The following is a 222476-nucleotide window of genomic DNA, read 5'->3' on the forward strand; positions in this document are numbered from 1 at the left end:
TTCCCCAACCCTTCTCCCCTCTTGTTAAAACAACCCTACAAGATAAAGGTGCTATGGAAAAGCTCAGGACAGGAAGGGCTTCAGCCTGGAGCAGTCTAAGAAGAGTCCAGCAAATGAACAACCTGGATTCTACCCTCAAATATTTGAACAGACTAGACTTATATCAAGTTGCAAGAAACCAAATTAAGACTAATGAATGGATACTATAAAGAATAAGCTTTCAAATAAATTTTAAAAACTTATAAATTTTTTAGCCTGGCCAGTGTGGCTCAGTTGAGCATTGACCTAGGAACCAGGAAGTCACGGTTTGATTCCTGGTCAGGGCACAGGCCTGGGTTGCGGGCTCGGTCCCCAGTGTGGGGCGTGCAGGAGGCAGCTGATCAATGATTCTCATCATTGATGTTTCTCTCTCTCTCTCTCCTTCTCTCTTCCTCTCTGAAATCAATAAAATATATTTTAAAAACACTTATACATTTTAATGTGTATATTATGAAGCACTGCAGGGATCCTATGGAATATAGACTCTTAAGGTCCTGCATGGAGCCTGGGATTCTTCATTTCTAATAGGATCCCAGGTTGTACTGATGCTAATGGTCCTAGGACTGCATCTCATATATCACTACTCTCAAAGTATCAGACAATAAGCTCACTAAAACATACTGGTTTGCCAGTCACTGGGACTACTCAAGCAGAAGCTGAATAACTATTTGACAGGAATACAACAGAAAGTGAGAGTGGGCTGGATGTTCCCTTTCAAATCTAAGTGGTTTGATTCAGGGTTTTGTATAAAAGAACTAATTTTGCATGTGCTTGCTTGTTTTAAATATAAAAATACTTTCACATAGATAATAAAGAAAGTAAAGTGAGACTTTTCTTCCTACTTTAATAGATGTGGAAACAGAAGATCTAATACATTAAGTGCCTTGCCCCAAGTTCACTGTATATACAATGAGAGTAGTGAGCACTTTCTCTTAGCCAAGATCTGGCTCATGGGTGGACATTTAGCAGTGAATAAAACAGATAGGGTCCCTGTCCTAAAAAATCACAGTCTACCACTTTGCCTTCTGCCATCTTCCTGACCTACCACTAATGAATTTCATGTAACCCTCCTTATGCCTCCTCCTTTGATTGTAATTTATAAAATAAGGTACAAAACTGCCATTCTCTGGAGCACTTCCTCAATCCATTGGGATTTTGTTTCCCGACAATTGTCAGCTTAGCTCAAATAAACTCATAAAAATTCTTACAGGTTTGGCCATTTCTTACATTGAGAAGGTCAAGAGAAACTCCTTAAACAGAAATTCAAAGAATTAAAAAAATGAAAAACAGAACATCTAAGATCTGTGGGGTAATTTCTAAAAGGTAATATATGTAGAATTATAATGACAGAAGGAGAAGAAAGTGATGATGGAGCAGAAGAAATATTTAAAGTAATAAAGGATGGAAATTTTCCCAAATTAATGAAAGACATGAAACTGCAAATCCAAGAAGTTCAGAGACTACCAAGCAGCATGAATTAAAAAAAATTAGGCATGTCATATTGAAACTGCAGACCATCAAAAACAAAGATAAAATTTTGAGAAAAAAAAGCTAAGGGGGAGATTTTATTTATAAAGAAACAAGGATAAGAACCACAAAGAACTTTTAATCAGAAACCATGCAACTAAGAAAATATTAATATAAAATAATCAAGAACCTGAAGTTCTATATCCTATGGAATTAATCTTCAAAGTGAAAGAGAAATAAAAACCTTCTTAAACAAACAAAATGGAATGAATTCATCTCAGCAGAACTGGAGATGCAAGAAATGTTAAAATACATTTTCAGGAAAATGGTATCATGCTACACTCATGCACCCCATAATGACGGGATTTGTTCTGAGAACTTGATCATTAGACACTTTCATTGTTGTGTAAACCCTCACCCCTGCCTTAGGAGAATAGAGAAGGGAAGATTAGCATTTATTCTGCCCCAGGAAAGATTGGATTCTGAAGAGAATGCAGCAAAAGCAAGACTATACCCAAGAATACCCATGTTAGAAACACACACGCGTGCGCAAACACACACACACACACACACACACACACACACACACACACATTAGTTTAAATCTACTATGGAGAATAAATTATCCAGTGCTAAGAGAACAAGTAGAAATACCAAAAAAATAAAATAAAACAGAATTTGTGTATAGAGAAGAGGACAGAGAGAGGCAAAGAACTGACAGAGTCCAAGAAGAATTGGCAGAGTCCAAGAGCATACCAGAAATAAATAAATAAATAAATAAAACTGTTGCAGCTACAGATGCCAACAACTGCTTTGGGCATCTGTAGCACCCTTTCTAGGTGGTTAGGCAAGCAATTCAGAATGCGTGGGGACAGAGTCTGGACAGCTGGATAGTAGGGGCTAATGCTGAAGAACAAATGCTAAGGATCTGCCAAAGAGGGGAGGAGAGAGATCAGTAAAACCCTGGAGAAAGTGATTTTTCAAACATGAGCAGATTTTGTTATATGGGAGATGGAAGCAAAAGGGTATTTCTGCGTGAAAAGAACAACATAGCCACTGAAGCTAGGAAAGGCCAGGGATCACAGTAACACACCGGTAGATGAATTATCTAAAATGCTGGAAAATAAGAGAATAATTGTGAGATAACCCTGGAAAGAAGCCAAAATGAAACATTAAACATCATTAAATAGGCAATAGTATTTTTAATATGATGTAGGGAGAGAGAATATATAAAACCTATTTAAAGGCATTTGTGCCCCACCGGCATGGCTCAGTGGTTGAGCATCGACCTATGAACCAGGAGGTCACTTTTCGATTCCCCAACAGGGCACATGCCCAGGTTGCAGGCTTAATCCTCCATGTGGGGTGTGCAGGAATCAGCCAATCAATGATTCTCTCTCATCATTGATGTTTCTATCTCCCTCTCCCTTTTTCTCTGAAATCAATAAAAATATTTTTAATAGGTAAAGGCTTTTGCAGTGACTTAAATAAGATTGTACCCAACATAAGGTTTCATCTTGACTATTATAACTTATTAAATATTACTAGTAGAGTGTAAATTCCCAGCTACTAATGCCTAGTACATAGGAGGTGAATAATAAATGTTTGTGGAATGAATCAATTTTTCATAATAAAGGAACATTTAATTAAAAAAATGAAATAATAGGGCCTGGACTAAGATAATGACAATGATATAAAGGGGAACAAAGAGGAAAAAAATTAAGAGAAAATCAACATGATTTAATAATAGATTAGAAAGGGAAGGAAAACATATGATTTTGAAGCCTGGAACCTTGGTGCTTTGGAAGTGGAAGGAGAAGATAATGAGTCTCCCACCCCCACCAGTGCATAGGAAAGTTTTTTTTACTGTGAATCTTTCTCATTAACAGTATAAACTATGGTTGAGCTTAGAAAATTATCCACAGTACAGAAAGGAGAATAATAAGTAGATTACAATTGACAAGAAATTGAATTTAAAAATTACCTAGATAGACTTTTTGGGAAGGCGATAGGTGTTCTTAGCTACCTAAAAGGATTCTAAGCAACCTTGATGCTTCAATAAATGAAGAGCTTGGGTTCCACTTCGTTTTTCTCAGCACAAAATACAAAAAGAAAGAAAGCTAATTAAACAGAAATGCTGCCCTATAGCTTATCTCACAATTTCAGAAGCAATCCGTTTGACTTTAAGTGCTCCTAACAGTGCCTTTTTAAAGCAAGGATACTGGTAAAAGGAAACTCAATGTTCCCAGCTCACAGCGCTTCCATCTCTGCCCTGATGGAGAGTAAAATAAGCAAGATGATCTACATACCGGTACTTCCTACTGTCATATCTGGCTACTTGTTAAACAGGATGCTTGTTCTTCACACCAGAGATCTCCTGAGGTTCCCCTGAGCAGTCAATCCCAGGAGAAAGGGGCTCTTTCCTGACAGACACATGCAGACAGTGAATCACGTTGGTAAATCTGAAACACCTCTCTGAAAAGTTTAACTACAGCACAGAAAAGCATGGTATTTGCTTAGCTTAATAGTTCGTTACTTAGCATTAGTGAGTTACTTAGTGAGATATTTACTAAAAAAAAAAAATCTCATGTCTTTCTTCAGAGTAACATGAGTGTTTGAGATTTTTATTTTGAGAAGTCTCTAAATGTTGCAATCTAAGTACAAACAGACACAAACCTGTTAGTTGGGATTGGAGCCTTGGAGTTCTTTGAACCTCCTGATACATTCTGTGTATATATGAAAATAATTGCCATTTACCATGAAGAGATTTTAAATATATGACAAACATGAAAGTATATGACTTCACATCTGAACTAGCAGCCACAAAATTTTAAGACTGAGCCAATCTCACTGCCAGGAACAAGGACTTATTTGAGGCAAGGTGATGGAAGCAAATTATACAGCAATATGTATGATTGCATATTGCTCAATCAATAGTTTTTTATTTTGAAATCATAGCTTTGTGGTCATTTTATACACACACACACACACACACACACACACACACACACACATACTTTTACTCTTTTATTTCAGAGAGGAAGGGAGAGGGAGAAAGGTAGAAACATCTATGATGAGAGAGAATCATTGATCAGCTGTCTCCTGCACGCCCCACACTGGGAATCAAGCCTGCCACCTGGGCATGTACCCTGACTGAGAATCAAACTGTGACCTCCTGGTTCATAGGTCAGTGCTCAAGCACTGAGCCACACCAGCTGGGCTATCCTATTATTAACAATCAACAGGCGTCTAGACTCCTCAGCCTCCCAGTAAGGTTGGTCCAGTGTTCCATAAACTCGATCAATTATTTACATTTCTGAAATATTGTCACAGTCCTTTTCAATGCCTAGCTTAAGTCTGAGGAAATTCATTCAGGAAGGAGGTTGAAGGTACTTCCATAAGTCACCCAAGAGAGTGAAGACCAACATGCAAACACTTCGGCTTGCAAGGGCTTAGAGTTGGCTAGTTAGAACTTTGTCTTAGACCCAAAGATTAAAAAAACACAGGAGGCTATGTTCCATAAAATGTCTAAGAAGGGATGGAAATTATTGTAGAGCTATCCAGGGGTCTTAAAGCACAGTGTTCACTGTGAACAGCGGCCATTTCTCGTGTCTCCTTCCTCTAAATACCACTCATGCCACAGCCCAGATTGAAATGACTAGGACTGAGAGTAGGAAAGTTGAGAAAACCCACAGTACATTAGGGAAAACAAACTCAACCAAGAAAACAGAAATTCTAGAAGCACAGTGGGATTTGTTCTCACAGAAAAAGAAGCCTGGCATAGTCTTCATAGGAAAATTCACGTTATCCCCAAGACAGACCTTAAAATATATTGTGTTACCACTGACAAATTCTTAAGATTTTTAAAACTAACAGCAGGCCTACCAGAATGTGGACTACACTCTTGTCAAATGTTTCTCTCGGTCCTCTACCTTGCATGTTGTTTTCTGTATTTCTTTTTAGAGGCATGGACAGCAGAATCTCACAGTAATAAAAATAAAAGCTAGTACCTGTTGAACAGTACCAGGTGCCAGGCACTGTGCTAAATAGTTTATAGGCATTAAGTATTTTAACCCTCACAGCAATTCCTGTAAGTTGGTAGTATTAACCTCATTTCAGATACAAAGAAGGATTGCAGAAAGGTTGTACTGGTTGACAGGTAGCAGAGCCAGGATGCAAATCCCTTTTCTTAGTGCCACACTGCTCTTATTGCTGGTGAAATGCAAGATAGACCAAGTATGAACTTGGCTATTGCATTGGCATTTAAACTATTTTTAAAATGTGTCTTCTTTCTTATGTACTCTCTCACCCCTAAAACTGAACCCACAAGTGATGAGGGCTAGGGTCCCACTGAAATCGGGATTGCAAAAAAACAGCTTGGAGACGGGTGTTTAAATGTTGGTTGATTTGGTTGAAGAGTGGGATGGAAGACATGCATTAAAAGGCCCAATGAATGGTAAAAAAGTTTAAGATGTACAATCCTATATAATAAAAGGCCAGCCACCATAAGCAAAATGACCTCTCTCAGGGCTGGCCCCACTCCCAAGCAAGCAGTTAGAGGCAATCAGGCAGGCAGGCAGAGTGGTTAGGGGTGATCAGGCAGGCAGACTAGCAGTTAGGGGTGATCAGGTAAGCAGGCAAGTGGTTAGAGGCGATCAGGTAGGCAGTTCAGTGGTTAGGGGCGATCAGATAGGCAGACAGCCCCTTGCCGGGCTGGCCCCATCCCCCAGCAAAGAAAGAAGGAGGCCCAGGCCAGCCAAGCCATCACACCCCACGCTTGCTGCCTGCAGAGGGAGGCCACCAGTGGCAGGGGGAGGCAGGGGCAGTGCTGCACAGATGTCAAGCAGTGGTAGTGGCGGGGATGGGGCCAGCTGCCTGCAGACCAGGGAAGGAAAGCCCCAATAGGCCCTGATCTCAGGCCAGGCCTAGGGACCCTACCCAAGGGGTCCTGGATTGTGAGAGGGTGCAGGCCAGGCTGAGGGACCCCCCGAGTGCATGAATTTTCATGTACCAGGCCTCTAGTTGAAGATAAAAAGTCCCAAGTACATCTATTGGACTATAAATGTAACCAATTTTATTTATTTAAATATAATCAAATTTTCCTCACTATTGCAGATAGAAATATTATATAGATAGATAAACATGTATATAAAACATGTGTATATATGTATATATAAAACCACCAGTTATCCAATATTTATTTACTATACCTTCAAAATTCAGAACCTCAGAGGAAAAGAAAAAGTTGGCAAAATGTTCTCTTTGCACCCATAATAGATATAGTAAACACGATGTACTTTGGGCACTGCATCATCCCTGCATAGGCCCATACTCAGAGCTTACGAACTTTTATTTTTACTCATTATTGCTCATGAGCTCGGCATTTGGTAACCCATTTGTTTTGTATTCCACTGCTAATAAGAAGCAAATAAAAAAGGAAGATTATTAGAGGCAAGAAGTGACAACTGACAGGCAAATAATGAAACAATAAAAAGTACAGTCACATATAGTAGTTGCTTAATATACTGTTGCTAAAATCCCTTTTAATTCTAAATTTCAAAATAGAGCTTCAGAGAATGGAGTTTAGAAACATAATATCTACATCTGAGCCTCCAGTATACCTCAGAGAGAGAGCTTCCTAACAGGCTTAATTACCGTATTCCCCATCTTCATTCTTCCCACATGTACTCTCTGTACAGATGACATTGCAGAAATGTTCAGAGACCCACAGTGGCTCCAAAAGAACATTTTTATAAGTGATGTTGTAGGCTGACTGTACAAATTGGTAATAGGAGCACTATAGGATCTGTTGTTGCTAATCTGTTTTCAGAAAAAAATACTGAAAAATGACACAACTTCTAACCAGAAAGGGAAATAGGCTGGTTCTAAGTGTGTGTGTGTCTGTGTGTGACAGAGATAAAGGATTTATGTAAGTGACCTTCAAGATCATCTGTATCCATCGTGGAGGCAATACTCTCTATGGCAAAGGCTGGAGGTAATAAAGCCAAGAGTTTTACATTCAGACTTCGGAGCCCAACAGACCTAGCTTTGGGTCCTGACCCCTCAACCCTATGTGTTTCCTCACTTGTACAAAGGATATAATCACAACACATATGATTAAGAGAGATAATAAAACACGTAAGATGTTTAGCCCAGTGCAATGCCTGGCCCATAGTGAACACGCAATGTACACTAGTTATAAAATTTACATAACAATCAGCATGCAGTGAGTGTTCTCTTAGGTGCCAGGCAACATGCCCATTGCTTTCTATGTATTTTCTCATTACTCTTCCCTATTTTATAGATAAGAAAATTGAGACTTGGAGGAGGTAAGTTGTCCAAGTCAAGCAGCATGTGGCACAGCTGAAATTTCAACTCAAGCAGTTTTAAACCAAGAGTTTTAACCCCAGTGGTTTCTAACTAAATATAACTCATTTCAAGTGCATCCTTTCTGCCTGGCATCTTTCTGAAATGGTATTTCATTGTGGTTTTAATTTGCATTTTCAAGATGACTAATGAGCTTGAGTAAATTTTCATGGTTTTGTCTGTCTCTCTCTTATTGATTTGTAGAAATACTATTTATTTTGAACACCAATTATGTAATTATTGGCCATATTCATGCATATACATATAATGTACTAATATATATCTAGAATCTTTCAAAAGCCCCTTATCTACCAACCTACTGTCATTCTCCAATATTTAAGAAAATTATTACAGCTTTATAGATTTTTTTTTTACAGTTTTCATTGTGATTCACATAATAAAGCTTGGGAGTTCAGATGAGCACCCCCATTTCCTGGAGCTATTAATGGAACGCAGATCCTAACCCTGGTGCTTTTCCACTCAACTTTGCTACCCTCATAATTTTTATTAAAAGCCTATTGTGCTGTTCTGTGTATTTATCAGTAGTTCTAAATTTCTATTTTTGAATATACTTTCTGTCTTGGAAATTCTGTAATTAAAGAATGACTTCAAAGCAATCTCCAGTTGAATAATATGAGTGTGGGTTGCTTGTTTTGAACATCAATAATATCAAGAAGCCTTCTATTTATTTAGTTGCACAAAAATAGTCATCCAATGTCCTCTACCCTAAATGGCCCAAGTAACTTTAAAAGCTACTCTAAAGGTATACAGAGTTGTGGGAAATGACTAAATAGCACTGAAAGCAATACTCAGCTATGAAAAAGTTCAAAAATTAGGCAATCTGGGTGGTAGAAAGATGTGAACTAGAGGAACTAGGCCATAGCTCTGAACAAGTCCCAGAATTTCTAATGTGGACAAGTTATGTGCTTAAGTTCTAAAATGAGTAGCTGGGCCTGGTATTTGTTTGTTTGTTTTGTGTTGTATGTGTTTTTTTGTAATCCTCACCCAAGGATATTTCTTTCCATTGATTTTTAGAAAGAGTGGAAGGAAGGGAGAGCGGGGGAAGAGAGAGAAACATCCATGTGAGAGAGAGAGACATCAATTGGTTGCCTCTCAAATGCCCCAGCCAAGGCTGGGGATTGAACCTGCAACCCAGGTACATGCCTTTGACTGGGCATCGAACCTGAGACCCTTTGGTGCACAGGCCAATGCTCCAACTACAGCACCACACCAGCCATGGCAGGGCATGTTTTTAAAACTTCCTATTGAACCTGTTTGAGGGCAGCTGGTCTCTTCAGTATGGCACTGCTTTCATGTGTAGCACCTGGTGTTAGCCAAATGGCCCTAGGAACTTTTAGTGTTGCAAGGCTCCTGACTCCCAGTGCCCTCCACAAACAACCTAGGTAGCATTCAGGGTCCTATTCATCAAAAATATTTTTCTGGACACATCTGTTGGGGGATTCCAAGATGGCAGCTGCCAGGATGGCAGTGAGGGAGAGAGTGTGAGTGAGGGAGGGAGCAAAAGGGGAGTGCATGGATGTGTGTGGGGTGTGTGTGTGTGTGTGTGTGTGTGTGTGTGTGTATGTGTGTGAGGGACAGCTAGACCTCACAGGACCTTCAGGGGCTGGAAGACTGGGCTCACATAGCCGGGCAGCCTCTGCTGCTGCTGTAATCTGTCCCAGAGTGCCAGCTCTGCCACAGAGGCCACGCCATCTTGAAAGGAAGAGCTGCTATGACGGGGATCCCAGCCTCACCTCCACCCAGGGTGCTTTCAGATACCACCCAGGATCCTACAGCCACTCCGGCCAGGGACCTGCTGCCTCGGCTGTTGAACCACAGACACCGGTACTCCAGCCTTCCCAGGTGAAGGCTTCTGTGAATTCTACAGGGCACACCCCTCTGCCCAACCAGACACATGAATGCACATGAACAGCCAAGCCTTACACAGCAGCCCTGGGCTCAGCGACCTAGCGTGAGAACAGCCAAGCCTCACACAGCAGCCCCAGGCACCATGACTACTCCAGCAGCCATACAAGCTGCTGACACCAATGCCCATGACCACCAAAGGAGAAGCCACTGCCTGAAACTGCATGAGGAGCAGCAGCCCCATGATCCCCAAAGGAGCAGCTGCCACCCACAATTGGGCAAGGAGCAGCTGTTCTGTGACAATGCAAGGAGTGGCCACCTGTCGATCAGTCGCTGCCCTGTGACTTTACACAAGAAGCAGATGTCACACAACTGCCCAAGGAGCAACTGCCACCTGCAAGGACACAACCCACCACCAAGCCCACTGCTGCAGCCACAGGACCTGCGTGACTTGACACCTAAATCCTTTGGTGAGAGCAAAAATGGGGAGACAGAAGAACAACTCCCAAAGGAAAGGAAAGGAGAAATCCCCAGAAAGGGAATTAAATGAAATGGAGGCATGCAATATGTCAGAAAAAGAATTCAGAATAAGGGTCATACCGTTCATAAAACAGATGGGTGAGAAAATCAACAACCTATGTAAGAATTAGGAGGAAATAGAGTGATATAGCTATAATAAATAACAATATGGAAGCTTTCAACAGTAGCCTAGGAGAAGTGGAGGACTGAATTAGTGAATTAGAAGACAGGGAAGCAAAACACACCTAATCTGAACTGCAATTGGAAAAAAAAAAATCAAAAGACAGAAGGAGAGCCTGAGGGAGCTTTGGGAAAACATGAAACAAAGTAACATATGTATAATAGGGGTGCCAGAACAACAAGAAGAGGAGCAAGGATTAGAAAATCTATTTGAAGAAATAATGTCAGAAAACCCCTGATTTGGGGGAAAAAAGTCACACAAGCACAGAGAGTCCCAAATAAGATAAACCCCAAAGACCAACACCAAGACACATCATAATTACTAGTTGTACCAGTTAATAATGCGGATTTAGTAATCAAAGAAAACACAATAATTTCAAGAGAAACATCAAAAGTGCTTTATTCAAAGTAATGTCCATCGCTAGCTACACATTTCCCCATCTTTCAGGTAATTTGTGGATACCATCCCAATAGAACTTTTCTTTTTTTGAGGCAAACCATTCAGAGACCCAATTTTCCACTTCATCATATGTTTTGAAATGCTGCTCAGAAAGTGCATGTGCTATTGATCAGAACAAGTGGTAATCTGAAGGAGCAAGGTCTGGTGAATACATCGGGTGGGCTAATACTTCCCAGGCAAGATATTTTAACGTGTCTTTAACTGGTTTTGAAGTGTGTGATGGTGTGTCATCATGAAGCAAAATTACTTTGCCGTGTCTTCTGGAACATTTTGGTCATTTCACGATCAAAGCATGGTTCAAATTGATTATTTGCTGTCAGCAGTGATCAGTATTAATGGTTCCACCTGGTTTTAGAAGCTCATAATACACCACACCTTCCTGATCCCACCAAACGCAGAGCATTGTCTTCTTTCTGAAACGATTTGGCCTTGCAGTTGATGTTGATGGTTGACCTGGATCAACCCATGATTTTGTGCATTTGGGATTCTCAAAATAAATCCAATTTTCATCACCAGTCATAATTTGATGCAAAAAAGACTTTCTTTCATGCCGTTGAAACAACATTTTACTGATGACTTTTTTATTTTCCATTTGTCTTTCATTCAGTTGATGTGGCACTCATTTTCCTTCCTTTAAAATCTTTCCCGTTGCTTGTAAACAACCGGGAAGTGTTTGCTGAGCAATGTGTAATCTTTCTGCAAGTAGTTTTTGAGTTTGACAAGCATCTTCATCCAATAATGCTTGTAATTGTTGATCTTCAAACTTTTTCAGTTGACCTGGACGTTCTTTGTCTTTCACATCAAAATCATCACTTTTAAAAAGTTTAAACCAGCATTCACAAGTATCTTGAGATGGAGCATGTTCACCATAACCTTCCCAAAGTATTCAGCAGCACTTTTCTTCAAAATAAAGTAATGAATTATAACTTCCCACAAATGCTCTTTTTTTGGACATGAAATTTGACATTTTTAAGTGTAAAAATATCTATGATGTTAGCACCTTCAGCAAATTTGACATATGAAGTTTTGAAGCTTGTTGTCAATACAACAAAATAGCATACATATCAAATTGCATATATATCAACATATGTGTAACTCCATCTACTCAAAAAAATCCACCTTATTAACTAGTACACCTAGTACAATGGCAAATGTTAACGACAAAGAGAGAATCTTAAAGGGTGCAAGAGAGAGACAGAAAGTTACTTACAAGGGAGCTCCCATTAGATTATCGAATGATTTCTCAACAGTAACACACCAGGCCAGAAAGGAATGGAAGGAAGTATGCAAAGTAATGCAAAGCAAGAAACTGAATCCAAGAGTACTCTATCCAGCAAGGCTATAATTCAAAATTGAAGGGGAAATCAGGAGCTTCACAGACAAAAAAAAAAAAAAAGGTTAAGGGTGTTTATCAAGTTTTTACCAAGCCAGCAATGCAAGAAATGCTAAAGGGACTGTCATTAAAAGAAGAAAAAAAAATGGAAGAAGGAACACAGGCACCAAAAAAATAGAAATGGCTACAAACAAGTGCCTATCAATAATAACTTTAAACATAAATTATCTAAATGCTCCAATCAAAAGACATTGAGTGGCTAAATGAATAAGAAAACATGACCCATATATATATGCTATCTACAAGAGACCCACCTCAGAACAAGAGACTCACACAGACTAAAAGTGAAGGGATGTAAAAATATCTTCCAGACAAATGGAAATGAATAAAAAGCTGGGGTAGCAATACTTATATCTGACAATATAGACCTCAGAGTGAAGGCCATAACAAGAGATAAGGAAGGCCACTTCATAATACTAATGGGATCAACACAACAAGAGGATATAACTCTGGTAAACATATGTGCACCCAATATAGGAGCACCCAAATACATAATAAAACTTCTGGAAGATATCAATGGAGAGATCAACAGCAATATGATCATAGTAGGGGACATTAATACCCCACTGACATCACTGGATAAATCCTCTAAACAAAAAATTAGCAAAGAAACAGCAATCCTAAATGACTCACTAGATCAGATGGACTTCACTGACATCTTCAGAACATTTCACCCCAAAGCTACAGAATAGACATTATTCTCAAGTGCACAAGGGACATTTTCAAAGATAGACCACATTTTGGGTCACAGGAAAAGTCTCTCCAAATTCAAGAAGATTGAAATCATACCAAGCATCTTCTCAGACCACAATGGCATAATATTAGAAATCAACTATAATAAAAACAATCAAAAAATTCAAACACTTGGAGGCTGAATAAGATGCTATTAAACAATAATTGGGTTATCAATGAGATCAAAGCAGAAATTAAAACATCCTGGAAATGAATGACAATGAAAACACAACAATCCAAAATCTTTGGGACATGGTGAAAGCAGTCCTGAGAGGAAAGTTCATATCATTACAGGCCTACCTCAAATACAAAACAAAACAAAACAAAAACAACAAGAAAAACTGGTTATAAATTATCTAACTCTACAACTTAAAGAAATAGAAAGAGAGCAACAAGAAAAGCCCAGCGTGAGCTGAAGGAAGGAGATAATAAAGTTCAAGGCAGAAATAAATGACATAGAGACAAAAAATACAAAAGATCAATGAAACCAAGAGCTGGTTCTTTGAAAGGATAAACAAGATTGATGTACCTCTAGCCAGCTCACCAAGAAGCAAAGAGAGAGGACCCAAATAAACAAAATCAGAAATTAAAAAGGCAAAATAACAATAGACCCCACAGAAATATAGAGGATTGTAAAAAAAAATACTTTGAACAACTCTACTTCAACAAACTAAACAACCTAGAGGAAATGGATATATTCCTAGAAAAATACAACCTTCCAAAACTCAATCAAGAAGAATCAAAAAATATCAACAGGCCAATAACTAAGGAGGAAATTGAAGTAGTTATCAAAAAACTTTCAGCAAACAAAAGCCTGGGGCCAGACGGCTTCACAGGGGAGTTTTACCAAACATTCAGGGAAAAACTAAAACCTATCCTCCTCAGACTATTCCAAAAAGTTCAAGAGGACGGCACACTCCCAAGCTCTTTCTATGAAGCCAGCATTACCCTAATCCCAAAACTAGATAAAGACACCACAAAGAAAGAGAATTACAGGCCAATATCCCTGATGAACATAGATGCTAAAATACTCAATAAAATTTAGCAAATCGGATCCAGCATTATATTAGAAAGATCATACACCATGACCAAGTGTGATTATTCTAGGTATTCAAAGCTGGTACAATACCTGCAAATCAATAAACATGATACATCACATAAACAAGTTGAGAGACAAAAATCACATAATCATGTCAATTGATGCAGAAAATGCATTTGACAAAATCTAATGCCCTTTCCTGATAAAAACTCTCAGCAAAGTGGGATTAGAGGAATCTTACCTCAACATAATAAAAGCCTTATATGACAAATCTACAGCCAACATCATACTCAATGGGAAAAAACTAAAACCATTTCCCCTAAGAACAGGAACAAGACAAGGATGCCCACTTTCACCACTCCTGTTTGACATAGTACCAGAAGTGCTAGCCATAGTAATCAGACAAGAAGAGGAAATAAAAGGCATCCAAATTGGAAAAGAAGAAGTAAAATTGTCATTATTCGCAGATGACATGATTTATACATAGAAAACCTTAAAGACACCATAAAAAAACTACTAGAACTAATGAATGAATTCGGCAATGTAGCAGAATACAAAATTTACACCCAGAAATTTATGGCTGTTTTATACACTAACTAGAGGCCCAGTGCATGATTGAATCATGCACGTGTAGGGTCCCCTACACGCTTTCGCTTTTGATCGCGGGGTAGCTGGGTGCCTGTCCGCTGGTGCACCAGGCCTTTCAGAAGCCTCCGGTGCGGCGGAGGCTTCTGAAAGGCCTGGTGCCTGAGCAGACAGGCACCCAGTTCCCACGCTTTTGCTTTCGATCACAGGGGAGCTGGGTATCTGTCCGCTGGTGCACCAGGCCTTTCAGAAGCCTCCAGTGCGGCGGAGGCTTCTGAAAGGCCTGGTGCCTGAACGGACAGGCACCCAGCTCCCCCGCTTTTGATGGTCCGCAGTGGGATGTGAGCTCGCTGCCCCAGAGGCCCCTTCTGTGCCGCAGCACAGCCATGGTGCAGATGCTGAGCTCAAGCCGCCACTGGCGACGCGAGCTCAGCATCCCGCCAGCCCAATCGGCCACCCCGGCCCCCCCGAGTCCCGCCCCCCCGTGCCTCCTGGCCAATCACGGGCATAGCGAAGGTACGGTCAATTTGCATATTTGTCTATTATTAGGTAGGATAATTAACTCACAGAAAGATAACCTACAAAAACAATCCCATTTACCACTGCAACAAAGAAAATAAGATACCTAGGAATAAATTAACCACAGAGGTAAAGGACCTGTACTCGGAAAATTACAGAACACTGAAAAAAGAGAGGAAGACATAAACTGATGGAAGAATACACTGTGCTCATGGTTTGGTAGAATCAACATCATGAAAATGTCCATATTACCCAAAGCAATCTATAGATTCAATGCACTCCCCATTAAAATACCAGCGGCATACTACAAAGACCTAGAATAAACTCTCAAAAAATTCATCTGGAATAAATAAAAAAAAGATCCTGAATAGCTGCAGCAATCTTGAGAAAGAAGAACAAAGTTGGAGAGATCACAATACCAGATATCAAGCTGTATTACAAAGCCACTGTTCTCAAAACTGCCTGGTACTGGCACAAGAACAGACATATAGACCAATGGAACAGAACAGAGAATCCAGAGATTGACTCAAGCCATTATGTTCAATTAATATTTAACAAAGGAGGCAAGAGCATACAATGGAGTCAAGACAGTCTCTTCAATAAATGGTGTTGGGAAAATTGGACAGATACATGCAAAAAAATGAAACTAGACAACAAACTTACACCATACACAAAATTAAACTCAAAATGGATATAAAGGACTTAAATATAAGACAGGAAACCATAAAAATCCTAGAAGAAGCCATAGGCAGCAAAATATCAGACATATGTTGTAGCAATATCTTTACCAATGCAGCTCCTAGGGCAATGAAACTAAGGAGAAAATAAACAAGTGGGACTACATTAAAATAAAAAGCTTCTGCACAGCAAAAGAAACCATCAACAAAACAACAAGAAAGCCCACTGCATGTGAGAACATATTTGCCAATTTATTTCTGATAAGGGTTTAATCTCCAAAATTATAGGGAACTCATTCAATTTAACAAAAGAAAGATAAACAATCTAATAAAAAATGTGCAAAGGATTTAAATAGACACTTTTTGAAAGAGGACATATAGAAGGCCATGAGACATATGAAAACATGCTTAAAGTCATTAATCGTTGGAGAGATGCAAATCAAAATGATAATGAGGTACTATCTCACACCTGTCAGAATGGCTACCATCAACAAACGACAAGTGCTGGCGAGGATTCAGGGAAAAAGGAACCCTCATGAACTGCTGGTGGGAATTCAGATTGGTGCAGCCACTGTGGAGAACAGTATGGTGTTTCCTCAAAAAATTAAAAATGGAACTTCCATTTGACCCAGTAATCCCACTTCCAGGAATATATCCAAAGAAAACAGAAACACCAATCAGAAAGGATATATGCACCCCTATGTTCATAGCAGCACAATTTACAACAGCTAAGATTTGGAAACAGCCTAAGTGCCCATCAGTAGATGAGTGGATTAAAAATCTGTGGTACATCTACACAATGGAATACTATGCCGCTATAAAAAAGAAGGAACTTGTGACATTTGCAACAGCATGGATGGACCTGGAGAACATTATGCTAAGCAAAATAAGCCAGACAGAGAAAGATAAATATCACATGATTTCACTCATTTGTGGAATATAATGGACAACATAAACTGATAAACAAAAATAGATCCAGAGTTATAGAAGCATCGAACAGACTATCCAACCTAATAGAGAAGGTGGGGAGTGAAAGAGTAAGAGGTCAACCAAAGGACTTGTATGCATGCATATGAGCATAACCAATGGACACAGACTGGGGAGTGGAGGGGTCAGGGCATGTGCTGGGGGGTGGGGGCGGCCAGGGAGTGGTCAATGGGAGAAAAGGGAGACTTATGTAATACTTTAAACAATAAAGAATTTAAATTAAAACTTTATATATATTTCTATGTCAAGAACACTGAATTACACTTCTTGTAGGAGTGGGAACAGTATAGTATTTCTGAAGGGCACTTTGGTAATTTCATTCATATTTATTCAACATTCAGCAGAGAGGTATTAAGCCATCTGTCTGTGTCACACCGTCTTCTAAGAGCTATAGACACGGCAGTAAACAAAGCAGACCCTTTTGGAGCTGATAGTCTAGTGAGTGTTGATAGGGCGAGGCAGGAAGAAAAGTTTATCTGGGGGAGAAAAATAAATTAATTAAAAATTACTTGATTAGTTAAAATATAATTTTTAATAAATAAAAGGTGAAAAATTCTATGGAGAAAATTTAAACAATAATGGAGACAGGGAATGGCAGTCAGGTATAGTTTTAAATGAAGTGGTCAGGGAACTATCTCAATGAAAAAATGACATTTATTCCAATAATATGATTAAAAGTTTATAGCTACAAAAAAGACTGAAAGTTTATAGCTACAAAAAAGTGCTATTTGTAATTAGTTTTTATTATTTTAATTTACTTAATTTTTTTTTTTGAGAGAGAAATCCATTTGTTGTTCCACTTACCAATATATTCATGGTTGACTCCTGCATGTGCCCTGACCAGGGATTGAACCTTCCACCTTGGTGCATTGGTACAATGCTCCAACCAACTGAGCTACCTGGCCAGGGCCTATTTGTGATTCTCTTTATGATTTGGGCATTTGTGTGTGTGTGTGTGTGTGTGTGTGTGTGTGTGTGTATTGCATTCTATATGTGCATGCTTGTGTTTTTAATTAATTGGAATTTTTGAGAATGTATTCAGTCATCTCTATTTTTTAAAAGCCCCCCCAATCAATTCTGATGCACAGTGAGATATAAAATTATTCCCTTCCCACCTTATATTTTAGATTCTCTGGTCATAAAGATCCCAATAGTCCCTGTCATATTTAATTCAATATTTCAAGTTACATATATTTTAAATCTTCCTGAAAGTCCCATCAATTAGATTATTAAGTGCATTGTAAGAAATAAATGATGTAATTCCAATGAAGAGGTTAGCATTCCTGCTCAATAAATGTTTAGCTACCATCACTGTTGTTTTGATTGTGAAAGGCTTAATGGACAAAAGCTATTTGATCTGGACCTTGAAAAAAGAAAAGGGATATGGGTAAAGAACAGGTAAAAGATTTAGATAAAAATCAGACATTGTGTATTTTCTCTTTAGTTTTCATTGCCCTAGAAGCTTGTACTGGCAAAGATACTGCTTCAGCATATGTCGGAGATTTTGCTGCCTGTGGATTCCTCTGGTATTTTTATGGTTTCCTGTCTTATGTTTAAGTCCTTTATCCATTTTGAGTTTATTTTTGTGTATGGTGTAAGTTGGTGGTCTAGTTTCTTTTTTTTTTTTTTTTGGCATGTATCTGTCCAATTTTCCCAGCACCATTTATTGAAGAGACTGTCTTGACTCTATTGTATGCTCTTGCCTCCTTTGTCAAATAGTATGTATGTATGTATTTATTTATTTATATTAATTTTTTATTGTTTAAAATATTACATATATTAGTACATATATCTCCTTCCCCCCCCATTGACCTTCCCCCAGCCTCCCCGACCCCCTGTTGCATGCCCTCATCCCACCCCCCTAGTGTCTTGTGTCCATTGGTGTGCTTATATGCATGCATACAAGTCCTCTGGTTGATCTATTTCCCTCCGTCCCCAACACTCCCCAGCCTTCCCACTGTAATTTGACAGTCTGTTCGGTGCTTTACTGCCTCTGTATCTATCTTTTTATTCATCAGGCTATAATGTTCTTTATTTTCCATAAATGAGTGAGATCATGTGGTATTTTTCTTTCATTGCCTGGCTTATTGCACTTAGCATAATGTTCTCCAGGTCCATCCATGATGCTGCAAATGGTAAGAATTCCTTCTTTTAATAGCAGCATAGTATTCCATTGTGTAGATGTACCATAGTTTTCTAATCCACTCACCTGCTGATGGGCATTTAGGCTGTTTCCAAATCTTAGCTATGGTGAATTGTGCTGCTATGAACATAGGGGTGCATATATCCTTTCTGATTGGTGTTTCTAGTTTCTTGGGATATAATCCTAGAAGTGGAATTACTGGGTCAAATAGGAGCTCCATTTTTAGTTTTTTGAGGAAACTCCATACTGTTCTCCATAGTGGCTGCACCAGTCTGCATTCCCACCAGCAGTGCATGAGGGTTCCTTTTTCTCCGCATCCTCTTCAGCACTTGTCGTTTGTTGATTTGTTGATGATAGCCATTCTGACAGGTGTGAGATGGTACCTCATAGTCGTTTTGATTTGCATCTCTCAGATAATTAGTGACTTTGAGCATGTTTTCATATGTCTCTTGGCCTTCCTTCTGTCTTCTTTCTAAAAGATTCTATTTAGGTCCGTTGCCCATTTTTTTTATTGGATCATTTATCTTCCTTTCATTAAGTTGTGTAAGTTCCCTGTAGATGTTGGAGATTAGACCTTTATCAGTGATAACATTTGCAAATATGTTCTCCCATACAGTGGGCTTTCTTGTTGTTTTGTTGATGGTTTCTTTCTCCTTTGTCAAATATTAATTGAGCATAGTGGTTTGGGTCGATATCTGTGTTCTCTAGTCTATATTTATGTTCTTGTGCCAGCACCAGGCAGTTTTGAGAACAGTGGCTTGTAATACAGCTTGATCTCTGGTATTGAGACCCTTCCTACTTTGTTCTTCTTTCTCAGGATCTCTACAGTAATTCGGGACCTTTTTTTTATTCCAGATGAATTTTTGGAGAGTTCATTTTAGGTCTGTGAAATATGCCGTTGGTATTTTAATGGGGAGTGCATTGAATCTATAGATTGCTTTGGGTATTATGGACATTTTCATGATGTTGAGTCTACCAATCCATGAACACGGTATGTTCTTCCATCTGTTTATGTCTTCCTCTATCTCTTTTTTCAGTGTCCTGTTGTTTTCCGAGTACAGGTCTTTTATGTCCTTAGTTAAGTTTATTCCTAGGTATCTTAATTTTTTTGGTGCAATGGTAAATGAGATTTTTTTTAATCACTCTTTCTGTAAGTTCACTATTGGTGTATAAAAATGCCATAGATTTCTTGGCGTTAATTTTGTATCCTGCTACATTTCCAAATTCATTTATTACGTCTAATAATTTTTTGATGGAGTCTTTAGGGTTTTCTATGTACAGTATCATGTCATCTGCGAATAATGACAGTTGTAAGTCTTCTTTTCCAACACATATGTAATACCTTAATCAATAAAGAAAAAATAAAAAAATAAAAGTCAGACATTGGATTTTCCAGGCAAAGGATATGGCTGGAAAAATTGATGGGGAATGAGCTCATCATGAGCAAAGGCAACTCTTCCTTCCATTCCATGTCCACTTACTAGGCTGTTAGACTACAAGCTCCATGGGTGCTGGGACTGTGACCATCTTGTTCACTGCTTTACCCCAGAACTCAGCACAGCACATTACACAAAAGAGATGCAGATATTTGTTGCACATTCAAAGTATTGTGACCAAAAGTAAAAGGTGTCCAATTGAGATGTGTCCTCAAGCAATTTCTACAACATCAGTCATCATTTTAATAAGATGCTAACCAGAACCATGCTGAGAAAAGAAGCCAAGACACACTAAAGCTATAAAAATAAAATGTCATCATTTGTTGGGCTTGTAACAATTCATTTATCTGGTGTGGTCAGGAAATTAGTAAATTCTTTAAGTTGGAGATATAGGTTTAATGCTAAACAATTTAAATTTTATTTTAACAAAGGTGGATGGAATTATTTTTTATTTTTGGCTTGCCCCTCCAGTGTGGCGAAGTGGTTGAGTATTGACCCATGAACCAAGCCATCACAGGTTCAATTCCCAGTCAGGGCACATGCCAAGGTTGTTGGCTTGATCCCCAGTCGGGGTGGGGGATGCGTGCAGGAGGCAGGAGCTTGATGTTTCTTTCTTATGGGTTCTCTCTATCCCTCTCCCTTCCTCTCTCTTTAAAATCAATAAAAACATATTAAAATATATGCTTTAAAATGGGGGAGATGGAGTAAGCCTTTCATTTTTGAGCCTGTGCCAGTTATGGATCACAAGTTGCGGCAGCCCCAAACACCTTTGGTTAACTTAAGCAAACAAGTATTTTATTAGAGTGTTTTAGAGAAGTCCCCCAAGTTAAAGGAAAATTGGACAACCAGTCTTGAAAAGGTCAGAGACAAGGCAATCCCAAAGGTCTATGTAAAAGAAAAAAATTGAATATCTATTTAGGGTACCATCAGGATGAAGCAGCCTCAAAAGCTTTGTGTCACTACGTTCAACATCCAAATTCCTACAAGAAAGTGACTGACCTGATTTGGACCATATGCTCAACCTTGGCTGGGAGAGGAAAGTTACACTTCATGTGATGGTTCCATTGGAGAGTACAACTTGAGAGCAGTTTTCCAAAGAAAAATCACAGTACTGCTTTCGGAAGGAGAGCAGAATGAAAGCTGGTCAATTATAGTCCGAGATTATAATCCAGTGATATTCTATTCAACTATTCAAGGCTACTTTTCCCCTTTACTTAATGGTCACATACTTCTGTACTTTTTGAGTTTCTAATTCTTAAGTCTCTCTTTTTTAAAAAAATAATTATTTGTTTCTTGCAACTTTCAATTTGCCTTCTTGGACTCTTTCAATTTACCTACCTTTCTACTTTCAATTTACCTACATCCTCTATTTGGTTGTGGACAAGGAAATGAAAGAATCAAATTTGCCAGACATATGTGTATACGGAGGTTTTAAATGAGTTTGAGTCTATGAGTAAAATGCAGGTGACAAACGGGTTGTCATTGCTGCTACATTGCTGCTCACAGACTTCTCTTCTTAACATTTACTAGTAGTTGTTTAGCTAATTAGATAGTTACTAGATGAGGAACTTCTCTATAAATGATATGCTGTCATTTTTTAAAGAATACAATATTCTTTTATAATTATCTCTTCTAGCCACACCGGCTGGGCTGATCTCTTTATTTTTTTTAATGAGGTTTGAGTTTTCTTATTTAGATGCCACATATAAGTGAGATAATATGGTATTTGTCTTTCTCTGTCTTATTTTACTTAGTATAATGCCATTGAGGTTCTTCCATGCTGTCATCAATAGTAGGATTTCCTTGTTGTTTATGGCTGAGTGAATATCTATTCATCCACCATGGACACCTAGGTCATTTCCATGACTTGGCTATTGTAAATAATACTGCTATGAATATGGCGTGCAGATATCTTTTTTCAGTTAGTGTTTTTATTTCCTTTGGATATATTCCCAGAAGTGGAATTGTTGGATCATATGGTAGTTCTATTTTCAACTTTTTTAGAATTCTCCATACTTTTTTCCATATGGGTGTGCCAATTTACAATTCCACCATCAGTACATGAGAGTTTCATTTTCTTCACATCCGTGCCAGAATTTGTTATTCTTGTCTTTTTTATGTTGGCCATTCTAACAGGTGTGAAGTGATATCTCTTGGTGGTTTTAATTTGCATTTCCTTAATTACTAGTGATGTTGAACATATTTTCTTTTTTTAACATCTTTTCATGTACCTGTTTGCTTTTTGTGTACTATCTTCTTTGGAGAAATGTCTATTCAAGTATTTTGACCATTTTTTAAATTGGGTTATTTTGTTTATTGCTATTGAATTGTATGAGTCCTTTATATATTTTGGATATTAACCCCTTATCAGATATACGGTTGGCAAATATCTTTTCCCATTCCATAGGTTTTTTTCACTTTGTCAATGCTTTCTTCTGCTGTGCAGAAGCTTTTTTAAAAAAAAAAAAAAAAACTTTTAAATTAATTTCAGAGAGGAAGGGGGAGGGAGAGAGAGAGAAAAACATCAGTGATGAGAAAAAATCATTGACTGGCTACCTTCTGCACTAGGGATCGAGCCCACCACCTGTACATGTGCCCTAACCAGGAATCAAACTGTGACCTCCTGGTTCATAGGTCAATGCTCAACCACTGAGCCAGGTCAGCCGGGCTATGCAGAATCGTTTTAGTTTGATGTAGTCCCATCGTTTATTTTTAATTTGGGGACCACATCAAACTAAAAGGTTGTGTTATAATTATTTTTTAATTCATCTTTAAGGTAGCACTGAAAGGAAAGGCAAATATTTTCTCAGTTGAATAAGTATAAAAATGGAGCTGCAGCAAAGTTAAAGTGCATAGATGAAAAGGCTAGTGCTACGCCCCAGGTGTCCGGTTTCCATTCTAAAAATTAGTTAATAGATTCAGCTATGTCAGTACCAGGAGACGTACAGAGTCATAGGTCAAAGGCAGCTTAAAACTCAAGGAATCACTAGGGGATATAATAAGAGAATGATACAAACAGAAAAGAATGGAGAGAGTTCTGTATGTAGCTGTCGAACATGCACAAAATCCTGAGAACAGTGCAAGTAAATAAATGGCAACAAACAGAACAGTGTACTAGTAAATTAACTAAATGGGAACAAACATAAATTTCTCCATGCAATCACTTTTACCAACTGAAAATGTTTTTACCAATTTTCAGGTAACACAAAACTGAGAAGGATGACTAATACACCAAATGACAGAAGCAAGATTCAAGCTGGAACTCTTGGTTGGAATTTAACCATGATGAAATTTAACATAGATTTTTTTTTCCTTACATCTAAAATTCAAATTTACAAACATGGTAAAGGGGGAAATGTAGCTTGTCAACAATCACAGAGATTTTGGCTTACTGCAATATAGAAATGATGATGATGATGATGATGATGGTAATAATAATTACAATTTATTGAGCATAGTGCTCAGCACTGTACTAAGTTCTTTATATGTATTATGTCCAGTCTCACAACAATTCTCAAAAGTAGGCATCATCATCATCATCATCCACATGTTATAGGTAAGAAAACTAATTATTTTGGAAGTAAAATGCCCGGAGTTCAACAGCTTGTCAGTGTTCAAACCTAAATCCATGTCTTAACTAATTAAGCTACTGTTGTTGCTTAAAAACAAATGCCATTAATAAAAGACTCAAGGAAGTTTCTTTGTGATGCTCACATCTCAAGTGGAGTATTGTATGAAGTTTTCTGGGGATCAATAACTTTTATAGTCAACTACATATACCTCTTATAAAGATATAGTCACAATTTATCTTGAGAGCATTTAAAAGCATGTCATATGAGATATGAGGAAACTGAGAGGAAAAATTTAAGAAATTCCTTCAAATACACAAATTTGAGAGAAGAATTATGCATGGTGTTGAGGAAGAGGCCTAGGCATCGTATTCAGCCAGACTGGATCCAGCCCCTTAGCTGGTGACAGCACATCAGTTTCCTTGCCCCTAAAATGCATACAGCAATCCTTTCCTGGCACTGTTGTTGGGAGCACTAGAAACAATGCATGGGAAGCTCCTTGGCATGGCTCAGGAACATAGAAGTGCTCACGAGATAGTTGTATTTCTGCTTTTTTGTGGAAGTTAAAGGAAAATGGACCTTACCTCAATATGAGCAAGAGCCTTTAAAAATGACAGCTGTCAGAAAGAGAATTAGCAGCCTCGGGAGAGACTGAACTTCCGTCCCTCGGGGCATTTAGTCAATTTATATATTATACTGCACTAGAGGAGCCATGGGATTAAAATATTTTAAAGTTGAGATTCGGAGTAAGAACATATGCTTTCTTCCATCCGGTGCTGACGGACCAGTGGGACCCATGTTCTGAGCCGTAGCAGTGAGGTGAGGGTGCACAGCGCCACCATCACCATCTTACCCACTCCCCACTGGGCTCGAGGGCACACCCTTTCCAGAAGTCTGATAAGGTAAAGGACTATTTTTAATCCCAGCCTGGTGGGCACTCTTCATATTGTTAAGTAGGTGACTTTGGCATCAATCATACCACTGCTACATGACCCAGAAGAAACGAGTTAGTTGAAGAGAAGGGAAATGGAATGACTGCATGACCCCATGTTACATTTTTCCACCACTGCACACCTTTGCCCTTTCTCCCAAATAACAGCCCTGTTTATGGATTGCAGTTGCTGGTCTGAGTTGCTACCTCACACTAGCATGCCATTGGTGAATTGATTTTATTTCTTTTTTTAAATGAATGTTTCGTAATACCTCTTAATACATGATGTTTTGAAGGCCCACGTTGCTCTTTGTTTGATCTTTTGAATCAGAGTTCATAGTAGTGTATTTATTTACAAAGGCAGGAAAAAAAAACACGTTTTACTATGTTACTGAAGTCTGCAAGTTCATCTGGGAAAATGAAAAAGAGCAATTGCAAACTGACCTCAAACATTGGGGAAGTGTTTGGGGCATTTTGTTTACAAGCCAGAGAGATGAAATCTACCTCTTTGAAGTTACAGTCTAAAATGAAGTGGTGAGGTTTTCTAATATCATGGGATGCTGAGTTTCTATTTTGGACTTTGGAAATTTTTCACAATATGAAACTTATTAAAGTCAAAATATATTCTGTCCCACATGTTGCTCCTACTGCCTGGGACTCTCTTCCCCTCACTCTTAAGGAGACCACTTTCTACTTATCCTTTAGGTCTCTGCTTAAAGGTATCACTTCTCCATGGAGCCTTTCCTGTCTACTTTGCATTTGGTTTCTATGTCCCATGCTTTCATAGAACTCTTCCATTTTTCTCCCATATTTCCTCAAAATTTGTAGTTATGTATTGAAGTATAACATATCAGTTCCATCTTGTTTTCTAGTATACCTCAATACTTAGCACAGTGTTTGGCATATGGTAGATGCTCAATAAATAGTTGTTGAATGAACTAGTGCAGTCTAGCTTTTTACAGCATTAAATCAAAGCAAAAAATCTCAATGTTAAGTTCCTAATATGGGAAGCTTCCTCTAAAAGTTAAAAGTTCATCTCATTTCCTCACTACTGCTTTTTTTTTTCCAACTTTGGTTTATATTTCTTGCTTAAAAGTATAACACTGTAGAATTTTGTTTGTAAGTAGATCCTTCTTGAAGGCATGATTCTCTGTTTGTCCATCAAAGATTCTTTCAAAGGTCTTTGGGAATAGCAGGACAGCTGGGTCGCTTTTCAACTGGCCAAGTGGGCAAAAACATTCACGCGCAAAGGTCATAGGCAATGTAAACATTATAAAGGCACGAGGCCTGCCACAATTTCATTACCGTGTTTCCTAATACTCCCTGGGACTATAATGTTGTCAAGATAATGTTTTGGAAAAAGTAAAAATTCAACTCAAAATGTGAGCATATTTAACCAATATCAGTGGTTTCCAATCAGTTTGCCTCAAATATTTGCTTTTTGTTTTTCCCATACTCTGAACTCATTACCCCATTCTTACCGTCGATCTGTGAGGTCAGGGACCAAGTCCACCTGTTGTACATCTTACCCTGAGTGCCTGGCACAGACAAGGTGCTCGATAAACAATCATTGAGTAATAATGGATCTTGCCTAAAGTATGCTTCTGTTTGCATCGAGGTAAATTAAGGGTGATCAAAACAATACATAAATAGAAACTTTTATAGCAGCAGGGGAAATTTGATTATAAAACAAGTAGCTCTTTAATCCAGGATTCCTTGATTACCAATCATCATGAGTACTGTCTTCTTTATTGCCACTTATTAAAACACATTTGGAGCTCCTCTGAGTGAAATTGCTTTCAGAAGCTGTTTTAAACCACGTTAAGGAAAACTGTCTCCATTTTTACTCATACTCTATTTTTTTGTCCCCAAACGATTATCTGGTGTTTCAATCATCCACTTTATTTACCATACTTAATTTCAAATAGTCCTTTTTTTCCCCTTCAATATATTGTTTTATTGATTTCAGAGAGGAAGGGAGAGGGAGAGAGAGAAACATCAATTATGAGAGAAAATCATTGATCAGCTGTCTCCTGCACTCCCCACACTGGGGATCAAGCCCGCAACCCGGGCATGTGCCCTGACCAGAAATCAAACTGTGACCTCCTGGTTCATGGGTCAAGGCTCAACCACTGAGCCACACTCACCAGGCTCTGCCCTTCCTTTAAAGAAGTGTAGTTTTATTCTCTTCAAGTACCCACAAGGGCAGAGCTAATCGTGTTCTTTTGTTTGTACCCATTTTCTGAACAAGTAACACATACACTTTCTTTGTTCTCCAAAGACAGCAGTCTTCCCCCTTCTTCTGTCCTCTAGTCATCCGGTGGTTCCCTCCCTAAAGGCAACCTTTGGGATAAGTTTCTTGTGTATCTTCCAGAAATATTCTGTGCATCTGCTAACATCTGATTATATATTTTTTTGGTCCCACATAAATAGTAATATTCTATATATTACCTAAACCTTACATTTTTTACAAAAATAAAAAATTCCTGGAGCTCTTTCTGTATTAGTGTATTGGAGTGGCCTCATTCTGGGGGCCACACCCTCACATATTTGGCTAGCCTACTATTGATAGATATTTAGGTTGCAGACAGTCTTTTGCTGTTATAAACAATGCTGCAATGTATGCCGTTTAGAGATCATCTTGCACACAAGTAAGTATATCTATAGAATTAATCCTTGAAGGTGGAGTTCCTGGGGCAAATGGATGAACAACTAATTTTTGTAGATATTGCTAATTTGACCTCCATAGAGGTTATATCTATTTACATGCCAACTGGCAATAAATTAATGCATCAGTTTCTCTACACACTTTTAAGCACAGCATATTAGTTTTCTATGGCCACCTAACAGATTACCACAAACTCAGTGGCTTCAAACAATACCCCTTTAGTTGCTCACAGTTCTGTAGGTCAGAAGTCTGTCACAGCATTGCTGGATTCTCTGCTCAGGGTATCGCAAGGTTAAAATTAAGGTGTTGTCTGGAGGCTCTGGTGAAATATTTGCTTTCCAGCTTGTTTCTGTTGTTGGTGAAATTCAGTTCCTCTTGATTGTAGGCCCGAGGTCTGCCTCTCCCAGATGGCTGTCAGCTGGGAACCATTCTTGGTTCCTAGAGCTGCCCACATTCCTTGCCACATGGCCCCCTCCATCTTCAAGTGGAGAGCACTGAATCAAATCCTTCTTGTGCTTGGGTTTCTGAATTCTCAAATAGTCCTTGATAAGTATTTTAAATTAATTAATTATTACCAAAAAAATTTAGCATTTTTGAAATAAGGGTAGGACCCTTCTCCCAATCCTATTGCTTGGATAGAGAAAACACTCGATTAAATATCAAGAATAGTCATTATTTTAAAAAAAAAGAATAGTCATTATTTAAGTTTTCACATAGAGTTTAAATCCTATCACACAGTCATAGGAGTTTTCATTATAAATATTAATTGCAGTCCAGCCAGCATGGCTCAGTGGTTGAGTGTCAACCTATGAACCAGGAGGTCATGATTGGATTCCTGGTCAGGGCACATGCCTGGGTTGCAGGCTGGATCTCCAGTAGGGGGCATACAGGAGGCAGCTGATCAATGATTCTCTCTCATCATTGATGTTTCTATCTCTCCCTCCCTCTGCCTTCCTCTCTGAGATCAATAAAAATATATTTTTAAAAATATTAATTGTAAAGTCATAAGCAACTTTGGATTATCAGTGGTACACCATCACGACTAGAATCAGAAATTTCCCTCTGTTTGCTTATTTAGGAAGTGAGCAAGAGATTGGAAAGGGCCCTTCCTTGGGATTTACACTATTCATTTACAACATCATCAAGGTTGCTAATAGTTGCTATTTTTTAAATATATATATATTTATTGATTTCAGAGAAGGAAGAGGGAGAGAGATATAGAAACATCAATGATGAGAAAGAATCATTGATTGGCTGCCTCCTGCACGCCCCACACTGGGGATCAAGCCTGCAACCCAGGCATATGCCCTGAGTGGTAATCAAACCATGACTTCATGGTTCATAGGTTAACACTCAACCACTGAGCCACACTGGCTGGACTAGTTGCTATTATTAATATATGCTATTTTATATCATAGAAATGAGATTAGAGCTGCTCTGAGTTGCCTCTCTGGGCAGAATTAGAACTAAAAGATGTAAGCAACAAAACACCAACTTCAATTTATTGTTAGAAAGAACCAGCCAATCATAAGCAATATCCTATTTAAAATATGTAACTGCCAGTTTTTTTGGTCTCTGGTTTTTGTGCTTTCACCACGAGGGACTTACCATAAATCACAGAAATGATACGTGATCTTCTTGGTGATGGCAGTGAGGTGGGAGTAGTTATTTCAGTCTCTCTTGGGCTATTAAAATGCCAGCACTAGAACAACAAGAGGTTGAAATATATTGCTATTGTTTAGAGAGATATATGCTCATCTAGTGGCTCAGTGGAATTTGAAGAGTTACAAATAAAAATGATGGACTAGAATTTAGGGGAAAGGATGCCTGAGGGAGGGTAAAAATGGACAGCCAGACAGAGAGGGGAAAATTCCACCTTGCCAAGCACCAAATAAGCCCTTTTCATTTCGTTGGCTGCATGACACGCTTAAGAAGACTTCCTGGCTGGCTCTGACCTAATCTCATAACAAATATCACTGCTGTGTGCTCAGTGCACAGGTCACGCATGGGTCTCTCCATTTCAGCAACTCTGGCTCAGAGCAATAATCCTTGGGGTCTAAGAGAGGAATGAGAATGAGAAGGAATACAGTGTTTGCTTACTGATATAAAGTTGGGGTGCCCATGGGAGCTGTTTTGACTGGTCCCAGATAAGTCAGCCTAGTCCAGTTAGAAAGGCTATTATGTACCATAGAACTACACAAGGGCAAACGCACACATACTCTTTGGCTAATTGTTCCTAATGGTCACTCTCCCTGAACCCAATTATTCTAACTAGACTCAGTACATTAATTTACTCTGCCTCATTCTTTCTGGCTGGTAAGTCCATGAGTTAATGCCAAATTTCTCAGAAGAGCTCCTGATTTCTTCCCTATGTTTCTTTAAGAGAACCTGAAGACTAGTCATCTGTTGTGAACAGGGAAGTCCAAATGCCCAGGCCCATCATAATCTAGCTCCAAACTAACTTTCTAGCCCAATAAAGTATCCTCATCATGAATCCTTACTCCAATTATCCAGCCCCCTAAAAACATTCTGTGATGTTCTCTCAACATTTACTCACCACGGATACCCTCCAGTTCTCCTCTATATTGTCCCAAACTTTCAAGAAGCAGCTCACAGCCCTAGCCGGTTTGGCTCAGTGGATAGAGCATTGGCCTGCTGACTGAAGGGTCCCGGGGGTTCAATTCTGGTCAAGGGCACATACCTTGGTGGCAGGCTCCTCCCCTGCCCAGACCCTGGTTGGGGCACGTGCAGGAGACAACCAATCAGTGTGTTTCTCTCAGATTGATATTTCTCTCTGTCTTTCCCTCTCTCTTCCACTCTCTCTAAAAATCAATGGAAAAATATCCTCAAGTGAGGATTAAAAAAGAAAAAAAAAGAAGCAGCAGCAGCTCACATATTTATTCTCACAGACTGATGTTGCCATAGACCAGGGCACACTAAGTAACCCCATGCTTTACATGACACAGGCAAAGCTCTGTCTGCCCTAGATTGGCCCACCTGGCTCAGCAGAGCCCAGGTTCATAGATCTTATCAGGCAAACCTGAGAAGAATTCTGACTCTGGCTCTTGTTGAATGTGTTCTTGAGGAAGTCACTTTATCTCTCCGAGGCTCAGTGTCTTCAGCTATGAAAGGCCATTCATTCATGCACCAACTATTCTTTGTGCACTTACTGCATGCCAGGCACTCCTGTTGGTGGTGTGTAACATGGATCAGGGTCCTCTCTCATTTGGCTTATATTATGTGGTCAGGAACAAAGGAACGTAGTAAAAAATGAAAAAAAAGATAACAGTGTTAAGTACTATGGAGAAACCAAACAGAAAAACAGCAGAAGGCATTGGAGACATTTGAGCTCTATTTCAAATTATGCAGTCAAGGAAAACCAAATGAGGAGGTGGCATTTAACAAAGGCTCAAATCTGAATAGAGAGCTAGTTACACAAAGGTCTGAGGGGAGATTGTTCCAAGCATTGGGTTTAGCAAAGGCAAGGGCTCTAAGGTAAGAAGAGCTTGACGTGTTCAAATAACAGAGGACAGCTGGAGCCATGTAAAGTAGGCAGAGTAGCATGCCAATAAGGGTGAAGAAATAAGTAGAGGGTAGATAATTGAAGGGGCTTGTGGACCTTGGTAAAGAATTCTAATATATTCTATGTGCAATAGGAAGTTGTGGTAGTTATCAAGTTATTGCCTTTCAGCTCCAAGTTCATCCTTCTTTGCCCTGAGTTGTAAAATCAACTTTGCCCATAGTTGTAATGTAGAGCCTGTGAACACTTTCCTTTGCTAGTTGCACTATATTAAGCTTTGCCAATAGAGGGCAGTGAAAGGACATTGCAGGAAGAAGTGCAGAAAGGCACTTCAAGTGTGTTTTGTTTTGTTTTGTTACTGCTACACACAACTACCAGTAGCAAGTTAGATAGGTATAGGGTACTTCTCAGTGAGTTTTGCTGGCATTCCGAAGAGTGATTTCCTAGTAAGTTTGGCCACCTACCCACAGGGCAGCCTCCAAATGAGTTCCAGCAACTGCCTACAGGTGACTTCGTAGCAAGTCTTGCCAGCACCCCAGAGAGTAACTCTCAGAAGTCAACTTTCTAGAAAATGTTAGTACAATCCCAGTTGGCATCCCAGTGAAGATTACCAGCAACTCAACTGGTGGGTTTCTACTTGCCAGCATCTTAGAAAAATTAAATTCACCATTCAGGAGGCCTGAGTCACATACTGGGGATAACAATCTGTTGCCTTTGGAACATAGGTGAAGATCTATTAGAGCTGGGGGAATGAAAGAAAAAATATTTCTACCCCCTGGGGAAGAGACAGGTATACATGCTGACCTCCTAACCAGATAAACACAAAACTTCCCACTATATTTACACCAGTATTTTTATCTGATTAATTATATCTGACTAACAGAAATGAAGAATGCCTTTGATGAACTTATCAGTAGACTGAACACAGCTGAGGAAAGAATCAGTAACCTTGAAGATATGTTAATAGAAATGTCCCAAATTGAAAAGCAAAGAGAAAAAGACTGAAGGGAGGAGGAGGAGGAGGAGGAGGAGAAGAAGAAGAAGAAGAAGAAGAAGAAGAAGAAGAAGAAGAAGAAGAAGAAGAAGAAGAAGAAGAAGAAGAAGGAGAAGAACTGTGAGATACTTATTGAAGGTGTAACGTAGGTTTAATGGGAATCGCAAAAGGAGAAGAGAGGGAAAAAGGAACAGAAGAAATATTTAAAGACATATTGGCTGAGAATTTTCCAAAATTAATGTCAGATACCAAATCAAAGATCCAGGGAGCTCAGAGAATACAAAGCAGGATAAATACTAATAAATCTACATGTAGGCATATCATACCCAAACTGTAGAAAAACAAAGACTAAGAGAAAATATTGAAAGAAGCTAGAATTGGGGAAAACACCTACCTATTGTGGATGAAAAGGGGGTTCTAGAGAAAGTAATTCTTACAGGGTGAACTAATTATATATTCTTAACTGGGCTGGAGACATTTGAGCTCTATTTGAGACAATATATTCTTGACTAACAGGTCATGCTGGTTAGTCATGCCCCAAGCCTATAACTTCTTTAGTAAAAGGTTTATCTTTGCCTTAAGCCAAGCCCTGTCCATTGTTCTTATGCTTCTAGGTAATGCACCTTTGAAATGCCAGAGTAATCCTCTTTTTCAAATGCCTCTGAGGCATAATCAGCCTGGTGCCTTATCTGATTGTTTTGCTGGTAGCTGTGTGCAGCTGGCAATATGTTTATTTGAGATGGATGTCTTTCAAGATAGATGCCTCAACAATCAAAAGCTTAATATCAGGAGCTTAGTAGTACACTACACCCAGGCATATCCAAGGCACATAGAAGAAAAAGGGAACTACTGCTTGTGAGAACTCAAAACCCATGCTGTTGAGAGCCACTCAGATTAGGTACAAATGTACCATCAACTTCAGCTTTGAAACTATATGAGTAGTAGTTTCTGTATCTATGGATTTAGATTATGTTCTATTACTCAATATTGAACAAAAAACATGTGATATCTAAAATAAACAAAGAATTGTACATGCAAGCAAAAGGAAATCCCCTATTAAGTAAGTTTAAGGCAAAAAAAAAAATCCCCTATTAAGTTTAAGGCAAAAAAAAAACAAAAAACAAACTTGATAAACCTCTAAACAGACTGACCTAGAGAAAAGGAATAAAATAGAGGATATCACTATACGTGCTATAGTTATTAAACAATAATAAGAAAATCCTACAAACAATTCCAATCCCATAAACTTTACAATTTAGATGAAATAAAAAAAGTTTTTGAAAGATACAAACTGGCCTGGCCAGAATGGCTCAGTGGTTGAGCATCGACCTATAAACCAGGAGGTCACTGTTCAATTCTTGGTCAGGGCAAATGCCTAGATTGTGGGCTCAATCCCCAATGTGGGGTGTGCAGGAGACAACTGACCAATGATTCTCTCTCATCATTGATGTTCCTATCTCTCTCTCCCTTTCTCTTCCTCTCTAAAATATATTTAAAAATGAAAAAAAAGATACAAACTGGCAAAACTCACTCAAAATGAAAGAGATTACTCAGTCCTTGATCTATTAAAGAAATTAAATCTATAATTTTAAAAGCAAAATAGATCAATTGGACTTCAAATTTTAAAACTTTTCATTTTCAAAGACAACCTTGAGAAAATGAAAAGACAACACCAACACACAGAATAGGAAAAAATATTTGCAAAGCATTTATCTGACAATAGACTCTGTTTAGGACATAGTAAAAAACAAACAAACAAACACCTCATAACTTAATGATAAAAAGACAAACCAATTTTAAAATGAGCCTGGATCTAAATGGGCTTCTTTCCAAAGAAAATACACAAGTGCTTAATAAGCACATGAAAAGATGCTTGATATGCTTAACCTTGCCTAAATAAAATTTTCTCTTTGCCTTGGAAGTAATCTCTAACAACTATGGTCACCTTGAGAAAAACTCATGACTTTAGGTTAGGCAAGCTTCTAAGATGACCAAAATCATGATCCATCAAAGAAAAAAATTGATAAATTGAACTTTATTACAATTTAAAACTTCTACTCTTCCAAAGGTGCTGTTAAGAAAATAAAAAGACAAGCCATGGGCCAGATAAAATATTTGCAAATCACACAAATGATAAAGCAGTGCATCAAGAATATAGATAAGCACTTTCCAAATTCAATATTGAGAAATCAAACAACTTAATGAAGAAATGGGCCAGACATATGTATAGACACTTAAATAAAGATATAAAGATGACAAATAAGTACATAAAAAATTCTCAACATCATTAGGCATTAGGGAAATGCATATTGAAACCACAAGGAGATACCACTCCATGCCTATTAGAAATGCTGAAATTTAAAAGCTGGTGATTCCTTGTACTAGTGAGGATGCAGAACTGGACTCATACATTGCTCATGGGAATGCATAATGGTACAGCCACTTTGGAAAACAAAGTTAAACACACACACACACACACACACACACACACACACACACACACACGATTCAACCTAGAAAACTTGTTCCTAAATATGTAACCAAACAAGAAGATTCATTGGTGCCCATACAAGAATATAGTCAGCAACTCCGCTAATACCTCTGGTCATTATGCAGTCTTATTTGGTTAAATAATATCTCCCCATATTACTTGACATGACATTTTTTTAAAGTTGAAAAACAACTTTATCCTCAAAAGGACTTAAAATTAAGCTTAGTAATGTTGAAGAGAATCAACCTCATAGTATTCATGTTTTTGTATTAAATTTTCATATTTGATACTTTATGTACTTACAGTGTTAAGAGAGTTTCACCTGTGAGAGTTAGCAAATTAATTTAAAACATGTAATTGAGCAATTTATTTAGTCTTATATTTTAAGTTGAAATTTTCTTGTTCTTTTGCAGAGAGGGCACTTTAAAAATAACACAAAGTTCAACATCTTTACAGGTTAGAGACTTCTAACCTTAAAATTGCTAATATATTGACAGATTTGCAGTTCAAGAAAATTCTCTGTTCCTTTAATGTAATCACCAAAAGCTCCACAGGAAAACAAATATTGACTGCTCCTGGTAATGAGTTTAACCACAGCTCTATTCATTATCTTCACATTATAAAGGACTTCCAGAAGGAAGATAAAATTACAGCCAGCTCCCAGTGTTGCCTTACTCACACTGGATTGGACACATGGGAGTAGACAGACAAAAGGAAGAGTGACAATCAGCAGCAACTTTGCCCCACATGCAGCATATTAACCTCTCTCTAAACAAATGACATTCTTTTTACACAGCAAATTTCAATTCTGAGTTCATCTTTATTAAGTTATTTACTGTTGGCTTAGATTTAGAAAGGAAAACACAGTAAACACAGCCAGGGGCAATGTTTACCATCTCTGTAGCTGGGTAAAGGGCTTTTAACCTATGCTGCACAGAAGGAGGGTGGATTTTGTGGCTGAGAGAGGGGTGCTGTAATAAATCATAAATTCCTAACTGGGCAGGTCATAGTGGGTAGTCTCGCCCCAGCATGGAACCTTTTTAGTAAAGGGCTTATCTTTACCCTAAGTAAGCCCTGATCATTGTTTCAAAGATGAACACACCTTTGAAATGCTTTGTTCAGACCCCTCCTCCTAAAATGTAACCACCCTTAAGAGTACATAATCGTAACTGTCATGTAATCCAATCTCCACTTTGCTTTCTTCTTCCTTCTTCTAATCTTCCTCACGCTCCCTCCTTAATTTCAAATGCATAAAAGAAACTGAAAACCTGGCTGGTGTGCCCAATGGTTAGAGCACTGGCCCTCCCACTGAAGGGTCTCAGGTATGATTTCTGGTCAAGGACATGTACCTGGGTTGCAGGTTTGATCCTCAGCCCTGCAGGAGGCAACCAATAGGATGATTCTCTCTCTCCCTCCCTTCCTCCCTCCCTCCCTCCCTTTCTCCTTCTCCTTCTCCTTCTCCTTCTCCTTCTTCTTCTTTCTCTCTCTCTCTTTCTCTCTCTCTCTCTCTTTCTCTCTCTCTCTCTCTCTCTCTCTCTCTCTCTCTCTCTCTCTCTCTCTCTCTCTGAAATAAAAAAAAAAGAAGAAAAGAAAAGAAATGCAAACTGTCATTCACCCAAGCATTTGACATCTTGCTTCCTGACAATTGTCAAACTCCTATGAAAAAAATTTCTTAAAAAACACATTTAAAAATGAAAAAAAAATCTTTACAGGTTTGGATGTTCTTTCTACATTGAGGAAATACACAAGTTAGGTTTCCTTTACATGTACATAGAAAATTGTAAGTGTGTATATTGTAAGAATACAACTTAAAAAACTTTCACAAACTTAAAACTGCTCTGTAACCATCACTAGCTCAAGAAAAGGAACATTTAGGATTCCAAGAGCCCCTCATGCTCTCCTACTGTAACCACAGCCCCCAGAGTAAACAGCATGGGTTCATTTTACCTGGTTTTGCACTGTCTATAAATGAAATATATATCAAATGAATCTATAAATGAAATCATTTGATATGTACTCATTTGGATCACTCTAAATTATGTTTATGAGATTTAGTCTGACCTTTGCATGAGTTTATAAATCATTTAGTCTTCTTGCTGTCACACTAAATATCCACAATTTACTTATCCATGGTACTGTTGATAAGCATTTGGATTTGAACTCTTATAAAGAGTGCTGCTAAGAATTTCATGAAATTTTTAAGCAATATTTTCCACACAATAATTTTTTTCACGTCAGCGTTCCAAATCCTTGGAGGTAGAAAAGTGCTACCATATAAGCAAAGGATTACCACCTCAGTGTCCCAATTCCACCACACACTTGGGAACAATTTTTTCCACCTTACAGTTACAAAACAAAATGAGCTTGAGCTGGCAGGGGAGGAAGAAATGTTCTGCGATGGTGAGTCACCCTCGTTGCTTCAGCCGGATGTCCCTGAACAAAATGCATTTATTTATGTTTTCTGTGGTTTGTTGGTCTCTTTTTTCCTCCTTTCAAAGACAAACACAGTTAATGTGGAAAGGCAAAATTGTTTTTTCCTATCTTTTCTGTATAAAGTAGTTTTAATTAAAACACAATTAAAGGACTCCCATTAAGAGTTAAGTCATTTCATGCTATTCCTGCTCAGATCCCTCTAGGCCCTAGAGTAGGGGCTTCACATCTCTAAGCAAAAGTCAAAGTCTTTATAATAACCTATACATAAGGCCCATTAGATCTGTCTACACCCTATGCACGCTATCTCCCTCCACTCTCCCCCTGTGTGCTCCTTGCTAGCCACCAGGTGTGTTCCACCTCGGGATCTTTGCACCTGCTTGTTCCTCTTCTTGGATCATCTTTACCCACTGCCACCTCCCAAAACTGCATACATCTCCTTTACTTCCTTCAAATGCCATCTTCTAAGTAAGCCACTGTGACGTAAATGGAAACCACGATCACCTGCCCACGCACACTCACACATATTATCTCTATCCCTTCCTTCCTTTCTTTCTAATTTTTTTTTCTTGCCTTAGGATACCATAGATTTTACTTATTTATGTAGTTTATTCTTTGCTTCTCTACAAAAAGTAAGTTATATGGGGGCAGGTTGTTTTGGGGTTTTTGGTGTGTTTTTTGGTGGGAGGGAGTCTGTTTCATTCACTTCTATATCACCAGCTCCTAAAATAATATCTAGCACACATTAGGTACACAACAAAAACTTATTGGAAAAATGAATAAATAACAATAAGCAAAAAAACAACAACATAATTGCACCCTAAAAATAGGTCCCATTTTCATGCTTGTTCCTTCTTATTACTCAGATCTCTTGTCAACCATGATCTCTATCCATTCTATTTAAGTAACCCTTCCTGCAAGCCATTCTCTATGCCTGTATTCTGATTTATTTCTTCACTAGTGGCCCGGTTTACGAAATTCGTGCACGGGTGTGTGTGTGTGTGTGTGTGTGTCCCTCAGCCGGGCCTGCACCCTCTCCAATCTGGGACCCCTTGGAGGATGTCCGACTGCCGGTTTAAGGGATCGGGCCTAATCCGGCAGTTGGACATCCCTCTTGCAATCCAGGACTGCTGGCTCCTAACCTCTCACCTGCCTGCCTGCCTGATCACCCCTAACTGCCTCTGCCTTGGCCCTGCTACCATGGTTTTGTCTGAAAGGACGTCCAGGAGGTCTCCTGGAAGGTCTCCCAGTCTAATTAGCATGTTACCCTTTTATTAGTATAGATAGCATTCACTATGATCAAATTTTATTACTCAAATTTTTTTTCTTTAAAGAATTATTTGTCTTGCCCATTTGAAGGTAAGCTCCATGATGTCAAAGAATTTTTCCTGTTCATTGCTATGTCTCCTCAGCTTCTTTATTTAAAATAAAAAATCATTTGACCACATATGTGTGGATCTATTTCTGAACCCTTAATGTTCTTCCATTGATGTATATATGTGTCTTTTCTCCAATATCACATTGTCTGAACTAATGTACAACTTTAGAATAAGTCTGGAAATGGGTATTAATTTCTGCCAAAAATATTTCTGGGATTTTGATTGGGATTATATTGAATCTATAGATCAGTGTAGAGAGAGCTGACCTCTTAATAATATTTAATTCAAGTCATTCTGGGATGTACATCTGAAGATCCAATAAGCAGGGATGATCCACACCTTATTCCCTGGCAGCACTCTGGGAAGTTGGCCAGATCTGAAAGGGAAAGAAGCTTTATAGTTTTAAGCCTCATCAGAAACCTTTACGCCAATGGTGGCCCCCAAAAGTGCAGAAACCACTGGTCCTAAAGAGCTTGTATAATTGGAGGTAGTGAGTCAGCAGAGACTGAGGATGGGTAAGGATCAACAATGGGTGAGGCAGGAAACTTGCTCATTGGCTTAAGGCCTGAGTTTTCTGTGTTGTTGTTGGTTCCAACTCCAAGAAAACTGGAGTTGAGTTTTCCCTCAGTCCAACGAGGTGGGAGGCATAGAGTAGAAATTTATATAAGAAAAATAAGTAAATTAGATATATTAGTCTGGGTTCTCCAGAGAAACTGAACCAATAGGATAGATACAGAGATGGAAATATAGAGATAGGTAAAGAGATTTGTAAGGAATTGGCTGATGTTAATATGGAGGTGGAGAAGTCCCAAAACTTGCAATTAGCAAACTGGAGATAAAGAAGAGGCAAAGCCTGCCCTAACCGGTTTGGCTCAGTGGATAGAGCATCGGCCTGCAGACTCAAGGGTCCCAGGTTCGATTCCGGTCAAGGGCATGTACCTTGGTTGCGGGCACATCCCCAGTAGGGGGTGTGCAGGAGGCAGCTGATCGATGTTTCTCTCTCATCGATGTTTCTAACTCTCTATCCCTCTCCCTTCCTCTCTGTAAAAAATCAATAAAATTAAAAAAAAAAAAAGAAGAGGCAAAGTCTGAGAGTCAGGAGAGTTCATAGTATGTTTCAGTCCAACTCCAGCTCTGTGTGTGTGTATGGGGGGTGTAGAGAGGGAGGATGGGGAGAATTCTCCCTTGTTCTGCTGCCCTTTTTATTCTGTTCAGGCCATCAAGAATTGGATGAGGCACACCCCCACTGGGAAGGGCAATCTGCTTTTCTCTAGACTACCAATTAGAATGTTAATCATATCCAGAAACACTCCATAGACACACCCAGAATAATGTTTAATCAAATATCTGAGCACCCCATGGCCAGTCAACTTACCCATCACAGGAGATAATTGTTGTACTCGAATTTCTAGACTATGATTCACACTTAGGACAGTAGAATCACTTTTGTGACTGTTCAGGAAGAGATACATCCACAGGTTAGTGTAGAGGAGAAGAAAAAGAAATTGTAGAAGCTTTTTACAATTTATCAAAAATGAACCCAAATATTCCATTTTTAAAACAGTGCTGAAGGCAAAAGAATATGCATTTTAAAATATGATCAAGATAGCACAACAGAGCATATAAATATACCAGTCTACCTGTGAGTTAATAGATTTAGTTATCAGCTCACATGTTGGTAAGAGTTGTGTCACACCCAAACAAGTTGCTAAGGAAGAACTTGAGAATTTCTCATTGTGTTGAAGAGACAAACTTGAAAATCAATTAAAGACACCACATAGTCCTAAATTGCCAAGGATTAAAAAGCAGAGGCTAAAATATAGGTCACAATGGAATCTCTTTAAACAAAATAAACTTATTTTTAGCTAAAGCTATTTAAATCTTACTACACTAACCCTTCTCTAAGAAACTCTGTATCAATTAAGTTACCATTTTGTGTGTGTGTGTGTGTGTGTGTGTGTGTGTGTGTGTGTGAGAAAGAGAGAGAGAGAGAGAGAGAGACAGAGAGAGAGACAGAGAGAGACAGAGAGAGACATGGATTTGTTGTTCCACTTATGCATTCATTGGTTGATTCTTATATGTGCCCTGACTGGGGATCGAACCCGCAAACTTGGTATATAAGGCGGTGCTCTAACCAACTGAGAAATCCAGCCAGGATTTAAATCGTCATCTCATACTCAGAGTTCCCACTATGTGCCAGCTGTATTTGACCTGACTAAAATATTTCTCACTCCAAAAAAAGAAATCCAACGGAAATCAATTTCACCTGATAAAGCATGTGAAATGAAACACTTCTAATTGCTAATGTGGCCCAGATATACATGAGATTCAATAGTTCTCTAAAAGCTTTTGAGCACCTGCATAATTACTTGATTTATCTCAAAAACAATGGGGTTTGTAATTGTACAGGTTTGGCTTAGAATAAAAAGCCCATAAGACTTGACTATTATCAGCAGTTCCCAACCTGCATGAGGATAATTTCGGGTAATTAAAAAAAAAGTCTTTAAAAAATATAAAAATAAAACCAAAATTTTTTCTGACATTGCCTTAATTAGACCTCAAAGTTAACAGTCACTAAAATTCAGGAACCAGCAGCTACTGCCGCATCCATCTATGAGGGTCACTTGACTTACTCTCCAACTCAACCCTCTCTCCTTTATCAGTGACCATCTAGCCCATAATTATACTTCCTAGATAAGAACTGTTTCATTTATATCTTTTATTTCTTAAGCTATAAAAGCCAAAGCTAGTAGAAATCTTTTTTTAATAAAAAAGAAGAAAAATTAGTACAGACTTATTCTATGAAATTTAAAGCATATTATGAAGCTACACATTTTTTAAAAAATGTGGTACCAGTTCAGGAACACATAAATCAAAAAGAACACAAGAGAAAAACCCAGAAACAAGCTATATGAATATAAATGTTTACTATATGTTAAAGGTGATATTTGAAATTAAACAAATTATTTAACCAACTTACTAGCCTCCTGTGATACCTGGCTGAAGATATCAGGAGATATCTTCAAGCCACCAAGAACTGGATGAGGCACACCCACATTGACCAAATACTCTTGCCTGATATCATTTACCAAAGTAAATTCTAGGTGGATTAGAGATAAATGTACTTTTAATGAACCTGTATATGCTCTAGGAGAATATATTTTTCTTCTCTTAGAATAGAGAAGACCTTTCTAAGAATACACACAAATTCAGATTGGGGGTTGGGGGGATAGGTGGAGGTAGGAATTAACACATTGGACTACACAAAACTCAGAAAATTCTGTAGGTAGAAAATTACATAAACAAAGTTTAAAATCATAGGATTATCTTTTGCTAGTCTATTTTCTGATAATATATATGTATATACATTAGCATCTTAAAGGATATTCACAAAGATTGATGTTTACCTCAGAAATCCACATAGCTCTTTCTCACCTCTTTTGAGTCTGAACTCAACTGGCTTCTTCACAGTGAGGCCTATATTTCCCATCTATCCAAAGTTACAAGGCCCACATACTATTTATCCCCTTCCCTACTATATTTTTCCCCCATGCCACCTATCATAACATGTGTTTCACTTTACTTTTCAATTACAGTTGACATATAATATTATTTTATTTTTTATCCAGTTTTTATTTCTCTTCTCTCATTGAAATATAAACTCTATGTGGCAAGTGATTTTATCTGTGTCGATCACTGCTATGGCCAGGGATAGTCTTAGATTTTGTGGAGCCTGACACATATAATTTTGGAGTCTTCCTTTAAAAAATAACTATTTTTAAATAAATTAAACATTTTCAAATTTTAAAAAATCTGATAAGACAAATACTATGAAATCTAGAAAATGACAATATTGGTAAAATTTAAAAAACCTTTATAGTTTTTATTATTTTGATATTGGCTGAAGATATTGTCCCACAAAGCCTGGAATAACTGATATATATTTTTTGTAGTTCATTCATTCATTCATTCATTATGCTTGCAGATTTATTGCAATATAAATCAACATACCATAAAATTCACCCATTTAAAGCATATAATTCAATGGTTTTTAGGACAGTCAGAGTTCTACAAATATTACCACCATCAATTTAGAATAGTTAAATCACCAATAAGTTTGTACCACACTTATTGAGTTAATTAGATATTTGGGTTGTTTCTACTTTATTTTGGTTTGTTTTTGTTGTTTTTTTTTTGGGGGGGGAGGTTGTTTGTTTTTTATTGAACACAGAGAAGAATGGAGAGGGAGAGATAGAAACATCAATGATGAGAGAGAATCATTGATCAGCTGCCTCCTGCATGCCCCACATTGGGGGTCAAACCCACAACCCTGACCAGGAATCAAACCATGATCTCCCAGTTCATAGGTCAACGCTCAACCACTGAGCCACGCTGGCCAGGCTGGGTATTTTATTGACATGAAATTAACATACTATATAATTCACCCTTTTAAAGTGTCCAATGCCTTTTAGTATATTTAAAGAGCCATTAATTCCAGAACATTTTCATCATCCCAAAAAGAAAACCTGTGCTCATTAGCAGTCATTCCTCACTTCTCTTTCCCTCCCCTGGAAACTACATTCATACACTCTCTTTCTAGGGAATTATTCTGGACATTTCAGATAAATGATATTAGACAATATGTGGGCTTTTGTGACTGGCTTTCCCCGCCACACACCCTGCTACAATGTTTTCAAGGTTCATGCATGTTGTAGCATGTATCGGTACTTCATCTCTTTCTATGGCTAAAAATATTCCATTGTGTGGATAGACCACATTATTCATTTATCAATTGATGGACATTTGGGATGTTTCCACTTTTTTGTTATTATGAATAATGCTGCTATGAACATTCATTTGCAGGTTTTTGTGTGATGTACTAGTATGTTTTTATCTCTATTGGGTATATGCTTAGGAATAGAATTTGTGGGTCACATGGTTAACTCAATATTGAACATTTTGAGGAATTGCCAAACTCCTCTATAGTGGCTACAGCATTTTGCATTCCCACCAGCAATTTATGAGGGCTCCAATTTTTCACATCCTTTCAATACTTATTGTCTGTCTTTTCTATTCTAGCCATCCTAGGGGATGTGAAGTGATTTCTCATAGTGATTTTGATTTGCATTTCCATAACGTCTAATAATGTTGAGTATCTTTGTGTGCTTATTGGCCACTTGTACATCTTTGGAAATATGCCTATTTGTATCTTTTATCCATTAAAAAATGTGTTGTTTACCTTCTTTTTATTGAAATGAGATGGGAAGCCATTGGAGCAGAGGACTGGCATGATCTGATTTACATTTTACAGGCTCACTGATTGCTGTGTTGAGACTAGTCTGAAGGAGGAAAAGGTCAAAGCAGGGAGACAAGTTAGGCTAGTTCAATAATCCAAACAGGACACACTGTGTCTTGAACCAATAGAAGTAGTGAAGGTAGGAGAAGTGTTTTGATTCTGGATACATTTTGAACGTAGAAGCAAAATGATTTCCTGATGGATTGCATGTGGGATGTGCAATAATGAGTTCTGAAACTGATAGGGTGGTGTGTCAGTTTAGTTTCGGACAAGTCAAGTTTGAGATGCCTATTAGGCATCCAAGAGGTGAGTTTACACTGCCAGCAGGATATACAACTCTGGGGTTTATAGAAACCTGGACTAGAGATTAATACGTGAATATAAAAAAGGGTCCTATGAAAAGTAACCTCACAGGTGATCTGATCATAAATTCCTAACTGGGCAGGTCACTCCCAAAGCGTATATCTTTTAAGTGAAAGGTTTATCTTCTTTCTTTCCTTTGCTTCAGTTGAACGGTTTTCTTTTTATTTTTCCAAGAGCTTTAGACATTTGCAGATAGCTTTTTTTCCAAACACAGGAGGAAGCAGGTCATATACAGTTCCTATTTTTAAAGACAAGCAAAGGTTATGGGTGACAAATAAAAAGAGACTGCAAAAAAACAAAAGGAGGGAGAAGAGTAAGAGAGGGCTGATATAGAAGTCATGAAAAAAGAAATTATCTTAGTGCTGGGCATGAAAATAATGAACAGAATATGATTCTTTAATCTTAAATTGAAAAGAAGCAAAAAGAAAAACTGTGACACAGTTTTCTTCAATAACTGAAGGGGAGTTTACAATAAGCAGCAGCCATAACAAATCTCACTACAATTAGTTTTAAAAGAGTAGGAAAATTCAAATGTGACCAGGAAAGTTTGCATATTCTCAGAGAAAGAGGAACAATCCAATTCCCAAGCTGTCTGGCTGAGAATCTTTGGGATAAGAACACACAGCACATTCTAATAAACCAACTTTAGAAATGGGTTTGGGACAAAGGAATTTGTAAAATTTCCATAACCAAAACGAAACGTCTTCTCCAAAACCAGTAATAAAGTGATGGTTTTATTTAGTTATTATAAGAACAAAAACTGAATATACAAGTTTTGATTTAATGATATCTAGTAATTAATTTGGAAGTGTATAAAACAGCTATAATTATCCAATTTTGATGTGAGATAATCAACAGGGAAGAGACACTGTGCAAAGTCTTTAAGTATGTTCTCCAAATAAGCAATCTTAAGATTATGGCCACTTTGTCTATATGCCCAATGTAAAAATTAATAATTATTTCAAATGGTCATCTATTAATTGTGCCTGGTGACTACAGGGAAACTAAAAGGAATTGAAATTTATTTTCTACTTTTTAAAAATGTGGGGAGAGGCTTGAAATGTAAATTCTTCACCAGCTTTAGTATTTTAAAAAAAACAACAGACATTTGTTTTCTATTTCTGCAAAAAACAAAGAGGATAAAACTTAAAAAATTTACTTTGCACAAAGAAAGAAATAACTTCCCAGTTATAATTACTGAACAAGTCTTTTTTTATTCACATTTAGCTGATCCCCCCCCCCAAAAAAAAAATTTTTATGTGTATATAAAACAGATGCTATTTTTACTTTTTTGGTTAATCCTCACCCAAGGATATTTTTCCAATGATTTTTTTTGTTTTTGTTTTTAGGGAGAGTGGAAGACAGAGGGAAAAACAGAGAGAAACATCAATGTGAGAAAAACACATCAACTGGTTGCCTCCTGCATGCGCCCCTGCCCAGGAAGAGCCTGCAATCAAGGTACGTGCCCTTGACTGGAATCGAACCCGGGACCCTTTGGTCCACAGGCTGATGCTCTATCCACTGTGCCAAACTGGCTAGGGCCAGGTGCTATTTTTAAATAATAATAGGTAGGTACATGCTTTCTCCAGACACATTCACATTCACTGTCAGCCCCAGATGAAGTATCTAGATTCATCCAGATACATGACATGTGTATGTACAAGCCCTTGATGAGACATCTCCTTAGGAACTGTTTCTTCTTATGGGCATTTTCCAGTTATGTTGGTATTATCAAATTTCTATAAAAATTTAACTTTACGCTTGGTTGGGCAACACAAAGAAATATCTAACTCAGTCTCTTCCTAATCTAGCTGCCTAAATCCACCTGCAACGCATCAAGTCTTCCCCACGTTTAGTGCCTAAGGACACCTATTTCTTAAGTAGTATTTTACATCGGTGCTTTTCTGTAGTGCACAAGAAGACTCTTCAGGACAGGTACAGAACTTTTTTTAAGTGTTGAGTCTGTCTCCCTTTTCCAATGCAGCAAACTCTTGATTAACCATGTCCCCCACACCCAACTCCACCCGGGAGTGTTAGCCACAGTAAAGCTATAATTAGGGACTGGATTCCTTCCAGTTAGCACACATTCCTGGACTGCTTCGCTTCAACTACAGTAAATATAGGCTCAAAACTAGTCGAATTCACATGAAGATTACCCAAACAAAAACACTGGGAAAATAAATCTGCTGGTCTCTTTTCTAAATATAAGGTATCCCTAAGCAAAACACTAACATGTTAGTTTAATAATGTACATACAAGTCTTTTTTAAGTATAAATGACAAGTTTTATTTAAAAAGTAATCGTCCTCATCATACATATATAATAAAGTATTCTAAAGCAGTCTTGGGGTTTTTCACATTATGTTTGGGGCCACATGTATCACTGCTCTCCTCCAGTAAGTCGTGAGCTATTACACACCGGAATTTTTGCAAATAAGGTACTTCATGAGGCAGAATGTCAAGAAGATTTAATTGCACAACTTATATTCATCTACAGAAATATTTCTCAGTTGTGAACTAATTACTATGCTTGGAAAATGCTAGCATCCTCATAAATATTTCGGTTAAATTATGGTGCAAAATGTAAATTTTACAAACTTTGAAAAGCACATTTTTGTGACATCTAAGCATTTCCCTGAGAGTATAAGGGATGTTATTCACGTAATGAAACATTTCAGCTACACTCGGGAAGACTCTTCATGAAAATACCGCAGAGGTAAAGGTACCTAAGAGGAGATGGTAAGAAAAATCTGAGGCCCTAGCCGGTGTGGCTCAGTTGGTTGGAGCATCATCGTGTGCACCAAAAGGTGGTGGTTTGATTCCCAGGTTGTGGGTTCGATCCCTGGTGGGGGAGCGTGCATGAGTCAACCAATAGATGTTTCTCTCTCTCACCCTTCCTTCTTCTAAAATCAATAAAATAAAATATGTGGGTTTATAAGTGGAGTAAAAGAAACAACTATGGAAAGTAGGACCAGCTGAGAATTCACTCTGAGGAAGGGGTGAGATGTGACAGGGTTGCCCCTACCCCCAAAACATTATTACCCTGCTATAAATTGTTGGGATGTTTTTCCACTTTACTTTGAAGCACTGCCATTGTCTGTGAAAGGCCTTGGGTTCTGAGGCATGACCTTGTAAAAATGCAGCTGCAGCATTGTGTAGCAACTGCACCATGCAGGTATTGGTGAGTTTCAGATGAGGGGAGGATGATCCCAAGTCATTCATTCTTTCTTGGAAAGGAGTTTGATCTGATTGTTTTCTTCTGATCACCACATATCAGCCTGATCACCACATGATACCAGCTATACTAAGAAAACTGATTGGTAGTAGGAAGGTGGATGGTTTTGGAATATGAAGAACCCCAGGAGGTAGAGAAGGCTAGGAGAAGGGCCCTGATCCAGGAAAGGAGGCCAGCAAACCTCACAGGAGTATACCTGGGCCCTAACGGCATTAGGGGATAGAAAGGGCTGCAAAAATGGAAGAAAGACCTTGTTCTTAGGAAAAGATATGGAATGTCTGTTTTCAGACAATAGAGCAAATCTAATAATCTACCACCTCGACAAACCATTACATTATTAGGGAATAGCTACAAATATTCTATAGGCAAATACTTTATATTCTGGAAATACAATCAAGAGGCAATGCTTTAAGGCTACACGTTAAGGCTACCTGGATTACTGTGCAAGCAACAAAGACTTTTTTTGCAAAAGGTAACATAAATTAAACACTATTTCCACCTTAGGAAAAGCTATTATTAGCTAACTAGACATTCAAAATGGAATCTTAACTCTTATTGCTATTATTCTATTGCAGGGCAGATTATCACTCAAAACTGTCCATTTCAGAAGACCAAGAAATTCTCACTTTTTTGTTGTCTTTTAAGTAAGGCCAGATCAGAAAAAAAGACTTTTAAAGTAAACTTTTCTTTTGTGTTTAAAGTGAAATTTATTACAATACAATAAGTGCAAGTGTTATTAAAAAAGGCTGGTTAAAATTATAAAGTGTCTATATAATTTTTCTAATATAAATATTGGAAATAATAACTTCAACAATTCTATATGTACACAGAACACTGAAAACATAAAATCATGCACAAGGTCAAACTGTAACTTTGCATACTGTCCTTTCTGGGATCACTTTTATCTTCTTCTGGTCTCAGTATGATTCCAGAATATGAAGGGATATGCTAATTACTCAGATTACAAACTTAAAGGGTCAGTGTTTTGAATGTACATCAGTTATCACACATTAACAATATTCTAAAATCACTGCTTCGACTATTCTGATTAAGTGGTTCTAATTCCCATATTTCCCTTTCTCTTGGACATCAAGTTGAGCTAGAAAAACTGATTATAGGATCCAGCATGATTCATTTAAAAGTGGCCTAAAGTGTTTACTATCTATATAAAAAGTCCTACAGGACATAAAAGACAGTAAGTACATCAACATGTAAGGAAAATTAAGCAGCTCACCCTCTGCTTGCTTACCTGGTTCCATGTCCCTATAGAAAGGAGGGACCAGAGCCATGAAGAAGCAAGGACCAATCAGAATTGCTGATAGTGTGTGTTTGGGAGGGGAGGAGGAGCAGCACAGGAAGGAATGGGACAGAAGTGTCAGATAATAAAGGGAAACTGTTAAAGCAGGGACTGGTTCCTGAGAACACTTCATAAATTAGAGGAACAGCATTTGTGAAATGTCCTCACCTATAATATTTCACAAATACCAAAGAGAGTCTGAACTAGGCCTCAACATGTGGGCAAGTGAAACAATTTTCATAAACCAGCAGTTAACACTCAGAGAGGTTAAGGGGTTCAGCAAGGGGAAGAAAAGGAAACTGTGTACGATACTTAGTCCTCTATGACAGTGCTTCTCATCCAATTCACTTGGGGGTCTCATTAAAATGCATTGGGTCTGGAGTGGGGCCTCAGATTCTGCATTTGTAGTATGTGCCTAGGAGATGCCGATGCTCTTGGTCTATAGACCACACTCTGAGAAGCAAGGGTCTACCACACAAAGAGGGAGCCACCTCTATCTCTCTGAGTCACAAGTGTATCTTGAAATCCTGAGCAGAACTGAGACCTGCTCCTATCTAAGCACATCCCCAGGCAAAAGGTGTAGGTGCATTGCATATGTGAGCAGCTGGCTACAAGAATGTGTTAATATATTTTCTGAGAGCACCATGACTATATGAACAGCCAAGTAACATAATTCAACTTGAGTACATGGAGTGGTCTATTTGCTGGTAATAAAACAAATCTCTTTCTCATATAGTCCTCCTTAAAGTGAACATGATATAAAAGTATAAAAAAAACCAGCATATTGAATTTCATAGCAAAAGGCCACATGTGCACACACATATAGTATGAATTATAAGAAATTAAATGTGTTTTATCAGAATATAGTGCTACCACTGCTCCCAGCTAAAATCATCTCCTCTTCCAAATACAAGGAAAAAACCTTGAATTGTAAGGAAAATGACTGCATTGCCTGCCAGCACAAGGCCACACGCTCCCCATTTGATCTGAAACACAAGAAAAAAGGATTAAATATTTACTTTCATCATATTACATTCTTTGCAAATCTGTTATTTTCTGCATTAGAAAAATTCAATGAAATATTACATAAAACTGCTAAAAGGCTTAATGTAACAGGCAGGAGACAGTGAACTATTCAATAATTAGTCTAATTACTTCATGATGCTTGTTAATTAAGTCTAGTATCATCCGTAACATTTTCTCCATTAGACATATTTCTCTACTTGCTTTCAGGAGACAATGATGGCCTTAAGTAAAATACATGCAGCATATTATAAAAGGTCCAATTGCAACATTGGGTACTGAAAGTTCTATACACATTGCCTTCTTTCACGAAAACAGGAATTAGAGAATTATGGATTTGTTTCTTTTCTAGGCAAGAAAAGATTTTTAAAAATAATCTGCATGCAAATGAAAATAGCTTTCCAGCGTGGCAGATGATTTTACAGAGGTACAGTTGGGGATGAGAGTACCCTCTAGTGGGCATTTTTTGTTTTAATTTAACCAATAGAAAACATCAATGGAAGTTGCTTCATATAACATGATGTGGTAATGAAAGGTAAAAATACAAATCTTTAGAGCAAAATTTAAGAAGCACTAGGTCTGAGGTATAAAAAGAATAAGGTCTTGCATTCAAACACTATTGATGCTTCTCTATTATCTAGATAGAGCTCAAACTGGTAGGACATTCAAAACCCTTCCTGATCAGGCTTCACCAACCTTTCTAATCTCAATCTCCATTACTCCATTTTGCTCCATCATATTGGACTACTGCTCTTTATTCCACATATTAATTGCATTTCCACAGTTGGATGTCATTCCATTTAACAGCCTTCCCTACTTTAATCAAAACCTGATTTACCAAAAACCACATCAAATGCCAGTTAGTATTTCTCTGAGTGTTCTCAAGGCATTCTGATACTGTTTTAATTACCACACAGTGCATTTATTATAAGCTTATCCATCAGGCTAGTTTCTGTGCTCTTTGGGAACAGAGACAGCATCTGGCTCTTATTCCTGGTGTCTGACAAATAGCAGATGTTACAAAAATATTTACTAAATGAATAAATAAGACTTGTACATATCTGATATTCAATGTCCCAATAAGTTTCATGAAATTGAAACAGTATGTAATTGGGGGAATAAAAATAGAGTATAAAAAAATCACCATTTAAAAAAATTAAAAAATAAAGAGTATAAAAGACAGTGAATGTCAAAGAATGGAATAAATATACCCACAATGTGTTTTTTATTCACTCTATTTTCTAATAGCTATATAGTTAGTTGTCCCACAACATATACCTACTGTGTTGACTTGAGAATTGTGTCCATGATCCTATTGAAGAAGAATTTGATATGATATCGTGGTACTGTGTTTTATAATAATACTAGAGGGCCAGTGCATGAAAATTCATGCACTGGAGGGGGGGGACCCCTCAGCCCGGCCTGCCCCCTCTCACAGTCTGGGAGCCCTCAGGGGCAGGAGGTGACCTGGCGATCAGGGGAAGGCGATGCCCCATCACACCTCTGCTGCTGCCACTGTCGGCAGCACAAGCCTTGGCCAGCCCTGGTTACCTGAGCCTCGGGCGGCCAGCGCCATCCAAGGCTTGCCTGTGCTTTGGGCTGGCCCTGGGCAGCTGGGGGGCTGAGGGGACTGGGGGACTCTGGAGGCAGGCAGGGCTGAGGGGACTGGGCGCCACCATCTTGTGGCTGTGGGCGCCACCATCTTTGAGGGTGGGACAGTCAATTAACATATTCCCTCCTTATTGGCTTTAGGCACTGCCATCTTGGTGATGGCATGAGGGTCAATTAGCATATTCCCTCTTTATTAGATAGGATATATTTGATCTTCTCCTTTCTGGAACATAGTCCTAAAACACTTGTAATTTCCTAAGTGATAACAGTGATAAAGGTGATTTTTATTATGTTAACACTAGAGGCCCGGTGCACTAATTCCTGCACCAGTAGGGTCCCTTGGCCTGGCCTGCGGGATCGGGCTAAAACCGGCTCTCCAACATTCCCTGAGGAGTCCCAGATTTCGAGAGGGCGCAGGCCAGGCCAAGGGACCCCACTGGTGCACAATCAGGGCCTGGGAGGGGCGCAGGAGGTTGGCCAGCTGGGGAGGGTCTGCAGGGCTCCAGGGCGTATCCAGCCCATCTCGCTCAGTCCCCATCTGCTGGACCCCAGCAGCAAGCTAACCTACCAGTAGGAGCATCTGCCCCCTATGGTCAGTGCACGTCATAGCGACTGGCTGTCCGGTCGACTATCTGCCCCCTGCCTCATAGTGAGCAGTTGAGCAGCCTTAGCATATCATTAGCATATTACACTTCGATTGGTTGAACAGACGACCGGACACTTAGCATCTTAGGCTTTTATTATATAGGATGGTGACTTTTATAAAGCACCAAGGGATGGGAGCTGGTTGCTAGAAAAGCCAAGCATGTGCTTAGAGGGACAAAACTTTTAGTCCCACTCTCCCTTGACCTTTGGGGAAGGGAAAGGGGGACTGGAGATTGATTCAATCACTAGTGGCCAATGATTTGACTGATCATGCCTGTGTTATAAAGCCTCCATAAAAACCCAAAATGAAGGTATTTGGAGAACTTCCAGGCTGGTGATTGGGGCAGAGTGACACATTCTGGAAACTCCTCAATGCAGCTCTCCCATCAGGCTGTTCTTTTTATAATTAAACTAGTAATGCAGTGAGTAAATGGGTTTCCTGAATTCTGTGAACAAATCAATTAAACAGAAGATAAGGGTCATGGGGACCTCTGATCTATAGCCAATCAGTCAGAAGCACAAGTGACAACCTGGACTTTTGATTGGAAACTGAAAGAGAGGGCAGTCTTGTGGGACTAAACCCTTAACACGTGGGATCTAATACTGTACTGTTTCTGGATAGACAGTGTCAGAATCGAGATGAATTGTTGGACACCCAGCTGGTGTTAGAGAATTGCTCGTTGGAGGTGTGGGGGAAACTCCCACTCCACACACATTTAAATTGGGTAATCAGAACTCATTTATATGTTCATTTTGAAACTAGAAAAGTATTGTTATTGTAGTCTCTATGGACTGCCATTAAGATAAAAGGCAAGGACTTAAGAACAATTCCAGATAATAGCTTAAAGTAGAAAAAGCAAGAAGTCATTTGGCCTGGCTAAAAGTTATAAGAGAAACTAAGAAAGCATTCTGCAAATATGGCCAAGATATTGTTAGGTAGATCTAAAATATAGACTAGATTGACTGAAAACATGCCTGGCTTTGAGTATTAAGTCTAAGCAATGAAAATGAAATTGTGGTCCAGACACAGGCCTTTGAAGTAAACTCAGTGACAACTGGGCAAAACAATAGAGAACAAAACTCACCACAGCCACACGAGCAAGAATAACAGGAAATCCAAAGGCAGAAACAACAATTCCAGTAGTGAAAAAATATGCCAGTTCCCGACAGGCACTGCTTGTTGCATCAGAGTCATACGTTGCTCTTTTGGCAATGAAATGAGGAATGGGAGAGATGGCGTGAAATATCAGGACGAACAAGGGCCAATAAACACTGTTGGTTGGACCCAGGAGAAATGCAAAAAGAAAAGTTACAGTTAAGACATTCTACTGTTTCAAAGTTGATATTATTTTAAATATTATTTTAAATGAAATACAGTATATCTCAGGAATCACCTAATAGCCCAGCCAGTATGGCTCAGTGGTTAAGCATTGACCCATGAACCAGGAGGTCATGGTTTGATACTGGGCCAGAGTACAAGCCTGGGTTGCAGGCTCGATTCCCAGTGGGGGGCCGGCAAGAGGCAGCCAATCAATGATTCCCTCTCTCCCTCTTCCTTCCACTCCGAAATCAATAAAAACTTTTCTTTTTAAAACAGAATCACCAAACAATATTGTTAGGTTTTTTTAGAAATTTTCTAGTTCAAAGCCATTATTGGACAAGTGAGGAAACAGACACAGATTGGAAAAAAGAACTGGACTAGACCCAGCTGCTTCCTGACATACCCACAGCAAAGAGCTCTTAATTCTTCCTAGAATACAATAAGTTTTCTAAAGAAAATCTATGTTCCCATTTACAGGAAGCCATTGTGGACAAAAAAAGGGGGGGGGGGGTGTATATACAAGTTCAGTGATGAAAAATAATCTCACAGGAAGATCTGATCATAAAATCTTAAATGAGCCGGTCATGGTGGGTAGTCACGCTCCAAGCATATAACTTTCTTTTTTTCAAATATGGTTTGTTTGTTTTTTATTGATTTCAGAGAGGAAGCAGGAGGGAGATAGAGATAGAAACATCAATGATAAGAGAGAATCATTGATCTGCAGCCTCCTGCACGACCCCCATTGGGGATCAAGCTCACAACCCTGGCATGTGCCCTGACTGGGAATCAAACTATGACCTCCTCGTTCATGAGTCGACGTTCAACCACTTACCACACTGACTGGGCAGCATATAACTTCTTTGGTGAAAGATTTATCTTTGCCTTAAACAAGCCCTGTCTATTTTTCTGTGCATCCAGGTTAATACACCTTTGAAATAAGCATAGCTTCCCTCAAGAGAGCACATAATCTTATTAACTGTACCTTGTTTTCTCCCAACTTCAGGTAATTTTCCTTACATTCCCTCCTTAATGTCAAATGTATAAAAGAAACTGCAAAAACTATTATTCTTCCGAGCATTTGAGATCTTGCTTTCCAGCAATTGTTGTCAGTTTTGGCTTAAATAAAGGCTTATAAACATTCTCCACAGATTTAGACATTTCTTACATTAACAATATAAATTATAAATGCCTCAAAACAAAATTTGGATCCAACTGATTTTTTACACACTAGTGAGTTTTTCTCATAGCCAAAGGTCTCTGTTTGTGTCAGTTTGTGTCTACATGTGAACACTGAAAATGTGAGATAATTTTCTACCTCCAGATGTTATTATTAAAATTAATTTAAAGGCAAGCACTTGCGATTGGGTATTTCAAACTTCTCAGAAATATAGAAACTAGTTCAAGTGCTTTGTAAGTTCACATGATCTAAAATTAACCCTTAGTAAATAAAAGCTAGTTTAAGTTTGTGGTTTAAGTAGAACAGACATGTCTTTTGAGTTGATATTTTAAATATAGTTATATTATGTTTTACCCAGGGTTTTATAAAAATAAGTCCATGTTAATAATTGACTTTTACATCTATGAAATGCTTCTAGAGTTTATAAAATGTCTTCATAAATTTGACTTCTTAGTTTTCATTGGAAATTAAGGTTTTAAGGGTTAAAATCTCAACATATGTAGGAATAACTTTACTGTGCTCCAAAATGAACCCTGGGACAACTCATAAAGATCTGTTCTCTCATAACAGAGACGTTTTAAACTAATCAGGACTTTTTTTATGTTAAATTGCATGGGAAGCACTGTAAAATAAGTGATGAAAGAATTCTAGGGTATGCTACCAGGGTGAAAAATGGCTGTAAATAAAATGAGTAGTTGGGGATATGGGAAACCCAAGATGGCTACTTGGTTCTTTGAGGCTCCCTGGCAAACACCATTTTTTTTTTCAGTATTTATACATTCCTTCATGCCTCGTAGTGCATTCAAGCTGGACTTAGATTAGATGAAGGAACTTATGAGCTGACATTATTGAAAGGAGACAGCTTACACTACTGTCAAGGTTTGATAAAGTCACTACCAGAAAATGCCAAATAGGTAACCGCTTCCTTTCCCAGGAAGCAACCAGAAGACAAAGACTAAGAATCATTAACTACCACCTAGAGATTTTGTTTACTGGAAAGGACATCAAATAAAACACACTCTCCAACCTCACTGGACGGGACCTTATCAGCACCTAACCACAAACAGACATCTACCCATCTCTGATACTTGCCTCCGCCTACAACAGACATCAGAGACTCCTCTAGAATGAGAAGCCACTGACATCAGAGATAGACAGCTATCCCAAAACACTGACAAGGCCTGTGTCTATATATCTTCAGATCAATGCTAAACTCAGAAACCAGTTGGTTTGTTTTTACCTGTATGCTAATGATATGTTATAATAATATACTTGTTCTTTGGGTTTTGCTAATAGTCCAACTACTTATGATTAATGAAGATGTATATGATAATATTCTTTTTATAGCTATATACATGTTATACTAAATGAAAAATACAGAAAAATGAAACAGACGGCAAAACTTGGATCATGATAGTTCATAGGACAGAAATGATCCAGAGTATTTTTTTGTAATGAAGGCCCATAAGACCTAACTTCCATCTATCTGATCTTCACTTACGGAAAAATTTGGTCTCAATTCACATCTCATGGTTATATTGCCCCATTCCCAAAGGTCCAACATTTTAATACAATAACCACCATCCCTGTGTCCTTTACCCTTTATTCTTAACACTTCTACCTCTGATAGCATGTGCATTTTATTTTAAATATTTTTTATTGATTTTTAGAGAGAGAAACATTGATGAGAACCATCAACTGGCTGCCTCCTTCATCCTCCTACTGGGGATTGAGCCCACAACCCAAGCATGTGCCTGACCAGAAATCAAATCAGCAACCTCTCAGTGCATGAGACAATGCTCAACCAACTGATCCACACCAGCCAGGGCAGCATGCACATTGCACTCGGATGTCGAGTATGACTCGACACGGTTAGCATTAGAATAAAGGAATCGAGAATAAAGCAAGCGAGTGCAAAGGGTTAAAATCTGTTTACTGTCTGTCTCCCCCTCTGAAATACAGACTCCAACAGAGCAGGACTCTTGTTTTCTTATTTCTTAACTAGGGGCCCGGTGCATGAAGATTCATGCACGGGGCCGGGGGGCGGTCCCTCAGCCCGACCTGCACGCTCTCCAATCTGGGAGCCCTCAGGGGAGCCCTCTCTAATCCGGGAGTTTCTGTCTGTTTTGACAATCATGAGCGAATTGTCTGAGACCCCAACCCAGTTTGGTTTGTTGCTCACAGAATAATAGAGGCTTTTTTTTTCTTTGCTTCATTGGTGGAGATTTCCTGGAAGTTTTAGGATATCTTCCCTTTAATTTTTCCTAGACACTCTGATTTTACTTATGTCTCTCACCTTTGCTTTCCCTCCATCCTCCACCGCAACAGTAACTTGCTCCAGGCTCACTTTGCTCTAGTGCAGTGATGGCGAACCTATGACACGCGTGTCAGCACTGACACGCGTAGCCATTTCTGATGACACGCAGCCGCTGAGGCGGCCGCATGCCGAGGATGAAACATTTGCGAAATAATGTTTTTTCCTCAAAGTGACACACTACCCAAGTTATGCTCAGTTTTTTGGCGAAGTTTGACACACCAAGCTCAAAAAGTTGCCCATCACTGCCTAGTGTCTAGGAGATCTGTCTGCCACCAGAACTACGATTCCCAGCATTCCTGGTGCTCCCCACGCTCTGAGCTTCTGCTTCCAGTCCTAGGGCTGCCACCAGAACTACTATTCCCAGAATTCCTGGTGCTCCCCACGCTCTTGGTTTTCCCATCCTGCTCTGTCTCTGTCCCATGGCCTCCTGCTCTGCCAAGTCCTCCTAGCCGCCAGCTCTCCCTCTCTGCTCGCCCTCTGGCGGCTTGGGGAGCCAAGTTCCCCAAGCCGCTCCATTCTCCACCGGCTCTCCCACTCTGCTTTCTGCCTGGCGCCTGTGTATGCAAATTAACCCACCATCTTTGTTGGGTTAATTGCATACTCACTCCTGATTGGCTGGTGAGCATAGCGGAGGTACGGTCAATTTACATGTTTCTCTTTTATTATACAGGATCCCCAGTTCCCTTAACAGCAGCTGGAAAACAGCAAGCACTCAACCAACACTTGTGAATAAAGAAATTTGTTGAATGTTCCCTCCCGACTCCGCCTGATAAACTCTCATTTATCCACCAAGTCTCGGCTAAAAGACAACTTCTGTGCAGCCCTCCCCAACTGTCCCGGGAAAACTCTGATACTCTGATGCACTTTCTCAAAGCTCTGTGTACTTTTCCCATATCTCCCCTACAGCTGTCTTACTAACTGGATAGTTTACCTGTCTCTCGCTCAATGTAAGCTCCTTGAGGACAGGACTATGTCTCCTCATTCTTTTTTCTTTTTAAATATATTTTTATTGATTTCAGAGAGGAAGGGAGAGGGAGAGATAGAAACATCAATGATGAGAGAGAATCACTGATCAGCTGCCTCCTGCACATACTGGGGATTGAGCACACAACCCGGCCATGTGCCCTTCACCGGAATTGGACCCAGGACCCTTCAGTCCACAGGCTGATTCTCTATCTACTGAACCAAACCAGCTAAAACACTGTCTCTTCATTCCTCCATTCCCAGCTGATCCAGAGAAGGTATTCAGTAAGTGCTTATTAAATGAATATATCAATTTTTAAAAAAGCTTTTCTCTGCACAAGTACAACTGACCTATGAAGGGATTGGGTTCATAATTTGGGCTTCACTAACTCATTGGTTGAAGTTTGATGTTAAATTGACCAAACTCCCTAACACTCATGACACATACACACAAAATAGTGACGAAGACACAAAAAGAATAGTTTTTTTGAAATAACTTACCCATAATCCTCTAAGGCACATCCCAGCATAAGAAAAGTCAGTCCAATAGCCCCACTGAAGGATAATAACACAAGAGCTGTGAAAGATAAAGCCAAGAGTTACAGGTTCTAGATCAATGGTTGCCAGGGGCTGGGGTAAGAGGGGAGGAATGAGAAGTGACTATATTGGGTATAGAATTTCTCTTGGGGGTGATGAAATGTTTTGGAATTAGATAGTAGTGATGTTTGTGAATATATTTTAAAAAACACACACAGAATTTAACATTTTAAAAAGGTTAATTTTGTGGTATGTGAATATATCTCAATTAAAAAATTTAATTAAAAAAATTAAGTCCACAATTTAAGCAAATGTAGCAATTTACTTATTTCATTAGTTGATGTTACATTCGACTAGCATATCATTGCCTACGCCCACCACTTTTAAATCATTAGGTGGAGAAAGGTCTCAAGAATTCCCAGTACCCAACCTCTATCTACTGTATTAATTCCCTCTATATTTGTCAGAAGAGGGCAGCCAGCCAGTCTGTACAACTCCAGTGAAAGGAAACTCACTACCACCTGAGGCAGATCATTTCATTCTGACAGTTTCTAAACGTTGAAAACCTTCTTTCCTTAAATTATATACAAACCTGCTTCTCTGAAATATATACACTTTGGTCATTTTTGCCTCCCCAAACCTTAGTACTTTAAGTATTTGGAGATTGCCTTCATGTCTTCATAGAAAATTATTCTCAACTACTAAATAAAATATTTATTCCTGGCATCTATAGGACACTAATCTCTGAGGGGAGAGGAACACATCTGTCCTTATGCTGCTAATGTGTTAAAAAATCTTGAGCTCTGAGTCACCAACATTTGTTCAAATCTTCTCTGTCAACTGGTTGTGTGACCTTGTGTAGAAGCTAAATTTCTCTAAATCTGATTTCTCACCTGTAAAACAGTAATAGTAATATTAGGGAGCTTATAGTAATTAAATGAGATAATCTATGTAAAGTGCTTGGCAAAAGGAGAGATTCAATAAGTAAATGTTGATTGATGTAGGTATCTGCTCATTTTAGCAATGTTCTTTGAAATGGTATAAGTCAGAAGCATAGGACACTATATTATCCAAATATCCTTCTGAAAAAAATACCTAACACTCAAAATTAGTCACTGATTAAACTAACCAACATTCTCATTGCTGTTACATTAAGAGATCTGGAGGGAATGTTTTATAGGAAGATGCCAAAGTGCTTTCAAGAAACACCTAGAAGTATGTAGGTATTAGAGGAAAAGGAAAGAATAATTTTAATTTGTATGTTTTTCCATTTAGTAGATGTCACTTTTTAAAGAAAAATGTACAAAAGTAAGTTTTTATGTATTGTTTCATTAAGGAGACTCTCTTCCTAGTTGTCTCTGTCCCCTCCCTGTGCCTGAACATCTATCCGTACTGCTCCCTCCTCCAGGACAGTTTTCAAAGCTAGGGACCGCAGACCTCTTCTTTCTGGTCTGTGACACCAATCCCTCAAGGCTCACAACTGTATATCTACGGCTGATTCTTTTTAGTCCTTTTTTTTTTTTTTTCTTTTTCCAGAAATTGCATCCTCTCTGCCTCTTAAAGTTGGAGCTGACCAGGATTCCAACTTCATCTTTTTTCACTCTATACTCTTGTTGAGATGAAGCGTTCCACCCAAAGCTCCCCAGCACTGCAAGGGTCTGGCCACATAAATGCTGCACCTCCAACTCCAATCTTGTCTTCTCCGTCTGAGTAGCCAACAAGGACCTCAAATTCAAGATGTGAAAAACTGAACATCCCCACTCCACCCCCGCCCCCCCGACACACACATTTCTTCCCTTTGAAGATTCTACCTTGAAACACCAATACCAACATTGTACTATGTCCTCTAGTAAAACAGCAAATCAAGGTGACTCCATCTCTCAGATCTCACTCCTATAGACTGAAAGCTTGTATTCCAGCCCCACCTCAACCCTCAAAACTCATGTTAAATCCTGATGGTACTGGGAGGCGAGGCCTTTGGGAGGAGATCAGCCCGTAAGTGCAGAGCCCTCATCAATGGGATTAGTGCCCTCAGAAGAGACCCAGAGAGCTCCCTTACCCCTTCCACCGTGTGAGAGATCAGCAAGAAGATAGCGGTCTATAAACCAGGAAGCAGGCCCTCACATCAAATCTGCTGGCATCTTGACCTTGGACTTCCCAAACTCCAGAACTAAGAAAATAAATTTTTGTTTAAGCCACACGCTTTATAGCAGCTTGCTTCTCTTGAACCCTCTGCTACTACCCTAGAGCAGGCCCTTACCATCCCATGCCTAGCTCTAATCATCTTTTCCAGTCCACCCTCCACACAGCAGACCGTGATCTCGAAAATATACAAAGGTGGTGTCGCCCCTTTGCATTGCTTTCATAGCCACACGTTGTTTTGACACTTGAGGATCAGCGTGGTCTGATCCCCGACTGCCTCACCACTCTCCCATTAAGATCCAGTCTTAATAACACAGATGAAGAGAACAGGTGTGCTCTTTCATGCCCTCTGCTCTGTGTCACATGCTGTTCTCTCCACTTGGAATAAACTCTATCCTCACCCCAGCCTTTGCCAGGCGAAGCCTTACTGATCCTTTTCGCTTCCATTCAAGGATTGCCTCCTGTAGAAACGGTCCTCCTCGTCCCCAAAGCAGGGTCAAGCGATCCCATCTGTACCAGTTACTAGGGCTGCTATTAACAATGTACCAACTGAGTGGCTCAGAACAATGGAAATTTATTTCCTCCAGTTCTGGAGGCTTCACGGTGTCGGGAAGGCGTCGGTGTCCTTCATGGTGTCCATGTCCCAGTGGCTTGCAGCTGCCTTCCTCTTCTTTCTGCCTTCAACTTCCTATGGTATCTTCCTATGGTGTCCCTACATGTCTCCACGTCCAAATTTCTCTTATAAGAACAACAGTCCTTGGGTGAGGGCCCAATCAAATCCAATACTAACTTAACTTGATAACATGTGCAAAGACCCTATTTCCAGAAAAAGTCACCTTGACAAGTCCTGGGGAGTCAGAACATATCTATTTGAGAGACATGATTCAACCAACAACACCATCTTTGTGCTCCCACTGTATCTGAGCATGCCTTAGCTAGGAACATGGTAACTATTTCCAACTCCCTTGCCCAACAATTTCCCATGTATCTTTTTACGCCAAGTCTCGGGCAGACAGTAATCCCTTAAAAGTTGAGTTACCTGCAAAAGCTTCCTTCCCTTAATCCTTTTCCGTTTCATAACCTAGCTTCCTTCACCATTTCTAACACATTCACACATAAACGTTATTATTTGATAGTTTCTGGGCATGACTAAACAGTGCAATACAGATACTACCTTTGTCAACTGTTTCCTGCACTGGCTTCAAATGGCTGTATTACCCAGGGGTCACTGTCCAAGTAAATCATGTTTACTAAACTGATGTCGAACATCAGGTCACCCAGAAATAATGATAAAACTTGTCTGCTGCTCACACACTCAGATAAATTTCGTGGCGAACATACCCATGCGTGCCAATACGTTGTATACAAGTTTACAGCAGGTGGGGAGATCTTTGGGTACACATTTTACAGAAAATAGGAACTCCAGCAACGAAACAGGTTATGCCCTCTATTCAAAAGATTACAAATCTAATGGTTTCCTCCCAAAATAACAGGAAACCTTCCCATAACCTCTCCCAACGCTGGCATCCCCCAGTCCTCTGGAGGCACACCGATAAGGGAAACGGTGTTCTTGGTACCCCCGTTTTATCCACCACACCCCCCCTTTTTTTTTTTTATCAACCGCACCATTCAAAAAACACACACTGCACCAACACCCCTTTCTTGTCTGCCCAAAGATGAAAGTAACGATAAAATTCCACCTAATTTGCTCCCCACAATTACGAGACATGCAGCATTTCTGGGTGCTTTCCATGAACACCCGCCTGCAGTCGACTGGGCCTCATTGGAAAAAAAATCATCAAGGAACAAGAGGGTTCGGTGTCCCAGCGCCGAGAACACCGCGGACAAAGGCTCGCGGAGCGGCAGGAAGAAAGAGAAGGGGCGTCGGGGTGGACAAGTCAGGAAGTGGGAACCTCCTTAAGGACTCGGCGGTGCGGGGGGCGGGGGGACCTTCCGAGGAGCTGAGGAGGGGCCGGGAGGGGATGCTCCGGGCGGGCCGGGTCCCCCAGGCGGGCACCGCTCCCCGCAAGGGCTCGGCCAGGGGCCTAGCAAAAAAACACACAAAAACACACACACACACACACACACACACACAGGGCTGCGGTTCCCCACACACCCTCCACCCGCAACCCAAGACGCGAAGCGGGTGGGCGCGCGCATTCCCACCCGGAGAGGCGGGGTGCGCGGCGGGTCTGGGGGAGGCCGCTCCCCGCCCACGCGCTGAAAGCACAGCTCCGAGTTTAAACAGGACCGGCGAGCCGCGGCCACGGCCGGCCGCAGATGTACCTTTAATGCCCGCCATGTCTCCCGAGCTGGGGCCGCGGCTGCTTCCGGTTTCCAGCCACAGCCCCGCCCACGCCCGGCCAGGGGCGGTACCGCGGGTGGAGCCCACCCCCCCGCCACACAGAGCCCCGCCCCGTCACGCCCGTAACTCCGCCCCCATCTCGCATAGCTCCTCCCCCATCTCACGGAGTTGGGCGCCTGGCCCCTGATCCACATCCTGGGCCATCCCTGCAAAAGCCACTTGCTCAGTCACCCCCACCGTGCACCGTGATCTGTCTCCTAGGGCCTGAGCCCAACTCAGAGGGTCAATTTGCAGAGCCCTGTCCCTCTTTGATTGCTTTTGCTTAATTTTCAACAAAACGTAAAGATAAAGGGTTTCATGGGAACCAAGGGTTTCCCTGGCTACCTGAGAAGTACAAATTCTCACCCCCACCACCTTTCAGATTCCTGCTCGGTTTGCTTTTTCAAAACTGTATACTGAGCATACTATAGTCTCAACACATGTTTAATTACCTGTTTGTTTAGTTTATTTTCCTCCCTCCTCCCATGTCTCCTCATAGATGGAAGGTACACTTATTAAAACTCCCAGGATCAATCCTTCTGCTTTAGCATGCAAATGAAGCTTTGAAACCTATGAATATTCTAGCTAGGAGACCAGGATTTCTATGCTGATTCTTTTTGAAACATAGTATTCACGTAGCATGATCAAACTGTGTGTGCCATGGGGCAAGGGTGGCAGTTGGGGTGGGTAGAGTATAAATGCAGAAATCCTGTCAGATTACAGTTTGGTACAAATGTGTTCTATGCTTTCCATATTCTTTGCCCATAACTTTTTATTTTTTATTTTTTTAAAATATATTTTATTGATTTTTTACAGAGAGGAAGGGAGAGGGATAGAGAGTTAGAAACATCGATCAGCTGCCTCCTGCACACCCTCTACTGGGGATGTGCCTGCAACCAAGGTACATGCCCTTGACCGGAATCGAACCTGGGACCTTTCAGTCCACAGGCCGACGCTCTATCCACTGAGCCAAACCGGCTCCGGCTGCCCATAACTTTTTAAAAATGTAAATCATGTCAGAAAGTATAATTCAAGCTTGTGATTACATTCCTACGAGTGCAAAAATAACAGATTTCTACAAATATTTTTGAGCCTTTTAATATACATTACAAATATTTTAAACCAATCACATTTTGTGTGTAACATATTTACAAAACAAAAATATATTACAATAAATATGAATGAATGAAACGGCGAATTTGACCAACAAGAAGCTCTGTCACAACCAGATATTTAAAAGGAATGCAAAAACCTGTTGGTCTGCATATGTTAAGGGTTTTAAGATAAATAGGGGTCCAGAGTTATAACGTATTTGGAAAAGAGATGGGGGGGGACCCAAAATTAAGTTAGGTAAGATTCTTTCTCATTGCTAAATACATAATGTTTAATGATGTTTTAAACTGTGAACAGTGATGAATTATCCAAACATGATACAAAGTTAATATAGTTCTATCATTTCAAAATGTACGTGGCATTCACATATCCTTTTAATTATTATCATTATATACTGTAGTTCACACAATATCTACAAATGTGAATGAGAAAAAAACCAAGTCACAGCAACATGTCTCACATTCCAATTTTAAATAAGACAAGCACATACTGGATCAAACATTATTTTATAATATGTTAATAAATAACACCTAGTTTGTTATGGTTACCTTGAACAGTTTATAGCTGTATATTTAAAAAGAACATTTTTTTTGCGAGTTTCACATTGTCAGTAAAAAGTAAAATAGAAAACAAATCCTTTTAACAAAAAAATAAAAGGAAAAAAAGAGTTCTACATGGAACATAAAGCATTTTTTTTCTTTTTTCTAATTTGGAACATAAAGCATTTTGACATGCTGCTTCTCTGGTACAGTTTGCCACGAGAAAATTAAAATAGAAAAAAAATGATTGTCTTGGAAAACAATTTTTGAAAGCTTTTCACAATATTAGCATGGGAATCTTTTTGCCCATCTGCTTTGCATATATATACTATGCTCACTGTATATGTGTGCACCAAAGAGATCTACTACAGTCACAGGATAACAACTGCTTACCTCTTAAAACCACAAACAGCCAAAACAGTGAACTGAAATCCAACCCATTTAAAGTCCGTAAAGGTTTCATTCTTGCTTTGTGTTCACAGATGTCCCTGTGTGAATGCTGTTCCTGTGGATCCTCAACAACTTTTAAAACAATAAACCCCACTGATAATCCAAGGAATTCAGTTTACCAACTGGGGAGAGGAACCTAAAAATCTTGACAAGCCATCTGACTGGGTCTGAAGGTCAGCCCAGCTTCCTCACTGCAACTGTACCTGTCTGGTTACTAGTGTTCAGTGTTGTCTTCTACTCTCCCACCACAACCACTCACAAACCTAAAGGACATTCAGTCCCTTCTCGAGATCGGTCCTGATAACTTGTGAATATGCCAAACTGCTTTACGACAAGCTAAGAACATGTTCTCGGCTAAGCAGAAGGAAGAGCATTAAGCCTAATGGCAAAATCATAAGTTTCTTTCAAATCAGGTTGAGTTGTTGTTATGGTATCAAGACTTTTTTCATTAAGCAACCAGTTTTCTAAAGGGAAAGGAAGGTAGCAGCCTACCTTTCTGACCAGGATTAAAAATTTTTACAGAGTCCCTATTTTCTTTACCCAACATTTTCTCTAATTTTAAGAGTTTGTGGTCATCACTGGATTGTAGTATAATCACTTCCCACAATTCAAGTTCACTTGCATCTGTTAGTCCTCTTGACCAAAAGTATACAGTGTTATGTTAAAGACCATAAAAAAACAACAACAACAAAAAACTCGGTGGTTGTATTCCTGGAGTCTAAAGCTGTTGCTCAAATTATCTCTTTCCAAGAAAATGTAAAAACCATTAGTTAAAATCTTTCATGTAATCCTGTTATCATAACTTCTGCTCATTAATCCTATTCCCAGACAATGAGATGGGTGTTATGCTTCTGGTGGCCTCTGTTTTCCATTTCCCCACAATATGCTGAGTGGGCTCCTCAAAGGGCAGGCTGGAATGTTGTAACTCTGCAAGGCCAGCTGACTAAAAAGTCCTCTCCTGCTTTGGACCTTATATGGTGGGGACTTGAGAAAAGGAACATCCACATTCCTTATCAATGAGGAAGTAATTCACGAGTAATTTAACAGTTTAGTACTGGATACATGTTACTGGAGTTTTTGGTTCATCTTTGAAAACCTCAGAACTGTGACGTACACTAAGCATTAGCACAGGTCTGCAGCAGAGATGGAAAAGCTCATAAATTAATACAAGGGCTTTGGGCCTTGATTTTCAAATTCAGACCAGGCATCATTGAGCTCCATGAAAATCATCTTTGCATATTGTTCATAGGGTTGCCCAGTAGCCTATAGAAAAAATGAAACACACATTAGATACCACAGACCAGAATTTTATTTATATTAAATTTTCACTGCTAATATGTGGGCTCTATGTTACTGAAATGTTTTTCTATGAAGCCATTTCCCCTCTTACAGCCCAATCTATGTGACCCTAATTATTATGACCTCCACAGAATGCCTTCTCCCTAGAAATTCACTTATGGTAGGTCAATGAGTAGATAACAGAGAACTTATTGGGCAGCAAAAGTTTCTTCTCTATTCTCTAGAAGTTTTCCAGAATTATCCACCAAATGACAAAGGATTATGACAACCTGTCTCCAATTGATTGTATTTCTAAACTCCCATTTTCCCATTTCTAAATGTAGCTAAGTTCTTGGAGATCCTAAAAATCAGTCACTGGTGAATCTTATTCCTCTCTAAGGAAAGCCCCCATTCCATTGTTTGTAATATGTAGTGTGTGTTTTTTTATCCACTTCATAAAGTTTGCTTAAATACTGGATTTTAGCCCGTGAACTTTATTTTATCATATAAATGGCCTAATAACCAGCAAATTGAAAGTATGATGTTTTGCCCAGCTGGTGTGGCTCAGTGGTTGTGCATTGACCCATGAACCAGGAGGTCATGGTTCAATTCTGGTCAGGCATATACCCGGGTGATGAGCTCGGGCTCCAGTGTGGGGTGTGCAGGAGGCAGCCGGTCAATGATTCTCTCTCATCCTTGATGTTTTTCTCTCTCGCTTTCCCTTCCTCTCTGAAATTAATAAAAGCAATATTTTTAAAAAAGAAGGTATGCTGTTTTAATGCATGTTTATAAACTAATGAAATGAGGAGCAAACAGGCAACACAATAGGGTAGGTTATGCTCACTTTGTCTGGATGCACCACCAGCACAGCCCGCCTGTACACCTTCTTCACCTGCTCTGGTGTTACCAGGTCTGCCATGCTGACTGGCTTCCACTTGGTCTCCCCAGCCCACAGCACAGTGTGCATTGTGGAGAGAAGTGCTCTGATATTTCTCTCTTTGCCTTCAATCCATTCCAGAATCTGTAAATGCAGGGGAATTAAGAAATTCAGAAGGTCTCTATTGGGACTCTCAGGAACCCCTCCTGCTCCAGCAACATCGAAGTACCTGAGGCCCCCTGCGCACTCCTTGCTGCTTCCTCTACCTGGAAAGCTTTTCCACCTCCACTTCCTGCCTTCTCTTTTTGGTTAACTCTTCATCATCCTTCAAAAGCCCGCTGAGGAATTTCATACTGTTCCCCTTTGAGAGTCTGAATTCCTTCCTCTCTGCCCCATCCCAGAGTGAATTATTCATTCCTAAAGTATACACTCCATGGGGACATACACCATGTCTATTTTGGTCTCTGCTATCCAATTCTGTCTGGTACGGTATCCAGCATACTAATATATGGTAAAATAAATGCCCCTTTAAAAAAAAGAAAGAATTTCTCCAGGCTACTCCCTTAAATATGTTTCTATCATAATACTAGAGACCCAGGGCACGAAATTCATGCATGGGGGGCTCCCTCAGCCTGGCCTGCACCCTCTCCAATCCAGGACCCCTCGGGAGATGTCCGACTGCCACTTTAGGCCCAACCCCTGCGGGATCTGGCCTAAACCGGCAGTCGGACATCCCTCTCACAATCCGGGACCACTGGCTCCAACCACTCACCTGCCTGCCTGCCCGATCACCCTGAACCCACTCTGCCTACCTGCCTTATGTCCCTAACTGCTCTCCTACTGGCCTGATCGCCCCTAACCACCTCTGCCTGCTGGCCTGGTCACCCCTAACTGCCCTCCCCTGCCAGCCTGGTCACCCCTAACCACCTCTACCTCAGCCCCTGCCACCGTGGCTTTGTCCGGAAGGACATCCAGATGGATATCTGGTCTAATTAGCATATTACTCTTTTATTATTATAGATGTGCCACACTTCATTGTAATTGTCTGTGTGTTTGTCCTTCTCTGCCATGAGGCAGAGAGCTGTTTGAGAAAAGGATCTATTTCTTACATAACACTGTTTCTCAGAAACCAAATAACTCTCCTGGCACAGAATAGAGCTCAAAAAGGTTTGTTAAGCCCAGCCAGTTGAGCATCAACCTATGAACCAGGAGGTCATGGTTCAATTCCCATCAGGGCACATACCTAGGTCAGTTTGCCTAATGAACAAAAGTTATCAAGATGGAGCACAAACTTTTTGGAAGGAACATAAAGCTTCTGTGATGTTATGTGAAGAGAAAAGCAAATACAAACAAAGGATTTTCTACTGTACTTAAAAATGTATCCAAGAATCTAAATATACATCTTCAACTAATGTTCAAATCTGTCTAGAAATGTGTTATATTTTTTCCAAATGATTGACTGACTGTACTAGTCCTTTGAAGCAGTAACAGATTGGACCCTCATCTTCCAGTTTGTTATAGTGGCAGCATATGTAGTATTTTGTCACATAGGAACTGGACCTCTCCCTCTATGAAGGGCATTCCTATTCTCTTGATGTTTATAAGCTCTTCCACTACCTCACACAACTCATCAACATAACCACTCTTTTGTTTCCAAGCTAACCTGGGCCCCCCTGTCCACACAACATCCTCATCAATGAACTATCATCAGTTTCCTCATCTGTGAAATAAGGCAGTTAGAAGAGCAGGTTTTCAGACTTTAAAAAAAAAAAAATGGAGTAACATTCTTTTTTCTCCAAGTCAAATCTTCTTAAGACTTCCAGAATCAGAAGCAGATAAAAGCAGAACTGCTCTGCTTAAAAGTGGAGGAAAGCACTGCGGAAGCTGGGGACTAGGAACCGGATAGCTCCACACACACAACCTTGTCATACAAGATAGTCACACTGGACCAGGGACTCACCTTTAATTTCTCAGGATCCATTTCCTTAGCCATTTCTTCCTTTCTCATCTCAGCTATTGTCCGAGGCCCCTTTTTGTCTTTGTGTGCATTGAAGCCTTGACCAGAAAGTAGGTCTTCAAAGTCAGCTGCTTTTTGTTTCCCTTCTGCAATATAATTTTTTTTTAAATCATTCTAGTTTTTACCCTTAAACAAAGTATCAGACCATTGTCTCATAACACTTAGAATCTTCAAGTTGCTTTCACATGCATAAATCCCCTTAATACTCACATTTACCCTGTGGGTAGAATATAAGACTTCCATGCTCATTTTATAGATGAGGAAAATGAAGTCTAGGGAACTGAAGAGATTTTTTTTTCCAGAATCATATACCATGTCCATGGCAAAACTAGAAGGCTAGATCATTAGAGTAAATCCAATTCCATAATTCTGTTTCCACTGGACCGTTTACGTATAGATGAGGGTAACATTGATTCTCCCCCACGCTCTCTCCCACTCATACAGCTCATTAGTATCTATGATGGCATGAAGTCTGGGTCTTGGTGCTTGAAATCCATGCATGCCACCACTTTCCCTCCTATACCCAGCTGACAGTTTTAGTCCGTCATAGTGGTCTTTTTCTCCAAGTCTGGTTGTGGCCTCACTCGTTCTCATTCTGTTTGGAGAGGCAGCCCAGCTGGTGGTGCAGAGACTCTGGAGACAGACTCCTTGGGGTCTGAATTCCAGCTCTGCTACTTTAGCAATGTTACCTTGAGACAAGTTACTTACCATCCCCATGCCTTACCTCATCTGTACAGTCTGTACTACTTACCTCATAGGGTTGTGTGAGAATTGATGTTAGCATTTTAAAGTGCTTAGTACCTGGCTATTTAAATGTTTGTTAAATTAAAACAAAGCAGAGCCCTCAGTGGATAGAATGTTGGTCGGCCTATATACTGAAGGGTCCCAGGTTCGATTCCAGACAAGGGCACATGCCCGGGTTGCAGATTTGATCCTCAGTAGGGGGCTTGCAGGAGGCAGCCGATCAATGATTCTCTGTAATCATTGATGTTTCTATCTCTCTTTCCCTCTCCCTTCCTCTATAAAATCAATGAAAATATATTAAAAAAACACACAAAACAACAGAACCAAAACACAGCAGTCCATGCCATCGATGCCATCAATGTGCAGCAACCAAAGTTGGTGTCTGAATTGAAACCCATTTGCCTTCTCTATACTGTAAGGCGCTCTATACACACATTCACACATGTATACATTGAGACTAGGGATTTTGCCTGTCCTGTTCACTACTGTATCCACACTGTTTTCTACACTGAAGATGCTCCATAAATATATGCTGGTGAAGACACTCACCACACATCTACTCAAAATAAACATGGGAAGGAAGCCACAAGACTCGTGGAATTGTCCAAAGAATATCCACAGCTCACCGAAGAACAAACGTGATGTTACCTATTCCCAATAAAAGAATCCCTATCACGTTAGTGTTGTGAGAAGCCACCTACATCATGACCAGTAGAGTGTGGCAGTTAAGAGCAGACTTTCAGGGGCCAGATCACTTGGGACCAACTCTTAGCTCTGTCACTTACAAGTTGTATGAATTTAGGAAATTACTTTATCGAGCTCTGTCACAGATTCCTCACCTACAACATAGGGTTAGTTTTGAAGATTATATGAAATAATCCATGAAAACTGTTTAAAATGGCAATTGACACAATGTAAGTAAGTACTCAATAATTGTTAGTTACTGCTACTAGGAAAAGTAGAATTTCTCTCTATGGATTCCGTAGAGGGAAAGACCTGTTTACTCATCATGTCCCCATACATTTCCTTCCTGGGTGTGATCAGATCAACAACCAAAATGTATCATACCAGGCCTTAACAAACTCAAGTTTAACCAACCCTGCTATGCAAAATGTTTTTACTCATCAACAATCCCATTCAAAAGTTAAAAATAAAAAAAGAAGCCCACCCAGAGTATCCGAGAGCCTTAGTTGTTGACCCATATTGTGCTCTTTTCACTTTCTTCTCAGAAGAGAGGGAAAACCATCACAGGAAACCCAATGGCCTCAGGAACATCGGCTTATGCAGCATAAGGCTCAATGTCTAAGACAGATACACTCTAACCAGGGCCCAAGGGCAAATGTGAACACAGTGCTTAAAAAGTTCCTAATCTTTCTCTTCTACCCTTTCTTTCAAAGGAATGACAGCTTCAAGATCCACCCACCCCTCCACTCATTCATTCAATATTCATTTAGTGCAGGGTGGGGAATGTCTGGCCCACATGCCATATAAGGCCCTTGAAATCATTTGGTCTGGCCATGCCAAGGCATTAGGGGTGAGTTAATTAAATGTTTGACCAAATATAGCAGGCTAATTTTTAGGTTGATAATGTTGTATGGCCTATGAATGGTGTTATAAATATCCAAATGGCCCTTGGCAGAAAAAAAGGTTCCCCACCCCTGATTTAGTGGATATGGTGTGCCAAGCATTATGCTATGCGCTAGTGATAACATAGTAAACATAGACACATCTGGTCTCAGTGTGGGGAGAAACACAAGTGAAGCAACAGTCATAACATGATAAAGCATTCAGAGCATGGTAAACCCAGGTACTCTAGGCACAGAATTGTTTTTTTGTCTCCTTCTTAGGACATCCATCCATCCAGGTAGTATGATAACACAGGCCACGCTACAGCCAGGCTCCATACCATCATCCTTACCCAAATTAGTAGATCCTTTCCCACGTTCATTCTGGACCCCAGGCATGGCTGAGAAGCTCACGTTGTAGTTGGGCCGGTTCTGGGGAGAGGAGTGCGGCATGCTGGGCTGTGGCTTAGACTGTGTCTGCTGCCAGTTGTAGCCACTTCCCTGCTGCCACCCTCCAGCCATAGGTTGGGGAGAAGCTTTCTGTGGTGAGCTGAGAGGTGGAAATCCCCCACCCAGTCCAGTTGGTGTGGTGGGTTTGCTGGCAAATGAAGAACTACCTATAGAAAAAAAAGGGGGGGGGGGGAGAAATAAGGTAATGCTGTTTTGAGTAGCCTTTAACTCTTGTATCCTGAGTTATTGTTTGCAGTGGAAATTGCTTTGACTAACAGCACTATTAACCTTCCTAATACTTAGAAAAACGCAGGTATATATTCCCTTTAATCCCCACAGTGACATTTTTAGGTATGTATTAATAGCCCCATCTTTTCTTTAGGTGAACAAACTGCTCAGAGCAGTTAATTGATTTTCTCAGCGTCACACAGCCAGCAAGCGACAGAACAGGGATTTGAATCCAAGCCTTTGACTCCAAGCCAGAAGAGCCCTGGCTCTTCCCACTGCGCCTTCCCTCTCCTCCATCCCATCTTCAAAGCAGATTCTATTTCTTGACTGGACTAAAAATTACCAAATATTAAGAACAGGAAACAAAACAAAATATGTTCACTCATTAAGGTGCCATTTAAACTTCAATGATCAGGATTAATCATTGTTTGTTATAAGTGCAAGCGTGGTCAATGCTCAAGAGTAAACAATATGTTTGGAAATTTCACAAGTAGGCTTCAGTTTCACACTACTTGGATTTCATTGCAGGAGAGTAAACACAGCCAACTTTGAACAGGACAAAGGATCTTATTCAACCTTTTAAACATGATATTATTTTGTGCCAGGAATTTAAGTAGAATCCTGATTCCATAATCCCCTAACTTAAAAGTATTCCCTGAATACATGCAGGGCTGTTTCTAAAATAGAAAGACCAGCTGTGGCTTGTGTTTAAAGAGGTAAAATGAGAAACTGCCAGTTGTAGTTGTGATCTCCTGGGACCCTTTCATGCACCAAACCCAAAGTAAGAATGACAATAAAATAACTAAGAGCTCTTTAGAGTTTACAAAATATATTTATCTATATTATTGCCTTCGGTCTACGTAACACTCTGAGGAGATAGGTAGTATCGTTGGTCCCGCATTAAAGATGAGGAAATCAAGACTCAAAAGGGTTTACTAATGTACTCATAATCACACAGGTAGTTAATGGGGTCGGAATTGATCACACACATCCTACCTCCAAATGTCACATTTATTGGCTGCACCCAAATCCCTAATTCCTCCCCCAAATTTCTGAGCTTTTCACTATAAGTCATCCCTTTTTTTTACTCTTTCTTCTTTCAATAGACATTTTCCCTCCATTATGATCTGGGATACCTCCTTCTTTCCCCACTGGTAATATTATATTATGGTCATTGGACTTGGAGTCAATCTGAGTTGGAGTCTCAGCTCTGTCTCTCATTCACCCATTCAATCTTGCATGCATTTATTTATTTATTCATTCATATTTTCATTCATCAGTGTTTTTTGAGCATCTACTATGTGCCAGATCCTGTGCTGGGCACTGGGAACAGAGCCAAAAACAATCTATAAAGAATCCTTTCACTTCTGAAGCTCCATGAAAATCTTCACCTCTTTTAGCCTCAGACCCCTGATGTGTAAAAGCAGAATTACATATACATCACAGGTATACTGTAAAGACACAATGGAAGTGCATATGCCCAGCAATAGTGAGCACACACTAGTACATGATAAGGGCTCAATAAATACTAGGTAATAGGAAAGGTCATGACAGGGCATATACTCTGAAGCTTGGTATTGGCCCCTCTCAGACTGTAATGCAGAGCATGAAGCATCTCTTCATGAGCCCTTGGGCCCACCTGCCCACAGGACATCAACATAATACACACCTTAGGCTGGGTATTCATTCTACACTGAGATTTCATTTTATATTTCAGGGATGCTTACTATCTTTTATAAAAGCCTAAGCGACCATTATGACCTGACGACCAGTATGACGTTCACTGACCACCAGGGGGAAGATGCTCAATGCAGGAGCTGCCCCCTGGTGGTCAGTGCGCTCCCACAGCCAACCTCCTGCAGCTGGTCAACCTCCTGCGGTCCCTCCCCCTGCCAGCCAGCCCCCATCAACCTGATCAGGGCCAGCCAACCTCCTTCAGTCCCTCCCCCCTGCCAGCCGGCCCCCATCCGCCCCCATCATGACTGGGCAAGACAGCCCCAATTGCCCAGATCACTGGCCAGGCCCAGGGATCCCACCCGTGCACGAATTCATGCACCAAGCCTCTAGTGTGTGTGTGTGTGTGTGTGTACATGAAATTCAGTAAATATGGACAAGCCTAGAGAATTTTAAAAACCTTCCATATTTCCATAACATTGTCATTTATACACTCATTTCTGAAACACTGTTAAACATCTTCTACATGCCAGGCTACAGATACAATGGTAGAAAGGCTGATGCTGACCCTATGTTAAAGGGGCTTTAACAAATCAAATCTGGGACAATGTGAACATTAAAGGAAATAATGACAGTAATGAATGATAACCCACTGAATAAAAAAAAAAATCCATAAGTCCATTCTGATGTGAGGGGAGGGAGGGAGAAAAGGAGAAAGAGAAAGAGAAAAAAAGAAAAGGTGTGTTTTTTTTTTCTTTACAGTAAAATGCCAATTAATAAATGTAGAAAGAAAGAAAGAATCGGAAAAATCACAATTTCGCAAGTATCATAGCAATGACTACTTCAGGCAAGAATCATTAATGAATGCTAAAATCAGTGGGTAAAAGTCAGATGGAGAATATAATCTTCTCTAATAGGATTATCTTAAATAGGATAGCCTCAAATTATCTCCCCCAGATTACTCATTAATTACAAAGAGGAAAATTATAATTTTATAATGAAGGAAACTAGCAGACATCACCTTAAGCAAGTGATTAAAGTTAACAAATTGAGACTTGCTTAATTGGCCTGTGCCTTTCAAGTTTCAATGTCATAAAAGGCAAGGAAAGGTTGAGGAATGATTCCAGATTAACAGTGTCTAAAAGGATATGAGAGCTAAATGCAAGACATAATGTTGGATTTTAAAAAGAACCTCCTATAATGGTCACTCTTCATCTACAAAAGGAGGATTATACTGGTAATAGCCTCTACTTCAAAAGATTATTGGGAAGATTAAATAAATTTATATATGTAAAGCACTTAAAAGAGTGCCTGGCACATAGTAAATCCCCCAGCAAACAGTTATTATATTGTATATTTATTCACTTACTATTTATTTACTTTTCTAGAATATAAGCTTTAGAAAACAGAAATTGTGTTGTTGTTGTTTTTGGTTGGTTGGTTTTTATTAAAACAGTATTAGCATATTGAAGACATTTACTAAATAGTTGTGAAATGAATAAACGGAAGAAAAGGAACAGCCAATGATGTTTGATCTGAGGTAGAATTTCACCCGATGTTGTTATTTAAAAATGCTAAGCTTACCTTAGGATACAAAGAAAGGAAAATAATTTTGAGAGTTCTTAAAAGAATTCTAAAACATATATAAGGAAAGGTCAAGAATCTGATCCAATTACTGTCAAAATGGTAGCATGCTCTCATTCCCTGCAGATAATTTGGCTCTAAAATACCCCAGGGCTTTCTGAGAACCTGAACTATCCACCTGGCTAATTTAAACCTTCCTGGCAGGGCCCATCCACCCTTGTTTAACAGCTCTGCACTGCCCAGAGGAGGAAGGAAAAGGGAGGGAGACGAGGCTTCAGAACATCCAATGAACTACTCCTTGCAAAAATGCTTTCTTGGTGAAATAGTTTGAGAATACTGCAAACTGTATACCTTTTGGGAAGCCTCCCTATGACCATTTATTCTCAGAAGTTTTTGCAGTAACCAAAGTCCACTGAACCCAGTATTTCCGAAATCACTTGCTCATGTAACACTTATCCTCTAATAACAATGAGCACATGATGAAAACCACTTTGAAAATACTATACAGAGAGTCTATTTTTTGTATGTATTGATGGCGAGGAGTACCAGTGTGAAGACCTCACTGGTAACATCACAAGAAGACCTAAGCACAGCTGGCCCCGGGGGAGCTCAAATCTACCTGACCAGTCTCACCTCTCATGCTTCCCTACACTCTTGCTACTTTTACTGCAAACTCTGTTGTCAGATGCTCCTAGAAATTCTAACTTTATTCATCCTACTAATCCAAAATGGAAATAGGGGTTAGTTAGTGGGCTGACTACTTAAAGCCTATTGTATGTGTGTGTGTGTGTGTGTGTGTGTGTGTGTGTGTGTGTGTGTGTGTGTGTTTTAAGCCAATCTCGGGTTTAAAGTGTATATCCTTAAGAATATACAACATTTTAGGTACCAGCTTATTATAACACTAAGGATTTAGATTTGAGGTTTTGTAGCTATAAGTAAATTTCTTAACCTGTTAAGTTTATACCTAGTGTCCCGAGGTCAGCAAAAGGATCCAGAGTCTGGGGTTTGTTTTGATGGGTGGGAGTTCCATGTGAGGATCCGGTTGGGCTGGTGGCAGCTGACTTGCTTCCCATTCCAAAACCTCCTGAAAAGGAAATACGGTAATTGAAAATGAGTTAGTTGTCTAAGGCTAAATTCTGAATTTTGTCTTTAAGAGTAAATTAGGACAGGATTTGGAAATATGTTAGAAGTTGGTAGACCCTGTTTTTCTGAACTTAAGTGAATAGTGTCCTGGAGCAGGGACCGGGCACAAAAAAAGGCATATATGTTGTTTCCTGGCCACAACTGTGAACTATTATGTCCAGTGTTTACCTTCCCTGTCACCTGCCTTCGTTTTTTCTATGAGATTTGTAGTCAGGCCTAGATCTGAATTCTGTCTCTGCTATTTAATGAGTGAGTGACCTTGCGCACATTGTTTAACTTCTCTGAGTTTCAACATTTTCTCACTTGTTAAGAAACAGGAACTGCTTCAGAAAGTTGCCATGATAAGCACATTGTGTGTGTGTGTGTGTGTGTGTGTGTGTGTGTGTGTGTGTGTGACTTGCACAGTGCTGTGAATGCAATCACACAAGTTGTCTCTCAATAAACACCATCTAGCCTTGAGAAAGACAACGTATTTGTCACAAATACAGCCCTGAAACAAGTCCTTTGTGAAGAAGGAAGACCATCCAAATTATTTAGCAGGTACTCTATGCTAGAAATTTTCAAGTAAGTTATTTCACTTAAACTATACAACTATGTGGGACAAGAATTATGGATCCCACTTTACAGATAACAAAATGGAGATTCAGACTTGTAAAAAAAAATCCAAGAACTTCTAAGCAGCAGAGTTAGTTATATACCCAGATCTGCCAAATTCTAGCGTCAAAACTGACATTCAGCAAATGAGACAAGTAAAATAACGTGTAATACACAGCACTACCATGTCATCGAATGCAATGGGAAAGTTCCACAAGAATGTAAGTCTTTAGGAAAGATCAACACAAATTACCTAGGTGGGCTATAATACTCTGTAAGTACTCACTTCATTCCGGGTGAACAGTCATGCTTTAGCAATTGGTTACATATGCATATGAATAGCCTGCTGACCTTTACCTGGTTTAGTCTGCCAGTCCCAACCTCCTGAAACATCTGGCTGAATATTCACAGCAGGTGTACTCGAAGCTAAAAATTAGGAGAAAAAAATAATTAAGAAATGGCATCTCAGAAACTGCTTTTCTCAATGGATACAAGACACCGGGGGAGTGGGGGGGGGGGCAGGTGAGGGCATGTACTGGCGGGTAGGGGAGGCCGGGGGGAGGTCAATGGGGGGGAAAAAAGAGACATATGTACTACTATTTGTAATACTTCAAACAATAAAATAAAAAAGAACCTGCTTTTCTAAGTTCACACAGGAAAGTGCTATGCCGTCCATGAGCTCTGCATGGCCCCCCCAGGTCCCAAGGGATCCTGAGCTCTCAACACATTTTGCAGCACTTGGTAATTTGTGCATTCCTCCTCGGTGACTTACATGAGGGTTGGTAAAAGCCATATAAGTATCCCCCAAAAATGTATACACAGTTTAACAGCTGAAAGCTCAACTGATGGTTGTTGTTTGTTTGTTTTTTCATATTTAACCCATTGGAATTAATAATGGCAGCCAAAGTGTGTGTACATTACACTTTTTTAGTATATCGTTTATCTCTGTTCCTTCTTTGGCTCAATTTTTACCTCCATATCCACCACACACTTTGAAATATAACTGTGCATATTCTGTCTTCACTAAACTGTGAGTTCCTTGAAGGCAGGAACTACCTGATTCATCAATGTGTGTCCCACTTCTATAGTTATCCGAAAGTCGGTGGGTAATAAGATGAAAAAAAAAAAATCTCAATTGTCTTAAATTGGCATGAACAAGTGTATGAGAGGCATGATCAATTTAGAACTTAACTTTTGTTTTCTTCTTTGCTGTGACATGAATTGAGAATGATCAGTCTTTCAGAGCACATATTAGGCACTGACTATATGCCATCCACCATGCTCATGTTAAAGGTGTATCTATTGTCACTCAAAACAAACTCCTTACAGCCCCCACTCAAAATAGACCCCCTCGCACCTCTCAAAATTCCAAATGTAGAATTTAAAAATGTTTAGCTAAAGAGAATCATGTATATACAATGTATACACATTGGTACTAAGTTTTTTCTGAATCTATAAAATCCAAATAAGAAACAGGATGTCATAAGAATTTCTTTCTAAGGGTAAGTTCTGTCCATAAAATCAGTGAGAAAAATGCAAATACTAAACATTGCAAGTTGGATTTAATACATACCCACATTCACCACCATGACCACACCACCACCACCAAAAGAATCATGAAATCACCAAGATTAGCATTACAAAGCCTTAGATTTTCTTGTCTGCTTAGTATAAACCAAGATGTCTTCTACCTTCCCATCACGAAGTTAAAAAGAACATGCCATTATCAGCAATTACAGTTCTTTCCTTTCTATTCTTATTCCACAGTAATCCCTGAAAACTGAGGTGGAAATTAGAGCATTTTGCCAACCCTTGCTGTCTGACTTCCTTTGCACTCTGATCTTAGTGTTACATCCAACTAGGATGTAGAACTGGGTGTCAGAACTTCAACCGTATTACTAATCAAACCCAAAAATCCTTATGCAAGGCATCACACAAGGCACCAGAACAAAAAGACACATTGCCTATTTTCAATAAACTTAAAATCTGTTGGAGATGGAAATATATAAATTAAAAGGTAATTACCTAATACTTTTATTCTCCATCTTGCCTTCCATTACAGTCATTTGTTTATTTTTTTTCTTCTAACACTATGCTCTAGTGCTTATTCTCTTTAGAGTAGATGTTCAATAAACATTTGTAGAGCTCAAAGGTAATATTTCTTGATTTTCAGAAGAGATTGGTGGTGCCTTGTAGAAATCAGGAAAATGACTCCAGGTTTCCAGCTTGAACGGCTGGGTAGAAGACTGGGAATAGGTGCCTTTTGCTGAGGTAGGGAATTCTAGAGATGAGCAATTCTGACTGCCCAATCTGACATCTGAGTCTCACATATATGTTATCCTATACCAGTGGTTGGCAAACTGAGGCTCGGGAGCCACATGCGGCTCATGAGCCACATGCAGCTCGCGAGCCGGGGTTTGCCACTCCGTTGACTAATGAGTTTGCCGACCACTGTCCTATACCAAGAATATGCAAATGATCTACTACCAATGGAACGATCATTGATTTCCAAGCAAGGAGAGTGGAAAATTCTTTCACTCACTGGCAAGACACAGACAAAAATGGCTACAGAACAAAGGGGTACAAACTGGCCTACACTGGGTAATAACATGTTCTAACCAGCTCAAAAGAAACAGAGAACCAGATCCAGAACTGTCATGCTGAAGTATAAACATCCACACCCATGGGACATAAAAGGTAGAACTCTTGTGAAAATAATAAATTCAAAGTATCAAAATCAGGAAAATATATAACCTTATTAATTCTATCATGATGCATCAAAGAAGAATAGATAGGAAAAAATGAGTTAATTCATTTTATATTTACACTAGAGGACGGTGCACGAAATTCGTGCACGGGGGATGTGTTCCTCAGCCCAGCCTGCACGCTCTCCAATCTGGGACCCCTTGAGGGATGTCTGACTGCCCGTTTAGGCCCAATCCTAACAGGGCAGTCAGACATCCCTCTCACAATCCAGGACTGCTGGCTCCCAACTGCTTGCCTGCCTGCCTTCCTGACTGCCCCTAACTGATTCTGCCTGCCAGCCTGATCACCCCCTAACCACTCCCCTGCCAGCCTGATTGATGCCTAACTGCTCCCCTGCCAGCCTGTTTGCCCCTAACTGCCCTCCCCTGCAGGCCTGATCACTCCTAACTGTCCTCCCCTGCAGGCCTGGTCACCCCTAACTGCCCTCCCCTGCAGGCCTGGTCCCCCCCAACTGCTCTCCCCTGCAGGCCTGGGTCCTCCCCAACTGCAATTCCCTGTAGGTCCAGTCACCCCCAACTTCCCTCCTCTACCAGCCTGGTCGTCCCCAACTGCCCTCCCCTGCAGGCCTGGTTTCCCCCAACTGCCCTCCCCTGCTGGCTCAGTCACCCCTAACTGCCCTTCCTTGCCAGCCTGGTCGCCCCCAACTGCCCTCCCCTACAGGCCTGGTTGCCCCCAACTTTGCCCTCCCCTGCTGGCCCGGTCACCCATAACTGCCTTCCCTTGCCACCCTGGTCTCCCCTAACTGCCCTCCCCTGCTGGCCTGGTCCCCCCCAACTGCCCTCCCCTGCTGGCCTGGTCCCCCCCAACTGCCCTTCCCTGAAGGCCTGGTCCCCCCCAACTGCCCATCCCTGCAAACTGGGTCCCCCCCCAACTGCCCTCCCCTGCAGGCCTTGTCGCCCCCAACTGACCTCCCCTGCCAGCCTGGTTACCCCTAACTGCTCTCCCTTGCTGGCCAGATCACCCACAACTGCCCTCCCCTGCTGGCCATCTTGTGGTGGCCATCTTGTGTCCACATAGGGGCAGCCATCTTTGACCACATGGGGGCGGCCATCTTGTGTGTTGGAGTGATGGTCAATTTGCATATTACCTCTTTATTATATTACCTCTTTATTATACAGGATATTTGATAGAAAGATAGATAGAAAGCACCCACTGTGTGCCAATAATTCTTCTAAACGCTAGGGAAGCATTAATGAGCAAACAAACAAAAATCCCTGCCTTTGTGGGAGAGATAGACATAACATGTAAGTACACTATTAAATATAATGAAGTTGGTAAGTACCATGGAAAGGAAACTGTAGTAAGGGCAGGGGGGATGAGTTGGGATGTGAAATGGAGCAGTCAGAGTAGACTCCATTGAGAAGGTGACAGTTGAGCAAATATCAAAAGAGGTGAAGGAGTTAGCCATGTGATGTCTGGGAATGAGGGGACAGCCAGTGCAACAGCAAGCCGGCCAGTGTGGCTGGAATGAAGAGAGCAAGAAGGAGAGAATAGAAAATGAGGTCACCAGGGTGCTAGAGCACATAGAGCCTATGTAGGCCATTTTGAGGAGGACTTTGGCTGCCATGCTAAGTGAAATAGGGAGCTATTTTGAGCAATGATGTGACTTACATTTTAAGTAAGTGAGCAAAAACAACAGCTTTGACCTCCATCCCTTCATCTTTCTCCCCAGGGAAGCCAACTTCCAATCAAAAGATTCTCTTAGGTGGGCACTACACAAGGGTGAGAGGTGCATTTCTTGTCCATGTGGACCCACCTCAAATAGTTTGAGATTTAAGACTAATTGGAAATCACCCATAAAGGTTATTCCTAGACTGATTCCTATTTCAGTCAAGTTACAGTCTGACCTATCTTGCATAACTCATCTTCCTTTTGCATTGGCCTAACTTCCATGAAATCAAGCTGATGATTGGACTGCATTCTCCAGACAAGCTCAGGGTGCCTTGAACAATACATCGTTTTCTAGGTTGAAGCCAATAATGTTCAATAGCCTAAACATCAAGAATGAGATACAATTCTCTAGCTCAAAGCCATTTGTCCTTCATTGAAGAGCTCCCGTTTTAATCTGTTTTGCATTTACAAATGGATGTGATCACTATTCTTTCCACACAACCTAAGTCTCTAAAATAATCTATAATAATAAAAGTGTAATATGCTAATTAGACTGGACGACCTTCTGGACAAAGCTGGGGCTGCGAGGGAAGCTGGGGTCCCGGGTGCCAGAGGGAAGTTGGTGCTGGCAGCCGGATTTCGTGCATCGGGCCTCTAGTAAATATATAATGTGGGCTGCATATGTAATTTTAAATTTTCTTTTTTTAAATTGATTTATTTAGATAGAGAAAGGAAAGGAGAGAGAAAGAAAGAGAGAGAGAGAAACATTGATTTTTGTTGTTCCATTTATTTATGCATTCATGGTTGCTTCTTGTATGTGACTGGAGATCGAATCAGTAACCTTGCATATAGGGATAATGCTCTAACCAACTGAACTACCCTGCCAGATGTAATTTTAAATTTTCTGGTTGTCACATTAAAAAAAGGTAAAAAGACATTGGTTAAATTAATTTTAGAAATATATTTTTTTAACCTAATGTATTAAAAATGTTAACAAGTGATCAATATAAAATAGTAATGAGATATTTTACATTCTTATTTTGTATTGAGTTTTGAAATCTGGGATGTTATTTTATACTTAGAGCACATTTCAAAGAGACTAGCCACATATCAAGTGCTCAATAGCCACTTCGTATTAGATAGAATAGCTCTAACTCATCAGGGTGCTGTATTCTAAACTTTGTTCTGTAGCACACTGATTTTGTGGAATGCTCATATCACATTTTATTACTTGACTCATATTTTTCCACATTTCAAAGATGTCATCAACTAGGATGCATCTTCCAATCAACTAAAAGTAATAGCACTGTTTTCTTCCTTATCAGTACATAAAATAAACACCCTACAATCAATGGTATCATAATTCTATGCATGTAGCTCTAATACAAAAAAAGAATTCCACAGTCAAATAAGTTTTAGAAAAGCTGAGTAAAACAAAGTTAAACAGGCTTATGATAAGACACCCAGAGCTTTTAATATGGTAATATGAATTGTTAATATCCAAAAGAGAGAGATGCATTATGTAGCTTCGCCTCACCCCACCCCCAAACACCTACATGATGCTTTTAAAACTAAGTACCTATGGGTATCGTGTGGAAATCTATTTCACAATATGAAATACTTCTTACCAATCAATGTAGGTGAAGGACTTCTCGTAGGCTGAAGAAAGGGGTCAGTGGAAGCACTGGATGTGTTCAGGAAAGAGCCCAGCAAGTCTGGACCTGATGGTTTAGAAGGTGCTCCAAATGGGTCAAAGGCGGCACCTAGGAAATAAAAGAGAAATGTGTTTGTCCTATGAGTTCATTCATTCAATAAATATTGAAGAGTTATCACTATTTCCAGGCCCTAGGCCAAATACTTGAAACATCAGGATGATCCCTGCCTCCTGGGCTATTCCACAGGCCCATCCTATCCTTCAATGTCCCCCAGGGCTAACCAAAGTTTGTGAATGAACTAAGAGGACTAGAACAAAGTGGGCAGCTGATCTTTCCAGCAACAATGCAACAACACTAATATTGTATCATTTCTTAGGATTCACATTGCCCTTCATAAAAATACCTCAGCTGATCCTCAATACCCCTGTCTTCTATCAGACAGAAGTGGTGTTATTTTCATTACATAGACAAGGAAACTGAGGTTTGGAAAGCCCAATATCAAGTAAATAATAGGGCTGACATTCAGGCTCAAGTCTTCTGACTCCAAATTCCAGGAATTTCCCAACGGCATCTCACATTTCTCAAGGTGTAAAATGAATGTGATTAAAACCATGCAGAGCTGCATCTATGTAATTGCCCTTTAATATCTCATTATTGGACAAGGAATAAAATTCCCTTTAGCACCTTATATTAAGATGTTACTTCCTGTCCTGACTGGTTTGGCTCAGTGGATAGAGCGTCGGCCTGAGGACTCAAGGGTCCCAGGTTCGATTCCAGTCATAGATGTTTCTAACTCTCTATCCCTCTCCCTTCTTCTCTGTAAAAAATCAATAAAATATATATTTTTTTAAAAGATGTTACTTCCTATTCTGTAAGTCTCACACTAGTGAATTAATTGTTTCCTGGAGTGGAACTGACCTGTTTAGGAATAGACAACTAGAATCAAACAAGTTAACTAGTAAATCCCACTCTTAAAGCCCAGGCAGGATATATGGTTTGATGTGTTCAGCTATGACTTCATTGCCACAATGTTCTCCTATAATCTGCTGGGTAACGAATTAACCTTGTGCAGCGCCAATAAATCAAGCATCTGTCAGGCACTCTGTTACACAATGTATATCCTTTATCATTTAATACTCACTAAACTTTATCTCTTCTAAAGTGAGAACACCAGATTTATAGCATAACTATAAGAGGACACTGAGTTAATTCCTTTACATCTAAGTTTGATGCCAACTAGTGTAGGATGCTAAAATCTTCTATTACTTGGTACCCCTTTAATGGCAACTTATGTTAAATTAGAGGCTTTCTCCACTCACTAAAAGTGAACTTCCCAACACTACAAGACAAGAGCTCAAAATTTAGTCTTTACAACAATGCCGATAGGTAAATATTAACCCCCTATACAACCAAGAAAACTAAGGTTTTATTAATAAGGCTACACAGATGGTTAAGTGTCAGTCCTGGGAGTCAAATCCAGGCCTTTAACTCTGGACTGTGTTCTTTCTACTTCCTCTTAGGAGACAGAATACTTGTGTTCTAGATCTGGGTTTGCCACCAATCAGCTCTGTATCCTTGGACAAGTCAATCAGTATACACAGGCCTCAATTTCATTGTCTGCAACCTGAGGCACAGATTTATCTAATGTGTCAGAAGGCCCTTCTATTTCTGACAATGGGACAGAACTATCTGCATAGGACAATGATGGATTAAATCAGCAAAAGTCACACAAGACGCACCGTCTTAAGGATCTTGGGGAATTTTTTATCTCCTGATAGAACTTTTATTCACTTCGGTGAGTAAGAACTGGATGGAAGGGAGTGAAGTATAGAGGAAATATCCTGAGATTCAAGGCACCTCACATCCTGGCTCTACCAATAACATGTAGGAACTTGAGCCCTAGCCCCTACATTCTATGAATCTGAGGCTCACTCTTATAAAGAAAGCCTCCGGCTGAACTGCCATGAATCAACACCTGCCCAAGGCCTTCTGAGAAGTGAAGGATAAGCTTGGGAAAGAAAGTTCCCACAGGTTACCATGTGCCTGGAATGCAAAAAAATAGCCTTTTGCATCAGTCTAAGACATTTCCCTTTACTCGTCCTAATAGGATGTTATCTTGGTAACAAGGGGAAATGGTTCTTAGCTATAAAGGACCTCTGCTCACTCAACTACACTGTCTTTCAAATGTCAAAACATTGTGGATATCCAGTCACAGGAAGGGTGGAGTCTGCAGCAATGAGCAAGGCGAAGCTACCTGAGCCACATGGGGCTCCAGCTCCTTACCTGGCTCCAACAGCTCTGCTACAGTCAGCTGTGCTGCAGGCATGAGTCCCTCAAATATGCCTTGAAGTAGCCAAGTACTTCTCTGCATAGCCAACGTGTATTCAGAAAACTACAATTCCAGGAAGGCATTACAGGAAAAACTGAGGGGAAGCTCTGGAGTCAAATGGCCTAATGTTGGACCTTGGCCCGATCCATTACTAACTGTATAAAAAAAAATGGTATGCTACTAATCTGACTCTAAGCCTCTATTTCCTCAACGATGAAGCAGAGATAATAACAGCATCTAATTACTGGGTTTTTATAAGAATTGAATCAATGGTTAGTGTTAAATTCCATGTTTGGCAGCAAATAGTAAATACCCCACGGTCACTATCAATCTACATCTCCATGCTCAGGTATTAAAGCCCTAAAAAAATTAAAGTAGGGGTGAGAAGCCCAAACATTCACTCTTACCCTTTCCTACCTTTGATTTCCTCTTGTGTTCCCCACTTAAATAAATATATAAACTTCTGGGGAACTTTCAGGGAGACCAGAAAAGTCTAGCTTATTAGGAAGGTTCAACTCTACCTGCTTGGCCCAAAGGTTAGATTTCGAAACTGTACAGTGCAGCATGGAAAAATTTACCTTCTCCCACTCGTAGGGTTGGAGATGCGGTGGTGGAGGTGGCAGACCGGCGTGGTGTTGATTGGGCAGATGCAGGTCCACTTGGATGAAACACATCTTCCACCCCGGACTGTCCAGCCTGGGCAGGGCCGGCCGCACCTGCAGCCCCAAACAGGTCACTGAGCAGATCGGAATTGGTGGGAGGAGCCACTGGTGAGGAGAAGTTCTTACTCACTGTAGACCCTTCCAAGCCCAGAAGGTCCACGTCCTCGGGGGGAGGAGGGGCAGCGGGCTCCTGCTGCTTTTTGCTGGGCTTTTTGGTTTCATGGTGCTTGTCATCGCTGGCATTGCCATGGGGACTGGAAAGGGTCAGAAGTTCATCATCCGACTGCTCACTTTCCTGATTCACGAGGGCAGCGTGGTCCTCCTCACAGAATGATTTCTCTGATTTCTGATCTAAGAAAGGCCAGTATGACAACAAACGGTTAGCTACTGGCCACAGCATTGCTGACATTGTTGGTTTTTTATAATTTGTATACACTCCAGAAAGAGAGAAGGAACAGCTCTGGAGCAAACAATGCTTTCAGACCCTTCCCAATGGAAAACCTGATGTACTTCACATTACATTCAATTTTCACTTGTTGAACATCTAAGAGTCCAGTACAGCACTGGGGTGAAGAGCAGAAACTCCGGAGCCAGATAACCGGGATCTGAATCCCAGCGCCACTACGTACTGGCTCTGTGACACTCAGAGAGTTGCTTTACTTCTCCGTGCCTTAGTTTCCCTCTCAGCAAAATGGGGGTAATAAATACTGCCGAACTCACATGGCTGCTGTGAGAATCACATGACATGATATACATATAGGAAGTGCTCAGATCAATAGAAAGTAATACATAAGTGTTTATAGCGTTTCTTATTAATCATAAGTATTATTGTTATCATTGTTATTATCTTCCAGGCACTATGCTAGGTGCTTTGAAAAAAAAACAAACCACTAGCTCCTATTTCTTTGCTGACTCCTCTCTCTGTTTTTTACTTTTCCCTGCGGCCTGCAGCCGAAAGCAAGGCCTTTCTCCCCCAGTCTGGAGCAGAAGTGAACCACACACCTAAAGAAGGAATAGAGGGAATGGCTCTGCTTAGGATGGTCCTTACACCAACCTGAAAGGTACTTTCAGCATAAAATAGGCAGCAGGAAAGAGGCATCTTCCGGGGAAGGAATAGAGATGCTGGTGAGTGACTTTCCGGCCCTCCTTGAGACAGCTCCTCCTATGGAACTTTATCGTTTAATGTCAGATAGATAGATCCACATTCAAATTAAGTAGATGCACATCCCTTATCCCCAATTCCAAAATGCAGAAAGCTATGAAAAGGGAAAGGTTTTTCCTAAGTTTGGTGCAAACTAAGTTGGTAGAAAAATATGACCAGACCTGATGTGAAAGTATTTGTAATCTCCATTTATTTCACTCAGGTTACTCTTTATATGTTTCACTGCAGAAGTGTTAGTACATTTGATTACAAGTTGCTGTCAGAGATGCCCCTGGGAATGCTAAGTCATATACAATGTATGTACCATATCACCTCACTAAATCCAAAAAAGTCTGCATTCCTAAACACACCTGGCTCTGCAAAGTCAGGAAAAGAAATTGTGCATTTGTGCTAACAACCTATTTCAGAGCCTACCAGGAATGATTTCTAAATTACTTACTAAAATTGCAGGAAAGAGGTAAACATGGAGTTTTCTTGAAAGCCCTTGTGTGATAAAACAAGATATGGGGGAACCAAGAGGGAGCTCGGACATCTACCTGCTGTCTAGATTTCCCAAATTTTCCATTTTTTTAAACATTATTGGTCCTATTTCTGAATATAAGCCTTTCAATTCAAAGGAATTCTATGAACAATTTTTTTCACCAAACACGGGAAATTCTGTGTTGGCAATGGGAAAATTGTCTTATGTTCACACAGCCAGCTGAGGAGGGTCCATCAAGAAAACTGTAAGTAGACTATTGCCAAAGCCAGTTTCCTACCAATTTCATAAAAGGAGTCCTTATTATTGCAGTTAATTTCAGCAAGTCCTAAAGCAAGGATTGAGACAGCATAGGGACATGGGCCTGGGGCCAAAGGAACGCCAGATAGCCAGAAAGAACACTGTATAAAATAACCACATAAATGCAACCATCCCGCCACTTCCTTGCAGATATGGAAACCCCTGTTCCACATGCGCAAGTAAGATCTGACCACTGTATAAACTTCCTAGGGTGGCAGTAGGGAGCGACACCACCTTCTTGCCCTAAGGAGCAGATTGCTGCGAAGCAACCCAAAGGAATGAAGAAGTGGTTGGGCCCTGAGATAGAAAAAATCATGCCTTTCCCAACTTTTATGCATGCCCACTTTATCCACCTCCTATTAAAAACAACCCAACAAAGCCACTTGCGGTGCCAGTTGGGAGCCCTGTGCTCCTGTGCTATCTCCCTCACACCTGGTGCAAGTCCAATAACATTTAGGAATATCTCAGGTGGTTCCTTTTTATTTACATCCTGGGGAACCCAAGAACCCCAGCTGGTAACAGGATGGCAGATGGGTATCGATTAGAATGCCAATTTACTGATGGCAGTACTTTGGAGTATTACGTTAGAAAGATTCTGAAACATCTCCAGGTTCAGCAGAAAACGATACTGTGGTGGAGCCCGATTTCTGCCACGGTTGTTACAGCAAGTAGCAAGTATGGGCAAAGTGGTTGCCTTCCCTGCACCAGGGAAGCTCAGTTCTGCCCCGCTAATGGGTAGAGCCCTCTGGGGGCAATGCCAGATTTTATATTTTTAGAATATTAGCTGAGGGCAGGACATAGAGTTAATTTGTGTGTCAGCAGAGTAAAGGGAGATCCTAAAGAAGATCATGCTTATTTGTAAACCCAGAGAAAATGTGATCCAAAATACTGCATCGAGAGAAAAGGTAGCATTCGGCTTAAAATAGCCTTTTGCATCAGTCTAAGCATTTATGGACTTGAAAGGAGGGAAGCTGCCTGACCTAAAAAAGGCATGAGCCAAGAGAGTGTCAAATAGGAAGGAACGTGGATAACTTCTAAGTGCTGCTTTACTTTAGGCTGCTTGGAGAACGCATCACCTTTACAAAAGAACCATGTCACCATCACCTAACTGTGTAAGTTTAAAGAAATGCTTGCAAGTACCTTGCCAACAGAGAGTGGAAAAGAAGCCACCTTGCCCAAAATGCCTGGGGTTGTCTGGAGGGATATCTATTGGAGCCTGTCCTGCAAAAACAAAAGGCCACGCAGAATCAGTGAAACACGGGAAATAAGACAATGTGATAAATAACACCAACACCCAGCCTTCATGCTGGAAACAAAGCCATCAGGTGACTCATACCTCCTAAGACCAGAGTGTCTTGATGCTCCTGGTGAGAAGAGAAGAGGATGCTGGGATTGACATCCTTCGTGCAGTAATGTTCCCAGGGTGGGGTTAAGTCGACCACTTTGTCTTGGGGCTGTAGTTCTACATCCAGAGTCACCTGAAACAGTTGAGGATATTTTTCTGGTACATCACATGCATCCAACTCAGGCCTAAATAGGGAAGTAAAAGAATAATATCAGTGAAAAACAAATGGAACCAGTACGATGTTCAGCACAAAAACCACTGGAGGTTGACTCCTCAGTTAACCCTGAGACTGATTTCTAGGGAAAACGCAATCATTAACCAGATAAACTACTTTACTGGTCTGAGCCTCAGTTTCCTCCTCCAGAGAAAAGAGGAGAATAATGCCTACTCAAAGAACTTGGATACTACTACATGTGAAAGCATTCCAGAAGGCAGGGGTGATACATACAGCCAGTATGCACCAGCATGGCCAAATCAGTTATTAAATTAGTGAAACAGGCTCAAGGCCACCACCCTGAGCTCTTGAATGCCTATCCCTTCCCCGACCCAGCCTTGGCCACCCCCCCGAGTTCTCTAGACCACACTTTAATACAGCAACTAAGGGCTATTGTCTGGTGCAAGGGGGTCTCCTAGGACCCTGCTTCAATGCTGTGATCTGGTATCCAGTCTGAAGGGCTATCACTCATATCATACTACTGATGACACTGCCACCCCTGTTGGAAAACACAAAAGGACACACAGATGCAAAGGACACAGCATTGATATTTTGTGCCCTCTCTTGTTCCCCCTTGTTCCTTCACTTGGAATTTTAGGCCTTCCTATTTGAAGTCTCTTGAACAATTTGTGTTCAAGACAAATCAAAACACCAGCCTTGCCCTGGCGAGTGTGGCTCAGTTAGTTGAGCATCATCCCATGCACCAAGAGGTCACCAGTTTGATTTCCGGTGTGGGCACATGCTGAGTTTACGGGCTCGATTCCCAGTAGGGGGCATGCAGGGGGCACTCTTTCACATCAATGTCTCTCTCTCTCTCTCTCTCTCTCTCTCTCTCTCTCTCTCTCTCTCTCTCAAAAATCAATAAAAACATTTTTTTTTAAAACACAGAAAAACAACGCCAGCCTCTCTCTGTTGCTAAGCTACACTTAACAGTCCTCAGCAGCTTCAGGGGCCCTGCAGCACAGCGCAAATGAGCCTTGAGCAACTGGCTCCCAGCATTTCACAGCTGCGCGAATTGAAAAGGGGTTTCGGCCCAAGCAGCACTCACTTGGTGAACTTTAAAACTGTGGTTTCCAGTGGTATGAATCCAGTATGAAACTGAAGCTGGAATATTTGAGTGTTGGTCACCTAAAGGTACATGAGAGAAGCACATTTCAATCAATCAGTAGAAAGGGAATCAGATCAAAAGGTTATATTTTGAGGAGCCATGCACCTCCAACTGTTTCTAAGTCTGAACCTTTATTCACTATGAATACTAAATGACCTCCCCATTTGGAACAGGCCTAGCTTTATTTCTAGCCTCTCCTCTCCATGAGCTCTGTCCAGGAAAGCCCTTTCCTCATCTGCGAATGTCCCACATTATTGCACACTGCTATGCTTTGACTCATTCCACTCCTTCCATCCAATATACCCCTGCTCCAACCTGATAAACTCAACCTTCACAGCCTACCTTGAATGGTCATAGCCCCTCTGTAGTCTTTCTGGGCCACCACTGGCTAAACCAACTGCTCCCATTATAGCATCTAATGCAACCCCTAATATGGCAGTGGACATTTGCACATGTGTGAATTTCCCCTGCTAGGCTAAGTTTTCTAAAGGCAAGGACACAGTCTTATTCTTCTCAGTCCTAAACTCCTAGGCAGTGACTGGTACAGAGCATGCACTTAGCAAACACTTGATGAATTAAAAATGCAATTACTTGTCGTAATATCCAAAAAGTGGCAATCACCTGAATGCCCACCAACTGATGCAGAGATTAATAAAAGGCAGTATAGTCATATAATGGAATATTATTTGGCCATATAAAGGAATGAAGTACTTGGGTGGGTGGGAAGAGATAACCAAAGAACTTGTATGCATATATGCATAACACGTGGAGACACAGACAATAGGGTGGAGGAGGCTTGGGGTAGGGGGCGGGGGCGGGCAATAAGGGGTCAATGGGAGAAAGAAGAGGACATATGTAATACTTGCAACAAAAAAGATTTTAAAATGAGTGAATAAATAAGAAGGAATGAAGTACTAATACATGCTACAACATACATGAACTTGGAAAGCATTATGCTTAGCTAAAAGAGCCGGTCACAAAAGACCTTATGTTCTATGATTCTATTTATATGAAATGCCCAAAATAGACAAATCCATGGAGACTGAAAGTAGAATAATAATGGCCTAGGCCCCAGGGGACGGAGGAAGGGGAATGGGCAGTGACTGCTAATAGTATAGGGTTTCCTTTGGGGGTGATAAATATGTTCTGGATTTAGACAGTACTGGTGGTTGTACAACCCTTTGAAAATACTAAAAGCAACTGCATCGTACACTTTAAAAGGGTGAATTTTATTGCAATAAGAAAACTGAAAAAAAAATATGTAATTACTTAATCCCACTTCCTTAATAGAAACAGCCCCCCACATGCTGATCCAAATGGGACACTGTAAAAAAAGGCACAAGCTTCTAAAGAGCAAGGTTAGCTAGAAGTTCTAGGGTTGCCACCTTCTAGAAAAGTCATCTGGGCAAGTCAGAATCTCTCTGAGCCTCGGTTCCCTTCCCTGTAAAGTGAGGGAGGTGGGCATCAGCAATCTTTAACGGTTCCTTCTGATTCTAATACCATAAGACACTCAAGCCCAAAGTGACGTAGAAGAAAGACTCTGAAATACTCCCACTGAATGCTCCGAGGAGCTTACGCCATAAAACCATACCTTGGCCTGTAGCCGACTCCCGATGGTTGACCTCAAGTGATACATGGAAACGACCACATCTCCTTGCACAGTGATGCTCAAGGGAATGAAGATTTTCCCATCTTGGACACGGTATTCTCTTTAAACAGAGACAACATACATGAAAGAGTCCAATTTGGTATAACTGCACAGGTATAGACTTCCATGGCTCTGGCCAAGGGACCTGGGATCTGGCCAATGGATCTGGCCAAAGGCTCCAGGTCTGGACCCAGGAACCATTTCCTGTCTCGAGCAAAGTAGAAGCACAGCCTGTGCTAACTGGGTGCAAACTGGTCCTTCATGGATGGATGGCATTGATCTGGTGCCACTGCCTCTCTCTCCTTCCCATTTGGACTTCTAGATAAATAATCGCCATCTCTACTACACAGGTTTCATTTCTTCACATACATCTAGCCCTGAGATATCTATCTCTACATAACTTTAAATTAATGGTAAAACAGAGGTAGAGGGAATGAAAAGTCCAATGGAAATCAGTACAGAAATAGCAATGAAATGCTCTGTGAGGGTCTTGGATACTAATCCACAAATTCAGTCTATTCCAAACTAATTTCATTTCATGTTACCATCCACTCCCTTCTCTCCACACCCCCTACCACCTCCCACTGGCAGCTGCTCTTTTAGATTCTATAATGTCTTTAATTACATCAACATCCACCTCGCAGTTCACCTAGAAACCCCGTTCTTCCCTGATACTTCCTTTATGCTCACCAAATCTCATCAAGGTCACCCCTTTTTAAAACATCCAGGTCCTCTGTCCCATAGCAGTGTCTTAACCCTGGTTACAGCTCTTGTTAATCCCTTAGGTTGTATCACCATTTAAAAGGGGGCTATGCCATCCTTGATTTATGTGCTTTTCTATGGTTACCACCTATGATACACTTTTTAAAAAAATTTTTGGTCATTTCACAATGACATAGTCCTCACAGGCAGAAAATAATCCAATGTACCGAAGAATAGAGCAGTTCACAAAAATTGAAATATTATGACTTACTTCATCCGTTCAAAATCTGCACAGGTTGTATATATTTTGGTTTCCCCAATCAGCACGTCACAGTACGGGCGACATCCGTTTCTCTGTTTGTTAAAAAAGGGGACTGGACTGACAGTGATCGACTTAATCGTGAGAGACTTGAAGTGGGGCTGGTAGGGTTTGTCTGCTAGGAGGTCACACATGTAGCCCAGGTATCTGAAACAGAAGATTTACATTCAGTTGGTGCCCACCACACCAGGAGAAAGAAACCATTGATCTTTGCTATGATGTTCGTTTTTTGCAAATTATTAACTTATAATAAAAATTTAGTATGCTCAATTCTTTAACATAACTAGCTAAAGAGAATACAACCAATAATGGAGGGAAGCTTTTATCTAGTGACACAGCTGTACTTCGCCCAGAGAACTGATGAAGGGGTATTTATTAAATGCAAAAGGTTATGGGAGCTTGATACTGACTCAATATTTGAACATCTATTCCTATTTGACCTAGCAGATTAGATTTATCAGTTAAAGGCTGGCATTGAAAAATTTGTAGAATTTTATCATCAGAAGCACTTTTAATCCAAAAGAAAGGTAAGGAGATGCAATTTAAATAAGAGAAAGGATGAAACTGTGACTAAAGAGAAGATAAGTCAATTATCTAAACAGGTTTTTTTGTGTGTTTTTTTTTAAAGTACATGGCACCAATTGAGTATGTCTGCGCCTACCCTACATCTAAGCTTACTTTACCTCCTGTGGGATGGCGAGAGTCCAATTCCTGGTCGCTTTGCATATAACAACCGAACAGCTGGGCCAGGAGTCGAGTAGAGATTACAGAAAATGAACATAGCACCAACCAGAATTGACGATGCTGCCCGTCCATCCTGCCAAAGAAAATGCATAAACTTGTCATAAGCATGGTCCAATCAGCCACTCACCACTGAGACTGGCTGTACTTGCCATTAAAAGAGAGGAGTTGGGCCAGGCCAGTGTGGCTCAGTGGTTGAACATCAACCCATGCACCAAGAGGTTGCTGGTTCAGTTACGAGTCAGGACACATGCCAGGGTTGGGGGCTTGATCCCTGGTGGGGGACGTGCAGGAGGCAGCTGATGGATGTTTCTCTCACATTGATGTTTCTCTCTCTCTCTCCCTTCTCCCTTCCTCTCTAAAAAAAAATCAATAAGAACATTTTTTTTTTTTAATTAAAAGAAAGAAGAGTTGGGGGTGGGGGAAGGAGAGAGGAGAGAAACCCTTTTAACTGGGCATGCCAGTCAGTTCAAAATTGTTTACTTGAAAAGCAAACTCAGTCCCAGCTACTTAAATCACAAAGCCAAAAGGCGAGACTTATTCTCAGGATAAAATTGGCTCTCTACTAACCTGAGAAAGCCAGCAATAGAAATCTTATTTGCATATATTTACTGGAAAATAATCTGATCTTCAAAGTAACCTTGGAATTACTAGTTCTTTTTAATTTGTTTCAATAGACGAATATGTTTAATATTTTATTTTTTAAAGACATTTCCTTTTAATTGGCACTTTTCTTCTTTTTCTTTTTTAAATATATTTTTATTGATTTCAGAGAGGAAGAGAGAGTGAGAAAGAGAGAAACATCAATGATGACAGAGAAACATTGATCGGCTGCCTCCACTGGGGATCGAACCTGCAACCTGTCCCTTGACCAAAATTGAATCCAGGACCCTTCAGTCCGCAGGCCCATGTTCTATCCACTGAGCCAAACCGGCTAGGGCTATGGGTTGCGGGCTCTATCCCCAGTAGGGGACATGCAGGAGGCAGCCAATCAATGATTCTCTCTCATCATTGATGTTTCTATCTCTCTCTCCCTCTCCCTTCCTCTCTGAAATCAATACAAGTATATATATTTTAAAAATACATTTATCCTGTGTTTAACTTTACATAGTTTGTAAAATGACCAATCTCCAAAAACTTTTTAAATCCAGATTCATTATGTGAATCTCCCATTCTGAGAAAATTGATAAGGTTGATCTCTATATTGCCATAAAAATGTTAATTAAGCCTGGCAGATGTGACTCATTGGTTGAACATCAACCTATGAATCTAGGGATCTCCAGTTCAATTCCCGGTCAGGACACATGCCTGGTTTGCAGACTTGATCCCCAGTGAGGGGGATGTAGGAGGCAGCTGATCAATGATTCTCTCTCATCATTGATGTTTCTATCTCTCTCTCCCTCTCCCTTCCTCTCTGAAACCAATAAAAGTTCATTAAAAAGGCAACTGAATGCAACATTGAGAAGCTGTAGATCCATTAGCCATCTACCTTTGGAAACAGATATTCAACCATGATTTCTTTTTTTTTTTTATTTTTTTTTATTTTTTTTTTAATTTCTTTATTGATTAAGGTGTCACATATTTGTCCTCATCCCCACATTCCCATCCCACACCCCTCCCCTTGGATGCCCCAACCCTCTGTTGAAGTTAAGCATTGGTTAGGCTCATATGCATGCACACAAGACCTTTGGTTGATCTCTCCCCCCTCCCCCCACCCTCCCCTATCCTCCCTCTGAGGCCCGATAGTCCGATCGATGCCTCCTTGTTTCTGGTTCTGTTCTTGTTCATCAGTCTATGTTGTTCATCATTTCCCCTAGATGAGCGAAATCATGTGTCACTAGAGATATACTTATAAGAATTGAATGTGCGACAAGCAATAATAGTTATGCTGACAGGCAAATGAATCAGTCTGTAGTGAGTTTCTTTCTGGACCAACAGTTCTTTTGAGACCCAATATCAATGTCCACCAGTTCCCTATGAGTACATGTCGGCACTGACCCCTCAGCTCTGGATGGTGGACAAATGGTGGTAATGCAGGTCCGACTCCCTCTGGTTTGGTCTCGGCCGGACCCAGGGGCACTGCTTCACCCGGATCCAGGGGCCCACGGCCTCACCCGGACCCGGGGCCCAGGCCCACCCGGATCCAGGGGCCCACGGCTTCACCCGGACCCGGGCCCCAGGCCCACCCGGATCCAGGGGCCCACGGCCTCACCCGGACCCGGGGCCAGGCTCACCCGGATCCAGGGGCCCACGGCCTCACCTGGACCCGGGACCCAGGCCCACCCGGATCCAGGGGCCCACGGCCTCACCCGGACCCGGGGCCAGGCTCACCCGGATCCAGGGGCCCACGGCCTCACCCGGACCCGGGACCCAGGCCCACCCGGATCCAGGGGCCCACGGCCTCACCCGGACCCGGGACCCAGGCTCACCCGGATCCAGGGGCCTACGGCCTCACCCGGACCCGGGGCCAGGCTCACCCGGATCCAGGGGCCCACGGCCTCACCTGGACCCGGGACCCAGGCTCACCCGGATCCAGGGGCCCACGGCCTCACCCGGACCCGGGACCCAGGCTCACCCGGATCCAGGGGCCCACGGCCTCACCCGGACCCGGGGCCAGGCTCACCCGGATCCAGGGGCCCACGGCCTCACCCGGACCCGGGACCCAGGCCCACCCGGATCCAGGGGCCCACGGCCTCACCCGGACCCGGGACCCAGGCCCACCCGGATCCAGGGGCCCACGGCCTCACCCGGACCCGGGGCCAGGCTCACCCGGATCCAGGGGCCCACGGCCTCACCCGGACCCGGGACCCAGGCCCACCCGGATCCAGGGGCCCACGGCCTCACCCTGACCCGGGACCCAGGCTCACCCGCATCCAGGGGCCCACGGCCTCACCCGGACCCGGGGCCAGGCTCACCCGGATCCAGGGGCCCACAGCCTCACCCTGACCAGGGACCCAGGCTCACCCGGATCCAGGGGCCCACGGCCTCACCCGGACCCGGGACCCAGGCTCACCCGGATCCAGGGGCCCGCGGCCTCACCCGGACCCGGGACCCAGGCTCAACCGGATCCAGGGGCCCGCGGCCTCACCCGGACCCGGGGCCAGGCTCACCCGGATCCAGGGGCCCGCGGCCTCACCCGGACCCGGGGCCAGGCTCACCCGGATCCAGGGGTCCGCGGCCTCACCCGGACCCGGGGCCAGGCTCACCCGGATCCAGGGGCCCGCAGCCTCACCCGGACCCGGGACCCAGGCTCACCCGGATCCAGGGGCCCATGGCCTCACCCGGACCCGGGACCCAGGCTCACCCAGATCCAGGGGCCTATGGCCTCACCCGGACCCGGGGCCAGGCTCACCCGGATCCAGGGGCACACGGCCTCGCCCAGGCGCAGGATTCAGCCTCACCCGGACCCAGGGGCGCATGGCCTCGCCCGGACCCAGGGGCACGTGGCCTCACCCGGACCCGGGGCCCAGCCTCACCCTGACCCAGTTCCCAGCCTCACCCGGACCCAGGGGTACACGGCTTCACCCGGATCCGGGACCCAGCGGGGTTTCATCTTCTTGATCCCAATTCCTGTTGGTCAATTCCCTCTCAGCAATTCCTTCGGCCATTTTCTCAGAGTTCCAGGGCAGCCACCGCAGAACTCGTTGGGCGGCGGGCTCGGCGAAGCTCCGGTGTGCCCGGTGCGCGGCGGCGGGCTGGTCCGGGGTGGCTGCGTCGGCCCTTGGGTCTGCAGCGGTGGCCGGTCGCCGAGCGTGCGCACCTGGCCGCTTCCGGGGCGTTGAGATTCTTGAAGGACTCGGAGGTCAGCAAGCGCGTAGTCTCCCGCCCCATGTCTCCCAGGGGCTCGTCTGTCCGTGCTCGGCAGCGAGTGAAGCCTTCCCCTCAGCCGGAGACCGCTGGGGGAACTGCGCCGAGCACGTTCCAGGCCGCCATTGTGTCGCCTGAGCCGTAGTTTTTAAAGTGTGGTCTTTGGGTCACCGGCATCAGCTTCATCCCGCGTACCCCTCTCTTTTATTCTAGTTGTATAGCATCCGCTCAGTTAGCCCTCCGGTGGTTCTGGATGGTGTCCGCTCCGCTCTCCCGTTGTAGTCTCAAAACCGTTGTGGTAGGCAGCAATCAGGCTTCTGCCCTATGCCTCCATCTTGGTCCTTGTTTGTATAGTTAAGTCTTGATTGTTGTTGGTGTCACTGGGAGGAATTGTCCTCCAGGCCTATTGGCCGTGCGGACCCTCTGTGTCTATAAAGGAAGAGTTGCTGTGCGGGAGACACGCCTATGTGCCGGGTCTTGGTGCAGCAAGGCTTCGGCGCTCACTGCGTCTGCCTCTTGAATGTGTCCTTTATGGGAGTGGTCGAAATCTGGTGTCATCTCACACCGACCACTAGATGCCCTCGTTTCTGGGTCTCCAATGGAGTGTAGGTCAGCTACTGCCTGTGGCCCCTCAGCAGGAATTACAGCATCCCTTATATTCGTGACCTGTTTCGGTGTCTTCCCCTTTTGGCTGCCTCCCTATCGCTCAGCTTCCCCAATCTCCCTAGGTGGTCGCTCTTGATACCCCCCTTTGTGGGCTGAGTGCAAAGTCTTGGTGTTGTTAAGCCTTGATTGCTGTTGGTACACTGGGAGGATGTGATCTCCAGTCCAATTGGCTGTGAGGATCAGCTGTGTCTATGCCGGGAGACAGCCCCATTCAACTAGACTTGCAAAATTGTAAAAGCCTCTGTGTTCAGCTTGGATGGGGCGGAGTTACAGGGCAGAGCCTACCGCCTTGGCTTCCCTTCAGCCCCGCCCTATGAGGTTCCTGTGTCCCTCTGTACTCCCAGCAAACACCTCTGAGAGAAAAGTGCCCTGGAGTTTCGCGCGCTGCCAAACAGTCTAGTCTCTCCCCCAATGAATCTGGATTCCCAGATTCTCTCCCGGAACTGGGTTTCCGTGTAGTCAGAATTGTGGCTCACCTCAGTCTGGCGCTTTTGTCTCCTTCCCTCCAGGGCGACTCAGCGGCACAGTCAACAGCCCATCCTCCGCGCACAATCCCGTGCGCGCCTCCGGTGCTCTGCTCTTCGCCGCCTCTCTGCATCTCTGCCTTACAGCCCAGCTTTCCCCAGTATGAGCATGGCTTCCCCGGGTCTTTCCCAGAACTGGGGTTCAGTGCAGTTGGAACTAGGGGTTCAGCACAGTCCGGAGCTTTTGTCTCCTTCCCGCTAGGGCAATCCAGCGGCACAGGCAACAGACCCTCCTCTGCGCACATTCCCATGCGCGGCTCCGGCGCAGCTCCTCTGTGTCTCCGTCCCACCGCCCAGACTCCCCCAGCCTGAGCCCGGCTTCCCAGGGTTTCGCCGGGAACTGGGGTTCAGTGCAGTCGGAGCTGGGGTTCAGCACAATCTGGCGCTTTTATCTCCTTCCCGCCAGAGAACGCCAGCCAGGCCGCCAGCCGCCCCTTCCTCTCCGGCTCCGGCTTCCCCGCACGCGCGCGGGCTCGTGTCTCCGCCCGTGTCTCCATACCTCAAGCTTTTACGGCTTCTCTGATTTTCCTTGTGGTTTTCTTTTTCCTTCTAATTGTGGGCATTTCAGTCAGCCAGCTTTCCTGTGGTTCTGGATGATGTCCGTTTTGACTTTTAGTTGTGTTTTTTATATTGTTGTGCCCGGCTGTAGGTTAGGTGTTTAACCTATGCCGCCATCTTGGTTTCTCTCTCAACCATGATTTCACTAAATGTATAACAACCTTGTCCAAGTTTCTCCACCTTGATTACAAGAAACTGGTAAATATCTTGCAGAAATCCAATAAACTGTCTCTACTAATGTATCAGTCTTTTTGAAAAATGTTCAGGTGGTTTGATATGAATAACTTTTGCTGGAGGCTAATTCCAGCAGGACATAAATGCAAGAAGTTTATCAAAAGGTTGATGGAACTCGGGGCTTCAGCAGGGCTGAAGATCTACATATTATTGCCTGTTTCCAGACAGCTGAGGGCAGTTCCCTGCACATGATAATCTTTTACTGTTTACCAAACCTTACCTTCGATATGTATATCTGCTTTGCTTTAGGGAAAAATCTTACCTAATAATAGACAAACATGTAAATTGACCATACCTCCGCTACACCCACAGCCAATCAGAGTGAGTATGCAAATTAACCCAACAAAGATGGAGGGTTAATTTGCGTATGCAGGCAGGAGCAGTGCGGGAGGGGCGGGATGCCTGCTATGAGGGAGAGTGGGGGCGGTGGAGGGAGCTACAGGAGCGCTGCTCCAGACAGAAGCGAGGACTTGCCGGCTCTCGGGTGGTGGGAAGTGAAGCCAGGGGAAGGAAGGCCTATTCTTGCACAAATATCGTGCAATGGGTCTCGAGTGTGTTAATAAAAAGCTAGGGGTCCGGACATTGGGAGAACTTAGTAACTAGAACTAAGTTTCCGTCTGGCTTTCCCCCATGTCTTCCAAATTCATATTTCTTCTCTAGCCTCTTCATTCATTTATGCACAGCCCCTTTTCCAGATTCCTGAACCCTAGCAGATGCTGAGAAAGACCCCAGAAAACTTTTTGGTGTTTTTCTAAGAGGTAAAAATCATCTGTGCAAAAATATGTGTGAAAAATTTATATGAAAATGTTGCCTGAATTGCCATCAGCCTCACCAGATGTAACATTCCAGGATTAACCTCCTCTGTCTTTTAGAAGCAATCTCTTCTTGCTTGCCTGGCACCTCTTCTAGTTTCCTCATATTACATAACGGATCCATAATTGCTTTCTCTGTGCTTTCGGCATTCTGTCCCATAATTTAAGTCTAGAGAGTGGATATTGTTCAATATTGTGAGGCTCTTTTACTATCTCACTACCTATCAGCTTTGTCTTAATTACTGCTATACCCTTTCTTGCTTGACATTTGTTTGCTGATAAAGGAACAGCATAAAGGAGTTAAGATAAGATTATACCATGTGCCTCAAGCATTTATTGTTGTCCTTATTCCAAGGACATTTTTCTTTAAAAAATACACTTTTCTCAATCTTAATTCTTTTTAGGATTTAGTCCTCCAGACACTCTTTTAATATGCTCTAGGTACTTAGATATGGCTCCCTTCTTTTATTTGCCATGCTGGTCTTTTAAAAATTTTAATTAGTCTTTATATTAAAAGTTAAGTATTTGAAGTGGAAAGAAGAAAAAGTGTTCTGCTTTTTTCCCTCTTAGCCAACTGGCTTTCAAGAATAAAAGGGAGAATCATTAAGTAAGATCATGGTAAAAATATATAGACCCTGAAGTTTACAGAAGCAATGAATATTTCCAATATTTATGCTCAAATTCCATTTGTGTGTTCATTTGCTTATATTGTCAGCCATTTATTCAAAATCCTTCATATCTGGGGTGCAAAGAAAGACACAGTTCTTGCCTGTAAGGTACTCATGGTCGAGTGGGAGCTCACCAATATGATGATGCAATGCATCTTAGATATATAGTAGAAATGTCCATATTGTGAAAATACTCAAAAAGACTTTATTGGAAGTTGAGTTTTAAACAATAGGTAAGAGGCCTCTGGAAAAAAAAGGGTTAGAAAAATGGACTGTATAAAGTCAGTGGTCAGCAAAGCCATAAGACACAGTCAATATTTTCTGTGACTACTTACAAGGGCATAGGTGTTATTTTATTTTTATTCAAACACAAAAAGTAAGGAAAGCACAAGGAATACAGTCAATAATATTGCAATGACTATGTATGGTGTCATTTGGGTATTAGACCTATCAGGGTGATCACTATGTAAGTTATATAATCTCTAATCACTATGTCCCATATCTGAAACTAATATAATATTGCATGTCAACTGTAATTGAAAATTTTTAAAATTATTTTAAAAGAGTAAGAAAAAATAAATATTCCAATGTGCTTATGGCAACTTTACTCACACAAGATCAATGATATTTTTACCTGTACAACCATAGCTCTTGCTTCTACCTCTTTTGTAATACCGTATTTTTCAGCGTATAAGACGACTGGACGTATAGAAGATTTTCCTGGGTTAAAAAGTCGTCTTATACGCCGGAAAATACGGTACTTAGCACATTCTAGAGGCTCTGAATGATGCGGGCTGTGTACATGTCTGCCTCTCCCACTAATACTCAAATTTTAAGGCAAGAATAATAAGGTCGTTCTTCATTTTTATATACCTCAGATGACCAAATTCCTAAGTAGGATCTCAATAAATAATAATTCAACTTAAATATTACCTGCTCATCAGTCTGCATAGGGCAAGCTGTATTTGACCGAACTATACCAAATAACTACAGACAATGACAACAATAAAGGTTACTCACCAAGCAGTGGACAACACAGACGTTTTTGGGATTCTGCAGTAGCCAGTTATACATATTCCGACACACAGCAAAGAGGTTGTGCAGACTGGGGGCTTGCCTAATGGGCCAACTGCATTCTGAAACCTAAGGGAACACAGTAAAAGGAAATGAATTCTCTTAGTGACTTCCTCTCCAACAGGTAGGACGCCAAACAACTGCTTCCTGGAGTGATACCCTAACCTCAGGAACAATTGAGAACGGAAGAAGAGTTACTTAATCCAGCAATTTTTTCATAAAAAATTGTTTCCATAAGGGTATGAAAACACATTTTAAAATACATTTTAAATTCAGTGAGATCACTTAAACTATATATTTGGATTTTATTTGTATTCTGTAAGGTTACCCAAATTTTTATTTCAATTAACAATAATTACAGCTCAGATATACCTCATTGGCTATAATATTACCCACTGCACAAAGCTCTAAATTTAATGTCTGTTAAGTATAAAATGTTTTTACCTGACTACTAGATGTTTAATTATAGGTTTATCTTATAAATCCTGGACTATTCCTAATTTTATACCAGCTCTCATGAGCACATGAAAGTGAGCCAAACCTTGTTCAGGGCTCTTATTTCTTCCTCTCTTAATGAAGGGACTCACAACCCCATGGGGCCAACCTCCAACATTTGTATTCATCTAACACACATATTCATTTAACACATCCTATTGCATGTCAATTGTAATTGAAACAGTCATAGAGCCCCGACTGTGTTCTGCTTGGCTCTATTCTAATCTAATCAACAATCATTTAAGACAGGCATTGATATGAACCCCATTTTGCAGATGAGAAAACTCACTCTCAGAGGTTGTCTTGTCTAAAATCATGCTGCTGGTCAGTGCCAGCACTGTAACTTGGTTTTCTGACTATAAATCATTGTACTGCGACAGTACACTGGTTGAGATTATTGTTTCCCTCAAAATACTAGACATCAGCCTCAACTGATTAGAATATTCACTAATTTAATAAATAAAGAGAAGCTTAGACTTGGGCAACCTTTGTGACCTCTTTAAGCCTTTCTTTATGAATGTGGTAAATGATACCTACCTACTTACCTGACAGGGTTGTGGGTACTACATAAGAATGTATTTCAAGGGCTTAGCTCAGCATATGACACACACAATGTGATCAATAAATGTAGCTATTACTATTATTGTATCAGGTAACTGCCAGTTCAAAGCCCTGAGGTCAGGCAGAGCCAAAAATGTTTTGGGGGGAAAAATGAATGAACCCTGTATGGTGAGAGTGCAAACTGAAGGGGGTCAGGCCTTGTTAGGAGCTGGGTAAAGTAAGAGAGTGACGCTCAGATCTGCATTTTCCAAAGAACCCTCAGGATCCAGTATTAGTAATGGGTATGAATTACATGAGAGTAGTCAGAGAGATCAGTGAGGAGGCTGCTGAGAAGTCTAAGGAAGGAATGCTGGGGGCTTAGGCCTAGACGAGTAGCAGCGGGGTGCAAAAAAACTTGAGGGATTAAGGAGTAAAGAGGAAGTGGAATACCTAGACACAAGAGTAGGTGATGGATCCCATGGTGGCAGTGCATGAGTGAGGAGGGGTGCACTTAAAAGAGAGATGGGAGAGAGTCAGGGATGACTCCAGGCTTCTAGCGTGAATGGCTGGAAAAAAGAATGGGAGCAGGTGCCCTTTGCTGATGTCAGAAATTCTGGACAAAGAGCAGGTTTTATGAGGATGCTGTCATCAGAAAGTGCTCTACAACACTAATACCATTGGCCTAAGAAAACCCAAATGTCTCAAACTCCTAATATTTCACAGTGGAGCAAGGGAGGTAGGAGCAATCTGTTTGGTTTGCCCTTTTTTGGTAACCAGATAATAACCACACATGATGTTTCGCTCTGGGGGCTGCCAAGAAAGCCCATTCTTTTTGGTTAATTTGTAACTTTTTTCTACAAGATGATTATGAGGAACCTTTCTGGTTAACCACTTTTCTATACCTTTAGGAATGACAGATGTGGTGTATTAAACAAAGTGGTTGAAATGCTTGACATAGCTACCAAACAATGCAGGGTTACCCAGTACTGGGCCTTTGTTGGCTTAAACTCTGCAACACGTTCCTTTTACTCAACATTATGCAGTAATGTTTCTGGCCCTTTTTTTTTTTTATCCCCCAAATAGATTCCCCTCTGATGTCTTTTCAGGGGATGGAGATGATATACTGATTAAAAAAAATAATGGGGAAGATAAATTTTTGTCATCAGAGGCATTACAAAATGTACCTTTGTACAAGCGGCTTCCTGTCTGCAATGTTTTTCTTCCCACTTAAGTCCCTATTCATCCTTCAAAACCCAAGTTGAAGTGCTCCCTTGTCCCTGACAGTGTCTCTAACATACCCACAGGCAGAAATGTTTAGTCAACTAAGTCTTCTTTGTGCCCAGGCCCTTGTCCATATTCATCTATTTCAGCTCTTATCAGTACAGCAACATGGGTAAGCCCACAGGCTGGCTTTCCACTTTGGCCTTACCACTTACTACCTAATTAACCTTAAGCAAGTTACTAACCTCTCTAAGCCTCCATTCTCTTCTGTGCAAAATATAAATGGGCATTACAAGATTGTTGTGAGAATTTTGTAGCACAAGGAGGTGAACACAGTAAATGCCAGCTTATTGTCAAGCTGTATTCAAATTGTTTATGTCTGTCTCCCCTCCAGACATTAAGCTCCATAAGAAGAGAGACCATCACTGATTCATTTTTATAACCAAAATCCAGTGTGGGTGTGCTAGTTGAATGGCAGGTGCTCAGTAAGTATTTACTGAGTGAATGAATGAGTAAAAGAATGAACCCCATTTGGCAATCTCTTCTTATAATAACATTGGTCTACATGTGAAATATTTGGGGGAAGAAACAGGTGACTCAATTTTGTGGGTTTTGTTTTTTTTAGATCATAACTATATAAAAGTGTAGGCAATTTGTTTTATTTTTTTTATTGATTCTAGAGAGGCAGGGAGAGGGAGAGAGAGATGGAAACATCAATGACGAGAGAGAATCATTAATTGGCTGCCTCCTGCACGGCCTCCACTGGAGATCGAGCCCACAACCTGGGCCTGTGCTCTTGACCGGAATCAACACCAGAACCCTTCAGTCTGCAGGCCAACGCTCTATCCACTGAGCAGAACCAGCTAGGACTCCCCGATAATACTTTTAAACCTTTTAGAAACTATATGTCACCCATATAAACACTATTACTATCTATAATGAGTCTCAGCTAAAAGTTGCCAAATTGTTCTTAGCACAATAGACTAACAGCCCCAGAACAATTAAATCAATCAAGTAAATAATATTAATTTAAAGTGCTCTATAATTACATATTTACTTGATATATAATTGTACATCATTAGGCAAACATAGAATTAGAATTTTTTAAAGCATGTGCTCTGTCTAAAGGGGAAAAAACATTAAGGCATAAACAAACCCTAAACATTCTAAAAAGGAATTCAGTCACCGCAAGCTATTTTTTCCTCTCTCTCTCTCTCTCTCTCTCTCTCTCTCTCTCTCTCTCTCTCTCTATGGTTCACAGTTTCACGCAGTAAGCACCACTGTCTTAGGGCAGGTGACACTTCACTGTGCCGTCTCCAGTCCCTTTGACCACCTCCCGGAGCTGCAGGGCACCAGAACACGCCATATGGATTACAAGGCTGCCATGATGTCACCCAGTGGGGAAAGAGGCCAAAACAGAACCCGGGCTGGATGCCATTCAATGTTCATCTGTCTGTCGCCCCAAGCACAAGATAAGACGGCGCAAGCATCCAATTTGCTAAGCATTTAGAGCACAAGATGCTATGGAAAATCAGACTGAAGAGCCATATCAAGTGTTTTCAGAATCTGAAACCATTTTTGGAGGACAGGGGTATTTCAGTCGATCATCTATTGCGGCATTTTATTATTACCCATGTTAATCATGGCTACCACTTACTGAATGCTTACTCTACGGCAGGCACTTCTTAAGCAAACCTAGAGAATATGTCCTAAGTATTAGTGAGACAGGTATTCTTATTGTCATCCCCATTTTACAGAGGAGAACACTGAGTCTCAAGTGTGGTAAAGTAACTTGCCCAGGAAGAGGAACAGCTGAGATAGGAACCTAGGGACATTTCTGAAATTTAAATTGGTGTACGTTATACAAGCAGTAAATTTGGGAGCTTTCTATTATACCACACTGTCTAACGAATATTTATTACAATCCCATCGTACGTTTGTGGGGTTTCATGTAATGGCCACATTTTACTACGGTTAAGACATTCAAGTCACCGAAGTTGACAGAGCTACGATGTGGGGATCCACAGCCCTCTGGCTCCCAGGCCAGGGATTTCTTTCTACCCCTTTACTCCCCGTCCTTACACTGATGCATGGTGGCAGCGGGAAAGATGAGGCATCACTGCTCCATGGCTGACCCCCCTCACCAACCAGCAAACCAAAACAGAAACACTGGGGAACTTTGGTGAACTCTGGAAGAAAAAGGGGGGGGGAAGGGTTCACCTGCAAACAATCATGACCTCTTAAAGAAGCCCAAGTTGATAATATATTTTCAAAAAATCAAGTCATTCCCCAAAGGGAAGAAATACTACAAGAACATGAGATTGGAAAAAATCAACATGAAGGGAGAGTCTAAAAGAATCAGCTGGGGTTCTTTTTAAAAAAAATTGATTTCATAGAGGAAGTGAGAGGTAGAAACATCAATGATGAGAGAGAATCACTGATTGGCTGCCTCCTACACCCCTCCCCCCTTTTACTGGGGATCAAGCCCACAACCAGGCATGTGCCCTGATGGGGAATTGAACCATGACCTCCTGGTTCGTGGGTTGATGCTCAACCACTGAGCACACCGGCCAACCAATGGGGTTCTTTTTTCTATGCTACCAACAGCACACCTTCCTTCCTGCAGAAGGAGAAGGAAGCTCAAAGAGGCACTGAAATGCTTTAGTTAGATGTTAGAACTTTAGAGCCAGGCTAGATTTGGTGGCCATTCATCCCATTTTCCATTTATTGACACTAGCATAGAAACAGCTTGTCTTTGCCACTACTACCCATATCCCCAAGCACATATCACACAATACAAATGTAAAGTAACTGAGTTCGGAAATAAAGACAGAGCAGGACTCCTGTGAGTCTATAAATAAAACCAGTCACCTATTTAGTCTTTTCCAACACTGGCTATTTATGGAACACTCTGCCATATGCACTTATTAAAATAATATTTAACTGCAGACCTAGCCCTCCACTGACCCGAAAGGAGGAGGAAATGGTTTCCGTCTTCATGGATTGGAAGGTGAGAAGAGAACTTTTCTAAGTAATGCAACAATGAGATGCAAATGAATCCATAGTGCTAGTACCGAGGAGAAAAAGAACTAGGAGCTTGAAAAAAGCCACATCAGAAACAGAGCCAAGATGAATAGACCAAGGTTTTGGGACTGTCTCCCTGATATGCAACTAAAGCTTGCAGGAGCTTCGCCAGAGGGTCTAGATCTATTCGGCAGAGTTCTGGGACTATCTGCAAAGAGCTAAGGTGCCATGCATTCCTGTGTTTTAGGGAGAAAGGGTTGGGAAAGCTTTGTGGAAATCCTCCTCTTAGTGAAGTTAGGTAAACAAGGAAGGGGTGGGGGTGGTGTGACAATGGATGGCTTTTTAGGGAGAGCGAGCAGCTCCTGCAGAGACAGGGTGTGTGCTCCCTGGTTGGAGCCTGGGTTTTCTGGGCATAAGAACAGTGCAAGATGAAGCCAGAGAGGCAGGCAGAGGCCAGATCATGAAGAACCTTGTAAGACACATTCTACAATTTGCATGGAAAAGAAATAACACCAGCCCTAGCTGGTTTGGCTTAGTGGCTAGAGTGTTGGCCTGCCGACTGAAGGGTCCCAGGTTCAATTCAGGTAAAAGGCACATTCCTGGGTTACAGGCTTGACCCCCAGTAGGGAATGTGCAGGAGGCAGCTGATCAATGATTCTCTCCGATTGTTGATGTTTCTATCTCTCCTCTCTGAAGTCAATAAAAAATATATTTTTTTAAAAAATAGAAATAACACCACACCTTTCACCTATACAACACTTACTCATGCTTCAAGGTCCAGCTCTCACTGCTGTCTCCCTTCACTAATCTCCCTCAGTAGGTACTGTACATATTATTTGCAGTTGTCTTTAGAATGTCTTGGGTCCTCTCTCCAACTAGGCTTACGTGCCTTGGGAACAAGAACCAAATATTTATTTTATATCTATGTGTTTAACAGTCCTTGACACATTCATTTGTCTGAGAAATGTTTAGCCATTCCAGGCACTATTCTAGGTATCAAATCAAATAAACATGCTTCTTGCCCTTTTAAGGCAAGTGAGAGCTAACAACCTGTGGCAGTTTTAAGTCAATGTGTAATTAATTCCTGGTTCCTTTGGTAAGATTGTTAAGATTGGTCACAAAATATGTAGTTACACTAATAGATAGCTTTCTTTAAATATCTTTATAGTGACTGCTTTTATAAATACTACCCAAAGAGACATCTTCATATATATATATATGAATGCTTCTATGATGATATTATATCTTTATTTACTTTCAGAAGGAAAATGTTCCAGACTATCACAAATTTTTTCAGAACAAATAAAATTTCTATGAAATATTGTGCAGGATGTTCCACAGTCCCTTCGTTTTAAAACTGATGGCACTGACTTTGTCTCCTAACAAGAAAAAAAAAAATCAATTCAAGAGATTTGCATCTGATTTAGAAACAGAATATCTACCCGCCTCTTGTTTGACATCACTTGCTCTGCATTAGGTAATAGATGGAATAAGAGTTGGAAGAGCACATAGTATAGAGAATTTGAAGGAGCTGCACTTAAACTCTCCGTTAGAGAATGCCAGTTTAGAACAAACCACTTCAGAGTGGTTTCATTAGCGCTTCTCAGAGTGGTCCCCATGGCGCCAGAGGAGTAGCACCAGGAAGTTGTTAGCGATGCAGATTCTCCCTGCACCCCTGTCCTGCTGAATCGGCAGTGCTGGGCCTGGGTGTTTACCAAGCCCTCCAGGTGACTCTGATGTACACTAAAGTTTGAGAACCGCTGGGTTACCTCTTGCTATTTGGGGAACACTCTGAGAAGACAGAGTCCTTAACAAAACCCTCCCTTTTCATATTGAACATGGGGGCAGGAATCTTAGGAAGCATGAGATCAACTCAGCTCTGGAAACGGAGGCCCAGACACGATGGATGGCAACTGAGATTTGGAGCACAATGTGTTCTGGCATCAAAGCTGAGGTGCTAGATACACAGCATAGACCATCAGCTGCCATCTTAAATATTAGAAACCAAGTTTCACTTTTAAAGGGTCCAATGTATAGAAAACCCTTCCTATTTTTTATGAGATCCAAATGCAGGTGCAGAAACAATCATATCTAAAGGCTAAGTCAAAATATTTGAAGATGCTCTTGAGAGAGAAAAAGCCTTATCTTGGTGAGTAAATCAAGAATTCAGGGACAGAAGGAGACCAGACTTTGGGTGGTGCACACACAATGCAATATACAGATGATGTATTCTAGGATTGTACACTTGAAACTTATATAAAGTTACAATGTTATCCCAATAAATGTAATTTAAAACAAAAAGAATTCAGCAACCAGGAATACCAGGCTTGATATTAGATTCAAACCCAAGCCAGTTCTCATAGCTCCTGAACGAGGAATATTTCTCAGCCTATTTGCAAAAGCTCCTTTACAGGACAATCCAGCTTTCCCAGGCAACAGTGTCAATACTAATGGTGTGGTCTTGGGCAAGTTACCTTACCTCTTTGTGACTCAGTTTCTCCATCTACTTCAGAGGGCTGTAGAGAGAATTTAATGAGATACTACATGGAAAGTCCCCAGCGCAGTGTACACACTCTGTGTTGGCTGCTGCACTCACTGCTATTAATATTAGTAATAGGATTACCAAACCTACAATGTAGGCTATTTGTGTGCTTCCTTCACTTCTGAAAGAAGCAATTTTACTGAATGTCAGAAGGCTATTCCCATTAATACGAGTATGTCTTTACTGGTCTAGCTACACTGCCTCATCACGATGCCCAGGTAGCAATAAGGACAGGTACAGGCCTGATGAGTGTTGTAGTATAAAGGTAGCCAAATGCTTTATGTAGCAGTTCAAGCTCCAACAGAGCCTCACAGCAATGCACCTTAACAATTGAGCAACCAACCACAACTGGTGTGAGGCCCCAACTTAGATGGTATTTCACCGACAAACAAATATTTTCACCCCCCAAAAATCTTCAGAATATATCATTAAAGCCTAATAAATACTTTGTGGCTAGAAATGTGCACCGTGTATAGTTTTTCAGCTTCATGTGCCACAGGGCAAAGGCTTTGAGGATAGCTCTTAAGAGGAGAAATACTCTGTTATGTCTTCAACCGTGTGATCCCAGAGCGAAAATTCCTTACCCTGCTGTGAAACTTGGCAGTTCGATAGGACTTGGGTGACAGATTGTACACTGTGTAGTGGTCAAGATGTCTGGAATCCAAAAAGCTCCGAATGTCATCAACCTGATTCCTGAATCCTATGTCAACGTTGTCCAGAGGAAAGGACATCACTGGAGGGTCACACAGAAAGAAGACAGGTTGAACAGCTCGGTTGTGGTGATGAGCAGCAATTGAAAGCTGAGTCTGAGCAGTAAATGCACATGAGAAACTTACCAATAATTCTGGAGGTAACATAAGTGAAGTCTAAATCTCCTTTCGTATAGCTAAAAGCAAGACAAGGAAGGGCACTCATTAAAATGATCTACATATGCCATGGTTGCTCTCTCTCAATCACTTTCGCATCATCACTTCCCACTAGCCGGCCTATTCTGACGTCCCTCAAACCTTCTCTCCAACAAGGGAGCATTGTTAAGAGAAGACAGTCCACACCCTCAGTAGCTTAAATATACTGCTCCAACTGTGCACCCCCATAGTCTTTACAAACTGATGCCATTTATGAACAGAATCCACTCAGAAAACAATGCTTATTTATTAACAATCATTGTTCCAGGCTCGCTGCCTACAGGGAAGTATCGCCCATAGGTGTCAGGGGAGGAAGTGATGGAGGACGAACAAAGGACATCCTTTTTCTGCCTACCAGGCCCTGACTGAGGACTGGAGGGAAAGGGTAAGTTTTACCTCTGAACAAAGATTAAAATGTTGATCAATAATTGGACTTAACATCTGAATTTCTGTTAATCCTCATCTGATGATATTTTTCCATTGACTTTTAGAGAGAGTGGACAGGAGAGGGAGAGACAGAGAGAGAGTAACATCAATCGCTTGGTTGCCCCCTACACATGCCTGGGGCCAGGGATCGAGCCTGCGACCACGGTATGGAATCGAACCCAGGACCCTTCAGTCCACAGGGTGATGCTCTGTCCACTGAGCCAAACTGGCCAAGACTGGCCTTGATATTTGAATTTCTGATTTAAAACTGCACACTGTAACTTAAAGTGACCCTAGAACTTTCTAATAACTAAGAATAAAAAAAATTAATATGGTCTGCTTGTAGAAGTTTTCATACAGTGAAAGAATAGAAAACTTCTCCCAGTAAATAAATTCTAAAGGACTATTAAGATACAAAAACAAAATTCTGTTTTGATTGCAATACATGAGTACTGTTTATTCAGACTGCATAGACATGATTACCTCATTTAATTCTCAAACATCCAAGGGCACAAATCCTACCAGGGTATAGAAGTAAAGCTCAGAGAGGCTAATGAAGTTGCCCTAGGTCACATGGTTAACAAGAGCAGATAATGCATTAGAACTCAGGATGTTGGGTTCGAAGGCCAGGGATGACAACCCACTGTGCTCTCATGTACCAGTGAGCTGAGGCCTCCCAGCCTGTGCTTGTAGCTTCTGAAGGACTCCACTTTATGGCTTTGGTGACACTGCTCAGTCAATCAGATTCCATGAAATGACATCACAAAACTGCCAGTCTTTGAGCCAGATAAGTAGTTGGCAGGTAACCAGATCCTTTGGGGCCACGAAGGTTCATTAACTCAATCAGGAAGAACACACATACCTGGTAACAGATTGTATAACTCTGGAAGACGTGTCCTTGAGGGTGTCTTTCAGGTTGTCCTTTAGGTTACTGAAGAGCCTGCCTGCACCTCCTTTCACCATGTCAAAGAGGCCTCCCCCATAGCTGGGCTCCATGTCTGGGGACGAGGCACCTGCCAATGAGAAACAGAAAAGGAGCTGACGGCACAGACCACACAGAAAACCAACCCCTCTTTGATCCTGGAACATATGCAGACCACCTTCGGCAGTCTGGGGCAGGAACTCCTGGAAGTCACATCCTGCTCTCAGCTTACTGACTCTGGGTTACAGCAGTGCCACTGGTCTTCAGGGACCAAGGCAAGTCCCTCACTAAGTCCCAGGAACAGAACCTTCCAGAGCAGCACAACCAGAACTGGAAGCACTAGTCACATGTGCCAACTGAGCACTTGCAATGTGGCTAGTCCAAACATAAAATACACACCAAATTTCAAAGCTAGTGAGGGGGGAGGGAGTAAAAGATCTCAATACTACATGTTGAAATGATAGTATTTTGGATATATCGAATTAAATAGGTTATACTAGTAAATTAATTTCATTTGTTCCTTTTAACTTTTTTAATGTGGATACTGGAAAACTTGAAATTATAGATGTGGCCAGCATTATACGTCTTTCAGAGAGTGCTGCTTCAGAGACCTGGCCAAGGAAGAGCAGCGGGCAGCTGATAAGTGAGTCCGGGGGGTCTCCTCTGCCCTTTGATGGAGTTGGCTGCGTTAGAAGAGCCGTCGCATGGCTATCTCTCAAAGTAATAGTTCACCTCCATCATGGAAAATACCTTCTGAAGGGCCGTTCTGACAGCTTTTAAGGCCTGAGGATGCATGATGGTCATTAGTGCTATTTGTCAAGTATTTCAGGTTCTCATCCCTTCCAGCTTCTTAAAACTGCACTTGCTGGCTCCCTGGAGTTAGCTCCGAGTTTCTCAGCCTTGGCACTATCGACATTTGGAGTCAAATACTTCTTTGCCAGGGAGGGGGACTGCCCTGTGCATTGTAGGATGTTTAGCAGCATCCCTGGCCTCTATCTACTAGATAGCACAGGTATGCCTATTTCATAGGAAGCAGTTAAATGAGTGCACAGAAACTATTAGCATAGTTCCTAATATACCTAGGGGTAATAGACTTTAGCTATAAAATTATGCACTAAAATTTATGTAGCACTTACTATCTGCTAGGTATTATTCTAAGTATTTTACCTGTACTCATTCATTTAATCCATAGCATACCTATCAGGTAGGTAATATTATTCCATTTTATAGATCAGAAACTTGTCTAAGGATATACAGCTAGTAAGTCAATGGCAGAGTTGCGATTTGAGCCCTAGGCAACCTTTCTAACCACGTCCCTCATTTTTCTCTTAATACTACCCTGAATTTAATATTTATCATTCCAAATATTTTTTTTAATTTTTTAAAATTGATTTCAGAGAGGAAGGGAGAGGAAGAGAGAGAAACATCAATGATGAGAGAGAATCACTGATTGGCTGCCTCCTGCATGCCCCACACTGGGGATCAAGCCCATAACCCCGGGCATATGTCCTTAACCATAATCAAACTGGGGACCCTTTAGGCTGACGCTCTATCCACTGAGCCAAACCAGCTAGGGCCAAATAATTTCTTTAGACTTTTATTATATACTAGAGGCCTAGTGCACGAAATCTGTGCAAGAGTAGGCCTTCCTTCCCCAGGCTGCCAGCACCAGCTTCCCTCTGGCACCCGGGACCCAGGCTTCCCTCGCAGCCCTGCCTTTGTCCGGAAGGACGTTCAGTCTAATTGGCATATTGCCCTTTTATTATTATAGGTGTAGGTAAACATTTGCAATATATTAATATTGTTCTCCACAATTTCAAACCATATAAAAATGGTTTTCTGTTTGCAACTTTATTTTTTTCACCCACCATTATTTAAAATTCACCTATGCTGGTACCATATGTAATTTTAGCTCCTAGAATGCATCCATTGCCCACTAAGGTTGGACACTAAGATGGATAACAAGGTTGTTTGCTAAAACAATGCAGTTATAAAGTTACATCGACTTAACTACATGTGGGAGACTCTCTTTTGGTTATACTTAATAAAATTTGTTAGTAGATAGGATATGCACATCTTCAAATTTCTAGACATTGACACATCATTTTCCAAAGTAGTCATGTCAGTTTAAACTCCTACTAGTAGTGTGTATGAGGTCCCTTACTTTATTTTTTTTATTTTTTAAAATATATTTTATTGATTTCTTACAGAGAGGAAGGGAGAGGGATAGAGAGTTAGAAACATCGATGAGAGAGAAACATCGATCAGCTGCCTCCTGCACACCCCCTACCGGGGATGTGCCCGCAACCAAGGTACATGCCCTTGACCGGAATTGAACCTGGGACCCTTCAGTCCGCAGGCTGATGCTCTATCCACTGAGCCAAACCGGTTAGGTTCACTTTATTTTTTTTAAAGTGATTCTTTTTTTAAAAAATATATTTTATTGATTTTTTACAGAGAGGAAGGGAGAGGGAGAGAGGGTTAGAAACATTGATGAGAGAGAAACGTCAATCAGCTGCCTCCTGTACACCCCCTACTGGGGATGTGCCCGCAACCAAGGTACATGCCCTTGACCGGAATCGAACCTGGGACTCTTGAGTCCACAGGCCAACACTCTATCCACTGAGCCAAACCGGTTAGGGCGAGGTCCCTCACTTTATATTCTCCTTAACACTTGATATTGTCAGACTTTAAAATTTTTACAAATCTGGTGAGTGTGAAGCAAGATCTCATTTCGGTCTTATTCTGTGATTTCCCCAATTACTACTGAGTGAGGCGATGTCTCTTTTATTGTATTTATTGGCCAGGTGGCTGTATATTAAATCATACTTGAGGTACCTACTGCAGTCCTGTGTGCCATTTAGATGCTCATACATATACCTATAAATACATGTTGACTGTTTTATACTTCCATTCTGATCACATGAGCTATTGCTGCCTCAGTCATCTATTTGAAATCACAAAGGACAATTAATGCTAATGAATCAGCGAATTAAATGGACACATGGACAAACATTAATAATGTCTACCACTTTCTGAGCTCTCCAAGGCACCAGGAACACCGCTTGGACTTTTATGTTAGTACAGTTTCACACAGCAGGAGAGGGAGAGAGCGTTTATTATACCCATTTCATTTTTTTAAATATTTTTATTTATTTATTTCAGATAGGACGGGAGAGGGAGAGATAGAAACATCAATGATAAGAGAGAATCACTGTTTGGCTGACTCTGGCACAACCCCCACTAGGGATCTAGCCCACAACTCAGCATGTGCCCTTGACCAGAATTGAACCTGGGACCCTTCAGTCTGCAGGCCGACACTCTAGCCACTGAGCCAAACCATCTAGGGCTACTATACCAATTTTATAGATGAAGAAATGGAGGCTCAAAAGAAGGGACACAACTCACCTAACGTAGAGCCAGGTCTGTGCAAGTCCAAAGCCTGTGCTACTTGTACCATCTCGCACTATTCTACAGTTCCCTATCAACTCACAGTTCTAACAGCTATAATTAAGATGATCCTTACCTGCCTTATACAAGCCCTCCCCCTCCTATTCCTTGATCTCCTCCTGCGTGCCTTTCATTTGGTGGCTCTCAGCAGCAGATGGTCCTTAACAAGCACTCTCATAAATCACTGCAGCTGTCAGACCAACCAAACCAGCTCTTTCTGTAGGCGCCTGAGCCTCTGTCGCCCCCGCTGCTTCATGGCCCTGAATAAAGGCCAGGAACTGCTTTGCTGGGTGGCTCCACAGACTACAGCCAAAGCTACAAAGCTGAGAATGTTCTGGGTTCTGTTCCCCTATAATACAGGGCACATTATCTCCCTTTAAACACACTCCACATAAAAAAAAAAAATCTGTATCGTGTTTTCGTTTTAAATTTAGCAAGAAGAGAGCAGTATAAAATGTTTACAATTCCCCTGTTTCCATCACAAGCGGACACTCCAGCCTGGATACCCTTCTGATATATTATTGTTCTCAGAGATGACGCTGAATTTATTATCCAGACCTCTCTCTGACTCTCAGTTTCGTGCTGGAAAAGAACCCCATGGCACCAACCTATTAAAAGATATAAATAACCTCGATTATATAAAAACCTGACTCTCGCCATCATTCAGGCAGCATGCTCTGTTCACTGGAACCCTGCAGAAACCAGACCCACCAGTCAGAGTACATCTGTGACCTTCATATTCCCAAATTATATGTCAAATTAGCCAGGACACAAAAAAGAGAAGAAGGGCATGATCTGATCTTGGCCTCACAGTCCTTTTGGGTAGGGATTCTGGCTCTCCCTGCTGAGCTATATGAAGCCAGAAGCACAGATTCTGCAAAGGATAGCTGAGCCTCAGCTCCTTGAGAGAAAGGGCAGAGAGGTGTCAAAAATGACACACCACAGAGGAAATGGTACAGTCAGAAAGTGATGCGCACACACACACAAAAAAAAAAACACAATAAGGATAGATCAGGAGCTGACAAACTATAGCTAGCTTCTGGGCAAAATCCAGTCCACTTTCTTTTTAAATAAGAAGGGCTTTTTCACTTTTAAATGAGTGAAAAAAGTCCAAAGAATAGGTTTGATAGAGTGAAAACAATATGAAGGTCAAATGGTAGTGTCTGTAAGTAAAGTTTTCTGAGAACAGAGCCAAACTCACACCTTTACATATTGTCTGCGGCTACTTCCATGCTACGATGGCAGAGTTACATACTTGTGACAGAGACTGTAAGGCCCCCTAACCTATAGTATTTACTATTTATGGCCCTTTACAGAAGACGTTTTCTTTTTCTTTTCTTTTTTAAAATCTTTTAATATATTTTATTGATTTCAGAGAGGAAGGGAGAGGGAGAGAGAGATAGACACATCAATGATGAAAGAGAATCACTGATTGGCTGCCTCCTGCATGCCCCCTACTGGGAATTGAGCCCACAACCTGGGCATGTGCCCTGACTGGGAATCGAACCATGACCTCCTGGCTCACAGACACTCAATGACTGAGCCACACCAGCCAGGCCAGAAGACATTTTCGAATCCCTACACTAGATGGTTGAAAAGACTTCCATTCTTGGGAGTCCAGAGCTTGCCACCTCTGCCATGTTGCTAAACGCTTTGGCTAAAATGGCACCAGGGGGAGGCACACACCCGGGGCTTAATAAAGGGGACTCAGGATTTGAGGGTGTCAGACGGTGGGAGTGACGAGGACAGAACTGTGAAAGCATGAGGGCACTATCCAAAGAGAAGGATCCATATCTGTGCCTCTAAGGCTCCAGGCAGACTCTTGTTCCATGATATCTTGTCATTGTAAAGCCTAAGCCCACCAAATGAGCATCAGAGGGTGCAGTCCTGCCCTCCCCATCATTTCTAAGGGTGTAATAAGCTGTCTTGGGATTCCTAATGGTGATGAGACTACAAGCAGCATCCAATCCCTCCCAAGTCATGGGAGCTCACCTCTGTATAACCTGATTAGTTCTCACTTGTACGCTGACATAAAATCTGATTCTCCTGAGAGAGAATCTGCTTCTCCATGGACTATTAGTTAGCTGTTTGCTCATTTCTTTAAATCAAGCTTCATTCCAAAAGTGACTTGAGGTGATTTGATAGTTCTTTGGAACAGAATATATATATACTACTGTGTGTGTGTGTATTGATTTCAGGGAGGAAGGGAGAGGGAGAGATAGAAACATCAATGATGCGAGAGAATCATTGATCAGCTACCGCCTGCACACCCCACAGCCCAGGCATATGCCCTGACCAGGAATTAAAACAGTGACCTCTTGGTTCCTGGGTCGATGCTCAATTGCTGAGCCACACCCAGCTGGACCGGAACAAAATATATTTTTAAGAAGACCAGCACAAATGTTAAAGCTGATCTTAATTTCGTTAATGTAACTAAAAATATAGAAAAAGTTAAGTGTGGCCTACTTTTCATAAACTTCTTCTATGACTGTCAGTCGCAGGCAAAACCCCATGAGAAGTACTGAGAAAGCAGGAAAATGCTGACAAAGGCCTTGCCCTGCAGAGTCCATAATGCACAGTCGTGATTCCCCACATATACTCTCCACTGCTCATACAGTAAGTGCCCAGGACACCTTCGGCTGCACACAATTCTACTTGGTAACCCCTAAGAAGAGATGCTCCTCCATAAAGTACTGTCATAAAAAGAAAAGAATCATATGCAAATATTTAGCAAAAAAGATGTCCATAGAGGTGTTGTTTATTGAGGTATTGGTCATAGAGGCAAGAGACTATAACTGATGTATTCTTCTACATAATTATCTACCAAGTCACTATTTAGAAGAGTACAGACACTCGTGACAAAGGGCTAGGTAAAAATAAGCAGAATATAAACTATGTACAGTATAATCTCATTTTTGTAAAAGAAAAATATTTGAGATGGAAAAGAACTCTTGGCAATGATTAAGGTTCTCAGGACATCAACCTTCCTGAGTGGGTTCTCTGGGCCTCCACAGAGACACTTCCACAGAGCATCACCTTTCCTATTTCTAGAAAGTCACTGCCATCCAATTCTAGTACCTGTGAGTTATTATCATCATTCCACAGTGCTCAGGATCAGCCTGTTTAAGGGATGACTGAAAATCCGATGATCGGTTCCTGTTCATACTCCTTTTCACCTGTGGGGCATTTTCCTCTGTGGTTATTTAAGTGACACAATGTTACAAGTGTCCTTCTTCTTACCTTCTACAAAGTTGGCAATTGCAGGACAGAAATTCCCAAAACTAAGGGGACCTTGCAGAGATGCACCGGTAGTCCCTGTCCTGGGAAAATGCTGTTTCTTCTCCACAACACTTAGCAAGGGTGCAAGAACCAGAGTCATCACCACAGAAGGATTCATCCTCTTTGTGTCTAAGAGATTTGTCATCTCCTGGTTTCCCACAATTAGAGAGATGGATCGCATGGGGATCCCAACGAGATATACCGTAGAAAAACCCAATGTCTAGGCTTCTGGAGTCAAAGATAGTTTAAACCTCATTCCCCCTTCATCCTACTTCTGGGAAGCTTAGAGAAAAGAGGATGGACTTGGGGATAGAGGATCTTACACTGGAGACTTAGTTTTCCACCTAGAAACTGTGACCTTAAGCATGGCATTTTACTCCTCTGAAGCCTCTTCTCCCTTCATACATTGGAACAAATTAAGAACAAAAATGTCCCTACATGTCTCAGGGCATCAAAAGGATCAAATGAGACCGTGAATGTGAATGTGGTTTTAAAGTCGTGCGATTTTCTAACACAATCAGGAATTTTCATTTGAATTCTTAGAAATTCAGCTCACGTGCAAATGAGTCATTCGATTGACTACCTACCACAGACTACCCAGGAATCCAACTAGAAATAACAATTTCACGGAAAAAAAACAAAAGCAAGTGAGAAAAATCAACACTCCCTACGCCAAACAAAAGGTTAGTCGTGGAACAAAGCTGCCACAGTCGGAAGATGCCCATTCCATCAGCCAGAACTGGTTTGGCTTCAACGGTTGCTACTAGCTGGATGTACAGCCTAGACAAGTTAACTGATCCAAATTATGATTTATCCTTAGCTGTAACATGGAAGCCTTCATAGAATATCACACAGGACTGTGGTGAGGATTCGGTGAAACCTTAGCACAGTGCCTGGGGTGCTGTCAGCACTTAGGGAATGATAGCTGCCAGGCGGCTCTGGGGATGGAAAGAAGACAACCATGAAACATGCTGTCTCCAGCAAAGCTGGGCAGCCTCGGCAAAAGAAAAAAGAAAAAGAAAAAGGCCATGCTGTTAAATGCCAGGGTTGACAAAGCCTAATTAGAGATGTGTACAAGGACAGAATCTCTTGTGGAGCCTCCACTACGGCTCTCACGAACTCTTCACCTCTGATAGTTCAGGATCACAGACACTGAACAGAGGGGAACCTCTTATCGCTCTGGCGTTGCCCCTTGCCATCTCGAAGTGAACTGGTATGGTATGTGTTATGTGCACGACTAATATTCAAGTTCCACGGAACTGGACTTTTAAATGCTGAAATACACTGAGTGGCCAGATTATTATGATCTCTGAACGCATAATAATCTGGCCACTCAGTGTATATCCTATATAATAAAAGGCTATTATGCAAATTGTCCCCTTGACCAGGAGTTCGACCAGCAGGCAGGCCGGCCAACCGCCCATGTCCCCTCCCCCTGGCCAGGCTGGCCGGACCCCACCCATGCACGAATTCATTTCATGCACCGGGCCTCTAATACACACACACACACACACACACACACACACACACACACACACACACACGCTGAGTGGCCAGATTATTATGTGTTCAGAGATCATAATAATCTGGCCACTCAGTGTATTTCTGGATTATTTGCCGTGTCGTGTGAGCTGTTAAACTACAAGCCACTTGATGACATTGCACAGCTGCGGCCCTAGACAGGACAGGTATGGCAGCTGCTAACAGACCCAGGGGGCAGAGACCTGGGTCTGTGTATCATCCACCAACAGCTCCAGAGGAGCTCGGCACTGGCAGGCACAGGCCCGGAGCAGGCGGTGCCAATGATTCAGGCATTGAGGGTCCAAACCACGGAGGAAGCACTGGCATCCAGTGCACCACAGCCCTGACTGGTCAACAGCACGCTCAGCTCTTCAGCCGGAACGAGGTGCCAGGGCATTAGTGATCATCCACTTAACGGGGAAGTTAATTGAAGGATCTGATGCCATTCCCTATGTCAAACCAAGACTTGGAAATGGGGGTCACTTAGCTAAATGTCCCAAAAATTGGAAATTAGAGTAAATTGTGCTATAAATATTATCACCTGGTAAACAGTTACATGTGTGTGTGTGTATATTTGTTCAGAGAGTAAAAGGGGGCTGTACTTTACATTACATATTTATATATTAATTTACATTATCGTACCAGTTATAAAACATTTTATTATCACTCCTGATGCCATCAAATCAGTATGTACAATATTTCTATATCCACTTTTCATGACTTTGATGGGAGGAGCAACCCAACTCTGCGGCTATGGAAGAATCACAGACTCAGGGTCTCAAAGGATATAACAATAGGGAGTGAATTAGATGATTCCCCAAGTCTCCTCAGTTCTAAAATTCTCTGGTCCTGGCATCACTGTAAAAAGGCCATCTGTTAAACATGTACTCCAGGCTAAGTAACCCTCTGCGAATGAATCTGCCTCTTTGAGACACAGTTTTCTTTTCTTTAAAAAAAAAAAAGAGCAAAATATCTTTGAGTTTTATTGTGTGGAATATGGTACATTCTTGCGTGGACAGAGTCAGACAGCAATGAGGACGTTTTCTCAGTTCCAGGCTAGTAATTAGAGGGAAATGTCATATTCCATTTAATGCAATTCAAGCCCTGACCTTTTTGTTAGACAAGGGAGAAAAAAAAATTGCTAGAGTTGAGAGGCCATGAGTAGGCAGAACCTCTATTTCTTTAGAGTTCCTCTGGGGGTTCTGATCTCCTTAAATAGTTTTGATCCTATTTATTTCATAATGATGGACTGATGGAGAGAACTGTCTCTTATATAGAAGTTTCCCTGGCATACTGGAATTAAAATACTTGTTGAATCATATTAAAGAGTATCCATATATATTTTCTATGAGAGTTTAGTGGCTAGAATTTAGATTGGCAACTATGGCCTGATTCCAATGATCCAAGAAGGAATAAAATATTTTATACCCATTTAGCTGGAATTTCCCCAGCACTGACAGCCTGTTAGTGGCCACCATGCCTTGCCTTTATTCTTCACATGGTCAGTTTGGGTCTCAATGAGGTCTTCAGTTTGACTGCATTTCTAGTTCTTTCTTCTTTCTTTCTTTCTTTCTTTCTTTCTTTCTTTCTTTCTTTCTTTCTTTCTTTCTTTCTTTCTTCACATCTTAGATCCTTTGGGGGAAGAGAAGCTAGTAACGGTTACTTAATTAGTTCCTCTTATCTGTCTGAAGATAAAAATTTCCCTCTGGTCTTCTTGTCAAATATTAGTCTTCTGTACAATAAAACTCTTGTTGAGTTTCATGAAATCCCCATCTCTTAAGCAGGCATGTTTGTGGGTGCTTAGAAGATACAGGGCTGCAATGAGAAATCTGAGACATGTGAGGAGACATTGAAAGCGTTTGGTTATATTTGCCAATTAGGCAAAGACCAGGTCTCTGCCAAGGTTGACCTGCTTGGTCTACCTGGCCATCCCTGCCATCTTCTCTGATTCTTGCATTCTATAGCAGCCCAGTTTCACATACACTGAGTGCTCACTGTGTGCCTTTTAGAGGGGTGTGAAGAAGCATGAAACATGGTCCCTGTTATTAAAGACCCGGAGACGCTGGGGCTGGTGCGGGGCAGACAGACCCATTCACATGTTATTCTAATATGTCAGACTCTTCTGAATCCTAGGATGGAGGTGCAAAGTGAGGTGGGAGAATGGGGGCATGAGAAACAAAGTCCCTGGTGAAAGAAGGCAGGATGGGGAGGTGGTTACGGGCAGAGGCTTCAGGCTCAGCCACACACAGGTCCAGTCTCATTCTGCCATGACTGTTACTCATGTTCACCAAAGCTTCGGTTTCCTCAGTGGGACTCCCACATGTCACAATGCTTAGTTGTTGAGGGTCTAATTTTGTACTTTCTGAGAACTGCTTAGCAGCCCCATGGCCACAAAGAAACAAAATCAAGCAAAAATCTCTTTCCAACATTTCAGTTCCATTTTATAAGGAGAGGGGAGAGAACAGAGGCCTCAAGGAGTGGCCAAGAGAACAGTAACAGTCCTCCCAAATAATCCTCAGGTACACACAGAATTCTAGAAAAACACGATCTGTTATGCAATTAAGCTCTAAGAGATGTTTCTCAACCCCATCTCCTTCCAACAAGACTGTCTTCTCTTAGTTCCTCCTAGACAGAAATTCTGGAGCTGCCACTGCAAGCAGACTTCTTAGAGAAAGATCCAATCATTACTCTCCAAGGAGAAGCAACTGTTGTAGACAGATTTTGTTATTGACAAGATCAGCGTCAATGTACATGTACTATATACCATGCATAACACACACATATGCTACACATACACCAAAGGAGCCTTACTACATGCTAAGAACTATGCAAGAATGTACAGTATTCCACACAATAAAACTCAAAGATACTTTTGCTCTTATTTTTTTAGATAAGGAAGCTGTGTCTCAAAGAAGCAGAGTCATTCCTGCAGGATCACTTAGCTAGGATACAGCTAAGTGTGATGCCCGCATTTTTCGTTTCACCCCTGCACGGTCAGGTACACACAGCCACAGCAATGGAAGTCCTGCTCGAGCCATGAGAGGAAGCAACCCACATCTGTAACATTTCAACACTCAATAGGTATTAGAAATATACATGTCTCGAATGGACACATCAGGAAAATAAAATTATTTCCCCCAACTATTGCTATGATTACTGCATTTTTTAAAACAGCTTAATTGACCTATATAAAATTGACATAAACTAAATTGCACATATTTAAAATGTAAACAGTTAAGTTCTGACATATATGTGTATGGGTACACAAACACACACACACACACACACACACACACACACACACATGCATGCATGCACGCATGCACACCTCTCTTAAACTCTAAAGCCTGTGTTCCTCTTGTCATTTCCTTGAATAGGGCCCAGACTGGGAGATAAGACAAATACATGAGTCACCACAAAATGCCACCCTTGGTCCTATAGGGCTATTTACCTTGACATGGCCGTCCTCTGCAAGGTTCTGTATTGTGCTAAGAAGTAGGAGCTGTGTTTGCTTACTTGGGACAAGTTAGAGTGAAAACTCCATGCATAGCCATATATCACAGAACTCAAGGAAGGGATCAACCAATATGTAATAAAGAATACTGGGATTTTTTAGCTGGAAGTGCAATTGGTCAAGAAATCTGTGTGTGTGTGTCTGTGTGTGTGTGTGTGTGTGTGTGTGTGTGAGAGAGAGAGAGAGAGAGAGAGAGAGAGAGAGAGAGAGAGAGAGATTGTGAGATGAGGGGAAGAGAATGAAAGGCGATACCATACAGAGAGAGGAATTCTGATTTCTTTTAAAAAGGCTTTCATTTAGATTTATATAATATATGTTCATATAACATTATTTTAGTTATGTTATATTTTGTTATATGTTATATAATATATATAATATAGTATATTCATATTCAATATGGAAAACCTGGGCACATCTAAGGACATAAGCCAAGATCATTCTAGAAAAAAAGCAAAAGACTTAGAAAAGAGGATGGGATTGGGGATGAAGGGAGAAAAAAAAGAAAATCAAACCAGAGAGTGGCTTGTGCAGTGTAAAGACTGAAAGGCAGTATGAGTAACTCACTTCTCTGCACCTGAGACTCACCAAAACCAAGGAAAGGGAATTTAAACAGAAAGGAAAATAAAGCAAGAACAAACAAGGGTAACCACTGTTAACATGTTAGAGAACTATATATCCTTGTATTTTTAGTTCTGTGTTTTTCTGTACATTGAGAACCCTGAGAAAGAAGACACATACTAAGGAGGGCTTCTGGTGGCTAACTGGACTAAAAAAAAAAAAAAAAAAAGAGAGCCTAGCAGGAGCCTCTCATGCAAACTGCATTTCAGGGAGAAGCCTGCACTGAACTGCCTGCCTGCGCTGTGTTTCTGCCATCTGAGCCAGCCCTTACAAAGGAGTTCCTGGAATCCTATTTCAATCAATAGGATGGAGGCTTTCCACATCCAACCAAACAGCTCTATTCTGACCAATCAGGACAGTGCCTTTTGGGCCAATAAAATTGCAAGGATTTGGAGCTCTCATTTGCATGAGGACAGACCAATCAGGGATCAGGGGCAGGGACTTCTGTCTATATAAGCCAGCTCCCCTCCAGCTCTGAGAGAGCACTTTCCCTTTCCACTGAAGACTGTGTTTCTCTGGCTGAGCTGAAACATGGAAGATGTCTCACTGGAGCAGAGTGGAGCTGTCTAGCCCAAGAGGGATGTGCTGTTTTCACAGCCGTTGGGTATCACAACTGAGCTGTTTTGACTGAATAAAGTTTCCTTCTTCACTACACACCAAATTGGGGATTCCTGTTGATGCTGAATTGCACCAAAAACCATTGGTTGACAATGTGCACAGATATATTCTGTGTTCTACAAATACAAACACAGGAATAAGATCATATTATATTCAGTTTTGTACCTGCCATTTTTCCCACTTAAAACTGAAAAGTGTTTTCCAAGTCATTAATATTTTTCCTCTAATATCTCCCTCTCATAAAGCTGCAATATAACTATTAACTGATTTTCTTTGTGCAGACTCACCAAGTATTATATGTATAAATATATATCCTATCTAATAAAAGAGTAATATGCAAATTGACCATCACTCCAACACACAAGATGGCTGCCCCAATCTGGTCAAAGATGGCTGCCCCCATGTGGACACAAGATGGCCGCCACAAGATGGCCGGCAGGGGAGGGCAGTTGTGGGCTATCAGGCCAACAGGGGAGGGCAGTTGGGGGTGACTGGGCTGGCAAGGGAGAACAGTTGGGGGGACCCAGGCCTGCAAGAGAGGGCAGTTGCGAGGGACAAGGCCTGCAGGGGAGGGCAGTTAGGGGTGACCAGGCCTGCAGGGGAGGACAGATGGGGGGACCCAGGCCTGCAGGGGAGGGCAGTTGGGGGGGCCAGGCCTATAGGGGAGGGCAGTTGGGGGCAACCAGACCTGTAAGGGAGGGCAGTTAGGGGTGACCAGGCCGGCAGGGGAGGACAGTTAGGGGTGACCAGGCCAGCAGGGGAGGGCAGTTAGGGGCAATCGGGCCGGCAGGGGAGTGATTAGGGGATGATCAGGCTGGCAGGCAGAAGCAGTTAGGGGCAATCAGGCAGGCGAGCGGTTGAGAGCCAGCAGTCCTGGATTGTGAAAGGGATCCGAGATTGGAGAGGGTGCAGGCTAGGCTGAGGGACACACCCCTCCCCCGTGCACGAATTTCATGCACCGGGCCTCTAGTGTGTGTGTGTGTGTGTGTGTGTGTGTGTGTGTGTGTGTGTATGCATGCCTATAAAGTAGACAATTCAGAGGAGCTTATTTCCAGCTTGAGGAGAGGGATGCAGGTGGCTGGATGTAGAAAAGAGAAACGCTTTATGGAAGAGATGGCATTTGAATTGCAATTTGGGTAGAAATGGGATACAGAGCATTTCAAGCTAAGGGGATGGGGGGGGGGGGCACCAGACCACTAAGTCAAGGACAGGCATAGAAAGGAAAAGGACCATGACTGAGCACCAGTTAGAACTGTACTAGGGACTATGCTAGAGTACTGAGAGATGGGCATTACTGTCCATAAACTGATGAGGAAGGAGCGGGCTCAGGAATTGTCTAAGACACCGTGCTGGAGCTTGGATTTCATGCTCTCTCCTTGGGGTACTGGGAGGAGGTAGAGAGTGTGTTAGAGAGAAAGGGAGGTGAGACTGGGAAGGTGAGTGGTTCTCAGGTCCCAGAATGATTGAGGGTCAAGCTAAAGAGTAAGAACATTTGCCTGCTCTCAGTATAACTGCTATGGGGTTTGGTTGTCACACCAACATAACAAATGACAAAAAAATGGTCATCAACAGATTTCCAGGAAGCTATTCTCAGAGCCGATTAATAATGCCTCAGAGAAGTGGAATTTCCCAGGGAGAGCACACACTTAAGGGCATATTTCAAAAGCCAGAGTTCCATCAGAGGGCACCTGAAGGAAATTTCAAGGCAGTACCTTCAGCCTCAGATAAATGTATTCTTAGGGACCTCTGACAGGCAGTCTGTGAATACGCAGTGCCAAGCATAAAAATGCTCAATGAGGCGAAGCAAACTCAGTTAGGACACATGTAAATGCTAACTAAATGGGGAATGCAGAAACATTCTGAAGGTGAATCCTGGGACAAACAAAAAAAGCAAAACCAAAAAAAAAAAAAAAAAAAAACCAACAACACTGAAAATGTCCTCAGCAAGCATTTGGAGGAAAAGCTGCTACCTAATGCAGAGAGAACCTGCAACTCGTCTGTTCCAATAATCTCAAGGACAAAGTCTAGTGTGGGCTGACTGGTGGAAACATTCTCATAGAGGTCTGACCACTACCCTCCCCAGTGGGAAAACCAAACATTGAGAAAATCCAATCAAAGTCAATGATGGGGGTTGGGTGGGCCAGACATGGGAGCCTCCACAAAATCTCAAGGGCACACCCTTACCTGCTGGGGAGCAGAATGGTTGATTCAGCAACCCCCAACTCAGAAAATGACTCTGCATGTGTTACTTGTGCCAAAGAGTCTCAATTCAACAATAAACACTCCTAGAGAACCAGGAAAAGAGAAGGAGCTTTTGGTAACAGCAAGAAGAGAGGCTTTGCAAATAAGCAGACCTGGATTTGTGACCCTGACCCTCCTTCCTTACTACCCTTGTAACAGTGTAATCTCTCCGAGCCTCAGCTTCCTCCACTGTAAAATGGGGGCAGATAACATCTTCATTCCATGTCTGTGAAGAGGTTTCAATGAGATGACAGGCAGTCATAAGTAGTATTTGCCTATGCATGCCCATCTTCTTCTTCCTAAATGGGAGAGTCTACGGGAAAAACAACCATGAGAAAAGGAAAGAAACAGGCAGGAGGGAAAGGTCTGCTCCTATGAACTGCCACGTCCTCCCACTGATTCTGAGAAAAGCCCATCACTGTCTAGAACCTTATGCAAAGAGCAAGCCTCTGCTACTTCCTCATAGATTCATCACAAAGATTCGCTGCACCATCTGGGAAAGCATACTGTCCGTTACAGTCACAGCTTAGCAAGTGGTCACTTGAGGTGGAGGTGGCTGTGGTGTCACTGAATTAACTAGAACATTGCTCACAATGGATCACCAACTGGGACTCTCAAATCCTCTCCTTGTCTGGAGATGCTTTATCCTATGGGGACTGGAACTGCACAGAGATGAGACATCCAGGAAATGGTCTCGGAGGGAAACCCTCACAGTGCTGCCTGAGGCAGGCAAAGAAAGGGAGTCCCTCCCTGGCTCCCATGTTAACTACCTGCTCTGGCTGTCTCTCTGGCTTAATTATGCTCCGGTAATTCTGACAAGACTGGCTATAAATCATGACAGGGGCAATCCTAAAATAAAGCAAGATTAATGTTATGAGCTCAATCTGAGCAGGAGGGCCCATTAATTGGAAATCATGGACTTAATTGAATCCTGGGCAGAACACTGCCAGCTGGGTTACATTTTCTGAGGCCTGTTTCTTCACCTGCAGGAAAAACTGAAATGCACCAATGACAAGGAAGCCAACATTAGCTGTTGCTGAGGAGTCAGATAATTGATTGCTACTTCCTGGCATACCAGTTTCCAGCCATCAGAAGAGTCTGAAGTCATGCTTTGGAGAGTCCATCACCCCCATTTCAGATCTTCCTTGTCTCCTACCTGCTCAAGGGTTCTAGGTAACCTCTCTGAACCTCAGTTTTGAAATATATATATATATACACACACACACACACACACACACACACACACACACACACACTAGAGGCCCAGTGCACAAAATTCATGCACGGGGGGGGGGGGGGGGGTTGTCCCTCAGCCCAGCCTGCACCCTCTCCAATCTGGGACTGCTGGCTCCCAACTGCTCGCCTGCCTGCCTTCCTGATTGTCCCTAACTGCTTCTGCCTGCCAGCCTGATCACCCTCTAACCACTCCCCTGCCAGCCTGATCACCCCCTAACCACTCCCCTGCCAGCCTGATTGATGCCTAACTGCTCCCCTGCCAGCCTGTTTGCCCCTAACTGTCCTCCCCTGCAGGCCTGGGCACCCCTAACTGCCCTCCCCTGCAGGCTTGATCGCCCCCTACTGTCCTCCCTTGCAGGCCTGGTCCCTCCCAACTGCCCTCCCCTGCTGGCCATCTTGTGGTGGCCATCTTGTGTCCACATGGGGGCAGCCATCTTTGACCATATGGGGGCAGCCATCTTGTGCATTGGAGTGATGGTCAATTTGCATATTACTCTTTTATTAGATAGGATAGAGGCCTGGTGCATGGGTGGGGGCCAGCTAGTTTGCCCTGAAGGGTGTCCCGGATCAGGGTGGGGATTCCCTTGGGGCGTGGGGCAGCCTGGGTGAGGGGTCTGTGGTGGTTTGCAGGCTGGCCATGCCCCCCGGCAACCCAACAGGAGGCCATAGTATCTGGGATTTATTTATCTTCTATAATTGAAACTTTGTAGCCTTGAGCAGAGGCCAAGGCAGGCCAGGGAGGGCAGGAAGCTTGGCTTCCTCCATTGCCAGGGGCAACTCAAGCCTCCTGCTCTCTCCAGCTCCGTGGCTGCTGCCATTTTTGTTGGGATTTATTTATCTTCTATAATTGAAACTTTGTAGCCTTGAGTGGAGGCTTGGGCTGGCCAGGGTGTGCGGAAAGCTTGGCTTCCTCCATTGCCAGGGAAACCCAAGCTTCCTGCTCGCTCTGTGGCTGCAGCCATCTTGGTTGGGTTAATTTGCATACTTGCTCCTGATTGGCTGGTGGGTGTGGCTTGTGGATGTAGCAGAGTGATGGTTAGTTTGCATATTACTCTTTTATTAGATAGGATGAAATGTTCAATAAGAAGTAGCCTTGAACAGACTGTTGAACCTCAGAGGGAAGGCAGGGGAGGGTAGGGGGGAGAGATCAACCAATGAACTTGTGTGCATATATACATAACCTGTGGACACAAACAATGGGTGGTGAGGGCCTGGATGGGGGGATGGGAGTGGGCTGGAAGAGGTTAATGGGGGAAAAAGGAAAACCTATGTAATACTTTCAACAATAAAGATTTAAAAAAAAAAAATCAAGGAGGAAAGCATATCACCTTAAACCTTTCACCAGCACAAGGCCGGGAAACCTTTTGCAGCAGATACCAGGATCTGTTTTGAGGAAAATCTCATCCCATTAGCCAGATTCATTTTTAAAAAGTAGCCTTATCATTATTCCCTCTTCACCATACCCACTATCATAAGGAGCCTGGAGGGGAAGGCAAACAGGAAAGAGCTGTGGCTTCTCTTCTGCAAGCTGCAGAAATGGCACCAGATAGGGCACAGCCCGATCACTGTGCACCCAGGGCCTCCCTGAGTTCAGGGCAGCTTCTGTCTCCGCTTGGCACTTGGCAGGCACAGATTCCATGTCTCTTCTGTTTCCTGCAGTCTGGCCTGTGGGGGTCCATCTTCTCTTAGGACAAACGTTTACAGGCACGACTCCTCTCCCAGCCCTGAGAGGAGGTATAACTGTCTCCACTACCGGGGAGGAAGGAGGGGATTCGGAGCTGGCGAGTAATGTGTCTAAGGCACTGACTACAGTGAGTACTGGAACCGGGAGGGCATGCAGTTTCCTCTGGGAGTTGGGAGGATGTAGAGCATGTGTTGTGTGTTACAGAGGGAGGGAGGGGATACTAGGCTCAGTGGTCCTCAAATCCCAAAAGGCTTGAAGGTCAAACTAACCTTCAAAGAGAACACAGAGTTATTTAGGATTATGGGGAGGGGTGTCACAATGCTTTTGTTGGAAGCTGCAACAAGACAAAATTCATTGGGAATGAGCAAGAAGAGCTTAGTGAGAACAGACACAGTGCTCAGTTTATACCGTATCTGTTCCAAGCACCAAGAAGAACACCTTCCAGGACACTGAATTGAACTGAACTAAATGTGTAAAAAAAACACAAGTTCCATCTCAGCCTTAACCCAATTACAATTGCATTGAAATGATGCAAGATAAAATGGCAGTAGCTATCATTTATTAATCACCTTCTGATTATTGGGAACTGAGACAATGAGCTTTATATCCATTATCTCATTTAATCCTCACAGTTATGTTGCTGAGGAAGTTCTAGTATCCCCTTTCCTCAGATGGGCAAACTGAGGACCCAAGAGACAAGTACGACCACACAGCCAGGGCTCTTCCCCGGGTCTGTCTCACACCAAAGCCCATGTTCTTCTCATGATATTTTGCTGCTACACACACACACACACACACACACACACACACACACACACACACACACACTGGTTAAAAGCCTCCATCATAAAGGGAAACAGTCAAACCAGAAAGCACTGCTGGAGACTAGAGAAGCCAGATCCTGGTCTGGTGTCTGCTCGGTATAGGATCTAAGTACACTTTTAAGACCAGACACTAAGGAGAGAGAAACTGCTCCCCATCAGTTGCCGGGAAGGCACAAATGAAAGGAAACGACCTTCTAAGACTGCAACAGGCAGCAAAGGAAAACCAAGGCCGCGCTGTGCTCACGGTCCCGCGTGTGGAATTAGTCACACAAAGGGAGCAGCAGCTTAAGGTGCTCCTTACTCAGATGTGGAATCTCAAAAAGCCAAACTCATACAAACCAGAGAGTAAATAGGTGATGACCAGGATCTGGAGTGTCAGGGGATAGGAGAGATATTTAAGGCCACAAACCTGCAATGAGTGGTAAATAAGTCCGAGAGATCCAATGTACAACATAGTGATTATAGAAAGCAACAATGATAATAATCACACTTGTATATAATAAACCTTCCCAAGAGACTAGATCTTAATTATTCAAACCACAAAAAAGGAAATTATAATTATGTGATGTGCTAGAGGTGCTACTGCTATCATGGCAATCGTATCACAATATATAAATGTATGAAGTCAACATGCTATACACGTTAAGTTTACAGAACGTTATGTCAGTAGATGCATAAATATTTAAAGGTGTTCTTTCTTAAATTCGTCTCTTCTCGCTGCCCAGTGCCACCCACCCACCTATAGGCACGCACAGAACTTCAGGGTCAGCAGCTGCTGCTCCGGCTTTGATTCTCATGCTCACCAGCATAAGCATTTCAGCGATGGCGGCAACACACAAGAGAGGAGAGGGGACAAGAGCTCAAAGAACCAACCTGTGGACATGCTCTCCACCTTCCCCCAGACAACCATTCTACAGACTTAGCAGACCTGCCCGTTGTCAGGTCCCTTTAAGGGATAAAGCACATTAGTGCTGACAAGCCGAGGGTCACAGCCTTCTTTGAGAAGGCCACGGCTGACAGAGCCGGTAAATCATTAGCACGGTCCATGCTCCCTTCTTGCCTGTTAGATCCCAGATAACATGATCAGAGCTCACAGGCTCTGTAATGTCAAAGATGGACACAACCACAAAAAGGGTCTTGGTAAAGGAAGGCCAGCGTGAGAGGCTGAAGGCGGGTGGCCTTCCATCAGGAGTAACGTGTCCTCTGCAAAACCCAAAGAATGGTATCGGAGCGGTTTGGCAAGTGCATTTTAAAGGTCTGGTTTCCTTCTTTAAAAGGAGGAAACGGGGTCTCAGTTGGCTTATGCAGATGGAAAAGGGAGATCCAGCCCTTTGGTATCTGATCTCAGGCCAACGTGGCCCCTCGAGCAAGCCTGTCTGTGTGCGGCTTAACTGGACAAGCAATTGTGGCAGCTCCAGGGGAAATTAATTTTCTCTGGGCTCCCTGCGTGCCAGGCCCAAGCGAGATGCTTCGCACGCACGGCTCCATTTCATTCTTACGCGGACCCTGTAGCAAAGGCTAAGGTGGTCCCGCTTCACAGGTGCCAGAATGAGGCCCAGAGAGGTCCCGTAACCTGCCCAACGAAGAAGGCTGGCAAGCAGTGGGAATAAGGGGTTCCAGGATTAAATGCCAGGTCTGACTCCAGAAGGCAGAGGTGCCAGACCACTGGATCAAAATTGCTTGGGGGGTGGGGGGCTGTTTAAAATGCAGAGTTCCATAGTTTTTCTGAATTAGTATACCTGAGGGTGAGGCCCGAAGTCTGCATCTTTCATCACCCCCCTCAGGAGCTTCTGGTAAACGGGAGTGTAACAACACGACCTATGTCGTACTTCCTCACTGAGAATAGGAGATCTTAAATGGAGATGGGCCAGAGGTGGGAGAGAGGGAGAGAGAAGAGGGACCATTTACTGAGCACTTTTTATTTGTCAGGCTTCACGTATGCTATCCTATTTAATCCTTACAACAACCTATTGGCTATTACTATGCCCATTTTACAGAGGAGGAAACAGGCCCATGAAAGTTAACTAATTCTAGAAAGGTCACACATCTAACAAATAGCAGGTCAGAACGTAAAGCAGGTCTGCCTGGCTCTAAATCCATCACTGCCATGTTCTCCATTTCCCATTTGAAGGAGAGTAGAGGCCTCACTGTGATCACCAACAGCGCATAGGTGGGTGGATCTCTGACAGAGCTCACTCAGCATAAATCAGGCAGCAGAAAAGGCTATGTCCTGGGGGCGCCCAAATCTTCCCTCAGCAGCCACTCTCACTGTGCTTTTCATAGGAGCGGGAGCCTGGATTTGCCAAGGACAATGCGGACAGCAGTAGGTGGAGCCATCATCCCCCTTCCCCATGCACTTCCACTCTGGCACCCACTGCCTCCCAGGCTTAAGTCCTGGCATGTGGGAATTTGCATGATCTAACCAAAGAAGTTCATGTTCCAAATCCCTGTGTGCCCGGAAGCACATGGCTTTCCCTCTCTGGGCAAAATCCCTTCTGCAAAATGAGGAGGTGGAATTAGCTACTCTCCAAGGTCCTTTAACACGGGGTGACTCATGATTCACAGACGCTATAAAACGTGAGTTAAACGGTGATGTATGCGTTTGCTACAGGGCAAGGTGTGGGGAGGAGCCCCATGGAAATGGACAGGACATTTTTACTGCCACTAAGGGCGGCATCAGTCGAACAAAAGCAGTCAGTCACCTCACGGCTTCTGTTTCTGCCCGGGAAGCCCCGGTGAGGGCTGTCACATAGCAGGTTGGTCAGCTGCAAACTCCTTCTGTCCTCTTTCACTGAACGTGGCCTTACTCTCCAACTGAATGACCACTCCCCATTCACTGGTTGCCCATTTTTATAACCTTTAAGCATCTGCATCTTGCCTTTTTGAGTTTTTGTTGTTGATGATGATAATCCTCATTCGAGGCTATTTTTCCATTGATTTTTAGAGAGAGAGGAAGGGGAGGGGAGAGACAGAGAGAGAAACATTGATGTGAGGAGACACATCGATTGGTTGCCTCCCACACATGCCAGGGATTGAGCCTGCAACCGAGGTACATGCCTTTAACTAGAATAGAACCCAGGACCCTTCAGTCCGTAGGCTGATGCTCTGTCTACTGAGCCAAAGCGGGCTGCATCTTGCCTTTTTAACTCAAAGTACAGTTCAAGAAGGCAAGCTGGGTGGGTTAGACAAGACTGCATGCACAGAGCTGTGGACACACTGATGGTTAGAGTATTCTAGTAGCCTATCTAATAAAAAAGTGATATGCAAATTGACCGTCACTCCAACACAAGATGACTGCCCCCATGTGGTCAAAGATGGCCGCCCCCATGTGGACATAAGATGGCTGCAACAAGATGGCCAGGAGGGGAGGGCAGTTGTGGGCGATCAGGCCATCAGGGGAGGGCAGTTGGGGGGAACCAGGCCTTCGGGGGAGGACAGTTGGGGGGGACCAGGCCTGCAGGGGAGGGCAGTTGGGGGCAACCAGGCCAGCAGAGGAAGGCAGTTAGGGGCAACCAGGCCTGCAGGGGAGGACAGTTGGGGACAACCAGGCCAGCAGGGGAGGGCAGTTGGGGATGACCAGGTCTGCAGGGGAAGACAGTTTGGGGAAACCAGGCCGGCAAGGGAGGGCAGTTAGGGGAAATTGGGCCAGCAGGGGAGCAGTTAGGCATCGATCAGGCTGGCAGGGGAATGGTTAAGGGGTGATCAGGCTGGCAGGCAGAAGCAGTTAGGGGCAATCAGGCAGGCAGGCAGGCAAGTAGTTGGGAGCCAGCAGTCCTGGATTGTGAGAGGGATGTCCGACTGCCCGTTTAGGCCTGATCCCACTTAAATGGGCAGTCGGACAGCCCTCTAGGGGTCCCAGATTGGAGAGGGTGCAGGCTGGGCTGATGGACACACACCCCCCATGCACGAATTTCATGTACCGGGCCTCTACTTCTGATATAATAATAGCAAAATAACTAAAATCAGCTAACATTTGAGTGCCTACTATGTACCAAGCATTGTTCCAAATGCTTTACAACCCTGTGAGGTATGTATTATCACTATCTTATATTTTGTAGATGGAGAAACAGAGAGAGAGAGGCTACCTTACTTGCTGAGGTCACACAGTTAACAAAGGCAACTCGGAAAGTTTCCCACACAACTTGTTGAATGAATATACCTAGAGAACAGTTGGGGCTGTGTGCCTTTGGCATCAGACAAACCTGGGTCCAAACTCCAGCTCAGCAATTCACTAGCTGTTTCTTTAGACAAGCTGCTTAAACCTTCCTGTGCCTCGGTTTCTTTATCTGTAAAATGGGCTAACAACATCTACCTTGTGGGGTTATGCTGAAGATCAGAGATAAATGCCTGTAAAAGAACCTACTGTTGTGCCTGGTCTAGTAATTTATTCATAAGCATGTTGAATTGCTACTCAGTAAATGGCTTTGTGATAGGTGGTAGGAAAACAGAAGCAAGCACAATCCCAGCCCTCAAGCGCCTCATAGTCTAATGATCAGACAAACCTAAACAAAAAGAGTTTACACTATGTGGGAAGGGCAATGTTATCACACACAGGATAGCACTGGGACCCAGTGAAGAGCACCTGAGGGCAAGGAAAATGGAACAGAGTCTGAAAGGAGAAGTGAAGCTAACGAGACAGAGGAGCGAAGGGCATTCAGGGCCAGGTTATTCCATTCTATCTGCTGATTAAACCATTCCCCAGGGTATCGACCTTGACCCTATTCTCATATCTCACACTCAGTTTTGGAAAATACTGACTATACTACCTTCAAATTTTATCCAGTATCCAAAATGTGTGTGAACTCCTGCTTATCTGAGACAGGTGGAGGGGTATGGGGAAAACATAACAACATATATATAATTTGTGTGTATATGTGTATATAAAATATACATGTATTCCCAAAACTACCTATGAGGCCGAGGGGACAGGGATAGAAGATGGCTTTCTTTGAATACAACTTATTCTACAGATCTGAATGTGGAACTATGTAAATACTCTGCATAATAACAAACACAAATTGAAAAGCAACCCCTACAAACTGAGAGGCAAACAAACCCAACTCCGTATCAAATTGATGATGTACCCACACAGAGAAACTATCTCAAGTGACTTTAAGACACAAAGTAACTGTCTTAAAGAGACAGATATCCAGTCCAAAAACCAAAATGCACACAAAGAAACAACCAACCTTATTACGACCTTAAACTGTTAACAGCGCATGGGAGGGTGGTAAGTGTTGGTGTTCTTCTTCTATGACTGTGTATTATGGCATAAAGCAAACCAGTAATTATATTGGTGCAATTGAGAACCGGGATTCTTGGCATGGGAGAAAGGAGTTAAGACATAAGAGAAACCTAATTTGAAGAAATTAAGTTTTAAAAAAACCACATGTTCCTGAATATGAGGTGGAATAATCATTATGAATCCATGAAGTATTTTATCTTTTTAAAAGACTTGTTTCTAACTCTATCCACTGAAAAGGGGTGGACACAAAGACCCCACCAGTAGCAGTGAGTACCTGTCACACCAAGATTGTGGTCTTGAAACACCACTGCCTTCTAAAAAGAACGAGGGCCCTTTGAAAAACCGCTGATTCTAATGTTGGGGTAGGACATGTACACGACGAGCCTGGTGTGTGGCACCAGAAAGCAAAGAAAGAGTCAATGACTACTGCGGTGCGTCAAAAGGACTCAGATGCTAACCTAAGAGGCCTCCACTGGCCAAAGAGAGGTCCAGTGGAGCATCAGCAACAATAATGACTGTAACATAACTACATGTTTACAAATGGAAGGTCACAATAATAAGAGAAAGAGGAAAACAGAGAAAAGCTTCGTTAGCCACCCTTGGAGAAGAGTAGGCAATCAGTGTTTGTTTGTTTGTTTGTTTGTTTGTTTGTTTGTTTGTTTTGAAAACTGATAAAGAGAAAGAGCCAAGTCTTTTCCTGCCCTTGCAACTCCTAATATAATAATGAAATTAGGCAGTGATCACAAAAGCAGAATCATGCATTATGTATCCCCAATGGAAATGCAAAACACAACTTATGAGGTGGTCTTACAAACATCTAATCTGAAACTAAAAACCTGATCAAGCCTCTAGATCTAACAGAGAAATAGGCTCAGTGCCACCACAGGGACCAGCAAAATCCAGATGTTGAGGGAAATTTATGGTGCAAATAATCTGATTTTCCAACAAATATATTGCAAGGGGACAAAAAAGAGATGAAAGGGATACTTTAGAAGATAAAGAGAATGAAAACATTATTTGGATCCTTGTTCAAATAAACTGTAATAAGAAAAATTAAGATGCCAACGTGAAAAAATTAGGAAAATTTGAATAGAGTGGATATTGGGTGATATTAAGGAATTACTATTATATTCTAGATGTGATGAGGATGTTGTGATAATGTTTTTAAAAGAAGCCTTTATATTTTAGAGACACATTGGGAATATTTAAGAATGAAGTTCTATTATGGCTGGGATTACTTCACAATAATCCAGAGGGGCAAGGGCAGGTACAGATGAAATGTGATTGGTCATGAGTAGATAACTATTAAATCTTGGTGACAGGGACATAGGTTTCTGCTTTGTACTTGTGCTGTTCCCCCTTCCTATTTTTATAAATATATTTGAAATTAGAAAACTATTATATATTTACATGTTATACACATATATACCATAATCTATATATATAAAAGCCTAAGGGACCAGACAACCAGCCGGTAGCTATGATGCACACTGACCACCAGGGGGCAGATGCTCAACTCAGGAGCTGCCCCCTGGTAGTCAGTACACTCCCACAGCAGGAGTGCTGCTCAGCTGACATGGGCGCCAAATGCCAGGCTCATGGCTGGCAAGTGCAGCTGCGGCAGTGCGAGCTACTCCTGTGGACACTCCCCCTGTGTGCTGAGCAGTGGCGGCGGCAGGCACAGTGGGGCCAGGATGTGTGGGAGTAGCGCAGTGCCCAGCCCAGGCTCGGGCTCCTCCCCAGCCGCCTGCTGCTTCCCACACTACTTCGTGCTGTGCAGGATCAATGCAGACAGGGGGCTGGAGCTCCACGAGCTGGTGGGTAAGATCAGGCTGCAGTGGCATGGAGGTCCACTGATCCCCGCAGGCCAGACTGAGGGACCCCACCAGTGCACGAATCCGTGCACCGGGACTCTAATATATCTATAATAATAAAAGCATAATATGCAAATCAACCAAACGGCTGAACAGCGGAATGACCATCTGGACGACCTTCTGGATGACCTTCAAGATGAAGCTGGGGCTGCGAGAGCCTAACCTTGCACACATTTCGTGCATCAGGACTCTAGTAATGTATATATTTTATGTATACACATACGTATAGATACACTCCACCTTTTCTCACTGCCTACAGTGCTTCGAACCATGGATTTAAGTCACCATCATTTCTCACCTGAATTATTGCAGTAGCCTCGTAACTGGTATCTTCACCTCCACCCTGGCCTCCCTGCAGTCTGTTAGAGAGCAACAATAGTATTCTTTTAAGAAATAAGGCAAATCATGTTACTCTTCTGCCTAAAATCTTCCAATGGCTTCCCATCCCACTTAGAGTAAAAATCCAAGTTCTTATTACAGCCTACAAGGCTCTTCAAGGGTTGATTGAGCTCTGTATACCTCTTTGGCCTTATCTCCTACCTCTCTTTCCCTGTCTCTGACTGCAGCCTCATCACAACTCTATTCAATATATATCGGCCCCAGGACCTTGTCACTTACTATCTCACTCTTCCCCCAGATAGCCACATGGCTTGCTTTCTTTCAGACTTCCTGCAAGTCTGCTTAAATGTTTTCTTTTCAGAGAGGCTTTCCAGATCACCCTATATAAATTAGTGTACCCACCCCCAACCTCCCCGAACCTCCTTATTCTGGTTTATTTTTCTTCATAGTATTTTTTTTAACTAATTTTTTTTTTCTGTCTCCACCAACTAGAAAAGGAGCTCCATGATAAAATAGATATGGTTTATTTGGGGCACTGTTTTTTTCCCAAGTATCTGGCTCAATAAATATTGTTGATTTTGAGCTTAAATCCTGAACCATAAACTAATCAGCAATACTTCACAGAATACTGAGCAAAGGGTGGTAGGTAGGTAGGAACCACATTATGGAATGCTTATATGCCCCTTTAAGACACTCAAATTCTACCTTGTAGATCAGGGGTCCTCAAACTTTTTAAACAGGGGGCCAGTTCACTGTCCCTCAGACCGTTGGAGGGCTGGACTATAGTTTTAAAAAAAAACTATGAACAAATTCCTATGCACACTGCTAAGTTGGCTGCTAAGCAGGACAGGCAGCGGCGGCAAAAACACCCGGCAGGTCGGATAAATGTCCTCGGTGGGCCGCATGTGGCCCGCGGGCCGTAGTTTGAGGACCCCTGTTGTAGGTGATGGAGACCCTCAAGCTACATAGAACAGGCCTGCACATTTTAGTTATAGTCATTCTTACCATTTTTTTAAAAATATGTTTTGATTTCAGAGAGAGGAAGGGAGAGGGAGACAGAGATAGAAACATCAATGATGAGTGAGAATTATTGATTGGCTGCCTCCTGCACGACCCCTACTGGGGATTGAGCCCAAAACCCAAGCATGAACCCTGACTAAGAATCCAATTATGACCTCCTAGTTCACTGGTCTACAATCACTGAGCCACACCAGTTGAGCAATTCTTATCACTTTCACATATGTAACACTTTAATCAATAAAGAAATTTTAAAAAATAAAATAAAATTCAATATCACAAAAAAAATAAATGATAATACAAAAAAAAAGAAACAGATGATTTTAGTGTTTGTATGGTATATATAGAAGATCTATCACCTTCCAATTAAAGAAGCTGAACCACTATCTTTCTTGTTAGTCACTTAAGACAGTTGTTTCTTTCTGGGTTGGAATACAGTGTCTCTGTATAAAGAGATATGAACATACACACACAAAAAGGCAATCATTTGCCCTCAAGGTTCTTTGAGTAATAATGCCCCAAGGGCATTAGCAACTTGGGTTGGCAGGAAAGAATTGGTTATTCAGAAAGAATCTGTTGCCCTACTGGTAACAAAGGTTTTATGGCACAGGAGATAATGGGGTAGGAATGGGTGATACAAAAAAATGTGAACGTAACCTTGTCTCCTCCCACTATTCCTATAGGCAAATGCCAAATCCACTCCACCTTTCCACACACCCACGGCTGGCTGGTCCCTTAGTTCAGGCCACTTGCATCTGCAGCCTCCTAACTGCCCTGCAAATTGATCATCTCCTTACTGCTAGCCTAGAGCCCTTCTAGTCCTCCCCAAAGGGATGTTGTTAAAATGCACATTCAATCTGATCTCTCCCCTCCTTAGAAACTTTCAGGGACTCCGGGTTAACAGGGTTTAAAAAGCCTTGAATTCCCTGGGAGCTGCTTCTGCATTCTCACTTCCTGTGTGCCTCCCTGTCCTGAGCTCTTGGCTCCAGTCCCAGGGAACCACGCGCAGTCTCCCTACAGCCCAAGCTCTTGCTTTCTTCTGGAGCCTTGCACGTGCTTTCCTAGGTTCCCAGGTTTCCGAGGCTGTCGCCAGGATTTTGGTTGTCTTTTCTGCAGCAGCAATTCTGCCAGTGTTACACTGTGTTGCATTCTGTGCCTTGTCCTAAGAAAGGCCATTCTAAAAGACCTCACATTATTTACCACCTAGCCAGGGGCTGTCAGGCTTAAAGATAGTTTGTAGTTTATGTTCTCCTGGTTCTTGTGTCAAACATGATTACATCTTACACTTGCAGTGTCTGTGTCTGCCCGGAAAATCTTTCACATACAATCTCACTTGGGAGTCTCCTGTTTATTTTGCTGCAGCTTTGCCACGGCCCTCTCCCAAAGCAGGGATTGTTAAATTAACCTAACAACAAAACTGCCATCTTGTCCTCAGTTATCTAGTCCAAGAGATTAGAAACATATCTTCAAGGACACTTCTTATAATGAGTGGATCAGATACGGACATGGCCGAAGACTAGGTTACTTTGTGAAAGAGATTTTTTTATTCATTTCTATTCATATCTATGCTTCTTTTTAAATTTTATTTTTCAACTAGAGTTTATATTCCATAGTATGTATTAGTTTCAGGTGTACAATATGGTGATTACACATTTATATAATTTACGAAGTGATCACCCCATAAGTCTGCTACCCCATCTGACACCATAACGTAATGACAACATTATTGATTATATTCCCTATGCTGTCCTTTACATTCCCATGACTATTTGTGTAACTGGAAATTTGTATTTCTAATTTTTTCACCCATCTGGCCCCTTCCCATCTGGCAACCATCAGTATGTTCTCAGTGTCTATGAGTTTGTTTCTTTTTGGTCTGTTCATTTGTTTTGTTTTTCAAATTCACAAACAAGTGAAGTCACATCGTATGTCTTACTCTGTCTGACTTGATTTATTTCACTTAACATAATACCCTCTAGGTCTATCTCTGTTGTTGCAAATGGTAAGATTTCATTCTTTTCTATGGCTGAGTACTAGTCCATTGTATGTATGTACCACATTATCTTTATCCATTCATCTATCAACGGACATTTAGGTTGCTTCCATATCTTGGTTATTGCAAGCTAGAGGACCGATACACGAAAATTCGTGCAAGAATGGGCCTTCCTTCCCTTGGATGCAGGCACCGCCTTCGCTCTGGCCAGAGCCACCTTTCTGCTCCAGCCCAGATCCACCTTTCCACCTTCTCATGCTGCCCAGAGGCCCGGAGCAGCTGGGGTGGTGTGGAACGTCCCTGGCGGCTCGGCACCTGTGTATGCAAATTAACCCGCCATCTTTGTTGGGTTAATTTGCATACTCACTCCTGATTGGCTGGTGGGTGTCATGAAGGTACCATCAATTAGCATGTTACTCTTTTATTAGGTAGATAACACTGCAATGAACACAAAGGTACATATATCTTTTTGAATTAGTGCTTTGGAAGTAGATTGCTGGGTCATATGGTAGCTCTATTTTTAATCTTTTGAGGAACCTCCATACTGTTTTTCATACTTACTGCACTATCTATGCTTCTTCTTTAAAAAGGTCATGCAAACAACGTACAAATCCTTAATAATGACTCTCTAGGCTCTGCGCTTAATATGATATAACCAAACACAAGGTAATATTAAAGAGTAAAGCTTGGAGAAACGTCAAATAGTCTTGAGGAATTCTGGACTCAGGGACATTATAGAAAGCACTAGAGGCCTGGTGCATGAAAATTCATGCACTGGAGGGGGGTCCCTCAGGCCAGCCTGCCCTCTCTCATAGTATGGGAGCCCTCAGGGGTGGGAGGTGACCCGGCAATCAGGAGAAGGCAATGCCCCCATCACACCTCTACTGCTGCCACTGCTGGCAGCACAAGCCTCGGCCGGCCCTGATTACCTGAGCCTCAGGTGGCCCTGGGCAGCTGGGCAGCCGCCATCCGAGGCTTGCCTGGGCCTTGGGCCAGCCCTGGGTGGCTGGAGGCCTGAGGGGACTGGGGGACTCTGGAGGCAGGCACGCGGAGCAGCTGGACCCGCCTTGGGGCGGGCCCAGCTGTGCCATGCACCTGACGCCCCAGCAGGGCTGAGGGGACTTGGCGCCGCCATCTTGTGGCTGTGGGAACCGCCGTCTTTGAGGGCATGGCAGTCAATTAGCATAGTCCCTCCTTATTGGCTGTGGGTGCTGCCATCTTTGTGAGGGTATGAAGGTCAATTAGCATATTCAATCCTTATTAGATAGGATTATTAGGGTTAGTCTGAAACAGAATTTGCAATTCTTTCCTTAAAATGTTTAAACAAGACTCATGGAGGAAATCTCCCTAAGACACTGTCGTAAAGATGGCACTGACACTTTTTAATTTTTAAAACTACTCTGTTTTTTCAGGAGTTAAAAGTATGAGTACAACAGCAGCTGGGTTGGAGTCCTGATTCTGTCCCCTGGTAGCTATGTTGTAACCCTGGGCAAGTCACTTAGCCCTCTTGAGCCTTGGTCTCATAAGCCATAAAACAAAGATAATTAAACTCAGCTCCTAAGGCAGCTGTAAAGGTGAAGTAAAATGATGTGATGTAAACTAAAAGTGAGGCATTATAAAAAAGAAGGAATTCTCATCATTTGCAGCAACCTGGGAGGAATTGGAGAACATTATGTTAAGTGAAATAAGTCAGTCAATGAAAGAAAAATACCACATGATCTCACTCATTTATGGATAATAAAGAACATTATAAACTTGAACAAAAAGATAGATACAGAGACAGTAAAGCATCAAACAGACTGTCAAATTACAAGGGGAAGGTTAGGGAGAGGTGGGGGAGATAAGAGATCAATCAAAGGACTTGTATGCATGCATATAAGCATAACCAATGGATGCAAAACTCTGGGGGGTGGGGGCATATATGGGAGTGGGGTGTGGGGAGGGCAATGGTAAGATATGTACACATATAATACCTTAATAAAAAAATAGAAAAAAGAAAAAAAAAAAAAAAAAAAAAGTGAGGCATTGATGGTTTGTGCTCATGGCCAATGCCGAAGAGCAATGCAATTAGAAGATAAAGCTCTTCCTAGAACTTCACCTAAGAACCGTTTAGTTAGCTTTGTCTTTGTTGTTATTGGAAGTACATCAAAAGTTCCTCTGGTGAGCCTGGGCAAATAAATAAGCCCAGAATGTACTAGTACTATCAAATTCCCACAATTAATTACTGGTCTTGTGTCCTTTGTGCTTGCTTTAGAAAAATAATAACATCTTGGTATGTATGTTATAAACCTTAAAATGAATAGCTGAATTAAAATCAGATTAAGAACCCCAGTGCCCAAACTGGAACCATGTGCAAATCTGCTGGTGATTGATGGACTGCTGCCAGTTGATGCACATCTGTGAGGCTCCAGCGACTATAAATAAAAGAATCTGCCATTGTTTTCAGAGCATCTCAGCCTCTCTGCCAAGAGAACAGTGTTTGAGTGTCCTCCAATTTTCTATCAATTCCAGGTTTGAGACTAATAGAATCATCTGATTTCCAACCCCTTTAAGTGTTTTGACTGCATATAAGAGGAAGAGGTAAGCTAAATATTCTTATAAACAACTGCTAATATCAAAAATATTGTTCCTTTCTTAGCCTCAAAGCCCCTAGAAGATCTCAAAAGAACTCTGGCCCTGGCCAGTGTGGCTCAGTTAGTTGGGCATTGTCCCATGCACCAAAAGGTTGATGATGGTTGATTCCTGGTTAGGACACATGCCCAGGTTACAGCTCAATCCCCAGGAGGGGATGTGCAGGAGGGCAGTCAATCGATGTTTCACTCTCACACCTGAGTAAGATCTAGATCTCTCTCCCTCTCCCTTCCTCTCTAAAAATCAATAAAAATATTTTTTTAAAAGAATTCTGAAAGGAACATTGTCAATGTGACTACTTTCAAAGGTGAGTTTAGTGAAGTGAAAGAGAACAATGATTCATCAAGGAACTTGTTGCCTATTCTTCCAAATACACCTTAGCAAGGGAGAATTGACAAGTAAGAAGATATTACCCCAGCATCACTGAGGCTTGTCCAAAAAATGGCCACTAATTCTCCATTGGGTGGGGGAGGGGAGCACCACTCACAATGAGCTCTGTCTCCCCTCCGGTAACAAACTACCATATATAAAGCTCAAACACGGTATTTGATAGGTTTGACTGAACAATTTGAATCAATACCCCTCCCCCAGGAACTGGCTTTTCAGATCACTTCATTATGGACATTCCCTTTGCTGAGACCACATTTCACTTGCGGAGACCACATTCTATTATCTCCCCTCTGGGTATGCATAAAGAAGTCTCCACCCAGAAAAAAAGCCCAACAAAAGTCCTTTAAAAGCCTCAGACTCCCATCACTGTGTGTGGAGCCATCCAGGCTCAGCCACCTGGTGTGCGGATGATCAAATGAATTCGTGATCCCTCACCACTCTGGCCTTGTGAGTTCCTCCTTTTGGCGACCTAACAGTATTAATTTCATTTCCTGACTCTTTTTCATTTTCCCCACTCAGGGCATTTGCTTTTGTTATTCCTTCTATTAAGAACCTCTTCCTGGCTCTCTGCATGATTGATTCCTTCACCTTCTCCCAAATACCCTACTGTAAATGCTGCTACCCATTCGGAAAGGTGTCCCCGCCCACCAGCGCTAAAGCAGCCCCCACCACCACTCCACAAGTTGCTAAATATCTTGTTATTCTGATGAACATACCCTGTTTTGGAGTTGGAAAAGAGACTTGACCATAGAAGCATGGTTACCTCATAGAATGCCTCATGGGTAGTATTTCTATGAATGACCCATTCACCAGACTTAGAAGATGAAAAACAAAACAAATGTTAAAAAGCAAGGCGCTCATTAAATCGGGGCCGAGAAAGGTCTGTGATCCCTAACCAGGCACAGCAAGGCCGGCAAACACGGGCCTGGCACCAGGCTATCCTGGGAGACTCCAGAGCATGAGGAGACAGAGTTCAGGCCCAGGAAAATAATGGACATGAGGCAGTGGGCAAATTAAGATTTCCAGTTTGGCATCACACCGACGTAGAGCCGAATTCCAACTCCACCACATGTAATAAGTCCTTTGACATCTCTGCACCTCAGTTTCCTCAGGGCAATGGAAATATCCCAAGAAGCACCCTGACAGCAAGAGGTAGCACAGGGGCAACAGCCTTTGCCAGCTTCGTCACCATATCTTTTTTCTGACCTGAGCTCAAACTTAGCAAACAGGGTGTAAGTTATAGCCCTTCAACTTGGGGCTTGTAACCTACTGACAACAACACTTCCTACTCAAGTTATGATTATTACATGACGTGAGAGGACTTTGTGAAGGGTTCATGAGCAACTCTGACTTGTATGGCATCAGAGTGACGAGGGCAATGATCTCGAGCCGCCAGGGCACCAGGATGAGTGGGTGGCAATGTCCTCATGTATTTGCTATGTGACCATGCGGAAGTTATTCATCTCTCTGGGAAACCGGATCTGTAAAACTGGGGATTAATGCCCGGCCAGCATGGCTCAGTGGGTGAGTGTGAACCAGGAGGTCATGGTTCGATTCCCGGTCAGGGCACATGCCTGGGTTGTGGGCTCGACCCCCAGTATGGGGCGTGCAGGAGGCAGTCAATCAGTGATTCTTTATCACCATTGATGTTTCTATCTCTCTCCCTCTCCCATTCTCTGAAATCAATAAAATATATTTAAAAACCAAAAAACTGGGGATTAATAATAGTACTTATCTCCTAGGATTCTTCTGAGAATTAAATAAGATAATGCATATTAAGTATTTAACACATGTATGGCAAATAAATAGTAAGTCCCAAATACATGACAGCTATTTTTACCATTTTGACCCCCTCACCAAAGATTCTGAATTTCAGTCTTGCATGAAGTTCTGAGAATGTCTCTTGACTTCAGAGGGAGGTACTGTTTTGCCATCTTTCCTAGGAATGAAACTTTATAAGCCTGGGAGACCACTGGCCCGAGAGCACCAACCCAGGGCCTGCTTTCCTAGAGCTGAAATACAAGGAGGAGTGCAGCAGAGACTACTGTTTGTCAAACCAATATCCATTCTGCCCTTCTTCCTTAGGAATACTTTCTAGCTGGTCATGTGGTCTCCCAGAATAAAAGACTACATTTCCCAGGATTCCCTTCATCAAAACTCTGACCATGTGATTAAGTTCTGACCAACGGAAGTGAGAGTGGAAATTCCAGAGTGCTGCTTAGAGGAAAGAGGTATGCTGGGAAACAAATGTGTTGGTTGGCCATCTTAGATAACAAAAAAAAAGAGAGAGTAACGCCCTAAGGAGTGTAAAGCAACAAGATAGAAGGAGCCTGGGAGCTAGTCATTTTATAGATTAGAGCTGCCATTCAGATCAGGCTTTTACATAAGCAAGAAATAAGTTGTCATCTGTTCAAGCCATAATCTTAATGGCCTTTGTTAACATGCAGCCAAACTAACAGCCTTATAAGTATTGTGGACGATGTGGAGAAAGGAAAAAGAAAGGCAGAATGTGGTAGACCTTGGCACACAGTAGGTTCTCATAATTACTTGCAGAATTAAATATCCTCTCTAGGACTCCAGGTAATCAACCTAAATTTGGAATATTGAGATCAGCTTCAGAAACAAGAGGGCCAGTGGCCAGCTGGAGGGTGTCCATGGGAGAACGACTAGGGCAATGAAAGATAAAAAAAAAAAAAACATCTCCTGAGGAAAGACTGTAAGAGCTAGAAGGAGAAAGGTAAGCCAGAGCAATAGGATTAGGTTTCAAGTAACTCAAGGGTAGTAAGTTGAACTTACTACCCTCTCTCTGCACTCTAGTTTCCTCATCCGTAATAGATCAGACCAGAAAATCATTAAAATCCCTTGTAGCTATAGCATGAGGGAGCTCTAGATTCAGAGGAATGTATGTTGCACCACAGGACAGAACCACAACCCAGCTAGATCTAGCACTGAGCGCGTGAAGGAGGATTTCCCCTGAACAACAAAGACGACTTCTTGTGATGTTTCTTGTCCCCAAATATAATGGCTGCCTCCAAAGTCCAGAGTTACCTGACTGGAAGAGTTCATTCAGAGGCCAGACAGGTTCCTAGAGTAAGTGCTGAGTTAAAACAGACTTAGTTCCTTCGTACACACCAGTCAGTATTCAGTCCTGGATTTCAAGGCAGTTCTGTCACTTACTTGGCTACATGTCATTCACCTTTTTTTGAGTCTCCATTTCCTCATTTTAAAAACCAGGATAGTAAAACATAACTTGAGATATATTGTGTTAAAGGAGATAATATATGTCAAGTGCATAGCACAGTGCTAGGCTCCTAGCCGCCTACCATAGTCGTCATCAACTTATTAGCTTCAGAAATGGAGAAGGAAAAGAGAAAATTGTGAAGAGCTCAGAAGATCAGAGTCAGTCATCCTGGCATCAGCACCAGCAGGTAGAGGGCTGGAATCTGGGGACCAGGCAAGCAGTGGCACAGCCCAAATAAACTAGGCTGGCCACATGAACGCTGTGAAGTGCTACTCAAAAAGAGGGAGAAGGAAAAGAGCTGGCAGTTGGAGGCTCATCAGAAACTGGAAAAGGACTCATCAGGCTCATCTGCCCATCTAATATGTATTGATTATCTGTGAGCAAAGATAAGATGAGAAAAGTGCACAATGAGGAAAATACAGAGTATAATCAGAGCCCAAAGCAGCAGCGGCTGACCCAGATTTAAAGGGGCAGATAAAAGTTTTCCAAAGAAAGTAATTACTGAGACAGAGGTGTTGGGGATGGAGAGTAGGGAGAGAGCTCAAGCTGCTGCTGTGTTTGAGGAGAATCATAAAACCGCTCACTCTCTCTCTCTCTCTCTCTCTCTCTCTCTCTCTCTCTCTCTCTCAAATCAATGAAAACATATTTTTTTAAAAAAATAAGTAATTATACAATAAATTAGTTGCTGCCTGGACAGCATGGCTCAGTGGTTGAGTGTCAATCTATGAACCAGGAGGTCACGGTTTGATTCCTGGTTAGGGCACATGCCTGGGTTGCAGGCTCGACCCCCAGTGTGGGGGGTGCAGGAGGCAGCCAACCAATGATTCTCTCTCATCATTGATGTTTCTCTCTCTCCCTTCCTCTCTGAAGTCAATAAAAATGTATTTTAAAATAAATTAGTTGCTGAAAGAGAGCAGGCCTCTGAAATGTTAAAGTTAGAGAGGATCTTATAAATCATCTGACCAAACAATCCCCATAAAACATACACCCACATATAAATCATGTTATAGTTATGGAAACTGTGTGCCTATTCTCACTTTGGGAAGTAAGAACAATGCACCATTTCATTAGCTAATTAAAAACAACAACCACCAACCTTGCTCTAAGCCATTTTTGACCATATAAAATCAAGTAGAAAAATCATAAACGGAGAAATTATAGATTAAAAGTATGTTTTAAGACTGAAGCATTTTAGATATGGTTCATATTTCCATCCTCTGTGACATTGGGGAAGTAATTGAAGTATTTGTTTCTTCATTCATAAACATACCCCTCTCCTAGTAGATCCTCAATAAATATTTGTCATCTGGATGAATGACTGAAGTTTCTGGCACATATAGGTACTCAGCTGCTCACAGTGACTCAAACATCCAGTGTTCTTCCACCTTTCTAGTCAGCTCCTGTTAGGAATGTCTTTCCTCATTGCCTTCCTCACCTGAGGAAATCTTGCCAGCACTAGTGTCCCTCTTCAGAGACGCCGTCATCAACCCACTCACTTACTTCTCACCCATATTATCTACCCCATACTTTGTTACTGAAACATAAATGCCTGTCTCTACTAATGGTAAAAGAGCAACGTGAGGGTCTGTCTGCTCCTTTTTCAACCTTGTACTGGGCTTTGCCAACCACATTAACAGGACAAGACAGGCCCCTCACATCCCCTACTCTGACTATAGCCATTGGATGAGAGGTGCCCAATAACATTTATTGAGACAATGGAATTCTCTCCTTCTAGAATTTAGAGTTTGGTATTCAGAGATGGATGAACGGTGATGACTGATCACTTGAAGTAGTGACATGTAAACCTGGGAACTTCGGGGAAGCCAGAGACACAGAGAAGACAAGAAAGCTGATTTACAGAGAGAGACTCAAGGATAGAGCAAATGCATAGGAGAGCAAAACAAGAACCATCGAGCACTACAGAGGGTGGGCTGCCAGGAGGCTCTCAGCTCTGGAGTTCCAGCCCCAGTGAGGCAGGGTCCACATTCTGACCCTGGGACCCTGTAACTTTATAACTCCCTCTCTGTGGTTTTCAATTAAGATGTTTTGAAGTAGACCTTTATGGCTTGCAACCAAAGATAATTCACTAAGATAAAGACTAAAGATAAAGATAAAGACTCCAATGTTTTTTCTTCCATCCCTTTATCATTCTATTTCTTTCTCTGAAAGTACTCTTTCCAACTTTATCTGAAATGCTCAAACCCTACCCATCCTTCAAGCAACCCTAAATATGACTTAGCCAAAGAAGAGCTTGTCTGTTTTCTCTGAACTCCCTCATTTAGCATCATTTCTGTGTTTGGCACAAGCACATCAGAGCTATTCATGTACTTGCCTCATCCACCCTTTAAATCACGTCCTCTCTCTTAAAATGAATGGACTGGATGAAATCAGCGGTTGTCAAACTGGATCCCACACAGCCCCAGGTTCTGCAGCTATGCACAAGAAACCTTAGAGAGGTGAGTGGTCCTAAGACCTCCCATCCTATTTTAACCAAAGTGGCTGTTTTCATGTATTTCATGTATTGTCAGTCTGAATAAGTGTTTATTGAGAAAAGGAATCTAGTACTAATCAAATTTGAAAACCCTAAACCAGATAATTCATAAGGCTCCACGATCCCAGTAATAATAGTGATATAAAAATAACAAAGACAACTAAAGTTTTATTGAGCTAGACACTCCTCTAAATACTCCATGTCAACACTTTTTTTAATCCTTACCCGAGGGCATGCTTACTGATTTTATTTTTTTAAACATGTTCTATTGATTTTTGAGAAAGGAATGGAGAGAGAGAGAGAGAGAGAGAGAGAGAGAGAGAGAGAGAGAGAGAGATACAAACATTGATGAGAGAAAAATATTGATTGGCTGCCACCCACATGCTCCCTACTAGGAATCAAGCCCACAACCCGGGCATGTGCCCTGATCAAGAATCAAACCAGGGATCTCTTGGTTCATGGGTCAGTGCTCAACCAAGGAGCCTCACCAGCCAGGCAACTTACTGATTTTAGAGAAAAAAGAGGGAGGGGTAGAAAAACAGAGAGAGGAAGAGGAAGGGCAGGGGAGAGGGAGAGAGAGAGAGAGAGAGAAATATCTATGTGAAAGAGAAACTTCTATTGGCTGCCTCCTGTACATGCTCCACCCGAGGATTGAACCCACAATCTAGGTAAGTGCCCTGATTGGAAAATGAACCCATATTCTTTCAGTGCACTGGATGACATTCCAACCAACTGAGCCACACCAGCCAGGGCTATGTCAATGTTTTAATCATCCCAATAATCATGTGAGATAGATATTCTTTACCTTACCCTAAAAGGAGGAAAGTGGCAGAGGCAGGATTCGAGGCCAGGAAACACAGATCCAGATCTGAGTCATTAACCACAATAATACTGTCGTCTACGCTCCTCTGGGATGGGGACCATGGCTTTAGTTTCTTTTTATTTTTTATCTCACAGCACAGTACTGGGCCTGGTTGTCACTTAGTGGTGCTTGCTGAATGAATAAATGCTTGAATGAACAAAGAAAGTCTATCTTGGATTCCATGGAAACTGAGACATATACTTGAACTTCCTAGGACTTTGGCTGCCTCCAGGTAATAACTCAACCTAACAGAATCATTTTACAACTTAGTCCTTTTCCACACCATCTCCCTGAAAAGCAAAGGACCTTCATGCAGCCAGGAAGAAATTCCTCTTAGATATGGTTTAATTGGTAGCACTGGCCAGTACCATCAGCTTGATGGGCCTGGACCCCTACTTCACCATATTTGCTATCTTCAACTCATAATCAATACAGTCATTCCTTTTATATCAGGATTTCTCAACCTTCACACTGTTGACATTTTGGGCCAGATAATTCTTTATTGTGTAGAGCTGATGCACTGTAGGCTGTTTAGCAGCACCCTGGCCTCTATCCACTAGATGCCAGTAACATCCAATTGTGACAACCAAATATGTCTCCAGACATTGCCAAATGTTGGAGAGGGGAGCATAAAATAGTCCCTATTGAGAACCACTGCTTTACATGGACTAGCTTTTGCAGCAATACTGGGGGGATGGGGGGGGGTGGGGAATAAATAAAGATAGAGAAAAAACAAGCAATGCCTAATCATGCTTAGAACATAAATTCTAGTTTCCCTTCATCCTTGGAAAGTTCCTAGGTTTCATCCTGCACCCTCAAAATTCCCCTTAACAGGGCTATCTTGAGCACCCCATAATGTAACAAGCCTGATGACTGGTGATAAATAGCCTAAATAGTTATGAGGACCACAACTTATGAACAATCCCAGAATTAATATAACAAAGAAAATGCTCTGAACCTGGTAAAATGAAGAGAGCAAAATGATCCACTTTGAAGAAACAACTTCAGGATAATAAAATATTCCCAACACGTCCTCACTTAGCTTCAACCTCCTGATACAGCCAACGTTTATCAAGCATCTACTATAGGTCAGGGAATGCACTGGGCACTTTTCTATACTTTGTCCCATTTGATTTTCCTAACAATATGTTGAGGAAGGCATTATCTGTTTTACTTAGGGGTTCATGGGGTAAAATGACTTGCCCAAGGTTACAAAACTGGTCAGTGACATCAAAACTTGAATTTAGAACAACTACTAGCAGGGGATCGAGCGTGCAATCTGGGAACATGCCCAGACCGGGAATTGAACTGTGACCTCCTGGTTCATAGGTTGATGCTCAACCACTGAGCCATGCCTGCCGGACTTGATGCCACTTTTAAATGAACCATTATCACTATTCTCACTTAGGAGACTTCCAAAAATAAGTAAGTTTGATAATACTCAGCTTTGACAAGGATATGAGAAACAAGTAGTCTCACACACTGTGAGTAGGAACTTAAGTTGGTACAGAGTCTAAGACAGCGATCTGGCAAGATCTATCATAATGTGAAGTACATATGCTCTTTCTCCTAGCAATTCCACTTCTAAAAACAGCTTACCAAAATAGATGCTCAAAGATATTTACTGCCTATCAATAAAGGAACTGGGACAGTGCAATTGTAGAAAGTTATCAAAGACATAGAGTTAAATAAAAAAAACAAGTGAAATAACAGTATGCACAGGATTCCAGGACATACAGGTATACATTGTATATGAATGTGTATCTATCTATATGCATGTGTGGTGTGCAGGAATCTGCTTATGTCTATGTGGTTGTGTATAAGCTTGCATAGGCATAGAAAACTCTAAGTATCCAAGAAACCATTAATGCTAATTATATCTAGAGAGTTGTTTTTTTTTTTGGTTTTTTTTACTAAAAGCTGGGGGAAAAGGAAATGGATTTTTATTTTCATTTTTATTTCACTCTCTGAATTTTGTTCTGTTTTAAATTTTTTTTCGTAAACATGTATCACTGCTATGAGCAAAAACAGGGTTTTGTTTTGGCTTGGTTTTGGTTCTTCGGATACAAGAAGCCCAGGTCGCACGCAAGGGCTTGAAAACAAAGCAGCGCATGAAAGAGAATGGTTTTCTGTTACGACTGCAAATGCTCACAAAACAAGGCAGTGTGTGAAAGGCTCCCGGGTTCTGTGTACCAGTAAGAGGCATAATGGAGACAGCTCTTTCCTGGCACTCACTGGGAGACAAAGCCAGCTCCTACCCTGTTAGGGGAATTAAGACCAATAAGTCAAGTGAAATCCTGCTATTCCCTTTTGGGGCAACCTAAGCTAATTTCCCCAGCAGTTAAAACCCAATTGTTCCTGTTCTATCCCGCCCACGAGTCTCCTCCTAAAAGACCTGATCCGTCTTGGCCACAGGGTGCAAGATCTCAAGTCTCCTCCTTTGCCGTCTCTGGCACTCTCCAATATGCCAGAAGACCGGGCCATCTGCTGGCTTGGCTGTATATCAGCTCTCGAACTTAACAGAGCGTCTCACCTCTAAAACATTTTGTGAATGTCCCCTACTTCACTGGGTAATCGTAACAACTAAATATAATAGAGTATCAAAAAGCATGTTGCCAAAAAAATAAGATGCTGTGAAAATGTTAGTTCACTAGATCTTGAAAAGAAAATAAAGGCTGACCATTAATGTTGAGCAGTCCAGTTGCTGACCGCATCTGTGCCACGTACATCCAATCTGGATCCCTGGAAAGCCACATCCGATTCTTTCGAGGTGCAAGCAGCCTAAATGGTCTGTTAACACCACTCGGACTTCCTTTGCAGTAACTCCCTCCTGGCTCACTAAATGCCAGTCCCACCACTTACCTACTATGTCCTGCAAAGCTTTCTCCCTCTCACGTTTTGTTGTTGTTGTTGTTGTTGTTGTTTTCCTGTCTGTTTCTGTTTTGTGTTTTTTGGTTGTTGTTTTTTTTTTAGGTGTCAGTGCAAATGTGACCTCCTCAGAAAAGCTTTCCTGATCAGGGTCTGTAGAATAGGCCCTTCTCCTCCCACCAGCTCCCCAAGTTACTGTCACCTCACTCCAGTCCCTCATAGCATTTAACATTCCATATATCCTTTATCTTGGTTTCCTGGCTTATGGTGTATCTTCTACGAGATAATATAAGCTCACAAGTGCTGAGGACTCGTCTGTCTCATCCTCCACTGAATCCCTGTGCCTAGAACAGGGCCAACGCATAGTAGGCAGCCGGGAGACATTTATGAAATGAAAGAGTAGAGTTATTCACTGCAAAGTGCTTTCATCTACATTCTCACATTTCACCTTGCCCGTGAAACAGGCAGGGTCAGTATGATTTTTCTCACTTGAATTACCTGCCCAAGGTCTCATTTTGTAAATGATAAAGCCAGAGCTTATATCTGGGCTTCTGACTCATGATTCCCTAATAAGCCCATGGCTCAGCAGCATCCAAAAATTGGACTTGGAAGGGTTGAGAATAGAGCGATTTATCTAGGCTTCAGCAACAGGGGAGAGGAAAGCAAAGACCTGCAGGGGTGAGGTTGGAGAGACAGGGAGGGGAAAGTGGCGAGCTATTGTTTTGCATTGCCTTGTTGTGAATTCGTAAGCAACATTATTTCCTTCATCTGAAAGAAATGCAGCTGCCTCTGGGATGGAGGCTTATGAAACCTCTCATCACCAAGCTAGTGTGTGGAACATTCTGCTAATTGAAACAGTAAGTGAAATTTTAGGTAGGTCAGATACAGTTACCCAAATTGGAAAGTGACACCCCAGGCCACATGCAGCAAGCTGGGATCTAAGTCATACACACACCCACACACAACCCCCAAAACTACAGTCATCCACACACCTTATGGCTCCAAGTCTCCCAAATATGCTGACTCACTGGCAGGAGAGAAGGGGAGAAGACCCACACAGGAGAGGGCAGGAGGAGAGAGAACAGGAGAGCAGCAGGAACAGAGGAGAGAGGGACGAGGGAGTCAAGATGAAGGGGAAGGAGAAAGAGAAGGAAGGGGGACTACAGAAGAGGGAGGTGGTGAAAGAAGAATGAAGGGGCAGGGAGAAATGAGGACTGTTAACCTGCTAAGATTTTTGCTGCAATGCTCAAGTGGCCAAATGCGAATTCAAGGCAATCCTGGGGTCAGGGTTTTTGCCAGGCATTTGTTTGTTACCATAGAAACCAAAAATTCCTGCATCAATAATCATCTTCCAAATTTCATTGCTGTTTGAGCTTTCTTCCTGAGCCCCCATCACCAGACAAAGAACCAGAGGCTCGCCCAGGGAGAACGGACATAAGGGCAGGCTGGCTATCCTACACTGTCCTAGCCTCCCTAGCCTCCGGCCTTGGGCCTGGACTCAGCCCAGTGCCATAGAGCTTCCATTCTAGCATTTCCACTGATTACCTGACCCCTTCCCCAGGCAAACACAGAGCCTGCTCCTGCCTCCAGCCCTCTCCACAGCACTCCCCCCTAGAGCTGCACAGCCTCACGGGCAGCCAACCAAAGGCTGAAAGCCTGGTGAAACCTCGTGCCAAGCTGACAGTGTGCCTTCAGCTCCTCCACAAGGGGCTCCTGGTGCATTTTGCAGCGTAGGAAACCAGTTGGTCACATTTTCCCTTTCTGGCCAAGACTGGAAATATTCCCTCCTCTCTTGCCATCCAGGCTAGATGCCGCCAGCTTCCCCTATACCTCCGACCCCATGACCTGTCAGTTGTCAGTCTGTCCATTCTCCTGTGTGATGCTTTCCAGAGCTGCCTCTTTCTCCCACAGCCCCACGGGCACTGCCCTGGTGTGGGCGCTCATTATTTCTCAGTTGTTCTCCCTGTCCTCCAGGCAGGACAGCCCCTCCCTCCTACCTAAATCAGAAATTCCTGGGCCCAGGAATCTGCGTTTCCCACCAGCTTCCCGGGGAAACGGGACACAGCTGGGAACCACAGATGGGATTCAACTTTTACACCTGCAAATTGTCTCCAGGATTCACACATTCCATTCTTCTTCCTGGAGCTGCAGTAAGACTTTTGTGGGCCCGAGGCACTTTGTCCGTGAGTGCCCATTCTCTCATTAGAAAATTATATATTTTGACTGCATTTGTACAAAGAATAATAATTCCTAACTGTTATACTCATTTTTTAAATTCTGGTGTTTTTTATTTATTTATTTTCACCAGGGGAGGGGAAGCATTTGTGTCTCATAATTGTTATCCCTAATGTATGCAAGTTTAATTTTAGAGACGAGCCAACTACAATATAGTTTGCTGTCTTGGCCAATAAAGGGTCCAGGGAGATTAAGCACAGTAAACCCTGCCATAATGCTATAAATAGGTAAAAAGATGTCAATTTCATAATATGAAGAGCCCCATTATTGCAAGAATAACAAAAACCAGTATTTTTCAAACAAAAACCAGTATTGCAAGAATAACAAAAACCAGTCAGCCCTCTGTTGCTACATTAAAATGAAAAAGAAAAAAAAAACGTTTTCCATCTATTAGCTATATAGAGATTATTACAAATAAACGTGCATCAAACATTTATTTCATTCTCTCCTTTCCTCTCCCTACTGCAGAAGATAAGAACCTTAGCTTGTCTCTCCTGAGAATAGCGGTTGAAAGCTGATCTCTTTGTATTCTAGTTAGCATCATCACGGGGCACACTTTGATGGGGCTTTACTGTCATTTACTGCTTTTCAATGAAAAGTATTCCACATGGTAGTCAAGAGCAACTTTATCTGGATGATGACTCCCATAATAGATAGCATCAAAAGAGCCCAGTCTTTTGGTGAGCTAATTTCTTTGGGGGCCTGGGAGTATAGACCACAGTGGCTCTCAGCAAGTATAAAATTCTAGTTTTTAAAAGAAATTAAAATTAAAACATTTTCATGGGCCTTAAGATTATTGTGACACTATGCCTGTTGGATACGTTGGCCCTGCCTCACCCCTGCTCCCAAATCTTCGGTGCCCTCCCATTGTCTACAGAATGAAGGTCAACTTCCTTGGCAGGCTTGCCCTGATCTGGATTCAATCTCTCTTCCCAGCACCACCCACCATACAACTTCCCATCTATATGAGCTCCAGCCTCTAGGCCTAAATGCAGCTTCTCTCACCACATCACGCACGTGATGCCACTGTGCCTTAGCCCTCAGCCAGAAATAATCTTCCTTTCCTTCTACACCTACTAACTTCTGTCTCAAACATCACATTCCCTGGTGGCCTTCCCTAGTCCTCCTGGTTGAAACTATGGCTCCTTCTTCTGCACCCCCACAGCATTTTATATGGCTCTTATTACACCACTTATTCACCCCGTTGTTTGCCAAATATACCCAATTTTAATGGGTATTTCTCTCACAACATAACATCAGGAAGTGGCTTATAACATATGCCAAACAAACTCAGGTAGAGGACTATACCGCAACACGCCAAGAGTCATTTTCTGCTCATGCAATCCCAACACTGCATAGAAGGCCATGAGTCATATGATTGCTTCCTGAGTGCAGTTATTTGCATTGTTAACACCACACACAATTGAATTTTAATTTCTATCCCTAGTACCTTTTAAAATTGTGTGTTGATGCATTATTGAAATAAAATGATATTTTGGATCTAGACTATGGCCCATACATGTCAGGTAAAGCAATTAAAGGTAGTAAAAACTGCCATATTCTTGACACATGCCATGAAATTTTCTAATTCTTTGGACCGTGGATGACTTATTCCTCAGATACTGAGGGGTTCTGTCAAAAGCTTCCAAGCAAATTTCAGGAGATGTTGTTTAATATGCAACAACTGCAATTTAGTTTTTTTCCTGAATTACAAGTTTGCCAACAAGAAAATGTACAATGTAAACTCCAGTATTTTTCAATCTACCTCGAAATTATAGATTTTTTCCTAAAGAGGTTCAAGATGTTGAGTACAGGTTATAAAAAGCAGTAAGTCACCATAAAGCTTACATATAACTACAGACAGCCAAAGATGAAACAAAAAAGTTTTACTATTAAACCTGAAAATAGCTAAGAGCCATACTTTGTGATAATGATGAAAAAACACACAGATCTACAGATAAAAGTCATCTATTATTAGTCTGTAAAAATAAAAAAAGTATATCTTTGGTGTTTCTTTTTTTCTGCTGGAACACATTATCTGGATGATGAATCACACAATAGATAGCATCAAAAGAGCCCAGTCTTTTGGAGAGCTAATTTTTTTACATTTCCACATTAGAAAACTCTTGGGGGTCTGGGACTATGTATTCATCATCTTTCTCCCCCTTCTAGTGTCCTTGCACATAAAACATGCTCATTATTGAATTGGTCTAGCTTTTTGCCAGCAGTTTAATTTATTTCAAGTCTGGCCTCATTTCTGTTAAAATCTAGCTGTATGGTTATTTCTAGTTTGGGTGGACATATTTCATTATAAATGCCCTTTTAAAAAATTCAAAATCTATTCATGTTTTCATTCACTCAGCCAGTATTTATCAGGCTCCTAATAAATACCAAGCAGTAACAAGAATGCAAAGGTGAATAAGACCCAGCTTGGCTCTGTACTGCACTTAGAGACAGGCCCGACAGACAACTCAATGTGATGACAGCTGTGATAGGGATGTGTAGGCTGCTGAAGGAGCATGGAGAATGGCCCTCTCATGCAACCTATAGGGCAGCGGTCACCAACTGGTGGTCCATGGACCACAGGTGGTCAGTGAGGTCCGAAAGGTTGGCGACAGCTGCTATAGGGTTTCAGAATACTGAAGTCAAGTCCTGAAGAATGAGTCGGTGATAACCTGAAAATGTGGACATCATAGGGTGGGGCAAAAGTATGTATACATTTGTGAGAACTCAAAATACAGATTTTATTCTTGTATTATTATTTATTAATTATTATATTATTTTTCCACATGAATAACTGTAGACCTATTTTTGCCCCATCTGTATTTGTTAAAAATAATTTTTGTTTCCAATCAGATCCATACTAAACAGGAAAGTAGTTCAACAGTCTTCATTATCCTATATATATATATTTTTTAAATCAAACCTCACCCAAAGATAGGTTTTTATTGACTTTAGAGAGAGAGGAAGAGAGAGAGAGAAACATCGATTGGTTGCCTCCCGTACATGATCTGACTGGAGATCGAACCCACAACCTAGGTATGTGTCCTGACTGGGAATTGAACCCGCAACCTTTTGGTGTATGGGATGGTGCTCTAACCAACTGAGCCACCCAGCCAGGGCCATTATCCTAATACTTTTAATTGAACAACTGCTTTATGGCTTGTCATTATGAATTTGGTAAGTAAAGCCTAATGTTGGAACACTTTAGTGACTTAACCCTTTGCACTCGCTTGCTTTTTTCTCGATTCCTTTATTCTACTCGGGATTTAATTTTTTAAATACCCCAGATTTTACAAAGCGCGGCAGTAGAATAAAAAACTGGAGTTTCTTTTCATACAAACTTATTTATTTGGATTTTTTTATATTTCAAATTATTGATACATTCAAAGAGTAATTTTAATCTCGACATCCGAGTGCAAAAGGTTAAGATTGGGAGTTCTGCTTTTCCGGATTTTACTTTCCATAGAAGGTGAAAGGCACACAAGAGAAATATGGGGTTTCTGAGCTAATGAATTGGGATCATTGAAGTGCCATTGGGATATCAAAGGATTACCTTTGAATGACAATCTTTTCTAGCGAATAATTCCAATGAAGAGAAATAGAGCCAGGGCAGGTAGAGAGCTCTGCAAGTTACATACCGCTAGGCAGTCACTCTGGAATCTACCACTTGAGAATCTGTTGACTTAGAAAGTCATTACACTTCTCTGAACATCTGTCACTCTTTCATCTAAAAACAGAGGGGAAAGTCGAAGTAGGTATTGTTTCTTTTTCAACAATCTAGCTATCACTAAGTGGCTATTTTACCTTGAACAAGTCTCCTGCCATCTCTAAGAATATGTTTCCTCATCTGATTGGAAGGGCACAGACAGTAATGGGAAGAAAAATTGCAAATATATTATCATGTTGTTTTAAGCCTCAAAGTAAAGCTCTATTATGGTTCTCCTTTTATAATGGGGAACAGGCTTAAGTATTTTCTAGATTTTATAGCTAGTAACAATAGTGAAGAGATTCGATCCCAAATCCCTAGGCACATTCACATGCTGCTTACTTTACCTATTAGAATTCTGGGTAAATGAAATGAGATTACTGTCCAAGTGTTCAATCTATTACAAATAGCTATACAGGTATAAGGTATTAAGACTAAGCTTTAAATTCTCTAGAGACCTCGACACATTTTCTCCATTCATAAACATTTCTGTTAGAGCAAAAGCCCCATGAACCACCTATCTTATGCAGCATGTCACAGCACAATCAGTTGAATGAATGGGCAGAGTACTGCTACTTTAGAAATGATCTATGAGTTTAATTAAATATCTTAAACAAATGGATACACTTACACTGCACAAAGCCACTCATTGAGGATCTTAGAAGAAAGGACTATGATTAGACAAGACAGATATAGTTGCACTAGTAAATGAAACATGCTACCCACAGAGAGAAACCCCATTTTCTGGGCCCAATCCCTCATCCAAACCAAACACACAGCATCCGCCTAAATTACATTCTCAATTGCAAATATGCACCAAAATAGTCATTAAATACAGAGTAGTGCCACAACAAAGCCACAGCATTCCCCTAACCAGAGGGAGGGGGGGTGGGGATGAATCCCTGCAACTTCTTCACATAGTGCTAGTTTGATTAAGCTGAAGAATCAACTCCAAATAATAGCGTTTTAGAGATAACAATATTATTAATAAAATGCTTTCCCATTATAATAGTTTATCAAGGCAATTCATTCTTCTTTAAACTTATTGAAAAACTCTGATTTATTGAAAAAGATAATCTTCGAAGAAACAGTACTTACCATAGGGGGCTGTGTGTTTGAGTTACTGCCCCCTAGAGGCCAAAAGTGTCTCTCTAATTCCCCACAGTGCTTAGCACAGTACCTGGCAAATAACAAGCTCAGGAAATACATGTTGAATTTATTCTAGAATGTAACACACTTGAAAAAGAATTCCAAAAGTGAAAATCCTTATAAAAGTTAAATACACAAAATTTCATAATTCTTTCATTTCCCTGAAGTGCGGCTCCTCCATACTCATTTGGAAACTGTTCATTTTCATTTCAGTTATTTGTTTACATGTCCACTATGTTCCAGAAAGGATTACAGTGGTATCATTTGGAGTACATGAATCTTCAAGATTTAAATGAGACAATATCTAGTCTAAAGATGGTTTGGATTTTGATATATCACAGATTTGGAAAAACATAAATCAAATAACCATGTACAACTTCAATACCAAAGCTCTTGAAACCATCAGTCCCATCTTAGCTTCAATTTAAAATGATCCTGAGAGAACATCCCACCAATACCTTATTTAACTTCAGTAAGAGTTTGCACGGGTAAAATTCATTTTCAGGCCAGGGCACTGGAACATGTGTTAACAATATTTCATCCCATTTATGGGATGAGAAAGAAAATGGTAGCCCAGCGAGTGTACACAATTAAAGAAGTAAGCATTTGTTTGCAAAGTGCAGGAATTAAATTCGGCTTAGTTTCATTACTTTCCAAACAACCCAACATGAATCTTTCCTCTGGAGTCCTCAGTTGTCCCATATTAAAGTTATCAATGTAGAAGAAACCACTGAGCACTTCAATTATAAATTATCTCTATGTGAACACGCCTTGTATCCTGGTTCCTTGAAAAAGTAAGAAAACAATTAGAACACTACTCCTGGTCCAACATGGATATATTAAGTGACTGTTTTGCTATGGAAGTCACTAAAAGAGCATTTTCAAGAGCAAAATTCAACTTGCTAAACTGCTTTATAGAAGATGGTTGCAAGCCCAGATACAAAGTTTGGAAGCATTTCCACTTTCCTTACATGTAAAGGTTTATGAAATATCAATACACTCAATGCAAACGCCAAAAAAAAAAAAAAAAGGTTCAAAGACAACATAAAAAAAAAAACTTTCATTGTGTCATTGTGCAAATCATGAAAGCTGTGTAAAAGGGTTCTAGATCCCAGGTAAAAACTTCTCAAGAAACAGCATCAACCCTAGCAGAGAGCAGAATTGAGAGGGGGTAGAGCTTTACACAATTGCAAATAACATCAGCACTGCCAGAACAACTGGAATAAATACCGTCCCCAGGCTGCAAACACAATCAAAGCACTTGCTCCTTCCTCTCTGCCGCTCTCCTCTAGCAGGAGAGTGAAAGCAGCTGCCTCTCCCCGCCCTCCTTCCCAGCCGCTCCCCGCGCCACCCCTTCCCCTCCCCTGCTCACCCTGCCTCTCCCCGCTCCCAGCAGGTGAATTCAGCAGCCTAGATTAAGAGGCGCTCCCTACGGTCACCGGGCCTCCAGACCAATCTAACCTTTCCTAGCTCCCTGGATTAGAGAAATTAGAGACGCGACACCCTGGTGGTATTAGATGCCCTGGCCTCTCCCCGGGCCTCTCCCAGGCCAGGGCTGGGGTGGGGGCCTCGGGCTAGTGGACTGGGCCGCGTCTGGAGGGCCTGCCGAGTTGAGCCCGGCGCTCCCGCCCGCGGCGCTACCTGAGCTGTCCATGGTGCTGGCGCGGTCCGGAGGCTGCCGGGCGGGACTCCACGCCGCGGCCCCGACATTCACTCTCTGCTTGGCGCCACCCCCGCCGCTCCCGGCACTTAAGTCCCCGTTACTGTCCACCAGCTGCAAGGATTCATAACCATCGTTGCTGGTCTTTTTCCGGTAGTTCCCGAGGAGGCTCATGGGCAAGCCCAGAGAGGAGGAAAGAAATCAACCTGGGAGACGAATGGAGAGGTGGAAGGTGGGAAGGACTCAAGGAGAGATTTTTTTTTTTTTAAGGAAGAAAGAAAGAAAAATTATCAACTGCCCGACATGACGCAAAGAGGAGGGAAAGAGGGAGCGGCCTCCGTCGAGGAGCTGTGCGGGGCGCAAGAAGCCACCGCCCTGGGCAGACCGCAGCTCTGGGCGCCCGGCGCAAGGGAGGGAGGGAAGGAGAGAGGGAGGGAGCGAGGGGGCGGCGCGCGCGTCCTCGGTGCCGCCACCGCGGAGCCGCCGGCCCCGCCGAGCTCCAGGCTCCGGGCCAGCCACCCTCCGGCTGGAGAGTGCCCGCCCGGAAGCAACCCTAGAGGTGTCGCCACGTCGCCCCGCGCAGTAGGGCAGCTCCAAGCACGGAAGGAAGACAAGAGGGGGAGTAAGGGAGGGGAGATTCTCGGGGAGGTGGGCTGAAGGCGGAAAGCGGGGCGGGAGGGGAGGGGGAGGGACGACTGCGACCGGAGTAGAGGGTGTTTTCGAGTGTGAGCTAAAGAAAAGGGGGCTGGGTGCCTCTGACTGGTAAGCTGTGGGGATGAGGGGGTTTCTTGGTGAGATCCAGACACGCCCATTTCGTATAACTTAACCTATATTTGCTGGAAGATTCGGCAAGTCAAAGCCACCCCGACGGTTACCGTCCTGCAGGGCTGACTTGTAACTCAAAGGAACTGTCCACACGTCTGCTAGGATAGAAAGAAACGGCGGTCTTTCTGCACATTTCACATAATGGGAATGGTCCCTAAGCGAGAGATGGAAGAGCTAGCCGTTCTAACGCTAACGCTAGGAGGCAACTGGGGTCTCTTCCACCTAGTGAATGTGTGTGACTGTTTCATCACTATTTGTTGAAGGAATAAATTGGGGAAGAAGAAAGGGGCGCACGGTTGAATCCGGTGCAATTTCAGATCTGACATCATTTACCTTGGGACCTGGAGAAAGGACCAAACCACTCAGCTGGCTTGAGGGGATAGTTGGGAAGCAAGCTAAACAAGGACTTTCTTTCTATTTTCTAGCCCCTCCCCGTTTTTGTTTTTTTTCTTTCGTAATGTTGGGCAAAGAAAGCAGTCGCTCATTGTTGGAGGAGAATTTACCATGAAGGCAATGAAGCTTAAGGATCCACAAGGCCCCTTTCTTGTTGAAGCCCCTTACAAGACGGTGTACCTAATCTAACATTTGTGATTTCATATTTTTATTCTTCAAGTGGACCCCAACATTGTATAAGTTTCAAACCTTATAAAACCTGGATATAACTGTAATTCTCAAAATGAAATTACCAAATGTTCATTTTCACCTGAATTAATAAGACTGCAGAAGCATCCATCATTCTCATCATTTCAGGAGAAGACCAGGTGAAAATCTTGATTAAAAAGAAACCTTTTCCCTATTAGGATTTGGAATGCTAAGTGAAAAGCTTTTCCAAAGTCATCTGACAGAGTTTCATCACCAAAACAACAAGCAAAAAGGTACATGTGTGTAAAATTTTCTTAAATCCATACACAAAGCTAGTTTTGCCTTCTCACCTTTCCTGGCTTTCTCTGGCTATTATGATTTTGGTCTCCTAAGGACACAAACTCAAACTATTCCAAGACACTTCAGTCCAAATCACTTGGGATCCAAAGAGTTTCCTGGAAGCTCGAGTTCTACATAGGTCTACATAAAATAAATCAATCAGGTTGGGAGACGTTTTCTGTTCAAGGATCACGCAAATGCAAATCCTTGTAGGAAGAGGATGAATCAGTAGAGAGGCCTAGATTGTGTAGTAGAATTGTGCACCCGAAATCTGTATAATTTTGTTCATCAGTGTCACCCAAATAAATTCAGTTTTTTAAAATGTTGTCTTATCCTCCAGCCCCTGACCAGCTGCTTTCCTAACTGCATTATTTGGTGAAGGTATGATCTGACCTAAATCCATCAGTTAATGCTCATTTACAACATCAAACAACTTGAGTGGTGACGGTTAAAATTGTAATAAAAATTTTAACACAAATTTTATACTTCCAATTTTTCAAGCCTGTCAGATTGAGCTATTTTAGTTACTTGACAGAATACTCTGAAAAGTCTAGTAAATAAATCTTTTCCAATTATATGTTAAATAATCTTTTTCTGCACATTTCCTTCTCATTTAATTCATTACTAATCCACAGGGAGAATAAATACCCAGAGTTCATCATGTGCCTTGACAAAATCTGGATTTATAATCACTGCATTAAGAGAATTTAGAGAAGATCATTTTTGAAAAGTGAAAATTATTATTTTCAAAAAGAACCTATCAGAGATTATGATCTTTGCTTTCTGATTTCCAGGAACTATAATACATTGGTTACGATTGAGGTCCTGGAACCATATTTCCTAGGACTGAATCCTAGTTCCCCAGAATCTTAACTCTCTATGACCTTGGGCAAGTTACTTAACCTCTCTGTCTCACTTTTCTCCTCTGAAAAATGAGTGTAAAAGTACCATAAAAGTAAGGTTGTAGTGAAAATTAAATATAGTAAATGCTTAACAAATGCTATTATCACTGTTGTTCTATTATTTTTGTATGGGTAAGTCACTTTTTCAAAAACACAATTTCCTACCTGTAAAATGAGGCTAAATTCTGTCCTGCCTATTTAAAAGATGATCATTATGAGGTATAATAATAAAAAAAGCGTCATGTAAAATGTGAAGTGACTGTTCTGCCTTGAGTTTTTAGGCATTTTCATGCATGTCTTTCCCATTAGCTTTTGGACTCCTTGGTGACAAAAATCCATGTTTTGTCCCTGTCCACCTCACACTCATTAGAAATTGAGTAAATATCTCTTGAATTAATAAATTTAATGAGTAAATAAAAATGTATTAGCATCAATCACCTCATCTCATGATTTTTTAAAACTAAATGTTGTGATCTACTAGTAGATATAAAATAAACGTGGCAATTCATGACCATTATTTTAATAAAAATGGAACAGGTTGGAAAACATCAGTTTGGGCATATGGTAAGATACTGTTTCTTCAAATATTATTTTGGGTTTCTGGTGTGTGTGTGTGTGTGTGTGTGTGTGTGTGTGTGTGTGAGAGAGAGAGAGAGAGAGATTCTGCTCAAAAATGACATAAATGTATTTCTCACTATGGGTCCCAGTATTAAATGTTTGAATGTCTATATATGACAGAACCTCCAGTACTGAGAGGTTCTAGTTTTCCCCAATTTTTTAATCCTCACCCGAGGATATGTGTTTATTGACTTTAGAGAGAGAGGAGGGGGGGAGAGAGAGAGATCGAAACATCGATCAGTTGCCTTCTGTATGTGCGCCAACGGGGGAATCAAACCTACAGCCTAGGTATGTGCCCTGAGAGGGAATAGAACCCACAACCTTTTGGTGTATGGGACGATGCTCCAAACAACTAAGCCCCCCAGCCAAGGCTAGTTTTCACAATTTTTAATGACCTATTTACTGTGACATCTGAATTCACTTGGATCATTGGACAACAAAGAATTCTAGCTAACCAGATAGTAAATGAGGGCAGAGCTTCTACTGTGTTCTCTCTGCTGCAAAATGTATTGTGATTAGGTTTCTAAAATGCACTTCTTCCATTTTCTGCTTTAGCTCATATAAATCAATGAATAGCATTGAAACTTTCTTTGGCAACATGCCTCAGGTCCATAATTCAGATAATCTCCTTACTGAATAAGGCCTGTGGATATAGTTGGTACCAGGTACTGAAACTAAAAGCAAAGTACTCCAACTGGCCCTCAGACATGTTTTGTTTGTCCTATACTTAAAAAAAATTTTTTTTTAATTTAGATGCCTTCACAGAAGGTAGATAGACTTCAGTTTGAGTGCCACATTTCATCACCACTTCCCAATGTATGATACCCAGTCTGTCCCGCTCATTCCCATCGCCAGTCAGCCCTTGCATAGGGAAGTGGCCACAGCCAGAGGAGTAACACCACCAAGACAAGTGCCAAAAGCCACATCGACAGGCCACAGTCCAAATGAAAGAGCAATAGGCTGGGAATCCTCTCCTGCCTCTATTATTAATCAGCAAAGTGGCCTTAATAATCATTCTCTTTCTCTTAGCAATAAAATGGGAGGTGTTAAATCACACGATTTTCCTATCCTTCTTAAAACTTTACTTGTCATTTTCCTCTTTCTCCTTCAAATGGAGCCCAGAGGGGAAAAACATGACCATTTAAGTGTTCCAGTAGCTAAGTCCCAGTTAATCTAAGTTTTTCTATAGAACACACACATAAATAGTGACAGCTGACAAGAGTTACACATAGAGCAGTGATTTTCAACCAGTGTGCCACCAGAATTTTTAAAAGAAGCAATACCTGACTGTTTAGTCAGGGGCACTGACCTCTTTTCCCTGAGATTGTCAAATAAAAAAGTGACAACCGACAAAACAACAATACCTGTCTGGTGTGAATGCTCTGTTTTGAACCATAAATATATAGGTCATATAATAGAACTGCATCTTATTGGTCACATCGCATACAAAATTGCATCTGATTGGTTAATTCTTGGTACCAGAAATCCTTATATACACGTAGAGGCACATGGCTTTTTTAAAAAGTTACTTTGGAGCAAAAAGGTAGGTAATTATTATTATTTTTGGAAATCAATCAAAATTATACCTTTTTTTGTCAGATCGGCAAACCATAAATTGTTTGGTGTGCTACAGAATTTTAGTAATTAGCTTATATGTGCCAGGAGATGAAGAAGGTTGAAAATTGCTGACACAGAGCAGTACAATGAGAGACAAGGAAGTATGCTAGGAAAAAACTGAGTGAGCTGATGCTTAATAGAAGAAAATCCCAATTATTCCTACAATATTCCTGAGGAATGAGGTTGTCTGTTCTGGGTGCCTGATGGGAGTGCTAAGTTTCCCAGAAAAAATAGGACACATTTTTCCAGGCAGGATATATTTTTTAAGATAATTCCCTGGAGGTTGGGGGGACAATTCCCCCAAACCCGTGTTTCCTTGAAGCTCTAATAATAATAAAAACAACTGCTATTGGTTACTTACCATTTGCCAGGTACCTTAACTACTTTAACTATCACCTTCCCAACAACTCTGCAAAGATATTATCCTTATTTTGAGGCAAACTGGAGAGGTTAAGTGACTTGCCCAAGCTCACACAGCTACCAACCACTTAGGATTCAAACTCCAGTCTTTCTGTCCATGCTCTGGCCACTGCACCAGACTGAAGAGGTGACTCTGGTGGTCAAAGTGAAAGCCGGAGGATGCCTCAGTCATTCCTGGTATGTGCCCTAAGTGTGGCCAGTGAAAAATGGTTTGGACACCTTGTGGGAACTACCCTTGCTTTGCTATGGGTTCTGCTCAGTGAAACGTGAAAGTTTTCAATTAATGTGGCTTCCCAATAGGCAGGCTCATTTGTAACCATCTGGGCTAGAGGAATTTGTATGTTGTGCTCCTGAAAATTGATACTTTGCTACTCTTTGGCTCGTTTTAAATCTCTAGTAGGAAAAAAAAATCTTTATTTTCATTAAAAGCAAGTTTCTAGCTTTAAAAAAAAATAAGCTTGGCCTCTGTGTTTGCACATGTATGTGTATAAATATGTGTGTATGCAAATTAAGAAGACATCGAGGCATTGTGGAAAACCACTAGCTTTGGGGGGAAAAGTACAACTATGTTTAAGTTCTGGACCTGCCACATGTAAGTTTTCTATAATCTGTTTATCAGCCTCATTTTCTCTCTATAAAGTTGGGGTGACTACTTTGCCTCCCTCATAGGAAGAATCAAATGAAATAAGGTACATGAAAGCATATGATAAACGCTAAAGCCTTACTCAAATACTGTATTTCATCACATCTAAGAAATCATCCATTTTATCTTATTTTTTAAAATATTTTTACTGATTTTTAGAGAGAGGGGAAGGGTGAGAGAAACATGGACTTGAGAGTGAAACATTGATTGGCTGCCCCCTGCATGACCCCTACTGGGATCAACAGCCTGACTTTTCAAGGACAGGCTCGTGGTATAACAATGTTACACCTACATTACCATTTCAAGAGTAACTCTTGGAAGCGCCTGTCCCTTTTATCTGTCATCTTATAAGCAGGGAAACTTCAGATTCTCAAATAGACAGACACCAACAGACTAAGCTAGCTCTGTGCTCAACTGCAATCAATCCTGGGGGAAACAAGACTCAAAATTTTTGCATGGTGAACAGTTCTTCAAAGTCAGAAGCAAATCTACACTGAAGTGAATGTTTTCCTAAATCCTAGATACTCCCATGTTTGGCCTTGAGCTCATTATTTAAGATTTTATGCTCAAGATCCTTAAAATGTAATCCCTTTGTGCCTAAAGGTTCTGAGCCCTAGAGTATGTGGCAAATCCTCTACAATGATGATGAGGAAGGCAGTGGTCAACCCCAAATGCATACAGAGCCAATTCTTGGGGTGCTGAATCTCCAGGCAGTTTCTAAGACACCAACCCACTGCTGCCCACTTGACTACATCTAACGGCAGAGAAAGAACCAGAATTTCCTGACCACTAAATGAAGAGCCTAGGTTTCTCATGTATTTACCCGTATAAATGTGAAAGGTCTTTTGAGAAGGATTACCATGGCCATGTCATACCTATGGAGACCAGGGATCTGAAATACAGCTAAGCATGGGCGAAGCAGTGATTGTCAGTGATCCCCAATGTCCCTTTCTGTCTTCTATGTTAATAGAACCCTTGATCTTTAGCTGGGCACAAGGTCATACAGTATAAAGAGTGTATTTCTCGGTCTTCTTTCATGTCTTGGACCTGTCACATACAAGTTTTCTATAATCTGCTAGGTATGTGCATGGGACTACGTTGTGGTCACTAGATACTAGTATAAGTGGAAATGATAAGTGCAGTATCTGGTGTGCACCCTCAAAAGGGAGGACGGCTGGTGTGCTCTTCTTCCATTCCTTTTCTCTTTCTTCTGGTAAAACATGGAGCTCTAGCCCTAACCGGTTTGGCTCATTGGATAGAGCTTTGGCCTGGGGACTCAAGGGTCCCAGGTTCGATTCCGGTCAAGTGCATGTGCCTTGGTTGCGTGCACGTCCCCAGTGGGGAGTGTGCAGGAGGCAGCTGGTTGATGTTTCTCTCTCATCGGTCTTTCTGACTCTCTGTCCCTCTCCCTTCCTCTCTGTAGAAAATCAATAAAATATATTTAAAAAACAAACAAACATGGAGCTCCAACAGGTGTCTTGGACCATGAGATGACCTTGAAATGGAGGACTTCTGACAATGAAGCAACAGGACAGAAGAACCCTGATCCCTAGAGAACTATGGCAGCCCTATACTAATTATTTCTAGACTTCTTTTTTTTTTTTTTTTTTTTTTTTTAAATATATTTTATTGATTTTTACAGGGAGGAAGGGAGAGGGATAGAGAGCTAGAAACGTCGATGAGAGAGAAACATCAACCAGCTGCCTCCTGCACACCCCCTACTGGGGATGTGCCCGCAACCAAGGTATATGCCCTTGACCGGAATCGAACCTGGGACCTTCCAGTCCGCAGGCCGACGCTCTATCCACTGAGCCAAACCGGTTTCGGCTCTAGACTTCTTAAAGGTGAGAGAGAAACAAACTATTTTGTTTTAAGTGATTTTTATTTTGCTTTGTTGTTGTTGTTGTTGTTATGTGCACCCAAACCTAATCCTAACTAGGATACAAACTACAAGCTAACCACTGGACTTTATTTATTTACCACAACATTTCCTGGGAACAACATAAAGTCTATGTGTTCATGGACAAATTAGTTAACTTCTCTATGCCTTGGTTTCCTCATCTGTAAAATAGTAGCATCTTTGGGCAGCTGTTAGAATTGCATGGTACAAAACACATAAAGAGCTTAGCACAGTGCCTGCCACATAATGTTCAGTGAACGTGACCTTTGTTGTCTTGTCATTGTCCTTTGACTGATACGCGGCTGAGTCCACTGTGCATAAATCTAAAGCCAGTGATCTCTTCACCTCACTCTGCTACCGAGATACTGCCCTCCTGGCCAGAGCCACCCAGAGCTGCAGAACCCTGACCATGTCATCAGTGAATGCCCTAGAAGAGTTGCCCTTTCCTTGGAGTGTACCTTTTTTGGTCTTCCCAAATAATCTCAGTGCAGTCTGGGACATTTTAAGCCATCAAAGTTGATCCAGAACTTAAAGCAAAGTGTTAACACTTATGCCATAGTGATTCTGAGTCTATTTACTTCAATATGGCCAAATGAGAGAGTATGACTTGTGTTTTGTGCTAAAAGTAAATGAGGACGTTTGAGTGATAGGTTGGGCATCTTATTGTACTGTGTGTTGTTGTTTTTTTCCTTTTACTTTCTATTGTGGAAATTTTCAAACATATACAGAATCCAGAAAATCATATAATGGATCCTTTGTACCCATCATTCAGTATCAACAATTACCACGTCATGGCCAATCGTGTTTTACATATATAGACACCTAACTACTTTTAAGCAAATTCTAGATTTTGTATCATTTCATCAGTAAATATCTCGGTATATAGCACTTTAATTTTTGTAAAATGCCTACTGTATTTTCTCTATACTAGAAGCAGGACAAGGCGACATTAATCTGTCTGCTGAGAAGCTAAAGCTATCCACCAGGGGCCTTTGAGGAGATTGTCAGTTTTCTTATTTCCCAGTGGAAATGACATATCAGTCCATTCAACTTCCTGTCCCCACTCTCAGCACCCTCCTCCCCAGCCCCACAAACTCACCTCTTCAAGCACTAGTTGTGATCATAGGCCTTGCTACCCAAGAAATCTAGAAATCAGTCTGGAATTGAGTTTTTCCAAAATACACGAAATTTCTAGAATATTACAGTTGGAAGAAATTGTAAAGGGTAGACTAACCCTTTCAATTTAGAAATGAGAAAATTGAGGCAGAGAAGTGAGCAAACTGATTCACATTTGAGCTTTCAAAACTGCAGATCCAATTATGTGACTCAGCAGCTTAAAACCATTCGAGGGTTTCCGCCACCCTCAGTCTGAGGTATTTGACGCAATGGACCCTTTACATTCTAAGAGCAGATGTGTCCCTCTACTCAGCCCTCTCCACTTTCCCCCTTTCCCCATGCTGCCTTAAAGTCTATAGGGCTTCTTTGTGATCTCCTGCCTGGCCAATTCCTGCTTGCCCTTCAGATCCCTGCATAGATAGCACTTCCCCAAGAAACCATCAAAGTTCTCAAAACCAAGTTAGAGATGATTTCATGTGGTCCCATGGAACGTTGTACATATTTGAACATAAACTTACAACGCACTACACTGAAATTTCCCGTTATATGTATGACTTCCCACATCAGATTGTGGGCCATGTTTGGTACCTAACTCCATGCCTGATAAATACTTATTAAATGAATGACTACGGCCACTTGGAAGAGTCCATGAAAGACATATGGGAAACTGCTCTGTCTACTGTTTAGCACCCAACGAAGGTTAACCATTGCATTTATAACTGCATAAGGCCACAGAGCTACAACTATAGATAGAGGACTGACCAGTCCATATCAGAGCTCTTAGTATTCCATCACACTGTTTACTATGAATCCAGCCAATAAAGTTGCCAGTAACTATAAATAGCAGTAACTATTTTCCTATGCAAATAAAACCACTTCTACTGGGTTAAGGAAAACACACAGACTTACAACCTTTTGAAATCATTTTAGTTTGAAAATGTTCACTTTTTTATCTTAGTAGAAAATTCATACACTGCAAGTCATTTTTCTGAAAGAATTATGGATCATCATTTTAAAGATTATTTCCTTTGGGCCAAATAGTGTTTATGAATAACAGAACATGACACTTTCACCTTTGGCTCTGAAATCACCATGCCCATGTGGTACAGAGTATAGGGAACCATGTGTTGGTGAAAAATTAGATGGAGAAGTTCTCAAAAGAAAGTGTTAGATCACAAATTACAGGAACAAATTGCCCAAATTGTGGTAAGTATGTTTTAAGCTCCTTACTATTCAGATAATGTTAGAGCTTTTCTATAACCTTTAAATCTTTGCCTGCAAGATTGGAGCATAGTAGTGTTGGTTTTCTATTCAAGAAAGATGGATGTGAGTACTGTATTTACCTACATTGCCATCTTGACTGGAAGTCCCTGCAACTTGTTTCTTAAATGTATTAATAACCTACTTGCTATATCTATTTTAAATTTATATGCATCACCTCACTAGAGTTACATCAAGCCCAACACATTCCTCTAATCAGTTCTGCTGTAGTTTTTGACATTTATCAAACAAGATGAAAAAGATGGTTTATGGGCTTTTCAACCCTAAGAAGTGATCTACAGATGGTCACAAAAAGCAAACAAAACCAGATGACCACTGTTCTATCTAACTTGGAATTTTGCTATTCAAATGACAAATGCAGAATACTAATTAACAAATGGAAATCAGATTCTGGTTTTGTGAGAGAATAATACACACACAGGAAGTCAGTTTCATGTAGCACATGTTCACTGACCACCCAAGTTGCTGGGGATACAGAGTGCATTAAATGATTCCATAAAAATATCCTGGGCATCGACTTTGTGATAGGCATAGTGCAGTGGGAAATGACTGACTCAAGGTGATTCAATGTCTGGGTTGTAAGTAGGAAAATTTCAGATGTCTTAACTTTTAGAACAATGGATTTTTCATTCCACCTGGATGCCTCATTTCTTTAAAAATCTAAAATAATTCTCCAATCCACCAAAATAAACAAGGAAGCTTAGGAAAGAAGGAAGGAAGGAGGGAAGGAAGGAAAGAAAGAAGGAAGGTCAATGTGTGCTCTGTCCACTATATCATTTATTTACTCTGAAACTTGAATTAGCCTCCTAAATGAATAACATATTTTCCTGATAAGTAAAGTTTGAATTGTTAAAAGTGCCAGTATCTAAATCTCCTTTTAATAACTGAAGGCCATGTTATTGTTATGAAATATTATAAATTTTGTAGTATTTTTCAGACTCTAAAAATGTAGAAAGTTGGCAGTCATGTTAACTGAAAAATATGATCTCAACAAAGTAAAGCACATATATGGATATATAAAAATAACACAGAAAGGGGATACTCTCAAGCTTTAACAACAGTTATCTCTAAGGGATGGAATGATAGAAGGTTCTTACAGTTTTTCTTGTGCTTTTTGAATTTTCATCATTTCTTTTTGGGAAACATATACTTTTAAATTACAATATATTGAGTACCTAGTGCGTGTCAAGCACTATGCTAGGTGTTATAAAGCAGAACACAGGGAGGAGACCTGGAGTCAGAGAAAGCCTTCAAGAAGAAGCTACTATTTGAAAGAGTAGAACTGAGTCATAGAGGAGGGCAAATATACTCAGGTGGAAGGAACAGAATGTTGAGAACTCAAAATCCAGCCTTTGAGGAAGTAAAATAAATCCAGGATGACAAGAATGACGCACTATCAATTCCAAGCCAAGTTATATGTGTGTGTGATTGTGTGTGTGTGTGCGTGTCTCTCTGTGTGTGTGTGTGTGTACAAAATACCCTCACCACATCCTAGGCCACGCCCCATAGAAGCAGGAGGAAAAGAGGAGATATCTCCCACTGTTTCTTTCTCCTTACTGCCCCCCCACCACTCCAATTAAGGTAAGTCTGCTCTCCTGCATCCCCCTTCTCTTGAGAGCCCTCTCCTTTAACACTGGTTTCCAGATTTTACCACTTAACTCGCAGCAGCGGGAGTCACAGCTGAGTTCATTCTCTGCACCAACACCCCCACCCCCAGTTTGGAAAAAGTATTCTAAATTTAAACCACACAGCACCAAACTAAAAATGGCTTAGAAAGGGAAACAAACTACCTTGTGCTGGGCTCCTGTTAGATTTCACAGGCATGAATTACCCTTTTTTTCTAAGTATATGTAGTCAAGTAATTCTGAGGTCATAAAATAACCATACCCAAGTTCTCATGAGACAAAAGTGTCTGTTTTTAAATGACCAGGGAAGAGGTTGAAGCTGGCAAAAAAGAGTAGGGAAGTTTAGTGATGACTCATGAAGGATGCATCTGGGGTTCTGCGAATGTCATCCAGCTCCGCTGTTAGTGAATGCTGGATTTTTCCTCATCCCCTTTCTGAAAGGTAAGAAAAGTAAGACAGAACTAGAGTCAGGGGACTGAGTGTCAGTCCCTATTAGAGGAGACACTCCCCCAACCCTCAAGTAAGTTTTCCCTTCCAAGCTTCAGTTTCCTCATCCCTAATCATTCTGGGATTGGAAGCTGAACCTGATCAGTGGTTCCCAAGCATTTTTGTCCTTGGCACTTTTTCTTTTTTTCTTTTTTTTAACAATAGCACTTTAGTTCTTTTAAAAATTTCCACGGAAGTGTAATATACATACGAAGTGTGGATCAAGTCATGTGTTCAGCTCAATGAATTTTCACAAACTGAATTTGCCTAAAAAACCAGCACTGGAGTAGAGAGACACATCTGAAAAGACTGAAAAGTAAGTGCTTTTTTGTTTGTTTAGTTAATTCTAATACAAAATTTGGGGTAACATGGAAAACATTCCCACATATGGGTAAGGCACCAATCACCTGGTCACCCTTGAGTTTTAGGTCACATTGAATAGAGCTATTTATTGCCCTAACCTAACTCCTAGAACTATCTTAGTGTATATTTGAGAAGGAAGGAGAGTCTAGTGCAAAAAAAATGAGATGAATGAGTGAATTAACTGACCTTGGATTTGAGAGACTAAGGACATGGGTAGTGTGACATGAAGCCCATGAGTGTGACCAGCAGCACCTATACATAACCCTAGATCCTGGGAAGAATGTTGAAAAAATACCTACTCAGCTATGGTAAAAGGCTGGGTGAAAGCTATGGTAACAAATTTTATGGAATGTTTTGTAACTTAATCATTCAAGTTATTTTGTAAATTTTTGAATTGCATTAAACTTGGAAGGTGGGAGTTGACAAATCCAAATTATTAAAAAAAACAAAAGTATTAAACATTTGAATGTAGGGTCAGACTCACGAAAATGAAAAAGTCCATATTTTCTGGAACAAAGCAACAAAAATGTGTAATCATTTCAGAGAAAATATGGGAAAAGAAGATACAGACAGGCTTTGACTAAGCAAGAAACAGTAACTAGAAATCAACTGTACATACCCTTTATTATTTATAATATGTTGAAAATGTCATTGGTATCTTGGTGTTTTGCTCTGCTGATATTATTTTTTAATATAGTCCACATTTTTAAATTAATTTAATTTCTTAAGATTTTTTATTGATTTTTAGAGAGAATGGAAGGGAGAGGGGGAGAGAGAGAAACATCGATGTGAGAATGCAACAGAAATACAAAGGATTGTAAAACAATACTATGAACAACTATATGCCAACAAACTGGACAATGTGGATGAAATAGACAAATTCCTAAAAAAAATACAATCTTCCAAAACTGAATCAGAAAACCTGCATAGGCCAATAACAAATTATGAAATAGAAGCAGTAATCAAATAACTCCCAGAAAACAAAAGCACTGGTCTACAGAGGTACACAGGGGAGTTTTACCTCAAAGGACAACTAACGCCCATCCTCCTCAAACTATTCCAAAAAATCCAAGAGGAAGAAACACTTCTAAGCTCTTTTTATGAGGTCAATATTATTCTAATTCCAAAACTAGATAAAAAACATTGCAAAAAAGGAGAACTAAAAAAAAAGAAGAAAAAAAAGAGAGTTACAAGCCAATATTACTGATGAACATAGCTGATAAAATCCTCAACAAAATATGAGCAAATCGGACCCAGCAATATATTAAAAAGATCATACACCATGACCAAGTGGGGTTTATTCCAGGGATGCAAGGTTGGTACAATACTCGAAAATCAATAAATGTGATACATCACATTAACAAATTGAAAGACAAAAATCACATGAGCAACCCTTGCTGGTTTTGCTCAGTGGATAGAGCGTCAGTCTGCTGACTGAAGGGTCCTGGGTTGGATTCCAGTCAAGGGCCTATGCCTGGGTTGTGGGCTCGATCCCCAGTGGGGGGCATGCAAGAGGCAGCTGATCAATGATTCTCTCTCATCATTGATGTTCTATCTCTCTCTCCCTTTCCCTTCCTCTCTGAAATCAATAAAAATATATTTTTTTAAAAATCACATGATCATATCAATAGATGCAGAAAAAGCATTTGACAAAATCCAACACCCATTTTTGATAAAAACACTCAGCAAAGTGGGAATAGAGGGAGCCTATCTCAACATGATAAAGGCCATATATGACAAACGTACAGCAAACATGGGCAAAAACTAAAGCCATTTTCCCTAACAACAGGAACAAGACAGGGTTGTGCTTTCACCACTCTTACTCAACATAGTACTGGAAGTCCTAGCCACAGCAATCAGACAAGAAGAAAACATAAAAGGCATCCAAATTGGAAAGGAGGAAGTAAAACTCTTATTACTCACAAATGTCATGATATTGTACATAGAAAACCCTAAAGACTCCACCAAAAACTATTAGATTTAGTAACTGAATTTGGCAATGTAGCAGGATACAAAATTAACACCCAGAAATATTTATACACCAATAAAGAATTCTCAGAAAGATAAACTAAACAAACAATCCCATTTACCATTGCAACAAAAAATTAAGATACTTAGAATAAACTTAACCAAGGAGGTAAAAGACTTGTACTCAGAAAACTACAGGATGTTGAAAAAAGAGATAGAGGAAGATATAAACAAGTGGAAGAATATACTGTGCTCGTGGGTTGGTAGAATTAACATCATTAAAATGGCCACACTACCCAAGGCAATGCAATCCCTATTGAAATACTAATGGCATATTTCACAGATATAGAAAAAATACTCCAAAAATTTACATGGAATCTAAAAGACCCTGAATAGCTGCAGCAATTTTGAGAAAGAAGAACAAAGTTGGAGAGATCACAATACCAGATATCAAGCTGTACTACAAAGCCACTGTTCTCAAAACTGCCTGGTACTGGCACAAGAACAGACATATAGACCAATGGAACAGAAAAGAGACCCCAGAAATCTACCCAAGACATTACACTCAACTAATAGTTGACAAAGGAGGCAAGAGCATACAATGGAGTCAAGACAGTCTCTTCAATAAATGATGCTAGGAAAATTGGACAGATACGTGCAAAAATAATCAAACTAGACCACCAATTTATATCATACATGAGAATAAACTTAATATGGATAAAGGACTTAAATGTAAGTTGTGAAATCATAAAAATCCTAGCAGAAGCCATAGGCAGCAAAATCTCAGACATCTCTCATAGCAACAAGTTTACGGATACATCTCCTAGGGCAAAGGGAACTAAGGAGAAAACAAACAAATGGGACTACATAAAAATAAAAAGCTTCTGCACAGCAAAAGAAACCATCAACAATATGAAAAGAGATCCCACTGTATGGGAGAACATATTCGGCAATGATACATCTGATAAAGGGTTAATATCCAAAATATATAAGGAACTCATACAACTTAACAAAAGGAAGATAAACAATCCAATCAAAAAATGGGCAAAGGACCTAAATAGACACTTCTCCAAAATGGACATACAGATGGCCAAGAGACATATGAAAAAAAATTCTCAAAGTCACTGATCATCAGAGAGATGAAAATGAAAAAGACAATGAGGTATCACCTCATACTTGTCAGAATGGTTACCATCAACAAGTCAACAAATGACAAGTGCTGGTGAGGATGTGAAGAAAAGGGAACCCGAGTATACTGCTGGTGGGAATGCAGATTGGTGCAGCCATTATGGAAAATAGCATGGAGTTTCCTCAAAAAAATTAAAGATGGAACTGCCATTTGATCCCGTGATCCCACTTCTAGGAATATATCCTAAGAGATCCAAAATGCCAATCAGAAAGAATGTATGCACCCCTATGTTCATAGCAGTGCAATTTACAATAGCTAAGATCTGAAAACAGCCAAGTGCCCATCAGTAGATGAGTGGATAAAAAAGCTGTGTTACAACCTGGCTGGTGTAGGACAGTGGTTGAGTGTCGACCTATGAACCAGCAGGTCACTACTCGATTCCCCGTCAGGACACATGCCCAAGTTTTGGGCTCGATCTCTGGTTTGGGACATGCAGGAGGCAGCCAATCAATGATTCTCTCTCATCACTGATGTTTCTATCTCTCCCTCTCCCTTCCTCTCTGAAATCAATAAAAATATATTTTTTTTTAAAAAGCTGTGGTACATTTACACCATGGAATACTATGCAGAAGTAAAAAAGAAGGATCTCTTACCCTTTGAGACAGCATGGAGGGACCTGGAAAGTATTATGCTAAGCGAAATAAGCCAGTCAGAGAAAGACAAGTATCGTATGATCTCACTCATATGTGGAATCTAATGAACAAAATAAACTGATGAACAAAATAGATCCAGAGACATAGAACCATGGAACAGACTGTCGAATCTCAGAGGGAAGGCAGGGGTGGGTGGGTGGGTGGGAGGAGATCAACCAAAGAACTTGTATGTGTATATGCATAGCCCATGGACAGACAATAGGGTGGAGAAAGCCTGGGACAGGGTTGGGGGTGGGGGGCTAGAAGGGATCAATGGGGGAAAAGGGGAGACATATGTAATGCCTTCTACAATAAATTTTTTTTAAAAAAGAGGGTAGATTGTGCTCAGCTCAATCTCATTGCTATAAATAAGTCTAAATATTTTTAAATGAACTATCTATCTATCTATATAAAACCCTAATATGCAAATTGTCCCCTCAGGAGTTCGACCAGGAGAACGGGAATTTGACAACTCGCTATGAGGTGCACTGACCACCAGGGGGTGGTGCGGAATGAAGGAAGGCCCCAGCTGGCAGCCAGAGAAGGGAGGCCCTGGCCGAAGCCGGAAGGCCCCAATCGGCCCTGATCACCAGCCAAGTCTAGGGACCCTACTCATGCACGAATTTCATGCACTGGGCCTCCATCCTATCTAATAAAAGAGTAATATGCAAATTGACTGTCACCCCAACACAAGATGGCCGCCCCCATGTGGTCAAAGATGGCTGCCCCCATGTGGACACAAGATGGCCACCACAAGATAGCTGGCAGGGGAGGGCAGTTGTGGGTGATCAGGCCTGCAGGGGAGGGCAGTTGGGGGCAACCAGGCCAGCAGGGGAGGACAGTTAGGGGCGACCATGCCTGCAGGGGAGGGCAGTTGGGGGTGACCAGGCCGGCAAGGGAGGGCAGTTAGGGGTTACTGGGCCACCAGGGGAGGGCAGTTGGGGCGACCAGGCCTGCAGGTGAGGGAAGTTAGGGGTGACCAGGCCAGCAGGGGAGGGTAGTTAGGGGCAATCGGGCCACCAGGGGAGCAGTTAGGCGTCGATCAGGCTGGCAGGGGATTGGTTAGGGGGTGATCAGGCTGGCAGGCAGAAGTGGTTAGGGGCAATCAGGCAGGCAGGCAGGTGAGCGGTTGGGAGCCAGCAGTCCTGGATTGTGAGAGGGACATCCCTCAAGGGGTCCCAGATTGGAGAGGGTACAGGCTGGGCTGAGGGACTCACACACCCCCGTGCATGAATTTTGTGCACCAAGCCTCTAGTTAAATATATAATTGAGTATATAATCTTAAAAAGTTTTAATGTTGGGTCAAATTTTTTTTAACATTAACACATTGCAGACGGATCACGGAATTCTCACTTCATATTACACAGTGTTTTACAAAGTATCATACTTTAAAAAGATATTAGCTTGTAAGAACATGTAATAAATAACTTCAAAATGCAATGAGTATTTAATTTTAAAGTGTGCCTTTAACATTTATGTAAAATGTTTTTTGTACTCATTCAATAGAAACTTATCTGGCCACTGGGTGAAGCTAGCAATAAAACTACTGGTCCGCAATGTGTTAAGGAGGCCAAAATAAAGTCATTTTATAAACTCCAAGTAACACCAATATACATAAATATAATACATATTTTGTAGTTCCCTGTTTAGTATCTCAAAATGAAACTCAAAAATAAAATAATCTACCTAACACAAAATTTGAAAAAATAAGATATATAATGTACCAACTGTAATATAAAAGAGAAGTGAAAGACAAGTTATCTATTTCTATAAAAGGTAAGTGACCGACCGTATGTCCATCTGACCGTCCAACCGACCAGCCAGTACATATGACGTGCACTGGCGATTTAAAAATAAACATTGACTCGCGCATGCACGATACATAAAAAGTTCTAGCTGGTGCTAATCGCATGCGTGTGTTTTGATCTATCATTGTTGATTGTGAATTTGGTTGACACTTCCGTTATGGAGAAAGGGCGAATAGCAATATTAAAATATTTCTTCTGACTCGGCGCAGCGGCTCTCGGTGAAGGAAGAGACCATCTTTCTGCGAGACGGGCCCACCCGCGTCACCGACCCGACCGAGCTCCCCACTGAGATCCTCGGGGCCCCGGAGACCGCCAACACCGACTTGGAGGATTCTTAGGACTTCCTGTCTTACACTCGGGTCCTCTGGCCATTTTGGGAGAGGAGAACCGGGAGGGCAGCAGAGTCGAGCAAGGGAACTTCGCGCACAACAACTTCAAGGTTAAACAAAGGAACTTTGCGCGCACAGAGCGTCTGCCACCCAGAACCACAGGAGAGCAGGCTGAATGGTGGATTTACAGCTAAGAGAGAAGAGGAAAGAGCAAACTCTGGAGGAGCTGAGGTGCGGAGGCGCGTGGGTCGGGGGAAGGGACTTGTGGCTTTTGTTCCAAACCTAGGGGAGATTAGCGCCCCAGACGCCTGCGGGGAGAGGCGCGACTCTCGGCCTTCGGATCGGAGAGTGGGAGTGACTTCCTTGCGGAGGCGCGCCCAGCAATCAGTGTTTGCTGCATTGGAGTGCGGAGCGAGGGGGCTTGGAAGCGTGGAGGGCAGAAGGAGCGGACTTGCAGCCAGAGCGGTTCGCCTCGCCATGGTCTGGTGGCGCCCTGAGGCCCCGCCCCGCCCTGAGACTCGCCCCGCCCTGGGACCCGCCCAGCTCATTTTGCAGCTCCGCCCCGCACGTCTTACAGGCACACCTGGGCTCCAAGCAACGGCTTTTGCATATGGGTGGCCTGCCCTGTGGCAGCTTGACCAGATAAACTGCGGTTCTAGTCGGACTGCTCTAGGGACGCTCAGACAGGAGGAGGAAACTGCAATTTTTGCCGTAAGTCCTGCTGAGTGGTCTCAGGTAGTAGCTGACCTACACACCATTGGAGACCCAGAAACGAGGGCATCTAGTGGTCGGTATGAGATGACACCAGATTTCAACCACTCACATAAAGGACACATTCTAGAGGCAGACTCAGTGAGCGCCAAAGCCTTGCTGCACCAAGCCCCGGCCCATAAATCTGTCTCCTACACAGCAACTCTTCCTTTATAGTCACAGAGGATCCGCACAGCCAATCGGCCTGGAGGACAAATCCTCCCAGCGACACCAACAACAATCAAGACTTAACTATACAAAGGAAGACCAAGATGGAGGCATAGGGCGGAAGCCTGATTGCTGCCTACCACAACAATTTTGAGTCTACGACGGGAGAGCGGAGCAGACACCATCCAGAACCACCGGAGGGCTGACTGAGCAGACGCTCTACAACTAGAATAAAAGAGAGGGGTACTAGGGATGATGCTGATGCCGGCGACCCAAAGATCACACTTTAAGAACTACGGCTCAGACGACACAGTGGCGGCCTGGAACGTGCTCGGCGCAGTTCCCCCAGCGGTCTCCGGCTGAGGGGAAGGCCCCACTCGCTGCCGAGCACGGACAGACAAGCCCCTGGGAGTCATGGGGTGGGAGACTCCGCGCTTGCTGACCTCCGAGTCCTTCAAGAATCTCAACGCCCCGGAAGCGGCCAGGTGCGCACGCTCGGTGACTGGCCACCGCTGCAGACCCAAGGGCTGACGCAGCAACACCGGACCAGCCCGCTGCCGCGCACCGGGCACACCGGAGCTACGCCGAGCCCGCCGCCCAACGAGTTCTGCGGCGGCTGCCCTGGAGCTCTGAGAAAATGGCCGAAGGAATTACTGAGATGGAATTGACCAACAGGAAATGGGATCAAGAAGATGAAACCCCGCTGGGTCCTGGATCCGGGTGAAGCCGCGTGCCCCTGGGTCTGGGTGAGGCTGGGAACTGGGTCAGGGTGAGGCTGGGCCCCGGGTCCGGGTGAGGCCACGTGCCCCTGGGTCCGGGCGAGGCCATGCGCCCCTGGAGCCGGGTGAGCCCTGGGCCCCGGGTCCGGGCGAGGCCGCGGGCCCCTGGATCCGGGTGAGCCCTGGGCCCCGGGATCGGGCGAGGCCGCGGGCCCCTGGGTACGGGCGAGGCCATGCGCCCCTGGGTCCGGGTGAGGCTGAATCCTGGGTCCGGGCGAGGCCGTGCGCCCCTGGAGCCGGGTGAGCCCTGGGCCCCGGGTCCGGGCGAGGCCGCGCGCCCCTGGAGCCGGGTGAGCCCTGGGCCCCGGGTCCGGGCGAGGCCGCGGGCCCCTGGAGCCGGGTGAGCCCTGGGCCCCGGGTCCGGGCGAGGCCGCGGGCCCCTGGAGCCGGGTGAGCCCTGGGCCCCGGGTCCGGGCGAGGCCGCGGGCCCCTGGAGCCGGGGGAGCCCTGGGCCCCGGGTCCGGGCGAGGCCGCGGGCCCCTGGAGCCGGGTGAGCCCTGGGCCCCGGGTCCGGGCGAGGCCGCGGGCCCCTGGAGCCGGGTGAGCCCTGGGCCCCGGGTCCGGGCGAGGCCGCGGGCCCCTGGAGCCGGGTGAGCCCTGGGCCCCGGGTCCGGGCGAGGCCGCGGGCCCCTGGATCCGGGTGAGCCCTGGGCCCCGGGACCGGGCGAGGCCGCGGGCCCCTGGGTCCGGGCGAGGCCATGCGCCCCTGGGTCCGGGTGAGGCTAAATCCTGGGTCTGGGCGAGACCGTGCGCCCCTGGGTCCGGGTGAGGCTGAATCCTGGGTCCGGGCGAGGCCGTGCGCCCCTGGAGCCGGGTGAGCCCTGGGCCCCGGGTCCGGGCGAGGCCGCGCGCCCCTGGAGCCGGGTGAGCCCTGGGCCCCGGGTCCGGGCGAGGCCGCGGGCCCCTGGAGCCGGGTGAGCCCTGGGCCCCGGGTCCGGGCGAGGCCGCGGGCCCCTGGAGCCGGGTGAGCCCTGGGCCCCGGGTCCGGGCGAGGCCGCGGGCCCCTGGAGCCGGGTGAGCCCTGGGCCCCGGGTCCGGGCGAGGCCGCGGGCCCCTGGAGCCGGGTGAGCCCTGGGCCCCGGGTCCGGGCGAGGCCGCGGGCCCCTGAAGCCGGGTGAGCCCTGGGTCCCGGGTCCGGGCGAGGCCGCGGGCCCCTGGATCCGGGTGAGCCCTGGGCCCCGGGACCGGGCGAGGCCGCGGGCCCCTGGGTCCGGGCAAGGCCATGCGCCCCTGGGTCCGGGTGAGGCTAAATCCTGGGTCTGGGCGAGACCGTGCTCCCCTGGGTCCGGGTGAGGCTGAATCCTGGGTCCGGGCGAGGCCGTGCGCCCCTGGAGCCGGGTGAGCCCTGGGCCCCGGGTCCGGGCGAGGCCGCGCGCCCCTGGAGCCGGGTGAGCCCTGGGCCCCGGGTCCGGGCGAGGCCGCGGGCCCCTGGAGCCGGGTGAGCCCTGGGCCCCGGGTCCGGGCGAGGCCGCGGGCCCCTGGAGCCGGGTGAGCCCTGGGCCCCGGGTCCGGGCGAGGCCGCGGGCCCCTGGAGCCGGGGGAGCCCTGGGCCCCGGGTCCGGGCGAGGCCGCGGGCCCCTGGAGCCGGGGGAGCCCTGGGCCCCGGGTCCGGGCGAGGCCGCGGGCCCCTGGAGCCGGGGGAGCCCTGGGCCCCGGGTCCGGGCGAGGCCGCGGGCCCCTGGAGCCGGGTGAGCCCTGGGCCCCGGGTCCGGGCGAGGCCGCGGGCCCCTGGAGCCGGGTGAGCCCTGGGCCCAGGGTCCGGGCGAGGCCGCGGGCCCCTGGAGCCGGGTGAGCCCTGGGCCCCGGGTCCGGGCGAGGCCGCGGGCCCCTGGAGCCGGGTGAGCCCTGGGCCCCGGGTCCGGGCGAGGCCGCGGGCCCCTGGAGCCGGGTGAGCCCTGGGCCCCGGGTCCGGGCGAGGCCGCGGGCCCCTGGAGCCGGGTGAGCCCTGGGCCCCGGGTCCGGGCGAGGCCGCGGGCCCCTGGAGCCGGGTGAGCCCTGGGCCCCGGGTCCGGGCGAGGCCGCGGGCCCCTGGAGCCGGGTGAGCCCTGGGCCCCGGGACCGGGCGAGGCCGCGGGCCCCTGGATCCGGGTGAGCCTGGCCCCGGGTCCAGGTGAGGCCGTGGGCCCCTGGATCCGGGTGAAGCAGTGCCCCTGGGTCCAGCCTAGACCAAACCAGAGGGAGTCGGTCCTGCATTACCACCATTTGTCCACCATCCAGAGCTGAGGGGTCAGTGCCGACATGTACTCATAGGGAACCGGTGGACATTGATATTGGGTCTCAAAAGAACTGTTGGTCCAGAAAGAAACTCACTACAGACTGATTCATTTGCCTGTCAGCATAACTATTATTGCTCGTCGCACATTCAATTCTTATAAGTATATCTATAGTGACACATGATTTCGCTCATCTAGGGGAAATGATGAACAACATAGACTGATGAACAAGAACAGAACCAGAAACAAGGAGGCATCGATCGGACTATCGGGCCTCAGAGGGAGGATAGGGGAGGGTGGGGGGAGGGGGGAGAGATCAACCAAAGGTCTTGTGTGCATGCATATGAGCCTAACCAATGCTTAAGTTCAACAGAGGGTTGGGGCATCCAAGGGGAGGGGTGTGGGATGGGAATGGGGGGATGAGGACAAATATGTGACACCTTAATCAATAAAGAAATTAAAAAAAAAAAAAAATAAAAAAAATAAAAATAAAAAAAAAATAAAATATTTCTTCTAATTAATTTCCTTTCAATGTGCACTAATCCGTGCACCAGGCCACTAGTTTATAATAAAACAATATGCATTTCAATATGTAAATAATCAAGCAGGATTGTATCAGGGAACATAATAAAGTAGTCACATACATGCACTTGTATGTACATTGAATGAGACAGGTGTGCTGTAATGTAGTGTCAAATTCAAGTGGTGTCACTTTGGATAAGTGATGTTCTGAACAAAATTAAGTATAATCTTTCCTCGATTTACACAGCATTTTTAATCCTGGTAATTTCAGTGTATGTAAAACCGACTTAGGTTCTAAGCTCAGAAAATTATAGAAGGTTTTTACTTACCTCTTCAGCAAAACACTTGAAAGTTGCACAAACATTAGATAATTTGTCATGAGACAGAATAATCTGGAACATTCCAGGATATCAAGCATTTCTGGTGTCTGCCCAGAGAATGCATATTTCCAGTTTCCCACAGGAAGTAGTACCATGCCCATTTGAGAACCACCAGACTTCCACAGGCTGTAAAACCAGCTTTATCACATACTAGCTGTGAAACCAAAAGAAAATCGCACAGCCATTTTACAGATCACCCCAGCCAAAATATCACTTCTTCAACCCACACAGTCATAAGAAGCAATAACAAAAAAATCCTGGAAAGAATCTGAGTTATCTAAAAGTACCAAAGTAGATGTGATGGTTTAAAAACACACACAATGTTTTTGGACTTCCTTATACTTATTTTATTTTGAATTACAGACTTGGGTATGAACACCAGAATCTTTTTAATATTTAGGGCCTAAAAGTCTGGATCTGACCATATTCAAACTTTCAAACAGACTCTGTAATAAAGTTCAATAAAAAAAATCAAATTATTTCAGGAACCGCTAGCATAGACCAATGCTCTATTCCTAGTTTTACCACATTAAAATATGCTATACATAATTTCATTTGCTTACAAAATGTCATTTGTTATTTTGAGATAAAATATAGAAAAACAACAGAAAAAAATGAAAGAACTATTTGTCCTGAAATCTTGTAGAAAAAAAAAAATTTCCACCCAAATTTTCAAATTCTCCACCCCTATCTTTTCATATCTGTTTCTAAAACCTTGTTGTATAAAATACTCAGAAAACTTACTAAATAAAAGAAAAATTTGGAGCTGGACTTAAGATGTCTTTGCAAATAAACACAATTTAGAAAATTAGTCAAAAGCTATCATTCTCTAAGGTCTACATTTCCCTTTTATAATAAGTAAATTAATTCTAATAATAAATGATGTTGAAAATTTTATTAAAAGTTCTGCAAGTTGCCATGCTACTTATTCTCAAGCCTTGTCTACCATGTGAATGAATGGTTTGGGAGATAAATGACCTGGGTTTGAATCCTGGCTCTGCTACTTACTAGCTGTATCCCTGTACAAAATTCTTAATCCATTTTTTTACATATAAAATACCCCCTACCTATCAATGTTGTGACAATATGTAAAGCTCTTTGCAGACAGCTTTTCATGTACTAGTTGTTAGTTAAATAGGAGCTATGGTTATTATTATAACTAGCTGTAATATTTGCCAATACCCGCTTAGTAACTCATTCAACTATTTTCTTCTTAGTTGCCTTATACAATTTTTTTTTTCTGGCTTAAAAAGCATTTTGAGATATGCTGGGTAAATGTTACACAACGTCTCTTGTATAAGACAGCCTCAGCCCAGTCAGTGTGGCTCAGTAGTTGAGCATTGACCTATGAACCAGGAGGTCATGGTTCGATTACCAGTTCGGGCACATGCCCAGGGTTGCAGGCTCAATTCCCAGTAGAGGGCATGCAGGAGGCAGCCGATCAATGATTCTCTCTCATCACTGATGTTTTTATCCCTCTCTCCCTCTCCCTTCCTCTCTGAAATCAATAAAAATGTATTTTACAAAAGAAAATTCTTCTTTAAAAAAATAAAAAAGACAGCCTCACCAAACTGTCTTAAGACAACATATACCAAAAATAGGACAAAGAATGACATTTATTAAACTACAATTTAACATTTACTGAACACTAGTCATGTGATGGTAGCTTATAAAAATTCAGTTTCTCCTACCAACATCCTGAGTATTTTTTTTGCCTCTGTCAACACTTTAAATGTTACCTCTCTTTCTTTTTTGGTCTTTGCAAGGAGAGTTGACTTCTGAAAAATTCACAACATTTTAATAGTTTTTCTGTAGTACTTTTCAGCACAAAGACTCTAATTTTTAGTATATTTATGTTTCATATTCAGATCTCCAACTGATTCTTTGCAAACCTACAGAGTTCTCATGGTATGGTTAGCATGATCACACCCTCTCTTCAACATGCACACACACAAACATACACACACACACACCACATCACATCACATTCTCAGCTGGTCTCTGTCAACACTTAACCACCTCCCAGCATAAAAGGATTCTTTCATCTCTAAGAAATTAGCTAGGAAGAGGTTTGGGAAAAAATATAATAATTTATAACTTGTTTGAGGGCTTATGCACCCTTTGAAAATCTGAAGAAAACTATAAATATTCTCATATATAAGCAATAAAGGACATGCATATACAATTGCATTTCACAGACTCCTTGCAAACCAAATTAAAGAAGCTATGGTTTATTTCAGTGTTTCTCCTTTTGACTCAGTGAGGATTCACAGTGGGAAATAGAACCTGACATCAATATAGCCCATACTTACATAGCAAAACAAATGTAAATATCTAAAACAGAAGTTTCCAGAAATAATATTTACCCTTACCATGTGCAATGGTTTCTACCATTTTCTATCCAATTTCATCTTTCTAAATGTTGCTTCAGGCTCACTAAATGGCTTTCTTACTGCCCACAATCTGAAGAACAGTGATCTGGTCTAACATTTCCCCATTTTTGAAATAAGGAAACCGAGATCCAAAAAAACAAAGTCCTAGGTCATGAATGAGTTTGTGGCCGAACAAGCCAGAAATCTAACTATTCTGACTCACAACCAAACAAAGTGAAACAAAAGTTCTCAATACCAACTCACTTCAAAAAAGCAGCTGGGATTAGAAACTGAAAACATGCTGTTACACTGGGAAACTGGGAGTGTTTCCATTCCAAACCACGGTGAATATTAACCACAACCTCAGCCTCCAATTCAGACAGCCTTCATTTTTTTCGAAACCATGCCACTGGCCTAGCATGACATGGCATATAAACAATTCTTTTCTTTCTAGTAACCCTTTCTCCAGCCGCTGAAAACAACACAGGAAAAGCGGACGTTCTTCTCGAGTTCGTTTAAAACGCTTCTCTTACCCACACCCAGGTTTTATTTGTCTGTCAGAGGCTGGCTTAGAAACAGTAGTGGGTAGACCCTCTTTCCACTTACCAGGCCCATGCACGGCTGTTTTCTTCTCTGCTAGGGCTGCTTCATTAAAATTTTAACATCTCAACCGCATGGATCAATACGTGGACATGAATGATCCAGAGGCTACTAGATGTTACTACTACCAACAGCAGCTACCCCAGCCCGCTCTCAAGCCTCGATTACTGACAGTGGGGTGGCTAAGAGCCTGCATTACAAACAGCTTGGTAGCTTAAAATACCAGTTCTCCCCGCTGACATCAGGCTGTGCATGGTTTTTGTCTGTTCGTTTGTTTTTCTTATTTTTAATTTGGAATCTTATAACTAGCCGTAGACAGTGGCTGGGGACTGGTCAGGAGGCCGAGGCCAAGCCCGAGGCCCTGCGCACCGGAAGGAGGCGTTGCACCGATCACCCCAATAACTTCACTTGGCCGCCAGCAGCCGCGTGCCAGCCTCCACCTGCCGCCCAAGCCTGGTCCCCAAGGGCAAAGTGCCCGGTCGGTCTCCTAACGCAGAAGGCACGGTCTGGTGCAAATGGATGCGCGGTGGCTCCGGGGAGAGAATCGCCGAAAGCGCGCGAGGGAGGAATGGGGGGCGGGGGGGGGGGGGGGGGAGGGGGAGGGAGAAGCAGGCAAACCCTAAAATTAGCGCTCAGGAAGCAGCGGCAGGGCACTGACTCGAAGAGATGGCGTCCTCTGCCCAGCGGCCACCCCAGAGCTACCCGGGAGCCCGCGGTCCCTGCGTCTGCCTCCGGGCACCCGCACCAGGAGCTGGACCAACGCAGCAGAAAGGGGCGGGGGGGGGGGGGAGGCTCCGTTCTGGAAACAGGATCGGGGAGCCTCCTGAGACCTTGGGGTCTATCGCTCCTCCCCCAACTGCGGCAGAAATTTTAAGCAGCCTCAGAATTTAAAACCGTTTCTCTCCTCCATCAAACCTCCCTGGGAATTAGAGTGACAGGGGGTGGGGGGATGTTAACATACCCAGGATCTAGGGGGTGGAGGCTGGCGGAATGGGGGGAGTTTGCATCCGAATTTCTCTCTGCAAGGTAAACAGTTCTGAAGGTCAGGGAAAGCGCCCCATTGGGTGCTCCTAAAAAGATTAATATTCAGTAAGGGATCCTCAGCCATCGCTTTTCTTGAGAACCCAAACTACGTAAGTCCAAAGTATATCAGATATTCCAACTCCAATAATGCACTGAAAACCTGCCCATTAACTATTGTGAACACTCCCAATATAAAATTACCAAGACCCTGATAGCTGGCATAAGGAAATCTGCGAAATGGAAATGTGTTCCTCGGCTAAGATTAAATGAAGAATGCAAAAATATGGTTTTTAGTCGCACAAATATGGAAAAGTGAATGACACACTATTTGGAAACCAAAAGCCAGTCATTTTAATTTTTGTATATTTTTTTGAAGCCAGTCTTTTTAAAAAGTCATGTTTATTATGTAACTAGGACTGTTAAAATGATATATGCACAGTAATGCTAAACTAGTCATTAATACACACTAAACAGGTCCGTGGAGGGCAATCGCATCTCTAGCATCTTTTTGACTCCCCTCTGCAGTTGGGCCCTTACCTTTATTTTCAGAATCTTTCATCCTCTCCTTCCTCCCTCTGCTGCAAATGGGCAGGAAAGTCCGGCTGATCCTCCAACCCTGACTTTCGATTTGTCATTCACAGACAGTCAGCGGTCTCAGGGGCGAAGTCCCTCAACAGAGGAGCACGGGGCTCTGATAACTGCAAGCAAGTCAGCGTGCAGGGTTATAATTTTGCTTATGCTGGAGCGGAAAGGATAGAGATGAAGGCAGACGTAAACACAACTTCCAAAACATGGCATGGAATTGGATCTGGAGCCTAGGCATGCCTTCCTTCCCTGAGGTTAGGGAACCAGCTGTTTAGCACCTCCTTGTCTCTGGAGAGGTGTGGTTCAAGTTCAAGGGGGAATGTTTGTGTCATGCAATGCACTGGGCTTGTTTTCAAATAGAGATCTTAGCTCTGGAGGGGGATTAAGACCCCTGTACCTTGTTTCCTCTTACATAATCATTCATTCAATAAACATTTCTTTTACCTCTCTGTGGACCAGGCTCTGTCCTCAAGCTGCTCACAGACATTACAATAGAAGCATACAGTACAATACAATGACCTATGAATGCTGCATGGACACGGGTTACTGAACCCACTTCACCCTGAGGTAAGGTGATACTCAAGGAGGCTTTAGTGATTGGTTTTAAGCCACTGAGTCACTGAGCCAGAAATGGGTATGAGGAAAACGGATCATGCGTCCCCTCTGTTAGAGGGCAAGGAAGTTTTGAGTGAATCTTTCAATCATCCAATTCAAGCTTACTTTCAATCATTACACAGCTAAGATTCCTTCCCTCCTTCCTTCCTTCCTTCCTTCCTTCCTTCCTTCCTTCCTTCCTTCCTTCCTTCCTTCCTTCCTTCCTCCCCTCCCCTCCCCTCCCCTCCCCTCCCCTCCCCTCCCCTCCCCTCCCTCCCTCCCTTTTCCCTCTCTTCCTTCCTACCAAACGGTATTTGCGCCAGGCACTAGTCTACTGGTTAGGAACCCAGGAATACAAAAAACAGACCAAGTCCTTGCTCTCATGGCTATTACACTCTGGTGGGAGGACTCAAACCAGGGGTCCTCAAACTTTTTAAACAGGGGGCCAGTTCACTGTCCCGCAGACAGTTGGAGGGCCGGACTATAGTTTAAAAAAAAACTATGAACAAATTCCTATGCACACTGCACATATCTTATTTTGAAGTAAAAAAACAAAACGGCAAAAACACCCGCATGTGGCCCGCGGGCCATAGTTTGAGGACGCCTGACTCAAACAGACAATAAACAAGCCAATTTAAACATATAAAGAATGTCAATGAATAATATGGAGAAAAATGAAGCATGGTTATGAGGGAGCAGAGGTGCCATTTTTTATAAAGTGGCCAGGGGAGTTGATATTTAACTTATTTTATGAAAAATTGGTTAGGATCATTATGGTCCCTTCCAAACATCTTCACTCTGAAATTGTTTTTTAAGTTTGGGATCCTCATAAACTCCTCTGCTCCCAGTGCACTCACTGATGGGTGCTGTTTATTCCCCGTTATACAGATTGGTAAACTGATATCCAAAAAGATGAACTGACCCAATTGAGGGCCTCACTAAGTTGGATGACGGGCAACAAAAAGAAATATACCTACCTATTGCTCTCACCCCCCAGAAATTGCTGGGTTAAATACAATACTGACATGGAAAATTTGCTGGAGTAGGAGTTAAGGCAAGAGCATTGAAGGCCTATCTCTACCACTATTAACTGAGTGGTGTAGGGCAGGTGGCTTAGCCTCTCTGGCACTAGTTTCCTCATCTGCAGTGTGGGGCTAATCATGCCTGCCTCTGTATGTACCAGGCTGTTCAGAACATCAAAAGGGAAAACAGATGTGATACTTTGTAACTAAGCACTATATAAATATAATATACAATTATCAACATGCTTGGGCACACTTATAAGAACTAATTGCTAGTGTTCACTAGTTCGTTACTATATTAAATATAGCTGTAGAATGAAAACTATCATGGGCACTAGGGTTTTTGGAGTTGGTTTCTAGCTGCCACAATTTAAGGACGCCCTGAAATTTGGGGGAAATTATAAGTATTTAATTTTTGCTCCCCTCTCTACTTGGCAGTGGGTAATACCTTTCTGCACCTCTGACAGCATAAGACCAATGAAGAAAATCTACCTTCATTAAAATTCCTTGCTGCTACCAAATGAGCCATGTTGGCCCATAAATCACGTCAAAGGAACAGGCATCTCTATCTCCAAGGACCAAGTCCAGCACAGCCTAAACATGCCTAGCAGGGCCACCCTTCGAGGCTGAGAGGGTTAGGGAAGAAGTAGGTGGTGAGAAGCCACCATTCATTCACCCTCTCACTCAATAAATATTCATTGTGCCAGGCACTGCTCTGAACACTGGGAATAACACAGTGCTGAACAAAACATTCTCTGTCCTCAAAGAGCTGTGGTCTCAGGGCAAGAGGGTTCCAGAAGGTATGCTGATTTACTGAACTAGGAAGAGGAATGCCAAGGCCTGGGCCTGAGTAGGGAGGCAGGGGCTCTAAAGCAGAAGGGACTTGATTCAAACACGGGTCCTGCCACTTACTGGCCCCCAGAGTCAGCTGAGACATGTTCTTGCACCTCTCTAAGTCTCTATTTTCTGATGAAGTAATAACGGTACCTACCTCCTAGGCCCGAGTGAGGCTCAAACGAGTTAATGCAAGTAAAGTACATAACACACAGCCTGACACATAAAGTAAGGGCTCCATAAATGCTCTAAGACTAACATTAGTACCTTGTGACCTGGATCAAGTTTACCCCTCTGCATCTCAGTTTCCTCATAAAATGCAGAAAATAAATAACTAGCCGGTGCTATTGTGAGAATTACAAATCAGGAATAATATAAAGCCCTTGACATAAAGGAGTAGCTCACCGCCTGCCAGCCTCTCCCCAGCCTCAAGCAGGCTTCCCAGGGAAAAAGACTAAGGCTGGGGAGTCAGAAAGTGTGAGAAGGGTGGCTATTTATATTAAAGAGGAAGTAATTTTTTTTTGAGAGTGTGCATTTTATACAACATTGCATTTTGAAAAGTTTCAAACATAAAAAGGTTGGAAGAGCCCAGTCGGAGTGGCTCCCATCCCGTGCACCGAAAGGCTGCCGTTTCAATTCCTGGTACAGGGCACATTCCTGGGTTATGGGTTTGATTCCCAGTCAGGGAGTGTATGAAGGCAACTGATCAGTGTTTCTGTTTCCCTCCCTCCCTCCCTCCCTCCCTCCCTCCCTCCCTCCCTCCCTCCCTCCCTCCCTCCCTCCCTCCCTCCCTCCCTCCCTCTTCTCCCTATCTCTAAGCATGTCCTTGGGTGAAGATTGGGGAGGCGAGGGTGGGGGTGGGGGGGTGGGGGGAGGAGTTGGAAGAATTGCACCGTGAACTGCATCTTCAAGTACATTTTGCTATATTTTCATTATTGCATATCTGTCCATCTCTCTATCCATCCTTAATTGATAGCTTATTTTAAAAATTAACTTGAAAGAGGTTTGAAGACCTCTTCAAATAAAAAGAACCTTTCCTTTTCCTCCCGACCCAATATTTACAGACCTCCTGATTCTGTGGCCATTCCAAGCCAGGTCAGGTAAATTCTCAAAAGCTTTGTCAGGCCCCACAGCAACCCTCAGGCCACATCCAGTTGAGGGACAAGGATGGACGCGAGCATTGGAGCTTTCCAGAACAAGGCAATGTCTCTGGCAGGCCTCATACTTCAAACAAACAGGCACCACAGGCCATTATGGACATGCCTCGTTGAAAATGGTGCTCCATCTCACTGACCGGGTTTAGGGAAAGATCCAGGTGGGCTCCACTGGCCACCAAGTCCCCTCACTGCCCGGCACAGTCCTGGTCTTGTTAGATGCCACTTCTGAGTCACCAGGCTGGTGAGTCATGCCCAGCAGGGGAGGCCATCTTGAGAGCAAAACCAAAGGGAATTTTTAAGAACAATCAGTGAGGCCTGAATTGAAAGAGAACAAGCTTTTTATTGTCCCAGCCCCCCCCCCCCCAAAAGAAATTTTTTTGAAAGAAAAAAACAAAACGCTGCTGTAATATTGTGAGTTAAACTTCCCAGTTGTACATTTTAATTTGAAGAAAAACTGAGCAAAAAGGAAACAAACAAAAAAAGCTTTTATGTTCCCTTAGAAATTGGAGAGCAAAAGAAATTTGGAGGTTGCATCCCAAATTAGGCAGACCCAAGGAGCTTCCACTTGCCTGGAGCCTCTCCTAGCTTGGTCATTCATTCCCAAAACACGTAGGGTGGGGTGACAGGAGGGTAGCTTCACCTGAACCACCTTATTTGGTCGTCTTCCATCAAGCCAAGCCCCTGTTTGGTTTGCTCAGAGCATCCAAGTGAGCATAAAAGAGGCGGGAGAGAAAAATGGCCCACTGGTGGGTGGCGGTTTGTAAGTAGAGTCAGGGCAGAAGAAGGCAGCACAGCTACCAGGAAAGCTCAGCAAGCTCTCGTGAAGCCAGGCCACAAGGCAAGGGAAAGGGAGTTAATCTATGAAGTACCTACTGTGCTTCAGGCAATCTTCTTATCACCATCATTAACTGAGAACTAATTATTTCCAACTATTATCTTTAAGGCAAGGACTTTCACAGCACACTGCCTGGGTATGAATTCCAGCTCACTAGCTGTGTACCTTTTGTGTAACTCTGAAAATGTTACTTAGCCCGCAAGCATGGCTCAGTGGTGGAGCATTGACCTATGAACCAGGAGGTCTTGGTTCGATTCCTGGTCAGGGCACATGTCCTGGCTGTGGGCTTGATCCCCAGGGTGGGCACTGCAGGAGGCAGCCAATCGGTGATTTTCTCTCATCAATTAGATTTCATCTCTCTCTCCCTCTCCCCTCTCCCTTTCTCTCTAAAATCAATAAAAGTACATTAAAAAGGGAAAAGAAAACGTTACTTAACCTCCCTGTGCTTTGGTTTTCTCGTTTGTAAAACAGAGATGGTAAAACAGGGTTACTGTAAAAATAAAATTAACATATGCACCGGTTTAGGACAGTGCACAGTTAGATATATTTTTTAAATTGTTTGGACATATAAGCCAGCAATGGCTGTTACATAGTAAGCGGTGCATATGTGTTAACTCTTGCCATTCCATCTTTTTAGATGAGAAAAAAGAGGCAAGGAAACTTGCCAAAGGACATACAGCTAACAAGTAGCAGATCTGGGATTCTTCCTGTCATTTCTTTCTCACCGCAATCCCAGGAGGGAGATACCACTTCCTTTTATTGATGAGAGCTGGGAAGCCCAACAGGGGTCTAGTGACTTGCTCACGTCACAAGTGGCAAAGGGGAGAGTTAAGATTTAAAACCCACACCCGCTGACTTTAAAGCCGTGGCACATCCCACCAGGCCAGTGGTTCTCCACCTTTAGCACAGGTCAGAATTACCGCAGGGCTCCCTGGAACAGATTGCTGGGCCCCACTTCCAACGTTTCTGGTTCAGTAGCTCTTAGGGTGGGGCCAATAATTTGCATTTCTAACCAATTCCTGGTGATGCAGACGAGGCTGGCTCAGAGGCCACACTGGGAAAACTACGGCTCTATGGTCATGCACCAGGATGGTGAACAGGTGCTAGGAGAAGGGATGGGGCCTAAAGATTATAGTTCAACAAGGTTTTCCCACGCTGGCAGTGCCAGTTACTTCAAGAGCCTAGAAAATATACCACGTGTTTATATAGCCTTTCACATTTATTTTTTTATTTATTTTTTATTTTTTTTTAAATATATCTTATTGATTTTTCACAGAGAGGAAGGGAGAGGGATAGAGAGCCAGAAACATCGATGAGAGATAGACATCGACCAGCTGCCTCCTGCACATGCCCCCACCGGGGGATGTGCCCGCAACCAATGTACATGCCCTTGACCGGAATCGAACCTGGGACCTTCCAGTCCGCAGACCGACGCTCTATCCACTGAGCCAAACCGGTTTCGGCGCCTTTCACATTTATGATCTCACTTGATCTTTCCAGTATCACTAGGTAGTGATCATTATTTCCATTCAACGTGATCTGTTTTTAGAGACATATGGCCAGAAAAATGGCAGTGAGGGACCAAACCACAGATCACCTGGCAAGTATTCTGTCCTCTTCTCCAACTAACTTGTCCTGGAAAGCATTATTGCTGACAGAGACTGACTCCAGTTCCAATCTGTGTCTCCCCAGGGAATCCCACAGCTCAGGGAAGGGCTCTTTACCCCAGCAGGGTTTGGAGGAGGTAATTTCTAATTGAAGGATCTCAGGACCCATTTCACACCATGGCTTCGAGGGCTAGGCAAATCTCCTGCTCACAAAATTCTTCCACCAGCTGCTTGCTCCCTTTTCTATCACCTAAAAGCTTTGCTATTTGACTAAAATACGTTTTTTTGGAAAGGATGGAAGCATATGGGGAGTAAATTTCCACTGGGCACAGTTTGCTCACATTCCCATTTAGAACGACTTGCACTGTTAGATGTATTTTCAAGTTTTTAATATAAGCCAGTAAATGATTAGTATCCAGGCTATTGAAAGAATTCCTATAAGTGGGTAAGGAAAAGACAAACTACCAAAGGGGGGGAAAAAATAGGAAAAGACACGAGCAGGCAATTCAGAGAGGATCACACAAGGCCGATGTGAAAAATCTTCAGCTTCATTATTCATCAAAGAAATGCAATATAAAACCATGCAGTACCATTTCACACCCATCAAATTGGCAAGCACTGAAAAGTTGGAAAGTAGTCAGTATTAACAAGGAAGCAGGGGATCAGGACTCTCATACACTACTGGAGGGAAGTAAATTAGTTCAAATATACTGAGGTAAACTTAGCAACATCTTTCAAAATTAAAGAAGTATATACCTTTTAGCCCAGTTCACTATCCTTCTAGGTATTTATCCTATACTTACAGTGTTTGAACTGTTACATTTCAGACTCATTCTCTTTGGAGATATATAAGGTGTCTAAAAAAATGTAAATACACGCTTTGAATAATGATAAAGGGAGTGTTCATTAAGATACATTTCATTTTCAAAATTGTTAAAGTGTGTATACATTTTGGGGGAACACCCCCTAGAGCCGTGGTCAGCAAACTGCGGCTCGCGAGCCACATGCGGCTCTTTGGCCCCCTGAGTGTGGCTCTTCCACAAAATACCACGGCCTGGGCAAGTCTATTTTGAAGAAGTGGAGCTAGAAGAAGTTTAAGTTTTAAAAATTTGGCTCTCAAAAGAAATTTCAATCGTTGTACTGTTGATATTTGGCTCTGTTGACTAATGAGTTTGCCGACCACTGCCCTAGAGGATTCATTCATTACAAACTTAGGTATTGAATGTCTGCTCTGGTTCAGGACAGCGTTAGGCTGAAAAGATGTCAAGAGTCCCCAAAAGGTATGTTACTTCTCACAGAACTGCAGCCTTCTGTGGGGAAACACACACACACACACACACACACACACACACACACACACACACACCTGGGAAAGAGGAATGGTGGTATGGAAGGCCTTCTCCTTAGTCCAGAAGGGAGAGCTGCCCCAGTGGAACTTCTAGCCATGGTTTTTTCCCATAGCCCATTGAACTTTCCAGCCCCATGGCTGAACATATTTGGGATATGATCACTGGGGGGAAATCTGAAGTAATATTAATAAAAATAACCACCACCTTGTGAGCCACTATGAACAAGGCATTTTATATATATAAACTCATTTAATCATCACAGTAACACGATGACATAGGCATTAGCACCCTTCGTTCACAAAGGAGTTTTAGATTTAGAAAGATTTAGCACCCTGCCCAAGATCACACAGCTTATTAATATGGCACTTATTAGTGGCAGACTCAAAGCATAGTCTGTCTGATGCTAAAGCATGTGATTCTAGACGCCCAAAGTGATGGTGACATCCTCATGATAAATTCAGGCTACCTTTTAAGAAAATCAAATGAAATTGGAATGTGGATTTCCTTCATTGCATGATAGTTATTAATTTTTTTTAAATATATATTTTTTATTGATTTTAGAGAGGAAGGGAGAGGGAGAGAAAGATAGAAACATCAATGATGAGAGAGAATCATTGATTGGCTGCCTCCCGCACGCCCCACACTAGGGATTGAGCCCACAACCCAGGCATGTGCCCTGACTGGGAATTGAACTGTGACCTCCTGGTTCACAGGTCAACGCTCAACCACTGAACCACACCAGCTGGGTGATATTTATTAATTTTACTTCTCCCTTCCGTGAGTATAGATATTGGAGATGCGGCAGAAAGGGTGCTGTATGGGTACCCATGCCTGAGCCTGCCCCTCACGGTCACATAACCTCCTGCATGGTCATCCTATCTTTTGTTTCATCTTTCTCATCTGTAAATGGGAAAAATAAATCATCTGCCCTCCCTCCTTCCAGGGATGTTGTCAAGATCTAAACACGATTTTGTGGTTGACCTATTCTGTAAACTGTAACGTATCTTATGACATAGACATTATAATGACCTCATCTCCAGGCTTACAGGGGATGGGGACATAGAGAAATGTAGTGAGCAGCCAAGATCCTAATGCAGGAAAGAGAAATAAAGCATGGCAATGGGCAAACTCTAGGAGAGGAACACAGGAAGAGAGGAGAGGTTGGCTGCATATACAGTATAGAACTGGTTTTAAAAATTATAAATCTAGGCCCTGGCTGGTTTGGCTCAGTGGATAGAGCGCCTGCCTGCAGACTAAAGGGTCCCGGATTCAATTCCGGTCAAGGGCACATGCCTGGGTTGCGGGCTCGATCCCCAGTAGGGGGTGTGCAGGAGGCAGCCCATCAGTGGTTCTCTCTCATCATTGATGTTTCTATCTCTCCATCTCCCTTCCTCTCTGAAATCAATTAAAAATATATTTTAAAAAATAAAATAAATGGAAACTTGTCCATTTTCTCCTAAAAAATTTATAAAACTGCTCTATCTGGTTTGGCTCAGTGGATAGAGCATCGGCTTGTGGACTGAAGGGTCCCAGGTTTGATTTCGGTCTAGAGCACATGCCCAGGTTTCGGGCTGGATCCCCAGTAGGGGGAGTACAGGAGGCAGCCGATCAATGATCCTCTCGCATCATTGATGTTTCTATCTCTCTCTCCCTTTCCCTTCCTCTCTGAAATCAATGAAAAATATATTTTTTTAAAAGCATAAAACTAGGAAACTTACGGTAACTTAATTTAGCACAGTGGCAATATCCATTTATTCCTCTTCTGAAAATATTCACACACACCTGGAATAACACTAGGAATGTGATTATCACTCAAGGAATACTTGTTGCAATTCCCAATCTATTCAACTACTCAGGCAAGCTAAAGAAACAGGTGGTTAGCCTTCAGCCCTACTAATTTTCAGCAACAGTTCTGGATGCCAGTGGGGAAGGAGCTTAATTGGTGTATTGACAAAAGTAATCACACATCCTTTGAAAGCCACAAGCGGACAGTGCCTCCCCCCTCCCCCCCCCCCCCCCCCGCAACTACCAACAACAGAAAAGCTTGTTTCTAATGCAATAAATATCCGAAAGATAATCATTTCTGCTGTTTGTCAAATTTATTTGTAGAATGCTTACTATGTGTCAGCACTTTACATTTATTAACGCATTAATTCATTCTATCCTCAAAACAACCGGAGGGGTGAGAGGGCGACAACTATAGCATCGAGAGGGCTCTGGTGCAATCTAGCCTCTGCCCCGGTTCAGATCGGCCATTTTAGAAATCAAGGCATGTGGGTGTCTCAGAAGAAGAATCCTGAGATGATGGAAACAGACGAAAAGGGCAAGATAGGACACATACGTAAACACACACACACGCAAACAGGTATCTACAAAGTTCCAAACCCTCAGCTAGCCTAAAGCGGAATGCAGAGATGAAACCGAGGGGAAGCTGTCACGTGGAATCTATAACACCAGATGAACAGCAACACATGCCCGGTGGGTGACGAGATGACAAAAGAGGGGTTACAGGTGGCAGGAACCCCAGGAAAGGCTTCACGGGTTAGTCCTGACAGATGGGGAGGAATGGGCCATTGCAGATAGAAAGGAGGCAGTGAGCCAGCAGCTCATGTCCTGTCCCTGCAGAGACTACATTAATGGCTTCCAAACACCTCATCATGGCCTACCCGGACCCTGATCCAGGCCCTGCTTCCCTCACTTTCCCTGGGCACACAGGGACCTTTCCACTAGTTATTCCCTCTGGCTGGACTGCTCTCGCCGGCTCCAAGCTGGAGTGGCTCCTAATAAGACTTCAGGTCTCGACTTCCATTGCCTCAGAGAGAGAGCTCTTCCCTATCCACCTGCCATTTCCTTTCCTCCTCTCCCAGCTGACTGGGAGATTTTTACCTGTTTTATATGTGCAATGTCCCTCTCCCCCTCTAAAAGTAGTTCCATGAGCTGGGGCCTTGCCTCTCTGGTTCACTCAGGCCCTGGCACACAGCATGGGGCAGGATAAAAATTGTGGAATGAATGAATGGAGTGAATCAGTGACTGAATAAATGTGAGTTAAGGCCCTGATGAGAACAGGGTGGGATGTGTCTGGGAAATAGTTTATCATGGCTAGAGCTTAGGAGATAACAAGGAGTCACACCAGACAGGTTGGAAAGGGGAGGGTCTGATGGGGAAGGACTTTGAAGGTAGCATTGGGTCCAGATTCATGCCCCCAGCGGGCACTGCAATGCAGGTGCCTGCCAGGTGTTGGGCGGGAGGAGGCGGGGCGGCGGATGCAAACCTCAGATTGTGTCCCCGAAGCACCCTGATTCCTGCGATCCAGCGCCAAATACACAGCCAGCGACGTTTGCGGGCAATAAGCTGCCAACACCGGGGCCTACGAGAGACGCCTATGGGGCCGAGGGGTGGAGAGGGAGTGGGGACAGTGCCGAGACTGGACCCTGCGCTTGGTCGACCGGCCCCGGGTGAGCTGGGGGACTGGTCTCGTTCCCGCGGCCGAGGGTCGGGGCGCAGGACCGCCCGGCCGGACCTCCTGGCCACGCCGCCCCCGCCCGCAGGTCCGGGGTCGGAGAACTCGGCCCGAGTGGCCGCACTGGGTGGCCGGCGTCGGCCGCGCACAGTAACAGGTCCCCCCGGCCGCGCCCACACTCACCCTGCGCCGCCTTGGGAGCCGAGCGCGTCCTCCACAGCCGCCGGGTAGCCTTCCAGGGCCGCAGAGAGGAAAACAGCCTCCGGCTCTTCTTGCCGCCCTTCTCAGTTGCTCCCATCTGTGCGCCCACGCGCCTCCCCGCCGCGCCCGAGGGTCGCCTCCTGCCGCCCCCGCCGCCGCGCGTCTGCCAGGTGCCGGGCCGTCTCCCGGGCCGTCTCCCGGGTGGACGCGGCCGCCGGGGGAGGAGCTTGCGGCCGGGGCGGGTGGGAGTGTGGGGGGGGGGAGCGGGGGCGGGGGAGGGAGGAGGGCGGAGGGGGGACAGCTGCTGGGGCGGCGCCTGCGGGGTGCGGCCGGCCTGGGCGTGGGCGCTACTGTGTTGCGCTGGGCTGGGACGCACTTGGTGCCTGGCAGCCTAACAGGAGAAGGCTTTAGCCACTCGTCCTTCGTTCAGGAGAGGTGCATGGAGAAGCCAAGTACTGCTACGCATCATTAATTCACAGGAAAATCCCAAGGGGTGTGATTTTTGCCCCCAAAACGATAAAATGGGAGCTCCAAGAGTTTCTCTAGTCTGCTCAGAATCTCACACCTGCTAAAGGGCGACGAGTCTCAAGTCCTGGCTCTAACTCTATTTTTTTCATACCTCGCTACTGCCTGAGAATGATCCCACATTAGGTTAGATGTTTAAGTCTGGCAGATATTTCTGTTTTCCTCATACAACAGGTTATGAATCAGTCGTGATTTTTTTGAGAACCTATTCTATGTCCAGGCACTTTATTTTGTTTTTTTTATTGATTTCAGAGAGGAAAGGAGAGGGGGAGAAAGAGAGAATCGTCAATGATGAGAGAAAGAATCATTGTTCGGAGGCCTCCTGCATGTGCCTAGGCATGTACCCTGGCTGGGAGCCCAACCCGTGACCTCCTGGTTCATAGGTCCACGCTCAACCACAGAGCCACCCTGTCCGGGCTGGCCCGGCACTTTTACATCATGCCATTCAACTTCATAGCACACCTGTGGGGTGGGAGGCGTTTCCCATTTTCCATTTGCCTCCACTCCCACCATTTTGTCTCTGTCCTGTTTTTGCTTGTAATTGGGAGAGTCTGAGAGGAAGATCAAAACCAAGGTTCCTTTAATACTGCCTGGTTACAATAATAATAGCTTATGTTTATGGACTGCTTTTCATGGGCCAGATGTTACATACATTACCTTATTTAACTCTCCCAATGATAGTCATGAGAGAGAAATTATTAATATCTACGCTTAATTAACGGAAGAAACATAGCGTCAGGGGGGTCAGGTTACATATATAAAGCATTAATAAAGGTGATATGTTAGGAATCATGAAATTGCCGTTTTTGTATTGTAATGTCATACAATAACTTCACCAGATGATCAAAATTAAAATCACCAGTGGAGGCAGGTGAAAGTGGAGAGCGTCCAGCCCTAGCTGGTTTGGCTCTGTGGCTAGAGCTTTGGCCTGTGGACTGAGGGGTCGTGGGTTCGATTCCAGTCAAGGGCACATGCCCAGGTTGCGGGCTCGATCCCCAGTAGGGGGCATGCAGGAGGCAGCCAATCAACGATCCTTATCATTGACATTTCTATTTCTCACTCCCCCTTCCTCTCTAAAATCAATAAAAATATATATTTTTTTTAAAAATGAGGGTGGACATTGAGAGGTGTCCTCTCTCTGTGTCAGCAATAGGCTGAGTTTTCTTCTATACCATGGCATCCAGGCTAAAGTCTGAAAAATGGGGCCTTAGAAGAAATAACCTAAATAACAAAGTTACTCAGGAATAGCAGCTACATACCACCAACTAATACCCTAGACAAGGGTTTCGCTCTGCTTTTCGGACTTCTTACCTGGCCCTGGGGTTAGGGCACCTAGAACCTAGTCCTGGTTACCCAAACCATCTGGGAAATATTGGTCCTGTCCCTTCCCCTCCTGGCTTCCTATTTTAATCTCCACCATCACCTCCCGCCCCATTAATGGAGGGGGTTTAACAAGATGACACAGACGTTTCCTTCCAGGGTCCCACCATCCTTCCCTGTATGCCCTGACTCTCACTAACTGGTTTTGGAATGCTGCTAAGTGTTAGTGTCCCCAGTGGGCCTGGCTTAGATACCCATCTTTTTTTCCATTGTCCTGGTACATCCAGTGCATCAGAACAGCTCCTTGGTGGGGGCTCACTGCTTAGACTTCACTGGTCCGGGAAGGATGAAAGAAACATTCTTTGGTTTGCCCTTTCTGTCCAAACATCATGTGATTCCGTGGCACTCGTCCAGCCTGGAGCGAAACAAGGCCAGAAGTCTCTGACTCCCACAGTCACAGCCTGCTCCGGGCAGACCCGCGGGGAGTCTCCGCAGGCCTCGGGGTCCATGGGAAAAGAATGCGGCCTGAGAGACCTTCCACCCAGGCAGAAACACCCAAGTGCCCCTGAGGCACATTCATGAGTACCAGCAACATGGAATTTCTTTTCAAATGTCAAAAATGCAAAACAAGCCCACTTATTTGTACATCTGGCTCACTGGGCTTAGGGGAAAAACAAAAAGAAAAAAAAAACAAACCTTGAATTTCATTCACTTTCATTGTGCTTATGAAGCTAGGTCCAGAAATATGAAACTGACAGTCCTCAAAGTCAATGAGATGCAAGATTCTTCTGTGTGTGCGCGCGAGCATGTGTGTGAGAGAGAGGAGAGGGGGCTAATAGAAAAAAAACCTAAACTTTCCAGCTACAAAGCTTAGTGAATCCTGGCTCTGCCACTTACTAACTGTGTGATCGTACCCAGCTTACCTAACTTCTCTAAGTCTCAGTTTCCCCATCTGCAAAATGGAGATAATAAATAGTTCCTACCTCACAGGGTTGTGCTAAGTTTAACTATTACTGTGTAAAGCATTGAATAGATTCAATAAATGGTAGCTTATTATAATACTTATATCTATTGAGACAATGACAGATAAACAATGGCACCTTCTTTTGCAACAAATGTGTGTGTGTGTGTGTGTGTGTGTGTGTGTGTGTGTGTGTGTGTTTCTAAAGAGAGAGAAATGGGAATATCTCGATTTTAGGTGGAAGTCACACCCTTCAAACTTCATGATTACCTTTTGTGTCTCCTATTATGCTCGTGTCTCTTATTCTGCCTCCTCCTGTTACCTACCCTCCCTTACAGAGAGTTCCAGAATATAAACAAAGCTGTACCACCTAAAGTCACCTTGAGTGCCTTCCGGTGTTTTGCAAGACCCCGTTGGCAATGCCAATAGGACTGTTATTAGTGCAGGAAGCACTTATTTTTCCATCTGAAGTTCTCCAAGTTGACAAGATTATGATGTGCTCAAGATAAAGAGCAGTGCCTACAGAAAGCCTCCCAACCACACTTTCAGCAGTTGTGTCTAGTGTGAGAGGAGGGGACACTGCTCACGGAAAATGTGGTCAGGGCTTCTAGGAGATCTGTTCCAATTACCTATCACTGCATAATAAACCATCCCCAAACTTAATGGCTTAAGACAACAATCACTTGTTGGCAAAGGATTTTGCAGTTTAGGCAGCACTCAGAGGGGACAGCCTGTTTCTGCTCTGATGGAGGTGAGCGGGGCTGCTCGGGGCTTGGAGATCCACTTCTAAGATGGCTCTGTTACATGGCTCACAAGATGGTGCTGGCATCGGCCGGGAGCTCAGCCAAGAGCCTTGGTTCTTCTCCACATGGTTGCTTGGACTTCCTCACAGCATGGTGGCTGGGTTCCAGAAGGAAAAAAGCTGAAACTGCTAGGCTTCTTTTTTCATTGTTTTTGCAAAATGTGTTTCTTGGGACAGTTCCCCACTCGTCTCACGCTGCTGAAAGAGCCTCCTTCTGTCAGCCTTGCTTTTCCTCCTATCAGCTGCCAGAGCACAGGGGAACAGCCAACACAAAACCAGCATTTGTGCATGGCTAAGGAGGGCGGTGATTTATAGCCTCCTGGGCACTTCACATCCACTTCACATCCAAATGTGTTTCCTCTTCTCCTCTTCTGGAGGGGGAAGAAGGAGAGCTTAGTAAGAGGCATGTTGGTGTAGGGAGGTCGTCACTCCCAGAAAGGTGAAACTGCTAGGCTTCTTAAAGCCTTGGCTCAAAAGTCCCCAGGTGCCCTGGCTCAAGTCCCCAGAAGTGCTTCCTGCACATTCTATTGATCAACTCAGACACAGGCTCAGCTGTTCAAGGGAGAAGTCATAGGCTTCACCTCTTGGAAGGATGAGTGACATACACACAGAAGGAGGTCAGAATAATTTGAAATCATCTTCAGGGACTAGCTAGCACAGGCCCCCACCAGCCAAAGAATAACCCCAACCAACAATATGTGGGGTTAGACCCAGAGTCTCATAGAGAGCAGAAGCATTGTGCCGAATGAACACTCCTCACAGAAACTGGGGCTCTGCAAAAGGCCCACCAAATGGGAAGATAGGCATAAAAAGGGGACAATCATTTAAAGGCAAAAATCATATTGCAAATTAAAATCATAGAAGCCTTTTCTGAGCACCTACGGTGCTGAAACTAAACCTCGTGCCTCCTCTCACTGAGTGAAGTGAAAAGAATCCCAGGCTTGGTAACAAAATCCTGGATTGAGCCTAGTTTCCTTGCCATTTTAATGTCCTCACACAAAGTCACTTAATTAGCTGAGCTTCACTTTCCTCATCTGTAACTTGGGGATAGTAATATTTGCCTTCTTGTCCACAACAGGGCATTTCCAATTACCCTGGAATGCAGGGAGATTCCAATGAAAGCACGTCATTAAGTGCTCAGTTGACAATCCAAAATACTACTTTGCAAATGTTTTATTAATAAATGATGCACTGACTCTTAAGATCTCAGAACTTTAAAGGGAACAAAACCCCTGGACCTCATTTTCTGCCACACCTGTGCCTGAAGCCAGCTGGTGGGGACAATGGGGGTGGATTGAATCCCTCTCCTGCAATTCAGATTTGTCAGGGCAGGTGGCAAGTGCAAAGATGGAGTGTGAAGGGAAGATGAAAAGAAGAGGTAGAAAAGTCCAGTATGGCGTTTGTGTGCCTACTGCATGCATTATAATGTTATTATAATGTGCCTCGTTATAATACTAATTCAGGACTTCAAAAATGTTTATTCATTTTTAAATTGACCTAAAAATATAAAAAAATGTTTATTGAGAGAGACAGTATGACATAGCTATCAAAAGCACAAACCCTGGTGCCACACTGTTCCTGACTAAAGTTTACTGGCACGGTGACATTAACATCTCTGTGCCGAATTTCTCTTCTGTAAATGGGAATAATAAGCGCCCACTTCCTACGACTGTTGTGAAAACTTAATGAGTTGTGTGTAAACACTCAGAACAGCACCTGGCAATGAATAAGTGTGAGCTGGGGTTTTTTATAATACCTGATGCTGTGCAGACAGGTATTATTAAGAACTTTACAGACATGGCTTAATTTTTAAATATTATTTATTGATTTTAGAGAGAAAGATAAAGGGAGGGAGGGAGGGAGAGAAGGAGAGAGAGAGAGAGAGAGAGAGAGAGAGAGAGAGAGATGGATTTGTTGTTCCACTTACACAGTCATTGGTTGATTCTCATATGTGCCCTGATCGAGGATCAAACCTGAAAGCTTGGTGTACTGGGACAACACTCTAACCAACTGAGATACCCAGCCAGGGATCAGACATGACTTATTTATTTACAGCAACCTATGAGCATCAACTAAGTACCTACTGCATGTCAGGTACTGTTGTAGACTCTTGGGGTCCATGAGGAATGAATCAGATACAGATGCCTGTTCTATGGAGCTCGCATTCCTCTAGGGGGCGGGGTGGAGGGGTGGAGACAGTGAACAATAGGTAAATTAAGTAGGCTGTAAAGTTTGACAGAAGATATAAGTGCTATGAATAAAAGAAAAAGTAGAGCAGGGTGAAGGAACTAGGAATGCTGGTGGGGAGAACCTAGGGCCAGTTGAAGTTTTAAATAGGGTGGTCATGTTCGACCTGGTTGAGAGGGAAAATTTAAGCAAAGTCTTGAAGGACAAGAAATAAACCAGCAATCAGCTCTGCAGGGAAGAGCATTTCAGGCAGATGGACCCCTTGCATCTAAAGGCCCCACCTTGGGAGCTTGAGAGAGAGCCTGGTAGGGTTCAGAAACAGCAGGGGGACAGGAGTGGGTGGAATAGAGGGGATGAGGAGGTCTGCTGCAGAAGAAGAGGTTGCGTGTTGCCGCGGTGAGGGATTGAGGAGAGCTTGGTAGGCTACTGCTAGGCTGTAACTTCCCTCTGAGTGAAATGGGAGCCAACGGTAAAGGATGGGAGCCATTACTGATCCGTTTACTAACGGATAAACTGGGGCTGAGAGGGGCTAAGTAACTACACAAAGTTATCCAAAGAGTAAATGAACAATTGGGATTATTATCCTACAGATTCTTACCCTTTTTATGGGGCAGAGAGGGGTGATGCAAACAGGGGTGGGGTAAGTCAGCCTTGAGGAAATGTGGCCTGCAGAGCCTCCTTTGTAACAAGAAGGTGTTGAATCCATGCTCTCAAAGGCCTAGGCGCGATGATTTATCGTTCACTGACCTCCAGGGGACGGATGGAAGATACATGAGACGGCCACTGCTCTTGCTTGGCCAAGGGACTTTGACGTTGTGCTCCCACAAAACCTCACACGTAGCTCTGTCATAGCTCTTTTCATATTGTATTGAGAATATGTGCTTAAAAATCTGTCTTTCCTTCACAGACTAAGGCTCCCCACTCTTGCATCTGCCACTCGGCTTAAATCACAGGATTCCCTGCAGTCAGCAGTGGATTTGGCGAAGAGGAGGTTCTCAACAAATATATATATGTGCTCTGTCTTCAATTTAAATCAGAACAGAAAGACTTTATTGCCGGGAAGTGGTGATCCTGAGGTAGTCTGAGAATGACAACAGTAGAAAGTCAGTCACCAATGCTCTGGGCTAGAAGGGCAAAAGGAGGAGTTACAACAATCCAGGGGTTGGGGTCACCAGACAGAAGCTGGAACCAAGGTGATACCTAGGAGAAGAAATGTCTCTGCCTCAAAACGTTTTCTGACCTGGAACTTAATGTGCAGCCTAACATGGCCCAGGCATGCCCCTCGAAGGAACCTTCTCAGAATCTGTCTTCCTTATACTATCTGGAGCTTAGGAGCAGTGGAGAAGACTGATTAAAGGCTCAGACTTGATCACTCTGGGCAAGTTACTGGCCTCTCTGTGACTTAGTTTTCTCCCCTGTAAAATTGGGAAATTAATTTCTGTCTCAGAGGGATAGTTTAAAGATGAAAAGTGAGATTACATTTATAAAATTACACACACACTTTTTTTTTTTACATAAATGGTATCATAGGCTGCATATTGTGCATATTTTTCATTAACAACAAATCTGGAAATATTTCCAAAGCTGAGTACAGTGATATTATATGATGCCTCCATTAATCTGAACACAATTCTATATTTCTGTTATAGGAGCTAAGATTATATTAGTTGCTGTTTTTCTCAGAGGGGGGTGGTGATGGAGGATTTTTTAGGTTGGACTGGTACAGTGTCATCTAAAATCTCAGAGTGTTTTTCATAATACTTGTTATAAGCCATGTTCCTCCTATTCTATACTTCTGCAACTGAATTTTTTAAACCTAAATGTAGGACTTGGCATTCATTTCCATGAAGTTACATTTTGTTGTTTTGACCTAGACTCAAGGTCTTTTGAAATTTTTGAGTCTTTTATCAAGACAGCGATCCCTCCCAGCCGTGAACATAGTCACTATGATTTTATTTCCATGTCACTGAAGCATCCAAGGCCAAGAACAGAGGCCTGTATATCATGAAACAAACATGACCTTGCTCCAGATACGTAGATCTGCTTTCTTTGTACTGTCTTGGCAGGAACTTGTTCTGGGACTACATGTTCTACTGGGTCCTGACCCTTTGCTTTCCCCCCTCCTTCACCACCCTGTTTAAACCAAAATCAAGAGACGGTCAAGAATGGTGAAGGAGAGAATATATCAGTTTACTTTACTACTCCTCATAGCTTTGGTGACAAAAACAAAATTCAACACAGGAGGAGTTTGAAACAATGAATATAAAATCCGGGGGGGTTGGGGAGTGTGCACTGAAGATTCCAATTAGAAATTAAATATAGATCAAAAACTCATTTGATGAATTCATTACTTATTAATCATATCCCCAGTCAGGAGAAGGTGAAAGACAGGGGATACCCACTCTCCTTGTAAATAATCAACAAGCAGTCTGGCCAGTGTGACTCAGTGGTTGAGCATCAACCTATGAACCAGGAGGTCACGGTTTGATTCCTGGTCAGGGCACCTGTCCAGGTTGCGGGCTCGATCCCCAGTGGGGGGCATGCAGGAGGCAGCCAATGGATGACTCTCTCTCATCATTGCTGTTTCTATCCCTCTCTCTCTAAAAATCAATAAAAACATGTGTGTGTGTGTGTGTGTGTGTGTGTGTGTGTGTGTATCTTATATAATAAAAGGCTAAGATGCAAATCGACCGAACAGCAGAATGACCAGTCGCTATGACACTCACTGACCACCAGGGGGCAGATGCTCAATGCAGGAGCTGTCCCTTGGTGGTCAGTGTGCTCCCAAAGGGGAAGCACCGCTCAGCCAGAAGCTGGGCTCATGGCTGGCTAGTGCAGCAGCGGTGGTGGGAGCCTCTCCTGCCTCCGCAGCTGCGCTAAGGATGTCCCACTGATGGCTCCCAGACTGCGAGAGGGTGCAGTCCGAGCTGAGGGAACCCCCCCTCTGAGTGCACAAATTTCATGCACCGGGCCTATATATATCAAGCACGAAGTGGAAAGAGGCATATCTCTTGTGCATGCTGCTTTTTCAGAGCCTCTAATTTGGAGTATGTGAAGTCATCAATGGGGTTCACAGATGTCAAGCTCTCTCTCCCTCCAGGCACATGGCAGGTTGCAGCTCCCCACTTTCCATGGCCTTCCCCAGAAGCAGTCACTGTTAACTGTTTGATATATACCTTTCCAGATCTTTCTTCTACATCAATATAATATGGGTAAAAAATATCACAAGAAAATATTTTGAAATATTAAGCAAATTCCTCCCTTGCTACAATTTCTCTGATTCATTCAGCTTGGCTCTTTTGTGCTCATTGCCACAGTGAGAGAAGGAAGAAAAAAAAAACAAAAATAAAGGGTTGTGAGAGTCTTCTCCTGGCTTTGGTTTTCAAAAGTCTAAAACTTTTGGAATGAGAATGAATCCTGGTATATACAAAGCCTTTGAATAAACATAATAAATAAGAAAAGTAGAGGATTTGAGGACAGAGTGATTGCCCACTTGTCATTTTCCCTACCCTTGGACATTACCATGGGAGGTGGGGAGCAGAGAGACTGAGAGAAAGTGGTGAGGATACAGATTTTGCAAGGTCCTGGAGTGAGAGGCACGGAGGCCTGTCTCTGAACTAGCATCCTGGGAAGCTGCCCGTAGACAGTCTCTCAGACATTCTAGTGCATTGGTGGGAAGCAGGAGCAGCAAAACAAGTCCTGGGACTGAAGAAGAAGCAGGGAGAACCTCTGGGTTAACAGGAAGGGAAGACCTAGAATCAGACATGATAATATGAAAATAGCAATACTTCACAAATGGATCCACAGATTTAACACAATCCCTATCAAAATCCCACCCGTCTTTTTTGCAGAAATTGACAAGGAGACACTGATCCTAAAATTCTTCTAGGAATGCAAGGGACACAGAAGAGCCAAAACATTTTTATTTTTCATCATCATCCAAGGATATTTTTTCCATTGTGTTGTGTTTGTTTATTTGTTTTAAGAGAGAGTGGAAGGGAGGCAGGAGGAGAGGAGAGAGAGAAACTTTGATGTGAGAGAGACACATCAATTGGTTGCCTCCTGCATGTGCCCCAATGGGCCAGGGATCAAGCCTGCAACCAAGGTATAGGCCCTTGACCGGGAATCAAACCCTGACCCTTCCGTCCATTGAGCAACAGGCCAGAGAAAGCCAAAACGTTATTGAAAGAGCAGAATAAGGTTGAAGAACCCACATTTTCTATTTCAAAATGTATAGCAAAGCTACTGGCATAAGGCTTAACATATAGATCAATGAGGTAGACTTGAGACTCCAGAAATAAAACCATATATCTATGGTTAGTTGATTTTCAACAAAGGTACCAAGACAATTCCAACACATGGTGCTGGGAAGACTACATTGCCACATGCAAAAGAATTGTTAAACCCCCTCCTGAACTATCTCACACCATATATAAAAATTAACTCAAACCAAAGCCTTAAATGTGAGAACTATAACATTCTTAGAAGAAAATATAGGGACAAATCTATGTGACTATGACTTAGGTAATTGTTCCTTAGATATAACACCAAAAACATAAATAATAAATGAAAAATAGGTAAATTGGATTGCATCACAATTAAAACTTTTGTGCTTCCAAGAACACTATCAAAAAAGTGAAAAATAACCCACATAATGGGAGAAAATATTGAAAATCTTATATCTGACTAGAGGCCTGGTGCACGAAATTCATGCATGGAGAGGGGGTCCCTCAGCCCAGCCTGCACCCTATCTAATCCGGGACCCCTCGGGGGATGTCCGGGACCCCTCAGAGGATGTCGGACATCCCTCTCACAATCCAGGATCGCTGGCTCCTAACTGCTCACCTGCCTGCCTGCTTGATTGCCCCTAACTGCCCCCCTGCTGGCCTGGTCACCCCCAACTGCTCCCCTGCCGGCCTGGTCACCCCCAACTGCCCCACCCCTGCAGGCCTGGTCACCCCTAACTGCCCCCCCTGCTGGTCTGGTTGCCCCTTACTGCCCCCCCTCTGCCGGCCTGTTTGCCCCCAACTGCCCCCCGCCCCCGCTGTCCTGGTCACCCCTCAATGCCCCCTTGCGGGCCTTGTTGCCCCCAACTGCCCCCCTGCCAGCCTGGTTGCCCCCAACTGTTCCCCCTGCTGGTCTGGTCGACCCCAACTCCCCCCCCCCCACCCCCCTGGCCTGGTCGCTCCCAACTGCCCGCCTCTGCCAGCCTGGTCACCCCATGCAGCCTGCTGTTTGGTCATTTGGTCACCCTCACTAACCCCCCTGCCAGCCTGGTCACCCCAGGCAGCCTGCTGTTCAGTTGTTTGGTCATCCCACACTAACCCCCCTGCTGACCTGGTCACCCCACGCAGTCTGCTTGTTCAGTCGTTTGGTCGTCCCTCACTAATTCCCCTGCCAGCCTGGTTGCCCCACGCAGCCTGCTGTTCGGTTGTTACTGTGAGGGTGTCCTGACCAATTTGCATAATACCCTTTTGTTAGTATACATAAGAGTATATATAAAGAACTCTTCTCTTTTTTGTGGCACCTCAGAGGCAGTTGGCTGCTTCAGGATGATGCTGAACATCTCTTTCCTAACCACTGGCTGCCAGAAACTCCTTGAAGTGGTCAATGAATACAAACTTAGTACCTTTTATGAGAAGCGTGGGGCCATAGAAGTTGCTGCTGATGCTCTGGGAGAAGAATGGAGGCTTGTGTGGTTCGAATTAGTGGTGAGAATGACAAATGAGGTTCCCTCGTGAAGCAGGGTGTCTTGACCCATGTTCATGTCCATCTGCTACTTAGTAAGGGGCAATCCTATTATAGACCAAGGAGGGCTGGGGAAAAAAGTACAAATCTGTTCAAGGTTTGCATTGTGGATGCCAATCTCAGTATTCTCAGCTTGGTCAGAGTAAAACAAAAAAAGTGTGTGTGGTGGGGGAGGTATTCCTGGTCTTACTGATACTACTATGCCTTTTTGCCTGGGGCCCAAAGAGCTAGCAGAATTTGCAAACTTTTCAATCTCTCTAAAGAAGATGATGTCTGCCAATATGTTTTGAGAAAGCCCCTAAACAAAGAAGGTAAGAAGCCTAGGATGAAAGCACACAAGATTCAGCGTCTTGTTACTCCATGTGTCGTGCAACACCAAAGCCAGCATATGATGCTAAAGAAACAAGGTACTAAGAAAAAACAAGGAAAATGCCATAAAATATGCTAAACTTTTAGCTAAGAGAATGAATGAGGTCAAAGAAAAACGCCAGGAACAAATTGCCAAGAGACATAGGCTGCCCTCTCTGAGAGCTTCTACCTCTAAGTATGAGTCCAGTCAAAACTGAGATTTTCAAAGAGTAACAAATAAATAAAAACAAACAGCATATCTCAAAAACAATTAAGAATTCTTACAAGTCAATGATGAAAACAACCCAGTTATAAAATGGGTAAAGGATTTAAATAGGCATTTCTCCAAAGAAGATATACAAATAGCCAATAATGAAATATGAAAATATGTTCAATATCATCAAGGAAATGTAAATCAAAATGAGATGGCACTTCACACACAGAAAGATGGCTAGAATCAAAAGGACACAAAAGCAAGTATTGTCAAGGATGTGAAGAAATTGAAACCCACATTCATTGCTTGTAGGTATGGAAAATGGTGCAGTCACTTTGGGAAACAGTTTGGATGTTCCTAAAAAGTTAAACAGTTGCCATATGACCTAGTCATTTGACTTTTATATAGATACCCCAAAGAATTAAAAACATATGTCCACATAAAATGTGTACACAAATGTTCATAGCAGCATTATTCATGATAGACAAAAAAGTGGAAATAACCCATGTTCAATGATGAATGGACAAAATGTGGTACATCCATACAACAGAATATTATTTGGCCATAAAAAAGAAGAAAGTACTGATCCATGCTAAAACATGGATACACCTAAAAATATTGTGCTAAGTGAAAAAGCCAGTCACAAAAGGCCACTTGTATGATTTGATTTATGAAAGAAATTTCCATACTGAAAATGTCCAGAATAGACAAATCTATAGACAGGAAGTAAATTAGTTGTTGTCAGGGGCTGGGGAGAGGGAGGAAATAAGAGATCTATAAATAATCAATACTTGTTTAAATTTTAAAAAAATTTCCCCAATGTAATATTTAGAAATTTTCCCATCTACAGAAAAGCTAAAGGAATACTGCCTCTGGTGCCCTTCTCCCAGAGTCAGCAACTATAAACATTTTTTTTTTTTTTTGCCACATTTGTTTGATAATTGAAGGTCAGCTTGGCTGGATATAAAATCCTTGATTCAGAATTTCCTTCCATGATGAAAACATTGCTTCTTTGTTGTTTCTATTCATATATTGAATTGCTTGGTCTTTTTGCTGGAAGGTTTATAGGAGTTTTCTTGGACATAGTAGAATGTCCTAAAGTTGACTTTACTGAGTCAATTTCATAATTTCACTGTGTATTCTTTCAATATGTAGATTCAGGATTTACTTGTTTTTGTATGTGTGTTTTTTTTAATATATTTTATTGATTTTTTACAAAGAGGAAGGGAGAGTGACAGAGAGCTAGAAACATCGATGAGAGAGAAACATCGACCAGCCGCCTCCTGCACACCCCCTACCGGGGATGTGCCTGCAACCAAGGTACATGCCCTTGACCGGAATCGAACCCGGGACCTTTCAGTTCGCAGGCTGACGCTCTATCCACTGAGCCAAACCGGTTTCGGCTGTTTTTGTACGTTTTTATTGGATTGTAGCTTTTAATCTTGGTTTTGATGTATTGTTTTGTTTTCCTTCTTTAGAGAATTCAGTTATAAGTGTGTTAGATCTACTTTGTTTTCTATAGCTATATTTTCTTTCTAAGCTTTTTGCTTTTTCCTATTTTGTTTTAGTCTCTTGGAAATATTCACTTTTCCATATTTATTTTGTATATTTTTAAAAACTTTTACTTTTTTGTGCATCTTTTAATTTAGTCCCAATTTTGAGACCATTGTCTTTTCCTTCACTTTCTTTTCTGTGTTCAATCAATTCTTACTTTATGTATTTTTGTTTTGTGCCCACTTCTCTTCTGAATTTGTGAATTTATGATTTGTGGTGCTTTTTCATATCTATTATTGCTTGTCTAACAACATTTGTTCATGCTAAAATGTTGTGCTACAGTATCTTCTGCTTTAAGATTGGGTCTTGATTGTTTTCTTCAGCTGAAGAATTTTGATTCTCAATTTATTTTCTTTTTAGAGTAACTTTGGGTGGATGTTGACTTCCTTTTTCTGTTTATTTCCAAGACTTGGATTTTCCTGGACCAGGTGTTTCTACAGATGTGGTTCAAGAATTTGGGTGGCTTACTATTTTCTTAGTTCAAGACTGCTCTCTTCATTTGGTACAGTGAAATGCAATTTTTTTTTAATGAATAGCATCTTTAATGGGTGATAAGGGCTAGGGAGAGTTTAGTATGTCTTAGATTTCATGAAAGTAATTCCTGCAGGAATCCTTAATGTCCACCAACTTCTTTATTTTTTCCTCTTCATCACCAAGTCTCCAAAATATGTCCCTCCTACCAAGTTCCCTCATTCACTTACAAAAGCTGTGTGCTCTCAATACTTACACATTTAAACTCATGTATTTTTAAGCCCCCTTTTTCCAATTCCCCATTAGCAAGTGCTCTAATCCAGCATGACTGTTCTCAGTATTTCTCTATTTAGTGTGGACTCTCTGGGACACCATTGCACTGTCCTTTTGCCAAAAAAGTTCCTTCTTAACTCTCCACTTCCACATGGGTATGATAGCTGGTGCTACTGATTTCAGGTGTTTACTACCCCACTCAAATGAAATGGGAGTTTGCAGTATTCTATTTTCTGGTTATATGGTAGATATAATTGTGTTGTATGGTGAGTTCATTGTGATTTTATTTGTTGCCCTTGATCTGTATGGTTATTGGAAGATATGTAGAAAAATTCAGTTTAGGTATCTGTCATTATCTTCAAAGAGCCCCCACTCTATAGCCTCAATTGATAAATGCTGATACATAAATTGTTAGATAAGATTCTCATATGAGCACTAGATAATTGGGCTGTTTTATTGGCTGCATATGAAAGAAACACAGCAAAGATTTTTATACAGAAAAAATATAGAAGATGATTCATTCAGGTCTCCAAGCAATTTTAGCCTGTAGCCCATTCTCCCTGACCTTATTGCACTGATAGAATTCCTCATTGTGGTAGGTGCCTATGATCAATGTGTCCAGGGTAGAATATCCTGATGGTCAATATGTCCAGAGTAGTCTGAGATGGTCAGTGCACCCAGGATGATTGGTGCATGTGACATAGTGAGTGGATCTAGAATGTTCCCTTGTATGTGAAAGGCCATCACTGTGAGGAGAGTGAGTGGCTGGTCTCCTCCCTGACTGATCCGAATATGGACCATTCATTTTTCTTTCCCTGATTCTTCCTTGTCAGGAAATATTACCTTTTCCCAGATGCATGGCCCTAGACTGGGGAAGTGCAAGCTGTCAACTCCTGATGGAATATGAGATCCAGTCTTTCATGAAGGCCTTCTAGGCTTGTTAAAGAAACTGACCTAGGATCCTGGCTAGGAGGAAAGCTGGCCGCAGGAGAGTCTCAGTACTGCTCATGTTCTAGTCACCTGCAAGTGGCAGGACTCGCCACTCTCATTCCTGTAAGTTTCGCCCAAGGTCAAAGGTGCCTTGATTTCAGAGCCCTTAATTGTGGTCCCTCTAAGTCTTTGGGTAGCGAGAGTCAGAATGAGGCAGAACAGCTGACTAATCATAAGTCAGCATTGGAGTTGAAGTCTTCATTCTACCACTTACTGGGTAAACTAATAATTTAATTTCACTGACCCTGAGGTTCATCATCTGTAGGTGTTGTGCCATGCTGGCCTATTGCCTGGCACTAGGGTAAACCCTCAATAAATTTTAACTGTTATCTTCTATTACACATGCACATGTGTATATACAGTATGCACACATATCATTCTACTTGCACATTCATATACATATATACAGGGCATGGCAAAAGTAGATTTTTAGTTATATGTACACAAAAGTTTATTCTTATACTAGAGGCCCGGTGCACGAAATTCGTGCACGTGTGTGTGTTTGTGTGTGTTTGTGTGTGTGTGTGTGTGTGTGTGTGTGTGTGTGTGTGTGTCTCAGCCCAACCTGCACCCTCTCCAATCTGGGACTCCTTGGGGGATGTCCGACTGCCTGTTTAGGCCCGATCCATAGGATCGGGCCTAAACAGGCAGTCGGACATCCCTTTCACAATCTAGGACTGCTGGCTCCCAACTACTCGCCTGCCTGCCTTCCTGATTGCCCCTAACCACTATGCCTGACAGCCTGATCACCCCCTAACCACTTCCCTGCCAGTCCCTGATACCCCGGTCACCCCCAAATGCCCTCCCTTGCATATTCCCTCTTTATTAGATAGGGTTTTTTCTTTAGCATATTGGACAGTCCTGTTTTGGCTCAGCGGATGGATGAAGCATTGGCCTGCAGAATCAAGGGTCCCAGGTTCGATTCTGGTCAAGGGCATGTACCTTGGTTGGGGGCACATACCCAGTGGGGTGTGTGCAGGAGGCAGCTGATCAATGTTTCTCTCTCATAGATGTTTCTAGCTCTCTATCCCTTTCCCTTCCTCTCTGTAAAAAATCAATAAAATATATATTATAAAAAAAAGAAACATTTAAGGTTCCTCCATATCTGCCTGGCTGATGTGACTCAATGGTTGGGACCCCAGGCTGCCACCGCTGGCAGGGGATGGGGCCCTGGCCAGGCTGAGACCCCAGCCCAGGCTGCTGCCTCAGTCCAGCCAAGCTGAGACCCCTGCCCAGGCTGCCATCTCAGCCTGTCTGTGGATAGTCCGGTGGGGGTGTGCGTCTCCAGCCCAGGCTGCCTTCACTGGCCTGAAGATAGCTTGGTGGGGGTGCACCACCCTGCCGTTGCTGCTGGCTGGGTGATCATGCAGTTGGGTGCCCGGCCCTGCAGGAATGAGACCCCAGCCCAGGCAGCCGCCTCGGCCAGGGATCATGCGGCTTGGGTGCCAGGCCCTGGCGGTCTGAGACCCCAGCCCAAGCAGCTCGGCTTGGGGGCGTGGCCCTGGCGGCCTGAGACCCCAGCCCAAGCCTGTGTGGCTTGCCAGCCATCCCGCGGCTTGGGGGCATGGCCCTAGCAGCCTGAGACCCCAGCCCAAACCGGCGGGGCTTGAGAGCCATCGCGCTTGGGGGCCAGGCCCTGGCAGCCTGAGACACCCCCAGCCCAAGCTGGCTCGGCTTGGGGGCGAGGCCTGGCGCCCTGAGACCCCAGCCCAAACCGGCGGGGCTTGCGAGCCATCAAGCGGCTTGGGGGCGAGGCCTGGAGGCCTGAGTTCCCCCAGCCCAAGCAGGTGTGGCTTGCCAGCCATCACGCGGCTTGGGGGCGTGGCCCTGGCAGCCTGAGACCCCAGCCCAAACCAGCAGGGCTTGAGAGCCATCGCGCTTGGGGGCCAGACCCTGGCAGCCTGAGACACCCCCAGCCCAAGCTGGCTCGGCTTGGGGGCGAGGCCTGGCGCCCTGAGACCCCAGCCCAAGCCTGTGCGGCTTGGGGGCGTGGCCCTGGCAGCCTGAGACCCCAGCCCAAACCGGCGGGGCTTGAGAGCCATCGCGCTTGGGGGCCAGACCCTGGCAGCCTGAGACACCCCCAGCCCAAGCTGGCTCGGCTTGGGGGCGAGGCCTGGCGGCCTGAAACCCCAGCCCAAACCGGCGGGGCTTGAGAGCCATCGCGCGGCTTGGGGGCAAGGCCTGGAGGCCTGAGTTCCCCCAGACCAAGCCAGTGTGGCTTGCCAGCCATCACGCGGCTTGGGGCGTGGCCTAACGGCCTGAGACCCCAGCCCAAACCGGCCTGGCTTGAGAGCCATCGCGCTTGGGGGCAGGCCCTGGCAGCCTGAGGCACCCCCAGCCCAAGCTGGCTCGGCTTGGGGGCAAGGCCTGGCGGCCTGAGATCCCCCAGCCCAAGCCAGCTCGGCTTGCCAGGGATCACTTGCGAGTCTCCGCTCCCAGCTCCTCCTGCCAGCGCGATTGGCACCCCAAGTCCCGCCCCCGCGCCTCCTGCTGGCCCAATCGTGGGCGTAGCAGAGTGATGTATTTGCATACTTCCCTTTTATTATGTAGGATTATTTATTAGTTACTAGAGTCCTGGTGCATGAAATTCGTGCACTGGGGGACTCTGGGGGGTGGTATCCCTCAGCCCAGCCTGCACCTTCTTCAATCTGGGACCCCTCGGGGGATGTCCGACTGCCGGTTTAGGCCCGATCCCTAAACCGGCAGTCGGACATCCCTCTCACAATCTGGGACTGCTGGCTCCCAACCACTCGCCTGCCAGCCTGATCACCCCCTAACCACTCCCCTGCCAGCCTGATTGATGCCTAACTGCTCCCCTGCCAGCCTGGTCGCCCCCAACTGCCCTCCCCTGCTGGCCCAGTCACCCCCAACTGCCCTTCCCTGCTGGCCTGGTTGCCCCTAACTGCCCTCCCCTGCAGGCCTGGTGACCACCAACTGTCCTCCACTGCTGGCCTGGGTCCCCCCACCAACTGCCCTCCTCTGCCGGCCCAGTCACCCCTAACTGCCCTCCTCTGCCAGCCTGGTCACCCCCAACTGCCCTCCCCTGCTGGCCATCTTGTGGTGGCCATCTTGTGTCCACATGGGGGCAGCCATCTTTGACCACATGGGGGCAGCCATCTTGTGTTGGAGTGACAGTCAATTTGCATATTACCTCTTTATTATATAGATTAGATGTTTATGTACTAACTGGCTGAAATGAATATGGGAAAAACGCACTCAATTGAACTCTGGAGTAAAAAACAGGTGATTTCTTTGAATAGGTGGTATTCTCTGATAAAGCATTTTGTCGTTGTTGTTGTCAAAGCTAAAAAAAAAATCTTCCCCTTCAGACTCTTTGCCCTTATAACGCCTGCCTCCTTACTTCATAGATACCTATCTAGCCACAAAAACCCTCATCCCTACCTCCTATGTTTCTAATGCAGAAGCCCCAAAATGGATATGCTGTTTGGCCTGTGCCGTTTTATCGAAATTTAAATTGCAAACATTTAAACATAAGATTTCACCAAGAAAACATTTCTGGTTTCTGTTCACAAATTGAATGATTGGGCAGCATTCCTGAGGGGCTAACAATCGTCCAGAGCTGAGCAGTGACTAGTTCTTCAGAGCCCTTGCCCCTCCCTACAGCCTCACACTTGCCCCCATTTCAGACATTTAGCTTCCTGACTTCTCGCCTGGAGGCATTTGAGACTCTTTTTTTTTTTTACACCTGTTCCAACCATTCCCTTTTGTTGAACTTCCACATCCTAGTCAGACCTCTAATACAATTACAATGTTATCGTGCAAACCTGATGAATCACTTGCTGGCATAGAGACTGGACTGGACTGTGAGCAGTTAAGACTAGGTCCACACAACTTCCCAATACAACTCAATCTTATCTTCAACTCCCAGGCCTGCCTCACCCAACACACATAGCTTCCCCTCCTCTTGGGTTCCCTTTCCTGCATCACTAAGCGCAAATAGCTCTTCCTTGGTCTCTACCTGGTCAGCCAAGAGCAACTCCCTCTGTGTCCTCTCAGATATAATTCAGTGAGTAACTCCAATGGCTATGTGTAGAGTTATGTAATCATATGTCCATCCCCTCCAGGAGACTGAGGAAGTAAAGGATAAAAACTGGGTCTTACTCATCTTTGCATGCCTAGAGCCTAATAGTGCTTGATAAAGAATCAAAGTTATAACTGGATGACATATACTAGGCCCATTTCAATCAGTCAGCTTGGGCTAAAATATGCTGTGGTACCAAATCTCAGTGGCTTATAAAAGCAAAGGTTTATTTTTGCATTGTGGATTGGCTGCATCCCAGACTCCATGTCTTTCTTCACTTTAGGATCCAGGTTGAAAGAAAAGTCCCAGGAGACTGCCAGGCTCATTGCAGAATGAGATTGGCTTCCTCATTCTGGCTCCTAAAACTTCCAGGCTTCTGCTTCGAAGTGACACACTTCACTTCTTCTCACATTCCATTGGCTAAAGCAAATCATATGCACCAGCAAGAAGCCAATGGGGCAGAGATGCAAAATCCTCTGAAAATACGAATGGCTTGCCATAGGGGTTTGGCTAAGTGGATAGAGCATCAGCCCTCGGACTGAAGGGTCCTGGGTTTGATTCCAATCAAGGACATGTACCTTGGTTGCAGGCTCAATCCCCGGCCCTAGTTGGGGAGCATGGGGAAGGCAACCAATCCATGTGTCTCTCTCACATGGATGTTTCTTGGTCTCTCCCCCTCCCTTTCACTCCCTGAAAAAGTATCCTTGGGAGAGGATTAACAACAAAAAGATGAATGGCTTGAACTTTAATACAATTCACCACATTGCCATCATATCCAGTTCACCTTTCCAGGGGCTTGGAAACCTGTAGAACACGTTTCTCAGGCTTCTGTCAGTTGGCTTCTGCTAAGAGGAAGCCCACACCGCACCCACGGGAGAAAAGGG

At 42.8% G+C, this 222476-nt stretch overlaps 2 protein-coding genes and 1 pseudogene across 5 annotated transcripts; 1 reads left to right on the plus strand and 2 right to left on the minus strand.

Annotated features, from left to right (window-relative positions):
• Positions 1 to 45380: 45380 nt before the first annotated feature.
• Positions 45381 to 62636, minus strand: LEPROT (leptin receptor overlapping transcript). Its single transcript, XM_079777690.1, has 4 exons — positions 62603 to 62636; positions 58139 to 58214; positions 52945 to 53131; positions 45381 to 49566 (listed from the first exon to the last, which is right to left on the minus strand). Exons 1-4 carry the CDS (start codon positions 62616 to 62618, stop codon positions 49450 to 49452), a joined length of 396 nt encoding a protein of 131 aa, XP_079633816.1. The 5' UTR covers positions 62619 to 62636; the 3' UTR covers positions 45381 to 49449.
• Positions 62637 to 63770: 1134 nt separating this feature from the next.
• On the minus strand, positions 63771 to 202350 carry DNAJC6 (DnaJ heat shock protein family (Hsp40) member C6). 3 transcript variants are annotated; one of them, XM_079778103.1, is made up of 20 exons: positions 202140 to 202221; positions 191051 to 191211; positions 112315 to 112465; positions 110958 to 111007; positions 110706 to 110854; positions 102246 to 102368; positions 93899 to 94032; positions 93168 to 93362; positions 92138 to 92255; positions 90487 to 90566; positions 89216 to 89409; positions 89020 to 89100; positions 85856 to 86290; positions 82922 to 83056; positions 77268 to 77342; positions 76144 to 76263; positions 71597 to 71860; positions 68878 to 69020; positions 66885 to 67061; positions 63771 to 66025 (listed from the first exon to the last, which is right to left on the minus strand). In XM_079778103.1, exons 2-20 carry the CDS (start codon positions 191070 to 191072, stop codon positions 65924 to 65926), a joined length of 2748 nt encoding a protein of 915 aa, XP_079634229.1. In that variant the 5' UTR covers positions 191073 to 191211; positions 202140 to 202221; the 3' UTR covers positions 63771 to 65923. The 3 variants fall into 3 exon arrangements, with proteins under 3 accessions (XP_079634229.1, XP_079634228.1, XP_079634227.1); XM_079778102.1 differs by lacking the exon at positions 191051 to 191211 and having other exon boundaries at positions 77274 to 77342; positions 202140 to 202350; XM_079778101.1 differs by lacking the exon at positions 191051 to 191211 and having other exon boundaries at positions 202140 to 202350.
• An 11154-nt stretch (positions 202351 to 213504) lies between these two features.
• LOC307103438 (small ribosomal subunit protein eS6-like) lies at positions 213505 to 214244 on the plus strand (annotated as a pseudogene). The gene has a single exon. The product of its transcript is annotated as a small ribosomal subunit protein eS6-like (transcript).
• The last annotated feature ends 8232 nt before the right edge of the window (positions 214245 to 222476 follow it).

The sequence above is a fragment of the Cnephaeus nilssonii genome (genome assembly GCF_951640355.1).
Source record: "Cnephaeus nilssonii genome assembly, chromosome: 7".
Lineage (NCBI taxonomy): Eukaryota > Metazoa > Chordata > Mammalia > Chiroptera > Vespertilionidae > Cnephaeus > Cnephaeus nilssonii.

What these genes read in the sequence shown, in the direction of transcription:
- LEPROT (XM_079777690.1), bottom strand. An exon ending in TGTGCCTTAGAGGATTATGG is followed by an intron (nt 53,132 to 58,138) that starts GTAAGTTATTTC and finishes TCCAACCAACAG; the next exon opens with TGTTTATTGGCCCTTGTTCG. An exon ending in TTCTTGCTCGTGTGGCTGTG is followed by an intron (nt 49,567 to 52,944) that starts GTGAGTTTTGTT and finishes CTTGTGTTTCAG; the next exon opens with ATCAAATGGGGAGCGTGTGG.
- DNAJC6 (XM_079778101.1), bottom strand. Translation starts at nt 202,254, where the DNA reads ATGGGAGCAACTGAGAAGGGCGGCAAGAAGAGCCGGAGGCTGTTTTCC. An exon ending in AACCCTACGAGTGGGAGAAG is followed by an intron (nt 83,057 to 85,855) that starts GTAAATTTTTCC and finishes TTTATTTCCTAG; the next exon opens with GTGCCGCCTTTGACCCATTT. An exon ending in TGCTGACCTCGGGACACTAG is followed by an intron (nt 71,861 to 76,143) that starts GTATAAACTTAA and finishes TTTTTTCTATAG; the next exon opens with GTAGTTCTTCATTTGCCAGC.